General features: G+C 42.2%; 3 protein-coding genes across 4 annotated transcripts; 2 read left to right on the top strand and 1 right to left on the bottom strand.

Annotated features, from left to right (window-relative positions):
• The first annotated feature begins 7,618 nt into the window (after nt 1-7,618).
• JAG1 (jagged canonical Notch ligand 1) lies at nt 7,619-44,150 on the top strand. Its single transcript, XM_044263453.1, has 26 exons — nt 7,619-8,207; nt 8,639-8,944; nt 17,793-17,844; nt 23,238-23,492; nt 25,200-25,260; nt 29,440-29,570; nt 29,886-30,005; nt 30,460-30,573; nt 31,984-32,097; nt 32,689-32,802; nt 33,215-33,261; nt 33,609-33,782; nt 34,203-34,353; nt 35,154-35,318; nt 35,788-35,901; nt 36,458-36,571; nt 36,683-36,796; nt 36,944-37,060; nt 37,562-37,589; nt 38,068-38,153; nt 39,270-39,383; nt 39,980-40,089; nt 40,197-40,430; nt 40,618-40,749; nt 40,938-41,088; nt 41,953-44,150. Exons 1-26 carry the CDS (start codon nt 8,127-8,129, stop codon nt 42,408-42,410), a joined length of 3,657 nt encoding a protein of 1,218 aa, XP_044119388.1. The 5' UTR covers nt 7,619-8,126; the 3' UTR covers nt 42,411-44,150.
• A 10,225-nt stretch (nt 44,151-54,375) lies between these two features.
• Nucleotides 54,376-234,419, bottom strand: LOC122916265 (SLX4 interacting protein). Its single transcript, XM_044263454.1, is given in 10 exon segments — nt 54,376-58,738; nt 58,740-59,270; nt 59,272-59,344; nt 60,523-60,623; nt 77,397-77,485; nt 80,724-80,801; nt 117,905-118,025; nt 122,209-122,298; nt 213,939-213,994; nt 234,227-234,419. Coding segments are annotated over 9 exon segments (1,248 nt in total). The 5' UTR covers nt 213,966-213,994; nt 234,227-234,419; the 3' UTR covers nt 54,376-58,600.
• A 20,889-nt stretch (nt 234,420-255,308) lies between these two features.
• On the top strand, nt 255,309-276,971 carry LOC122916263 (McKusick-Kaufman/Bardet-Biedl syndromes putative chaperonin-like). Of its 2 annotated transcripts, none has more exons than XM_044263451.1 (4): nt 255,309-256,413; nt 258,695-258,870; nt 260,048-260,158; nt 276,600-276,971. In XM_044263451.1, the coding sequence occupies exons 1-4, from the start codon at nt 255,429-255,431 to the stop codon at nt 276,849-276,851; spliced, it is 1,524 nt and encodes a 507-aa protein (XP_044119386.1). In that variant the 5' UTR covers nt 255,309-255,428; the 3' UTR covers nt 276,852-276,971. The 2 variants fall into 2 exon arrangements, with proteins under 2 accessions (XP_044119386.1, XP_044119385.1); XM_044263450.1 differs by lacking the exon at nt 276,600-276,971 and adding an exon at nt 262,111-264,501.
• Nucleotides 276,972-288,358: the final 11,387 nt, after the last annotated feature.

Here is a 288,358-nt window from a genome sequence, read left to right as displayed (position 1 = left end):
TACCTGTTAATCCTGCCATGGCCTCCTAAAGATGAGGTTCCTAGGAAATTACCTGGTTCAGGCTCCCATCCAGGATGGGGAATCTCCCTGTCTCCTGCCACTGTCCAAGGGTCCCATCAAGCTCTGTTTGATTACCTTCACTGGCAGGGACTCACTCATCCCTAAGGCAGCCTATGACACTAAGGAATAGCTCTTAGAAGACAAAGCTTGTCTTTCTGCTGAGTCAAAATCCGCTTTCTGGGAACCTACACCCACTGAGTTTTGTGTGTTGTTTGCAGCATTCCAAGCCTGCTCTTACTCAAGTCAGCCTTTCCAAATCTGTGGACAGCTGCAAGCCCTCCTTTCCTCTCTCCTCCAATTAGACACACACAAGCCTCCAACTGCTGGGGTGAAAGGTCTAAAAATGCAGACCTTCTTCTGAGCATGGCCCAGTTATGAAGATGAGTGTTAAAAATGGTGCCCAGCGTACATCCAAAATAATTGAAAGCAGCGTTTTGAAGAGATATTTGTATACCCATGTTCATAGCAGCATTAGTCACAATAGTCAGAAGATGGAAACAACCCAAATGTCCACCAGTGGTTGAGTGGATAAGCAAAAGGCGGTGTAGACACACAGTGGAATATTATTTAGTCTTACAAAGGAAGGAGATTCTCACATAGGCTAAGACATGGATGAACATTGAGGACACTATGATAAATCAAATGACAGTCACATAAAGACAAATGTGGGCACGTCTGGGCAGCTCAGTCGGTTAAGTGTCGGACTCTTGATTTCGGCTCAGGTCATGATCTCAGGGTCTTGGAATCGAGCCCCACGTTGGGCTCCAAGCTCAGCAAAGAGTCTACTTGAGATCCTCTCTCTTCCTCTCCCTCTGCCTCTCCCCCACCTGCTATGCTCTCCCCACCAAACAAATAAATCTTAAAAAAAAAAAAACAAAAAACAAATGCTGTCTGATTCTACTTATGCAAGGTAGCTAGAGTAGGCAAATTCGTAGAAAGGAGGGTGGTGATTGCCAGGGACTGGGGGAGAGGAGGAATAGGGAGTCGTTTAATGGGCACAGAGTTTCGTTTTGGGAAGATGAAAGAAGTCTGGAGAGTGGTTTCACAACACAAATGAGCTTACTATTGAACCATACACTTAAAAATGGTTAAGATGGCAAATTTTATGTTATGTCTATTTACCACAATTTTAAAAAACAGTTGTGCCCAGACCTGGTTAAAACACTTCAGTTGTTTTAAGGCTAGTGTAGAATATGCTAGAGCTATGGTTTTTCCTTGATTGCTAATCTACATTTCTAGTAATGCAGCTTCAGAATGTGGCTCTAGTATTTTTAGAAGGTGCATGGCACCATTAAGGCATATCACATGTATGATCTATTTTTTTAAGATTTTATTTATTTATTTGACAGAGAGACAGTGAGAGAGGGACACAAGCAGGGGAAATGGGAGAGGGAGAAGCAGGCTTCCCGCCAAGCAGGGAACCCAACGCAGGGCTTGATCCCAGGACTCAGGGATCATGACCTGAGCCGAAGGCAGATGGTTAACGACTGAGCCACCCAGTCATCCCACATGTGTGGGCTATTCAACCCCTCTGTTCCTCTTCACATGAATTCCTGCCAAACTATTCTAAGACAGTGTAATTGACTTCTCTAGTTGTTACCTGCCTTTGAAAAAAAAAATATTGCCACTTCCATGGATGCCATAACCATCTTCTGGAAACGAAACTTTCTCCTTTATAATCTTTTTAAGTTTTCTATGCCTTAAGTTCATTTCCAAAAGAAAAATAAAACTTTGACACGTTCTAAAATCATTTTTAAATGATGCTTATAAAAATCTGTGTATGTTATGACTGATATCTAGGGATCTAGAAGTTTGCAGGTAGAACTTGTGGCAATATTTCTGTGCTCAAGTGAATGTTTCTTCAGCCATCCTTGAACATTCTTGACATAAAGACAGTAATAAAAACAACTATTTACATTGCACATGAAAAACTAAACTTAAATATTGCAAACATCCACTTTTCATGTCCTTCATAACTTCTAATTTAGAGAAGGGCATCAGTAAAGGCACCACTGGCTTGAGAACAAAAGTGTCAAGAACAGACATACTCTTGTAATTTATCGAGAACCATTAACCCAAACGTGAAATACTGTGAGTGGAAAGCCCATGGCTTTTGTGCCATTAGCAGGTGTAATCACCTTTCTTTGACTCTCACATTTATGTATGTTTTGAAATTTTCTCAGATAACTTTCCACAAGTTCCAACAACTACTGTAATTCTTAAAAATTTTTTTAGATCTGGAGGCAGATTTGGGTTTGCATCTGTTTGCAAAGGCTGAATGCAAACAAGATGAAAAGGTGCTCACGGAGTGAATTGTATTGGGGTAGTTCCACATGCTACCTGCTTCTGAGAGTATAATTTCCAGAGCCTTTTAGGAGATGAAAAGGTTTGTAAGAGCTCAGTCACACTTTGCAATTACAGAAAATTGTTAGTTGCATTTAGATCAGTCAACTGTACAAATGGACCAATTTGGTCTTTTTTTTTTTTTTTTAATCCTATCCCAGAATACCTGTGGGTCAAGTTGTTCAGGTGTCATTCACAGAACAGAAAACTCACTACGTCATCACTGCAAAAAGGAGGGTGAATGAATCACTTATAATTGTTTTGAGAAGGCAATTTAACAGCAATTTATACATAAGATTTTTTTTATTTTCAAAAATGTTCTCAAGTATAAGAAAATGGTATATTTTACAGGTAGAACTTTTTTCCCCAGTAAACTATGAAACTATAAAACTACATAAAACTATGAAAGGTCATACAGAATCTTTGGTTTTAATTCAAGGTGTAAAATGAGGAATTCAGTCCCATGGTTCCTGGATTTTGCATCTTGGGTTTTTTGTGACTTTCGATCACTGGCTTGTTAAAGGGGCAGTGGACACAGAACTCTGTCCTGAGAGCTTTCCACATAACGTCTGTGAGACAGAATCGGGACAGGACAGGCAAAATTATAAATACCTGAACTCAAGCCCAAACCAAAACAGTGTTTTAAATGAAAGCTCATACAAAATTACTGTTAATATTGCAAAAAATTCATAGTTCTGGTTTCCAAAGAAAATTAATTCAGCTCTCCTGTGGATGTGAAAAGAAGCTTTGAAAAAAGAGGGCTGGATCTCCTCAGTTTATGTTTAAATGGATAAACTTGCGGCCTGGTTATGGTTGCTGTGGGAGCTATAACTTTACCCTGAATTTTTTCATGTCTTACTTGCTGCCCATAGCTTTTTCTCAGAAGTGCTTGTGATGTGCAAGATGGAGAATCACCCACGAAGGTGATTGTCTCCTCAGAGGACATGCTTCCTCGGAGAGCTGCCTGGGGGGTTTATAGGAGTTTGCATTTTCAGGAGTGGAGGGAACACTTTGGTAGAAGGAAGGAAGAGCTCTTGGGACATGGAAGCATCTTTGATTCTGCAGGAAAGGAACAGAAAGAGGTCACCATCTGCTCTTCCACGGAACAAGTCTCATGAAGTTGCCTTAATTTCTCTACAAGGTGCAAACAAGAAAAAGGAAGATATTAAAGGATTTTTTTTTTTACGGGTCCCTTTATATATTTGGACCAACTTCTCTTATTTATTGGAAAGAAGAAAGGTATTAGGGCGACAAGGAATGGGAGGAAATAAGGATCTCCCTTTTGTTCACTACTACAACCTATACTATCATAATCCCTTACAGGCATGTCCCCCTCTCTGTAATCTTTAGGTCCACTGTTTTGGTGTCGTCCACTGTCCTGGCGCTGTATGCAATACCTGGCATATTCAGGTAACTATTTTTCTCAACATTTTATAGTGAAAATTTTCAGGCAGAGACATCTGAAAGAATTTTATGTGAACACTGTATGTCCCCATCTAGATCCTACCCTTAGCCCTTCACTGTTTTGCTTCAGCATATATCCAGCCAGCCAGCTATCCTGTGTCCATCCGTAATCTCATGTTTAAATTCATTTCCAAGCTGCAAATATCCTTTTGCTCCACTCTATATACTTCAGCACCCATTTAATTCACTCAAGTGGACTATTACAATTTTGTCTCTCTCTTTTTTAAAAAATATTTTATTTATTTATTTGAAGAGCTTACAAGTAGGCAGAGAGGCAGGCGGGGGGGGGCGGGGAAGCAGGGTCCCTGCTGAGCAGAGAGCCCCATGTGCAGCTCCATCCCAGGACCCTGAGATCCTGACCCAAGCTGAAGGCAGAGGCTTTAATCCACTGAGCCACCCAGGCACCCCTACAATTTTGTCTCTTTTGAACACAGGAGATGCACCAAACCTAAATGCACTAATGAATTTTGATAAATGTATACACCTGTGTAACCCAAATCCTTATCATGATACAGAACATCCGTCCCCTGGAGGAAGCCTCAAGACGATCCAGTTCATTTCCATCCTTCCATCGACATTTTCTTTGACTGCAAAGTAGTTTTGCCTGTCCTAGAATTTCAAACAGCATCACGCAGTAGGTAGTCTTCTGTGTCGGGCTTCTTTCATTTAGTAGGAAGTTTTTGAGATCATCCACGTTGCTAGGTGTAATGTAGTTCCCAATAAATATTGATTTGCTGATTTTTATCGCAGAGCTAAGGGATTTAAGTTGACCAAATGCATTTACATACAGTTATTATAGCTTGTATGTCTCTCATTAAGCCTTTGGTGCTTGTAGGGGCGGGGGGGTTCAGGACTGCTGTTCGTGGATGACTAAGTAAAACTGGGCAAGTTTTGTGGAAGAAGTAAAAAAAAAAGCATCTTTTTAAAACTAAAGAAAGTGGGAGGTTGGGGGGGAGCTCAGTTGGTCGAGCCTCTGACTCTTGATTTTTGGCTTAGGTCATGATCTCAGAATCATGAGATCGAACCCCACGTGGGGTTCTGTGCTCAGTGGGGAGTCTGCTTGAGATTCTCTCTCTTTCCCCCTCTGCCCCTCACCCCTGCTCGCTCTCTCTAAAACAAATACATCTTTAAAATTAAAGATGCCACATGATGGTTATGATTGGAGCACATGAGACGATCCAGACAGGAACCGACCACAAACCTCTCCCCTTCTCACAGGTGTAGGTGCGATGGTTAAACATGACACTTCCCACAGAAACGTTTTTTTCTGGAATGTTCACTTGCTATGTCCAAAGGCAGGATGTGACTTGGCCAAGGGGGAATCTGCCTGCTTGAGTTCTTTCCGCAGTAGTTCCCCCTTCTCCAAAGAGTGAGGCTGAGAGCCGGCTGCAAGGAAGTATAGGGCAGAGCTTCCACTTGGTGTCTTTTGCGGTAAACGTGACTGGCTTTTTGGGGGAGTACCAATTAGCTGGAAGAGTCCCAACTGAAAATTTTCAAAAGAATCCCCTCTAGCCCACAAGTTAGTGGGTTCCCAAGCTCAGGAAGGGTGAGGAACACTGTGCTCTTCGGCATGTGAATTTTATGTTTGTTAGTGATTTCACATACCTGTCAGGGTTCACTAAAGAGTTTCAACCCCCAGAAATCTACATTCTCTTTCTTAATAAGAGAAAAAAAGTCAAGAGGGCTAAACTCAGCTGTGGCCTGGAGGTGATCCCAGTAATCTACAGTTCAGATTACTACCTGGAGGCACCTGAAATCTCAGGTGGCCCTTTTGGGTCAATCCAGGTGGCTGGATCTAAACTATTCAAACTGAAGCCCTCAGCCTCCTTCCTGAACAGGGTGTGGGGGACCAGTCATGGGGCACAGAATTAAAACAGTTTCAGACATGGGGAACTCCAAGGAGTGTGCAATTTAAGACCTCATCAGCTTTCATGAATTGTGTTTTCCCCCCCAGCACAAGCATTTTGCTTTTAAACCATTACTTAGCATCCCAATGGACATTTGGGAAGACAAGGGAAAAGGAGGCAGATAGGAGGTAGAGAAGATTGGTTTGGAAACTTTGGTGAGAAAAAAATCTAGATGCAATTACAGATGACAACTGGATGCCTGCATGAAGGGTAACTGGATGGACTGGGGCATATTAAGACAAAATGCTCAGGTTGCTACTGTCTATGACAGCTGCAAATTTGTTCTGCTCTTGGATTATGGCCCTTCCAAAACACGGATTATCTCGCCAATGATCATCAAGATGGGACACATTACCACGAAGAAGTTCCCTTTCTTAGGAGTATTTCCTGGGATGTTAAAATGCCAAGATTGCTAAACCATCCTTGATGGCTTATGAATGAATGTAAAGCGGTTCGCTGGCTGCCTTATTCTCAGCGTGATGAGATGTGGCACTGAAAATATTGTCCACTAAATGCAGTAAATAACCACAATTTAGCCAACCTTTTATGCACTTATAACTCAGTATATTGGAAACTATTGTGCCTCGACCCACTGCAGCCCATCAGGCCCCACAGTCCCAGAGGGCTCAAGCCACGATCCTGCCCCTGAAGAGTTAACGCTTTGCCGCAGAACATGTCCAATATAAGGGCCAAAATTTCGTTTTCCCTTCAGTGGAAATCAAGAGGTCCCCTAAACGCAGCAGCAGGTCTGCTGTGAGGGGGGCTGGCAGAGGTTTTGGCCAGCCCACAGGTTTCCTTTGACCTTGGTTATGACCAGGAGTGTCGCTGTTAACTGCGAGGCTCGCCTCAAGGTGGAAAACAGCATCGGTTTCCACTGCCACCCCAGAGAGCCAAGCTCTGCTGCCGGGCGATAGCGGTGAGACGGTCCCTTCCAGGCTCGTCTCTTTGCCACCCAGAGAGCGGCTCGGAGGCCGCCTACAGGTGCAATTCCGGCACTGCGGGCTGGGCAGCCGGAGCCAAAGCCCATCAGCATCTAGCTCAGCCCCTCCCTAAACCTGAGCAGACCCCAGTGTGTCCGCCGCCCTCCCCCACCTAGCCTCTGCCCTGGCACTGTTTGGAAAAAAAGCCGGGAGGCCTCCGAGACTTTGCAGACTCGGATCGCGGAGGGGGTGGGGCGCGGCCGAGGCTTCCCCTCGAATCTGCGGCAAGCCTGGCTCCGGGAAAGTTTTTCAAAAGTTCCCAGCAGCGCCTGCCCAGGTCGCCTCCGCCGGGCGAGCAGACAGCGGCAAGCCCGCCAGCCTCGCCGCCGCCGCCGCCGCCTCTGCCGCTACTGCTGCCAGCAGCGCGCTCTGGGCGGCTCGCTCACTCGCGGGAAGCGGGCCGGACTCCCGGCGGGCAGGCCCTCCTCCTGGGGCGAAAGCCGCAGCTGACGCAGGCGGCTCGGAAGGCGGAAGCTGCCCCGCTCCGACCGCTCAGGCAGCGCCGCGGCGCCTACACCTGGGGCCCCGACGGGTGGGCACAGGCGCCCGGCCCGAGGCGTTCGAGGGGGCTACTGGGGAGATACCGGGCGCCGCGCGTCTCTGAGCAGCGGACCCTAGCAAGTTCCTCGCCGCACCCTGCCCCCCTTCCCTCCTGGCTCAAAGCTCCCGAGGGCGGGAATCCGCCCTGAGCCTTGGGACGTCTAAGCCGTCCCGCGAGTCCCAGAGCCCCCAGCCCCTTCCAAGTTCCTCCCAGTACTCCCCCTCCCCATCAACCAGAGGGAAGGGGCGTGCCGTAGCGAGACACGCCCCCTCATGAATATTAATAAGCGCGCATGCGCCTGCTCCGCGCGCTGGGTAGAGGTGGCCAGCCCGGGCCGCTGCTCCCAGACGGGCTCTCCGAGTCCCTCGCCGAGAGCCGGGCGGGCACGCGTCATTGTGTTACCTGCGGCCGGCCCGCGAGCTGGGCTCGGGTTTTTTTTTTTTTTCCTCCCCTCCCTCTCTTCTTTCTAAGCAGCTGAAAGGGAATAAAAGGCTGCGTATAATCATAATAATAAAAGAAGGGGAGCGCGAGAGAAGGAAAGAAAGCCGGGAGGTGGAAGAGGAGGGGGAGCGCCTCAAAGAAGCGATCAGAATAATAAAAGGAGGCCGGGCCCTTTGCCTTCTGGAACGCGCCGCTCTTGAAAGGGCTTTTGAAAAGTGGTGTTGTTTTCCAGTCGTGCATGCTCCAATCGGCGGAGTATATTAGAGCCGGGACGCGGCGGCCGCAGGGGCAGCGGCGACGGCAGCACCGGCAGCAGCACCGGCCGGAGAACCAGCGCGAGCAGCAGCGGCGGCGGCGGCGTCCCGAGTGCCTGCGGCGCTCTGCGCAGCGATGCGGTCCCCACGGACGCGCGGCCGGCCCGGGCGCCCCCTGAGCCTCCTGCTAGCCCTGCTCTGCGCCCTGCGAGCCAAGGTAGGAGCCCGCCGGGCCTCCCTCCCGGCCCGCCCTCTCCTTTCCCTCGCAGCTCCCTAGACGCCTGCGGTTGAGCGCCTAGAGCGGGCTTGGGAGCCCTCGGGCGCCCGGCTCCCCGGCTGGGTCCTGCGCCCGGGAGGCTCCACCTGGGCTGGGGAAGCCCCGGACCTCCTAAGCCCCCCCACCCACTCAGGTGGAGCAAGGCGCTGCGTTCTCTCCGCTCTTCTCCCCCAGGACAGTCGTCCGATTTCTCCTGCACTCGTGCATTTCATGCCCGGGAAATCACGTTGAGTCTTTGCACTGAGTTTTGCAAAATTATTTTCACTTGGCGTTGAGGGCTCGTCGGGGCGGGCGGGGAGGGAGTCGCTTCTTCCACCCTCGAAGAAAACAACTTTCCCCTGCGCTGACCTTCCTCCCTCCCTCGCCGGCAGGTGTGCGGGGCCTCCGGCCAGTTCGAGTTGGAGATCCTGTCTATGCAGAACGTGAACGGGGAGCTGCAGAACGGGAACTGCTGCGGCGGCGTCCGGAACCCGGGGGACCGCAAGTGCTCCCACGACGAGTGTGACACGTACTTCAAAGTGTGCCTCAAGGAGTACCAGTCCCGCGTCACGGCCGGGGGGCCCTGCAGCTTCGGCTCAGGCTCCACTCCTGTCATCGGGGGCAACACCTTCAATCTCAAGGCCAGTCGTGGCAACGAACGCAACCGCATCGTGCTGCCTTTCAGTTTCGCCTGGCCGGTGAGTGAGCGACGCGGTGAGGGAGGCCCGCCGCGGTCCGCACCCGCGCCTGCCAAGTCCCGCTCTCTCTCTTGCGAGGGGGATTTAAAGGGCCTTGGCTTGAAACTCCGCGCTAACTGGAAAAGTCTTGCGGGGTGGGGTGTTAAGCAGCCGAGACTCCAGGGTTAGATCTCAGCAGGCCCCGTCTTCGAGGCTTTTTGCTAAGCGCACAAAAGTGGGAAGCCCACAGGGGTTTGTGGGGGCAGAGCTCCCAGGAAGGCCGGTTTAAACTTGCAACTTGGAGGCCCTAGAGTGACCACCCCACACCCCACCCCAACCCGAGCTGGGAGTCATTACAGAAGGTCTTCGCTTAACCAATTAAACCCGATGCGCCGTGGAAGGCAACGCGGCGCAGCTTTGGCCTTCGAACGTCGTCCAAGTCGTCACCCTCCCTTTTCTCGTGAGCCGCCTGGAGGGCGGGTGTGTCTTTCCTGGAGGGTGTGGGGGAGCCTGTTTCCCGCTGCTCCCCGGGAGACTTTGGGGCGTGCGGGGACGCGCTCCGGGCTGGATGTAAGGACGCGGGGGCGGCCGCCGCTTGGGGCGTGGGGGGGGGCTGTCTCTGGGCCTTGGCTGGAGCTGGGAGCCCGAGAGCCTCCGCCCCCTGCCGGCCCCTTCCTGCCCTCGCCCCCGCGCGGTGTAGCCCTTGTGGCCTCACTTCCAGCGGTTCCCGGGCTCTGGAACCAGCTGTGTTTGCAAACTTCCCCGGGAAGGGCGGGGGTGCGCCCTCGTCCGGCGGGCGCCCGGCCCCCGCTAGCCTCCGGGGGCGTGTCAAGGCCTGAAAGGGGCGGCCCGCTCGAGGCGGCTGCTGAGCGTGCAAGTGCGTGGACCCCCGCCCCGGGTGCCGCTCGAGGGCCCGGGCCCGGCGGACCGACCCTGCAACGAGGCCCTTGCAACATCCCAAACTGGGTAGAAGGAAGATGAGTGTGATTGCAGAAGGGGAGGAAAGGGGAAAAGGCTGTGCCCTCTGCTCCGCTCCTGCTGTCCAGGAGGCGTGGCTCGTCGCCAGGACTGGGGCTTGGCCCAGCCCGTGCTTCGAGGGTGGGCGGTGGGGGGGGGAGAGGGAAGCTCGGTGCCCCGGGGGAATACTGTCCGCCACGTGCTCTGGTGGGGTGCGCTCTGCTGCCTCCTATCCGCGGGCTGGGGCTGTGATTCGCATGGCCAGGAGGGGAGGGAGGGGGAGAGTGCCTTGGTGCGTGTGTGTGTGTGTGTGTGTGTGTGTGTATCTTGGGGTGGCTCTCAAGGCCCGCATTTGCTGGAGCTGGCGTTATAAAGTGCCCTCTGCCGTGGGTGAGATAAGACAGTTATTGGAAGCACACCATTGAAAGGGACTTAGAAAAACCCACTCTATGTAGAGTTCTCAGAGAATGGAGGGCTGTGTCTGTTGTGGGATTGCAGTTTTACAAAGCGTGTTTATCTTCTTTGTTAATCCCCTACTAGGGAGAACTTTAAAGAGTCTGGCCACTTTTTAATCTGACTGTGCCCAAGTTAACTGTGAATACTGACTGCCCTTGAACTTGTGTTTGGAGTTTAGGGGGGAAGGGGCCTGCAGGTGGTTCCACCCTCCTGAGGATCAGTCCAGAGCCCCTTGCTTTCACAAGACCATAAAAGGAATCTTATTAGTGATGTGGAAAAGCTGCAGGCCTGGCTGAGGCTCACTTTGGAGAGTAGGGTCAGAGAACCGCTTGGATGAGAACAGGGAGACTTGCTCCCTGGACTGGCTCTGGAAAAGTGACCTAGAAGGTGTGTCTGTCCCCATTTGACACTTGGCAGAGTCCTAAATGGGAAATGAACAGAAGCGGTGTGTGGGGCAGGGAGACGATTGATTTGCTGGGGCTCTTCTGTGGTTTCAGGGCCCGCGGGTCACCAACCATGAAATAGACTCTCCGCTTTTCTAGAATAGGGAGACCACTGGGGCTACTGAGTGTGGTTCTTTTGAAGTTGGGCCAAATGCATGTATCACTCATAAATGAGTCTCCACCCTGCCCCCCCTTAAAAGGCCTGCTGTGAAACATAAGCCTCACTTCCCAAGAGAAAGTGGCGTTTAGGTGTATTGTTTTAGTTATTTTCCCGAGTGTGGTTAGAGAAACACCACAGTCTGTAACTTTCAAGAATGATTCCAGGGTGAGTGTTAACCGAAGTGAAAGCACTTAGGTATTGAACTACATTGAGCAGTTTCATTCAGTTTGGCAATTAAATATGAATAAGCATGTCTATTTAAAACCGACTTGAATAAGTAATAACTGAACTTGGTACAGAATTGAAGATGGAAAGACGATATGGGTTTTTTGGTTTGGTTTGGTTTGGTTTGGTTTTTATATCAAACCACCTTGGACTTCCAGCCACGTGCACAGCTGACCCTTAGGCAGTCACAATCACCGATCGCCTGGGTCCTCCCCAGTGTGCTGACCATGAAAGGGCTGTGGTCCAGGGTGCAAGGTGGAAGGTCAGTTTAAAAGGTGGTGTAATTCTTGGTTTTTGTTGGGAATTACGACCTACCGCGATCAAACAACTGTTCGTGTTCTAGAGAGAAAGAAGAGGAAATGAGCGGTCACATTTGAAATCTAGTCCACATTCCAGTGTCCACGTGGGGAGCTCTCTGAAGGTGGGTCTGCCCGTTGGGTAGTATCTGATTATGTTCCAGTGGCTGTCTGCTGGCCGAGCTCCCGGCTCATGGTTCTCATTGGGGGCTCCTAATCCCCATATCTGTGCTGTGCTCACAAGGCCTTGACTCGAAGCAACGGGTCTGATTTATGACCCTCCAATCAGGGGGACCCAGTGATAAGAACATACATTATGGAAGGTAATTGGGCTTAACGGGAAGTGATTTGGGAATAACCATTTATAAGCCATTGAAATGGTTAAGTTGCACGTCCCAGAATTAGTGCTAAGTCCGGGTAGTACCTGCTTATTAAAAATCCATTAAGGCACTTACCAGTACCCAGCCCCCAAAGCATTTTAGGAACTGCAGAACCCCAGTTCGCTGAATTGATGCATTGCAGGCCCCACAGTGAAGAAATGAATGTAGAGAAACCTGGGGGGGTGGGCAGCAGTTGACGTATCTGGTCTTTTCTTGGCCTCCTATCTAAGTGGCATTGGCGGTGATAAAAGGCTGCTGAGAACAACTGAATTGTTCAGGGAAATCCAATGAAGTATTTTTTTTGCATACCAGAGGGATGCCAACTTTGCCCCCCCCCCCATCACACTTAAGGCCTGATTGAACAACTGCCAGGGGTTTGGGTAAATCAGATGTCCCCACAAGATTCATCATAGGATGTAATTGACATGTCCCTGTCTGCATGCCCTCTGCTGTGTTTCTGGGTTCCTGCGCCTCTTGTAGGTGTGGTGTGGACACATGGAGGGTGGAGGGATGGGGTTCTCCTTGAACTGGCTCCTTTCTGCAGTCCGTCTCTATAACCCATGCAGACAAACGGCACCAGGATTGTAAGTGCTCAGAGCAAGGGATTTTCCTCATGTGGAGAAAACCTCTTCGGCTCTCAGACACCTGTGTCAAATTAGAGTGATGAAATGACATGTCTGTATTGCAAAACCAGGCTTGGTTGGTGGGGGTGCAGGGGAAGTGGGCCTGTGCTCACTTTGTGCTAAGTGTCTGCAGAATGGCTGTTTCCCAAATGAAATTCCCATTCAGGGTACTTTGGTTTCTTTTTTTTTTTTTTTTTTTAAGATTTTATTTATTTACTTGACAGAGAGAGATCAGAAGCAGGCAGAGAGGCAGGCAGAGAGAGGGGAGGAAGCAGGCTCCCTGCCAAGCAGAGAGCCCGATGTGGGACTTGATCCCAGGACTCTGAGATCATGACCTGAGCCAAAGGCAGCGGCTTAACCCACTGAGCCACCCAGGCGCCCCGGTACTTTGGTTTCTAATTCTTTTTTGTCTCTCCCAGGTGTAAAGTGCTCTGTGTTTTCTTCCTTCTTATTGTCTTGTTTCTTAGCAACTTATTCAAACCTCCAGTACTTCTATGCATTTGTGACCCACCAACTGCACACCTATAATTCTATAGGGACTTCATACATGTGCAGAGAACAGTGAAGCTTTTGGCATACAGGCATCTGGGGTGAGGAGGCACGACAGCAGCCTCTCTCAGGCTTGTCACTTCCCTGAAAACCAGCGCTCTGAATGCTGCCTAAAATCTTTGTAGCAAAGAGGGGCAAGGGACGCTTTGGGTAGAAGGTGTGTGGGATGGTTTAGCATGGAAGAAAAAAATATTACTCGTGAAGAAATGCAGCCAAGGCAACAAGGAGCCTTCCTGTTCCTGATTGGGAAACAGGGATGCAAACGGAGGCCATGACTGGCTTCCCAGCAGCCGCCAGCCCATCATAAAGGGCCAGCACTTGGTTCCCATGTCCGGCTTTCCAGATTATGCATTCTTGCATTGTAACTGATCTCTGGATGTGCCTGTAGTTAGCATGGTCATCCATAAAGGCAAATACTCCAGAGCATTCCCCCTTGATAAACTTCTCTAAGTGTGTTCCTTCTGAGAGAAGGGACACTTGGCTCCAGCTTTGAAATACACTTAAAAAATTAGAATGAAATACATTTGACCTACTTTACAACTTTAGGGAGATGCGTTAGGATGCGTGGGTAGTGAGGATTCTTGCGTTTTCTAGAATGGTGGTAGAGGCCGGACGGGGTTCCGCATTCAAAGTGCCCCACCTTTAACCTGGTTTGTGGTGCTGAGTGGCTGCTTTGGGATCTCCTCGCTGGTTTCCAACCAAGGAGAGGACTGCCCTGCCCTGCGGCCCTTGTTTTCACGGTGCCCGGGACATTTGTCACTGGGGCAGGGCAGTGTCTGTGCAGGGAAGAAGTTCTGCAGCGTGGCTCCCAGTGGTGAGAAATGGTACATAAACAGTCAAACACTCCTGAGTCCTCTACCAGCTCAGCCCAGTTTTTATGCACTTTTGGTAAATAAGTAGAAAGGCTTCTTGTTCAGGCTTGCTCTGTGTGAACCGGACGGTTGTGCTTGGCTGGCTTCTCGGTATTCTATCTATTAACCTCGCCACCCTTTTGTAACTGGTGCATTTAATGATCAGTGGGATGCTTTTCAAACAGGTAAGGGTAATGATGGGAAAGGGGGTGGGGGCATCTCATGGAGAGCCTCCAATCGGGATATGAGCTGTGGGGCCCCCTTGGGGAGGCTTTGAGGTGGGCTTTCATGAGAAAATCGCCCTTTGTAACCAGATCGGACTCTATTGAAATGTCAAGCCCCCCAGACTAAATTGCTGTCTCTGGCTGAAGTCTCCTGAGCCTGGCCACTGTGGGGCAGTTGTCCTTTCTTCAAGCCTCCCCTTGCCACAGCCGTGGGACCCGGTGAATTGTGCGGGCGGGTAGGCGAGTGAGCGTGCGCCCACCCGTGCGATCGCCAAAGCCTTTATTTCAGACGTCTGTGACCGGAATATTTTATACTGTGGCCACCCAGACGCAGGCAGGACAATAGCGTGGCCGAATTGACTGAAACGAGGATTACAGAGAATAATGCAGCCTCTCCAAAAATACTGCTAATACAGGGCCCGCGACAGGAAGCGCCAGTTGAGTCAGCAGAGCGCAGGGCCCCTGACCAGCCCGGGGCCAGGCCGACCGCCTTGCACAAAGGACGCCCCCCCTGCCCCGCCCCGGGCACGGCGGGCACTCCCGGAGCGTGGGTTCCTCGGCCGCCGCACGCGTGCCGTTTGGATGGCGGTTTGTTTGTGTCCATCAGCTTGGCAGGAATGGCAGCAGCCTCTTCTTGGGGCTTGGTTTGGCCGCCACTGTTGCCAGGAAAAGGAAGTTCCCAGCTGCCAACACAATTACCTTTGTTTCTTACATCCCCCTTCTTAATGTGGCAATTAAGTGCTTACCACTCTGCCCGGTGCCAAGGTAACCGCCGCCTGCCCGCCTGCAGCCGCACGGCCCCAGGGACGCCTGGGGATGCCTGCGGAGCTGGAGGCCAGGGCCCTTATCTAGGTAAAAGGCCACGGCGGTCCTCCCCTAAGTTGTCCTGAGAGCTGGCCGTGCCTCTTTCCTGCTGCACCAGCTCTCAGACCGGCTCTGGGGCCGGATTGCCCTGGGCCTGGAGGTGTGGGACCAGGGAGGTGCAAACCCACATGCAGGTTCTCTTTGCTGCCCCTGTCCTCCTACTTTGCCCCCAGGCTATCGCTCTGGGGAGACTTAAGAAAAAAGAGGAAAGCAAGGGGCCTCTCCTAGTCTTACTGTGGTAGTGGGAAACCAAGAAAAAACCAGGTATTCTCTATTTGGGTCTTGTGGGCGATAGTTTTGTATGAACTGGTTAAGTTGGACACCTGCCCATCATCTGGCCTGGCACCCCCTTTCCAGGCCCTTGGGGGAGCTGCCCAGGGGCTTGGCCTCTGCTGGAGTCAGATTTGCAGTGACCAATTGGGGATGACATGATCCTAGCAGATTGCATCTGATTTTTCAGCCTGGTATTGGCCTAGTAGGATGGCATAAGGTGCGTGGTCTGACTCTTCCAAGTCGGGATGCATATTCTGGGATGTACAGAGGTCAGGCGTGGGCCTGGGAAAAATTAAAGTTCCTAGCAGCTAATAATCATTACCAAATTATCTTGATTGTTGATCTATAGTGTGGGGATGGAGTGGGAGGTAAGAGAGCCTCCTAATAGGGGCCTTGGAGGGAATCCTTTCTTCTGAAGGCTGGGTGGGGAGACTCCTCCGGCCCCGGGAAGTGAGGCCCAGAACCAGAAGCCCTTCTCAGAAACCAGGGAGAGAGACGGTCCAGGGCGTCTTACTTATTTATTATTTTTTTTGGCAAAGCTGTAGCCCCCAGCTCTCACCCCCTTGTCTACCTCTGAGAAAGCCATTCACAGGAGACCATGACGCTTGGGGTCCCAAGCTCTGTGCTGCTCTGTGTCCCTTTTTTCCCTTAAGGTTGGGCAGTGTTGGTCAGTGCCTCCGGAGGTCTTCCCAGCTCAGGCAAGGAGTCTGATACACAGCTTGGTCTTTCAAGCTCTTTTGCAAGGGCTGGGGGGTGGGAGAGAATGCCTCCTCCTCTGAGTGTGAAGCCCAGTCCTGGCATGCCTTCCCCTTCTGTGGGGATCGTGGCTATGACACGTTGAGTGCTTGTGCAAGTCTGTCAGGACTACGGGTATCAATGCATTTAATCAGAGGATTAATTACAACAATACGTGGAAGTAGAGAACGTGGGTCTCGACGTGGCCAGCGATCCAAGGGCTTAATGATACAGAATCAGCCCCACATCTGGCCTCATTTGGACTTGGCTCTCGCCTCCAATCGGGAGAGAAATGTAATTTCTTGCTGCTCTCTGGGAAGAGTCCTGTAATTTGTAGTAAGTCCTAGGAAACTTAGAGGCTATAAATAAGGTGTAACTTTTACTAATAAAATGTTAACGACGACGACAATGAATTTGGACCCAGGGCCACCAAACAGGAGAGGGCTGGGTATGTGCCCTGGCTTGCCTGGTTTTGCTTGCTTTTCTGAGCATTTTCCCACAGTTATCAGTGAACGAAATGGAATCCTACTCTGCTTTGAGTATGAAACATATTTCGGCTGAATTCCAAGGCAGGGTCTATCACAAGATATTTTTATATTCGGAGACAACACGCTGTGTTTCTGTGTGAGCCGTAAGCTTCCTAGAGTTATGAATGAAGCTTCTCCCCCCCCACCCTTTTGCTCCTTTTTTTGCCTCCCCTTGTAGGTGCCTTCTGTTGGTGACAGTGTTTCTGGCGGCGGGGTATTATTTGAGTGAAGTGCTCAATGTGCTATTTCCGATGCATTGGTATCTGACGGTGACAAGAGGGACATGGGGGAGGCCTTTTCTCCCCACCCCACTCCGATATAGTCCTCCAGTGCCAGATAGCAGGTTTATTTAAACCCTGGTGTTCTGTGAGACTGACCTCATTCTAAATTACAAACGAAGATTGGAGTAAAGCGGGAATTTGCTAATGGCTTAGATTTGGGGGGGGTGGGGGGTGGAATTCTGAGATAAGCCTGGAAGATAAAAGGTGCCTTCAGTATAATAGCTGGCATCCTGCCAGTGTCCAGGGAATTTGTTTAGTTGGTGGACTCTGATTATGCCTGGAATGTTAGATCTTATTGACAGATAAGTCCATCAATAGCTATAACCCATGGGTGTGTGGTTATTTCTCCCTTTTGTACTTTCGTCCCCAGAGTCTGTCCCCCAAGGACCCCGAGTTAGGTCGCCGCCTTTGTCTTAGTCTCTTTGCACTTACCCCCCACCCCAGCTTCCTAGAGTCACCTGATACTTGTGGGAGCTGAGATGGTCTTGCACAGACAGGGCTTTCAAAGGGGTTCTGAAAAGGAAAAGGGGGCCTCCCTAGGGACTGCCCCACCAGAGTCCAAAGTGTAACCTTAGCAATACCCGGCCCCTCACTGAATTACCCCCCCATCCCCCGCCCCCAGCTGCAAATACCTGGTTATGTTGGCTTAGAAAAAATTCGTGTGTGTGTGTGTGTGTGTGTGTGTGTGTGTGTCTGTTTCCTCATGCACTAGAGTTAGGGGCCTGGAAAGTTTTGGGAAACTGTAGAGGGTTCACCTATAGGGAGGTGGTATCTCCTGATCATGACTTTGGGTTGCTTGCATAAGATGACGATGACCTACCGCAGTGGGGCCCTGCCCAGCAGAAGGAGTCAGCCTGGGGGTGGGTGCCAGGGAGGGGAGTGACCTCAGTTCCACCGAAAACGGAGTTTTCATTTTGGCTTCATGGTTTTGTTTGGTGAGGTGTGCGGGGGAGGTCGAGCAAGTAGGACATTTGGGAGCCAACCCCTCTTCCTGACTACTAAGCTGCTGCTGTTCTGTGTTGCAGAGGTCCTATACTTTGCTTGTGGAGGCATGGGATTCCAGTAACGACACTCTCCGTAAGTATCCCAGCAGTGGGCTCTTCTCCGGGTGTGCCCTTCTGGAAGCACTGTGCTTGGAATATGGCAGTGTCAGAGTTGGATCTGTCTGCTGGGTGCTTCCGAGGACTTGGACTACTCGCTGCTGTCTGCGTCCATCCCTCCCCGCAACTCCCCCCCCACCCCCACCCCCAGGGCAAACCGCTCGGAGGAGTCCTTTCCACAACCTCCCCTAGAAGGTCCGCCTGGAATATTAAGTGGCCGGGACAGAGTCCCAGTTAACGGAGTCCCTGAATATGGGACCTAGATTATCTTCAGGATAGAGATCTTAATGGTTTTACAACTTTAAAACCTTGTAGACTGCGAAAGGATCAAAGTAGTGACTTTTTAAAAGTCCATTTAAACTTTAAGTGAGTGTTTAATCTCTCATCAGAAAGATGAAGCTCACAAAGGTGGCGCTGGGCTCTGACTCTAACTAAAGACCGACCTTGAATTTCACTTGGTGGGCAGGTGAGCCTCTCGCTGGTCTGCTGGGGGTTTCTTTCCCACACTGCGCATGGCCGCCCTTTCATTGAAGTGGAGTCCCAGAGCCTCACAGGCTCCACGGCTGCCTTGCTCCCCCCTTGTGAAAGAGGGCAAGGGGTTCAGGGCGGGTTGCTTTTCAGAGCTGTGAGGGGTGGCTTTTGGTGGGGAGGTCACAGAGGGCGTGTCTGGCAATGGCAGCGGCCTGGCTTACCGGGGTAGTCTTTGCTCCTTAACTATGACTCGAAGACGCTTTCCCTCCCGCGCCGAAACCGCACGCTTCCCTTTTGCCGGCAGGATCTGGACGGCTGTCCTGGGAAAACTTGATTCATACTGAAATCCCTTAGTCTGCGTAGGAGGAAGGGTTGATCCAACTCTGCCCTCCTTCTCTGAAGGTCTCCTCCCTTTTGTTTCTCTACCTCACTGACCCGTTCTTTGTTTTTGCTGTTGATAACATTTCCCCTCGTTTTCTCAGCATGCCTTTTTTTTTTTTTTTTTTTTAAAGTGGATCCGAGAACGGCGAGTGCCCAGAGTGGGCCCACTGAGGGCTTGGCACTTGTGAGACAGGCTGCTTTGGGTTGTTTCTGGCTTGTCACCCCCCCACTACCCCTCCCCGCAACCACTCTGGGGCCAGGGTGGTTGCTGAGCCCCAGTGTGCCTGAGGCTCCAGGCCATTTGGGTCACTCCTCCTGCTTTGACATCTGAAGCCCAGATCTGTGGACTTCCTCTCTGAGGGCACCCCTGTCCCACTGTGGTGTGGTGGGAGGGGAAGGGGGTAACCAGCTGTGGTTGGTGGCCGATGCCAGTCAGGGTCCCAGACACATGTGTGTTCTCTCCACCCTCCCCGCCACAAACATTGGAGACGATGTGAGCCTGGTGTTGCTGTGACCTGGTTATAATGGTAACTAAGCATCGGGAAGATGGGGGCTGGGGAGTGGGGAGAGAGATGCTTCAGATATTCTGGTGCAGACATGCTCTTCTTCCCTTCCTGCTGAGATGTTAAAACAGTCTGGTCGCGTGAACATCCTTGGGATGGATACCTGGCTAGTGGCAAGAGCTGGCCCAGGATACCTGTGAGGGTGTGTAGGACCCCTAGCCTCTGCAGGGCCCTTTCTGGGTCTTCCCTCACCCCACAGGTCAGGTAGCTAGCTGTGCCCCAGGGCAACTGGTGCCCCTCCAGAGCTGCTCACAGCTGCTGCACTTCAGGGTAGCTCTATTTGGGGGTTCTGGGGCATCTCTTCACTGGGGAGGCAGTCAGCAGGTCACAGGAAGGACACAGGAAAGAGTTGGGGTAGGGAGAAGGAACTTTCAGACCTCTACTCTTGAAGAAAGGAGTTGCCCCAAACCCCTGGAATGCCTTTGCAGGTCCTTGAAGCTCTCTTTGGGAACCCCAAAGAGGAGGGAGAGGTTTATCTACTGGCTTAGTCAGCCTCTCTTTTTACAGTGCTTCCAAAGGATCTTGAATTCACGTTCAAAACCATATTTGGCTTCTTCTCTCTCCAAATTAGATCCTGCCTAGGGCCCTTCATGGATGACTGGCACCAGCATTTCAACACCTAGTACCATGAGCCAGAAAGCTGGAAGACACCCTCTTGTACTTCCCTTTCTCTGAGCATCCATGTCAGATCTACCTCCAGGTTCTGAACAATCTTCCTTCCAGGGCCTCACTGGAGTCCTGCCACCTCCCACCATGTCCCCTGCCACTGTGCTGGTCCAAGTCACCATCTGCTGATGCCCAAACTCCTATGGTCATGGCTGAATTCAATGCCTTCATATCTGCTCTGGCCCACCTCCACTGCTTTCTCCATCCTTTTGCCATCCTGGTCTTTCCAGGGCCTTTTCCTTTTTTAATATAAATATGATTGACCTACAGTATCCTCTGTTCATTTCTAGTGTACATCTTGATTCAATTTGATGATCAACTTCCCTAAGAGAGCCACTTGGCAGCTTCCTGTTGCTCTTGGGACAGCTCTTTGTGTGGCCCAAAAGACCTTGCACAGTTACCTTTTTTCCTTGCTAGCTCCATCCTACGTGCCACATTGAGCTCTGCCATATCCAGATTCTGGTCATATCCTACCAGTCCCTGTTCTGTCCTCAGATGCGTCCTCCAATTCTGTCCTGCCGCAGGGCCCTTGCACATGCTGTTTTCTCTTCTTGGAATGTTTTCTTATTACTTTTACCCTCTGTCCCTCCTATGGGACTATATTCCATGAAGACAAAGGCCAACGATGTGGAGCAACCCAGTTGAAGTTGGCTACTCTTTGGGGGCCAAATTGCCAAAATCCTGGCTTCAGATTAGAGGTCGAGCCCTGAGTGTTAGGATGGAGAATTTCTTCTCACATGGGCTCTGCAGAGAGGGGCTGGCCCAGGTGAAGCCCAGGTGCTGTTCGTGTGTTAGAGTATGTCTAAGGCTGGCCTCCTGGCCTTCGTCTCTGAGATCACTTCTCTTCTTCTGTTTCAGAGTTGCAGTAGATAAGGGTGCAGATTTTTCAGTCTCCCCCAGGGCAAATGGTGTCAGTTTGTGGGACGGCTCAGGAGATGCATCAACACAAATAAGCTTCCTCAGACCAGGTGTTCCTGGACCATGCTCCCGTCCTAGATTTGTGGGTCGGTGCGGCCACCGGGGTTGTGCTCTGACTCACCTCATTACCTCCGCCTTGGCCTGCAAGGCTGTGGTGTGGGGGCCTTTGTGCTTCATCTTCACACAGCTGAAGATCACAGGAGGGTCTGCTAACCTCCGTTTCCAGTCATCAAGCTGGATTCCCAAGTGAACTACCCCCCCTCCCACCCCCGCCCAGCCCGGATGCACCTCTATGCCCCAAGCTGACAGGAAGTACGATTCAGGTGTCGGCAGCTTGGAAGAACAGGCAGCAGACATGATCTCTGTGACCCAGATGCCAGAGAGCATGTCCCACACCCCCGACTCCCTGCCTCTGGGCTGCTGGGAGAAGCCTGCCACACAGCTGCAAAGTTAGTTCTACAGACCTGTTAGCCACATGGAGGCTTCCAGAACGATTGTTTTCATGTTTCCTAGACCTAGGTGGAAAGCCTACTGAACTACGGTGAATGACCTGTTGTTGGCCTGTGCCTTGAGGATTGCCCTGGACTCGCGTCTGGGTTGTTTGTTGTTACCTGCCCCAGAGATGCTGGAGGCCTGTGAGCCATGTGTTTAAATAACTCCTTTATTAAGATCTCGTAATCACATGGTAATAGCTCGCTACACTTCTTAATTGAATCAGCAGAGCAAACACACAGTTAATGGAGGGACATTTTTGTCATTCTTTGGCCTGTGTTTATTTGTAAAACTTACTTCGGAAAGCGTTATCTGCGAGTGGTTCTGTGCGCGCTGGGGTGTAAGTCTGCAGGTATGTGGGCTCGTTCAAGACTTGTCCTGCCCACACGACAGTTAAAGCCGGAGGGTGAACGCCGGGGCGAAGCTGGGAGTCGTGTGGATGGAGCCCCTCAGGAGCTCCTCCTCCCCTGGTCACCTGTTGGCTTTGCATGACCTTGTAAATGAGCGCAGGCCCTGGGCCTAGAAAAACAGGGGTGTGGGTGGGTAAGAACCACAGACGTTGTGAGTAGGTCCTAGTACGGGCTCTCCGAGGTGGCCTCGCCCCTGACGAGGTGGGAAAGGGCTGCTGCTGGCAGGCTTAAGAAAACAAACCCCAGATCAGGCTGCGATTCTGACTTCGTGCCTCACTTCTGTTCATATCCCTCCCCTGGACTCCTGGCACCGGGCATCTGTATTTGTGTTTGTACCTGGCTCTTCTCTCAGACTAGATGACAAGGGACCTCGGGGCAGGACCACTGCCTACTCCTCGGGAGAGCTGGCTGCCTGAGCTCTGGGTGTGTTCATTCTCAATAGGCACCTTTGAAGGAGCATGACTTGGCTCGGAAGAACCCCCGAGCTACCTGTCTCCAAACTGGGGTGCGTTACTTTCCTTCCTCTGCCCTCTAGGCAAAGGTGAAAGGTGAGACGTATCAAGTCTGTGGCACAAGGGCCAGCTGACAATAGCAAAGTTTATCATTCTTCCTAAAAACTACCCCTTGGCTTCCAGTGAAGAGTTGGGAAGGTAGACCAAGTCTTTCTAAAGCAAGACCCAAGACTCTAAAACCAGAAGAGCAGGCTTGCTAACCTTTACCTGGAACCAGGTGCTTTCTATAATATGTAAACGGCTTTTGCAAATGGCCAACGATGCAATAGAACACTTGGCAAAGGAGAGAAACCGGTCACAGTTCACAGGAACAGCTACAGGTGGCTTTGTAACCACGTGGAAGGGTGCTCACCATCCCTTAATTAAATGCTAATTAAAGTAAGAGCTGCTGCTTTCCCTATCAGGCAGAGATCAGAAAGTTGGATAACCTGTGCAATGTTGGCATCGCCATCAGGAAACCCAGTTTCCTGTTCAGGTGGAAAGACAGGCCGGCGGGCTTCACTCACAGTAGTTTGCGGCTGGCTGGGGATGGACGCGGATCGGGTGCACTTCCGTTTCTAGAAGGTCTCTTACTGCTACTGCTAGAACCATGCACGCGGGCAGATGGGTACAGGGATGTTCGGTGTGGCTCTGCTGAATTGTAAAAGGTCAAAATAGGTATCGCAACTAGGTAAACGTGTTTCGTCATATTCTGGGACGGGGAAATACTACACACCCGTTAAAAAGGGTAAATAGATGTAAAAAGGTGGTTGCCTCTGGGGAGGGGGCCAGCCCTTGCACTTGTCTGCCTTTTTTTTTTTTTTTTTTTTTGTCTGCCCTTTTGTACTGTTTCCATTTTGCATGGTGTGCATTTGTGTCCGTTATTAAAAAGAGGCAAAATGGTCAGAGGAGAAGGCTTTGATGTGAATGTTAACATAATCTTTGCTTTTTGATTTTTATTTATGTTTTTGCTTCCAGAGCCTGACAGCATTATTGAAAAAGCTTCGCACTCGGGCATGATAAACCCCAGCAGGCAGTGGCAGACACTGAAACAGAACACAGGGGTTGCCCACTTTGAGTATCAGATCCGCGTCACCTGTGACGACTATTACTACGGCTTTGGCTGCAATAAGTTCTGCCGACCCCGAGATGACTTCTTTGGACACTATGCCTGCGACCAGAATGGCAACAAAACGTGCATGGAGGGCTGGATGGGCCCAGAATGTAACAGAGGTGTGTGGACCTGTGCTGGGTGGGTTATAATCACTGCTGAGTGGCTGTCGCCATTGGGGTCACGTTCTCTCCCCATCTAGTCAAGTGGCTGTCTCGGGTTGGGGGTTGGGGGGAGTGTTTGGGTTGTTTTCTAGGCCTGAGGGCCAAAGATGCTGTTGGTGCCCCCTACACACACACACACACACACACAACTCCCACCCACCGTGCTAGCTGCTAACAGCTCACAGCTGTTCCTTCTCTAGAGCACTGGCCTTGGCCAAACAGCCACTCCATGCCCCTTCCTTCCAGCTCACAGTGTGTGAATGACTGGATGGGGGTACAGAGGCCAGCGCCCCTCCCACACTCCGTGCTACAGTTCACACTCCAGGGGTTCCCCTGGGATTAGGCTGAAGCCAGACTCCAGCTGAGACCCTTGCTCAGCTCTTTCCCCTGCCCCATCTGCTGCCTTCAGCTCTGTACCTTCTGTACCTCGATCCCTGTCTCAGGCTCTGCTTCTAAGAAACCTGACTCAAAACAGATGCCAAATGGGACAGGGTTAGCTCCATGCCCCAACTTGTGATCTTGTAGGAAATGATGGCCCCTGAGCTCAGGGTGGCCTCTTGGCAAGGCTTCACGGGGCATTGAGGGGGCAGGGGAGAGTGGTGAACCTGAGCTTTCAGACCCATCACAGCCATGTAAGCTCGCAGATGTGCTTTCGGCTGTCCCAGCCCTTCCTGGGATTCTTGGAGTTAACTGCATAGTCACAGATGCTCACATCATCTGTGGTTTGTACCTTTACAAAGCTTCTAATTCATAGCAAATGGGTAATTTTAGTTGACCAGGGTAGGCCCTCATGAACAAGACTGCATTCTGCTTATTTCACCTAATTTGGTAAATTCTTTCAGGATGTACTCAAATTAAAAAGGGAGTTTTTGAATTGTGACCCAAAGGCAGGACAAAGAGGAATTTGCAGGTCTCCTGAGCTTTTCTTAAATCACTAGAGTTCTAAAAGGATGGCATTTCTGGGATCCAAATGAAAGAATTGGCAAATGTACTTAAAGTAGTTGGTGTTCTAAAAATCAGTAACAACTACTTAAAAATCATGTTTAGTATTTTTTACCATGTGTTTAAATTTGTTTTATAACTGAGGCAGAATTGCTTTGCAAGGATACTTTGTAAAAGTACCACCCGATCTGGCCTCCGGATTAGCCTGCCAGATGAAGCCAGCCCAGTTGGCTTTGTTAGTCCCATGGGATTTTTGAGCCATCAGGCCTTTTAGGGGGTGGGGGCGTGGGGTTTAAGGAGGCTGGGACTCCTCTGAATGTGCCCTCATGGGACAGAGTGGTTGAGATGAGGAAGGATCACGGCTCCTGTTCTTTTGGAGAGGGTGGGAATTGACAGCGAGCAGGGTAGCTATTGTTGAGAGAGACTGGATGAAGACCCCTCCCACCCGACCCCCACTCCCATCGACTTGCCTGTGTTTTGTCCCTGAGTAGTATCATGTTTTGAAGATCTGCTAGCATGGCCTTGAAGTTTAAAGCTGGATTTGCTATTTGGGTACCTCCCATCTTCCTCTCCTTACAATGGACTTGACATGAGATCTCTTTGAGTTGTGGATTTTGTAGGCTTCATGTACTAGGCCATTCTCAACGGTGGTGGTGCAAGAAACTGTGCTTGACTCATCTTTGTGTTTGTTTGTTTTTTGTTTTCTGGGTTTTTTTTTTGCAGCTATTTGCCGACAGGGCTGTAGTCTCAAGCATGGGTCTTGCAAACTCCCAGGTGACTGCAGGTAAATAACTGAACTTTTTTTAAAAAATTAATCTTTTCGTGCCAGCGGGGGACTGAATTTATTGTGAATACGCCTCTTTTTCTTAGGAGAACAAGAAAGCTTAAAAAAAAAAACCCAAATAGGCACATCCGAAGCTTATTAAATTATACCAGCTGTCTGGTGGAATGTGCACACTTCTCTCTTGGAAGAGAAAAAAAAAAAAAACTCTTGTTGGGCATAGTCAGTGACTTCATGTATTAACTGTTCTGTAAATTGATAACACGTTTTTATAATCTTCCTCTTAAAGTGCTAATGGATGAGATGGAGGGATGTGGGTTTCTTGGAGTCTGTCTCCTCCCCCAGCCTGGTTTCCCATCTCCCAGCCCTCCCCCACTTTTCCCATCACTAGGGGACAGCGGAGCATTCTTTAGAATGGGATTAGTACAATCTCCTGGCCCCTTTGCAGGCGGGAGCCAGGCCGGTGCTGAGAGGTTAATGGCTGCGCTGGAATCTTGTCAGTTGAGCCTGATGAATGTAGACTTTTGCTGCTGGCCTTTGAAGTCTGTTCTTTTATGGTGCCGGACAATGCAGAAGCCAAACCGAGACCCACCCCGACTGCTTCGTGATTACAGTTTTTGGAACCTTCTTGAAATGTACATGATGCCAATTTGGGAAGAGGCTTGTGTCAGGAAATGGTGTTGGTGGCTGTGGCATTTTGACACAGTCTCACACTTCACTTTCCCTCCTCCCAGAGCTGAAGGATTAGCAGATTGAGGGGGCCACTGAAAGGATCCTTGGGGCCTGTCACTTTTGCCGTAGAAGCCCCCCTGCTTTGAGCCAAGGGAGGCCTATGAAACCGTCTAAACCAGTGTTATCTCAAACTCCCGTTTCCTGGTGCTGTTAAGATGCAGAGCCTGATCCCATAGGTCTGGGTGGGCCCGAGTCTCTGCCTTTCTGTCAAGGGTCCCCACCACCTTGCTGGTGGGACCATACTTAGGGAATTGCTGCCCCAAACTTCAGTGTCCATGTCAGTAATTTCCGGAATTAACAGAGGAAGTATTGAAATGCTGATTCCTGGGTGCCACCTCACACCCACTGAAAAATCCTGGGCCAGGGTCTGGCCCAGGAATCTGTATCTTGGAGAGCCCCCCCACAAAGGATCATGCTGCTCAGTGTATCTGGTAGACTGCAGCTTTAGGAAGAATTCTCGGCAGAGGGTCGGAGGGGGGGTGGTTTCCTCTGTGGCAGCTCTCCTACCCATCTGTTGCTCTCGAGGCAGCCAGGGGAGGGGAAGGGGGGCCCTGAGCTCAGAGGCCTGACTGAAGTCAGAACTAAGGCAGCGGGAAGTAAAATGAAACCAGGTTGATCTGGAATTGTGTCTTCCTGCACTTCAGAGAGAAGCTTATTTTCTGGAAGGCTGGGGTTGGGAGGGGGACGTTCTCATCCTCAGCCCCATTGGTGGAAGGGGAGCGTGTATTTGACAGCACTGCTGTCAAAAGTTCGAGCAGGAATCCACCTGCCTTCACCCTCCTTAATTAAGGATGTTCTAGAGAAAGTCAGGTCAGCAGCACTCTTAGCCTCTCTGGGCCTGCTTTGGGCTCAGATGACTATCAGTGGAGACCGACTGCGATTTCTGCTACTGTCATCAGAATGGGCTCGCCACTGCACAGGGGAGGGCACTCCCAGCCGGAACAACAGGCTTTGTTTCCAGAATTTAGCCCTTTCTCTTTCGAAGTCTTCCCTCCCACTCCCTGCCCAGACACGCACCGGTGCCCTTATTTACTTAAGGTGCGATTTTCCCACACATCATTTGCATAGTCTCCCAGCCCATCTTGTTCTGCCTACCTTGAAAGAAAATCAAAACAGAACCTTCTAGCTGAGGAAGTTCAGGTTGTGTCCCGCTCCCAAAATAGTTGAATGGCTAGTTACCTGTAAGCTGTCTTACGGATTATGTATTACAGAGGAGGTGTTTTTTTTTTGTTTGTTTGTTTTTGTTTTTTTTCCCTATTCCCACATGAGAAAACTTCATTGGTTTTTGTCGTTCCCAAGTAGACTTAGATTCCTTCTCCTGGGTGCACATGCTTGCTTTATTGCAAGCCTGCCAATAATATCAAACTTAATGATGAATCATCGTAGGAGGAAAGTCACTTCAAATTCTCATGAGAACCTTAATCATATATTATTAAGCTGGGATAACTTTGTGGATGCCTCTTTTAGGGTCAGTATTTTTATTTGTTTTCTTTTGAAGTCATCCATGGCCTCTTGTGGTTTCTTCTTTATGCTTGGGGATCCAGCTCTCATTAATTAGGAGGTGAGGTTGGGTCCTCAGCTGCCTCTTCTTGCTTTTATTAGGCAAATTGAAGAGGTGTAGCCATCCATAATTTGGAAGGGAGTAAGAAAGACAGTAAGAATCCTGCTATTTCCAAATCAGCTCCCTCTTAATATCTTTCAAGCTAAGCTAATCAATCTTTTATTGAATGAAACCCCTCCCCCCACTCCTGCTTATCTGAGTGTCCCACTGTTTAAAAAAAAGTGCAGGATTTATTTTTTTTCTTACTGCTCTGAATGATCACAGTCATTCAGACTGCCGGTCTGTTTTACATAAAGCTGAACCCTCCATCTGATTAAGTTGAAACCACGCATTCTGGTGGTTCTTTGAGTTGGGTGTGGATGGCTTGTTTGTGGAAGTTAGGAAGTGGTTAGTCACTGTTCTCAGGGGTTAAGTTGACTCTTGGCCGTGGGTGATTAGCTATTAGTGGGATCCCTATAATTTTCCCATGATAAGGATTAGCTAGCCTGCCTCTGGCTCTCTGGAAACGGAAAGCCTTCCCTTCTTGAGGGTGCCTGTTTTGCAGAGTTATTACTGAGTGGCTCGGGGTGGGGGAGGGCGCTGGTAGTTCTTACTGTGGCTTTTCCCAGGTCGAGTTCTAGAAGTGCTCTGCCCATCCCTGTTTCACGCTCACCCTCTCCCGCACCGGGTTTTCCTTTCTCCTGTTTGTCAAAGCTTGAGTTTTGAGAGGGTGGTTAACGTTTCCAAGGGCTTGAAACGTGAGGGGAGAGGGTGGCTGCTGAGACCGTGCCCTCTCCCCCACCTCAGGTGAAGGTTTATGTTTGTGTTTTTGTTTGGGGATCAAAGGCACCATTTGGCCTCCAAAGAGTCCGATTAATGAGGCGCTTATAAAGGAAACTTGACTCTGTTCCCCAATACTAGATAAACTGGGTTGACCTTTTTTTTCCCCCCCCTAAAGTGAGAAATAAGTATGAAATGAATTAGTGTAAGCAGCCCCGGTAGTGGGTCATAAATTATCTATGGGATTGGTTCCAAGTGCTGTGGCTTTCCTCACTCTCCTGTGGGTGCCTCTTTGCCAGAGCAGGGTGCGCACCCCCCCCCCACCGCGCCCGCTACCCTCCCCCTTTGATTTCCTAAAGCCTCAGGAGGCGGCTTCCTGCCGCCCTGGGTGTCTTGTTGCATTTTTGCGTACTGGGGTCGTGACTTGCTGTTTAGACAAAGAGCTGGGCTGCTGTGGAAACGCTCCTGACGGGCCGCCTTTGCGAAGACTTTCACATGGCTCTTGTCACCCCAGAGTCCTTCCGTGGCCTCCGTAGCTGACCGGGCGAACTGATTTATTCCACGCCCCCACCCTCGCCCAGCCCTGTGAGCCTGAGAAGAGAGTGGCTTTGTGAGGGCAGCCCCCGCTGGCCTCTCCCCAGACAGCCCTGCTTTTGTCACGAGTCGCCTGGGAGGGGACCTCAGCCCAACCACCAAAAATGTTTGTTTAGACAGAGCCCCCGCACAAACCTTGCAAGTCTGACTGTCCTGTCACCACAAAAATAAATAAATAAATAAATAAGAGAGAAAAGAAAGAAGGAAGACTGGAAGTGGCTGGACTTCTTTTTTTTTTTCCTTAAATATTTTATTTATTTATTTGACACAGAGAGAGAGATCACAAGTAGGCAGAGAGGCAGGCAGAGAGAGGAGAAAGCAGGCTCCCTGCTCAGCAGAGAGCCTGATGCGGGGCTTGATCCCAGGACCCTGGGATCATGACCTAAGCCGAAGGCAGAGGCTTTAACCCACTGAACCACCCAGGCGCCCCTGGAAATGCCTGGACTTCTTATTCTTAACCTTGCATTTAAATGGCACAGATCTCCCCGAATGTTCTAAGGACTAAAGGGGGGCATGTGTGCACGGTCTGTCCCCAGGTGCCAGTATGGCTGGCAGGGCCTGTACTGTGACAAGTGCATCCCACACCCTGGCTGCGTCCATGGCACCTGTAACGAGCCCTGGCAGTGCCTCTGTGAGACCAACTGGGGTGGCCAGCTCTGCGACAAAGGTACACTCCCAGGGGACTGGACCGGGGCAGGAGGCAGGATGGGGTGGGGGGGCGCACAGCCGAACTGAAGGGGTGGGGCAGCTGTACTCCGGATTTTACTTTGATTTATTTTTATTTGTAGAGGCTTTTCATTCTGAATCTGTTAGAATTTGCCTTTAAGGCCATGGTTTGGGATTTTTTTTTTTTTTTTTCTGGTTTTATTTTTCAAAAGAGGACTGGCTGGTGGGGGTGTGGTGGGGGGAGCACTAGAAACAGGGCCGTTCGGCAGCCTGTACGGCCCGCTCTGAGCCGCTGACCTCCCCGGGTCTCTGGCAGATCTCAACTACTGCGGGACCCGCCAGCCCTGTCTCAACGGGGGAACCTGCAGCAACACGGGTCCCGACAAGTACCAGTGTTCGTGCCCTGAGGGCTATTCGGGATCCAACTGTGAAATCGGTAAGTGGTCCAGGTGGCACAAGAGCCCTTCATTTAATTTTGGGGTACACTCAGCTTAAGAAATAACAGCACACTTTAAGGAGTTGTTAAAGGATGAAAACGGCCTTGGAAGCAAAGTCTTGTCATCCCAGCAGTTCTGTGGGTCTTTGAGACCTCCTGCAAGCAGCGTGAGGGTCTCCCAGCTGGTGATGCTGCCTAGCATGGGGGATGGAGGGGCTGTTTGCCGCACGGTGACCCCGGCCCTGAGATGCCTTGGAATGTGGCCGCAGACACTTGGGAGAGAGAGGCCTTCCTTCTCCCCTAGACTCAGCAGGGTTACACAGCACATGGCTTGCTTTCATTTTTCTGAAGTGAGCTGGAGCTGGTGGCCCAGGCGTGGGACTCGGCTGCCGGGAGAGGACAGAGGCGGCCCCAAGCGGGAGTCCCTTGCTGACCGCTCTCCTGGTTTTTGCAGCGGAGCACGCGTGCCTGTCTGACCCCTGCCACAACAGAGGCAGCTGCAGGGAGACCTCGCTGGGGTTTGAGTGTGAGTGTTCTCCGGGCTGGACGGGCCCCACGTGTTCCACAAGTAAGTCTGGGCTTTGGCCTGTTTTTTCCTGAGGATCGCTGTATTGAGATCCGTGGGTTGGGGGCTGGGACCTGGGCTGGGTTCATTGTCAGGTGTCTGTGATGGGTCTGTCCTGGAGGGAGGGGCCCGGCTTGGGCTTCTAGCCTTGACACCGGGAGTCTCCCTGTATCCTCATCCTGAGTTAGTTCCTGGAGGAAACTTCTGCGTGGATGCCTCTGTCCTTCTTGTGTGCGCTCTGGAGCTCGGCCTCCTCTGAATCGAGTCATAGTTCTTGTCCTTGCAGCCATGGAGAAGCTGCCACCTTTGAATTTGATCATGGCGGGTAGGGGGCCCCCAAAGAGGAAGCTACAGTGCAGAGTTGTTGTGGCTGCAAGGCCTGGCTGCATGGGAGAACGGCCAGGGGGCTGGACCGGACCGTGTAGATGTGGTATCCCCAGTTTGCCTTCGGGAATGAGGAGTCCACATTCTTTTTTTTTTTTTTTTTTTTTTTTAAGATTTTATTTATTTATTTGACACACAGAGATCATGAGTAGACAGAGAAGCAGGCAGAGAGAGAGAGAGGGAAGCAGGCTCCCTGCCAAGCAGAGAGCTCGATGCGGGGCTCGATCCCAGGACCCTGAGATCATGACCTGAGCCGAAGGCAGAGGCTTAACCCACTGTGCCACCCAAGCGCCCCTAAGGAGTCCACATTCTTAAACAAGCACCTGGGTTTCTGAGGTGCTACCAGGCCCGAGAACCACTGTTGTCAGCACCCTGACAGCCTGGTGAAGAACGGGGGTTTAGGGGGTCAGGCCACCGGGGCTGGCCCTGTGGCCCTGCCTGCCTCTTGCAGGATGGATCATTACCCCCACCCGCGCTCTGTGCCCTCTTGATATGGGACAGGAGAATTCCCATGTCTTCCGATTGTGAAGAACCCATTAGCAGATTCAGAGAGCGAGCCTGGTCCTTCATAAGTGGGCAGCAGATGAAGGAAGAGGCCACTGTATTCCCGGGCAGAAGTGGGGGTGGGGACCCCAGCTGTGTCATTTTGGGAAAGCTGTGTGAGCTAATAAGAATGAAGTTTTCTACCAGTGAAGACTTCTTTTTCCTTGCCTTTTCTTAGCCACCCTTGAGCCATGCTGAAACTTTTCTTTAAAAATCAAAGGTGGGCAGAGCTAGATGTCCCGTGTTACCAGTGGGTCGATGCTCTGGGGATCCAGCTGGCTTTCCCTGCTGCTTAGGTTGGGGATTAAATGAACTGGGGCAGTGGAGGATTTAAAGCTAAAATCGGGCCTTACCGTCACAGCAGTCCCTTAGAGCAGGTGTCTGGCTCTTAAGTGAAGGCTCCTCATGTGAGGGTTGGCATTAAATGATCTAATTGTCAAAGGGACGGAGATTAAATTGCCAACCCTTTTCCCTTTTGTCCAACAGACATTGATGACTGTTCTCCAAATAACTGTTCCCACGGGGGCACCTGCCAGGACTTGGTTAATGGATTCAAGTGCGTGTGCCCACCCCAGTGGACTGGCAAAACGTGCCAGTTAGGTAAGGAAATTCCTGCATCAAGGTTGGCTTTGATGAGCCGGGCTGTTGAGGAAGATGAGCCTGTGGGTAGTGGTGTGGGTTTGCACACCATCGTGTTAAAAAGTAATTTATTGTCAAGAGTCCACCGGGCCTGGGAGAGAGAACTCGAATGCAAATGGCCTAGCTCTTTTAGGCCCTGTGGGAAAGTCGTGGGATTCCTTGAAGCATGTCAATCGTCTGTCCGAGGAGCGCTCGGCTGGGTTGCAAACTGGGATGGTCTCATGAGGAATGAGCTGTCTGCATTCTTCCTGCCACATTTAAATCCCAGCAACGAGGCTGCCCGGAGTTCCGCACAGCAGTGCCTGGTGGCTTTCTGCTCTCCTATTGGGGGCCAGTTGTTAACCAGCAGCCGGAAAGTTATCAATTAGCATTCCTTATTGGGTAATGGCTAGGGAGAGGGATCAGCTGTTCCAAATAGTGGGAACCTAGTATCTGTGATTTAGCTAGGTTATTAAAATGTCTCCTGGTTCAGAGAACCTATCAATAGGACTGGGGGCGGGGGGAAGTGGGGGTAAATCTCCATTTCTCACTGCCCCTCCACATTTCTTTCAGATGCAAATGAATGCGAGGCCAAACCTTGTGTAAATGCCAAATCCTGTAAGAATCTGATCGCAAGCTACTACTGTGATTGCCTCCCAGGCTGGACGGGTCAGAATTGTGACATAAGTGAGTACCTTTGTTTCAATTTTGATTTCTGTGAAACTTCAGTACTGAAGGCTTTCTAGGCCTGTATGTCCACTCCAGCTCGAAGTGTGGTAAAAGGAGAACCTCGGAGAGGCAGTATTTTTGGAGAGGGAGGGATCAGTGCAGAAGGGAAAACCTGGCGCTTTATCAGGCTCCTTAGCCGGTAAAACAGCCATGTGCTGATAAGGTGACTCAAACAATGATGTGAAGTTCACTTGCTCAGTCTGGAGGAATGAGGGAGGGTTCCCACCCAGTGTCATAACCTTATGCCAGGGGAAGCATACAGGAACTCTGATTTGAGGCTTTTATCTGTCTTGAGCAGAGAACACTTTTCAATTAAGCCCAACTTCAATGGAAATGGCCTCTTTAATATGAGGACTTGTTTATTTTTCAGATATTAATGACTGCCTTGGCCAGTGTCAGAATGACGCCTCCTGTCGGGTATGTAAATCTTAGCTTAAGATGAAACCTTACTGATTGACACGAATCTGTACGGTGTATGTGACCCTGGGAGAGCTTGGTCCCTCTGAGATTTAAAAATGCAGTGGAGAGTGATTCTCTGGAAGTTTCACTTGGGTTCATGTTACCCACCCCACCCCCCCAGCCTCTTGGGAGCCATATCGAAGGCCTGCACATAGAAATTCCTCCCAAACGTTTCGAGAGGCTGGGCACTGAGCGATCTCGGCGGATCAGCGGAACCGCGGCGGTCATGCAGGACTGCCGCAGCCCTGTTTGTGGAGCGCAGAGAAAAAAGCATGTGTTTCTCCCCCCTCCTTCTCCTCTTCCAGGATTTGGTTAATGGTTATCGCTGTATCTGTCCACCTGGCTATGCAGGCGATCACTGTGAGAGGGAGATCGATGAATGCGCCAGCAACCCCTGTTTGAATGGGGGTCACTGTCAGAATGAAATCAACAGATTCCAGTGTCTGTGTCCCACTGGTTTCTCTGGAAACCTCTGTCAGGTGAGCGATGCTAGAACCTCCATATGCCAAGTTTCTACAGCAGGGCTCCCTCCTCTTGCTGCCCCCCTCCTCTGCTCCCTCTCCTATCCCCTTCCCTTCCTTACTCTGGAGTCGCCATGAAGTCTGTTAACATCCAGTGACCAGGGACTTCTAGGTGACTGCCAGTGGAAAGACACCGAGGAGTGGTTTTCTTCCTAGTGTCAGCAGCCTGTCGATTTGACTTTGTGCCCCTGACCTCTTCCGCTCCGCCCTGTTTTGCCCGTGCATCCCTGCACAGTCTCTGGGATATAACTGTATCATGTAGGGTGTTCTCCTAATGGAAGGAGGTGAAGGGGTCTGATTCCATCGCCTGCCCCCCACCAGAGCAGTTATAATCACAGCTCCGTTTCCTCTCCCCCTTCCCTGCTCCCGGCCCCGCAGCTGGACGTAGATTATTGCGAGCCCAATCCCTGCCAGAACGGCGCCCAGTGCTACAACCGTGCCAGTGACTATTTCTGCAAGTGTCCCGAGGACTACGAGGGCAAGAACTGCTCCCACCTTAAAGACCACTGTCGCACCACTCCCTGCGAAGGTACCTCCCCTGCCTGCTGCCCTGGGTGGCTGCTGCCTCTTGCCCCATTGGCCGCTGCCCCTTGATATTCTCAGAGGCCATTCAGATGAGATGGAAAGACCCTAACCTGACTGCTTAGGGAAGCCAGAACATGTGGAAGCCGTTTATTCAGGCTCCGCCGGTGGTAGAGCCAGATCCCCAGGTAGCCCAGGGGCGAGCATACCTGGTCTGGTTTGCAGCACAGAGATGGCCCTCAAAGCAGCACTGCCAGAACTTTCTGCAGCTGTGGAAATGTCTGCTATCTGCACTGTTGGGTATGGTAGCCCCAGGAGCCTTGAGTGTGACTGGTACAACTAGAAAGGGGGACTGTACTTAATTTTAATTCACCTAAATAGCCACACGTGTCTCGGGGCTGTTATAGTAGGTGACACAGCTTTACAGGTTCTTTGGTCCTTCCTGCTAGCTTATGTAGGATGACATAGGAAATGAAGCTGTCCAGCTTCCTTTAGCAAGCTTCTGCCAGGCTGAGGAGATGTCACAGGGAGGAGAGGGGCCCACAGACATGTAGGCTTCTTAGCCACCTCAGGGGAAAATGCCTTAAAAACAAAATTCTGTCTGCCTGGAGTTTCAACTTTGCCTGTCACAGTGTGATGTGGCCCACTGCCAGAGTCTCAGCCCCAAGGTGCCTCTTGACTTCTTACCCTCATGAATCCAAGGGTGCCTGTCTCCAGGAAAGCAAGCTTGGTGTAGGTCCTCAGCTCAGGAATGCCATGTCTCTCGGGGGTCCGTGGCCGTGATCTAATCCCGAGTCTGTCTTCTAGTGATTGACAGCTGCACAGTGGCCATGGCTTCCAACGACACACCTGAGGGGGTGCGGTATATTTCCTCGAACGTCTGTGGTCCCCACGGGAAGTGCAAGAGTCAGTCGGGAGGCAAATTCACCTGTGACTGTAACAAAGGCTTCACTGGAACATACTGCCATGAAAGTAAGACCCCTCTCGGGGGATGGGGCAGGGTGCTCCCTCACCCCACCTCTGCCCAGCTCGGGGTGCATTTGAGCTTGAGTCATTACAGCTGAGGCCAGCAAGGCTTCCCAGTCAGCCCAGGGCCCGAGACCAAGTTAGGTTTAATGTATGAGCTCACTGACGCCTCTGACCCTTCAGCACACTTATGTTCTGGAATCTTACTAGTTTGGGTGGTCCCGCTTTTCCGTAGGAATTTCTTCCCTGCTCCCTCCATGCAGCTTAGCCTCTGGGGCACTAAAACAGACAAGGCATCCTCTGGAGGCTTCTGCCTGATGAGCAGCCTGTTGAACTCGAGAAAGCGTCCTGATGGAGTTGAGAATGAGGAGATAGCCCCTGGCCCCTCATTTTCTCAGGAGGTGGTCCTGAGACCAGTGCCTGGCTATGGCGTCGGGTGTCCTTTACTCACCAGCCTTTTGTCTTCGTTTCACAGATATTAACGACTGTGAGAGCAACCCCTGTAAAAATGGCGGCACTTGCATCGATGGGGTCAACTCCTACAAGTGCATCTGCAGTGACGGCTGGGAGGGGGCCTACTGTGAAACCAGTGAGTGTGTGGTCTTTTCTGGGCCAGACAGCTCTGGGATGCTCGGTGTGGGGGTGGGCAGGGGAATCCTCACAGGAGGCTTGTCTTTTTCATGGGAATGAGGCCCTGAGACCCCAACTGTTCTTGTCCTGGGATAGCATTGCCTGTGTCCTGTTAGTGTTTGTGAGTGCCTATGACAGGCCCCAGGGAGGAGCTTCTGCGAGGAGCTGTAAAGGCAGACTGTCATTAGGACAAATACCCCTGCTTGCGGGGAACGTAATCCTCTTTCTGTTTTCATTGTAATTTGTGCCTGTGCTGACATTAACTTCCGTGGCAGCGACAGAGGCCTCTCCCTGTCTTGCCACCTTGTGGGGTTACGAGTAACCGAGCTGAGGGCTCCTTTCCTCCTGCTGAAGAGTGAAAGTGTGAAGAGTGAAGTCCCGGGATTGCTCGGCTGGTCTTGGACCTCGGAGTGGAAACCGGCGGGTGGAGGTGGCCATAGGAAGGGGTGCGGTTCTTCCAGGCCGTGAACAGTTCTGGAAACTTCTTGAGCTGGGTGTCTCCTCTTTGATTCTAGACATTAATGACTGCAGCCAGAATCCCTGCCACAATGGGGGCTCGTGTCGTGACCTTGTCAACGACTTTTACTGTGACTGTAAAAATGGGTGGAAAGGAAAGACCTGCCACTCACGTAAGTGGTAGCTGGCGGGGGGTCCCCTCCATCCCCGGAACTCCTCCAGCCTTCCCTGTCTTCTGTGACGGGGGCTGGCCAGGGGCTCACACAGAGATCCCCCTCCTTCAGGTGACAGCCAGTGTGACGAGGCCACGTGCAACAACGGTGGCACCTGCTATGACGAAGGGGACGCTTTCAAGTGCATGTGCCCTGGAGGCTGGGAAGGGACGACGTGCAACATAGGTAGCTTTCTGCCCCACATGGGGTTGGCAGTGGGCGTGGCCGTCTTGACACCTAGGACTGTTCTGCTAGAAGCACGTCTGCTTCTAGGCTCCTGGGACTGTCCGTGGAGCCTCAAGGAGGGTGGTCCTGTCTATTCTTGTCTTATAGCCCGGAACAGCAGCTGCTTGCCCAACCCTTGCCACAATGGGGGCACCTGTGTGGTCAACGGGGACTCCTTCACGTGTGTCTGCAAAGAAGGCTGGGAGGGGCCCATCTGTACTCAGAGTGAGTGTCCCTCTGCCCCACATGCCCTGAACTCTGCAAGGGCTGCAGGAGCAGAGCCTGACACCCTCAGGGACTCTCGATGGAAACCAGAAGCAGAGCTGTTTGATGTCTGCTTCTGCTTCACCTGGGTCTGTTCTAACGCACTTGATGGACTGCAGCCCTGACCTGGGCATGAGAAAGTCGCCGAGCAGATAAGTGGAGACAGATGGTGTCTGCGCTCCCAGCGTGGGTCTGACCAGCAGCCTGTCTTCCTTCCCTTCTCACAGCCCCCCTGCCCGCCCTGAGCGGGGCCTCTTCCTGTGGGGTGTCCCACGGCATAGGGAACAAACTTGTGGCGCAGGCCTGGTTCCAATTGAACAGAGGTCGTCAGCACCTTTTGCTGGTGTAAACTACGACTCTATCAGACAGGTCTTAGGGAAACAAGGGGTGTTTCTACGTACGGTTTTAAACTGCTTTGCCGGATGAAAGCCTCGGTGTTAAGTCGTCTTTTTTACTTTGCAGATACCAACGACTGCAGTCCTCATCCCTGGTAAGCATAACCACCTTTGAAGCCAGCCTTTCTTGGCCGCATTGTGCATGGGTATTCCCCCGGGATCTTGCCTGGAATGCAGGTTCTGCGGCAGGAGGCCTGGGTGGGGCCGCAGACCCTGCCCGGGGCACATACTCCCAGGGGACGCTGGTTCTGCTGGTCCACAGACCACACTTTAATCAGCCAGGCTGTCTCCCCATTGGGAGCTGAGACTTTCCACCTTGGCTGTCCACGAGGATCACCTGGGGAGCTTTTAGAAGTTCCGATGCCCGGACTGCAACGGAGACCTGTGACGGAGCACCTCTGGGGGTGGGACCCGGGCACTATTATTTTTAAAGCTCCCCAGGCAATGGGGAGTGTGGCCAGGGGTGAGAGCCACCTACCGTAACTGGCATGGCGCCCCGTGAACTGGCTGGTAGAGTTGTGGATCCGTGGATTGGGAGGTCAGTAACTGAGACGGTCTTTGCTTTCTTCTTAGTTACAACAGTGGCACCTGTGTAGATGGGGACAACTGGTACCGGTGCGAGTGTGCCCCTGGCTTTGCTGGACCTGACTGCAGAATAAGTAAGGACCAGGCCGAGTTGGTTTCCCCAGTGATGTTCTTGCCCCTAACTCCCAGCCCTCAGACCAACACTTTTCATCTTGAAAATGGTTGAAGTCACTCTTCCCTTTAGCCCTGCCTGAGAGGCGTATAACGTCCCACCTCCAGCTGGGATTAAGGTTCTGGCTAGGGCCAGAAGCTCCCAGATACCTGCTGGTCCTTCCCCCGGTAGTATGGCCCTCGTCTAGGGGAGGGAGTTTACCAGCCACAGAACTGGACGATTAAACCGTTCTGAGGCCACAAGGAAAGAGTGCTTTTCCCCTTGACTACGCTGAAGTCATTGGCACATGGACATAAGCCACAGAGGACAGAGCTATCGGCAGTGGATGGGACTAGGGTCTAGTGGTTTCCAAAGGTTTGGTCAGGCCTTGGTGAAATGATTACAACAGGAGGCAGGCAGTACAGTTTTTCAGGGTGCTTAAGGTTTTTATTTTGAGCCCTTTCCTACCTTTTTATATGCCCTTTCGTTTGGGCGGGATAGCTGTAATTTTCATTCTCATCCCCAAATTATTTAAAATTTTTACGAGTGCTTGAGTCTAGGACTGACTGGTCTTCAACACTAAGTGGCGGTAGATTTGGTCTATTTCATGTTTCTAAATTGTGTTGGCAAACTGTTGCCTTGACCCACAGCCTCTTTTTGTAAATAAAGTTTTACTGGCACACAGCTACTCCTTTATGTACTGTCTTAAAGCTGTTTTCATGCTACAACAGGGTACAGTAGTAGTGACAAAGCCCATTGGCCCACAAAGGTTAAAATATTTGACCCTTTATAAGAACTTTGCCAGTCCTTGCTCTAAGTTGTACCATCTGATAAAAAGGAACCTATTTCATCAAAATTGCTGCCTCCTGAACTGACCCTCAGCTGCTCAAAAGTCAGGCTAATGATCTTTGGGGGGCAGTAACGTGCTTTTTGGGGTACTGATGATCGATTTATTTAGGTGCTGGTTATGTAACTCATTAAACTCAGTAAACTTATACTTAGGGTCTATATGCTTTATCTGTATGTTAGGTTAGTAAAACCTTAGAAAAAACATCACTGCTTCCCACTGGAGCCTAAACTTAATCTCCACTTCTCCTAGACATCAATGAATGCCAGTCCTCACCATGTGCGTTTGGGGCAACCTGTGTGGATGAGATTAATGGCTACCGGTGCATCTGTCCCCCAGGGCACAGCGGTGCCAAGTGCCAGGAAGGTATGTGTGTCAGGCTGTAGCTGCCCATGGGGCGAGCGGGCCCTAGTCACTGCGGTTACCCTCTGACTGTTCCCGAGCGCACACTGTGCTTAGGGAGAGAACATGGAGGGGGGATGTGCAGAGGGAGTCACGGGGACCGGTGAAGCCTAAGGGGCCCCCTACAACTAGGGTAGCTGTTTGTAGTCCAGCTCTCGGGCAGTTCTGTTCTGTGACAAACCATCCCGAGATGTGGCCTACAGCAGGCATTCATCGTGTTGCTTGGGGCATGCGGGGCCGATGTAGTGAGAATGGGCTGTGGGCTGGGCTCAGGTCTGTTCTGGGCGCTTCCTCCCACTCTGTGGACCAGTAGTAGCCCTATCTGGCGAATGGCCAAGCTCAGCTGTGAGCGACTCTGCTCACATCACCCCCCCACAGAGGCGGCCCTGGCACAGCCTGGTGGTCATGGGACCCCGTGCCGAGGCAGCCGGTGAGGGAAGAAGACCTGCTCTCCCATGGCCCAGGGCAGAGCTGTAATCCCTCCCTAACAGGGAGGAAGTGAAGAGTAGAGCGCCCAACAGAAAAGGACACCCCTTCCACTCAGGCATCCTACCTTGCAGTTTCAGGGAGACCTTGTGTCACCGTGGGGAGTGTGATACCAGACGGGGCCAGGTGGGACGATGACTGCAATGCCTGCCAGTGTCTGAACGGAAGGATCGCCTGCTCCAAGGTACGGCGGGAGGGCCTGCGCCGCTCGCCCACGTGCCGGGCTTGCCTGCCCGGCGTTCCTCCTGAGCTGCCCTCTCCATTTCTGTCTCTCTCTCTCTCTCTCTCCAGGTCTGGTGTGGCCCTCGACCTTGCCTGCTCCACAAAGGGCACAGTGAGTGCCCCAGCGGGCAGAGCTGCATCCCGATCCTGGATGACCAGTGCTTCGTCCGCCCCTGCACGGGTGTGGGCGAGTGCCGGTCTTCCAGTCTCCAGCCAGTAAAGACCAAGTGCACCTCGGACCCCTACTACCAGGAGAACTGTGCCAACATCACGTTCACCTTCAACAAGGAGATGATGTCACCGGTACGGAACCAGCACTTTTTCAGTTAGGCCTGGTGGTGTGTCTGCTTGTTCCGAAGCAGGAGCGTCCCCAGCGAGGCGCTTGTCGAGCGTCCATTCCTGACTTCCAAGGAAACCTCGGCTGTTTTTTGTTTTTTTTCCCCCTCTTCTTCCAGTATCTTACATGGGTGGTTTTCAAATGTGATTCTAGGGTCTCACCACGGAGCACATTTGTAGCGAATTGAGGAATCTGAATATCTTAAAGAATGTTTCTGCCGAATATTCCATCTACATAGCCTGTGAGCCTTCCCCGTCTGCGAACAATGAAATACACGTGGCCATTGTAAGTACGAGACCCAGTCCCCCTTCATGATTACTTGGTTGCGGGTGGTTCGCAAACTTCACTTAGCCACTGTCCAGACAGAGCGAGGTCGCTGCAAGTGAGTGTGGCACATGTGTTCAGTAACTCTTAGTAACAGCTCCTGTGGAGTGTTGCCCTGACCGTGCATCTGACCGTTCTCCTTTTCCCAGTCTGCCGAAGACATCCGGGATGATGGAAACCCGATCAAGGAGATCACGGACAAAATCATAGATCTCGTTAGTAAACGGGATGGGAATAGCTCACTTATCGCTGCCGTGGCCGAAGTGCGAGTGCAGAGGCGGCCTCTGAAGAACAGAACAGGTAGGTGGCCGGTGGGGACGGTGCCCTGGAGGGAGCACTGGCCGATAGATTTTGGCTCACCACCCAGCAGGTGGGGCATTAGCTGACAGTTTCCCCTCTTGAGGACCACCCCCAGCCCTCCACCCCACCATATAACTGGGGAAAACAGAGGCCAGCTGCCATGACTAAGGTCCTGGGGTGATGGGCAGAGGTACCTTCTTTCCTGGCCACCACGCTGTGCTCTCGGAAGCCAGCACCCCTGCCAAACACGCGCCGTCTCTAGGTCCACTGCGGAGCCCTAGGGCAGAGCATTGCTGTGCCCTGAGCTCATGGCCAGGCAAACCCTGCTGTGGCATTCTGGTGTTGTGGGACAGTCTAGCCTAAGCACCGTGAGACACGGGTTTGGTAGGCAGCCTGATGGCCCTGCGGGACAGCCACGTTCACCTTTTGACCCTCATTGTTCGAGTGAGGTGAGAAACTGGGTACATGAGAATATGGGACATCTGAGCTGTGCATGCTCCGATCGGGTTGCAGGTCATGCTGCAAACCAGATTCTCTAGTGAGCTGCGGCCCGAAGAGCCAGACTTTCCTGGACCGAACCAGATGCTCCTCTCCACACGGCCATCAGGAGCCTCGAGGAGCTGCTGCTGCGCCTGGTCTCTGGGGACAAACGTGTCAGGGTCCCCAAGGGCCCCGGTCCTGTACTTGCTTATCAAGCTGTGAAGTGACAATATGTGGTTGTGAAAAGGGACTTGTCCCCATGGCACCCCTTTTAGGAATGATGGGCAGGAGCCGCACCAGTGTTGGTATTCTGTTGTTCAACAGTGATGGCTTTTTTTTTTCCTTTCCTTCTGAGAGCTCATTGGTTCTGTGCCCGCCTTACAGATTTCCTGGTTCCTCTGCTGAGCTCCGTCTTGACTGTGGCTTGGATCTGTTGCCTGGTGACGGCCTTCTACTGGTGCGTGCGGAAGCGGCGGAAGCCCAGCAGCCACGCTCGCTCGGCCTCCGAGGACAACACCACCAACAACGTGCGGGAGCAGCTGAACCAGATCAAAAACCCCATCGAGAAGCACGGGGCCAACACGGTCCCCATCAAGGATTACGAGAACAAAAACTCCAAAATGTCAAAAATCAGGACACACAACTCTGAGGTGGAGGAGGACGACATGGACAAGCACCAGCAGAAAGCCCGGTTTGCCAAACAGCCGGCCTACACGCTGGTAGACCGAGAGGAGAAGCCCCCCAACGGCACGCCAGCCAAACACCCAAACTGGACAAACAAACAGGACAACAGGGACCTGGAAAGCGCCCAGAGCTTAAACCGGATGGAGTACATCGTATAGCAGAGTGCGGGCACGGCCGCCGCTAGGTAGAGTCTGAGGGTGCTGGGGGCTTGTAGTTCTTCAACTGTTGTGTCCTAGTCCAGTCTGAGGCTGTCGTTGACTTAGAATTCCTGTGTTAATTTAAGTTTTGACAAGCTGGCTTACACTGGCAATGGTAGTTTCTGTGGTTGGCTGGGAAATCAAATGCTGCATCTCACAGCTATGCAAAAAGCCAGTCCAAAGTGCCCCCCACCCCCTGGCGCACACGGCCCACAGCCGCCAGCTCGCGGACCAGGCTCCCCGGACAACGCCCGGCCCCTGGGCCTTGAGCTCCCACTTCTGCCAGCTGTCCCAATGGTGATGCAGTCTTAGGATCATAGTTTTTATTTATATTTATTGACTCTTGAGTTGTTTTTGTATATTGGTTTTATGATGACGTACAAGTAGTTCTGTATTTGAAAGTGCCTTTGCAGCTCAGAACCACAGCAACTATCACAAATGAGTTTATTATTTATTTTTTTTATTGTATTTTGTTGTTGTTGATGTTGTTGGGGCGGGGGGACTTTGATGTCAGCAGTTGCTGGTAAAATGAAGAATTTAAAGAGGAAAAATGTGTCAAAGTAGAATTTTGTATAGTTATGTAAATAATTCTTTTTTATTAATCACTGTGTATATTTGATTTATTAACTTAATAATCAAGAGCCTTAAAACATCATTCCTTTTTATTTATATGTACGTGTTTAGAGTTGAAGGTTTTTGATAGCATTGTAAGTGTATGGCTTTATTTTTTTGAACTTATTTTCTTACTACGTGTTGCCTATAAGCCAAAATTAAGGTGTTTGAAAATAGTTTAAAACAATAGGATGGGCTTCAGTGCCTGGAATACTGGTGGAATTTTTTTTTTTTTTTTTTTTGTACGACGTCAGATGTTTAAAACACCTTTTATAGCATCACTTTAAAACACGTTTTAAGGACTGACTGAGGCAGTTTGAAAATTAGTCTAGAACAGCAGGTTCTTTTTTTTTTTTTTCTCTGCTTTAGACTTGAAAAGAGACAGGCAGGTGATCGGCTACACAGCAGTTTAAGGGAACAACTTTGAGCTTCGACTTTACGTAGCCAAAACGTGAGTGGTTGAATATCATTAAAAATATCAAATTGTGTGAAGTTGGAAGCACACCAATCTTATTTTGTAAATTCTGATTCTTTTCACCATTCGTATGTAATACTGAACCACTTGTAGATTTTTTTTTTTCATTATCTACTGCATTTAGGGAGTATTCTTATAAGCTAGTTGAATACTTGAACCTTAAAATGTCCAGTAAGATCACTGTTTAGATTTGCCATAGAGTACACTGCCTGCCTTAAATGAGGAAATCAAAATGCTATTGCAAAGTTGAAGATCAAAAAGGCTTATGAAAGTTAATTTCGTTGGCTCATCACTGAGACGGTGAAGATACTTTGTATTGTCCTATTAGTGTTATGAACATACAAATGCATCTCTGATGTGTTGTTCCTGGCAATAAATTTTGAAAAGTACTATTTATTAAATTTTTTGTATGAAACCTGGAACAGTGTGGCCTCTTCTGAGCTCATGGAGTTTTGCTTGGCTCTGCCTTGTGCCTCTGCCACCCCGCCGAGTCTGTTTGGTAACCGGGGTGTGATAAATAGGCCGCGCTTGACAGGGGCACGGAGGGAAAACTGAAAGCGTTTTCAGCCACAAAATTCAGCTGAAGTTCTCCCAAAAAACAACAACAACAACAACAAAAAAAAACAAAAGATACAACACACCACCCTGGGCTGCTGTGAAGCCAGAGAGCTATGCGAGCCCCATCTCGGGGGCCTCGATTCCCTTGTTACTCCACAGCAAGTGTGAATACTGCTTGAATAAACACCACTGGGTTAACGGCCTGTAGTGTGGAGGTGAATTGTTTGTGAGCACTCACGGGAAATGCCCACCGTACTAAAAAGGTTTTTAAAAAGCTTGGAATTAGTGTTCGGGGAGGAAGAGGGTGATTTGGCGCCTTCAATCTTTTTTTTTCTTTCCCTGGTTACTTGGACTAATATTAATGTCCTGCCATCTGGACCACACCCTCGTGGCTTCCGTGCACACGCACACCTCCAGGGTGGTTTTATGCACAGGAGGTGGTAGCTAGAAGCTTCTGGGGTCAGAACCATTTACTCCTCACTTGTGCCCGGGGAGTCCGTGTTTGGGTGTCCTCACCACGTAGGCGTGGGGTGCCGGGTAGCTGGCCTTCAAAGAGGTTCCAGAGGTTGCCCGTTTGTACCTGTTGAGGACAGGAGAGCTGTGGTTCTTCCTGTGGCTGCTGGTGCCAGACGCCAAATGGCTCTGCCCTGCCCCCTCCCCCACCCCACCCCCAACACACATGTGGGGCCGGGGAAGCTTCGCCTCTGGCGCCTCTGTAGCCAGGGATGAGCCGCGGGGACGGGCACATGGATGGCTTCCAGCAGCGGCGTGGAGCTGCCAGGAGTCCTCTGCTGCTGAGGAGCAAGCCAAAGCTTACCCTCCCTGGAGCCGTCCCCCAGCGTTGCACGGTCGGCCACCCGCCCACCTCCAGATTGCATAGGTTTTTCTTCTTTCTTGGGGAAGTTTTCTTCTATCAGGCTAGGAACTATGTTCTCTGACGGGTGTCTGTTTAAGAAAGGGCGACGGACTTTAAAAATATCCCTAGCTTCGTGTGCCTGAGCAGAGAGCACTGAGGAGTCAGAATGTCAGAATTCAGAGCAGTGTGCCTGGGCTTGCTGGGAAGGCAGCCTAAAGGACCTGGACACCAGCGAGTCTGGATTCCCACGACATCTCCCTGCCCTGGTGGAGCTGTACTTTCTGTCCCTAATCTCTGCCAGTGAACATTTGGTTTCTGGAAGGTAGGGTGGCCGGGAGGGAGGGAGTGCTCCGGTATAGACCCAGTGAGCCAGGACAGCATCTGATTTAGCAGTGCTCAACTCAAACACCATCCCAGAGCAATACCTTGCTCCAGTGGTTTGTGAACTTGGATTCTTCAGGACCCCAGAATTCCTTGGGTAGCTGCCAAGTGCTTTTGTGCCAAGAGGAAAAAAAAAAAAGTTTAATGAGCCTCTGCAATTCTTTATTCCAGGAGGGATGTGATCTTGAGATTCACATTTGTTTTAAGAAGACTTCTCAGTAGTGAGAAGGCAGAGATCAGGCTCCTCTGGGCATGGCTCAAAGCCAGGCCCTTGATCCTAAAGGGCAGTTTTCCCCTTTCTCCAGGTAGAGGTAATCAGGCAAGGGAGCCCTGGTTATCTTGGGGACGAGGTGGAAAAGAAAGGACTCCATACCTTTCCCATTCCCCATTAATGTTCTGGACCCTCTTCAAGCAGACCCTGGAAGAGAAATAAGTTTTTAGTCCAGAAACTTGACCAACTCGAGCCCCAGCATTAGACCATACCGTGAAACTCCAGTAAGGAATTAACTCGAAGCTGACTGTGCTGAGAGAGTCTAGACTTAGACAATGTAAAATCAGGAAAGTGGGTGGTGGCTCTGCCTTAACTGACTACAAGTCCAGTGAGACTGGGCAACAATCAGAAGCATAACTTGACGGCGGGTTTCTCTCCATGTAGAGTCCCAGGCCTGGTCCAAGGGTGGGGATAGGGAATCTGTATTTTCAACAAGCTCTTCCCTCCCTCCCCTTCTTCTCTGGCCTGTGGGTAGTAAAATTTAAGAACAACTCTACTGAAGCACTAAAGTATAAGCTCTTCATTAATTACAATGTTTTTCCTCCTTGTTAAACTGAATTAATTAGCCTGCAAGCCAGTTTGTTGCTAAATTGCCACCTGACATCATTTTTAAGTAAAATAATTGTACTGCCCCTTGAGCAAGTTGTGGTCTCAGTGCTTCATGTTTATTGGCTGATCTGAGGGGTCAGTGAGTCAAAGTTAACTTATTTGGTAAGAATTCTTAGGTACCCAGGAGTCCAAGGAACAAGAGCATGGGTTTCCCACCTTCCTCAACAGTGTATACCTGTCTGTCCAAAAGTGAGTGAGTGTGTCACTAAACACCAGTTGTCTTTAAAGAGTAAAAAAAAAAAAAAAAATTCCTATGGATCTACAGAAGCTTGCAACTTGGGCTGGGCCACGTTTTCTATCATTTCCGCTTCGGCTGCGGCTCCTCGCCTCTACTGGGAATAAGAAGCAGCAGTTCAGAGGTTCCTGGTCTGGGAAGACACACAAGCACTGGGTTATGGGAAGCCTCCTCCTGCTAATGTGTATTTATACTTTGTGAGCTCTGATTCATCCTAGCATTGGAACAGAAATCTGCTTCCTGAGGTTCTGTTTTTAAATAGATAGTTTGCAAAAACAACAATTATTTTTCTTAGCATTTTTTTTTCCACCCCACAAGCAGCTAAACATCCCGGCCTGGGCTATGTCAGTCTCCAGCAATGCCAACAGACAGCTTGGTTACTGGAGGCAGAAGGGTGCCCCAGGGCAGTTCTGTAGAGTGTCGGCCCCAGAAGTGTTAAAAACAAAGGTTAGAAACCATTAGGGCAATCTTGTTGCGTCACTTCAAATCCATGAGACATTTCTGGGACTATTAAAAATAACGAATTTCCCTTTGTGAACAGCTGCCTTCCGATGGTGGTTAAAAGTAAGGGCAAGTGGGGGTGATGTTCACGGGACCCCAGGTCCCACGGCATGCCCGCATGGCACCCTTTGAGAGCGTGTCAAAAGGGCGTGGCTTTCTTGCTTTGGACATAAATTCCACCTGTGTTACTTGCTCTTGCATGCCGGGCACAACCTTCCTGGCTTAGAGTGTGTTTCTTTCAAGTCCCAGGCAACTTTTACAAGTCTTAAATTATGTATCATTAGGCATGGGTCTGGTATTAACCTGTGATACGCACAAGTCGGGGGGAAAAAAAACTTGGAGAGAGTGAAGGCTCTCCAACCAATAAGAACCTGCCTGCTGCCTCCCTGACCGCGCCCCCCGCCCCCGCCCCTTCCCCTGCAGTATCCTCACCCGGGCACCTGAAGGTTGAGTTATCGGGAGAGCAAAAGCAGATGCCAGCAACATGAAAGAAACAGCTTTGTTTTAAAGAGAAGCTCTCCCAGCAGGGCCAGTGGGGATGCTCCGTGGTCCCCGAGGGGAATCCAAGTTTGCAGCTGGCTTCCTAATGACTACTCAGGCAACCGAACAATTTGGCTCCCACTCTGACCCTGAAGAGTGGAGAGAGGCTTCCTTTCATCAGGGCCGTGACATGCGCAGTTGAAAAGCCTCCGTCTTAGACTCACTGGACAGTGATGCAATTGGAGACCTTACCCATCAAAGGCTCCAACCCACATTATTTTCCCAGGATGGAAAACTGAGGCCTAGAGAGGTTGGAGGATTTGCCTAAGGCCACACAGAGGGTTAGCAACAGCCGAGACTAGAACCTCGAGCTCCTGCAGCTTGCGTTGCTGTAGTTTCTGGGAATTTGCCAGATTTATGTCCGGATCCTGCCTTTGGTGTGAATTTCAAAGGCACACAATTGGGAGAGCAGTGATTAACAAAAAGGGGCCGCAAAGCCTCAAGGGAGGCTGCAGAGAGCTGCCAAGGAGACACTGTCCCCAGGCTGAGCGGTGCCTCCCGCAGGTTTCGCCTAGAAAAGTGACATCTTTATAAATCTGATAGCAACAGGTATTTTCTGAACCAAAGGCTGACTAAGCCCTGTCCCTTTGGAGGTGGTTCCTTTGTTCTTGGGCAGCTTCAGATTTCCTTTTCAGTTTCTGCTTCACAGAACTAGAACATAAGACTGAAGGAAAAGAGGCTCAGAAAGGAAACTGACAGCCTCACTCACTACACCCTACTCCTCTGCGCACGCACACGGCAGGCACACACACGCATGCGCACACGCACATGCACGCATAACACACTTTACACCTCTCAGGACGTTGGTGCTGGTCTCCATGTATGAAAGGGGGTTGGGAGGGTCCTGGCCAGTGTCAGGTGATGGCAACTGTGATTCGGCTTCATCCCATATTCCCTCAACACTCCTGCTTCCCCCGGCAGGCTACTTCCAGATTATTCATGGAAAAATCATCCGAGCATTGAACAATACTAACATCCACGTAGCCTGAATGCAATGAAGTTCACCCTGTCCAGTGCACAGCTGGGCCAGCACAGGCAGATCTGGGAGTTCCTGGCACTGCCTATGGGCAGCTCTCCTTCCTCCACCCAACACCCCAAAAAGCCTACTCCCCCGTGCTCTCCCCACCCACCACAGAGGGATTAGGAATATATCCCACAAGTCATCTTTAACCTGTTTGTCGTGTCAGGATAAGCCAGAACTACATATTATGCAAAAATTTCTTATGCGCTGAGGCACCCACGCTGAACAACTAGGAAAAACCTCAACCTGGAGACCAAAAACATAAACTCTCCAAGTTCAGAACGTTAACAATCAGGCTCTCTCTAGGGTCGGTCTCTCTGGCTTTGCCAGGATGGTGTGTGGAAGTGTTTTTTAAAAAGGAAGCAAGGCCCAATGCAGAAAGGGAGAGCAAAAATGTGAAACAGCTACAGGTTTGCACAAAACTAAGGACAAAGCGTGAGCGAAAGGAAAGCAAGTGAGAAGAAGTCTAAAGGGGGTGGACAAGACCTCGCCAAACCTCCTTTCCCTACACAGCCACGACCCCAGTATTTCTGCATGTCCTGGGAGCTCTTGGTACAACATTCAACAAAAGAGGTCCTGAACATTTGCTCCAGGGTGCCGTGCCTCCATGTGGGCCTGATGAGCAGCCTGTTGGCTTTCACCTTCTCGGTGTGCAAAGCCAGGCTGTCTGCTGAGTGGCAAAGGCATATGCTCTGGAGCCAGACTTCCTTGATTCCAATCACAGCTCTTCCTTCCCGATTTCTGGCACGGTGTGTTTTTTGTTTTGTTTTGTTTTTTTGCCTTTGCGGTATTAAGCTCACACAGCTGCAGCCCAACAGCAGAATTTCTGGCCTTTGGGGTTGGACAGACCTGGATTCTAGGCTCTGCTACTTACTAACTTCAGAAAGTTCATAAAATTCTTTGCATCTTAGTTTCCTCATCAGTGAAATGATGATAATAAATGTGTGCCACTGTTCATATTCATGAAAAGGGCTGTAAGAAGAAGAAAGAAAAGTGTTCTGTGGGACAGGATGTAGAGTCCACTAAGAGATTAAGGAATCCAGCTAGATTCCAGTAATAGTCTCTGTTCTTGCCACTAAACTGGGCCTCCCTCTGCGAAGAGCTAAGGAAGGGCCATTGGATCTGGAGGTAGACAGAAATCCAAGATGGCCCCCAGAGATTCCTGGGCCCTGGCTATTTGATTGAACACTAATCCAAGTACTGCTGTGAAGGGATTTTGCAGATGCAATTAAAGTCTCCAATTAGTTGGCCTTAAATTATGGAGATTTTCCAAGTGGGGCTGACCTAATCACAGGAGCTCTTTAAAAGCAGGGTTTTTTCCCTCTGGTTGGTCTCAGGAGAAGTCAGAGACACAAAATGTGAGAGGTTCAGCATAAGGGAGGCTTTCTCCATACTTGAGACGGAGGCAGCTATGGGGCAAAAACCTGAGAACGGCCTCCAGTTGCTGAGTGAATTCCCCCGATCACCAACAGGAGGCTGGAGTCCACAGTGTTAAAATGGCAAGGCACTGAATTTTGTCAAAAAACCCAAGGGAGCTTGGGAATAGGTCTTTCCCTAGTTGAGCCTCCAGATGAAGATACAGCCTGACCGACACCCTGATCTGAGCCGCATGAGACCCAGAGCAGAGGATCCAGCTAAAAAGTGTCAGAACCTGTGAGAGCATTGATTTGCAATGTTGCAAAGTGCTAAGTGCGTGGCTGTTCCACAGCAACAGCGAAGTTCTCCTCTAACGGGAGCTGTACCAGGCTCCGTCATATGGTGGTCTTGGTTCCGGTTACACAAACCATTGGCTTTTCCCCAAATCAGTTCAGTGCCTGCTATCAGTGCAACAAAGAGAAGTGCATTCAAGACAAGAATGAACTACAGGACCGTAAGAAAACTTGGTTCCTGGTTAAATTCTACAAGTGTGTGGTCTGCCAGTGTAGGCAGCTCTCGACAGCCTCTAAATAATAGCAATCGAACATGGTTCTGTCTTCCATATCCATCCTCCCTACCTTTTATACAGTTAGAGCCAGATGAGGTAAACCCAAGTGCGTGGCCTTGGAAGGACTTCAGGGCACAAGGTCTCGGGTCAGTTTTCTCTCCTTACGGAATGTGATGTTTGACTTGTTTTCTTGATGAGGTTTTCAGAGGACCGGACGTCCCAGAATTGGGACCCAGCAAGCAGCTTTTCCCTAGAAGGAAGTTCCCTCCTCAGCCAGCCATTTGCTCTGGACTGAGTCAGAGTTAAGTATCAAGCCCAACTTTCTCTTGTACTATCTCCCCTGTCCTGAGTCTGCCCTCACAGGGGCAGCTGGCCTAGATGAAGATGCAAAGCCAGTGGCAGAAAGCTTAGGTTTCTCTCAAGTTCAGCAAGCTTTCCTGAAGTGTTAACCAGGGCCTGAATTAAATCTTATAAACTTGCAGAACAACAGCCCAAATCAGGCTGGATCCAGGATCCAGAATCCAGAACCAGGATCCAACCAGGATCCAGAACACATAACTTGATAAACCGGTGTTAAGGAATACTATCTTCAAGAGAAAACAGAGCCAATTTGATGTGGAAAATTCACAGATGGACAGTATTCTTGTCTTTGAGCCTGTATAGAGGTTTTACGTGAGATCCAGAAGGTTCTTCCAGCTAGGTAATTAGCATCAAAACAGGAACCCCAACAGCAGATCCCCTGAATCTCTGCCATGGAAAGATCTTGCTCCCAGAAGTGCTTTCATACTGATGGGCACCCTTCCCTGGGGAGCCCAGAGGACACTTTACCAGATGCCCCAGGGTCTGCCCATGCAGTCACCACTCTGCTCTAGATGGTCACCGAGGCGAGCAGAAGGCACGGGGAAAAGGCTCATCAGGGGAGCAGCATTTTAAGGGGAAGGCACAAATCAAAGCCAGACTGTTGCTTCACCAGCCTTGCTTCTTTCTGGCATTGTTACAGAAGGGCCTTCTAGGCTCCTCCTGCTGGGACACATCCCAAACACCCAGTCTGCCACATCAAGGCTGGAGGTCACCCTAATACACCATTCCACCTTCTCTCTCTGACAACAGGAATGGATTGGCTGGTATTAATCCTCCTGGGCACCCACAGTGGGTTTGGGAAAGAGCCTTCTGCATGCTTCTCACCAGCTGAGCATGTTAAAGAGGAAGAGAAAAGGCTTTATGAGCCACTGGGCTTAGAAAAGTTCCCAGTCAATCCATCACCTGCCTCCTCCGGAGAAGTTTCTGCCAGGGCAACCCACAGTTCCCGGGGCAGGTGGGGAGAGGGACATGAGGCAGCAAGTGGAAGTAAGAGCTCCATCTGCGTCCCCAGTGTGTGTGTGTGTGTGTGTATACACACATCTGTATATGTGTGCGTGTGCACATGTGTCTGCGTGTGTATCTAAAGCGTGGAGACAGGACTAGTCATAGAAGAGCCGGTGAGAGGGCGTGGGAGACTGGGAACTTATTTATAAAATCTCTTCTGCCCTAAAGCAAGTCAAACTCCCTGCTGAGGAGTTGCTTTTTCTTCCTCCCTTTTGAGTCCTGTGTGCTGAACTGACCTCTCCCCGGCAGAGGTCAGCGCTCGGCTCACCCCGTGCACACTCGGCCTTCTGGGGCTTGATCGCCTTAGAAGCCTGAAGACCAGAGAATCTTCAGCTCTAATTTCTGAGAGAAAAGCTGTAGTAAATCTCGTGAGGAAGCTGGCCTGCAGGTGTGTTTTCAAGAAATACAGATGATCTTTTGGGGACTGTGGCGAAAACAAAAGGCCCACAAGAACACTATACTTCACCGGAGTCCCCTCCCACAGCCTACTTCGCCCACTAAAATAAATCAGGCTGCGTAATGAATGAGGTTTTAAGAAATGTAACTGAACTTAAAACACAAGGTCAGCATCTCATCCTAGGTAATCCTTGGGAGGATGAGAAATTCTCCTGATTTTCCCACAGGGTTATTTCAGATGTGCTTTCGGAGCCAAACTATTTTAAAAGCGTTCATTCTTCCACTGCCCTGCCACATGTGAACTTGAGATTCACACGCACTTTTCGAGAGCTTATTAGTGATATTAATGATCGTGGATCAAAGGCAAACCCTGGACAATTATTTAGATGCTTTAAAAACTCGTCTTCTGTACAGAGGGCAGCAATTTCTCAGTGTTGGCAAAGATGATGCTGCTGGGACGTGTTGGGTCCTAATGCCGTGTTACTAACACAGAAGGCCTGAAGGAGAAGGCAGAACACATTTCTTTTGTGATGAAAATGTACGCCTATTGACACCTTGTCCCCAAAGCGTTTCTCATTCATTTGAGAGCAGGCACACTCCTGAGTTGCTTGCACGCCCCTCCTATAAAGGACAATCAGCTCTGAGCACACCCTGCCTCTTTTAACACCCACTAAATTTAAACACACACACACACACACACACACCCTACATTTTAAAACAATTTTTAACTATGGCCTCTCATCAGAATCAGTATTTGAAGAATTTTTTTTTTTTTAAGATTTTATTTATTTGACAGAGATCACAAGTAGGCAGAGAGGCAGGCAGAGAGAGGAGGAAGTAGGCTCCATGCTGAGCAGAGAGCCTGATGCGGGGCTCAATCCCAGGACACTGGGATCATGACCCGAGCCGAAAGGCAGAGGCTTTAAGCCATTGAGCCACCCAGGCACCCCAAACTCTTTTTTTTAAAGGTTTTATTTATTTATTTGACAGGCAGAGATGACAAGCAGGCAGAGAGAGAGGAAGGGAAGCAGGCTTCCCACTGAGCAGGGAGACCGACGCGGGACTCGATTCCAGGACCCCGAGATCACGACCTGAGCCGAAGGCAGAGGCCTTAACTCACAGAGCCACCCAGGTGCCCCTATGTGAAGACCTTTTAAAAATGCGGATACCCAGGCCAAATTTCAAGGATTCTGATTTAACCAGAAGCTACCCGGTTATCCCAAAGTGTGGACAGTGCGAAGAACCTTGTTCTTAAAATGGATACAGAAATTACCACATGGAAGTGCTAAGAATGTGTTTCTTAAAATGATTACAGAAATTACCACATGAAAGTTCACCTTCAGTGTGGCACTTAAAATAGGAGAGAATTTTATTTGACAAAGGAAGAAACTGAGGCCCGGGAAGTTGAGTGACTTGTCCCAAAACACACAAACCAGTTAGTGGTAAAGCAGTAGCCTGAACCTGGGGTTTGCAGCCTGGAGCACCAGACCATCTCCAGTCTCTGGATCCCCAGCCCAGACCCCAGGCCCAGGCAGGTCAGCTTTCCCGTGGGCTGGGCCAGCTAGCGCCCTAGCAGGAGCAAACCACTAAGAAAGGCACTTTGTTTCATCACTGCAGCGGTTCTCAGCATTTCATGCTTTTCAAGTGTATGATCCCAACCTCATACTGAAACGCCTCTGAAAAATCATGTATAGATCCAAAGGGAGATACATATACAAACAATCAGAGGGGCCTGGGATCCTGTCCTAAAATGCAGTGTCGATGAAGAGTTGGACCAGGACTTTATTCAGTGACGAACAAGGACTAGATCCACTCAGAAAATGGAAATGAGTCCACTTGGGAAATATCAAGATTCTTCTGGAAAGGAGTCAAGGTTGCATACTTGAACCTCTCACAAGAGGGATCTCTCTTAGCTCACAACTGGAAGAAACAGGAACATATCTGCATTGTAAAGACCACCCCGGAATCTTACACCTCACACAGGGTTTTCCAGACCTAAATGTTCAGAAGCAGAGCTCCTTGGGATTATTTTAACATAGAGTTCAAAACCACAGAGTTGTTTCAAGGAGGAAAAAAACCTCTAAGAGAATGTAATTTTAAATCGCATGTTCAGAAAAGGGCATTTTGAATATATACTCCTTGGGGCGAACTCCCTTGCTTTAGAGAAAGTGATACACACTAATTTAATTTTTTAAAACAATTTTCCTTTTTATATTTAAAGCAGGTTTGTTTCCTCTACATACTACTTTGATCCATGTACCTTCAGACATGTTCAACTCTTTTGTAGTTGAAGTAGTTCAAACAAAACAAACGACAGGATAAAGGCGATGGGGAGAAAGAACTCTCCTGGTGATGGCTGCAGCGTCTGGCTTCCTACTTTGATTAATAAAACTTATTCTGAGATTCTCTCACATCCATATCTATGGTCACCTGATCAGATGTTTTTGGGGTCATAATATAGTTTTACTGATTCTTCTTTAATTAAAAAAAAATCAAGATTTTTGATAAGCAATTCTAAAAGCAATTATCAAGTAATACATGGTAATATTATGCTGCATAATAAAACTTACTTGAATGTGGTAAAATTCCAGTATTGAGTAGTCAGCCATAATTAAAGGTAATAATTTCAGACATTCAAGTCCCCTCTGGTAAGTGCACACACTGACAGGTATTTGTTCCTTGTCTTCTTAAATAAATATAGAAGCCAAATTAGAAGGAGTTCTGTAGATTTCTGAGAATTTAATTATATCATTAAATTGAAATACCAATGATCCATATTCTGTCCTGAGTAATTATCTGCATTAAACTTCATTTTACAATGCTTAATTTACTTAAGGAAGATCTTAAACTGCTTAACAGAAATCAGCTTAATTTTGATTTTTTACTTGCTCTACCATGTTTTAATTCATTAGTGTTTCAACAACAAGGAATGAACTCTATCATCTTAACAAAATAAGCATGGATATTTCCTCATAAGAGCAAAGAAGAAAACTAAAAATGATTCCCATATTCAAGTCATGGAATGCTGAAGAGAGGATTTTTGGCTCTTAGGAAAGGCATTTGTTACCTCAAAAGGAAGGCCATTCACTAAAATTCTGTGGAAATAGGACAGTGGGGCCTGCCAAGAAGGAATTCAAGGAAACCGGGAATGGCAGCACTGTGATCCCAGGCCATTCTCTTGGGCACAGAGGTTTCCTTCCCTTTTGTGCTTTGCCCTCACCAAACTCTTGCTAAAATCAAAGGCCGTGTGATACAAAACAATTCATACTAAAATCCAAACACGACACCAGAAGCAAACAATTAACTGTGATCCCACTGTTGTCCCTAAGACATATCTTGAGATAAGAAACAAGCTATATTCTCCATAAATCAAACTAGAGCGTTTTTAATGATTCTTGCTTTTTATAAAATGAAATACATTTTCTTACTTCTTTGACCTAAATAAAAAAGCTATAGCACTCACTCCTCTATCCCCAAATTGCTGCTCCTTTGCATTTAAGAATTTATATGCATATCTGGACAACAGTTAACCTCCAGTGGCAAAGAAAAAAAAGTGTAAGAAAAATTGCACTGCCTGTCCTCAGACATTTCTTGTTTAGAGACATTAAAAAACAACAACAAAAACACAAAACTCAACATCAATCTATTAAAAAGTCATCTGAAAGCACATGGATGTGACTTAGAAGCCATGACATTGAGAAAGTTAGGGAGTTCAAAGTTGTAACAGTAACAGAAGTGGATCCACATTTCTCCCAAGCATCAGAATTTTAGGGACTTGAGCATAAATTGAGTTTGGGTTATTAAGTTAAGTGGTTGAAGAACTTGTTCTTTTTGACTAAGAATATTGACAGCCTCTCAGATTTTCGGATGTGGAATTAATAAGATTATTAAGAGTGTCAACACACAAACCACTCCCAGTCATAGGGAACTCTGCATTTCCCAGCTAATAAGCAACAATAAAACCTGGCAGCCATTTTTCCCTTTGTACTTTCAAACATCCAAAGAATCGCACAACTACTCAAGTAATAAGAGATCCGGGGGTTTTTCAGACATGTGGAAGAAAATGCTTAAAGGCAAAATTCCTCAGACACATGCCCCAGTGCGGAAGGGGAGAGCTGTTCCCTCCGTTAATCCTGTGACAATCCCATGTGCATGTGGGCTGTGAGGAAGACCCTATCAGTCTACAGCCACAGGTGCTATTTTCCCTCTGAGGTCACAGCAATTGTTATTTCCACAAATATATCAAACTCTAAAGCCAAGGCTGCTCTTGAGAGAAAATCATTAAATCACCAAGATTGGCTGTACCCACTGTGCAGGCCCCGGTTAACAAATGAAATAAAAAACTTTTCAATTAAAAGCTTTTCTCTGGCGACTCCATTGCAAACACCTCCCAGTTCTGGGTTAGCAGCAGCTATTGTTCTGGAATGGCTGCCCCTTTTTTTATTTTTATTTTTTATTTTTATGGCTGCCCTTTTTAATCAAGACTCCGTTCTGGGAGCTTATTGTTTCTTGGCCGGTCACCTGGGTTGTTATGTGGGCCCTCTCTATTTAGACTGTTCCAAGAATAATGTTGAAGAAGATTCAGCGACACACTCTGCCCCTGTCTTTGGGGAAGAGCACACCTAGAACAGCTGCCGCTCGAAGAGAGGGGCCCCCCGTGGAGCATTTCCATTCTGTGCTGTCTACCCCAACTGGATGAATACAATCTGCTCCCTAACTAACTAACTAACTCGACTCACTGTGGTTAGTACTCTGTCGGGCTCCCTCTTCTCCTGTAGAATGCTTTAACTGGAATCAGCTAAGAGCAGAGAAAAACCTGTGGGAAGAGGAAAGGACACTGATGGGCAGGGCCATGTTCCTGGTCGGGGTGGTGAGTCTGGGACCATGAGAAGGGGACAGGTGTCCAGGCAGCCTGGGGAACATCAAAGCAATAGCATCTACATTCACGGCTAGGAGTAGTGACCAACACTGAACTTCATGGTTGCCTCTTAAGGAGTCTTACCCTAACAAGTGGGAAAGGAGTCACAGGCCAGCATAGAATGAGCTAGGAGAAACAAAACCACAATTAGTTTTAAGCATTCTGAACCACCTACACTCTCTCTGTTTCCATGTTCTTTTATTTCATTGGACTTTTTCTGGGTCATTTTTCTGCTAACTCCAACACTCTGGGAATATACTTAATTTTCCTTGTTACCAGGGAGGTGCTACTTCAAAGGACCACACAATGTTGAGGAGAAAAAAAAAATGTATTTGATGGGTGGCCTTTGAATATGGGTTTTCTCCTATTTTAGAATGAAATTGGGTTAAGAAAATCTTTAGTAGGTGTCCATCCAAAATAAGTTATTGCTATGATTCACTCGGTGACATTTCAGCAGGCCCACTGGAGACATTCGTGGGTCATACTGCAAATGGAAGGCTCCTGTTTTGAAATTCAAACTGCCTGTGACGCCTTCCAACTGGGAAACTGGAAACTTCGGCCACTGATTTCCCCTTGGGTTTTAATCCTTCCTGAACCTAAATGAAATCTTAGAGCTGGGGGCAAGTGCTGGGACAGGGACACGCCTGGGCTACAAGAGAGAGCAAGCCTCTCCCTCCAGTCTCCCTCTAACGCTGGGCCAAATGACCCATAAACTTCTAGCACTTCTTAGGTAGGTAACAGATTTGTGGGTGCTGCAGCCACCAAGCTGTGGAGAAGCCAGGAACTGAGCAGCTCAGATGCCAAACTCAGGTGTTTTACAAGTTTGACAGAACACGAGGGGGTGCCTGACCACAAGCGGGCCTCAGCCGATGAGCTGGAGTCCCTGGGAGCCAGGCTGGAGGAAACAAACAGCAGGGAGTTTTCAATTAGACCAGTGGTTCTTAAAGTTGAACATGTTTTGGAATTGCCTGGAGTTTCTCATTCAGTAGGTCTGGGGTGGGGCCCAAGGTCTGCATTTCTAACACATTTTCAGACAGTGATGCGGGGCCCAGAACCAGATGTTGAGGACCACTAGCCTGTTCCTTCACTTCTGCCCGACTCAGGCTGAGGAACAGAAGGAGAAACTGTCCCCCCAGATACAGCACTGTCTTCATGTGGCCCATTGTATAGTCTGCACAGTGATAAGTCATGAAGGCACACGATTGGTTTCTTTGTGCACTTCCTTCAAGAAGGGGGTCATCTTTGACGAGGTGAAGGACTCTGAAGGCAGTTATAGAAGTATCATGAGAAAGTGGCAGTGTTGTTAGAAAAACCACATAGCCTCCCGGAGATGAATGTGTTAAAAAAGAATCCTCACATGGAGCTCGATTTTCCATGCAAAATAATCATTCCAATTCCTTCAACGTTGGTACAGCCGCACACACCCCTCTCTTTCCGCACCTTCAGCCATTACATACCCAACTACAACTCAGCAATCCCCGTTAGTAAGTTAGTGGCCTCTTTCGTACTTCTTTCTTTTCTTGGTTGGGCTGTCCCGGACTGCAGATAATCTTTCAGTGTTTGTGGTTGAGCTGGTCTGCTGTGCCTGCCTTGGCTGATATTTTGTAAGATGTCCGGAGGAGAGATTTTTCCAAAACATGCAACTCTTCATTAGATGCCGTTTTTGCCAAACCTCGTTTCAAAAGTAACCCCGGATTTGACAGCTCTGAGGCTGGCAAAACCCTGAAAGCTTTGCTTTTTTCTACTACGATTTCTCTTGGGACTAATTGATCACTTCCAAGAGAAACTCTCTTGTGGTGGTCGACGTCTTCTGCAGAGCCGCGGTTCCTGCATTTCTGTTGTGCTCTGGCCCTTTGTGGACTTTGTTTTGGACCTGGTGATGCTGACTCACAGCTACAGACAGGGCTCCTGCTTAGAAGGCCTGTCTCTAACCACTCCCCAAGATGAGGTTTTTACTGGCCACTAGTGTCTTCTGGCTGGGTCTGATGAACATTTTCCAGCTCTTGAACAGGAAGCCCCCAGTGGCTGTCGGCTGTCTTTATGTAATCTTCTGCTTGTCCCGTGGACTCTGACGGGGGACTGGCCGAAGCCCGACTGTCACCCCTCCTCCTCGCTATCTCTGCAATCACTGGGTCACTACAATGTCCCTTCTGCTCCATGATTTGCTCCCACAATGTCCCTTCTGCTCCATGATTTGCTCACAATGCTGCTGTTTATTTCAGTTCTTTTCACCCTAAAACAAAGAAAAATTTTTTGGGTTTTGTTTTGTAAAGCTGTAATGGCATGCTGTCCTCCAATTTCTAAACCACATGTCATGTTTCCCAGACCTAGAAAAGGAGGCACGTGCTACCGTTCCTTCTCCCTTACCTCCCTGGCAAATCTAGAACAATCCATAAGTGTTATGTTTACATTCAGACTGGATCAAGCGATAGCCATCACATTTTCCAACAAATGAGGATTTGTTATTAGGATACATGAGGACAGGCTTTGTTTCTTGATCACTGGGTTTTCAATGTAGTTATATTGGAGTTATGATGGATCTCGTTTAACTAAGGCAGGCAGGTGTTTCAGATGTGAAGGGTCAATATTGCCTAAATTTTTTATATTGATTTCTTCCCCCCAGAAATAAATGATCAGATACATCTAAAGCACAGGCTGTGTGTGCGCATACGCACGTGACAAGGACGTGCTTGTAGAAACATACACACACGTTTTCTATAGCACACACAAAAGGCAATGCAAATGTCACTCTGACTGTAAAATTCCCTTTGAAGGGCAGGGCAGGAGCTGCATGGGGAGAATCGAGAGACTGCAGATACTGACTTCAACACAGATTTGCAGGCTTGTGAATAGCGAAGAAATTTCTTAAACCACCAAACTCGTAACACTGAAGCTGAAATATTTACTTTGGCTAAGCTTTAGTCTGGAAACACACACACAGACACACACAGACACACACACAGACACACACACACACACACACACACACTACTCATGTTCTTATTGTTCCTAATCAGAGGCTTGAGGTTTATCATAATTATATTAGAATCGGAACCTGCATTTCAGCAAAGGAATGCATTTTTTTAGATGGGTCTGTAGTCCCTTGGAAAGTTGTAAGAAACACACCAGCAAACAGGTGCTTTTCATCTTCAAAGCACTTGTAATTAATTACTCCTTGCAACACACCTGTGAGGCAAGGACTTGCTCCCCACTGTCCAGAATGCAAAAGACAGTCAGGAAGGCAGAAGGGCAAACATGGGATTTAGGGTAAGTTTGGTGCCAGAGGGGGTTTTGTGATTAATTTCCACAAACTCCTGTTGAATTCCAGATTTCATGTCACATACCCATACCCCCCACCCCCGACACACACACAGAATTAAAAAGAAGGAAAAGAAAACTGGTCAGACCTACATTTCTTTCAGAGCATTTCTCTTGCGCTTTGCACTGGGAGGAAGTTGACTCTCCGCACACTCAGCAAAATAATCAGACGCTCCATGGAGAGCTCCTTCCGTCTACTCCAAAAGATAACAAAGGTTCAACCAGAAATCTATGAGCTGAACATGAGAAAAAACAGTTCTACTCTGAATGCCCCAGTGAATGGATTTTCATGAAGACTAGATGAAACCACTTAGTGTCAGGCTATTTGAATTTTTTAAAATCTAGAACTTTTGGGTAAATGGTCACTTTTTCTGGACTCCTACCCAACACAGTTCATATGTTAATATGCACCACAGACATCCAAGTCTGTAAGAGAAAGGATGTTGGATCCAAACTCTCTGGGAACTCTTGGCCAGTATCTGCTATCTCTGGGGCCGAGTGTGATGAAGCCGGCATCGCGGGGCCAGGCAGCAGCATGTGTGTGAGCGCCGATCTTCCAGAGAGACCCGCTGGCACCATGGTCTACACCCTAATTAGCCTAAGAATTCCACACATTTTCTCTATTTACAAAAAATACAGAACGTGGCCTTTGCAATACTTAAGGTTGCAGGAGTTGAGTTAAGGCCTTTGAATACCGGTACTTTGAAAACTGAAGTTTGTGGTTCCTGGCTACCAGAAAACTGGGAGTTTTTTCTTAAACTGACAGCACCACCACAGTTTTACATTAATTCAGAGATTATCTGTTTATCTATCCTTACATGTTCCCAAGGAAGCGTCATACAGAAGTACTTCTAAAACGTCAAAAACTCCCAATCTTTGCCACCATTAACCTACTTCATAGTTTTGGAATTATTTCCTTTTTGTTAAGCAAGTAGATAATCCAGACAAGGTGTTAACTGTTCTCATTTCCTGGGAGAGTAAGTGCCCTTCTCTACCAAATTCCACAGTAAAATGCTGAGGCCATAAGGAAGAATTCTGGGAAATTATCAGTAGGTCCCTTGCTTTAGATTCACATTGGAATTTAGCAATGGCAATCCCAGAACACCTGGTAGACAGCAGCCATCAGTATGATGCCAGGGAGCCCCAAAGACCAGTGCTCTGACCTTTGTACAACCACTGCCCCACACCACAGAGTACAAGCTTTCAATTCCTACTAATCTCGCCTATGGTTTCAGACCTGGATCAATGACACTCATAATCATATCCAGTTATAACCTGTCAGTTTTAAGAGTTAGTGAACAGGATATTGTAGGTTTTATTGGATTATACTGCATTTTGATGCTTCTACCTTTCTCCCCTTGACCAAACAGAGCTCCAGTTTTAAAGTTAAAGGAGAGAGAGAGAGAGATGGAGGGGCAGGGGGAAAAGAGGGGGCGAGAGGGGGAAGAAAGGGGGAGAGGGAGAGAAGGAGAAAGAGAGAGAGAGACAGATTTATGTGTGAAACACTTCTAAACATGCCCTATAAGTACAGTAGATTTTCCCCTTAAGACCACACCCTGTAAGTGCTGTATTTTCAGAGTTGAACAATTAACATAAGGAGCATGAGTCAGGCTTTGAACAACTCTGTGGGAACCAGAAAGCCTTTTGCTATTAGGAATGATGTAAATTCCCCAAGGCTTGAAGAAGTCCACAATGGAAGGCAGACAGGGTCATAAATAACAACAATGGATACTGCGCAGACCACATAAAGTACGATGCCGCGATAGTGACACTCTTCAAATCTCATACTAGATCCAATCTCTGCCTTTATTTATTTATTTTTTAAAACTCAGTTTAAAGAGCACTGTGTATTTCCTATGGGAACTTCAAAAACTGCTTTAAGAAACATGACAATTGACTCTCGTCCCAAATTCCTCTGATCACAAACAATGGGGGAAAATGTCCTTGGAAGGAGAAGGACAACAGAAAACGTGATGGAGTGACAGAAGGATATGTCCAGTTCAACAAGTGCAAAACCTGTGACTTCGATTTAAAAAAAGAGAGAAAAAGAAAAGAAACCGGCAAGGCAGGGTCTCCTGCTTACAAATCAAAACCACATTTGGCAATTTGTTGAAGGAGGCATATTTACATTTGTATGAAGACTGGGTGGGCAGGAAAATTTAAAAAAAGCTTAGATTCTTTCTTCAGTCCTTGAACTGTCAGATCTCATTAGAAATCTCTCATTCTTATTTTTCTAGGGTCAATTCATTCCCCTTTGTCACTAAATCGCAGCCTCCGGAGCCCCCCAAACAAATATTCCAGAGGAAGCAGTGATTCTCTCGAAGAGGGACTGGGAACAGGATTTCCCAAGGGAGCTGTCCTAATTACTAATGGCTTCTCACATCTGGAACCAAAATGTAATCTGTGGCTTATCCAGAGGCAAAACTCCAAGGTACAAGACAGTGTGTGCTCTGAAGTGCTTCTTGGGTTTACCTAAATGACGCTATTCCTTTTTAGATTCTGCCTTGAATAATGACCTGGACATCTTTTGCAAAGAATACATACAAACTCAATATATTAAAAAAGGTTACCAGTTGGCCAACCAAAGTCCAGAGTGCACACTCCATGGGGACTCGGTTACTAAAGAAAGAGGTTAACCAAGGGGAGCCTGGGTGGCTCAGTCGGTTAAGCATCTGACTGTTGATTTTGGCTCAGGTGATGATCTCAGGGTCCCAGGACTGAGCCCCACATTGAGCTCCGTGCTCAGCCGGGAGGCCGCATGGAATTCTTTCTCTCCATCTCCCTCTGCCCCTCCCCTGCTCATTCTCTAAAATAATTTTTTTTTTTTAAATCTCAAAATACCACTAAAAAAGAAAAGAAAATTAGAGAAGAAGAGAGAAGAGAAAATAGGTTAACCAAGGGGCTCTCTTTGGGCCTTCATGGGTGGTTCTTCTCAACCTAGAGACTAGCTCTGAGTCTAGAAAAGGAATAACATTCTGCAAGTATCATCACCTGCCCACCTCTACTCCCCACCCATTTACTTTTTGATTTTTGGCAAAGCTTTGATTTTAGTTTTAAACTGTCCAGCTGTAAAGACTGTCTATATATAGTTCCAGGACATAACCAAAAAAAAGTAGGGCAAGGCCACAGGCCCCAAAGGGAATCTAATCCAGGGGAACACTTCCCTTGGCAGACTGAGCAGCCCAGATAAGCTCCCAGGGCAAGGGGTCAGGTCTTGATGTCATCCTCAGGGACGCTGTGGAGTCTTGTGGATGCGCCCTGAGGCTAAGGTTGTGTGCCCTAGTACAAGTCCAAAAGGAAGGTTGAATAGGTGAGCATTTAAGTATGAAGATGGGTGATGGGCCTGGCCTGACCTAGGAAACACATTTAAAATTTATTGCCAGAAATCACTGCAAAGAGAATCCCCACTGGAATTAGTGAGGCAGCTACGACATGCTTCCTGCCTCTAATCAGAGAATGGGCTGGACTGAAATGTAGTTAGACAGACTGGCTGATGTTTAAGTTACAAAGGCAAATCGAAACCGTGGATAAATCAAGGTGTTCCTGGCATAGTGACCTACTGAATACCACTTCTGAGTAGAACACTGTTGGGTTAGTGAAGGATGAGAAGAGAAGTCGGCCTAAAAAGGGACTTTTTAGGGACACCTGTTCTTGAGTTTGTATCCTCCTCAAGGAGCCTATAAAACACAGCTGAGACTCCCAAAGGCTGTTGGGAAGACTGTCACCAAGGGAGCTTTTCAAAAAATATAGATTCCCAAGACCCATCCCTGGAAGTTGATTCACCAGATCTAGGGTGGGGATACGAGATCTATATTTAGGTTCCCAGGTGATTCAAGCACTGCTAATATACACGGAATGATACTCGACAGAACAGAGCAAGGGAAAAATGTAAACTGGTCCACTGAGACAGTGTTTGGCCAAGTGTGGTCCAGTTACCTCAGGCATCAAAATTACCCACGGAGCGTGTTCAAAAATGTTTAGGATTCTACCCCAGAATCTATTGCATTTGGATCTCCAGGGCGGAGAGGCAAAGTGGATGCATTTTTAGGCAATCTCCCCAATGATTCTGATACCCAACAGAGTTAATGAACTTCTGCCCACTCAAACAGGGCATGGGTGGACTTGATAACTGAGCAGAGTCCGGCAGAATCATCCCATCAGGCAACACTGAACTCTGTAACGAACACTGTTTTCAGGCCCTTGTAAAAAAGGATGTGGACTCACAGAAAACATTTCTGCTCTCACGGAGTCTCCATCCCATGGGGAAGACAAGAAACAAATAAACATATGATGTGTCAGAAGGTTGTGATGTTATGAGGGGATATAAATGTCCAAAGTGTCTATTTTAGATCTGTCGGTGGGGGAATGCTGTAGTAGGTATGAAGATGAGCTTTACTGAGAGATCTGAGTGCAGGGTGAGCCATGTGAACGTAGTGCATTTCAGGCAGGGAGAAATGTGAACACCAAGGCTCTAAAGATAGCATGTGCCTGGGGGGAGAAGAAATAGGACAGCAAATCAGGGGGAGGGGTTGGAGGACAGGTAACAGGTGTGTGTATGTATTGGTGGAGGCAAATCACATATGGATTTTATAAGGATGGCATATTTTATTCTAAGGACTATGATGTGCCTTTGGAAGGTTCTAAGGGGAAAAGTGACTTGGCATTTTAAAAGGGTCACCCTGGGTGCAGTAGGGGGACAAATGGACACAGGGAGACCAGTAATAAGACTACTGCCATAGTCCACTCAGAGACAAGGGGTATTCTAGGAGCCGGTGATGGTAAGAAATGGTTAGAATGCAAATATAATTTGAAGGGAGGCCCAACAGAATGTGTCAATAGACTGGATATAGTTGGTCATCAGAAAATTCAAGGATGACTCCAAGATTTGTGGTTTAAAAAAGTGGGTGAAGGAAGTTAGCCTTTACCAACACAGAAAGTACTGAGGGAGGGACAGGCTTGGGGAAGTGGGACAAAGAAATCAACCTTAGATATGTAAACTTGAAGAGTCCTCCTGGGTATCCAAACAGAGATGCTGAGTAGGAAGTGAAGACACAGGTTTTAGGAAGAGAGCAGTCTGGGCTATGGACAGAAAGCTGGGAAGTCCATGCAGATGGTATATAAAGTCATCAGTCAGGATGACCCCAGTAAGGGGTGAGTTTGGATGAGGAAGAAAGAAGTCAAGAAGATGAGGATGATTCAGGAAAGGAGGTCATGAGGGAACAAAGTCTTTCACTAAAAGTGACAACCACGTCAAATATGCTGAGCAATTAGGAGTGAGAACTGACCAATGGAAGGTGACTTGAAAAAGGCTCTTTTTTGGTGGAATGGGACCCAAAGCCCGTTTGGGATGGATGGGTTCAAGAGTGAAGTGGAGGCAGAGTAGAAACCAGTGATCTCCAGCAGGAATATAACATGTGCTGTACATGTAACTTTAAATTTTCCATAGATAATGAAAAAAGTACAAGAAAACTGATGAAATCAGATTTCAATAATATATATTATTTAGCCCAATATATATAACGTTACCATTATAACATATAATATAAAAATGTTGAGATATTTTATATTTTTATACCAAGTCTCCAGAATCTGGTATGTATCTGACATGAACAGGACATCACTCCTGACTTGCCACATTTCCAATGCTCCATGGCCCAACGTGGTCATGTGGGGCCAGTATAGGGTCAGCCACTTTTGAAGGTGTTATTCTCATACTCCAGGGATCTCACTTGACATGGACAAACAGCATGGCCTTCAGTGCCATTATTCATCTGACAAACGGGGTTTCTGTCGGGAGAATCTTGCTTCAGCTTTCAAGCCGTAGGCTGTAGGCCCTGGGACATGAGTAGTAACCTGGGTTGGAACTGCCGGGGAAGGTTCTGGGGCCATGAGACCAGACTGCAGGTCACTTGAGGAGCCCTGTGGGTGCACTCCACCATCGCAGTGCAGCCCCCAGTGGGGTGCTCCCAGCACCCCTCAGAGCTACATTTAGAAGGGATGACAGGAGCTATCCCACCACACTCTTATTTCCAGAACTGTAGAATATCCTGCCTGATAGGGAGGCAATAACGGGAGAAGGCAGGAAAAAAGGCTTTTCAATGTCATTAAGGTTTTTCTCACAGTAGTACTTATGCAGTAATGTGGTACTCTCGGGCTCTATCTTCTTTAGAGATCTAATTTCTTATGGTCATGTACGTGAGTTTCCTCTGATTGTTTCAGTCAGTCCTAAATGAAAATAAATCATAACCCAACCAGAGTATTTTAAACGGAGGTAACTCATAGTAAAATATTAGGACACACAGCTTTATGTCACATTCAAAATGTTACTATGTCTGAATTCTTTGTGATCACATATCTCCCGAGTTTGAGCAAATCAGTTTAACACTCCTGGGAGGGGAAGGGGAACACAGTGAAGTAGGAGATGGAAGCCAAGGTCTGGTAGTCATTGGCTGCTTGTGCCGGAGCCCATCTCTCAGCTCCCAGATTGGTGGGTTTCTCATCTGTCCTTTAGGACTGTTTGGGAAATTTAAATGCAGCAAGCTGTATGAAGCACACTTTAGAAACTGGAAAGTGCTAAACACATTTTCTTGACATGACTGTAAAATGAAAACTTGGTGCCTACAGAAACCATACAAGGTCTTTGAAAATGCAAGCCTGCCTTGCATTTGTAAATAACTTACGCCATTAAAGTCCTTTTCCCCACATCTCATTGGAGCTTACTGAGTTACTTAGCAGGCAGGTATTGTCCCTATTTGAACAATGAGACCCAAGAGATTAAGTGTGCTTTTAGCTAGGGGCAGAACTGAGCAGAGAAGGCCTCTGTCAAGTGCTCTCTGCACTGTGCCCAGTGGGTCAGCTGCCATCATAGTCAGAGATGCAACTTGTAGAAAGAGTTGGAAGTCCTTGGGTCTAGCCCCCACCCAGTCTCTTCCTTGCAGTGAGCTCTAGACAAGCTACTTATCTTCCCTGAACACCAGTTTCCTCATCTAGAAAAAAGGATTAAGAATATCTCTATGGTGGACACTCATTCATTTCCTGGAAATATATACTCAGATTTTGCCTCTAGTCCCTATTCAATATCCATGCATTTTAGGAGGCCTTGTCTCTACACCAGACTCCAGAAGTAGGCCCATGACCCAATCAGAGTACTGAATTCATGAGTCTCAAAGAGATGCATGAGCTACAGGTGGCCTGGGAAGAGGCCTGCTCTCTGTTCCCATGGGCTGGAGTTACCAGAGCCAACCACCACATACAGGCTGAAGAATGAAGCCAACACTGTGGAAGGTAGAGCCAGAGAATGTGAGAAATAGTCATGATGATATTCTTTGTGCTTCTGGTCAACAAGCCATACCTGAAGTCTGGACTTTACAGGCACATGAGCCAAAAACCTTCCTTTTTTGCTAAGCCATTTTGAGTTGGCCTTCCTGTCCCTTGAAAACTAAAAGGTTCAAGACTGATACAATCTCTTCTCAGATATGCTGCATTGAATAAGTTATTGTATGTGACAGCTCCCTGCCAACAATACAAGTTTTTTGCAAACAATAAAAGCAGAGTAAAAGTAATATATTATCAACTTATTTGGGCAGCAAATAATAGTATTAAAGTATAAGCCTAGACCACTTTCAATTCTTTAAAACTCTGTGATAAGGCAGAAAGGTTATTCTTGAACTTTAGTGTGATGTCCATTGATTTTTAAGAGCATCAGCATTCTGAACTGTGACAGGCTAGGGAAGGTTGAGTCACTTATAGAAAAGCAGGCCCAGGACAGCACAAATTCCGACAACGACCACAATCTTAGACCATGATGCACTGTGACCATACAGAAGCCACATGTCTTAAAATGAGGAAGAGGTCTCCCTTTCCCAAATTTCACTTTTAATGTTTTCTTAAATTATTTGGTAATGAATAAGTCATGGAAATAAAAAGGGTAAAATAGGTGGGGTGGAGTACTAATGAACAATTAAAAGAATGTATAGAAACTACAGATAGATAGATACCTATATCTGTATCTATTTCTATATATAGACACAAAGGAACTGAAGCAAAAAGAGGTCAAATGAAAGGGCAAAGGGTATCTCATGAATTCCACCATAAACTGAAATCATCTTCTCCTAAGATGATAAGGATGGAAGACATCTGTACTGAGATACCACAGACAAAGCACTTAACATAGGGACTAGCACCAAACGAGTCCTCATGGGACAGCCAAGAGGAGGACACGACCTTCCCCATTTCAGAGATGAGGAAACTGATGCCCTATGAGGCCAAGTCATCTGTCCAATTACCACAGCGAAGGATAAACCTTTTGCTTCACTGTGTTTCTCTGGGCCAAGTCCCTCTTCCAAAGCCTCCTTTTCTCTGCTTTCCTGTAAAAGGACCGATCTCTAAGGGAAAGTGGAGCGCAGCCTTGCTGATGCCACTGCCTGGGTCAGCAGCAAACACTGTAGGTTTTTTCTTGTTTTTGTTTTTTAATAAAAATTTTAAAGTTTTCTTTTATTCTGAACTGATGACCATGAACCTGTCCTGTGTATATCTAGGGAAGTACCAATAAATTGTTGCAAAGAATGTTAACCTGAAAATGAAATCAGTAAAAAAAAATCAAGGAAGTTATTTTGCAGGAAGTACACATTTCACAGGGATTTTCCAGTTTACATTCACCTAACCCTTGAGAACCCAAAAATAAGTCCCACGCACCCCTAGGCCCCACTGTCGAGCCTCTGGCACCATACAAAGCATGATGAAACTTGGATGCTTTAAAAAATTTGTAGGTTTGGGACCTGTGCTTCTTAATGATGGGGAGTTTGTTGACCACTCTGAGGACTGAATGAAAGTTATTTAACTTTGGTTAATAAAATATTTTTTAAAGAAGCTAAAAATTTCTTTTTCTTTAAATTTTAGGGAATTTATGAATTACAGGTTAACAGTGCTCAGTTTAGAAGCAGAAGGGAAATATCTGTGAAAAAACAGAAAGAAACTTAATGGGAACTTCCTCAGGCGGGATACCCCATTCTAAAATAATTCCTCCCACAGAGAACTGTGGTTGAAAATGCCAACACCTGCTAGGAAGATTGCTAGCCCTTCATTCAGGTTGATGACTTTTTTCCCCTCACATATTCTGTGGCTCAATGTGTGGGCCTGGACAGGATGGGAGAAGAGCCAGGTGGGTAAATGTATATCCAGCCACACAAGAGGTAGCGCCAGCCAGAAGAGGGCCCATGGTACCCCCTGGACACCAGTGGGAATAAGACAGAAGAGCCAGAGAGAAGACATCACAGATGACTGTCTTGTTTCAAAATTCTGAGTGCTCAGAGCTGGCTCTCTGCCCAGGGACACAGAAGGAACAGCTCTTCCCATTTCTCTTGAACACAGACAGTAAGACCCCCTTTCCAAGACTCCCATCTCACGACAGTAACAGCTTCTGTGAACTAGTCTGGGAATCTCACCCCATTTATGACATGGTTTCCTTGGGAAAATGAGTCCTGAATTCTAAATCATCCGCTTACTAAATGAACTTTCTAAACATAATCCTCTCGCATGTCAAACTCTGTGCTATCACTGTGGGTGTTCAAAAGAACTTAAGAGCTTTTACAGATTTGGGCCTGAGAAGTCTGTGGACTCCCAATTCCTATGTAGCTCAGAGAAGACACTGGGCCCTTCCTTCAAAGCCGTATCTCATCGTGAGTCTACTAGCAGCTGTTGGAAATGAAAGGCATTCTAGCTGGTGGTATCTGGCCCTCCTCCTCATCTGGATGTTGATTAACAGAGCTCCCACTGAAGGTCACGAGTTTATGCTCTCATTGTAGCCCTTCTTCACTGCTGACTTGCTGGCTAAATGGGACTTTATCACTTACCTTTTTGGTACCTCTCTTTATAGCTGCAAAATGAAGCTGGGCTGACAAGTGGATACAAAAAAATGAGGGTGTTGAGCTTCTTGGGAAAATAATATGTGCAGATGGACATTACCATTTCCATCGGGCAGGGTAAGATATACAGCAATCTGCTAATCTGGTGTTAATGATGTTTAAATTAACTCCTCTTCAGGGAAGAATGGAAACAGTAATGATAATTAATATTGGAAAAGTGCTTTTTAAGTCTAGAAGACATTTTTATATTCACTATCTCACTTGATCCTTAGTAAAACTTGGGAAGGTCTGTATAATAGGCATCGCTTTTACCTCTGCTTAACAAGGCAGGGGACCAACACTCCGAAAAGTCAGATGACTTGTCCAAGGTCATTCAGGGAGTGAGAGAGGCAGTGGTCAAAGCCAGATCTTTTAATTTCAAGTTTGATCTCTTTCCTACTTTTTCTATTCCCTGCCCTGTTTTTCCCAATTCAATCTATCATCTAACTGGTCATCAAAGAAAGATTCTAGGTCTGCACTAGGAAGAATAAGCACAAAGGATGAGAGGACCCAGAGACATCCTACTCTCGCTTACTCTATCTAGTCTAACTTAGATATGTCCTATTTCAGCTTATCCCACCTATCCTAGTCTCATTCAGCAAAGGGCAGGCTCCTTTTTTGTGTTTTGTTTTTCTTAAAGATTTTATTCATTTATTTGAGAGAGAAAGAGAAGAGAAGAGAGAGCACATGTGGGAGGGTAGGGAGAGGGAGAAGCAGGCTCCCTGCTGAGCAAGCCGGATATGGGACTCAATCCCAGGACTCCGGGATCATGACCTGAACTGAAGGCAGATGTTCAACTGACTGAGCCACCCAAGTGCCCAAAAGGGCAGGTTCCTTACGGGTGGTAGAATCAGGGGAGCACGAACCATCTCTTTCACAAACACTGCTGGCTAATCATTGGAGAGAATTCTATTATTAGGAAAGGAGAATGAAACCTCAGGTTACTGTAACATATAATCAAAGGATAATCTTTTTCTTAATTAATTTATTTACTTTAGAAAGAGCACACGTATGTGCCAGTAGCAGGAGGAGCTCAGAGGGAGGGAGAGGGAGGGGGAAAAAAAATCTCAGCAGACTCTGTGCGGAGTGCTGAGCACAACATGGGTCTATCCCATGACCCCGAGATCATAACCCGAGCTGAAATCACAAGTTGGACATTCAACCAACTGACCCACCCAGGCACTGCAAGGACAGTTAATCTTTAAAAAAATTATGTGTATTAAGGAGGGCACATGTTGGGATGAGCACTGGGTGTTAAACACAACTGGTGAATTCTCTGAACACAACAAGAATTCATGATGTACTATATGTTGGCTAACTGGACATAATAAAAAATAAAAAGAAATACAATAAAAAATTAAAAAAAAAATTTTTTCTCACCTGAGGAAAAATGTATCTTCTTTGTCACAGTTTAGAAAAACTATTCTAGACAGACCAACCTGACCTAGAATATCTTATCCCCACCACCAGCCATTAGGACATTGCACCTGCCAGTACATATTATAAGGGCAGGTGTGTGATGGCTACTATAGTTTCTGACTAAACCCAAATAGCCCATCTGTAGGCTCTGCTGAGGGCGTGGCCCTAATCTGTTCCTCAGCGATCTGGTGACCATGTTCTGACCCTGAGCACTGGCCACAGGTGACTGGAAGAGCAGAGGGCAGTCAGCCTAGGGACGCAGAAGGCAAGATGGTGGGCATTGGAGATGTCCTGCTGCTACACGGTCAAGAAGAGAGCCTGGTCCCCAGAGAAGCCCCTGCTTGTGTGCACACCAAAAGTGAAGCCTCATTAGTATAGGCAGACTGAGCACATTTATCCCTTAAACCTAGTAACTACAATTATCACAACACTGATAACATACAGAATAAAAACTACCTCATATTACAAACTAAAACAAATTCCACAAAAACACAAGAAAATATAAAGAAATATTTGTCTAACTCTGAAAACCAAAACACCAAGATAATCAAAGGCAGAAATCATTACGGAAACCATAAAATTGAGGACATACATATCTATCACACAGTCATGTCATATAATTGAAAGGTAAATGATAAATTCACTAAAAGTTAACTTTCCTTACTATGCAAGAAGTTTTTAGACAGGAGTTTGTGAAATACAAAAATACCAACAGAAAAATGAACACAAACACACAATTCACAAATGAATGGGTCCTGGCTAAAATAAGTACACAGTGACCTCAGCTATCAAGTATCAAGTATGGAGGGGGACAGACTAGGTCATTAACAGAGGCTGTCTTTAGGTTGGGAGTTGTGGATAATTTTTACTTTCTTTGTTTGTATTTGGATTCTAGAATTTCTGTACAATGAACATGGACAATTTTGGTAAGCAGTTATTAAGTAAAAAACTAAGTTAAGAACACTGTGGGAAATGTGAAATATGGGAACAACCTCTTCCCCTTCAAGGAACTTTTCCTAGCGCTACAGGAATCTTGGCTTAATGGCTTCCAAGTAATCTACCATTAGCATTGTTTAGGAAATACAATAAGATGAGAAGAATGGAGTCTTAAAAAGCTTATGACACATCATTAAAAACCTACGAAAAAAATCTACTACTTACTTAATTTTTTGATACAAAAGAAGTTCTTTTCTTGAATGATTTGATTTATAGTTAGGCAGAAGTTCCCTCATAAAACTAGTCCTGTCAATAAGGGTGCACAGTTAATGCACAAACTGTTAAGTAGTTTATTTCTTCTAAAAATGGATGGTCTGAAATGTTTGTTTCTTTATATATTCTTTTTATCTTTCCTAAAATAAAATGTAGCTCTACCCCCACTTTATTTTCTTATAACACAACTTTTAAATCTACAAGTGAGGTTCTCTTTTGTATGAAATTATTTAACGGTTGTTATTTTGCTACATTTTCATCTGCTTCCTTAGACAGAAATTCAGTGTGAGAAAGGATTTCTGAGATCATTTGATACCCTTCCCCTTGACTGAGATGAGGGCTAAGGCCCACAGAGGTTCAATTATGAAAGCCAAGCTAAAAATAACTCCGGCTAGCATAGTTTATTGCTTCTTCAGACTCGTTTTCTTGTCAATTTTATACTCATAAACTAGCAGAATTCTTTGCCATTACACAGTAGTTAGACTCACGTGTTCAGTTTAGTGCTTAAACAGCGTCTCCCATCGGGACATGCCAGTGATCATCCTCCAAGCTGATGCTACAGCAACAGGCTAGCACATAGGGCCTGGTGACTGGGGTACATCTGATGGCCACTGTCACAACCTGGCCGCAATCTCAATGGAGCATGAGGCAGAGAACTCAAACATCTTCATTATATATCCACTTTGAGGCAGCCCTGGGGTATTACATGCCATTTTTAATTTCCGAAGGAATCACAGACTTTTACAGCTTCGGTTTAAAAGTTAGAAAGTAATTTAGAATTTGGGGCTTTCTTCTGAATAGCAGAGGATCCAAGTGCGCCATTAAGATGCAGAATGGATACATCTTTAAGAAAAAGGGAAACTCTATTTGAATTACGTATTTTTTTTCTAGGTCACCAGGGTAACGTTCAGTACCCCTGATTTGGCAGACTACAAGCTCCTTGAAGGCAGACTACAAGCTCCACTTTCTTTCTTTTTTTTTATTCTGTTTTCCCAATGCCTACTCAAGCTCCTGGCACAGAGCCAGCACCCAGCAAATTACGTTTAAGTGTGATGGTTAGAACAGATGGGAAGGATCTCCGAAGGGTAGGAGTGTCTGTAACCAATGCTCTATGAGATAATAGCTTTGTGCTGACCCTGAAATGTCCCAGATATATACAGAGTTCTATTTCCACAATAAAGTTATTACTTTGTAATTACTTTGGTGATTTTTGGCTATTCACTTTAATAAAAAAATAATACAAATAATAAATAATTTTTAATTTCCCACAGCCCCAGAGCTTTACCTCTGAGGGAAAAAAAAAAACAGCCTTGATACGGGGAACTGGATTTGTAAATACATGACAATATTGTTAAAATGGACTAGAACAGTGCCATCAAAATTTACTTTATGCTCTTTGTACTTCTCAGGAGAAACAAAGGTAAGGGAGAACAAATGGCACAAAACAAAACAAAACACAAGGTAAAAACCCTCAGAAACACTTCCTAGCTCCATTCCTAGCAATAGGTCAAACACTGAGGCTACAAGGGCCTTGAGATTTCTTATGAGAAACTGTAGTAAGAAAAATACAGTGACTCATCTCATAATAATGCCCTTTCTTCCCAAAGCACACATCCCAATTCCCAGATCCCCGGCACATGGGCACTCGGTGCAGAGCTGTCGCAACAAGGAGCATCTCCGGGCACTAACGCCCCTTGTGGGGCGGGTGGGGGAGCGCGGACAGCAATGCCGACGCTGGGGTAACAGACCTCCCTGGTGTTGGGGAAGGGCACGAGGGGGTGGCATGGCTGCACCTGCTCTGCCCTCCAAGGGAGGGAGATTACTCCCTTTGTAGCACTCGATCTGGAACAGCAGTCCTTTTGTGAGGCCACCTTCAGGAACCGGGGCACTACGTGCAGCCGGCTTCCTTCAATACAGGCTGGAAGATGCCCCTTGGCAGAGCAGTGCTGAACAGGCACTCCCAGCTTTCCTAACCAACTGTCATTTAGACACTGAGGAACAAAAAAGAAAAAAGACAAAAGAAGGAGGAAGAAGAAAAGGAATCTGCTACTTGAGGCACAAGCCGGGTGCCCAGGCTGTTTGTTGCCTGGGTACTGGCTTACTCCCCCATCTCTTTAGGGGCCATGGCAGACTGAGTACAGTAAACACTTAGAGGAAACTCACTGATGTTTAGTGACAAAATCGCATCTCCAATACAGCTATTTAGGAAGCCGATTTCCCAGTCCTTGCCCAGTCAGACATTCCCGGAGAATAACCACCAATGGAAATGAGATGGATCCTGCCCTTTGGCAAATACCAGTGTGAAGGGATAAAGATGTCAAGGCTTTCCAGAAGTTCAAGGAATATGCACACAAGAGCCAGGTATCACTGGCTTTGGGCATTTGAAGTACATAACGAGGAGTATGCCTGCCTTCTCTGAGACAGAAGGCAATTCTGGGAAGGAAGGAAGGTTTACTGAGCCTCACGTGGCTGAGACAGGTAGGCTCTGCAGAGGTCCAACATCAATGAGGTGAGAGCTCCAAGGCACCTGTGGTGGAAGGACCATGTTTTTCGCCTGATGGGCAATTTGCAGGAAGGCCCTGGGTAGGCCTGGATAGTTCACCATTTCTAGGGACAACAAGCTTAAGGAAGTGGTGGACTGGGGGCCTGGAAGGAGAAAGGGGTGCACAGAGTCTGTGTCCAGGGAGGGACCTGGTTAGTGATGCTACGTGTTAGCTGACTCCCATGTGTGTGGCTGGGAAGCGTGTGTTCCTGAAGGCACAGTCAGAGGTGGGGGAGTGGAGCGGCAGCAGAGCCAGAGATGGAGCACATCTGCAGAGAGTCACTGAAAACAATGAAGGACCCCGGTGATAGGAACTCTGATAGCGTTAATCACTACAAGTCACAACGTACCGAGGGTAAGAAAACAGAACGGGCTTATGTAAAAGGCTGAGACTAGTCAACTCTTCAGAATGAAAACTTAACATTTACAAAGTCCTCTAGATTACAGGATTTCTATTGACAGCAGTTATAGAAAACTCAGATCCATATAAAGACCAGTGCCCTGAAGGAGGATAGTATTTCATTTGTATTGAAATGTTTTAACTCAGCCTTAATCATTTAAGATATAAAGTATTAATATCACATATCATAAAAGATCTAATTTCTTCTGTATTCCATCTGAAGCAGTGACACTTCCTGGTAGAGTTAACTGTTTTCTTAAACCACAGATCAATCTCTTCACTGCTCTGAGAATCAGTTAAGTTGTATTATAGTTGTTTACCAACAACGTTACTACTTTACTATTTATTAATTTACTAAGACAACTCTAACATCCTGGGAACATTTCAAAGAATACACTTTGAATACTTTTTGCTAAATTTGCTTCATTTATGCCATTTAATTGATACATGAAGAAATAAGGGTCCCACTGGCTTTTCCAAAGGGATCATCTGCTCCAAACAAAAGCTTGTCTGCTCTCTACTTTTCCCAAGTCCCTATTCACCCTTCTAGCATTTATTTAAGATGAGCTAAGAAGCTGATTTTAGACCAGGTGGCCCAAATTCCACATTTCATATAGATTAAAAAATAATAAACATAAGGGGTCATCTAATATCCCCATAAATTATTTTAGAAGCATAACAATCATGTCATACTTCATGTCCAGGTTTTGTGTCTGCTAGATTTTTCTCCTCTTTGTTAAAGTTCAAGTAATATATCCAAAAAGATGAAAAAAATTTATAGAGCGGTAAGTTTAGATTGTGGACTGTGGCTGCAGCACAACACACACACACACACACACACACACACACACACACCCCAAGTAGACTCTCTTAAGTGTGTATGTTAAGCTTAAAAGACAAAGCTCAAAGCTACCATAGTGTGGATAAGTTTTCTCTATTTATCTGCACTGAGAACTCCAACGAAACACAAATGAAAACAAGGACCTGATGAAGCTTGAGACTAAGCCTGAGAAAAGAGACAGAAAACAAGTCCTATCAGCAAAGAAACAACACACTGGGGAAAAGTACTGATTCTCATGAAAATGTCAGTGATTCACCATGGAATAAAATTCAAAAGCCACTGACCCCAATGAAAGCTTCTAGCAGAAACATGTGGATTTCACTTCATTTCACTGAAAGATTTTGCTTTATCTCATTTGAATATTATCATAAGCATCATCACAGTTTTTGTGAGATGTTGCTTTCTCATGTAAAATTGATGTAGAAAAGATATGGTTGATCAAACTAAATTTTCAACGCGTCTTCAGAACAAGAAAATAAAAGCAAACAAACCAAAACACATCAGTTAATATTACCATGCAATAGGTAGGACATTTTTCATCCCCTAAAACATGCACTGAATGCTGGATAACCAAATGAAAACTGAAGACAGTACTTTTTCAATTTTTAAGTTGTCATTTAAGTGGACTTATTTACAGAATGTTTTTGTACATACCAATTCTTCATTCTGACTTGCCAAAAGATCACGACTGAACGAAAGCTGACTTACACAGACCACAAATCTGTCAGGAAATACACGGAGCTCTGCACAAAATGAAGAAAATAAAATTACTTAAAGGCATCAAAAATCTATGACCAGAGAAATGCTTGGTCCCAGAATTTTCTGTTCTAGTCATAAGCATGTATGTATAAGACACATGTCTCTTCTCCTCACCTTTCAGTGTTTGCACTCAGCAGGGCGAGGCAAGCACAGAGCTCTGGGGATCACCCAGGAGGTTGCAAATTGGTCCACCTGAGCCCCTGGACCATTATGTTATATCCCATGAAACCCCCAGGCAGGGACCTTGCAGCCCTCCCCCTGTGTCAGTTTGCTGTACTCTGACCAGAACTCACATTTGGGAAATAGGATCAACGTTCTCTAATGAGTGTGCGGATTTATACAAGAGGAGGAAGAGAAAGATAGAAGATAAAATCTGAAAACTCATTGACATTCTAACTAATTACTTTAATTGTCATCTCTTTGGTCATTTGGTCTTAGATCCGTCCCCTAAACTGAAGGGCAGATTCCCAATCTGAATCAGGCTATGGAAATAGCAGTGTCCTTAACAGGAATAATAACAAGGAAATAGTAAAACATGCGATAGCACAGTTGATACAATTACACTACAGTCACACTAATCATTACAACTTCTTAAAGCAAAACAACTGACTTTCAGGCGGAAAAGGCTGAAGGAATCACAGAACTAGATGCCCCAACATTCAATGAAAGAAAGAATATGAAGTGGTAAATGCCATCTGTATCTTTTCTCCTCTCTCATTTGTCTATCCATCTACATTCACGTATGCAGCCTCCAACCATCTCTGGAGTGATGTTTAGCTGATGCTAACAATGTGTATTCTGGGTGGGTGGTGAGGATCTTCTCCCTTCTTTATACTTGGTTGTACTGCTCTAATATTTTTATAATACACATGTATCATACTGATTAACACAAAGCCATTTTTTCTAAAAGAGAAAACTTCCCTTTAAGATGACCAATATTTTTACAGAGGGATGGTATGAATCGGTAAGTGAAGCCTTTTACACACATTGCTCATTTCCAACAATGGCTGACAACGTGAGGGACTGACTGAGGCAATAACGCCTCTTAACCTGATATACTCAGGAGCCAAGTGTGAAGGTGTTGATTACACAGATGCACAACTTAAACAGAATTAACACCATACCACCTGGCTAGGTTAAATTACACCAAAGGCCTAATGAGTTGATGTTCTAGTAAGAGCCATGTCCTTACCCCGCCCCTAGATCACTGCTGTGTCCTTGGTGATCACTCTTCCCTATTCTATTTCATCCTACTCAGTGCAAGCAGGTTACCAGCTCTAACAAACAAACAAACAAACAACAAAAAAACAAAAAACAAAACCAAAAAAACCCCCAGCTCCATTTATCCTCCTCAAAACCCCATTCTCAGTATCTACCACATGACCTACACACTTCAAAGCCCTCCCTGAGTGGAACCTAACCTGTCACTCTGGCCTTACCCCCACTAGTCCTCCTCATGTAGGAATCCCCATTTCAGAAAGCCTGAGTGTGCTGTGAAACTCTGACCTCTTATAGATGTTTTATCTGGTTAGGAGACTAGGGAAAGACTTTGAAAAGCCAAAAATAAATAAAATAAAAGTCATTAATATCTATTCATTAATTCTTTTTTTAAAAGATTAGTTATTTAGTTATTTACCTGACAGAGGGAGAGGGGGAAAGAGAGAGTACAAGTAGGGGGAGCAACAGAGGGAGAAGGAGAAGCAGGATCCCCACTGAGCTGGGAGCCTGATGCAGGGCTGATTCCAGGATCCAGAGATCATGACCTGAGCTGAAGGCAGATGCTTAACTGACCGAGCCACCCAGGCACCCTTATTCACTAATTGTTAAAATTTCTTAAAAAAAAAAAAAAAATTATTTATTTGAGAGAGAGAGAGCATGCATGCATGCATGCAAGAGCAGGGGAAGGAGCAGAGGGAAAGGGAGAAGGAGCAGCAGACTCCCTGCTGAGCACAGGGCTCAATCCCAGGATTTCGAGATCATGACCTGAGCCAAAGTCAGGTGCTTAACCAACTGGGCCGCTCAGGCACCCTAATTTTTAAAATTTCTTAATGAGATAAGTGGTAGGTAGTCTACTTCTCACTCTCAGGAAGGAGGAACTGAGTCACAGAATTCATTATATCCCTCTTGCTGAAAACCATAAAATTGAAATACAACTCAGTAGATCAGAATTCAAATTCAAAATGATCAATTCTATCCAATAATTTCCCTGATTTGTCCTTCCACTTCTTCCTCTGAAAAATAAGAATGCTAGAATGATGAATTTTGAACATTTGGGGGCCAGGTATTGTATAAATAGAAAGCAACGTCTGCACACCTTTTCTTTGCTTAGGTCATAACTGGAATTTTTATTGTTTTAATATTTAAATAAAGTGAAGATTTAGGCAATAACAATCTCTACCATACAGGGTAGCTAGTCTTCATTTTAACAGACAGGCTTATTTTACTAAGAGAACTGAACAAAGTGGAAAGTCCCATTAAGATAGACAGATATATATATATATATATATATATATATATATATATATATATTAAAAGAGTAATATATTTGATTGACACTTTAAGTTTAAAAAGTGCAGATCATTGTTAAGATTCCAAGAGCAAATCTCCACACAGTTTATTTTCAAAGTCCCTGTTTCATATCTTATATATTAAAATCATCCAAGGAAGTTCAGTTAGATTTTCTTTCCAATGTTCAGATCAGCTTGGAGAATTGTCATTAGCATCTGACTTTATTGTTGTTGGCTGGACATGTTTGACATCATTTCCCCAGTGGACTTCTTGACTTGGGGAAATGAGGAGGGAAGCTGGCCTTGTCACACACCTAAGAAAGGCTCTGACAGCTCTGGGCTGGGAAAGCATTTTCTCGTGTACACACTTGTTCTGTATCCCAGGGAATTGGTGTACACAGACAAAGATGAAGTGATTCATAGTTTAACTGCCTGTCAAATCATTCTGGAAGCTCAATGAAAGTGCTGAGATGCAGCAGGAGAATGAAGCGTAATGTGGCTCAGCTCACAGTTCTCAGAGAGGCAGTAAATCAGTGAAAATTGAAAAACAAAACAAAAACAAAAATCACAAATATTTAGAAATAGTCTTAATTAGTACTTCAATTTCACAAAGGCAATTAAGCAAGTTGGAATCTTCATTCCTTAATTTTCATTCCTTCTCTAGTGCAAGTTAATAGTGCAAAATGCCTGACAACTAAAGAAATCAGTTTCTTACCAGTACTCTGTGAACCCCTGAAACAGTAAAGGCGTAATCCTCTCTTGAGGAAATAGGCTATGATTTGAAAGCCATAACCTGCAAAGTGAAAGAGGAAATCATTAGACTATAAACTTGTTCACCACTAAATCCCATTAGCTCCCCAATGCCTATGATATAGTATGTGTTTAATAACTATTTACCAAATGAAAGAATAAAAGGAATCAATAGTGGGACTAACTTGAAAGGAAAGGTTAAATATTATAATCTGAGCTCCTCTAGCCTGGCCAGAGCACCTGGCTGGAATGGTCTCCAGTCCCTGAAGTACCTCAGATGCTTTATCTGTACAATGAATTCAACCAAGAATGCTCTCCCTCTTAAGGTTATCATCCCAAATTGGAGGAGAGATTAAGACTTTTCCTGATAAGCAAAAGGTATAGGATTCATTACCACTATAATGGCCCTATGAGAAATGCTAAAGAGCCTTCTTTAAGGCAAATAGAAATTGCACTATTCATTATAATCAAATATATATATTTGGTTAAAAATATTAGAAAATATATATTTGGTTGTAATTAATATATTATATATTCATAATTAACATCTATTATTATGTTCACACACACATATATATGAATAAAGTTTAAAAATCTCACTGGAAAAGGAAAATGTGTAACAAAGGTAGTGAAGAATTGCCTGTAAAGCAAGCCTGAAAGCTGAAAGAAAAACATAGTAAAAGTCCTTCAAACTACAATAATTAGTTAAGGGCAGCATAAAGTAAAAAGATGCAAAATGTGTCATCAAAAAATATAAAACATGGGGGAAGGGTAATAAGGTAAAGCTTTGAAATGTATTTAAAATTAAGTTTATATGAGCCTAAAACAAGCTGCTATTTATATATGATACTTTATGTGAACCTCATGGTTACCACAAGGGAAGAAGTATATAGTAAATACACAAAAGAAAATGAGAAAGGAAGCTAAACATAACACTAAAGAAAGTTATCAAACCACAAAGGAAGAGAGAAAGAGAAGAAAGGAACAGAAAGGAACTACAAAAATAAGAAAATAATGAAGGAAATGGCAGGAAGTATATATTTATGTGCATTTTAAATGTAAATGGTTTAAAATCATCAGTAAAAAGACAGAGAGTGCAAAGCAGATTAAAAAAACAAAACAAAACAAAAATAAAAACAAAACCAAGACCCATCTATATGCTGCCTACAAGATATTCACTTCAGAAGTAAGAACACAAAGACTGAAAGGACAGAAAAAGACAGTCCATGAAAATGGAAATGAAAAGAGTGCTGAAGTAGTTATGCTCATTTTCAAACAAAATAAACTTCAGAACAAAGACTGAATTAAAAAACAAAAGAGGGCATTACAGGGGCGCCTGGGTGGCTCAGTGGGTTAAACCTCTGCCTTAGACTCATGATCTCAGGGGCCTGGTATTGAGCTCCACATCAGGCTCTCTGCTCAGCAGGGAGCCTGCTCCCACCCCCCTCCACCCCACCTCCTGCTCTGCCTACTTGTGATCTCTATCAAATAAATAAATAAAATCTTAAAAAGAAGGCATTACATAAAGAGGTCAATCCAACAAGAAAATATAACATTTATAAATATATATGCACCAGACAGGGGAGAACGAAAATATATAAAGAAAATATTAACAGATTTAAAGAAAGAAATTGAAAGCAATATAGTAACACTAGGAGAGTATAATATCCCACTGTTGTCAATGGATAAATTATCTAGACAACAACAACAACAGCAATAACTCAATATATAAACATCAGCTTCAAACACATTAGACCAGATAGACTTAACAAATATATAGAAAACATTCTATCCAAAAGCAGAATACATTTTCTCAAGTGTACAGGAAATGTATCCAGTTTGGATCACAGATTGGCCATAAAACAAGTTCAATAATTTCAACAATAGTTAAATTGTATCAAGCATCTTTTCCAAGCAAACTAGTATGAAGCTAGGAATTAATTAGAAGAAGAAAATGGAGAAAACAAACAAGCAAACATGAAAACTTGGAAATTAAACAATATGCTACTGAACAACCCAATGGGTCACTAAAGGAAACAAAGGAGAAGTAAAAAAAAAAAAATCCATAGACAAGTGAAAATAAAAATAGGACATACCAAATATATGGGATGCAGTAAAAGCAGTTCTATGAGTGAGGGAAGTTTATAGCAATAAGGCCTACCTCAAGAAATACGAAAAATCTCAAATAAACAATCTAATTTTACACCTAAAGGAACCAGGAAAGAAGAACAAGCAAGGACCAAAATTAACAGAAGAAAGGACATAATGACCAGAGGAAAAACAGAGACTAAAAAGGCAATAGGAAAAAAAGAAAAAGAAAGAAAGAAAGAGCGAGGGGGCTCTTTGAAAAGAAACAAAATTGACAAACACTTAGCTAAACTAACCAAGAAAAAGACGAGAGAGAGAGAGAGAGAGAGAGAATTCAAATAAAATCAGAAAGAGAAGTTACAACCAATACCAATAACACAGAAAAGAGGAGAAGTTACAACCAAGGATTGTAAGAAACTACTATGAAAAAATGATACACAAAAAAACTGGACAACCTGGAAGAAATGAATAAATTCCTATAAACCTAGAATCTTCTAAGACTGAATAATAAAGAGATAAAAAGAGATATAAAATCTAAATAGACTAGTAAGGAGATTGTAACAGTAATCAAAAACCTCCCAATAACAAAAGTCTAGGACCAGATGGCAGATGGCTTCACCAGAGAATTCTACCAAACATTCAAAGAATATTTTGAAATTCTTCCAAAATCTGAAGGGGACGGAAAGCTTCCAATCACATTTTACAAGGCCAGCACTACCCTGATACCAAAACCAGACAAGGGCACCACAAAAAAAGAAAATTAAAAGCCAATATTCTTTATGAACAGAGATCCAAAAAATCCACAACAAATATCAGCAAAACAAACCCAACAATACATTAAAAGAATCATACACTATGATCAAGTGCAATTTATTCCAGTGATGCCAGGATGGTTCAACATCTGCAACTCAATCTATACTGCACATCACATTAACAAAATGAACAAAAACCATGATCTCAATAGATGCAGGGGGAAAAAATGTGACATAATTCAACATCCATTTATGATAAAAATTCTCAATAAAGTGGGTATGGAAGAAACATACTTCAATGTAATAAAGGCTTGATATGACAACCCTACAGTTAACATCATACTTAATGGTGAAAGGCTGAAAGCTATAAGATCAGGAACAAACCCATTCTCACCACTTTTATTCAGAACTAGTATTAGATGTCCTAGCCACAAACATTAAACAAGAAAAAGAAATAAAAGGCATCCAAATCGTAAAAAAGGTAACACTGTCGCTACTTGCAGATGGCATGATACTATGTACAGAAAACTGTAAAGAATCCACCAAAAACAAAACAAAACAAATACCTGTTACGAGTAAGTGAATTAAAAAAAAAAAAAAGAGCAAGTGAATTTAGTCAAGTTGCAGGGTACAAAATCAATGCACAGAAATTTGTAGTATTTCTATACACTAATAACAAAATATTAGAAAGAAGTTTAGAAAACAATCCCATTTACAAATGCATCAGCAAAAGAATGAAATACCTACTAATAAATTTAACCAAGAAGATGAATGACCTGGATATTGTAAGACAGTAAAGAAGCTGCAAATAAATGGCAACATATTCTGTTCTCAGACTGAATTAATATTGTGAAAATGTCTACATTAGTCACATAATCCACAGATTCGGTGCAATACCTATCAAAATTCCAGTGGCATACAACACAAACTAGAACAAATAAGTCTAAAATTTGTATGGAACCCCAAAAGATTCTGAAAATATTCAAGCAGTTTTGAGAAAGAAGAACAAAGCTAGAGGTATCACACTTTCTGATTTCAAACTATACTGCAAAGCTGTAGTAAATCAAAACATTATGGTATTGGTACAAAGACAGACACACAGATCAATAAAACAGAATAGAAAGTCCAGAAATAAACCCATACATAAATGGATAGTTAATCTATGACAAATGAGCCAAGAACATAAAATGGAAAAAGGGCAGTCTCTTCAACAATGTTAAGAAAACCGGACAACCACATGTGAAAGAAGAAAACTAGACCACTGTCACATTATATATAAAAATTAACTCAAAATGCATTAAAAACTTCAATATAAGACCTGAAACCATAAACTTCCTAGAAGAAAATATAAGTTTTAAAGTCTTTGACATCAGTTTTGGCAACATCTTTGTGGATCTGACATTAAAGACAAGGGAAACAAAAGTGAAAGTCAACAAATTGGAGATCAAACTTAAAAGCTTCTACCCAGTGCAGGAACCACCAAAAAACAAAAACAAAAACAAAATAAATAAAACAAAACAAAACAAAGCAGGCAACCCACTGAGTAAGAGCAAGTTTTTCTTGCAAACTACGTATCCAATAAGGGGTTAATATCCAAAATACATATAAAATTCATATAACTCAATGACAGCAACAAAGCAAACAAACAACCTGATTAAGAAATGAGCAGAAGAGAGGTGCCTGGGTGGCTCACTCAGTTTAGTGTCCAACTCTTGATTTCAGCTCAGGTAATGATCTCAGGATTGTGAGATCGAGTCCCATGTCAGCCTCTGCACTGGGCATGAAGCCTGCTTAAGATTCTCTCTTTCCTTCTCCCTCTGCTCCTTCCCACATAGCTCCCCCTCTCTAAAAAAGGGGGGGGTGGAGGTGTAGTATATTCATTTTTAGGGGCAATATAATACTTCACCAACCATGCTCCCTTCTCTTTAAATGTAAATTTCAGATGGACATCTTTATAATTCGACATTTATACACATCACAAAGTGATCACCACAGGTCTAGTTATCATTCGTCATCATCCAGATAACACCCAGATAATTCTCTTCACCCTTTCACCATCCACAAACCACGCCCCATCCCCTGTAACCACTAGTCTGTTGTTTTTATTTTATTTGTTCATTTGTTTGGTTTTTTTGGATTCCACATATGACTGAAATCATATGGCATTTGTCTTTCTTTGTCTTATTTCATTTAGTCTAATACCTTCAAGGTCCATCTGTGTTGTCACAAATGGCAAGATTTCATTCTTTTTGTTGTTGTTGTTTTAGTAGTAGTCCATTGTATAAATAAATATGCTGCATCCTCTTTAATTCATCTATTGATGGACAGCTAGGTTGTTTCCATATCTTGCTATTGTAAGTAATGCTGCAGAAAACATAGGTGTGCATATATCTTTCCGAATTAGTGTTTTCATATCTTTGGATAAATACCACAGAGAATATTGGGTCATACAATAGTTCTATTCTTAATTTTTTGAGGCCACTATACTTCCTTTTCTTCAGGTTTTCTTTTTTTTTTTTTTTTTTTAAGATTTTATTTATTTGTCAGAGAGAGAGAGAGAAAGAGAGACCACCAGCAGGGGGAGTGGCAGGCTGAGAGAGATGCGGGCTCCCCACAGAGCAAGGAGCCCAATGTGGGACTCAATCCCAGGACCCCGGGATCATGACCTGAGCCAAAGGCATACGCTTAGCCAACTGAGCCACCCACGCATCCAACTGTGTCTTCCATAGTGGGTATACTGATTTACCTTCTTGCTAACAGTATACAAAAGTTCCTTTTTCTCCACGTCCTCACCATCACTTGTAATTACTTATCTTTTTTTAAAATAACCATTATAAATGATGTTAGGTCATTGTGGTCTTGATTTACATTTGCCTGTTAAATAATGGTGTTAAGCATCTTTTCATGTGTCTGTTGGCCATCTGTACATCTTCTTTGAAATAATGTTTATTCAAGTCTTCTGCTCAAAATTCCAGTGGCATACTTCATAAACTAGAACAAATATGTCTAAAATTTGTATGGAACCACAAAAGATTCTGAAAAGATTCAAGCAGTCTGGAGAAAGAAGAACAAGGCTTGAGGTATCACACTTTCGGATTCAAACTATACTGCAAAGCTATAGTAAATCGGAACATTGTGGTATTAGTACAAAGACAGACACACTGATTAATAAAACAGAATTGAAAGTCCAGATATAAATCATGGGTGGTTTGTGGGTGGTGAAAGGGTGAAGAGAATAATCTGGGTGTTATCTGGATGATGACAAATGATAACTAGACCTGTGGTGATCACTTTGTGATGTACAGAGATGTCAAATTATAAAGATGTACATCTGGAATTTACAGTTAAAGAGAGGGGGCATGGTCGGTAAAGTATTATTTTGCCTCTAAAAATGAATAAACTACAATTCCAGACCCTATCAGAAAAAAGTCTCACAAACAAAATTTTAAGTAAAGAGGCTGGTGTAAAGGAGTACATTCCATCTGAAAAATGGAGACATTACCATTCATAAGGTAGCAACCAAATTTCATAAAAAGTACCAGCATGGTTCCTTCTTCTCTTCCTCTCTCTCTTCTTTCCTCCTTCCCTCCATCTCTCTTTTCTTCCTCCCCTTCCAGCCCACCTCTAGGTATAAACTACTATGTTGATGACCTTCCTGGAAACACAAGAGGAGTAAGCATCCAGGGGTAAGCATCTCCAGGTTCCAAGACAGCCTCAGAGATAGTATTATATCCATGAAATTGGAAGGGCCAGAAGTTCTAACAGATAGTCTCCAAAACCACCAGATTCTTCAAAGTCCATGATTATAACTGTTCTGAAATAATTTTTATATTAAAAAAAAACACAAAGAAGTTTTCACTTTTATATTCAGTATCCTTCAGACTCCCCTGTAGAAAGATCCAGAACATCAGTGACTGCAGTTTGACATCTGTCTACACAAGCTACAGCTTTGACAGCACAATTGCTTTAGTCACGAGGATTGTGAAATAAGAGTGACATCTATGACAGCGTAATCTCTAGATTTACAGAGATGAAATGCATTTTTTCTAACACATCTGACATGGATTGCGTTTTGATCATGTGCCTATCCTCTACATAAAATGTCAAACAAGACATGCACACCATTGGCATTATTCTGAGTGCTTTAAAATGAATCCTTTATTCCTTAGTCACTGAGAGTGGAAGAGACTTCTATATTTATTTGTCCTACTTCTTTGTGGGGTGGGGATGGAGATTGTAAGAAAGGAGTCCTTAACAATTCACAAATTTGGAAATTCCGGAATTCACAAATACAGAAAAATTTTAAAGTGATTTTCAAAGTAATGATTATAAAGTCAGTCTTCCAAAGGCCTGAATAACAATAGAATGGCAGTATCTAAGTCATTCTGCCTTTGTTGATAAATCATGCTTAATACTTACAGATCTAGGTAACTAAGATCGAGATTTTTAAAAATCTCCTTGTACAAAATCTCTAGCAATAGAATGTTATTATTAGGAAGGGGCTAAAACTGAAGTTGACTATGAAAGCTACAGCTCTGAATTCAGAAAGCACGGTATCTGGACACACACTGAGTGATAACTAAATCTTACCAGGAGGCTCAACAACAGTATCAATATGACACCTTCCTTTACAGAAAAAGAAAGCAGTCTAAAGAAAATTGTATGTAAGTGATTACTGAAAGTACTAGGAGAACACTGAACTCTTTTCCCCCCCATCCTTTCCACCCCCAGGATAGGATTATGCTAGAGAGAATCATCCCTAAACTGGCCACTCACCATAATTCCAGAGGAAAAACCACCCCCACCCTCTACCTCTGCCATGGCATCTACAAGAGAAATGGCAAGTTCAACATACAGAAAACATTTGCACCTGCTTATTCCAAATTCCACCCGCCATAGGAAACTTTATTGTTTGAAGAGAGATTAAACACAAAAGATACTGTGTCAGTCCTCATGGCAAACTAATTTTGATATATAAACAGAGAAAATCACTGCCACTAAAATATACTGACTTGAAATGCTACAGAGATGTATTTCATTTATCCACAGATAACAGACGGTGATAAAGACTACAAGCTTATCTTTGCTCTTTAATGTAATTAACTTTCCTCAAAGAGTTCAGCGGACCACTGAGATTTTGTACTTATCCAGAGCTAAAGCGAAGTTCCACTATTCTCTAAAACTAAATAGCAACTTGGCAAAGAATCCAGGAGGCCCTTTTTCCTTTCCCTTCTCTGGGCCTAAGCTCCAAGCCTGCAAACACTGGTGTTCTAAACGCACAGAACTGGAGTCAGGAGGAGATTGGGGTTAGGGGACAAAATGGAAACCATATAGTGAGCATCTCTTCACTTGAAAACCACCTGACAATGGCATTCCAAGACTCCGAGGCCACTGTAAATCACATTTAAGTACGTCTGCTCTCTTGCCAGTTATTGTGGTGCCCCTAAATCTAAGAAGACTGTCGTTAGACACAGGAAGAGACTGGGGTTAGGAGGAGGACAGTTTTGTTGTGGGATCAGTTTTCTACCAGGAGTCTTCAGGTGTGTGTATTTCTAGAAGTAATTCATATTTCCACACTGCTTAATGTCACTCGACGTCCAGTACCAGCAAGAGTCCATTTCCATCGCAGGCCTCCAAGCAGCCCCCAAGGGTGTGCAGTCCAGGTCTTTGACATCCTGTTGTTTGTAAAGAGCTGCTGCTCTACTGCCTTTGCACAAACCTCCCAACCTCCAGGAGGCCCCCAATGCTGATTTGTTACCACATTAACATTCTTCTGGCTCACTTGGTCATTCACGGAAGAGCATTAAGTCTCTAGGGGAAAAAAAAGGGGGTAGGGGGGAGGGACTCAGCAGTATTTATGAGAGAAAGAAAGAGGGGTGTATGTTTTAAGGAAGAACCTGAGTTCTGCTATTTTATTCCACATTTTGTCTAAACAAACTGCTCCAAAATGGCTTTATTAGAAGTTCAGAGACTTCATGAAGAGAAAGGGAAAAACAACGACAAAAAAGTCAAATACGGTTGAACAAATTCCATGCTGGCTTAGCAGGGCAGTAGATGAGTTTTAAGTAGTACCGTGCTCCAGTGAGTAATACTTTTTAAGGGAGTGGTCGTACATTGGGGTTGTTATATTTCATAGTCCCAGGGCACCAAGAACAAATATCCAACATGGAGTTTTTATTGTAAAACTATCCAGCTTCCCTTGTTTTCCAGGGAACTCATAGCCAAGGCAATGTGAACCTCCCCCAGGCTGCCAAGAGAAGTCTGTGGGACAGTGCATCCGAGCAGCAGAGCACTCTCCCACAGCTCTTCTGAGAGCACGTGGAGCCTGGGAAAATGCCTCTGAGTGGCCTGCAGAGTCATGAGGACTGCATGACGGGTGAGCCCGTCATAGCTGGTTCCGCCCAGCGCTGCATGGCTCTCCTCCAGCCAAGCCGCCTTCTCCCAAACCACAAGGCGGCCTCATGGTAGGAAGACCCACTTTGTCCCACAGTGTCTCTCTCCTGAAGATGACCTCATTATTATTATCATCATTCACAATTATGAAAATTGTCAAACATCCAGTAAAGTAGAAAAAACAGTGCCATGAACACCCCAAACTCTGCCATCTAGACTCAATAATGGTTAATATTTTGTCATATTTCATATACCTATTTGGTAAACCATGTCCATTTTTCTTAAGATCTTATTTATTCTCTTGATAGAGAGAAAGCTCAAGCCACAGGAAAGAACAGAGGGAGAGGGCTGAGATTACAGAGATCTCAGGACCCCGGGATCACGACCTAAGCCAAAGGTAGACGCTTAACTGAATGAGCCACCCAGGTGCCCCTTGGTAAACCATTTCAAAATAGATTAGACATCATGACCCTTCACTCCTAAATATGTGAGCACAGACTCACATATAACAAGACCTTTTCCTATATCACCAAGAGACTGAGATCACAACTGGGCATGATATTATGGCTCCATCAAATAACCAGCCCATATTCAAACATTTTTTTTTTAAAGATTTTATTTATTTATTTGACAGAGATAGAGAGATCATAGCAGGCAGAGAGGCAGTCAGAGGGAGAGACGGTAGCAGACTCCCTGCTGAGCAGAGAGCCCGATGCGGGGCTCGATCCCAGGACCCTGAGACCATGACCTGAGCCAAAGGCCAAGGCCTAACCCACTGAGCCACCCAGGCACCCCAACCAGCCCATATTCAAATTTCTCAAACTACCCCCAAAATGTGTTATCAGTGATTTTCCCTCTTGAATCAGAAGCCAACCAAGGGCCATGCATTGCATTTGGTTAAGCCTCTTACATTTCCTGTAACCTAAAATAATCTCTCCCTTTCTTTTATTCGTAACTCCGATCTTTTAAAGAGATCAGGCTAGTTGTCTTAGAGAGTGACCCCCCCCCAATTAGAATTTGAACTTTAAAAAATTAAAAAAAAACTCATTTGCCTAAATACAAATTTTCAACCTGTATGCTCTTTTAAAATGTCAGCCCTTTATTAATTTGGATAGCTTCTTTAAGTGCTGCAGGAAACAGCAGGTTCAAACTAATGCTGTAATTTTAATTCGAAGTCTGGAACACAGATGACTTGAAGATTTAGTCCTAAAGACTAATTTCAAAGAAATTAGATCTTAAATTTATAAACACTTGAATTTTTAGCAAAGGTGATCAAGTAGGATAGTGGTCTCATACTTGATTTAAGAAAGGGTACTTGGTGGCAATCAGATGACTATATGCTGACCTGGGAGCAGCTCCACATTGAGGACTAGTTCAGACTTGTGACTGTTTCCAGTCTGAGGTCATGAGTCAGTTCTCATTCTCCATCTGAAGACTTGGTTAGATTTAGTAAGAGGGTAGCAAGGAAGAGGCTGATAGCTACCAAGTACTGACAATGTCTGCTATGCTAGACTAGACCCGAAACATAGAAAGCATTTTAAAAATGAAGGATATGTGTATTTTAAAGCTATTTTGTTCAGGAAAAATAAAGTTGTAACTCATTACTTCTGAAACAATCTACTGGGAAACTTATACCTGTACTTATCAGATAGCCAACGGTAGAAAAAGCACAAGTGTGATGCCTTCATATAGGACATACGGAGAGGTTCGCGGTATAAGACGGAGACTTCGGAAAAGCCTTGATGGGGCCTTCTGAAACATATTATAAACCGAAATGTCATCTTCACCATTACTGGTGATGGGTGGGGTTGAGGACAGGGGTTGTTCTGTGGGAACCAAGAGTCCTACCGTAAGTTTAAGAACACACACACATAGGATCCTAGTTTAAGACCACAACTGGGAAACAATTTGGGTGGGTAAGTGGAATATTTGGTCCTGGGCTAAAAATTTCACTTATTACCCAAGACATTTAGAGACTCCAAAAAGGATCCCTTGAGATAACATTTCACGTCCTTAAATAAGGATAGCACTGGACTCTGAGTCACAATAAAGCTATGTCTACTTGATGCCAAAAGAAATGGGGCAAACTAGTTAGTTCCATGAAAAAAAAAAAAAAAACCTACAAACAAGATTATTGCTTGAGGCCAAATTTCTTTAAGAAAATTTTTTTTTCTACCTGTCACTTCACTGACTTTGTATGCACTACCACTGGCCACATATGCTATTAATTTTCCTATCTGTGGGATCCATCTGAGAATTTACCACTGAAGGAGAAAGCTTCTCAGACAGACAAAAATTAGAAGAAAACAAATTGAGAAATTATCGCTTCTGATTTCTTTTCTATACTGCTTTCCCGCTTTTTGCTTTAGGAAAGTACGCCCATAACATTAGGTATGAAAACCGTGTTTAGATCATGGGTAAGCACCGATGAAATGATATTCAATAGAATGGTTCCCACAATAGGTACTCCACCAGACCATGCATAATAATGGGGATGGCCGAACTGGGTACTTATAAAACTCAAAGTTCCCTACAAAGCCCTTCCCTCCCCTTTAAATAAATATGCATAAAAGAAACAGATTTTTTAATAAACCTTCTCAGTGAGGTAGCCAGTTGTTTGAACTGCTGGCCCCTCTACAATAACTTTCACACTTCCTGAGCGTGGGACAAGCTCCAGATGAAGCATGTCCTCCATGGCCTCACTGTCTTGCAGGGGGGTCCATTCTAACTGCACTTCTACGTAGGGCCATGTGCAATGAGAAAAGAGTCTTGGAACCACTGGCCTATTCTACGGGATCACAGAATCACAGCACAAACAACATCCTCGAAGAATCATTCAGTTCACTTCCTTGTTAGCCAGTTAGCTTGTTAGCCAGGACCGTATTTAAATTATATTTTAAAAACAACACGAAACTCCAAATGAGAAGATGCAACAGCCACCCGCATGCAACTTGATTCTTCCTTTACCATTTGAATTGAGGCTGCAAACTTAGATGCTGACAGGGGCAGGACCGGAACATGAAAAGGGCTGGGTGTGGGCTATGGAAAACTGGAAAGCGCATGGTTGGTTTATGGAAGACAGGAGCTCCCGAACTCTAGCCTCAGCTGCCACTGGGAATTAGGGCACTGAAGTACCAGGTTTTAAGTCTTTCCAGAAAAGCTGAATATCCTAATATTTATGTGTAATCTCCCAAATTTTAGATTAGCAATGACTTAAGATTTACTGTGCAGTCCAAATATGGCATTTCTGATGGTGGCTTCAGCTTCATACTACAGGTCTGTAATCTCTAATCGAAATTCTTCGCTATGTAGCTGAAGTTCATTTACTTGTGTTCTGTTTTTGGCAGAGCTGGAAGAATGCTGGCTACTACCAAATGCTTGGACATAGGTAGTCAGTTTCAATCTAGTCATTTACTCTAAGCTAAATAAACCCAGGTCCTTAACCTCGCTACACAGGACATGTTTATCTACCTTTAAATCATTCTGACACTTCTAAGTCCTGACATTAAAGATAACACAGCTAACAGTTTGACTCAACATGGGGGGAAAATGAAAAGACTGTACAATTTTAGAAATCATTAGTCGTGTCAATGTGTGAGATCTGTATTTTAAAAAATCACAAAACTTACATTTATTAAAAAAGGACTCAAAGCCCAAGTAACATACCATGTTCTGGATTGGAAGGGCTAACAGTTATAAAGATGCCAATTGCTGCCATATTTATTTATTTAACAAACATGTACTAAGTGCCTATTATGTACCAGAAAATTCCAGTCAAAATCACAATGAAAATGGTGTGTGTGTGTGTGTGTGTGTGTGCTAGGAGGTACTTTAGAAGTTGTCAAAAACAATTCTAAAACTAAACTAGAAAAATAAGCAAATAAGAATAGCTAAGAGTTAAGAGCAAAAAACTCCAAACAAAAAATTTTTTCTAATTAAAAGTGATGTATACTCAATGTGTTAAAAAAAAAAAAAAACCTAGAGAAAAACAAAAAGGTGTAAGGAGAAACTTAAATTGCCAATAATCTGACCACTCAGTACCAGTTAACTTTTGTCACCTTGATTTTTGATGTCCTCCACATCTTTCCTCAAGATATATAAACACACACACACTTTTTTTTTTACAAAAATGGAATTACATGATAAATGCTGCTTTATAACCTGATTTTTCTTTTAAAAATACCTCAATGCTACATATGCTGATTTTCGGTAAGGTATTACTTAGGAATCCACTTTTACTCTTTCACAATTTAATATTCAATAGAAGAGGGTTCTACTGATCTACAGTGCCAGCTCTGCCACACACAGGCCTCTTCTTCAGTTATTTTACTCCACTGCCTTATCAGTCAAAATGCACTGTATTAACCACCTGAGCTTTATTTACAGTAAACCTTAATATCTAGTAGGGCAAATTCTTTTCCTGATCCTCAACACTGTTTCTAATCTTCTTCTGGAGTACACAGAGTTATTCCTCCTCCTTTAGGCTTTCATATAGCTTTGTGTATTGGCTTGCCAAGATGCAAAAAAAAAATTGTGTTGGGAGTTTGATTAGAAAGGCCCTGAATTTATATAGATCCATTTGGAGACAAATGGGACTTCCTATACATCTGACATGGCAGACCTCCCAACTATTTTTAAGGACTTTTAAAAATCTCTTTCAATAAGGTATAAAATTTTTCTATGTAATGTTCTTGCATACTTCATTAAGTTATTATGAGGTACTTCCCATTTTTTATTGTTGCCATCATACACATTATTTCCTAAAAATTTCATTTTCAAATCATCTGCTGTTGTAATTGACTTTTTTGCATGTTGACCTGCAGCTGAAAAACCTATTAAACCCTCTTATTAATTCTAATAATCAGTTGCCATATTTCCCTTAGAGTTCTCATGACACTTTTATTCTTTATTTCCAGTTTTCTCACCTATATTTTTCTTCCCTGACTTATTGTCTGGGTGGGAATCTTTAGTAAATGTTGAATACTGCTGCTAGTAGGAATCACTGTGGGACTCCTGATTATAAAAGGAACTTTTTAAAATTTATTTTATTTATTTGACAGAGAGAGAAAGAGAGAGAGCACAAGCAGTGGAAGTGGCAGGCAGAGGAAGAAGCAGGCTCCCTGCCCAGCAAGGGGCCCAATGCGGGACTCAATCCCAGGATCCCAGGATCAAGACCTGAGCCGAAGGCAGAGGCTTAACTGACTGTGCCACCCAAGTGTCCTTAATAGGAACATTTTTAATGTTTCAGCACTGAGAACAGTATTTGTTTCCATTTCACCTAAGTTTTCATATTTATTAGCTTTTGTAATAGGTACTACACCACAGATTTGTGGCTCTGTCCTTCAAGACACACAGTGAACTGCTTTCTCCCATGGTATTTATGTAGGCTGTTTTCTGTTCTATGTTTTCTATTCAGCATTGTCTGTAACAAACATTCCCCTCAAAGAAAAACAAACAAACACTCCCCTCAGTACTGTCACAGTCGTTTAGGATTTGTATCCCATTTGACAATGTGCTGGGTCTTTTCCCAATTTTTGATGCATTCCCTTAAGTCACATGTAAAACCAGTAAATTTCCCCAAAGTTTATCATCAATTCTACCATCTTCCGTTATTAAATAAACCACTGTGAAGTCTAAGAAACCACCTACTAGTCTACAGTCTTTCCAGTTGCCAGTCATGAGCCCACTACCCATATATAAATCACTTGAGGAATGTGAAGTTCCAAGGCTGGGGTCTTTTCTCACTGTAACTGATCCCTGTAGCCCCAGCACCCAAGAATCTGATGTAGATCTGGGGTGAGCTCCAGAAACCTGTGTTCTGTTTAAAGAGCTCCAGGGGATTCTGATGCATAGTTCAGATTTAGAAGTCACTGCTCTAAATCTTATTTTGTTGATTTCCTGCTATGTTATAATGAACTTTGTAGCAAGAGTCCTGCTAGAGTAATGGTGGTACTTTACAGAGTTCTTAGAAGATGAAAACAAAACTCAAGTTCTGGAAGTGAATATAAGAGAGATATTATCCTGGCTTCTTAAACACAAACAAATAGGCCTCTGGTAGGAGTACTATAGCAACAGTGAAGAGGCATTGGGAGAAAGCTAATTTCTAAGGCACTCAAGGCCCAAACTACCGAGGCAATTTATGAGAAGCCAATGCATATTAGCTTAGTTATTATCACATCTCTGGAGGATTTCAAAGAACAAATCTCATGCCTCCTTTGTTTTGTTTTCTCTCTAACTGCCAGATGATCTACCTTTTCACAGGGAAAAAAAAAAAGTCACCACATACTTCTCATTTTTTATCTTCCCCAAGTCCTTAGAGTTCACCTAAAATGTATATCATTTTGATATGTAAAAATTAAAGTGATAGGTATGTGATGACTTATGATCATAATTAAGATGCTAAATCAGATCTCACATAGACTCAGATTAAAAAGGAACTAATAAGGTATGCTATGACTCAGGTTTTATTATTTCCAAAACACTACCTTGATATTCTTATCTTAACTGTCTAAATGAGGCCAATGAAGAATATGTAAAGAGGACTTTTTAATTTTGTTTTGCTTACACGGTATTTCCTGATATATATATATATATATATATATATATATATATATCAAATGAACAAATCAAAAACACTGGTTAATAAAAAAAAATCATAAAACAGAACCTCTACCTTTATCATATACATGTTCTGAACATGAATTTGAGAGATAAAACAAGACATGTGCTTCTAAAGAAGAGGCAACAGGAAATACACCCCACCTACCATAAAGGATTGTTGCATAAGAAACAACAACAGGGATCTGACCTCATCAAGTCTCTGGATCTAACTACCAGTTTACAGGAAATACAGGGCCTGGAAGACTCTGTTAACACTACCGTGCAGTTGCAGCCAGCCAAACCCAAAATGTGGGAAATTCCAGAGGACACTTGACCTAGTTTCTTCAATAAGTAAACACAAAGAAAAAAACTTGGAAGGGGTGTTCCCCTAAGTTCAAAGAGATATTCACCTAAGGTAAAAAGAATCAATCAAATGCCATGAAAGTGTGAACCAACCCTGTCTGGACCCTGATTTGAACAATCCTATCATAAAGGAATTAAAGAGAGAGAAATCTGAAGACAGATTATACATCCTGATATATAATTCTTGATAACATCAAGAATTATTTTTTTCTTTAATGCCACTCTGACCATTAAAAAAGAAAAAAAAATTTATTTTTTTATTTTTTAGAGCTGTATATATTTAATTGTTTATATGTACAAAATATAATATCCAGGATTTACTTTAAAATTGTCTGGAAGTGGGGACAGGAAAAAGTAAGTGGGGGGATAAATAAAATAATATTTGGCCTTTTGTTTAAAATATAATGCTGCATGTTGGACAAGAGGAGGTTCACTGTACAATTTTATTTTTGTATACATTTAAAATTTTAAATTGCACACCCACAAGCAAGGGAGGGGCAGGCAGAGGGAGAAGTAGGCCCCTTGCTGAGCAAGGAGCCTGACACGGGACTCATCCCAGGTTCCTGGGAACATGACCTGAGCCAAAGACAGATGCCCAACTGACTGAGCCACCCAGGGGTCCTATAGTTTTTCCTCTAAATATCTGTGTTAACATCATCCTTCTTGCAAAGTTTCAGAACATATAGTCACAATTAAAGCTTGCTTTTCTAATTTGCTAGTTTTGAAAATAACATTATATAAAAAATGCAAAAGCATCCTTTAATCTGTTGTGAATTATAACCATCATCTTTAGAATAATTTGTAAGTAAGTAGTAATTAAAAAGCAACCTAAGCAAATATTATCTAATAGGTGACCATACTCTCATCTTCCTTAAGCCTTTAAAGTAAGCACACTTTCGTCCTCACAACAGGTATGGTAACTTCGTTCTTGAGCTACTAGTGGTCCAAGATGAAAATGTAATGATTATAGATATAGGTATAGGTATGGCGACAAATACATACGTTATGCAGACTCAAGCCACATTACCAACCTCTTAACTATGCAGTAAAAAGTTGTACCATATTAAAAAAAAAACTGAGCCTTGCAGTAAAAAGAGCACATGCCTAAAAGTGGAATATGGGGAGTCCAGCAGAGATAAAGGAGACCCTCCTGCTAAAAACATACAAAAATCTGGACCCTGTGGTGCTTTAGAGTCTCTAAAAGGGAGTCCGAGAGATCCCTGAGAGGTCCCGGAGCAAGCTGTTAGTTTCAAAGTGATACCCACCTAAGCAAGGACATCAGTACCCTTGTGTCGTGTATCTCCTTCTGCCTTGTGCCCTGCTCCGCCCCTCCCACTTCCTTCCCGGTTCTTGCGCTCCTTGCTGGCCTACTATGTTTGTCTTTATCTTTTCTCAGTGGCACAACCTATCCATGGGCTCTCCTACCACTGAGGTCCTACAAAAAGTTTCTTTCACTTTTTCTTAGGGTTTTCCTCCACACCAGCCCTGACCATACCTCCCATCATCACCATCCCCCTGTCCCGCCCTGTGGTCTACTCAAGCTGATGCTCCATGGGCCTGCTCTTCCCTGACTGCCCTCACCTACACCCCTCCACTCTGCTCAGTCCCATCACTGAAACCCCTTCCCACACATCATAGCAAGTCTTACTTCCTTCTCCGCTCTCTTTCTGAAAATACAGTTGTTCTAGAAAAGACTTCTCTGGGCTCAGGAAAAAACAGAGAATCCCTTAGAAATGGAAATACGGCCAACATTGTTAAACAAGCTTGAGCTGTACCTCTCCATCTGGGAATTGTTAGTCACACGACATAAACTAAGTAGCACACTGATTGTAAGCTATTACCGCGGGAGCAGGATGGCAGCAAACGAGTTGTTTCATTCAGGTGAGACACTCAAAGAAGTAGAGATTTCACTCTTGCTGACCCTGAAAATGATCTCAGTAGAGGAGTTTCTGGGACTAGTGTAAACAGAAAATGGTCAGGTTTTTTTCATCCTGTCAAAAGCCAGCTGCACCTCTAAAAGAAATAATCAAACCAGAGTCTCCCCACGCACGCTACCTGTGCCCTTACCAGACACGAGTACTGTGGGAAGACCCAGGTGGGCCAGTAAAACTGCTCAGCTCCTGAGGGACTCAGCTAAGGTCAGAGGGAGAGACAGAGCAGGTAAAGGACGAGGGTTACAACGTACATGCTACAACAGACACGCACTGGGAGCCGGGGAGACCAAGAAAGGTACATCTCATTAAATAAGGGAGAGTAATAAACTAAACTGGGAGGAAGGTGAACCCCAAGGAAGGGAAACATCTAAGCAGAGTCTGAAGGCATCAAGGACTGAGAACACAGGCATGTCTGTGTCAAATCACAGACAACTCCTACTGGCTCCTGGGAACCCTGGGAGATAGAGGCGGCTTAGAGGTCAGGACGCACAGGACAGGGAGAGATGAGGTACAGGGGAGAGATGGGGAGGGATAAGCAGAGGAGCCTGGATTCTGACAAGTCAGATTTACCACCTCAATTACAGTCAGATTTACCACCTCAATTACAGTGTTTTAACAGGAGTTATTGAGACCCCCTAGCATCCCCAGTTATGCTTTGCAAATACTAATACACTATGGGTTTCCATTAATATGAAGACCTCGACTATACTGAGGATCATTTTTCTCTTTACTGATTTGGTTAAAATGGAATAATTAGGGGCACCTGGGTGGCTCAGTCATTAAGCTTCTGCCTTTGGCTCAGGTCATGATCCCAGGGTCCTGGGATCGAACCCCGCCCGTGTCAGGCTCCCTGCTCAGTGGAAAGCCTGTTTCTCCCTTTCCCTCTGCCCCACCTCCCCACTCGTGCTCTCCATCTCAAACAAATAAATAAAATCTTTAAAAAAAAAAAAAAAAGGAATAATTAAAGTTGATAAATTTGTGCAAGGATTTCATCTAAATATCCTAAAAAAAATCTTTGGCATAATTAATAATTTATTAATTCGTTAAAAATAAAGTGTACATGCACACATGGGTGGCTCAGCTGGTTATATGTCTGCCTTTGGCTTATGTCATCCCAGGGTCCTGGGATCAAGCCCTGCATCTGACTCTTTGCTCCATGGGGAGCCTGCTTCTCCCTCTGCCTGTCACTCTCGCTGTCTGTGCGCTAGCACGCATGCTCTCTCTCTCTCTCTCTCTCTCATTCTCTCTGTGTTAAATAAATAAATAAATAAAGCTTTTTTTTTTTTTAAAGGCATTTATAAAATTTAAAATGATGTTTACACTGACGAGATTATAAGAGACTCCTGATCCTGATTAGTAAATGTCAGCTTTAACCTGTTGGGGAAAAAATAGCATTTACTACAAAGCTAATTAAAACAGTTTGGTAGTGGCATAAGAAGAGACATGTAGAAATAGGACCAAAAGTCCAGAAATAAATCCTTTTATTTACTGACAACTGATTTTCAATAATTAATTGTAATTACTTACAATTAAGTAAGTACGGGGACAACTAGGTAACTACATGCAAAAGAATAATCAGGGAGCCTACCTCACATCACACATGAAATTAACTCATTAACTCAAAATGGATAAAAAAAGGAAATATAAGAGTTAAAACTACAAAAGTCTTGGGAAAAAACACAGGCACAAATCTTCAGGGTCTTGGATTAGGCAGTGGTTTCTTAGATACAACATAAGAAGCAGAAGCAACAAAACAAAATTGAATAAATTGGACATTACCAAAATTAAAAACTTTTGTGTTTCAAAGATCCTATCAACAAAGTGAAAGGATAATCCACAGGAGAAAAATTTTGCACATCATCTATCTGACAAGGGACTTGATCCTAAAATATGTAAAGAACCCCTGCAACTCAATTTAAAAAACAAAACAAAACAAAACAAAAACTTCAATTTAAAAATGGGCAAAGGATTTGAATAGACATTTCTCCAATAAATAAATAAATAAACAAACAAACAAATGGCAAATAAGTACTTGAGTAGAGGTCATTAGGCTATTCAAGAATAGACATCATTAGCCAATAGGGGAATGGATATCAAAATCAAAGACACACCCACAAGAATGGCTATAGTCAAAATGACAGATAATAACAAGTATTGGAAAGAATGTGGAGAAAATGGAATCCTCATCCACTTTCGGTGGGAATATAAAATGGTGCAGCTGCTTTGGAAAACAGTCTGGAAGTTCCTCAATATATTAAATACAGGGATACAAAATTACTCAGAAATTCCATTCCTAGATATATACTCATGAGAAAAACACTCCAGTCAAAGACCTACACCAATATTCATAGTAGCATTATTCCCAGGAGCCAAATGGTACAAACCCAAGTGTCCATCAACTGATGAATGGATAAACAAAATGTGATACTCCATACAATGGAATATTATTTGGCAACAGAAAGAAATGAAATAGAATCGATAAATGCTTACAACATGGATGAACCTTGAAAACATTATGCTAAATGAAAGCCAGTTACAAAGAACAACAACCTATTAAAAGATTCCATTTATATGAAATGTCCAGAGTAGGCAAATCTATTTTGTAGAGACAGAACACAAACTGGTGGTTACCTAGGGATGAGGGTGGGAAGGGTGTTGGGGAAAAATGGAAAGTCGCTGCTAATCAGCATAGAGTTTCTTTATAGAGTGACGGAAATGTTCTAAAACTGGTTCTGGTGACAGTTGCACAAGTTTGTGAATATATAAAAACCACTGAATTGTATAATTTAAGTGAGTGAATTATATGGTATATAAATTATATCTCAATAAAGCTGTTATTAAACAAACAAAAAAAGAATGGGATGAAATGTGCTTCCAACTAAATGGATGGGAACTGTCAGTGTTCCTCATTCTTAAATCCCTAAATCAAATACTTAGGAAATGATGTTTTCCTCTAACTGAAAATGTCCAATGCTTTTACAATGGGGTCTATGACTGGCTGAACATGCTGGCAAATTCTAAGAGGCTACACAGAAAAAATGTTCCCCAGTGTTTTACTAGATTCAGCAAATATCATCTACAAGCATTTGCTTTGTGAATTGTATAATTTTCCAACAGCAGGCCTCCTTGCCCCACCGTTATCCTAATTAAATTTCATTGGTGTCTTTTAGCCCGAGTCCCTAGAGTTTATTCAGCCTCACTTTTACTTTTCTAAAATACTGTTGGGGGGAAAAAAGGTTTAATAAGCTGGAAACAGGGGGAAAAAGTATGAAAATGCTTCCTCATATAAGAACTATTTATAAACTCTACCCTTTTGCTATTAACAAGTTAGTATTTTACTAAAGCAAGGATAAACATACACAATGCAAAAATTTTAGTATTCCAAAAGTTCACATTACCTTGAAAGGAACCTCAGAAGCTGTTTTATTTTCAAATATGTCTTAAGAAGAAAGATTTCCTAAGTGTTTCAAAAATGTTTTCTCTTTAAGAGAAACCTTTACAAGTCATTCTTTAAATAATGAGAATTTCTTTTCCCCCAAGGGAATAATTTCTACTTCAGTGTTTCTAAGAATATACAGGGTTAAAACCGTGTAAAATAGATTTTCTCACAGTTAGGGGAGAGCAAAACACCGCAAATAGGAAACCAGACAGCTCGGGGGTCAAAACACTACACTTCCAGGTCAGACTTCTGGTTGCAATTAAGTAAAATTCCTGCAAATATTTGTAAGGAAATCATATTTTTGGTGTCTCCTTTCAGGCCTTGTAACTTTCTATTTTCTTTAACAGCAACTTATATTTGGGGGTATATACATATCTATATTATTTATTAAAGACGCACAGAAATACAAAAACATAAACATTTATGAACACATACATACCAATTTATGACCCCAGAACTGCAATTTGATCTTGGCCTCAAAGGTAAAACTAGCATCTCTTCTAGGCATTCATTTTTTATGTTTCAGATAATGGGGACCTAGTTTGGTTTTTGTTTGACACAGACAATGGAGAATTTGGTACTCAAGACATTTCACAAAATAGGTGAGGCCAAGTTTCCCATTAGATTGCATGGTTCATGATCAAATAGTTAAAGTAAATTTGAATCTGATTGGAGTTTAGGCTCTAAGTAATAACAGCACTGTGTTAGAACAACAAATATAAATAAGCCCCACAATTAAGTGTACCTGAGCAGTTATTAAATATGCTTCTACTCCACTCCCTGGGAATAGCCCAGGGGTTTCACAGTGCTTCCCAAATACCTACCTCAGGAATCTGCGGTGCGCTCACTTATAGACAACAGAAATACCTACTCTACCAAAGGGAGCAGATACTCCCTGCTCAGCTCATAGAGGTTATTACAGTGAGTATAAAATGATTTTGATTACAAACAACTGAAATGGTAAACTGAAAAGAGTAACTATAAAAGAATACAATTTTAGAGTCTCTCACTTTTGTTCCAAATAATTAGAGTAACTAGGGTGCCATGTTAGGGAATCTGAAAATGAAAGCGCTCTGGTTTTTAATCATCCTCTGGGTTGTAGTCCCCACAATTCCCAAGGTATTGAGTTAGCAAATCTCGGTCCCAAAGTGTTAAACCACAGTCTCTTATGCTATACGAGGGCCTCTTCACTTGTTCTCTGCACCCTTCAGAATCAAGGGGTTCTTGACAGATATTTACTCTGTTAGATAATTACTATTTTCTCTCCCAAGCTTCCTAAGGGCTATTAATATTAGCAATGTGAAACTCAATTACTACAAATTTTAAAATCTTGGCATGTGACTTGGCATGGAGAGCCTGGCCAAAGGAAAAGAATTTAAAGGGAACAGACAAGCTGGTAAATGCTCTGGGCATTTCCCAGACAGGGTACTGCTATAGTGTAATGCGCATAAAACTCCTGAGAAATGAACAGTACATGCCAAGGCAAATAGTTTCCACTATCCCTTGTCATCCCACACATTAAAAAATTATATGCAACCCCTATGAGAAAAGGCCTCTGTTTTATGAGTGGTGGTGGGAGGGTGGGGAAGAGGAGTTGTCCTCGTTAGTATCTGTCAAACACAGGAGAGGTTGCCACTTTTTAAGACTTCAGCTGGAAAATGCCAAAAGAAAGTACAGTCTTGTAGGAGTCCCACAGTACTTGCATGCCCCTCATATCCTCCATCCCTCACCTCAACACATATACACATATATATGCTAACACTAGCCAACTATTTGGACAACAGAAAGCTAGTGCCACTGGGGGCACATTCCCAAAATAATGCTGGGATAAATCACAATTTTCAATTGGTGAACCCAGAGAATTACAGGATTCCCATCTAATTGTGGCCATTGGAGATAATGTAACAAAAGAGATCACCAAAAGAAAGGTTTCTAATCTCACCCCTACTATCAGTTAAAGGCCCGAGACGTTTTCTTCCATTACTTCTCCTCCCACTCCCAGCAGGACAGGAGTGCCAACCAGTTCTACCTGACCACCAAATGGGATTTGTCTTTGGAATATCTAGTAATAAATCATCATTCTTCACAGAGCTGGTAAATGGGCAGGGCTCTGAGGCAATTGGGCCAACTTCTAAAAAAAAAAAAAAAGGTCTTGCAATGTTTGATGTTTGATGACAAAGATCTTTCTGGAATCCAAGAGTCCCAGGGGATTTAGCAGCATTGTTCTGAACTCCCCAGTTCCAGAACATGCAGAAATGTGGGAGCACTGAGTCCGGATGTCAATGTGAACAAGACTCAAAAGTAATACGGAGTTGCATCACCATAAAAGCTCCAACAGAATGGCTTTGTAATTTGAAAGTAAGCAATGGCAATACAGACTTTGTTTTATGAGGGAAAAATCATTGTCTTTCTGATGTGCATGGTAGGAGGTGAAGAGAGAAGGGTGGGGTAGAAGAGATGGAAGGCGCTTACTCATAAGCCGGTAGGATCGATCTCGTAAGGTTCACAGCACCATCGACAAAGTTTTCTAGGTGGTTCCAACTGAAGCATGACAACCTTTTGGTGTGGCAGAAAGACTCCTAACCTCTTCTGAAGCTTTGTATATCGGGGGATGGGGGGGTGAGGGAATGTTCGTGCGTGTTTTAATTTCTTGAAAAATTAAAAAGTGAACCAAAGGTCAGTCACCGAAACTGGCAAATTCCATGACAGGTGACTGTAACAAGTGGAAATACTACCCTTCAAGGTTTAAGGATTTTGTTTTCATTTTGTTTATTGCAATAAATGGTTAGCAAAGTCTTCCTGGTTTTTGAGAATACAAAATGTCTTGTGTGGTCAATGGTATCTTAGCACACTTTTTTGGTAGAAAAGTACAAAAACTTTAAGTTCTGCAAAATGCCCCTTCCTAGAAAAATAATCTCTGCTACCAGAGGGCTTCTAGGCCCTTGCTTTCATTATTGCTCTTTTAAGCTTCTCATGTGGATGAAAGCCTAGAAAATGTTTTGATTGAGTACACTATGGGAAGAAACGTAAATAATAAGCAAGCTATTTAAACACATGTGTAAAAAGAAAACACATGTTTCCACTGTGCCCTAGGACAAATCTAAGGAAACCCATTTCTATTTGCAAAGGGCTGTGAATAGAAAAAACAATGCCTAAATATGAAGAATATTTACCAGAACAGTAGATAATTGAAAATGTGTTGTGCTGTTTTGCTGTTTATAAAACCACACGAGGGCCGGGTTCTCCCCCTTTCAGCCGTCCGTGTCTGGCTGCAGAAGCCCGAGGACCCCTCCACGGCAGCGTATGTGACCGTGGACCAGTTCCACTGCTGAGGCGGGGCCTGAGGACAGGAGCAGAGGCTGACCCTTCCACGGGGACAGCTGATGGCCGTCAGGAGTGATTGCGGCGGTCAGCAACGTTTGTCCAGGGGGCTTCTTCAGGGTTAACGGTTCTTGGACATACTCTTGTTAATGTGCAGGGAATGGTGTCTCTTGGCCAGTTTGCACTGTCCTCTCGGAAAATGCCTGCCTGTTCATGGTCTGAGGAAGGGCCGGGCTCAAAAGGAAAAGTGGTTCACTTCCAAAATTTATTTTAAATAGGAAAAGGCCCTGTTTTCAATGGGCTGGGAAAATAAATACAAACCCAAACAAATAGCACATATACAAATTTGCACTCTTGGGGCCACCGGAGAGAAGGGCTCACAATCATGCCTCTGTCTGAAAAGAAAAGAGAAAGCTTTCTTTGGCAGGTACCACACACTGGGCGTTGGGGAAAGGAGGGGAACATTTCTCAGACAGTAGAAGAATAGGAAGAACTTGCTTGTTTTGGCGATTCTCGTCTTTTTCTCCTCTGGTGTGAACACCCACTGATTTCCTAACATGGTGGTAATGTGCCCCACCACAGAATGCTGCGTGGGTGTCGATGAAGAGAGAGGAAGCCTGGTAATTCAGCTCTGAACATTCACAGAAGATACCTGGGAAGCCACAAAAGAATGAGCAGACAGCTCCATGCATTGGCTAAAGATTTAAGCTAAGATTTTAGAGGCGTGCTCAGCTTAGAAGAAAAGCCAAAAAGAAAGCCACTGCAGACAGAAACCACAGTACCCAGGAAAATTTAATTTATTTTATGGCATTTTCCAAAGGACTGGGTTTCTTAGATGTTCACTGCAAGAAAAAGGTTATACAAAATGGAATAATGGGCAGTTTAAAAAAAAAAAAAAAAAGAACTGTTCCACAAACACAAAGATGTAGTGAACCCTTACTATTTAGACAATGCACTGAGGTCAATGCTTAGCTGACAGATGAGTTCTGTTCTGGAGTCTATGTCTCCCTTTCCATCCTGTGATCAGAGAATAGGGGATATACAACCCAAACAAAGATATCCATGTGATAGTTCAAGTAAGACACCTTTCCTGGCTTTCACATGGTTAACTTGAAAGATACCTTTTCTTTTTTTTCAATGATTAGAGGAAAGTTTTATTAAAAGAGAAAGCACCCTCTCTCTTTCTTTCTCTCTCTCTCTCTCTCTCTCTCTCTCTCTCGATGGGGATACTGAAGCAGTTTAAACAGGCCAGACATTAGATAGCTGTATTTTCACACAGCCTCTGACACTTACTAGCTTTGTGACCTTGGGCAAGTTGCTCGAACTCCTTTGAGTTTGGTTCTCCTCTTCAGATCAAGAGTTAAGAATGTCGGCTAGCAAGGGCTGCCTCAAGGATCTGCTGTGGGGATGCAGGAGGCACAGCACAGGGCTGGTAGCAAGCAGGCTAAAGCCCACCAACAGATAACTAGTCGAGGTAAGAATACTAACAGACCCCTGGGATAGGGAGGGGCTGGAGGGAGGAGAGGTTCAGTCCCTCGGGGCCAACCAGTCAGGAAGATACTGTAGCTGATCTTACACCAGAGTAGGATGTGGTTTTGACTTTCTGAAAACCAAGCAAGAACAACTATTTAATAATTTGTTAACTCACAGGCCACTTTCACCTCTGCCTTTTGTCAAGGGGCAAGCGACACTGCAACGCAAGTGTGCCACAAAGCTCTGCCAGATAAACACATGGCTGGTGAGCAGAAACGACACTCCGTTCCTTTATTTCTTCCATGGCTTGTGTTCCTCCTGAGTGACAGTCTTGGCACTGGGTGCTCAAGAGCACCAGAGACCTGCCCTCAATGAAAATGCCATCTCTCTGGGATTCGAGGAACCAGCTGGAATGGTGAGTGCTGCTACTGCTGGGGGGACCGGGTACCAGGGAAAGGGCAGGGGGAAGCTCCCTCAGAGAGAGGGTACAAAGAATCAGATAAAGCTCCTTAGGATAAGTGACACCTGGGCACAGGCTTGCAGGAGAAGGAGGAACTGACCCAGCAATAGGAAAGGAGAAGAGAGCTGCAGGGAGAAGAGGGCAACATACACAAAGGCCCAGAGGCAAGAGTACGATGTTCTGGGTCCTGTCACTCAGGTTACAGTAACAAGTTGATAACTGACCACAGAAGCTCTTCCATGGTTGCCTTGCCAAAGCCAGCTGGGACCAGTGACTCCCCTCCCCCTAGGGGAGAGGGACTCCTCTTGAACGTGGCTTCCCATGGGTCCAGTTGCAGGGCTGACAAGGTCTATAAGCTCTGGGCAGTTGGCTTGCTCAGCATTCTTCTGAATAATCAGACTGCCTGGTGCATGACATTGGTACTAAACTGTGTGCCACCACCATGCCCACAAGATCACTTTCCTACTTGCTCAATAAAAAGGCTGATCAGTAGGAGAACCAGGGTCCTCTGCTGGAGTACAGATACAAGGTACATTAAGCTGCACCCCAGGTAAACACACCTAGTACAGGATACCAAGAGAGCAGACAGTATGCGTGCTGATCGGCATGAGAATGCCAGCCTGTGCCACGTGACTGCTCTGTGTTCCCCAGAACCCTGTGCGTAATGGTGGGGGGTAAACATGGAGAGGACACTGTTGCCAGGGCTATTCCTGAGCGGGTAGCCACATTGGGTGTAAGGGTCAGGGAGTAAGAGATAGTTGCTGAGAAGGCTAATGACCAGGACAGACACGGTGTCTGTAGACCACAAAAGTCCAAGAGTGGGTGTGTCATCTGGTGACTGGGTGGCCTAAAATTTGCGGTCAACTAAGGCCCATGGCTGGCCAAGTCACTTGGTCCAAGATTACTCAGTGGTAACCTTGGGAGGAAATCTGTCAGTAGCTCAATCCACAGACATCTTTGGCTTACTGGTTAACAGTTATGTCCACAACTCCAAATAAAATGGACAGCATACTTGGGCCCTACTTAAACTGTATATGACAAGCTGAACTGTGTCTCTCCAAAGCTTATATGTTGAAATCCTAATCCCCAGCACCCCAGAATGTGACTGTATTTGGATATAGGATCTTTAAAGAGGCAATTAAGTTAAAATGAGGTCATCAGAGCGGGCCCAAATCCAGTATGACTGGTGTTCCTATTACAAGAGGAAATCAGGACACAGATACAAATAGAAGGAAAACCATGTGAAGCCATAGGGAGAAGACAGCCACATCTACAAGCCAAGAAGAGAGGCCTCAAAAGAAACCAATCCTGATAGACTTAGACTTGAGCTTAGACTTCCAAGCCTCCAGAACTGTTAGAAAACAAATTTGTTTAAGCCACCCAGTCTGTTGTATTTTCTTATGGTAGCCCTAGCAATATAATACACTATATAATGGGGAAAAAAAAAAAATCAAGGTCTGGTGAACAGGGGCCTGACTTGGGCTACTTTGAAGGAGATGCCACAGATTCTTACTTAGTCCCCAGATTTGACTCAATCCTCAGAACCACATCTCCCGGAAAAGAGAGCCAGGCATCCCTCAAGCCAGGACCATAAATCTCCCACTTGTGATGTGCACCTGTTTTCTAGGGGAGCTGCACAATGAGAAAAGGGGGATACACAGAACTCTAAGACTGGCTCTGAGATAATGCTAATTCTTAGGGTTCCTGACTACCACTGACCGACCAGTGTGATAAATAGAAACTTGGTTTCAATTCATCTCAAAGAGAGCCCAAGAGGTCTATGAAAATCTGTATTTGTCTTCTCAGTTGATGGATACATAATTGGGATAGATTTACCTTACAACCAACAGAACCTAAACTTGGACTCCATGTCTCATGGAGTACGTGCTATACAGTAAAGAAGGGCCAAAAAAAAGTCTCTGGAGTTCCCTCTTCCCATCAAAACCAAAAGCAGGGCACCTAGGTGGTTCAGTCAGGTAGGCATCCAACTCTTGATTTTGACTCAGGTCATGATCTCAGGGTCATGATATCAAGCCACACATTGGACTCCCCACTCAGCAGGGGATCTGCTGAGATTCTCACCCTCTGCCTCTCCCTGTGCTCACTCTCCATCTCAAAATAAATAAATACATCTTTTGGAAAACAAACAAAAACAAAAAGAGAAGCAATACTGGTCCCTGGAAATCAAAGAATTCATTCTGGGCACGTCAAAGAGTTCATTCAAGTTTCTGCACCCCATTGTTCTTAGGACTAAGAAATAAGCACAAACACTTTTCAGGATATTTGCATGTTTCTTTGATCTATGCAAATGATCTGAAAGGGTGACGGCTTCAGTGACCTGTTTACTAGCAGATAAAAATTTGGACCTGGTTCATCAATGGCTCCACCCAACCAGAGAGTACCAACCAAAAGTAAATGCATGAAATGATATAACCTCACTTGGGGTAGAGAAAGAAAATCTGTCCCATGAGCTGAATGTTGAAGAATATACTTTGGGTCCATTTGGCCAGTAAGGAAAGACAGCCTGATACATGTGCGTGTGTGTGTGTGTGCGTGTGTATTCATTTATTCAGTGTCAAGAACTCAGACTGGTAGACAAGGATATATGAGGAAAAGTTAAGTAGAGTACATGTGAAAGTATCTGTATCTTGTGTGAATATTCTCCAGCAAGATCCATTAAGCAATTCTTATAATGAGCTGAACAAAATGACCTGCCCTATGGATACTGGCCAGCCTCCTACCCCAGATGCCAGATGACCTGCTCACAGGGCTCATGAGACATGTGGCCCTGGTGGCAAGGATGAATATGCTAGGGTTCAACACCATGGATGTAACCTCACCAACACTGAGCTCTGCCAAATGCCAAATCTGCCAATAGCAGCAATTAATATGAGTCCCCTTATCAACTCTCACACTGCAAGGAGATGGGCCAGTAGTCATCAGTGGTGGGTAGATTATTATATTAGACCTCATTCATCACAGAAGAGACAGTATCTGCACTAGAACAGACCCTTCTTCGGGATTTGAATGTATTTCTATGCCTGCCATGTTTCTGCCAGCCACATCACCCAAGCACTTACTGAAGGCCTCATCGTCCATCACCACCATAGTGCTTCTGACCAAGAAACTCACTTTACAAAGAAGCCAATAGATTCATAAAATGCAATGGTCCTACTAAGCAATCAAGCAAGGGTCAAATGCAGCTGGTCTTACAGAGCAGTAGAAGGGTCTACTGGAAATTCTGCTGTGATACAAACGACAAGGCAGGATTCTGTGGGGCTGGGGTAAAGTCTGACAAGACATACTACATGCTGTGACCAGCAGAACAAAATGTGTTCCCTTGGCAAGAATTCCTGGAACCAGGGAGTTGAAGTGGGAAGTGACCACCTCAGCAAAACTCTGCTTTCCATCCTCATGACTGTGCTTCATGAGTATTCAAAGGAAGACTGGAATGGAGGGGATAACAAGGACCCAGGCTGCAAGTTAAAAGTGCCACATAACTACTTCAGGCTTCTTATGCCATCAGACAAAAAGACCAAAAGGGGAGTGGAAATGCTGGCCCATGATGACACCACAGAGGCAAGTGGATGAAACACTGAGAGGATAACGGGCTTTACTGAGTGGCACATTTCCAGTGCTAAACCTTCATGAGAACTGTGGGTGACCTCAGAAAGGCAGGACCACTGCCAGCTCCAATCCCTCTGGAACGAAGGTTTGGATCACCTTGCCAGGTAAAGAATCCTGATCAGCTGAGTTACTAGCTAAGGGCCAAGGGAATATGAAATACATGTTAGGTGAGAGAAGAAAGAAATATCAACTCTTCATTTCAAAAGCTAGTATGGCATTCTCCTCCTACACCCTCTTCCTTGCTGCATAATGTATATATTTGTGTATTAACTAAGTTACTGACTTGGTTAATATAACTTACTTAGTTAAAATAACTTACTATTTTATTCAAGCTATGTTGGCAAAAGTGAACTTCACAATTTAGTCAGTAAGTTAACAAACGTGGGCTATGAATGAATGTCACTCAGAAAGCCTAGGCTGGGAGCTAGAGCATGAGACTTTGGATTCTTGCTCAAAGGAGATGCTGGGCTTATTTCCTCTGTCGCTGGGAGAGCTGTGTCACTAGGCAGAAACCTGCTGTTTTCTCGAAGTTTGTAGCAAAAGGCAGCCAAGAGGAAAACTTGGGAGGCTCATTCAAGAGTTGATTAAGAAGGCTCTGACCAAGGAAGGGACAATGGGAAAGAGAAAAAACTATTAAGAAAATGGCAAACTACCCAATATGAAGATGAACAAAAGCTATAAATACGCAGTTCGTAAAAAGTGAAAGATAAAAATCAAAGAGCAGAGTATCTCCTTTTCTGGTTTTTGGCCTGTCAGACTGGGAAAAATTAAAAACACTGGTAATATCTAGCACTGGCAAGGTTAAAGGGGAAAATATTAAGTGAGACATAATTGACAGAATTTGACAGTTAAGTCCTTTTTTTTAAAGATTTATTTATTTATTTGAGAGAGCAAGACAGAGAGTAAGAGTGCAGAGGTTGGGCGAAGGAGCGGAGGCAGAGGGAGAGAGAATCTGAAGCAAATTCCATGCCAAGTGTGTGTAGTTCAATGCAGGGCTCAGTCTCAGGGCCCGGAGATCATCCAAGAGTTGGACCCTTAACTGAATGCCCCACCCAGGAGCCCCATAACAGGTAAGTCTTTTAAAAAACTTTCTCGCAACACTAATTTTTACTGAATCTACTGAAATAACATCCCAAGCGATTTTAAAAAAAGATAAACTATCAGCAAATGTCTGCGCTTTACTGTTCACGGAGTTTGCGAATACTCTTTGAATTCCTCTACATGATGAGACACATTATTTGCTACATGGCTCTGGAAATGGAAAAAGGTAAGAAATTCATGTGAATGAGAGAAGATACCCACTTCACACAAAAGCATAAACCACTCACATTCATCCAAACCACCAACACAGTAAGGATAACTCTATTTTCAGGGAACATGAGACACAGAACTGGATACTGAGGAGGAAATGGGCAGAGCCTTATGGTTAGTGGCTTTGAAATTGCTTTTGAAAAAAGGCATTTAAGTAAGATTATGGGAACAGCTGAGAACAGGCAGTCAGATAAATGTAGAGCGAAGTCTCTGGCTCTGAGGCAAGACTAAGAACATGTATTCAGTTTCCAGTTTTAGTGATGCTGTTAATAAACGATGTAAGGTGACAGTATGTTACTGCGTGTGTCTACTTCATTCCTACGGGTACACAGAGCCTAGAGCAAGATGAACCTCTTTGTGGAAAGCAACCTTGTGGGAGAGATAGATGAACAATGGTCTTCCTGCCTTCTGGAAATTAATAGTTTAGTATGAGGTTAAGCGCTTACAACCAGAAGCATGTTCTAGGGCTATGTTCTAGGGTTAAGCACTAATGTGATTTGGAGAAGGAGAGAGGCTCCGTAAGTGGCAAAGCACCAGGCTCTGCCGCTGAAAGGGTAGGATAAAGGTAGGTTTATTATAGCAAAATTATAACACAATGTGACAAATGTATTAAAAGGGTTAAGTGCCAGAAGATGAGAAACTGACGGAGACTTTGGAGAAGTAATATTTGAGGTGGACCTTAAAAGTTAAATATAAGTTTTCCAGACAAAGGCGAAACCTGTAAATGTTAAGGCAGTGGTATCAAGAAAGCAGGCTTGTGGGAGGCAGGAAAGTGAGCGGTGGGAGGAGACATGGCAGGCTGGGAAAGTTATGGTATGCTTTGACCTTACTAGGAAGAGGAAAAATAGAACTATGCGTGTAATTTATCACCTGTACAAACACTTATTAAATACCTACTGCAAAGCAGGAAATGTCCTCCTAGTTGGAGACACAATGGAAATAAAAGAGGCTGAACCTGTCTTCAGATGGCTTACACAGCTCGTGGAGAGACCAACGTTAACCGAATGATGTTCGGGATGCCTGTGGGCCAGTAACAGGGAGACGGTTCCCCAGGATAAGTTTCCCTGAGGAGTGATTTTGAGCAGAGAGCAGAAGGAGCACAGGGAAAGGATCGAGACCTGGGCTCCAATCTGGGCAGAGACCCCCAAGATGAACAGAAGAAAAGAGCTTTGGAAGAAAGGCATTAAGCTGCCATCACTGGGAGCAAGAAAGAAGGAAAAAGTGGGACAAGATGAGGCTGGAGAGGCAGGATCCTGGCTTGCACCTGGGAGCCTTGGCGAAGAGGTTCACAAGATCAGACCTGTGATATTAAGGAATGACACGAACTGAAGTATAAACAGCAGGAGAGGCATTGGCCAGAGTGGACACAAGGACGCCAGCCAGGAGGCTGCTGTGGGTGTCCCGGGAGGCAAGGGAGGCGGGAGCAGGGACTGGTTGGCGGCAGCAAAGGAGGGGACTGGCTAAGGTCTGAACATCAAAAGACATGGTCAATTAAAGGTTAACTGTTACCAGAAGTAGAAAGGAAAGGGAAGTGACTGCTTTCATACCAAGATGACTTTCAAGGAAGAACACTTAGCACAGCTGAGTGAACACAATGGTGCTTCAGGATCCTCCTGCCTCCCTCTGGCAATCGAATGCACTACTGATCTCATTACAGCGAAGCCTAGCATTCATCCCGAAAGTGGCTGCCCACTGAAAGATCCACCAGGCAAATGCAAGCTTCTCCTAGTTTGTGGTTGTGCAGTTAAATAAACCAAGTCGAAGACAAATGACAAACACAGAAAGGTCACGTACAACACATAAAACATACAAGGCATTTTTATCCTTAAGGAGCTCTTACAAACTAATAAAGATATGAACATTAAAACTAAAAATATTATAAAGGAGTTGCTGTGTGCGAACATGTGTATCATCAAGATACTCACTGTGCCATTGTTTACAAGAGAGAACACATTAAACGCAACCTAACTGTCCTACCAATAAATTAAAGATATTTAATGGAATACTACACAGTCATTAAAAGTGGCAATGGGAACCCTGAGGGGCCAGAAGAATTTTAAAAAACATTAAGGAAGTTGGAAGACTCATATTTTCTAATTTCAAAACTTACTGCAAAACTATGGTAACCCCCAACTGGCATAAAGACAGACATGTAGAACGATGGAATAGAATAGAGAGCCCAGAAATAAATCCTCACATTTATGATCAAAGACTTTCAGTAAGGGAGCCAAAACCATTCAATGGGGGAAAGGATAGACCTTCCAACAAATGGTGCTGGGACAACTAAATATCTGTATGAAAAAGGATGAAGTTGAGCCCTTTCCTTAAAATTAATTCAAGATGGATCGAAGACCTAAATAAAAGGAGCTAAATCTAGAAAACTCTAAGAAAACATCGGAAAAGCTTTGTGACACTGGATTCAGTAAAGATTTCTTGGAAAAAGTGTCAAGCACAGACAGCAAAGTAAGAGATAAATTGACTACACCAAAATCTAAAACTTTTCCACATCAAAGGACACTAACAAGAGTGAAAAGGCAACAGATGATGGGAGAAAATATTTGCAGATCATATACCTGATAGGGAATTAGTATACAGAATATATAAAAGAAATCCCACAATTGAAAAACAAAAGCAAACAACCCCAAAAATGGGCAAGGACATAAAAAGACATTTCTCCAAAGAAGATATACAAATGGCCAATGAGCACATTAAAAAGATGGTCAAAATCATTACAAATTAGGGAAAGACAAATTGAGACCACAATAAGATACCCCTTTATATCTGTTATCAAAACAATAGAAACTAAGTATGGGCAAGATTGTGGAAACACCGAGATCCATTCTTGGTGAAAATGTAAAATGGTGTAGTCACCAGAAAACAGGATGGCAGTTCCTCAAAAAACAAAACAGAACAGAACAAAACCAAAAACCTAAATTAAAAAAAATAAACAAACTGGTAATTACTGTATGATCCAGCAATTCTACTTCTAAGCATACACCCAAAGAAGTGAAAAGCAGAGATTCAAAGAGATATTTGAACATAAATATTCATAGCAACATTATTTACCATAGCCAAATGGTAGAAACAACCCAACTATTCTATGACAGATGAACAAATAAACAAAAATGTGTGTGTGTGTGTGTGTGTGTGAATATTATTTGGCTTTAAAAAGAAAGAAAATTCTGATAAATGCTGTAATAGGGATGATCTTTGAGAACATTAAGCTAAGCGAAATAAGCCAGACACAAAAGGATAAACTGTCTGATTCCATTATATGAGGTACCTCAAGTAGTATATTAGAAAGCAGAATAGAGGTTACCAGGGGCTAGGGAAGAGAGAAATGGGCAGGTATTGTTCAATGGGTAAAGACTTCCAGTATGGGATGGCGAAAAGTTCTGGAGATAGAAAGTGACAATGACTGCACAACAATGTGCACGTACTTAATGCCACTAAATTGAACACTTGAAAATGGTTACCCTGGTCAATTTTATGTATAGTTCACCACATTAAAACAAGTTTTTAAAAAATGGTGATGCATATGTTTTAAAGGATTTCTATATTATGTTATGTGGGGGGAAAAAAAAACAGGGTATAAAACTCTATGTAGGGGGCACCAGGGGGAGCTCAGTCAGTTAAGCATGGAACTCTTGGTTTCAGCTCAGGTCATGATCTCAGAGTCCTGGGGTCAAGCCTTAGCTGGGCTTTGAGCTCAGTGAAGAGTCCACTGAGGATTCTCTCTCCTCTCTCTCTACCCCTCCCCTGCTCACACGTGTGCACTCTTGCTCTCAAATAAATAAACCTTTTTTTTTTAATTTTGTATATACAGAAAGATCACTTTTCTATTTAAAAACAAAATTGTTGTAAATAAATACATAAATAAATCCATCCATCCATCCATCCATGCAAATGAAAAAAAACTTCTTGCCCACATGAGCCCAAGAAAGACTTTGATTTTCATCTTGGGGACGGAGCAACACACAACCCATCTTCCCTAGCTGTGAGAGAGGCTGGGAAATTGAGTATTTAGCATTTTTCACTCAGCAGCAGAGAAAGCCAGGGAAGGGCTAGTTGAGAATCAGTATTGACCATGCTACCTCCACACCAGAAATGAAGGTCTGGGAACCTTCTCTGTTCCTTCTCCTTTTGTAGCAGTTAGAAAATGAGACTAGCCCGGTCTGATGGGGTATAAGCCCCTCTGGCTTTTCTCCAGCTTTATCCTACTACTAAGCGAAATACCAGAAAGTGTCATCTAATACAATACTGTTTGAACTGAAAATTCTGTTGGAGGCTTTCAGTTCGGGTTAAATTAATCTGTCTGCCTATTTATCAGCTGTGTCCAGGTGAACAGTGTAGATTAAGTGTGCCTTCAAAGGGGTTACTTAACACAATTCTTCTCCTAAGGGGATGCTGCATTAGCATAACCTAGTTCATGGCTGTCCAGTGCTGCTCTCTGAGGATTAACACAAGGTTGACCTTATTTGTACCACAAAGAGTATTATGAAATGCTGATTTAAAGTTAAAAAATAAATAAATAAAAGCTCGACAATGACAGAGAGGAAAGAACAGTGGGCTAGGAGTCAGAAGAGCTGGGTCTGGGGTCAGGTTCTGCCACCTGTCTCTCAAGTGTGCTTTCCTTCCTCAAGGAATCTGTGTATCTGGCACTGGGCTAAATATGGAGGAGGGGGGTATGTGGGGTAAGATGCCAAATAAACAAGATCATCTCTGTCCTCAAAAAGATGATCTTCTATTTAGGTGAGCCCCTAATCTTGTAGGTGCTCAGCTTCATCATCTACAACTCAGACATCACCATTCTCAAAGTATTGTTGGAAAATAAGGCAGGACTGTTCAACCTTAGTGCCCTTGACTTTTTGGCCAAATAATGCCTTGTTGTGGGGGGCTTTTCTGTGCATTGCAGGATATTCAGTGACATCCTTGGCTTCCAATCCCTAAATGTCAGTAGTTCCCTGCTGCCCCCAATCCCTGCTCACCCGATGACAACCCAGTGTCCCCTGGGACCCATCACCCCCAGTTGAGAATGTCCGAAATAGAGTCACATATATGAAAGCATTCAAAAAAGCATAAAGCCCCAAATCAAGTCAGCATTAATGTAAATCTATCTGTAAGACTACTTGTAAAAAAAAAAAAAATCCTTTAAAGTATTTACATTTTCCTTAGGAATGTTTTATTCTCTATTTTTATATATTTTGCCTACTATTAAAAGCCCTCCAGGGCTTTTTGGTTAATTTTCTTTATCCAAACAAAGCATCTTCATCAGAACATATTTTTTAAATGTATCACTGTACTAACATGACAGTCAGAGTCAAACATAATTGCCATCTCTACAAAGCAGAAATTTTATCCAAAATCAAAGTACTCGGTGCCTACCTTTTAAGGTCAAGGGACTGGATCTTGTGAATTCTGTATTTGATGGCCTGTGCTGTTTACGAACTTCCAAGTATTCCTTAACCCTTGAATCAATGGTTTCTTTTAACAGTAAACAGAGTTCCTAAAGTAAGGTGAAAAATGAGACATAGTTTTTCATGTAATGTAATGCAAAAAGAGTCAACATCGTGCATATTAAAAAGTCAACACTGAACATTTCATTTTGTTTGTTTTACTTAGCTGGGAAAGCTGAAAAGAATGCTCTCTGTGCTCCAGGGTAACATCCCAGGTTGAAGTTGGCTACTGAGGTTTGGTCAAAACCATGATGCTGGCTTACTCTGTGACCTAAGAAATGCATTTCATTTCCCTCTGCCTCAGTTTCACATTTCTAAAAGTAAGATAAAAGCAGTGAAGACTCGCGTGGCCGGGCAAGATGGGATGGCAGCCACCCCCCGCCCCTCCACGGTTTCAGGGGACCGCTGTCATGTGAGCATTCCAGGGACAGGGTTATTAGCTCTTCCTATCTGTTCAAGAGGAGTGGCCATAGTGATTTTTAAGCGAATATTTTCCCATTTTTCAAACTTGATTCAAAACCTTTTTTTTTTTTCTTTAAGATTTTATTTATTTGAGAGAGAGAGCATGATTTGGGATGAGGGGTAGGGAGAGGAGCAGACCCCCTCCCCCCAAAAAAAACCCAACCTAACAGAAAAAACAACAACAACTTTTTTTAAACACCACCTAAACACCACCACTCACTAGTTTCTGGCCTCAGGTTTAGAAATCTACTGAAGAAGGAACAGTATCGAGGGATGAGCTGAAGAGAGAACTGGAAACCAGTTTTGTGATTTTCTTCCAAGCTCTTGTTGATGATCCCGTACATGCCCATTTGCTTTTGTGAAAACTGCACTATATCTGCTGATTAATGCTGAAAATAATTTAACTTCTCATATTTCTCTAAAGTAGATTAATATTTATTAGGAAACAGAAACACATGGTTTTAATTCAATGTCAACACACCACACCACCAGCAAATTTCTGGGGCTGTCTATTATGTGTCAGTGTTACTTATGAAAAGAAAAACACAACTCTCAAAGTCCACCACACAACAGGAAGAAACTGTCCACCAGAGACATGTAGCCAAGGCAGGGAAAGGGAAAAACGGCACACAAATCTAAATTTCTTAATTTAGATTAAGAAACTGGTGTGTAAGGACTGATAATTCTGATCCAAATCCCAGCCTCTGCAGAAGGCTCGGAGTTGCCGAGGTCAGCTCAAACCTGTTTCACTGGTTTCTTCAATGCCATCTCAGGTTGATCTCTTAGAAGCTTCGTAAATTAAAACAAGAAAAAAATTCTAGGTAGGTCTGAAGGGCAATGATCGCCAAACTTGTTTTTTATTGCTAATACGTACACTCCTCAAGAATACTGAAAATCCTTGATTTAATTCACAAACGTGATCTACGTAAAATGTAAACACTGGTCTCCTCTCTCCTGCTCTCATTTTGCACCCCAAAGATGCAGTGCCTTGTGGAATACAGAGATATCCATTTACAGCTGAGTGTTCTGGCATTGTTCACACAACAGAAAGGCAGTCTTGCCTCATACTGTTGTTTTAACAATTAAAGAATTTTGCTTCACATGCAGGGTTCAACGATGACTGAGCTAGAAAATATGTGAAAGACATACATGGAAACAGAGATTGTTAAAATTTGGCCATAAATGCCCTATAAGGCTAGAACTAAAAATAGTATGACAAAAATAAAACAAAGGCCCATACAACACAAACTTTCTCCCTATAGTTACGGGGCTTTCCTTCCATGAGTCAGGTTTGACGAATGGAAGGTAAACCATGAGCAGTGTGGTCAAGATACCCTAGGAACTGACCACACCACACTGAGTGAAGCATTCTCCTCAGAACCAGAGCAACGCTAGAAAAGACAAATTCCCAGCTACACAGGACGGGCACCTAAGAAGACCGAGCCAAAATCAATGAGCAAGAGGACAGAGATATATACAGAATTTCCAGGCTAACAGGGGCTCATACTTGCTTCCTCAAGTTTACAAATGAAAGAGTACGAGTTTGCATATTTGGGTACAAAGACTACTCGTGCTGGACTCAAAATAAACTTGGGTTTAATACATGCAATTAGTTCCTTTTCCTGAAAAGGAACTGGACATTCTTAAGACTTTCACTATATAAAGTGACTGCTAAGATGCAATCAAACTGATCGCTCATGAAATCCCAATCATGAAATGATTTAATAATAAAAAAAGATGAAAACATTGGGACACTGAATACAGGCTAGAGTCCTATCCTTTCCTTGACTAGCCTTTCTCCTTTCTCTGGCTCTCCCTCTCTCAGAGCCATTTCAATGTCAGTGAACAACTTTAAAGGAACGGCTTCAAGTATAAGCAGCAAACCATATGCTCTGCTTGGAGAGGGAAGCGCGGCTTGCTGGCATAACCGGCCCTCCTGCAGCCAGCACTGCAGCCAAGCTCTGCAAGTCCCATCCTGCACTGAGCACCTTTGCTAAGTCATGCCTTGCTGCCCGGACGTAGTTCTAGGTGGAGCAGCAACAGCTGTGTGTGGCACCCTGGAAGAATCTAGTCTCATGCTTTGGCTAGAAGGTGATTCACATATTCATGGCTTTATTTTAAAGCCTTTCAAATCAACTGACTCTTGGCAGAACTGACTACCTATCAACAAGAAAGGGCTAAGGCTGAGGCGGTAAAGCTGGGAGAGAATGGAGGAAAAGGTGGGCCCGAAAACAGTGGATTCTAGAATGCTGTTCATGTCTGTCAAGTCAGAAGACTTTTGGGGTGAGGTCCCCTCAGGTGAGCCTTAGTCACTTTGGGGAAATTGAGTGTTGGTAAGCCAACACTGGTTAAGCCAAATTTGGAATTCCATGGAGCTGAGTTTTAGCAGGAGATGCTGGCTTCCTAAATATTCAGTCCTGAAGGGGACAACCCATTTATTTAACCTGAACGATAAATCCCATGACACTGAATCTCATGCCTGCCTTCTTTCAGTCGTGGCCCACTAGATACCCAGGGCAACATCGCCCAGCCAAGTCTTGATTATATTAGTACCTTGTGACTGAAAATATATTACTTTTTTTTTTTTTGACAGACAGAGATCATAAGCAGGCAGAGAGGCAGGCAGAGAGAGAGGAGGAAGCAGGCTCCCCACTGAGCAGAGAGCCCGATGCGGGGCTCGATCCCAGGACCCTGAGATCATGACCTGAGCCGAAGGCAGCGGCTTAACCCACTGAGCCACCCAGGCGCCCCTGAAAATATATTACATATAAAATTTTCTTTGAGGAAGTTTTTGTCTTCTAGTAGTCTTCAAAAGTTGACTAAAAACAGTTACCATAATAAAGGTGTTTTTTTGTTTCGTTTTGTTTGCTTTGTTTGATTGCCACTATAACTAGATTCTTCTCCACATACTATCTTTCAATAAATCTTATTTTTACTTTTAGCTCTAAAAAGCTATTGTGAGGATCACAGAGGAAACAAAGTGCTATAATATACTGAGAATTATGTGAAAGCTGCTGCCTCATAATTGCACTCCCTGCTCTCTAGTACAAGGACATGGAGAAGGAAGCAGAGCACGTGAGGAGCGCCAGATGCATTCTCCAACCTTCTGCCACAGCAGCACTGGGGTGGGATCATGGAAACTGAGAGCTAGGAGTGACTCAGAGGCCTCTGGTCCAACTCTTTCATTTGCAAATAAGGAAACTGAGGCCCAGGGAGATCAAACCCATGACCACCCCAGCCATCCACTTCCCTGACTGATCACAGTGAGAAGGACTACAGTCAAACATCTCCACGCTTGCCATCAAAGATGCCTGTTAAAAAAAATACAGTGGAAGACAAAAGTGTGGACGATGAGAATTTAAGAATTAAATAATATTTGATTTCAAGCTGTAAAAGATCAGTCTTGTGTTTACCGCACGCCTACTTCAGGGGCTCAGCCTGTCCTTTACAACCAGTTAGATTAAAATCCCTGCTTGCCTAGAACCCTCACTTTACTGTCGTCTTCTAACTATAATGAGCTCTTTCTCCCAAAACAAAGAGGTAGAAAATTCCTAGTTTAAATAATATAGCTTATGAAATACATAGATGTATTGGTTTCGCAGGGAAAAAGAAGCAAGTGTATGTCTGTCATTGGGAATACAACAACCATTTCTCAAGGGTTAAGTATCATTCATTATTTTTTGCCCACTAATGAAAATGAAGGTTGGAAAGAGTTAATATTCCTTCTAGCAGCAGATATTTGCATTTAAACAGTGAAAAGTTTTGCGGTACCTCTTTCTTCTGTTCAGAAAACCAGCTGGTATCTTTGTTTGAACCCTGTGGCTGTATGTGAAGATCGACCAGGACAGCAAAATTCCCACACTAGAAAGACATTAATGGCAGAGTTAGCTCACACCCAGCAAACAATGAGAGAAAATCTCACAAATTCCTATGTGGTTGCTCATGATGAAATGGCAACAAAGCTCCCTAGTGGACAGAAACCTTCCTATGGGGCAGGGCTACGCATCATAAACCTACCAGTTTTTTCAAGTTTAATATTTAGCATAAAAATGCTAAGGAGAAATATAATTTTAGTCATGATAATAAAGACAAAATACCTATCTCTGGGCCACGCCTTGAAAGGGGATTGTTCAAGACATCCATAGCAGCTGGAAGACTATCAGACACTGAAAGAAGTCAAATAGGTCAGTCCTGGGTAGGCTCCAGAAAAGAAGGGTTCTGTGGATAGTCAGGGAAAGTTTTTCTTCTACGTAGGAAGGAACAGCTATAAGCGACTGCATTTTTAGACAGACAAAAGGAATATCTTAGAATAGAAATGAAAGTGAGGACAAATGAAAAAGAACCAATGAGAGGAAGGCAGATGCTGAATGACAGTTATCAAAACTAAATTAGTCTCATTAAAATATGCTATAAAATTGTCCAAATCCTGCTTCCTGTCGCTGTAAAATAGGGTAGTCAATAACCATGTGTGGCTACTGAACATGTGAAATGTGGCTACTATGATTGAGAAGTTGAATTTTAAACCATATTGAACTTTAATTTACTTCAAACAGCCGTATGTGGCTAGCCGTTCTGTGGCACAGCTTTAGACCCTGTAAGATATAGCCTTATAAATCCTCACACCTTATGAGTGATTTCTAAAAATCTCTAGATAACTGTGGATGAGCTGACTCAGAAAGGAATAGGAGACTAAGACTGCAGGCTGGGGACGGTCTCTGAGGTCCAAAGGGTCAGTGATGGCCCACAGGAAAATGGCATTTCTGCACCTCTTTGGCTAAGTAGTTTTTTTTTTTTCCTTTTAAAATTCTGTGCTATAATTCAATGGTGAAAGGAAATTATTTTCGACTAATGACCCGAGAATACCAAACATAAATATGTTAAGAAAATAAAACGGGGCACCTAGGTGGCTCAGCGGGTTAAGCCTCTGCCTTCCGCTCAGGTCATGATCTCAGGGCCCTGGGATTGAGCCCCACATCAGGCTCTCTGCTCAGCAGGGAGCCTACTTCCCCCTCTCTCTCTGCCTCTCTGCCTACTTGTGGTCTCTGTCTGTCAAATAGATGAATAAAATCTTTAAAAAAAAAGAAAAGAAAAGAAAACTCAACATTTACATCATACCATACACAAAAATGAATTTGAGATGGATGAAAGACCATATAAAAACCAAAATTGTCTTACCAAACTTAGGATACAAAAAAATTTCTTAGGATGCAGAAAGTATAAAACACAGAAGAAAAATATTAAATTGAACTCTGTCGAAATTAAAAGCACTTGTTCATTAATAAAATGAATATGCATGTCACAGGTTGAGACAAAATATTCATAAATGCATATATCTGACATAAGGTCTGGCATCCAAAATAAAGAACTCCTACAAGTCGATATTAAAAAAACAAACAACCCAAGTTTGAATAGATACTTCACAAAATAAACAAACAGCTAGTAACACATGAAAAAGTGTTCAACATCAGTCATCAGACAAATGCAAATTAAAACCACCAAGACATACAACTCCATACCTACTAAAGTGACTAAAATTAAGAAGACTGACATACCCAATGTTGGCAGGATATGGAGCAACCCAAACTTTCATACTTTGCTGGTGGAAATATAAAATGGTTCGACCACATTGGTAAACAGTTGGTCAGCTTCCTACAGTTAAACATACATTTAATTTACTGACTAAACCAACAATTCCACCTTAGGTATTTATCAAGAGAGAGAAAAACATGTGAACAGAAAGACTTGTATGCAAATGTTTGCCCAAGTTTTATTCATAATAGCTAAGACAGAAAACAACCCAAGTCTATCAACAGGAGAATAAACAAGGTGTGGTACATTCATTTGATGGACTGCTCCTCACAAAACTACTGATAAACTCAATATGGACTGATCTCCACCTTATGTTGAGCAAAAGAAGCCAGGCAAAAAGAATACATATTGTATGATTCTAGAATAGCAAAATTAAATCTGTGGTCAAAGCAATCAGACAGTGGGCACGTGAGTGTCTCAATTGGTTAAGTGGCTACCTTCCGCTCAGGTCAGGATCCCCGTCCTGCTGCTGACAGCCCCACATGGGAGTCCCTGCTTAATGGGGAGCCTGCTTCTCCCTCTCTGCTTGCCACTCTCCCTGCCTGTGTGCCCGCGCACACGCACGCGTTTTCTCTCTCTCTCTCTCTCTCTCTCTCGGTCAAATCAATCAATTAATTAATTATTTAAAAAACCAATCAGACAGTGATTATTTAGGATGGAACTGAGTGAGAACAGGCACAGAAGAACATTGCATGGTGATGGGATGTTCTATATCTTGCTGGGTTATACGCTGAAGATTAGTTCATTTCAATGTATATAAATTACACATCACTAATAAATAATTTTTTAAAAGCTGTGTAAAAGCAGATTTATATTTACTGACAGTTATGTAGAATGTATTATGTCCCTGAAAATATACAGGTATTTCGGGGAACACCAAAGTGAAGTTCCCCATGTAAAAAAATCTTGCAATATGGTGAAAGAGGGTCTCCTATGATATCAAACAGTGTAACCCACTAAACTGCAGTATACTGTGTTACGACCAGTATTTTATTTTAAAGAAAGAATCAAAGGGAATATTTGAATAGATTAAAAAATATAAATATGTTACGTGGTAAGGTCAAGTCTTGTTTTGTGAAATTTATGTATGAGTATAATGAGTTATGACGTAAAGCCCATTTTTTACTATGGATTTGTGGTCAAAACTGTTTGAGAACCATACTTAAGTATACTGTTATTTTTAAAAGTTTCTTCACAATGCGGATCATAGATTTAACCTTTAAGGAGTATGCTGCCACCAGGTGGAGGTCATATGCCACAACTACATGCTCTTAGCCAGAGGTTATTAACCTTTTGTGTGCCACAGACCTCTTTGGGCAGCTGTGAAGCTGATGACATCTGCTCAGAATAATGTTTTTAAATACATGAAACACAATGCATAGGAGTAAAAAAAAAAAAAAAGACACCAATTTGACTGAAGTATGTTTATCCAAATTAAAAGAAAATTTTGCATGTGATTTAGTAATGTATGTACATGTTTATTAAGGCACTGGCTCTTCTCACATAGTGGCAGATCTAATTGCCATAAATACAAAGTTGTGGTAAGCATAAACGATATATGCGCCACAATTTTAATATAATATGAAAAGAACTTTGATTCTAATGGTGACACAGCGAATACTACGTGTTTTAAATACTTAACTTATGGGGCACCTAGGTGGCTCAGTCAATTAGTGCCCAATTCTTGGTCATGATCTCAGGGTTGTGAGATAAAGCCCCGTGTCAGACTCCACACTCAGCACAGAGTCTGCTTGAGATTCTCTCTCTCCCTCTCCTCTGCCTCTCCTCCAGTATGCACATGCACTTGCTCTCTTTAAAATAAATATTTAACTTATAATAAAAATAAAAAATTGATTAGAATTTGGTTAAAATAAAGATGTAATTTTGTTCCCATCCAAGTTCAATGACCCTGTGAATTCTATCACAGACCTGCTGAGGCTCCACAGACAGCAAAACAAGAGCCTCTCCAAAGCAGCAGCCTTATGCACATCTCCCTGGGTTTCCTGCAAGTGTCTAATCCTGACTCCTCAAACCAAGTTCTCTATATCCTCTTCTCCATCAGCAAAAATATCTTTTAAAACAGATTAAAAAAAAAAGTGATGCTCAAACAATCTGAATCAATAGTACCTAACAGTAGCTTTCTATAAAATTAAGTAGCAAGGTCCAACTTGGGTATTTTCTCATCATTTTATAACTTTGATGACAAAAACACCTAGTGTAAGTTTGATTATAAACGGACTGATTAGAATGTCTCTTTCTTTCAACTAAATCATAGATTCTTACTCTGGTGTTCAAACTTTCCTGAATTTCAGCCAGACTCCAACACGGGGCACGTGTGCAGTCTCCTGACCTTCCCCCGGCCCCCAACAGCAGAAGTCTCCCTCTGCTTCCAGAAATTGAGTTCTCTAGCAAGTGCTCTCTCAAACTCCCAAGCTAAGCAGCAGGACTTCGCCTTTCTAAAGTCCCCGGCTCTCAAAGCTTTCCTGCTTTGCTCCCATGAGTGAACAGACATTACTGTTGCCAGAAGCACAGCGTTCACTTCTTAATTAGGACGTCATTTTCAGCTCTCAGCAGATAAACTGTCCAGCTCTCTCTTTAGAAAGGAGGAACACAAGAACCATCACTTCTTTCTTAGGCCAGAGCTTCTCATTTTACACAGGCCAAGTTATCTCTTTAACAGACCAAAGGCTACTAGAAAAAGCTTCACATCCCATAACCAGGATTGTGAGTCAACAGGTCAGGGTCTGAGCAAGCTTCTAGGCCCCTCCGCCCAGAGGTTTCTGGGAGTCCACTCTAACTCCTCCCTTCCCATAGCCTTCCACAATCAGTCACCAAGTCCTGTCGATTTTACTTCTTAAAGAGCAAAACAAACCCCTGTCTCTTGTTCTGCAACTCTTATCATCTCCCAATTGGAATATTAGTGCTGCTTCTCTTGGTGTCTCATGAACTCTCAATGCACCCATCAGAGCAATCTCTTAACAAACGTGCTGTTTCTGCCCTCTGCTTCTAACATACCTCAATGCTCCTGTGTTTAGTGAACTCTAATGCCTCCTTGAACCTTAGCAAGGGCATGGACATCTCTGTGGAGCTTTTCTTAACAGTATGTCACCTCCCCCTCTGGATCAGGCATAAGCGTCCCATGCTTATTTATTCCTGCACTTAACAGCTGTTCTATGAAGGAGCTGCCCCTGCTAGGCTGTTAGTCCATTGGTGTAGACAGACAGGGTCCCAATCTCATTCGACTCTACACTCTGAATCAGCTTATAACAAGTGCTAATATTGTGTGTGTATACGTGCATGTATATGTGGGTTTTTGCGTGTGTGTACACACACAGCTTTAATCTTCAGTGAGACCAATATCCAGCATCCAGAACACCACTCCTCTGCCTGAAGAATCTTTCTCAAGGAGAAGGAAACAGGGCACGTGCTTACTTAGTATTTGATAGAAGGAAGAAAGCAATGAATGAACAAAGATGAGATAAACGAGCTCTGAATTTTGGGCAAACCACAGCCTTATCTGCTAAGTGAGGGTGCTAAACCCATGCTGGGGACATGGCTGTTCCAATTCAGCCCAAGACACTGATACATTATAGAACAACTTCCTCTCTCCTTATTCTAGAGTGGCAACAAGTATACCATCACCAGTGGCAGCCATTTTTTTATAGTTTGAAAAAGGAATAATACAAGGATCCTACAATTACTTTGCCCTAAACTCATTGCCTGGAATGGATGGTCTTATTTCTAATTTTAATCTAAGTGTAAAATAAAGGTGGAGATGCTAACATTTCTCATACATGCAGTATCTCAGAAGCAGGCTTAGAATGGCAAGATCCATGGATGTTCTCTCTCTCTCTCATTCACTCATTCCTTCAGCCCCCACTGAGTTTCATAGGGATGCTGGCCAGAACTAGAGGCAGCAACCGAGCACTACAGTTAAGTGTAACCACAGCGTACGCCCAAGGACCAAAGGTGGCCACACTGTAACTCTGTCTGAGGGAGGCCAGGGATGAGGGGTATGACCTCTCAGCTAAGTCCTGAGGTAGATGGCAAGAGGTGGAGAAAGAAAAATAAACAGGACCCACCCAGGGAAAGAGGCCTGGATAGCCTGGCATGCTCTAGGGACAAAAGAGTCCAGTAAGCAGACACATGGCAACGTCAGCAGAAGAGGCCAACAGGGTTCCACTGGGCAGGCCAAGGGGAAACAAGAAGACCTGTGGGCTGGACAGTTCTCGCAGGTAGGAGTGTGGTTTATGCACTGGCGGGGAGAAACCATAGAACCATGCGGACAGGGGGTAAAGCCACCCCCAAAACCCAAGTCAGAGACAATGGAGGGCGATGGGTGAAGACAAAGGGGTAGATTTGAGAGAAACTCAAAAGAGAAAGAAGAGGGTGTTGGTTGGGTGGAGGAGAAGGAAGGGCAAAAATGATGCTCCAGGCACATGAGTAGTGCCACACGCTCAAGGGGCTGTCCCCAGATGGCTCGCCCAGACGGGTCCACTCTGTCAGTGGCGTTGTATCCTCACCTGTCACCAAGGATTTAAGGCAGGTTGGATTAACAAGGCAAAGACTAAAAATAGAGGAAACAAGAAAAACAAGGGTAGAAACATAAAATGAAACCAGTGGTTAGTCTGTCCAACATTCCCACCGTGGTCATAGGTTTCTGCAACGTTTGGCTCTCAGATAGCTACTTTCCAAAGGAAAACACGGAAAGCCAATCAGAATCCATGAGACAAGAATGAATCATCTGAGGATAACTGGATAGTTCCTAAATATTACATCTAGAAAGACATTGCTCCCGAAGGTTTTCATAAAAAAAAAAAAAAACCCAAAAAACAAAACAAAACAAAACAAAAACATGGCAATTCTCTTCTTGGAGTATCAACTTCACTAAATGTTCCTAAAAGGCTTTAAGGAACATATTAAATATTTTCATATCAAAATAAACTGCACATCTGGTATAACATGGAATTAAAAAGCCACATGGTTTTTAAAGGAAAAGTATAGTTTCCAGAGCACCTATATTCTAGGCATTGTGCTAAGCTTTACCAATAGTATTCAATTTAATCCTCACCACTAATCTATGAAAGAATACAACTGTTATTCACATTTTATAGATAAGGAAGTGGAATCCAAGAAGGTAAGGACTGGTCTAATATGACATAGTAAGTAACAGACCCAGGAATCAAACCCAAATCTCTTAGACTCCAAAGTCCACTGCCATGCATTACTTCGAAGGACTTGCTTCCAGAAGCCATGTGGAGTCACACGTAAGGCTGTAAGGCTGCCTAGACTGGACCCACCCCACTGTACCTATCCCTCTGGGGTAAGTGCTGGCAGCCGTGTCTATCCATTAGGGCCAGGGGACTGAACTAAGGACTCTGCACAGAGTCACTCAGCTCCCTTTCCTGAACAGAGCGACTCACTCCATCCTGGAAGCAAGGCACTGAGTTCAGATGCTGAAGCTGCTGGTGTGGGATGCCCTTTTGTGTAAGAAGGCTGGGTAGTGGCAAAGCCCCTCTACAGGACTGTGGCAGGAGGCTAGTTTGGTAGAAGGCAGAAGGAAAAGGGGAAGGGAAAGAACGCAGCAGAGCATGAGGGCAGCAAATCACAGTGAAGGTGGGACAGGGCTGGGGGGGCACAGGAACAGTGGTCCCCGGATACTAACAGTCCTTACCCGGAGTTAAAGCGGAGGAAAAGTCAACACAAAGCTTTTGTCGATTTAAGCCCCTTGGCCTGCTCCTTATTACAATATTCACCCAAGGAATCCAAGCTTGAGTTTACATTAAAGAAAAGCCAGCAGTGTACTTTAGAATGGCATATACGATAAACCAGCAGACAGGTCAGGGAAGGAGAGAATAGAGAGTCATTCCATCGGAATACACCGTTTCCTTAATCTAACTGCAAAAACTCGAGGGTTGAACAAATTGGCAGGAGTTAAGATTCACTGAGCATTTATTGTGTGCCAGATACGATGTGAAGTCCTTTCTATACATTATTGCATTTGACACTCATGACAACCCAGAAAGTCATAAAATGATTACCAGTCAGTGTTCTGGAAACACCGAGAAACCGAAGAGCTCTGCTCTCTTTCACTTTTAGAAGATCCCTGGTGATCATGGTTAGGTTTTGTTTGGTGTGGTGCCTTGCCAACCTGGCAATGCTTGGCAGGCCAGGTAGAAGGAACACTATAATCTTAGTAACAGAACAGAACACAGCCCAAATTCAAGATCACAGCACACAGAGAAGGCCTGGAGAAAGCCCTTGGATGACAAACAGGAGAAGGGCCTCACACAGAAATTCCAAGGCCATGAATCCCTTCTGATGATGTCCTAGTTTCAGAGGGGTGTGCCACCTCCCTTCCGGGGTGTCAATTTCCCCCTGGGTAAAATGAGGGGCCACAGCTAGGTCTCCTTTGAGGTGCCTTCCACCTTAAGATCCCACCTTCTGGTTGTGTTTCAGTTTGCCACCTTTGTTTGGATTCTATTTGCACACGTTTGCCCCCATCTGTAGGTTAGGAAAGGGCCACACTGAGTCTGGCACATTGACTCGTCCTGCCTCAGCACTACGGGTCACATAAGCACAATAGGAAAAATCTCAAGAACCAGCAAGTCCTTCCCCTGAGTGTTCTCCGACACATTTCAGGCAGGAATAAGCTTCTGTTTGCTGCCATAGCACTTTCTTCCCGATTCCATTGTGGAATCATCACAGGCTGTAAACACATGGCTGCATACATCCATCTCCCACGGGCTGCCCGTGGGGAGGAACCGCCTTCTGTCACCCTTGGGCTGTCACTGCCTCAAACTGGGCCTGGCACAGAGAGGAGAGTGAAAAGTGCTTGTTAAATGAATTTTAAATATATATATAAATATATATATATTTTTAAAATTATATATATATATATATAAAAATTACTTAAATGTCTGCCTTGTTCTGTGTCTAGGAAGGATTACCTCCCTCTTACCTGCACCCTGTCCTTAGAATAAGAAACACCACAGAATCAATCTCATGGCTTGTGACTAAGGTGGCCTCATTTATGAACAGAACAGTGTCACCCCAGAAAACGAGCTGCGAGGCCCACCCCTCCATGCCACACAGTTATTTTCCCACCTTCCAATCAGGCAGAACAATCGGCAAAACCCTGGCTGACAGTGTGAGCTCAAACCCCATAAAGGGACCATGTGGGAGGCCTTCCTTGGTCGCAAACAGATGACTAGTTCTTTGAGCTCAAGTTTTACTGGCTGAGGGGGACGCAGGGGAGGTGGTGGCTTGTCTCAAGTGAAAAGGAATCAGAAGGGGAGGGAGTTTCTCTCTCCTGTCTGGTGTCTGTTGTGGGACTTCTGGCTACAGGTCAGGGATATACATCTCTTCAGTTACTTGTTTGTTTTTCTTAAGAGATTTATTGTTATGGATAAATTTTACAGTTACAATGGGGAAAGAAGCATGGGTGAGAAGCAAGTCGTGAAGGAATGAGAAAGAACACAGAGGGGGTGCCTGGGTGGCTCAGTGGGTTAAAGCCTCTGCCTTCGGCTCAGGTCATGATCCCAGGGTCCTGGGATCAAGGCCCCGCATCAGGCTCTCCGCTCAGCAGGGATCCTGTTTCCTCCTCTCTCTCTGCCTGCCTCTCTGCCTACTTGTGATCTCTCTCTCTGTCAAATAAATAAATAAAATCTTAAAAAAAAAAAAAAAAAGAAAGAACACAGAGAAGCAGAGCTAAGGGGGTTGATGACAAGGAGGAATAATAGAGTAAGAGGCTGATATCCTTCAGTAGATTGTCTCTGGTCTCCTACTAAAAGGAGTTTGGGGGTTCTGGCCAAGAGTGCTCACACAGAGGCTCACAGTCTTCTCGGGTAAGATTGGGGAAGGGAAGTAAAGCTCTGCTGGGAATAAAGCAAAGGACAAATAAAGTGGTATATATTATAAAATGATGCTTAAATTTAATATGTCATTGGAACCTTTAAGAAACATTTGGGGCTCAATCACAGACTCTAAAACCCATCAGGGCAGTTAGAGTGCAGTTAGGAATAAGGCCTCAGCCACTCCTTTTGATAGATAAGGACTGACTTCATTTCTTTAGACATTTTCCCTGATGATTTTCAAGAAATTATTCTTTCAAATGTAACCAGCAGGCCACTATTCCTCAGGGGACTGGCCCGTGGTGTGTGCGGAGCGCGAGCAGCAACGAGGTCTTTGGGGGTAGGCCAGATCCGACTTGAAGCCGCTGCCCTGCACCTCAGTTCTCCCAGACCAGAGGAAGTGCCTGCAATGTGAAATGGGGACAGCGATGAAAACTCCTCATGGCAGTGTCTGAACATGAAAGGAGGGCCTGCAGGTGCAAAGCTTCAGCACGGCGCCAGCACTACGAAAAGCTCTATGGGTTGTTTTGGGGATTTTTCCCCCTCCCAGGGTAGAATTTGCTTCAAATTCCAGGGCAAATTAAATGAACTCTGAATTGTCAGTTCCGTAAGATTTACAAACAGATAGGGCACAGGTTTCCACCTATTCCTACTAAGAGCTAATAAATGCCTCGTAATTCTTTCATTTAGTTTTACTCTGGCCACACACTGCTTCTTAGAAGAAGAGCAGATGGTGTGTAATCAAAGCAGATTACAAAGTAAAAATAAGAACTCTCCTCTCACATATTTCTGCAACAGAGAACTGAAATGAGAAGATAACCTGAAAGAAATTATTATGTGTTTGTCTATAGGGAACTTGTCTTGAGAGAGTCTTACTTGGCTAGAAAGACAAGCAACATTCATAGCGACATTTAGGCTGTCATGAGTGATCAGCACCAATTACAGCCAACCACTTAGCAATCGGAAAGTGGGGTTTGATAAACAACAGGGGTGTTAGTCCCCACGAATACCCCTCACAACTTTAACCAGCATATGTGTTATCAAGAAACTTTGGAATGTGGGTTTGGCTTTAAGTCTCTAAAAATTAACATCTGAGAAAATACTCTTTCACATCCCTGAAGAATCTTGACATTCTTCAATGTCAAAAATAAAAGCAGTGCAGCCTATGAGTTAAAGAAATTTACGACCAATTCTAAATGAATCAGAATGAGAAAAGAAAAAAACTCGTAAATATTCCTCTAGTGACCAATGCCTACAATTCGTGGATTGTTCAAAAGGGTGGTCAATCTTGGAGGGCAATTTTGTGAAAGAGGAAGGGAGATACAAGATAGATGACACATTTTCTGACTTCCTTGGTAAGCGGGACAAAGATTTTTTGACGAATACTCTGGTAAATGTGGGTAACTTAGAGGAATTCTGTTTATTTGGTTAAAAATAAAATAATGTAAGGAATCTTCTACATCAGTATGTTTTCTCTGGAATCCTCTCAATCTGCTTTCAAATATAACAAAGGACTTGCCAGATAAAGCTACGACAGGCACTCTCTGCTCAATCTAGTTGTCATTTAACTTTTTGTGGAGTATTGCTATTGTGTACATTTTGTTGACAAAGGGGGCTACAGTGGCTCTTGTAAACTGGGTCAGGGTAAGTGGTGATTCTGAAAGCAACTTAGAGGCCAAAGATAAGGCTACAAGTAACCTTTACAGGAGAGCACAAAGAATTCAAGTATATGGCCACAAACCAAAATGCAAGCTCAGAGAGAGAACCTCCTGATGCCTACGGCACATGAAAAGCTTCCACCTCAACATGGCTCAGGCTTACCAGAACCTCACAGAGACCAACCAAGTCAAGTGCAAGCCTCATCTCTGCCCTTGGTCATACTTATTCTCCAGGTTCTGCCAGTTCAGGAAAGCAATCTGTGTGCACAACCCTAAGGATATTTACCCACTGGAGCCTAGACAGAGAGCCCTGGCTCTTAAAGTACCAGCAGCATCAGAATCTGCTGGAGCTCATCTGCTATGCAAATTCAGACCCAGCCAATGGGGAATTTCAGGATGCCCTGTGTTTTATAAACAACTTTTCTAGGAGATTCCAGTGGATGATCAAGTTTAAGAACCACTGCTGTAGATTACTGTGTCTCCTTGAAGACCATCTGTGGCAAACAGGAAATTTTTAGAGGTTATAATAAAAAGGAAGGGGGAAAAATCTAATCAGGCTTCACCATATAAAACAATGGAAGGTGGCAACACACCAGCATTGTGAAAATATTACAATTCTAAAACTCAAAAATAAAGAACATCAGAATTTTATCACAATGATAAAATAATTCCCTTAGAGTTCTAAGACACTCAAATTATGATTTTCCCTAAAAAGAAAACATAAAAACCCTCTAGAGGTGAATGTGATGTGTGGCCAGGCTCAAGAACCACAGATACAATAATGTCTTGCTGAGAAGCTTAAAAACTCATCTCTGGCTTAGGATGATAAAGATGGTGATAGAGATCCAACGGGAAGACATGACCTAACTGTCAGACTGAGACAGCACCTTTGGTAGAAATAGAAAAGGAGGAGGTTGTAAGCCCCATACAGACTGGGAGGTGATACAGTGCACATCAGTCCTTTAAGTCAGATCACTGGGCTGGAGGGAAGCTGCCCCAGGGCACAAGAAGAATGAGCACTGTACATAGCCTGGCCACAGAAAGGATGAGACAATGGCAAAGAGATCCTAGAGAGAGGCAAATGACATTGCAATTTACAAAAGGAAATTGCAATGTCATTTGAGAAAGACAGATTTGGCAACTACAAACTTCATCCCTAACAGATTGGAGGGATCCAGAAGAAAACCCAAGGTACAAAAAACGAACTTCATTTTCTTCTTTAACAAGGTTCCCAGACTGCAACGACTGGTGAAATGTGGCTGACAACAAAGCAGGTGTGAACCTCAACCACCAGACGGTTTCCCATGATGTCCTTTTGCCTGAACCACTCCACCAAAATGGCTTCTCTTAAGATTACCAATGACCTTCACACAGCCAAGTTCAATGATTGGTTCTTGGTTCTCATGTTACTTGACCTCTCAGCCATCTAAAAAAGTGGTTCTTCCACATGCCCCTGCAAACCCTCACTTCTAGGATACTCTGCTTTCCTGGTTCTCCTCCCTCTTCCCTGGCCACTGTTTCCCAGTCTCCTCTGCTCGTTTATCCCCATAACACTGAATCTAAACTGACCATAGCTCAGTCCTTAGACCTCTCCTGTCTCCACTTAGACCCTCACCAGTGTCCAGGTTCAGTTCACATGCTGATGACACCTAGAGTTCCTGCTCCAGCCCAGACCACCCCTGATCTCCACATATATACACTCAACATGTCCATTTGGATGTCAAACATGCATCTACAACCTAACAAGCTCAAAACTAAACTACTGATATTTTACCCTCAAACCTGCTCCTACCAGGTGTTGCTAAAGCTGGCTTGGTTAATGGCAACTCTGTTCTCCAGCTGTTCAGGTCCAAAACCACAGAGTCATCTTTAGTGCCACTCTTTTCTCATAGTCTACACCTAATCTATTAGCAAAGCCCTAACAGTTCTACTTTCAAAAGGGCCTTCCTGGGGCACAGAAGGAGCTCAATAAATATTAATGAATGAATCTATGAATGAACACAAATGAATGCCGGTAAAGAAAAACCAGAAAAATAGGGGTGGAAGAAACAATGATTAGGTGGCTTCCTAACTAGTTCAACAGCCATAACCACAGGAGCCATGAATGGCTAAAGAGCAACGTGGAGAGGGCGCCTGGGTGGTTCAGTTGGTTGAGCAGCTGGCTCAGGTCATGATCCTGGACTTCCAGGATTGAGTCCCGCATCAGGCTCCCAGCTCCTTGGGGAGTCTGCTTCTCCCTCTGACCTTCTCCTCTCTCATGTTCTCTCTCACTCATTCTCTCTCAAATAAATAAATAAAATCTTTAAAAAAAAAAAAAAAAGAGCAACGTGGAGAGAGATGATAAAGAACTTCTTCCTTGACCCATATTCTTGGAAGTGACTTGAAAGAAGGTATGAAGATACAGTGTCAACAAAAAAGGTGGATGATACGGCATGGGATGGAATAGTGAATAGTTGGGGTAGCAAAAATGATCTGGCAAAAAAACAAACAAAAAACCCCGAAACCAAAAAACTGGATCTCTGTGATTCAGAGACACTTAAAATCAGGTTATGAGGATGAGTTAAAGAAAGTAATTAGATCAATCTAACCAAATGGAATTTAACAAGGGTGTATGTAACAGCCAAACTCCAAAAACCCAACCATCCAAGCACAGAGGTACTACTCTTAGGCAAGAGTCAGCCCTATGAGTGGGCAACATAATGCTGTAGCAGTCCGTGATGGCAAACTCATTTTAGATTATTTAACAGCAGCAGCTAGAATAAACATTATGATGGCTATGCTTTATGTATTTAGTGTTCAGTTAGTTTCAATATACACAGTGAGACAAACTATTAGACTAAGAATGACGCTTAAAATCATATTACAATGATAAACTGAAAAAAGCAGAATGATTCACTTTTTTAAAAAGAAAAAAAAAGGATGAAATAATAGGACTTTTTTTTTTAAGATTTTATTTATTCACTGACAGAGAGAGAGAGAGTGAGCTAGCGAGCACACAAGCAGGGGGAGCAGGAGAGGCAGAGGGAGAAGTAGACTCCCCCTCAGTAGGGAGCCTGACACAGGACTCAATCCAAGGACCCTGGAGTCATGATCTGACCTGAAGGCAAATGCTTAACTGACTGAGCCATCCAGGCGCCCCTTAACAGGACATTTAAAAGTGGAAAAACAATCCTTTTTAGTTCTTTAGGGCTTTAAGAAATAGAGAAACAGGTGAGTAAACCACATGAGCAAGACTTTTCCGATGGGAAAATGATATGCCACGGGAAGAGGTGTGCTCACCACCCAACCCAGGAGATCAAAGCATAAAGCATGTGAAATGGATAACTGCATAAACTGTTATCACAGGTCACTGGTCTAATTGTGAGGAGTGACGAAAATTACAAAGGAAAACATGTGCTACTGACTTGCTCCATTTTATCACTTAGCCACTTAAACCACCCAAAGCACCATCGGTTACTGGTCTGGAGTGTTTTAGTGTACCTCTAAAGATACGGGCTTCCTGACCTCAAAAGCCAGAGAACTTATCTTCTTAAGAGACACTTTACCAGGGATGCCCAGGTGGCTCAGTCGGTTAAGCATCTGCCTTCAGCTCAGGTCATGACCCCAAAGTCCTGGAACTGAGACCCTCACAGGGCTCCTTGCTCAGCGGGGAGCCTGCTTTTTCCTCTGCCTGCCAGTCCCCCACTTGCGTGCACACTCTCTCTCTCCCTCTCTCTGACAAATAAATAAAATCTTGAAAAAGAGAGAGAGAGAGACTTTAACAAAGAAAGCTTGGACGTTAGAATCAGGCAGGTGAGTGGCCCAGCACTGGCTGTACCTTCTATGGTTGTATGGTCTGGGGCAAGTTTTTCAGCCTCTGCGTCTTCACTCTCTTGTCTGTAAAATGGGGTTAGGGCTCCCACAGAGATGTTGTCAGGATTAAATTCAAAGAGAAGAAAATACAGTACAATGACAAACAGGAGTTAAAGAATAAACTGGGAGTAGTTAACAAATAATGATACCTTGTTCTCAACCTTAGTATCTCAACTAATGAGGGTCACAAAACTGACCAACACTGCCCAAAAACTTTCTTTGGTGACTGAAAAAAATTTTTTTAAGATTTTATTAAAAAAAAAACCAAGATTTTATTTTTAAGTAATCTCTACACTCAACATAGGGCTCAAACTTATAACCCCTAGATCAAGAGTCACATGCTCTTCCAACTGAGGAAGGCAACCCAGAAATGTTCTTTATCGGTGCTGATATGTTAAGTCACAAGGCCTGAAATGATGCCAGTGCCAATTTTGAATTTTATTTCATTCTAATTAATTTAAATTGGTTTATTTGCGATTAATTTATTATCTTACATAGCTCACATAAACTAGTGGCTACTGTACTGGACAGCATAGATACTTCCCTAAAGCGACTCCTTGTTGAGAAATCCTGGTTCTATTATTTCAGTGAGAGAATAAAACCAAAAGAGCAAACAATATTGGGAACCCCATACTAGGAAGTATCCAGTGATGCAAGGGGATTCCCATCCCGCAGGGAATTCCAGAAGCCTCCGCAAGCCAGAATGTGAGGGAATGACAGGGACTAACCTGGGAAATTTCTATGAACTTTACCAAGGATGGTGCTGATCCAATAGAACTGTTTTATGTAAAGGTGTTTTCCTCGTAAACAGAAAATGAAGCAATAAAAACTGTTACTGACAATTAGAGGATTAAGAAGTTTAAGTTTCCCTTCACCTCTCACCCCTTTCCCTTTGTGACCTTGCTCTACCAATCAGAGAACAGGAGTCAAGGAGAATTCTTAAAATTATTATCACAGCCACAATAATCGTTCCTAAGCCCCTGGCTTTCACCAAGAATGAACCTTTAAAGTTTGGTGCTGAATTTCCCTTCCTACTCTGCTCTGCTTCTCAGAGCTCAGGACACAATCACCTAACTACTCTCATCAGTACTTCATCAAGTTTCTACAAAATGAGCAAGAGTTCAAAGGGAATTTTCAACCAATTCATGCCTAAGGCAGGAAATTGAAATACCAAGTGGAATAGAAGAATGTCAGACAAACACAGGCGAGGTCTGCTGGTGAGAGCCGGACTTTTTTCTCCCCCTGACCCATTTTTAAAGAACTACAAAGAGGAATAAAGGGAGGTGGTTAATTGGTCACAGGACTTGTTTAGAGCCCCATCTACTTTCCTTTTCTAATTGACTGCTGGGAATAACACCCTCTTCAAGGACTGCTCACAGGGGAAACGTGCTGGGACAGGAGACCCACTGATGAAATGGCTTCAGAAGCTGAAGATCATTAATTAAGAATATTGAGAGTGAGGTTGAAAGCTTCGTTGGAACAAGTGGGAGGCACAACTCGGTATCAGCTGCGACCTACACATTAGCAATTAAGCCCTGTGAAGGCTCTCAGTGGAAAGTTACAGCTCCCAGGCATTCCTCCTTGGATGAGTGAAAAGTCTCCTGAGGCGACTGAACTCTGAAGACAGTAGCATTGACCTTACAGCAGTCTCTCCAACATGCACTGTTATATATATATACACCCTTGATTCTCAGGATTCGGTGTCTTCCAAGTACCACTACCCACTGCCTGAAACACTGTCTCTTAAAACCGAGCACGCATCCAATTCACCACGGATAACTCACAAACACAGACTGCAAAGGCTCATCCCCAGAGTTTTCTGATTTTGTAGGCCTGAGATGGGGCCAGGAATTTGCATTTCTAACAGACTCATGGGTGATGGAGATGCTGATGCTGCTGGTCCGGAGAACATACTGTGAGAAATCACTGGTCTAGAAATAGGGATTTGCAACCCTGGCAGCGCCTTACAATCACTTGGGGAATTTTTTAAAGATCATGTCCCAATTCTACCCCAGACCAATTAAATTAGATTCTCTCGAGATGGGGCCTGGGTACCAGTATATTTTGAAGGCTCCCTATTTGATGTAATATGCTAGCTGGGTTAAGAACCACGGCAGAAAAGATCACCTTCAAGCTATCTCAACCTGGAGATTACACACACTCTTACAAACTAGAGACAGGGAGGCAGACCCTGGCATCTGCTGGCTTCCACTTACCCCTTGGTGATGATATTTCACTGGTCATTTTTTCCAACAAAAACAAAAGTATAATAATTTTCCTTGTACCAGCAAACCACACATTCTCATTCTCTTTCTCTCTCTCTCTCATTCTCTGTCCAAGAACTCTCTGAAGATTTACTAATTACAGCAACTAAAGATCTGTGAACACTGGTAAGTCTGCTAATCCCCTGAAAATACTGTGGGTAATGAATGAATAAATTTTGAAATGAGAACCCTACAAGATGAATAACACGGAATGATTCTTAAACATTCAAAATCATCTAACGTCTTCCTTCCTCCAATTTTTTTTCTCTTCTCCTCAAATTCATTTTCCTTCTTTGCAAATCAAATTCTGTTTCCTCATCTCTACACATCATTTGCCTGCTTCTAGTCTTCCCTCATTATCTCTGCCTTAAAATGACAAGTATAAAGTTTAGAGTTAGTTATTCTTATGAAATAGTTTTATGATGCCTGCTCCTAATTTAATAAAAAAGGTAACTAAATATTTTTCTTGGTGAGAAGAAAGAAGCTAAATCAAATTATTTTTGGTATGTACCTCCTGATTAACTCTGCCTTGGGTATTAGCCCTCAACAGGAAACCTATTTCCCACCCTAAATTCCTCAAATTAAGGAACCTCCTGGCTAAAATACACCGTGTGTCCTACATCAGTACCTACTGATTAAGTGTGACAGTGCGGTGTACCTCCAAGTAATAAGGCTAACGAAGAAGGAATATATCATTCATAATCCAGGAGTATGGTTCTCGGGCAAAATCACCATCTTCCACCACCTGTCCACCCCCAATGTGCAATGTCTGGAAACATTTATAGTTGTCACAATTGGCACCTAAGTGGGAGAGATTACAGAAAATCTGCTAACATTCTATAATGCACAGAACAGCCCACAACAAAGAATCGCCTGGTCCATATTGTCATTAGTCCCCAACCAGAGAAACCCTGCTCTAGAAATTACTATATGCAGCCAGCTAACGTCTCAGGCACTGGAGAATTTGCCAGGACCTGAAGCCAGCTAAGAGGAGGAAGAGAGAGAGGGGTGAATGGTCCAGAGTCAAAGAAGTCCTACAAAATGCCCAGCCAGAAGAGAGGGCTGAGGCTGCTGCTCATCTTGCTAACTATCTAGAAAAAGAGGGTCCTCTTAGTCTTGACCTTGCCAGACTTTGTCAGTAAGGGCTTTTTTAATATATAGGGTTAAAGGTTTAATTTGATAAAATAGTTCAATTCCATGATTCATCACCTGACCAACTGACAGACTGTCCCACTGTCTGAAGCAGTCTTGTATCACTAATAACTTTTAACAAGACCTAAACCAATGAATGAATGAATGAATGAGAGAGAAAAAAAGAAAAGAAACAAAAAAGGATAAATGCAGGAATTTTGAACAGCTATTTTGAGAAACAGACTATATCCTTAGTTTTACAAAAATCTAAATGAGTACTGCCCATTCTCTTGACAGACAATCATCTAACTATTTTTACTTCGGGAAATCTGCATTGGGGTCTTTGCACAGAGGTGGGTGGGGTAGTACTTAAGGACTTTTCTCACACATCATTCATATCATAATGAGATAGTGACTGTTAGATGCTTGTCCTGTAACTACTGAATTTCTAGAGAAATTACACTGACCAACAGAACTGTAAATATCAGATTGCTACAGCTTCAAAAGAATACCATTGTTGTGTTTAGATCTCAGTGACCAAAACAAGTATGGGTGCTAGCTTTTATTTGTGATACTCTTCAGATTTTAAATGCCAAGAGCTTCTTAATGGGTTACTGAAAAACCTAAATTTTAAAAGGGGGTATGCTAAGGGCATGCTTAAATGCCTCACAAAATAATATTTCCATTCTAGGGAGTCATGACAGGGTTCTTTTAAACAGCAAAGCCCACTGAGTTCATCTGAACGCTCACCTTCTGTTGGGGACAGAAAGAGAGGATGCCACTCAAAGACACATCAGAGAAGAATAAGCAGCAGCTGGACAACAGGAACTGTCCTTTAGCTGTGGCATAAACCGTCACAGTAACCCCAACTTCTCATTGCCCCTTTCCAATAGAGTTGTATTAATATATTCTTAAGTTTTACCATGTAACATAAACTCATCTCTAAATGATAAATTTTGTAAATATGTCACCAAGAAATGCTATAAAACCTCAATTGAATAGGAATTGTTTATCTCAGGCTTATAATGTTCGGTGCCCTAATGCTTCAGAGATATTAGATACTAAAATTTTATTAAAACCATGTCCCTTGCATTTGCTGCCATTATTGATGAGGCAAATTCACACATGTGTTAGCTAATGAAGCAGTCAGACAGGGTTTCATAGGCAGAGAAGAGGCTGAAACGAATCTTTTTTGCCAAAGAGAAAGTGCCCCAACTGTGGAAAATGATATGGTATCTAAGGTAGCCCCCACAAGCCAAAACTGTAAATAAGGTTAGCCCCTCACATGGTTCCATGGTCTGAGTACACATTACAACATTTCAAACCAAACACTCATTTCACTTGAGGGATTCATGCCAGCTGGCACAGCACCGTTGACCAAAAGTGAAAAATGAGCCTGAATTCTCCCGCTCTGTAGAACTCCGCACACTTGTAGCGGGAGCCCCTTACCAGAAGAGGGCAATGGCGGCCCCGAGGGCATGCCTTCAAGCTGTGACAGTTATGTCCAGGCAAGGTATCACCTGCCAAGGGAGTCAGACCCAGGCAATGGGCTGCAGAACTGATGGCTTCTGAGTATTTTGCAGGCAAAGACCAGCCCCTTTGCCTTTCCGTTTTCTGGAATGAATTAACAGGCAGCTGCAAGACCAAATCATTCCAATATTTCCAATTGATGATAGAGAACTATTGCTTACTGCAACCCAACCAACACATTTTAAAGTTATCCTCTCTCCCTGGTCATACCAGCCACAAAACTCTTCCCACTCCAAAAACAAGAGGGTCTGTTAAAGATCTCCAAAGAGCGAATATTATATAAATCGTACATTAGAAGTCTGCAACTGAGAGGAACTGTAAGAGCCATCCTAAATTCTGATTCACGTTCACTTGTAGTACCCAAGCTTTTCAGACCCCTATGCTGGAGTCTCAGTTCTGCAATCCTTTTCTCCCTCATGAGTGTCTCCAAGTTCTTCCTCTCCAGCAGTCCTTTTCCAGCTCAGAGTCTTTGAGCTTTTCTAATCCAAGCATTCCCCAACCTCCTGTCCCTCACAAATTCTTCATTTTGCTTTTCAGGCTTAACTCCATGTTTGCTTTTTAAACAGTTCTAACAAAGGAAAGGCTTTGCTTTTGGCTCATCAAATTTCAGGCATAAGCGAGTAGTGAACAGACAGGTGGGACGGGCGGGGGTAGTGTGAAGAGGGATGGGGCGTGAGCACACGCCACACTAGTCGAGTTGCATTACTACCTCCTAGTTTGGGAATTCACAAGCCAAAGAATGAAAGCTCTTAAGTTCACACCTTCACACCTTGACTTCTCCGCCTGTCCAAAATGATACACTCTCCCCAGCCCTGCTCCTTTTCCCTGTTCTGGATCAGCCAGCAGCCCCCAACATCTGTCCAGTTCTGAAGCCCTTTCGCCTCCCTTTCCTGACCAGCTGTGTGCAACCCATCACCACATCGTGTGTCCTTCCCCCGCCTCCCACCATCCTGGCCTCCAGTTCAAGCCACTGCTTCCTCCTGCCCGGCCTTTAACTGTACCAGTCCCTCACGACCCCCTGAGTCAGCTCACCTTCAACCTGCTACCAGACTGTTGCCAGAGTGATCAAGTCTGGCCCTGCCTTCACCCTTCCATTCAAGCCGAAAACTTTCTGAAAGGCCTTCAGCTCTCAAAAAAGAAAAAAAAAAGACTACATTCCTTACAGTGGGGGCACCTGAATGGCTCAGGTCATGATCTCAGGGTCCTGGGATCGAGTCCCAAGTCAGGCTCTCTCTGCTCATCAGGGAGCCTGCTTCCCTACCCCCCTGCCTGCCTCTCTGCCTACTTGTGATCTCTGTCAAATAAACAAATAAACTCTTTTTAAAAATAAATAAATAAATTCCTTACAGTGGCTAGACATACAACCTAGTTTGCCTTTTAGTCTCATTTTATGCCCTAGTATCCAAACATAAGTATTAATAGCACCGCCCCCTTTTGTCCTGATTTCCACAACAACCCATATATATGGTCTCTTTAGCTACAAGTCTCTGTGAGGTCTGGTTCCTGCCAGCTTCTCCAGCCTCATGTCAATCCACTGTCTCTACACTCACTGCTGGCCTTCATTCACTTAATTTTTATTTACTGAACATATACCAGACACCAGCTTTGTGCCAGGAGCTGAACACAGAGCAGAGAACAAAAGAGATAGGACCTTGGCTCTGCTGGAAGGCACTCCCCAACCCTGCCTGCACCCAGCTCCCCCTGGGCTCCCACTGGGGCTTTTTATTCAGCCTTGGTTCAATGCCTGTTCCTCTTGGAAACCTGAGGGCTCCAGACCAGGTGTCCCACCCTTCCCCTCGCCAACAGCATCATGTGCCTCTCTTTGAAACAACGGTTCAAGACTGCAACTTTTCCTGCTTCCATGTCATGATCTGACTACCAGATTCTTCCACGAGATGATGAGGTCTGCATCTATTTTCCACTAGTTACTAAAGCCCTAATGTTCAGCAGTGCCTGGCCCGTCAAAGATGCTCACAAGTGCGTTGCAGGAAGGAAGGAAGCCTGGAGTGTGCCCTGTTCAACTCTGGGCCAGCTCTCCTTCCTGGGTCCCAGTGTGACCCTGAGGGTGCCTAGAATCTTACAAATCCTCTCCTGATCTCAGCTTCTGGCCCTGTTCACCCCACCCTCCTAGGCTCAAACCTGATCTGTGGGTTCTGGCAGGGAGCAGAAGCCCTCCACCCTCTCACCATCATCATCACCCCTGAGCTGAGATGCACTCTGTACTCTGCACAAAACCCCCACTCCCAGAAAAGGGCTGGAGGAAGGTCTACCTGGAGAACCACTACGAAAGGAGCAAACCAAGCCAAATACTGCATCAAAAGCAGGTATTCTGAAATATCAACTTTTATGAGGTTTTGAAATACTGAAATTTCTCCCTCTTGACAAAAAAATATTTCTTGTGGCTTATAAAAGTCCATATTTGGGGGGGGTGTCAGTTTCTACCCATTATAGATTATCTCTGAATACCAATTTCAGCTTGGGTATAGCCACTCACCTTGGCGGCAGCAGGGGGGATACTAAAAGGATGTGAACCCGTATTCAAAAGGCTGGTTATTTTCACAAAATGCCACAGTGGTGGGGATGGCATGAGGTGGGGCTTGGAGACCAGCCATAGTTTCTGAAATAACCACACCATATCCCAGCCATGAGAGTAGCTGGCAGGCTGAAGATACCAGAGTCACACCTCCAGGAGGAGAGCCCTTCCCTCTCCTGTCACCTCCAGAGTACCCTCACATGCACCCTCATCGCGAGGGCGCTGATGTCAATCGAAAGGCAGATAAAAGTTCTCATATTTCTTCCACAGCACAGTGGATTACTTAAGTGCTCCCTCAATGTGGCACGTGCCCACATAACTCTGGAGACCACTGCAGTCAACCAGAGAAACATCTGGATGACTCCACGGAGACCAGGAGTTTACATAAAGGCAGCAAGTACGAACAACTTCCGGGAGGCAATGTCAGAAACTGTTCATGGGCAGCAAAGAGAATTAAATGGGACAAAAGGAGGGCATTTACAATGACAGAGGATAAAAGCTGTAAAGAAATCAAAACTCTCCTGAGAATCCTAGGGAGAGACAGCATGCTAATACAGATGGAAAAGCTGAAAAATCTGTTCCTCTCAAATGCCACGTGTTTCCATCCCAAAGCCTCTTCTTGAGGTTTCCTCCTTAGAAATCGCTTCTCCCAGATCCTTGGGGAGGCACGTAGCTCTTTTTACTTGACTGTTTACCTGGAATGCTCCTCTCTGGAAAGGCTCTCTGGCCATCTTATTTCTTTTTCTTTCTTTCTTTCTTTTTTTTTTTTTTAAACTAGGCTCTATACCCTGAGTGGAGCCCAACTGAAGGCTTGAACTCATAACCCTGAGATCAAGACTTGAGCTGAGATCAGGAGTCGAACATTCTCTCAACTGAGACACCCAGGCACCCCTGGCCATCCTCTTTAAACTGGAGCCACCTCTAGTCACTTACCATCAAACTACCAGATTTTATTTTCTTCATCACACATACTGTATCTGAAATTATCTTGTGTTTTACCTTGTGCAATGTCTGTCTTCTCCTCAAATGTCACCTCCATAACACCATGAACGTGTCAGTCTTGTCCAGCTGAGAACCATTTTGGTACATGGGAAGCAAACGCTAAATATTTACTGAATAAATAAAATGTTTGAAAACAACTAGAGAAACACTGAAGTCATAGATGACTGAAACCCCTTCTTCCAGCCCATGCCAGATGAGAGAGGCAAAAATAAGACCAGAGAGGACAAAGAATATACAATGGTGACCTGTAACATATACATCAAGCCCTATACAATGACAGCAGAGAATACACCATCTCTTCAAGCATTCACTTTTTTAAGCACTAACATTTTCTGTACCTGTCAGTCTAAACTTCCAATTTCCTAAATGAATCTGAACTTCACTGAAAAGGTAGAGCAGGCAGCAGGCAGAGAGTGAGGGTCAGATCCCACATCAAGACAGCAGCCAAGGTGTAGGGAGAGCTCCAAGCCCAGAAACTGTCTCCTAGGACCCTTCTTCCTGTCACATTGCTCAGTGGGCTCTCCATTACGGTGTACAGAAAGATACGCTATTACCTAGTTAGCCAGGAACAACATCTAAATATGTATTAATAAGCAGAACACGCTACAAATACATGCTCCTTAAGCCACTGATGTACTACTCACTATTAGAAATGTCTCAATATGTGTCTAATATGATAAACTATGTTCATCCGGGTTCTATAATCTCTATTTTTATGTCCAATCCAGCTGCAACACTGGTTGTTATTACTGGTGAAAGTATTTACTAATCACTTCTTATTTTTCCAGTATAGAATCACTTTAGAAACTAAAAAACTAAAACCTCCCTTTTAAAAATTTGTTTCAATACCAAAATTCATTACTTTCTCTTTACAATCAAAATAGTTTTTGAAGCAAAATGGAAAAAGGCCTACAGCCTCGACACCAAACCCTTATGCTCATGCCATAAATAATTTATAGAAAGATGGCTGCTTCTCAGCGACAGGCTCAAATTCGCATTTTAATCAAAACTGATTTTGAAATCTATTTCTCAATTTACATGTGGTCAGGGAGCTTCTCCCCATGTAAGCTCTCACACTCCTTCATGGAAATGGGCACTCTTCCCAAACTCCTAAAACTTTGGGACGTTATTAGCCACTGGTAATCATTTTCTTCTACACTCTTAACTTCTTCAAAGGTTAACGTCATGGTGGCAGCTTCAGAAGGAAATCAAAAGCGCAAAGCCACAAAACACCAATGGTACCATGTTTACAGATCTTTCCAAATGTGCAAACAGACCTCACAAAGGAAAAAGCTAGAAAATTCACTGAATCATCTGAACACACAAACTCATACCAGAAGCATGATGACTAAATGACAGTTTTAACCAGTGCAGTACTTTGCTTCAAAACTCCAAATCTGTGTCTCAGACACTGCTTTGCCTAACTCTGGGGCAGGTAACATATGAAAGCCTTTGTATGCTTTTTTTGTTTCCAAAAAAAGAGTCTTCATTTATCCCCCTGCAAAGCTTTTGGGCAGTTTTTTTTTTTGGTTTTGTTTTTAACTACAAAGTGGATTCCTTTAAATATTAAATGAAGCGTCAGCCTATTTGTAAGGGCGTCCCAATATGGATTCCTAGAACTTCCGGTAAGCACCACATTCCAGGGCTGAGTACTGGCTAGGCAGCCAAAGCTACAGCAGAGAAAACCAGAATCTTCACAGTGCCAACTCCTCTGGCTGACTCCCAACTCCTGTCCCATAGGTGGCAGCTTTGGGGGCTGCACGTGGTCTTGGACTTCTCCATCAGCAGAGAAATAGAAATAACTGCCATAATGAGTCTCTTCTGAGGGCAGAAACTGAAAAGGCTTCCTGAACTTATGAAATTCTCCCAGCAACAAGGAAAATGCTAATTTTAGCCTAAGCTGGTTTCTGTCTAGGTGGACTAGAATTGAAAAGAACATTTCACATAATAGCAGTTATGGAATAGGGTCCTTGAATTCTTAAACAGGGTCCTTGAATTTTCAATGATTTGCTGTTCCTTCTTTCTTAGTGATATGAAATTCTAACAAAACTAGTATTTGATAAATAAAAGAAAGTGATGAGAATGAGTTTCCAACAGTGAGCCATTTATTTTATCTTCTTCTACCATAAGGCTAAAGAACAAAATATATGATTGGGTTATAAAAATTAAATAACTCATCACCATGAAAGGAAAATTATATCCACATATTCCACCTGAAACTGGACTTGTAATAAAAGGAAAGCAGTGGACAACATATGAATCTTTTTGTTAGACACCATCCTAAACTTATAATCACAAAGCAAAAGACTCAAATCCATCTGAATAAATCACTGATGAATCATGTATTTTCCTTACACAGATCAAAACGAAATTTTTAATACTGTCACATTTGCAAGTCACACACATGAAAGGAAACCTTCAGGCGTCTCTGACAGCCTCTTAACTTTGAGCTGGGCTTCATTTGGTCACATAGTTTGAGGGTATCTAAGATGTTTACATTAATGTTCAGAAGGAAAATCCCAAACTACAAAAATATCGAACATGACCAAACATGTTCACTGACTCTGGCTGGGTATGGGTCTTCACGTGGACTCAAGGGGTTTGTCTTCTGGGTCTTTGGATGGGGGCTGAGAAGCCTAGGCCCTCCTCTCTCGTCCTGATGCATAAGGAGAAAGACCCAGAGCTCACTCTAAAAATCTAGTCTATTACAATAACACACATTCCCAGGAGTTTAAAGAAAAGAAAAAAAGAAAAAGAAAAATCTACAAGTACAGCAAGGCCAATGAGGCCAATGAAACTTAAGGCCCCAAGCCCTTTAACTCTTCTAGGTAACATAAGTAACATTATTTTTTACTTCATAAATGTTAGCTGGTGCATTTGCTATTACTCATGAATATCAGATGGAGAGGGGGAAAAAAGGAGCAAGAGGATGACTGATTATGGAAGGTACAAATCCCATTTCAATAATTCAATCGCACCATGAAAATTAACTATGTTTCGAAAGTGATGTCTGCCAAACCAATGTCATGTTCCCACGAAGGATCCAGTTCTTATAATAAGCACAAAGCTTTTAAAAATTGCTCTGATGTTCTTTTTTTTTTTTTAAGATTTTTATTTATTTATGTGAGAGAGAGAGTGGCTTGATCTCATGACCCTGAAATCATGACCTGAGCTGAAACCAAAATTCCGACGTTTAACCGACTAAGCCACCCACCCAGGTGTCCCATCTTTCGTTCTGATACAATTTCAAACTTCAAAAAAATTGTGAGAACAGCAAAATGTTGGAGAATTTCTTAAAAACACATTTTGGTTTATTTCCTAAGAACTTTAAACTATTTTTAAATTAGCTTCAAAAGTTAAAAATAATACTAATTCTACTCTCAACTGGTAAATGGTTGCACAATACCCATAATGATCAATTATCTGGGGAAGGTAGAACCACCTGGTCTGTCAATGTTTTCTTTTTTTTTAACTGGAACAGGCAAGCAAGAGGATGACGTTTGTGAGCCACTCCCAGGAGTGCACAGATAAGGCAGGCTAGCTGTGATGTGCCAGCCATGTCTATGGTGGTACAGAGCACCAGCTGTCCCTCCACCTTTTCTTTCCCAAATGAAAACACAGAATGAAATGCGAAAGAAAAGGCATTATTATATTAATGGAAAACCTTAAATGTGTATCAATCTCTTTTTTTCTCCCCCCCAGTAAAGAATCACTGACAAACTCAGGTCCCTTATTCCTGATAACAACTATCTAAAACACAATGCACTATTAGGAAATCTTGGACTAGAACCTTTAATAGAAGCGGTAATTTCGGATTTATAAATTATTCTTCCTTATTAACTGAGTCCAAGAAAGCCTTATGAGAATACTCTGAAGAAACAGTTTTGAGTGCAAGCAAGTATCCTAAAACAATGGAAAGCAAAAAAGCATTTCCTGAAGGGTATGTTCTATTTGCTTTGTTAAAAATATCTTCCTTGGGGCCAGAATAAATTTTTAGGGCAAGAAGTAACAGGGCTCATATTAAAAAAATGAGATGATAACATAGAAAAATTCAACACCTGGCTTTACAAGAGAGTTTATGTTTGTATCACCAAACCACTGTGCACACTACCAACCTCTGGCTGATAAAACATGACAGTAGTCCTTTGACTAGACCTCTCTGCCCTTTCCCCTTGTGTCTACTATACTTGCCAGCATTTCCCTTTTTATTTCCAAATCTATGTCTACAGTTATTAAAAAATGTACTCAAATGATAGATTAGAATCCTCACAAGAAATCTGGCCTTTCTGGTAATACTGTGGGTTCTGGAGGGTTGGGATTTTGTCTGTGTTGGCTTTTCTAACGCCAGCACTTAGTAGAGTCTGGGTCATGATATATATCTGTTAAGTAATGAATGAATGGTTGATGTGTGATCATTATGATCAGAGAACAATTTTATCAGCAGAAACGACATATCTCAAAGGACACTGCGCTTCAGAGGCCATACGGGGTTGCATGGTGGCCTCCCCACTGTGCATGTCGTAATTGCTAGAACCTGTGAATGCTACCCTATTTAGGAAAAAAAAAAGATCTTTGCAGGTGTTATTAAGGATCTTGAGATGAAGGGATCATCCTGGATTATCCAGATGGGTCCTAATCCAATCATAAGTGTCCTCACAAAAGACACACAGAGAAGACAAACACACAGATGAGAAGGTGATGTAAAGACAAAGCAAGGGATGCAGTCAGAAAATCAGGAAGCTGGCACCCATCAGAAGCTGGAGAGGCAGAGAATGGCTTCTCCCCTAGAGCCTCCAGAGGAAGCAAGGCCCTGCCAACTTCAGACTTGGTTTCAGATACCTGGCTTCCCAAACTGTGAGAAAATAAACTTCTATTGTTTTAAGCCACCAAGTTGAAAGTAATGTGTTAAGGTGGCCTAGGAAACTAATACAGAGGCCTACTAAAACTATCTCGGAAGATCAAAAATAATTCGATGGAAACAATACCTAAATGGCAATCTTGAAGACATATTTTGAACAGCCAGTGTTTGCTAGTTTGCTTACCATTTCCAAAGTCACCTGGTATGCTTAAACAGTATTAACTGTATTTGCTGATGAATTATACCCTGGCTCATTGCAAAAAAGATTAAGGCAGTTGTCGAATAGTTGCCATACGCCTGCTTGAAAACTGCCACTTTGTGCTTTGCTAAACAAAAGTAGAAATAATGTTCTTTCGCAATTATAATTTTATCACCTGAATAAACATCTAGCATACTGAGTAGACTTCTCCAGGTAGATAGCCAGAGAAAAGCCTTCAGCCTAAGGGGACAGCATGAACAAATGCAGAGGTATGAAAGGACACAGTGATGCTGAAACATGCAGGAGGGTGTGGAGGAGAAGACGAGGTTCTGCATGTAGGTGAAGATGAACAGGACCAACCCGTGGGCCCAGCAAGGAGCAGGGGAGAGGACTTCAAGCGGCAGTGAGACCCTTTTGATGCTCAGCTCCAGGGAAATGCTGGCAGAGAAGCAGTGACCACAAAACCACAAGTCCTTACTCCCTACATCCACATCCTTTATTCAGGAAGTTACTAGAAGTTTGTCCCACCAAACAAATAAAAAGTGGAAAGAGTAAAGGAAGAGAAAGACGATCTAACACAGGAGAGGGATGAGGAGAAATCAAGGATGCTTGTGTACTGAGTCTCAAATGCAGCCTGGAAAGCAGGATAACATCTCTGGGAAGAAACAAAGAAATGTACCAATAATATACCCAAGAGGGTTGACTGTGGGAAAATATTCTTTGGAAGGACCTTACAGTGCCTTTGGATAATTTCGGGGGAAAAAGTGATAGAAATAAAGAAAACTGTAACTAACAAACAGAAGAAACTCTAAATTCCAGGAAACACAACATATTTTAACACTAGGAAAATATCCATGGTATAGTTTGGTACAGCAGTGGAAATACTTGTACAGTTACAATAATATAAACACCGAAGCCAGATTTAGCTAAACAGCATGATACAACTACAGAGGACACAGGGCAAGTTTCTGTGTGGGTCAGTGGGAAGCAAGAGGTATAAGAGTGCCAGTTCCCATCTACAGAAGTACATAGATAATGTCGAAATTTGGCAAATCAAGAAATTACAATATAAACAGCTAAAAAGAAGTATCTTCTGAGATACAGGATTTCGAGATGAGGAGAAGTCCCTGCAGTACTGTTTCACATGTGAAACTAGTAACATATAAAAAAGGATTATAGATATATACACCAACTATCAAGACAACACACTTGAAAGAAAAAGACTAGACAAGAATGTAAAGCTTTTCTTTCATTTTCCCCCTTTCATGATTTCTGTTTTCTTATTTATTTATTTAAGATTTTATTTATCCATTTGACAGAGAGAGATCACAAGCAGGCAGAGAGGCAGGCGAGAGGGGGGGGGGGGAAGCAGGCTCCCCGCTGAGCAGAGAGCCCGATGCGGGGCTCCATCCCAGGACCCTGGGATCATGACCTGAGCCGAAAGCAGAGGCCTTAACCCACTGAGCCACCCAGGCGCCCCATGATTTCTGTTTTAAATAATGTGCTAAGGACTTTTCATCATGCAGTATGTACACACACGTGCATGCGTGTGCACACAGACACACCCACACAGGTAATTCACAAACATCACCAGGCTATGCCAGGCAGGGTGGCTGGGAGAAGGGAGATAAAGGGCGAAGTGGCCACTAGAGAGTCTGACAACAGAAGGTGCCGCCTGGACCCAAGACAGTAGCGATACAAACAAGAGGAAAAGGGAGCATGTTGCAGAAACACCCAAGCGGCAGGGCAGATGAGGCTTCTGGATGTTAGGGGCAGAGGCCTTGCCTGGGGATTTAGGCTAGATGTACTTACTTGGTATCACCAGTGTTTAGATAAGGAAAGAAGCTGGGAAACTAAGACACTGGGGTAGTTGGGGGAGGAGGGCAGTACACAGAGCGGGAGAAGATAAGGGTTTGGGGCAAAATGTCACCAAATCTGCACAGAATCTCAAAACATGGGCAAGCACGAATCATTATCCTCATTTTGGAGAGCTATTAACTAAGGCTCTGGAAAGATCAAATGCAAGTAACTGGTGGAAGCCCAGCTCTTCTCGACACTGCTCTGTTGTCTCCTGAACATAACATATCTTGCCTAATGTGTCTGTGGCTCCAGTACCACCCCACACCCACCTTGGGTCAAATAAAAACTTGAAAGCAACTCACAAAAATATTAATTATTTTAAACATCAAAGACATTTTTATGTGCATAGTAAACCGAATTTCCAATTAAATGTCTTCCCTAGGACCATCCTCCCGGCATCATGGAGTGGGCCCCCGGGGAGCCCTGGGTGGAACCCTGAGTATGCCTGATTTCCTCCCCAGGCTGGACATAGCTGAAGGACCAGTCATTTCATGTTTCTCAGCAATGAGGAACTAGGGCAAGGCAGGTGGTCCTGAATGTCTCCTCCCTGTAACATGTGAACGGGGAAATGCTGGGGCTGCATGGGAGCCTGAGAAGAACCACACTGAAGCCCAGAGATCTGACCGGAGATATGCCACATAGGCCCATCCCCCTACCGCCATGGAGTTCTGTGCACCAGCCTGTTATAGGTAATAAATAAATGCCAAATGGACACAGCTGGTTCCTATACTAATAACCCTATGAGGCCTGCAGCCTTCTTCCCTCCCACAGCTCCGGGCTGAGCCTAGGCTGCCAGTGTTGCCAGACTTTTCTGCTTCTCCACATCTCCCATCTTGAGGGTCTTCGGTAGGGGCCCCAGCCAGCCCTGCAGACTCTGTGCTGGACCAGCCAGCCTAGCCCTCCCAGGCCTGTGCCAGGCAGGAACAAAACCAAACCACCGAACTTCACTGCCTCCTCCTCCTGATTCACTTTATAAGAAATACTTCACGTAGGGGTCCCTGGGTGGTTCAGTGGGTTAAGCCTCTGCCTTCACTCGGGTCATGATCTCAGGGTCCTGGGATCAAGCCCCACATCGGGCTCTCTGTTCAGCAGGGAGCCTGCTTCCCCCTCTCTCTCTATGCCTGTCTCTCTGCCTATCTATGATCTCTGTCTGTCAAATAAATAAATAAAATATATAAGAAAAAATACTTCACGTATTTACTGTCTACGTCCTTTAAAAAAAATGGACTTAAGAGATTAAAAAAAAGAATTCAGGGGCGCCTGGGTGGCTCAGTGGGTTAAGCCACTGCCTTCGGCTCAGGTCATGATCTCAGGATCCTGGGATCCAGTCCCGCATCGGGCTCTCTGCTCAGCAAGGAGCCTGCTTCCCTCTCTCTCTCTGCCTGCCTCTCCATCTACTTGTGATTTCTCTCTGTCAAATAAATAAATAAAATCTTAAAAAAAAAAAAAAAAGAATTCAGTTGTAGCTGATAATGTGAGTTACTGTTTATATGACAGATAATTCTTACAAAGATTTCTTAGTCTGCTCATAATTTTAAAGCTTAACATGAGCTTCTTACATAATATATCCTCCAGCAGACAGCTCCAATGTATCATCCCCTGCAATAAATTTTTCATTACTCATTCAGTAAGGCAGCACCAGGGATCTCGGTGTCAGGCACCGTGCCAGGTGCTGGGGAGGGTGATTTGAAAGAAGCAGTCAAGGTCCCCAACTTCCCTGGTGCTTAGGGTCTCATTTTAGAAAGTTATTATGGTTTAACATAACATTTAAAAGGGTGAAGGGAATATGACCTTATTTATCCTATAATTAATCTCTTCCCATATAACTGTACCTCAATAAATATGGAGAAATAAATACAAAAGCATTTCATTATGTCACTTTACGGAGGAGGAGATAAATTTAGCCAATCTAACAATTAGCATGAAAATCAGTGAAATGTGACTTGAATGAATTCAATCAACTCCCCTCCTCCCTACACTTGCTTAGTGCAACTTCATCATTAGAAACAAATTTCATGCGGGTGCCTGGGTGGCTCAGGCAGTTATGTGTCTAGCTCTTGGTTTTGGCTCAGGTCATGATCTCAGGGGTGTGCAATCAAGCCCCGAGTTGGGCTTCCCACTTGGAAAGGAGTCTGCTCTCTCTCTGCCCCTCTCCCTCTGTCCCTCCCTCATTCCCCCCACAAATAAATCAATAAATATCTTTTGAAAAAATTTAATATAAACTTCTACCAGAAGGAGAAAGCTATCAACAATTTCCATGTCTCAGTGACCATTACAGTATCTACAGCCAAGTGTCCTTTTCAGGCGGATCTGAGTTTGAGATCCATCTGGCCAGGAAGGCAGTGATGGCCATCTTCCCCACATGGCTTGTACCCATTGATCCATCCAGTGCCAAGAAGTCTGAGGCAGATTAGACCTCTGTCTGCACACACACGTATGTTTAGCAAAAGCAGAGAAGATCAGTGGACAGGAGACTTAGAGGCTAAATGGCAAGGAAAAGAGTAAAAACTTAGGGCAGAAGGAAAGGGGGTTGTACATCCAGCCTCATGGCTCTGACCTGCGATCCTACCAAAGTCTGTATTCACAAAAGGTCCAAGCAGCCCTGTGGTAGGACCCCTGCCCCACCAGTGGGGTATGTTCCCGTCAACACTTTTGCAGTTGGGCTCCTGTCACATGAGTGGATGACGGATTAAGTGCTTCAGTGGCCAGGAAGAACAAGGAAGGTGTTCTGTCGGGAGGAAGACCGGCAGCAGCCACCTAGGCTGATATATGAGCACATATGGGACAAACCCTCCTCCCCTGGAACACACAGACTTGGGTGGGCAAAGGACATTAAATGAGGCAGGAGGGCGAGAAAAAAAAAAAAATAGATCAGCAAAATCCAGGTTTTGGTTTTGTTCAGTGTCACTGGTACCCACAGGCTGAGGAGGCCAGAGGCCATGTTATCTCCCTCCCTTCTTCGTATCTCTTTCCTTGGTCCCTATTGAGCAGCCTGGATGGAGGACAGGGAGGGAGACAGACTTCCACCAATAGGATACCTCCGCTCTTTGGAAGAATGAAGAGAAGAAGTTGGAAAACCATCAGTTTGTACCACTGAGCTGGGGGGGGTTGTTAATAAATCTTTACAAAGACTGCCTCCGGCTCAGGGCGTGATCCTGGAGTCCCGGGATCGAGTCCCACATCAGGCTCCCAGCTCCATGGGGAATCTGCTTCGCTCTCTGACCTTCTCCTCGCTCGTGCTCTCTCTCACTGTCTCTCTCTCTCAAATAAATAAAATAAAAAATCTTTAAAAAAAAAAAATAAATAAATCTTTACAAAAAGATCCATGATCCCAAGAAAAACATGACTCTAAGGGAGAACTAGTAATCCCTTGATATTAACTGCAACAACGTGCATTTTCTACTGACAGCAAAAGATTGAAACACTCATTTTCCAGTTTTATCTTATTAATAATTATCTTCAATGCTTGCATGTCACAACACATGCCTTCAAATTCTTATTCAGTCTCCGCCGAGCTGAGCCTACTCTCCGCAGCCTCCAGCAGCCACCCGGTCTATTGCTGTGATCTCTAGCACACATCATGGTAACTTCCTCCTACTTCTTGACTGTGGTTAACAAAAGTTCTAATGAGTTCCATTTACTGGGCAAGGTCTTGATCAGCCCCCAAAATGAAGCTGTCTCTTCTTGACGTAACAGAGATGATGGTACGGCCGGGTAGGTCGGATTCGCTTCAGTCCTGCTTCACTCAAAAAATCCTAACCTTGATCTCCTTCTTTGGACAATCTGAAGGGGCTAGTCCTGATCATGGCTAAGACCATGTCCAGACATGGTCTAAAAAGTGGTGCAACTTGAAGACAGCGCTCCAATGAACATATTCAATGTATTTTTATTACAACACGTTGTACAAAACTCTTTTTTATTTATTTTATTTTTTTATTATCACAGTATGCCGTAATAACAGATCTCCTGGTTAACTAAGACAATGTTACAACACAAGGTGGGGAGGAAAGACAGAGGGAGAGAACTTGGAAGCTTTGTAAAATATCACTGAGGGGCCCCTGGATGGTTTAGTCAGTTAAGCATCAGACTTGATTTCAGCTTGAGTCATGATCTTAGGGCCATGAGATCCAGCCCTGCGTTGAGCCCTACATCAGGCAATTTAAAGTGTGATCAGCGTGCTCGCTTCGGCAGCACATATACTAAAGTGTGATCAGAGTGGACATACACAACAGACACCTTCCACGTTCATTCTCGGCAACTATTTTACTAAACCCATCAGTCTATCGGGTTTTAAGTTGCACATTGACCTAAAAGATAATCTTGACCTCAAAATAAATCTATTAAATATTTTATAGAATAAAGGGAACTTCTCTGAGAAGCAATCCCATATTTGGTCTTAGGAATCCACTGCGATGTAAAACAGACAAAATTATGGGCCACTTTAGAACGAAGCTGTAATTGCCCAGACGTTTTTCATTCTGTTAAAGGGAAAGATGAATAAAAGCCAATGGAGACGACCTAAGCCACTCTGAGATTTTCTTTGCTAATGCCAGCAAATTCCTTCTCAAAAACAAAGCAGCATACTTATTGCTTGATGTCTGTCTCACAGCTGTCTTCAGCACGGTGAGCTTCTGGGATTCTCCCTGTTAGAGCCATTTGATGAAGAAGGGCCATTAAGCAAGAACTTGACCTGTTGTAAGAAAACCCAAAACTGACACAGGCCAAGAAACACACATCTCAGAAAGCACCATGCCCCTTTCTGAATGCTGCCAACAGCCAGGGATCTCTCTTTGGAACAGCCCTCAGAGTCCATTTATAAGCCTCACAGTCATAACCTGCCGCTTTGCTCAGTAACATTATCTACCTTATCTGTCAGCCATAGACAACAGCCTGTTACTTTCTCTGAAATCTCCCCTGAAAGATTAAAAACTTGTCGGCATCTACATTTTGTGTGTGTGTGTGCACTTAACCATGGCAAAGGCAGCACTACCAGGCCAGGTATAATGGAGTAGATAAAAATCACCTCAAGCCAGGGGTGGGGTGAGGGGAGGTGGAGGGAGGGATACCAGGTAACTAACAACACAGCAAAATCAGGTATATAAAGACCTTTTTCACCATTACCATAAAGACTTTAAAGAACAAATTAATCAATACTCTGATATTGGGGGTGCCTGGGTCGCTCAGTCGTTAAGCCTCTGTCTTCAGCTCAGGTCATGATCCCAGGGTCCTGGGATCAAGCCCCAAATCAGGCTCCCTGCTCAGCAGGAAACCTGTTTATTCCTCCCCCAACCCCCTGCTTGTGTTCCTTCCCTTGCTGCATCTCTGTCAAATAAATAAAAATCTTAAAAGCAAAACAAAAAAAAACAAAAACAAAAACAAAACAACAAAAAAGCCTCAGGTATCGACTATACAAAGAGATCTAAAATGATGACATATATACAAATATCTGACCTTTTGAAATAACCAACAAAATCTTCAAGCTATAAAAATAAAATTCAAATATAATGTATAATATTCAGGCTAGAGAACTGATGAGCAACATTTATGTCATGAATTTTATTCAGAAGACATCATTTCCTTTCTAACACTTGAGAAATATCAGTTTCCTAAGTCTCGTCATTTATGCACATTATAAGTGTTTTGACTGGACTTCCCTAGTAGTCGGGAGCCAAGGCTATTTTAAATAAGCCAAACCATCGTAAAATTGGTAATTACATTACGGACTTTGTCCTTGTATCAATCAATCCTTTCTGAGCTTCTGAAAGCAACTGCATCATTTCAAATGCACACCTACTGCACCAGAAAATCCTTTCTTAAAAAATGCTCCCACTCAGAAATAAATGTGAATTCAATTTAACAAGATACACATCAGCCTCTGACTTTTCCTTCCAAAGGTGCTGTATTTTTAAAAAATACTTCGAGAGGGGCCAAATTCAAACAATCCATATTCTGCAACCAAAGTAGAAGGTCTTGGGGCCAGAGACACCCGTGTTCTCGTACAGGTCTTGCCACTAACCGCACTCATGATCACTTAACCTGATACAGAGCAGATGCACCTCTCTCGACCTCAAAAGTCTTAAACTGAAAAGAAATGCACAGAGCACTAGGCTAGTAATGCCCACTTTATTTCTATTGTTTTTTTTACATAAAAATTACTTTCAGAATATGCTGTTTGTTACTAAGCTTGTAAACTTCCAACCCCTCAAAGCTGCTTCGAGGAATTTTTCTCAATTTGATGCAAGTTAACTTGACAGTGAAGAAATACATTTTTACCACATTAAGGCTCCCATGTGGCCCATTAAAAGTGTTTGGGATTATTAGTACAGTTATTAAATGTTTAATGCATTATACAGAGGGTGATCTTTCCATGCTATGAGAACTTTAACTTTAGTATGCTCCAACCCGAATACTCAAACATGAAAGCTAACTGTTTGCAGATTTTTGCACTTGGTGCCCTAACATCAGTTAAAATGTGGAATACAACAGGAAAGAACTTAGCCAAAAGCTTAACAGAACAGAGAAAGAAGTTGGGGCAAGAGTCAGGCAAACAGGAAACATCCTCTCATTTGTCCTGATGCCAAAATGAACTTAGACAATTGTCCTGGGGCAACACTGAAAGTCTGGGAAAATACACCATCTATAATACACCTCGAAGAATTCATGTTAAAAAGCAGAGGTCAGGAGGCATACCCACTGGTTTCCCACTCTCACCTCCCACCCTTGGGAGGAGTTCTGTAACCAACCTATAGGCACCCTGCTTTGCACAGCTGAGTAAGTAGTTTGCAAAAGCTCCAAAAGACCGTCTTCATTGTGGTTAGGGTCACAGTTTTGGAAACTACAAAAAAATACCACCCAGAAATAATAAGAGTTGATGGGAATTATTTTTAAAGATTTCCTTTTGGCACAGTTTTATCTAAAGAAGGCAACTCCCTTCGAAAATTATATACAACTTGGTGTTCTTTTGAAATCACTGGGCTGGAAATATGGGGGTCTAACCTATAGGAGTCCAGAGACTAGTGTGGGCCACTCCCTCTCCAGCTGGAAGCCACAGGTGTCCTAAGGAAATACACATCTTAATTCCCAGGCAGATGCTGGGTTGAACATGGACTTCTTTACTCTGCTGCAGAGAGGCAATGACTAGTAAGAAGCAAAGCCATGACTTCTCATCCTTTGGCGAGCCAGCCAGAGGCAGCTCTAATCAAAAGTAGCTCCTAATCCATCAAACTCTACCCCTTCAAGTTCAAGAATGTCCTTAGTCCATTTGGCATCTTTTGGCCTCAAGTCCCTCCAATGCCCTGAGGCTTCTTTCAACCAAAAGGGCCTAACAATGTTGTAATTCCTTTACTCCCGTGAGAACTCCCAGTTAAGACTCACTGACCTTCAAGATATTTATACCTATGATGTGATGAAAAGGGTAAGAGGTAATTTCTACCACCTCTTCTGCTCTGGAAAAGAGCATGCTTTCAACTGATCCCAATCTTGTCTTGCTTGCATTTGACCTATTTATTAGATTTAATTAGTTTTAATTCTTTCACACTTGATCAGCCTCAGAGCTTAGGTTCTGAGGTCACACTCCAGGTCTGAACCCAAATGCAACTACTAGCTTTGTGATTCCAGGCAAATTTCCTAACCTTCTGGGCTTTAGGCTCCTTATCGGTAAAGTGAAGATAATAATCATACTTAACTCATGTGATTAGGGTGTCTCATGACACAATCCCTTTGTAGCCCCCATACAGCGCCCAGCACACAGGCAGAATTGCAAAAAAGGTGAGTTACAGATACTCCTTTGGGAGGTCTCTCTATTCCCTTCCTCCCTCCTTCCACTGCCAGGCCTTCTTCCTAGACCAAAGAGGGTAAGAATCGATGAAAAGGTCACTTGATGTGGTAAGACCCTGACTATTGTAACACAAAATAACTGAAGGAAGGAAGGACAGAAACCAAAGTTTCTACTTCATCTTAGTCTCATTAATAACCTTAAGGTGACATAATACTAGGGTGACAATATATTAATTTATGACCAAGACACTTGAAACTGAAAGAGGGTGCTATTAATAATTATGCCAAAGTAACTAGCACTGTCCTACTTAACACCCACTTGTAAACACTTTCTCACCATTAAGGAAAACCCCATTAAATGCAAACTATGATCCAGGGTCCAAACCCAGCTGTTGCTTTTTATAAATAAAGCATTACCAGAATACCCCATTCCCACTTGTTTACACATTGTCAATGTCTGCTTTCATCAACAAGGGTGGAGTTAAGTTGATGCAGAGACCGGATGGTTTGCAAAGCCTAAGATATTTAGTAGCTGACTCTTTACAGAAAAAGTTTGCCAACCTGTTCTAGGCTCAAGTAATTCAGAGACACTGCCTTCCAAGCCCACAGGCAAATAATAGTGAGCATTTTTTGACAAGAATTAAATGGCGAATTACTTCTCTTATGATAAGCATGGATTCTTATTATATAGCAATACCATATTTTAAATGAACTAAACTTTATCAAAATAACAGCTTCCTCATGGGAGCCAAATTAGAAGATTCTCTCAAACTAGAAAGGAGCCAAAGAAGCAGGAATACTTACGTATCGTGTGTAGGAATATTATTACATGTGGAATGATCAAGGAAACTAAACTATTTAAAAATAGGGGTGCCTGGATGGCTCAGTTCTTTAAGCGTCTGCCATCCACGTTGATACAAAAGCTGGGTATTCATCCTTTCTGATGGAGGCATACGACTCCATTTTATATATGGACCATATCTTTTATCCATTTGTTGGTTGAAGGGCATCTTGGTTCTTTCTACAGTTTGGTGACTGTGGCCATTGCTGCTATGAACATTGGGGTACAGATGGCCCTTCTTTTCACTACAGCTGTATCTTTGGGTAAACACCCAGTAGTGCAATTTGCAGGATCATAGGGAAGCTCTATTTTTAATTTCTTAAGGAATCTCCAGACTGTTTTCCAAAGTGGCTGCACCAACTTGCATTCCCACCAACAGTATAAGAGGGTGCCCCTTTCTCCACATCCTCTCCAACACTTGTTTACTGTCTTGTTAATTTTGGCCATTCTAACTGGTGTAAGGTCGTATCCCAATGTGGTTTTGATTTTAATCTCCCTCATGGCTAAAGATGATGAACATTTTTTCATGTGTCTGCTGGCCATTTGTATGTCTTCTTTGGAGAAATGTCTGTTCATGTCTTCTGTTCATTTTTTAACGTGATTATCTATTCTGTGTGTATTGAGTTTGAAGAGTTCTTTATAGATCTTGGATATCAGTCCTTTGTCTGTAATGGCATTTGCGAATATCTTCTCCCATTCCGTGGGTTGCCTCTTTGTTTTGTTGACTGTGTCCTTTGCTGTGCAGAAACTTTTGATCTTGACGAAGTCCCAGAAGTTCAATTTCGCTTTTGTTTCTTTTACCTTTGGAGACATGTCTTGAAAGAAGTTGCTGTGGCCGATATCAAAGAGGTTACTGCCTATGTTCTCCCCTAGGATTTTGATAAGATTCCTGCCTTACGTTGAGGTCTTTTACCCATTTTGAGTTTATCTTTGTGTATGGTATAAGAGAATGGTTGAGTTTCATTCTTCTATACATAGCCGTCCAATTTTCCCAGCACCATTTATTGAAAAGACTATTTTTCCACTGTATATTTTTTCCTGCTTTGTCAAAGATTATTTGACCATAGAGTTAAGGGTCCATATCTGAGCTCTCTACTCTGTTCCACTGGTCTATGTGTCTGTTTTTGTGCCAGTACCATGTTGTCTTAGAGAGATCACAACTAACACCAAGGAAATAGAAACAGTCATCAGAAATTATTATCAATAGCTATATGCCAATAAGCTAGGCAACCTACATGAAATGGATACATTCCTGGAAACCTATAAACTTCAAAAACTGAATCAGAAAGAAACTGACAACCTGAATAGACCAATATCCAGTAATGAGATTGAAGCAGTGATCAAAACCTCCCAAAAAACAAGAGCCCAGGAACTGATGGATTCCCTGGGGAATTCTACCAAACATTTAAAGAGGAAATAATACCTGTTCCCCTGAAGCTGTTTCAAAAAATAGAAACAGAAGAAAAACTTCCAGATTTTTTTTATGAAGCCAGAATCACCCTGATCCCCAAACCAGGCAAAGACCCCACCAAAAAGGAGGATTTCAGACCAATATCCCTAATGAATATGGATGCTAAGATTCTCAACAAGATCCTAGCTAATAAGATCCAACAGTACATTAAAAAGATTACCCACCATGACCAGGTGGGATTTATCCATGGAATGCAAAGCTGGCTCAACATTTGCAAATCAATGTGACAGAACAAATAAGTAAGAGAAGAGAGAAGAACCACATGGTCCTCTCAATTGATGCAGAAAAAGCATCTGACAAGATACAGCACCTGTTCCTGATTAAAACAATTCATAGTACAGGGATAGAGGGAACATTCCTCAACTTCATAAAATCTATCTACGAAAAACCCACAGCAAATATCATCCTCAATGGGGAAAAGCTGACAGCCTTCCCTTTGAGATTAGAAACACAAGGATGTCCACTCTCGTCACTGTTGTTCAACATAGTACTAGAAGTCCTAGCAACGGCAATCAGACAACACAAAGAAATAAAAGGTATTCAATTGGCAAAGAAAAAGTCAAACTCTTTGTTCACAGATGGACATGATACTTTATATGGAAAACCCAGAAGAACATCCCCCAAGCTACTAGAACTCATATAACAATTCAGTAATGTGGCAGGATACAAAATCAGTGTACAGAAATCAGTTGCTTTCTTATACACTAATAATGAAAATATATCAAGGGAAATTAGAGAATCGATTCCATTTACTATAGCACCAAGAACCATAAGATACCTGTGAACAAACCTAAACAAAGAAGTAAAGCATCTGTACTCGAGGAACTACAGAACACTCATGAAAGAAATTGAAGAAGACAGAGAAAAGATGGAAGAATATCCCATGCTCATGGACCAGAAGAATAAATATTGTTAAAATGTCTATACTGCCTAGAGCAACCTATACTTTCAATGCCATCCCAATGAAAATTCTACCAGCATTTTTCAAAGAGCTGGATCAAAAAAATCCTAAAAATTTGTATGGAACCAGAAGAGACCCCGAATGTTTAAGGAAATGTTTTAAAAAGAAAAAACTGAGGACATCACTTTGCCTGATTTCAAGCTTTACTACAAAGCTGTGTGACCATGTTTAAGAACGTTTTATATGTGCCTGAGGGATGAGCACCTATCATCTCAATGATAGGGAAATATGACACATCAGAGATTAAACAGATGTCAGTAGATTATAAAGACAATGGATTGCAAACTTTTGACATTTTAAGGGACCACCAGCAACTCAAAACAGTAAGAAAGCACACTGGTTCCATTTCACCACAAAGGTGAATGGAAGGGCAAGAACATGGCGTAAAAGAATGCCACGATGTTGACTGATGGATTAACCCAGAAACGTGGCTCACTGCCAAACAACAGAACTGATGGTTTTGGCTGGCAGGAGGCACACTGTGCCCAGTTCTGCTGGGCCCATTCAACCTGGGCCCACTGATTATTTGCCAGGCACCTGAGGCTAGGCCCAGTCTCCCTCCCACCACAGTCGGCCTTATCATTTGGGGACAAGCTCCAACAGGAGGCTTCCTCATGGATCATGGTGGGTGGAAGACGGCCAGCTGTGTAACAGGCCTGCAGTCCCAGCTGCCAGCTACCCAGGATGAAAGTTAAGCATGGCCATGAAGAATATAGACTCACACGCTCCTTAGTGTGCTCAGAGATTGAGGGTTATTAATTCAGGATTGGGAATACAAATCAAAAGCATTTTCTTTCTTCTTTTTTTGGGGGGGGGTTGTTTTTTAAATGGAGGAACAGAAAGAGGAGGAGAGGAAAGCATGGACTTGCTACAGAAAAATCACAGTTGAAACACAATGAAGAGGCCAGCGAGGCTGCGGGCAGATAAGTGGATAAAGGTAAGCATACTACAAGAATACACACAGTCCAGGTTTTCTTCTTGAATTACAAGTATGAAATATCTTTACACAGGTTATCGAATCTTCCATGCCATCCTTCTCAAGTCCCCTCCCCCAGGTTGGACATGCACTGGAATGCGTAACAAGTGCTACTCCTTTGTGTGGTACCTGACAGTTCATAAGGCACAACCACAATAAAAAACTAGTATGGTGGGTAGTTCTACTCCCAGACTCAAAAAAGACCAGTGACTTGGCCGATGTCTCATAGCTCAAGGAGACCACAGTCCGCCAACCCACTGTACTTTTTATCAGACAGCTTTTCAGAGCTAGGATTCTTAGACAGGATGGGAAGAGAATGAAGTGGGAGAGAAGGAAGGAGGAGCGCTAGGCCCTTTCTCAGACAGTTTTTCCTCACACAATTCTGATAGTGTATACGAGTCCTCAGCATGGCAAAGTGGACTCTGAGGGGTCAAGTTCAAGATCATATGTGGACTAGCTGACGGCATTAACTCCAGGTTGCTTTCCCTACCCCAAGGCTGCCTGGAAACCAGGTATGGAGACAACAAGGCAGGAGAAACACTGAGGGAAGCTCTGAAGGCAGCTCTGTGCTATAATGAGATGTTCACCAGCTTCAGAGAACAAGGGTAACAGAGCCTTGGTGAGAAATGACCAAGGATCTAGGCAGAAAGAAAGGGGATAAGAGTGGGGGTAGGAGGAGTGAACAAAGGAGAAGGTCTGGAGGACCTAGCACCATGTCTTCTAGCGGTTGACTTCAGACATGTGCTTATCCACCACAGCAGGTAGTCAAAGCTCTAAAACCTCATCCAAAAGCAGTCATGGGAAACATACCAATCAGTGGTTTGTAGTTAGTCTTTGATTTCATGAAAAGAGGAAGTTCAACCCTAATGAAGCAAAAACAACTTACCGTCTAGAGCAGCACCTGCCTCCTCCTCCTCTCCACCCCATGCTCTCATCCACGGCCATGCTCTTACTGCCACTTGGGGGAGCTGTCCTGACCCCTCAGAGATCCTTTCCTCTATGCTTCTCCAATTTCTAGAAAGCTGGCTGGAGGTGAAGACAAGTGTTTGACTCTCTGTTGCAGCTTTCTGGGCCCCTATTCCATGAATGCCGTCCTAGCCAAACAACACGGATGCCGAGGCCTGCAGGATGGGGCTACAATGAACCATGCAGCTCCCCCACTGACTCACTGCCGTGCACCCTGGCAACAAATGGCCACCACGCCCCAGTGGAGCCCCCAGCGGCTCTCTCCTGACTTCCCTGGAGTGTGAGCTGCCTGAAGGTGCTGCAGAAGGTGAAGGAATGATTTGAGTTTTGACCTATGCAGACCTGGCTATGAACTCCAACTCTACTGAGTGCTAGCTGAGTCCCAGTTGTCTTAGCTGAAAAGTGGGGATAATGATTCTTACCTCAAAATGTTGTGGGGAAGACTAAATGAGACTGCATCTGCTAGAATCTGGTACTGTAGCTAGTGCATAAACATTAGCTCTCTAGATTTTCTCCTTCTTTACTCAATACTGGGAGATAGGCTGGCCTGGAATAATGTGGGGTACAAGGTAACAACCCGCTCTTCCCCTGGCTTCTCTACCCCTTCATCCGTCTTCTCCTTGCCTCTCGGGCTTCATTTCAGAGCCTGATAAATGCAACATGCAAGGGCAAAGATTACACTGCAAGGCCTCGAGGGCTGGTCCAAGCCCACCAGTAACAACATTCCTTTTTAGGAATACAGAGTGGAATCCAGCTTATATGATGACTGGGTTCTAAACTCACCAAGAACTGACTATATTAAAAATTACTCCTGAAACTATCTTAAACACAAAAACAAATAAAACACAAGTTTAGTACTGTCTGTACAGAAATCAATCTAATTTGACCAGTTTTTCTATTTTCCCTCTAGTGTTGAAACTAATCACAGTTTCTCTGGTTAAGTAACAAAAAATATAGCTAACTTACACTTAGAGATCACATTATAAAAGAAGTCCACCCGGTAGATGTACAGTGTAACAGGTGTGTGTCATCTGTGTGAGCCACGCGGCCCCTCACTACTGCATCCAGGGAACTTTAAATATGGTTTCAGTCCTTGTCTCCCTAACCAGAGTTGCTTCTGTCTCCCCACCCCAGCAACCCCATTAAAGGATATTTTTTAATTTATAAAAAGAGATGGGTATTCTAGAAATTTTGCTAAGTACAGAAAGGAAGTAACAAAAAGAAAGCTCTTCACCCCCAAAAAAAGCAGCCTCATTTTGGGATATTTCCTTTACAGCCTTTTTTCTCTTTAAACTTTAATATTGTTAGGTTCACAGTGTATACAATTTTTCTACTGTTTTTCTTCCTTAATTCTGCCTGTTTAACTTAATATTATAACACCCAGGGGCACCTGGGTGGTTCAGTGGGTTAAGCCTCTGCCTTCAGCTCAGGTCATGATCCCAGAGTCCTGGGATCAAGCCCCACATCGGGCTCTCTGCTCTGCAGAAAGCCTGCTTCTTCCTCTCCCACTCCCCTGTTTGTGTTCCCTCTTTTGCTCTGTCTCTGCCAAATAAATAAATAAAATCTTAAAAAAAAAAAAGACCAATGACTTTGCTACAATCCTTGTTATTAGCAACTCAGTACCTATAATTTTAATGGCTACATAATTATATAGCTATTTCAAAATTTACTCATCAGCCCAAGACTAGACCAGCTGTCTCCAACTTTTCACTTTTCTAAATAATGCCACAATGAACATCTTTCAGGACAAATCTTCATCCATGCAGTGAATGGGTTCCAAACCACTTTTTTTTAACCAGCAGATAATCTGGTCCGCACAGAGGTGATATCCCACCAAGCCTCGGAAACGATGCACAAGAGACCACCTGCTCCATGCTGCTGCCAAGGTATTCCCACTTGGAAGCCAGGGTGCTCAGACACAACACAGCAAAAGCAGGGCCCCTATGAGCACAGTGGCCAGACTATTCTGTGGTGGGAACACTCCTCAGTCAGTGGCCATTGATTTGCGTGATCTTGGTCAAGTCATTTCTCATTTGGGGCTTTGGTTTCTTCAGCTGTAAAACTGGGAGCTGGAATGAGATCATCTCAGTGCTCCCTGCTGCCTTTAGAACTGAATGGCTGGTTTTAGAAACGAGAATGAGTTTTATAGACCCAGCTAGTGACTTTTCCTCAACAATACAGTTGAATTTCTCTAACGGTGAATTACAACTGGAGGCCATCAGGGCCGTTACTGAGAGGCCCTGTGCCCCAAGCTGTCAGTCAGACACTGTGGGAAGAAACTCAGGAAGGAGAGGTAAAGCCCCAGTGTGGTACAGTAGGGGTGAAATGAACCCGCTGTGGCGAGCAAGTACAGAATGCTTAGAGAGCTTCACACAGCTGTCCTGCTCTGAACATCGGCTCTCTGCAACATCGGATCTCTCTGGAGACCACGTGTCCAAACAAGTTCGCTGGTCAGTATCAGGATGTCAGACTGCGAAGTCTACCAGGCGCCCTGAGTTAACCCCTGAGGTCCAAAGCAAACGCTCCATGGACAGCCACTCACGTGGAGTCTCCTTCAGCCTGACCCAGAATTCTCTTAATTTGGTTATCTACTTCCGCAGGCCAGAGCAGACAGGAACTCAGAAATAAGGAGAAGTGGGACTGAAGGAGAGTGAGTGGCAGGCTGACAAGAGCAAGAAGGGAGAGCTGGCAGCTGGTGGAGGGGGAGTTCTGCACAAGCGAGCAAGGATAAGCAGAAGAGTTCTAGCAAAGCAGTCTGGGGTCACTTATGGCAGGAACAAGCTGTCCATGGCCCTTGCGAGCATTAATGGGTATAGCCACAGGGGTTCGAAGGAATGATCCTGGTTAATTCACACCAAAAGTTAACAGACTTCATTTGAGAAGACACGGAAATCGAAACCCATGAGACGTCTGAGGATAATTTCCATCAAAAGTGTTTCAAATAAAAAAGGGAGAAGTGCCTGGGTGGCTCGGCTGGTTAAGCCCGGGCTCTTGGTTTTGGCTTGGGTCTTCTTGAAATGGAGTCAGGCTCCGCGCTCAGTGAAGGTTCTTTCCCTTTCCCTCTCTCTCTATCCTTCCCAGGCTCACGTGATCTCTTTCTCTCTGAAACAAATACACCTTTAAAAAAAAATAATAAGGGGTGCCTGGGTGGCTCAGTGGGTTAAAGCCTCTGCCTTCAGCTCAGGTCATGATCTCAGGGTCCTGGGATCAAGCCCCACATCGGGCTCTCTGCTCAGCAGGGAGCCTGCTTTCCTTCCTCTCTCTGCCTACTTGTGATCTCTGTCTCTGTCAAATAAATAAATAAAATCTTTTAAAAAAAAATAATAAAACAAAATTTTAAAAGGGTATGTTTCAGTTATCTGAAAGAATGGCCCATGTGAAGCACCTCATCTGCTAAAGTAATGAGGAGTCAAAGCAAACTGATTCAGGACAGACCCTGTTAAAGAGACGCTGGTCAAATGCAGGGGTTTTCAGGACTGAGCTCTTGTACGCTCTGCCCATACTGGCATCATGCCTAACACTATGCTAGGTGCTTGCTGAGCGGGGCCCATGTTCCAGAGCAGGGTCTGTGTATACAGACACTCCTGCTGACTCCAGCCAGGGGAATACTGAGCCCCAGCGTCTGCCATGGGCTTCCCCGGAAACACTGACTCTCCTCTCCACCTTCCCCTTCCCCAGACACAAACCAAAAACAGAAGATCTGCTAAAAAGTGATCAGGCTGACGCACAACATGGCTGCCTCTAGGGTGGGGAAAGCAACTGAGACTGGTATTGAAAAGAAGTTTCTCTCTCTCTCTCTCACACACACACACACACACACACACAGAGTTTACAACGGCTGAAAACAACTATGCCAAAATGTTAAGTGCTATAAATTCTGAGTGACTGGTATATAAATAGTACTATTGTATTATTCTTGGGATTTTGTGTATGTGCGTTTTCAAGTATCTCAAAAATTAAAAGATGATGGGTTTCTGTCCCCCAGGAGGTTATGTCACTAAATCACTGGTGCATGTGTCCATCCATGCATGTGTCTCCTGCTTTGCGGGGCCTGATACCTGCCAGGCTGGGCTGAGCTGGGGACAGAGTGAAGGGAGCAGATCAGGTCCCAGCCCTGCAAAGCTTCCATCCTTCTGTGTGCTTTCACTGCATGCTTTTTCCATTCTCTGAAATCTTAGAAAACAAGAAGTGGCTATCTCATCTCCTTCTACCTGTTTCCACTCACTATAAAACCCAGGGCCCTTGGTTAGATCTACAACCTTACCCAAGCCTCCTCTTCCCTCTCCTGCTCCATGTCCCCATCTCCTGCCTTCACAGGGCAGCATGATGACCTCTGTCATTCTGTCGCACCTCTCAACATGCTTTCATGCTGAAATCCTTAGTATGGGTCCATGGCCCCTTCTCTCCTTGTCTGGCTCACTCCCCTCCAATCCCTTTGGCTTCCTTGCTGGGAACATTCTGCCCACAGACACCACTAAGCGAACTCTGTCACCTCCTCAAGCCTTCTCAGTGAGGCTTTCTGGGAGCATTGATTTAAAACTGCAGGCTTGGGGCGCCTGGGTGGCTCAGTGGGTTAAAGCCTCTGCCTTCAGCTCAGGTCATGATCCCAGGGTCCTGGGATAGAGCCCCGCATCGGGCTCTCTGCTCAACAAAGAGCCTGCCTACCCCCCTATCTGCCTACTTGTAATTTCTCTGTCAAATAAATAAATAAATAGTTTTTAAAAAATAAATAAATAAAAATAAAAAATAAATAAAATTGCAGCCTGTCTGCCCCCAATCCCTGCCCCCCACCGATGCCTTTTACCTTGTTCTACTTTCTACTTTTTGTTGGATCGTACTTACTACCAACCTACCCTCCAACACACAATATAATTTATATATTCATTTGGGTTACTGCTTATTGCCTGTCTCTTGCACCAGAACATAAGACCCGTTAGAGAAGAAATTGGTTTTGTTCACTGATGTATCTGAAGGGTCTCCACGATGCCCTCGATAGACATCTGATGTTGAGCAAACCCATTTCAGAGAGGAATCACAAATACCACCTTTCTTGTTTACCTGATTACTTATTTACTGTTTGCTCCAGGAGAGTCAGAGAGCCAGAGAAAGCACCATGAGGGAAGAGCGGGTCTGTCCTGCTTAATCCTGACACCCAGCAAGGAGAAAAGAGTCTGACACGTTTGAGGTGTTCAGTAAATATGTGAAGCAAAACAAGACACTATTGGGCTAGGTCTAATGTGAGTTTTTCTATAAAAGGACTTCATGGGAATTTAGCTACCCATTTTCCTCTAATTTCCTGGAAGAATCACAGCCATCTGAAAAGAAATCATTATTTTAACTAGCATAATCATGATGCAAAAATAATTATTTCACTTATTCTGCATCCCAAGTTTGGAAGTCAGCTTCAGACTGTAATTGCTGTCCAAATCCCAGTAGTAAACAAACCAGCTTTGCATTTTATATGTTACCATGAGGCTCTCCAGGTTTGTTCTCCCCAGCCAAAGAAATGTTGACACAGTTGCACACCAAGTTTCAACATGCTGATCATGTTAAAATAGTGCACAAGAAATATTTTTCCACTTTATAAAAAGCCAGACTGTTTACATGCTTAAGTGGCCAGAGACTTTGCTATCTGTGTGTGGTCCTGAAGTCTCAATATCATAACCACGAAGACAAAGTGGAGCAGCATGCAACAAACTAGTTGATGTCCTTCCACAGCCAAATTGGGAATCAAGACATTACTATGCAAGGAGTAACTCATAAATGAGCAGGTTAAAAGAGACTGGGGGGGGGGTTAGTGGGGGAAGAAGCAGCCTGTGGAGTGTCTAATAATGCAATTTTAATATATTTTTGGAGAATAACTTGATATAACTGGGTTGTAGCTGCATATAAATAATATAGAAAACCATATATATTAAATAGGGAACGAGAAGGAGCACAAGAGAGAGGACAGAATAAGGTCTTTGGCCTACAAATTTCTACTCACGATCACATACAAATCTGCTGAGCACAATGTGAACTACAAGCCCAGATTCAAGGAGCAGGAAGATCCAGGAAAGGACTCCCAAGCACGGACTGTCATGTACTGGAGATGAGAGGCGTTACTTGGGCTGGACCCAGTGGTTCAACGGAGGCCTCGGGCAGCCTGCGCGGAGCAACCAGCAGAGGAGGGGCCCCAAGTTCACAGCCCGGCCAAACGCTAAGACATGCCCTGTCTCCTCTGTCTTTCCGTTTTCTAAGTAGCACTGGCTTTGGTCTACAATAACTCAGTCTTTCTTCAAGCTAGAAATAGAATTTGAGCAGGGCCTCCGCCCTGTCCAGACAAGATATAACTGAAAAAAGACCTCACAGAAAGAAAAATTATCTACATCTGACTAACTGAAGACACTCATTGCCAGAGTCTACGGTTTAAATGTTCAAGACAGTTTCTGGATTCTGGGCTGTTTGCATTTACCATTCCTCTAAGTCCCCAAATGCTTCAGGTTAGTGAGCACTGCCGGTTCTCACATTTTTAATAGTTCTCTACTTGAAAAAGGTTCTCTGTACACTAGATCTAAACAAAATAATAATAATAATAAATCACTTAATGTAAGCAGGTTCATGTTGCAACCTGAAATGCCATTTCCCATTTGACTGCCAAAGGCATAAACTGTTACTCTCCGTTGACTGAATAAGTGAAAGAATGGCACTTCGTTACAATTTCTTTTCCCTTGGCATTCTTTTTTTTTTTTTCCTTCTACAGTTTCTTTTACAGCCTTCTATAGCTATAGGTCAGAACAGTTTTTCTGTTGCTAGGACAACAGTGTAAATAAGTCAACTTTAGAATTCACTCTGGGGGTATGGAGCTGCCACATTTCCGGCTACCTAAGCCCTGTTGGGTGTGTATTGCACTCTTCCCTATAGAAAGTGGATCACAGCCATTTAACTGGCCTCCCTCCATTGCAGCCACCATCTTTCTGGCCAGGAAAATCCCACAAGCCTCTGAGAGGCCCCTCTCTAACTGCTGGGACTCTTACACACACATCCAGTAATGGTCTCCTGCTAAAAGGAGAGGACTGTAAGTCCAATGCTACCCTTCCCAACTGCAGAGCCATGATTAGAGGAGCATGGTGGATATATGCCTCTCCAGCTCCACCAGGCATCTTTGATGGCTCCCACTTATTACACAGCAATGCTACAGAGCTCTGATTAAAATAAGGAGCACGAGCACTAAGAACCCCTTTGAAGGGGCAGCATAAAGGGTCTGGGAGAGCCCTTGAGAAGGAGCTCTTTACATTCAAAAGGCTCTAAACCGTGTCTCCACCATGTCCTGCTGCAGCTTTTCAGGTCTATTTCACTAGAGATCCAGGAACTCCTACAAGGGACCAGGAGGGGCTTCTCCCTGTCATTTCAGGGAATTCTCCATTCAAAGTTAACCTGTCCATTCTCCCAGGGCTCTTGGAACCCAAAGAGTAAAGAAGGTACACATATTTAACTGAATCCCACTTCACAGTCTGAAGATGAAATGCTAAACCTAGGATAAGCCAACAGTAAAGGCAAACATATTTACACAATCTCAAGGCTGTCAAGAAGTCAACTCAGCTCTTCACCCACAAGCTTTCTTCCTGGCTGCTACTCCTTCATTGTGTTGTTGGTTGAACTGTGTCCCCACCAAAAGATATGCTGAAGTTCTAATTCCCAGTACCTGTGAATGTGATCTTATTGGGAAACAGGGTCTTTGCAGATGTAATCAAGTAAAGATGAGGTTAGTAGGGTGGGTCTTTCATCCAGTATAAATGCAGTCCTTGTAAGAAAAGGAAAAAGAGACACCAAGAGAGAAGAGGGCTATGTGAAGAGGGAGGCAAGAATTAGAATGATGTGTCTAAAAGCCAAGGAAAGCCAAGAATTGCCAGCAAACACCAGAAACGAGGAAAGTTAAGGAAGGATCCTCCCCTGGATCCTTCAGAGAGAAAGTATGCCCTGTTGATACTTTGATTTTGGACTTTCAGCCTTCAAGACCGTGAGACAATAAACTATTGTTTTTAAGCCACCAAATGTATGGTACTTGGTTACAGCAGCCCCAGGAAGCCACGATAAAGGGCAGTTGCTCTCTGACAGAAAGTCAGGACATTTGGGAGTGAAGCTGTCCTTCAAATGAAAGCAAGGCTGCTTGTGACAGCACAGGGTACACACAGAAGATCTCCTGTGCCAGGGGGCAGCAGGCTGGCCTCGACAGCAGTTTTACAGAAAAGAACATGTGCGGCTACTTCTCAGGGGAGCGGCACAGCACCTGGCAATGTCTGGCTCCATAGTTAAAATCTGCCAATATGTGCACCTAGGCTGAGCATCCGACTCTTGATTTCAGCTTGGGCCAGGATCTCAGGGTCATGGGATTGGGCCCTGAGTGGGGCTCCACACTCAGCACAGAGTCCGTTTGTCCCTCTCCCTCTGCTTCTCCCCAAGCAAGTGTGCTTTCTCTCTCTCAAATAAATAAAAAAAATTATTTAAAAAGTCTTTAAAATCTGTGCATCAGCCAGCTGCCAGCAATAGCTATTTTACCCCTGGGAAGCTCTAGAGAAGAATAGGTCTGGAGACCTAGGAGCTCCCAAGAGACTGTGACATACATATCCTAGGGCCCTGCCTAACTTGGCACACAGAAGGGTCCCGTTCACACCCAAAGAGAACCCTGCTAAGTTAACAGGAGGCAGGGAAACAGACAGCTGATAGACCATAATGATGGTGTACCACAGTGGTAACGACACTGGAGGAGCATATATTTAAGGCAGCCCAGGACACTATAACTAGAAGGAGAACCAGGTCACAGTCACCACACCAAGGATAAATAGCAAGAAAGGTGGTATAGGCAATCAAGTCTAAAGAGCTAGATGTAGGGGCGCCTGGGTGGCTCAGTGAGTTAAGCCGCTGCCTTCGGCTCAGGTCATGATCTCAGGATCCTGGGATCAAGTCCCGCATCAGGCTCTCTGCTCAGCAGGGAGCCGGCTTCCTCCTCTCTCTCTCTCTGCCTGCCTCTCTGCCTACTTGTGATCTCTCTCTGTCAAATAAATAAATAAAATCTTTAAAAAAAAAAAAAAAGAGCTAGATGTACATTTTGAACACCTACTATACACAGCTGCAAATTCACCAAATATTTGCTGAGCACCTACTATATACCAGGCTTTATTTGGGGCATTAAGGATATAGCAGTGAACATATCAGGTAAAAATCCCTGCCTGAGTTTTCACTGTAATGGAGACAGACAAGGTGGTGGTGGGGGTGGGGGAGAGACATAAAATATCAGACAAGGATTTGAGTACTAGGGAAGGATAAAGCAGAGGAAAGGACAGGAAAGGCTGGAAACAGGGGTGGTAATTGGAGTAAATGGAGTAGAGGAAGGCCTCAAAGAGAAGGTCAAGGACAGGGAATATGCTCTGCAGCTATCTGGGTGAAGGGCCTTCTAGGCACATTCTAGGAGTAGCAAAAGCAATGGCCATGAGATGTGGGCTAAAGCCTTCCAAGAATAAAAAGAAGGCCTGTGAGGCTGAAACCAAGTGGACATGGGGCAAGCATGCACATGTACACAGACAACAGTCAGATCTCACAGGGCTCTGAGGACGGGCTCTGACTCTGTGCGAGTGACACAATATGACAAGTGTTTAACACAATCACTCTGGTTGCTACATGGAGGGTGAGGGCACAGTCAAGGGGAGACCAGGGAGAGGTTCATGCAGCAACAGCCACACCTTTGCTAGCACTGAGGATTACAAATCTTGGCCAATGTGGTATGGTCAGTGAACTCCCCTTCTGAGTAAGTATCCTAAAGAAAAAAAAATCATTAACTGCTCTCTCAGCACCACCCACTGAAAAATTTGGCCATTCTTTGCTTAGTGAAACTACATTCAAATCAATGATCACATCCACCTTTATTTCAGGATTAACAGTCTACCCTATTCATCAGGATTCTGATGCACTGTACCTATTAATTACATCTTTATCTAAAACTTTATTTATTTTAAACACTGAAAGATAAAGTACACTTTTTAAAATTATTAAATTATGTTGTTAAATGATTAAATTTTTAAATAAGTCATCTGTGTCTCAGAAGAAAATGGAAAGAAATTAATACATTAGAACATAAGCTTTTGGGGCACCTGGGTGGCTCAGTTGGTTAAGTGGCTGCCTCTGGCTCAGGTCGTGATCCCAGGGTTCTGGGATCGAGCCCCGCATCAGGCTCCCCGGCTCAGCAGACAGCCTGCTTCTCCCTCTTCTTCTGCCTACTTGTGCTCTCTATCTCTCCGTCAAATAAATAAAATCTTTAAAAAAAAAAAAAAAAAAAAAAGAACTTAAGCTTTTCCTGATGGTGACAATAATTCTCATTTCAACATCAGATCTTTTTTAAGTCTGTTTGCCTGGGTAAGTAAAAGCAAGTGTAACCCGCCATCTGGCATGACCACCTTCTCTTTGTGGCCTTACAGTAGTAAGTCTTGAGCTCTTTGACAGGTGAGCCTGTCAAAACAGGCTCTTGCCTGTCAGCCTCAAGAACCAAGTGGAGTGGGAACTGTGGAGAGGGGGTAAAACAGGAGACTTCTGTGGACAGAGAAATACCTACTAGCAGTCACAGTCCTAGAGGAAGGATATTCTATTGTGGTACATGAGCACTTTGTCTCGGTCTACCAGCTCTTTGACAACTGCAAACCAGTTAACCTTCGACTCTTCAGTGAAGGCGGACTCCATTTATAAGGAAGACAGCTCATTCTTTTCAGCTCCAGTTCCTTTTACTTACTATCATCTTTTTTGAGAGGACAGACTATGGAGCCAGGGGAGAACAAATAAGATTAAAATTTAAACTGAATCATCAGGGACGCCTGGGTGGCTCAGTGGTTAAGCCTCTGCCTTCAGCTCAGGTCATGATCTCAGGGTCCTGGGATAGAGCCCCACATCGGGCTCTCTGCTCGGCAGGGAGCCTGCTTACCCCCCCTCCCTCCCTGCCTGCCTCTCTGCCTACTTGTGATCTCTCTCTGTCAGATAAATAAATAAAATCTAAAAACAAACAAACAAACTTTAAACTGAATCATCAGTATATGGTGGAAATTCTTCTATATTGGTTAAGAGCATAGGTTCTAGAATTAAACAACTTGAGATGGCATGGGCACTTTCTCAGTGTAGCAGTCAGGATTTTGCAAAGAAACAGAACCAATAGGATGTGTGTGTGTACTGAGAGAGATTTGTTTTTAAGAAACTGGCTCACACAATTGTGGGATGCACAAGTCCAAAATGTACTGGGCATGCCAGCAGTCTAGTTACCCAGGGTTGAGTTGAAGTGGGAAGCCTGAGTCCAGAAGGCAGTCTGAAGGTAGAATTCTTCCTTCCTCTGGAAAACCTCAATCCTTTCTCTTACAGCATTCAACTGACTGGATGAGGCCCGCCCACATCATGGAGGGTAATCTGCTCTACTCAATGTCTACGGATATAAATATTAATCTCATCTAAAAGATATTGACACAGCAACATCTAGACTGGTGTTTGACCATAAACTGGGCACTAGGGCCTAGCCAGGTTGACACATAAAATTAGCCATCATATCCAATTTCCTATCTGAAAAGGTGAAAGGTCATAAGACAGCTGTGGTTGTGGCTCTTACATGCGATATTCCACATAAAATGCATATTAGTTCACTGATGGATGTGTATGAAAGAGCTCATACATACACATACCAGCCATCATTATCATTATCACTGCCACCAGTACTATTGTTTCTAGTTATACAGTGACTATAAGAGTTTCACCTACTTTAGTCACCATCAATGCAGGTACATATAGCTACACCAAAACTTTCTATGAGAACTTTCATGATTTACTTTTAGGTATTATTCACGTAAACAAAACAACCAGCTGATTTCATCAAACATCATCAGGCCAGTGGACAAAGAAGCCCAGGCCAAATGAACTCAGGAACTCGCCTGGACCTGCACTTCCATCATACATTCTGCATCTGATACCCAGGTTTGGAAGCATCTTTACCAAGAACAATCCTCTGGCAAACAAAAGTGGCTACAAAACAGAATCCCCAAAACAGTACCTGGGCCATGGGGAAGGCAAAGCATGTCATGGTAGACCTTTAGAAAAGTCCCCCTTTTGCCAGAATGAAAAAAACTACAGGCAGAACCCTGACACCGAACATCATAAATGCAAGGCCCTCTCCTTCTATCCTCAGAGCTCAGATAGTAATAAAGTGTCAGGATTTTTAAATAATCTTCTGGTCTCTTGACGAAGTGGTTTGTGTTTCTTAAATTAACCATCTCAGAATTGTGCAATAACCACGTTTTAACCACAGATACTCCTTTTCCATTGGCATGACCTTTCTTTGCATTCAGTTAATGAGTTTATTTGTGATTTTGCAACAATCATCACAGTTAGCTGTATTTATTACTCTTTTAGTCCAGTTAAACCCAGGTTATAGTTTGTGATGGAAGCACTCAATTGTCTTTTATTATTTTAATTTTTAAAGATACTTTTAAAGTTTTTTAATAGCTTTTATTTCAGAGCTAATCATCTTTATGCCACACTCTCTGAAAAGGGGTAAATCATTACTTTGTTCTCATGTTTAAGAATACCATCTAGCATTTTCAGGGTTGCCAGAAAGTTTCTCTTGTCTGTGGTTAATAGTTTTAATGTTTCAATATTTCCTGTCCAGTAATACAAGTGGGAAGATAAATCCCAATAGTTAACTTTCATAGAAATTATCACATATACAGTAGAAACTGTTCTCCAAACAATAACCCATTAGTGGGTCCTGAAATCAGCTTATGGGTTTACAATCAGTATTTTGTTTAACTGAGTCTAGTCAACACTCCGGAACTGATAAAGCAAAGTATACGACTACATGTTAAAAAGAAGAAACATTTCTAAAACATTACAAAAGCTAAAAATTGTTTTGATACTTTCAGTTGTATGTATGAATGCATGTGTGTGCACATGTTGTGTATCCTAATCTGAAAGATTTTAAAACACCAAAAATGTGAGCTTTGGAACCAATTAAACATACTCTGTGATTTGGCCCTAGACCCCATTCTGGAGGAGCCATGAGAAGAGAGTGCTGGCTCCCAGGAGCTTTTAAGAAAATGTAAGAAATGAGGTAAAGATTTCATACAGAGTGGCAACAGAGGAAAAACAACCAAAAAGCAGCAGCAGCCACAGCCATGCCCACCACCTACTAAAACTGAGCTGACAAACCCAAATTCCAAAATATATGAAGAATTCTAATGTTGAGAAAGGTGAACAAGAAGTCAATAGGAAAAATTATTTCTGGAAAAGTCTAGGAGACTGAGAAATAAGTATGTTTGAGAAGTTTAAAGAGAAATAAAAGAACAGTTGTCATTTAAAATATTAAGAAATTAAAAATATAGGAAGGGACAAAAAAGAAAATGATAAGAAAAATACCAAAAGTACAAATTAGAAATCTTGGAAAATATTTTGAAATATCTTTAGACAGCATCAAGTCTAGACTGAAGTGAGATCACACACATACACACACAGACACACAGACACACACACACACACTCACGCAATTAGTAAGCTGGGAAATAATGCTGGTGAAATTTCCCCAAAACACAGCAGAGAGAGAAAGAGAAATACATACATAGGACAGAACACATCTGTCATAGAAGATGAATTATAAGGCTGGAATAAGGTTTCCAGGTAAGAAAAGAGGAAGGAATGGTGGAAACAAACTATCTGAAGAGCGTATACTGGAAAATGTTCCCAACTTGAGGAAATGATTCCACAGATGAAAATACCTTTGAGTACAAAGCAAACTGATAAATCCACATCTCAACACACTGTAGTGAAGCCACAAAATAACAGAAATTACGAGAAAGCTATAATGCTTAAATGCTATCATAAAGTCTTACAACAGACTTAAGAGTTTATCAGAAAATTTTAGATTGAAGTATGTGTGGGACACTGCTGAAGGCCTCACCTTAAAGCCAGGTCTCCGTTTCCGCCCAGCCTCTTTTGGGGGTGTGGAAGGGTACAATGCTGGCCAACAAAATGGAAGTTTCTTGGTTGGTGCTCTCATAAAAGCCTTTGTTTTTCTGACCAAAAAAAAGGCGGTGGGGGGACTCCTTGGTAGGCATATCTTTCTTTACCCATTTGCCCTTTCCCACTTTCTTTTTGCCTGATGGATGGATGTGACGCCTGGAAAGGCAGCCACCAGCCTGCCACCATGAAGCAGCAAGAATGAGGAGAAGCCAAGAGTTCTGGGTGATGGAGCAGAAAGCTGGAAGGAGCCAGAGTCCCTGATGGCAAGCCCACCTCCAGATTTTGTGCTGTGTCAGAAAAATAATGCCTATTTGTTTTTAAGTAGGGTTCCTGCCACTTGTAGTTGAATATCATTTAAACTATATAGTTAGAAGAATTAAGAGTAAGCTCCATAAGAACAGAATTACATACATATATTCCAAAAACAGAAGAGGAACTTCAAGAGAGAAAGAAACAAAAGGTTTTGATTAATCTGCCAGAAGGCAGGAAAGGGGAAAATACAAAGAAAATAAATGGTAGGGCACCTGGGTGGCTCATTTGGTTAAGTGTCTGCCTTTGGCACAGGTCATGATCACGATCGCAGGGTCCTGGGATCAAGTCCCAAATCTGGCTCTCTGCTCAGCCAGGAGCCCGCTTCTCCCTCTGCCTCTGCCCTTTCCCACCATCCCCCCTGGCTCGTGCTCACGGGCTCTTTCTCTCTCCCTCTCAAATAAATAAATAATCTTTTATAAATAAATGAATGGTAAGCCAAAAAAGATACTGTTGTTGAAATAAGTCCAAATAATAAGTCCTAATATACTAATATTTGTAATAAATGTAACCAATGAAGAGGTCTAATTATTATGCTAGGTAAATAATGAAGCAAACAAAAAACAGCTATCTGTTGCTCATAAAGGAGAAAATGCAAGGAAAGAGTTGGAAAAGCAAGTATCTCAGGTGCCTGGGTGGCTCAGTGGGGTAAGCCGCTGCCTTCGGCTCAGGTCATGATCTCAGGGTCCTGGGATCGAGTCCCGCATCGGGCTCTCTGCTCAGCAGGGGCCTGCTTCCCTTCCCCTCTCTCTGCCTGCCTCTCTGCCTACTGTGATCTCTCTCTGTCAAATAAATAAATAAAATCTTTAAAAAAAAGAAAAGCAAGTATCTTGCAAATTTGAACCAAAACAAAAACTGAAGAAATATCAAAATCAAAATTATTATCAGAGAGAAAAAGTATTAATATCACTGAAGGAGAACACTTGATCATAAAAATAGAGAAAGAGAGGAGGGTATTGGAACAATTATGAATTTATTTGTACCTAGCAACACAGCTTCAAGATATATGAAGCAAAAACTGACAAAATTGTAAGGAGATAATGATCTTTCTATAATCACAGTGAGAGATACCACCAGAAGCTGAGAAATCAGGCAGAATACTTGAACAACAAAATTTATGAGCTTAACCTAATATTTAAGTAGAATCCTGTTTTTAATAAATGACAAGTGCTAATTCTTATCAATTATACATGGAACATTTACAAAAACAGACCAAGTACCACCTCAGAAAGGAAACCTCAACAAATATCCAGCAATTGCAATCATACAGACCACATCCTCCTAATCGCAATGCAGGCAGTTAAATTAAATTAGAAAATGACAATATAAATGCTCTTTAAAACTATTTGTGTGAAAAATTGAAGATGCAATCCTAAATAAATCAGGAATTAGGAAATAACAATAAAAATCACAAAATATTCAGAAATTAACAATGACTAAAGTACTACATATCCAAAAATATAACATGCAGTTAAAGTGATACATATAATGTAATTTTAGAGCCTTTTGTGTATATTCTAAAACACAAGAAGGAACCAAAATAATTTCAATTGAAGACAAAGCAAACTAAAGGAAAGAAGAAGAGACAGAAGAAGGGGGGTAAAGTAAGAGGAATAAAGAAAGTAAAAATTAAACAGAAAATGAAAAAAACAGCAAATATTAACAAAACCAAATTAATCAGGCAAACCTCTAGCACAAATAAATAATATTGAATAAAAGACTGATATAACATTAAATACAGTAGCATTTTTTTAAGATTTTTTTTTTTTTAAAGTAGGTTCCACACCAAGCACAGAGCCCAGTGCATGGCTCTAACTCATGACCCTAAGATCAAGACCCCAGCTGAGATCATGAGTCAGATGCTTAACCAAATGAGCCACCTGGGAACCCCTACAGTACTGCTGTAAGAAAAAAGAAAGAAAGAAAGAAGAGGGAAGGAAGGGAGACAGGGAGGGAAGGAGAAAGGAAGAAAGAAAGAAATTATATAAAAAAATCTATCACTCAATTTTAAGACATGAAATATGTGAAAATATGGAAGAAATGTCTGTTATTCTAGAAAAATATTAACCCCCAAAACGGACTCAAAATAAATATTAAAACATGTGCAAATCAGTAAATAATAAGGAAAAGAAGCTAATAATCAAAAGTTTATATTCCCATCCTTCACCCAAAAGATCCAAACTCAGGCAGTTTGATAAGAGTTTTACCAAGTCTTCAAGACACAGATAATCCCAACCTTGTGCAAACTCACTAAAAAATATTAACAAGGGGGTGATCTACTCAACTCATTTAGTGAGATTAATAACAAAGACAGTACAAAAAAAAACCAAAAAAACAAAAAACCACAAACCCTGAAGATAAAGCTCATTTATTAAAACAGTTATAACAATCCTAAAATGTAATATTGGCCAATCAAAGCAGAGTTTATCCCAGAAATAATAATATCAACAAAATCAGAATATAATGTATATGTATAATAAAATATACATATCAAAAGACTAAAGATTAAAATATAATCAGTTCAATAAATGCTTTTTAGAAATCTTCAATAAATTTCAACACTCATTCATGAGACAGCATAGTTACAAACCAGACCAGTAGGAAACTTCTCCAATCCTGAAAGGCAGTATCTATCTAGACCTAACACAAATGCTATCCTTTTTTTTTTTTTTTTTAAGATTTTATTATTTATTTGACAGAGAGAGAAATCACAATTAGGCAGAGAGGCCGACAGAGAAAGACCACAAGTAGACAGAGAGGCAGGCAGAGAGAGAGGGGGAAGCAGGCTCCCCGCTGAGCAGACAGCCTCATGCTGGGCTTGATCCCAGGACCCTGAGATCATGACCTGAGGTGAAGGCAGAGGTTTAACCCACTGAGCCACCCAGGTGCCCCCACAAATGCTATTCTTAATATCAAGACCAAAATTCTTTCAAGTTAGGCACAACACAAGTACAGACTACATCTATTTATCACTGTACCAGAGGTCCTACCCAATGCAATGATTTAAGAAAAAGAAATTGAGGGGCGCCTGGGTGGCTCAGTGGGTTAAGCCGCTGCCTTCGGCTCAGGTCATGATCTCAGGGTCCTGGGATCGAGTCCCGCATCGGGCTCTCTGCTCAGCAGGGAGCCTGCTTCCCTCTCTCTCTGCCTGCCTCTCCATCTACTTGTGATTTCTCTCTGTCAAATAAATAAATAAAATCTTTAAAAAAAAAAGAAAAAAGAAAAAGAAATTGATATATAGAATTAAATGAAAGAGACAGAACTGAACTTATCTGTAAATAATGAGTGTTAACAATAAAAAAAACCTCTCAGAGAAACTATTCAGGAGTTCAGTAAGGTTGGTAATTTCAACATCCATCTACAAACAATGAAGAACTCTCCTAAACCCTGTGATAACCCTTTACAAAACAAAACAGAATAAAAAGATCCCATTTATAGAAGCAGTAGCAACAACAGTAACAAAAAGCCCAGAAATGAAACCACTAATAAAAGATCTTGACTAAGGCCAATATGGACTTAGTTCAAAGATAAGACTCAGAATCATTAAAGATGGCAATGCTTTCCAACTGATGAACAAAATCAATGTTTTCTGAATCAAAATCCTACATTTTTAAGGAATATCAAAGACCTCGGGGTTGATAATTTTGAAAACGAATAAAAAGGTGGAATATTTATAAAGTTCTAGCAATCAAAACAATTATCATTAAAGGTGGACAAAGGTATAAATTTACAGTTATAAAGTAAGTTTTGGGGATGTAATGTACAATGGTGATTCTAGTTAATCATGTTTTGTAAATTTGAAAGTTGCTTAGAGATTATCATAAAAGTTCTCATCCAAAGGGGTGTGTAGGTGGCACAGTCCGTTAAGTGTCCAACTCTTGGTTTCAGCTCAGGTAAAATCTCAGGGTCATAGGATTGAGTCCTACAAGGGCTCGGCGCTGAGCATGGAGTCTGCCTGAGTTTCTGCCTCTCTCTCCCTTTGCCCCTCCCCCATGTGTGCCCGTGCACGTTCTATAAATAAAGAAATCTTTAAAAAAAAAAAAAAAAAAGTTAGGTGCGCCTAGGTGGCTCAGCCTGAACGGCCTTCAGTTCAGGTCATGATCCCAGGGTCCTGAGATTGAGCCCCACCTCAGGCTCTCTGCTCAGCGGGGAGTCTGCTTCTCCCTCTTCCTCTCTCCACCACTCCTGCTCACATTCTCTCTCTCTCAAATAAATAAATAATTTGAGAATTTTTTAAGTTTTCAAAAATCTGGTAACTATGTGTGGTGATAGATCTTAAGCAGACTTCGTATGATGAGCATTTTGCAACATACACATATATCAAATCATGCTGTACATCTGAAAGTAATATAATGTTATATGTCTCTTATATCTCAATTTTTTTAAAAAGTTGGCATTGGCATATGAAGAGACAAAGGTAGTAATACAAAAATACATCACTGTATATCTAGAATCATAATATATGAAAGAAGTATACTGCAGAACAGTGGGCAAAGAAGAAGTTGTTCTGGGACAACTGGCTTTCCATATGGAATTAAATAAAAGTAGATACTACCTACCTAATGTCATACACAAAACCAAATACCAGGTGGACTAAAGACCTAAATATGAAAACCCAAACTCTAAAATTTTTGTATACAGGACACATTTGGATTGAAAAATGGATATTTTAAACCAGACCTAAAAAAAACAAATCATAAAGATTGATAAATCTAACTATATTGGAACTTAAAACTTGGCCTGTACAAAAGACCAGAGACAAAGTTAAAAAAGAAAAGTCACAGGTCAGTATCAGCAATCCATACAAATTACAAAAAAAGCAGTATATTGGATAAAGATTATGTCTAAAGAGAAATACATATAATCCTACAAAACAATAAGTAACGAATATGAACTGACCACATGTAGAAGAAATAAAAATCAACTGTAAGGGTATCATTTCATACCCATAATATCATAAAAGTAAAATTTCTGGCAATACCAGGAATTTCCAAGAATGTGAGGAAGAAGAAATTCTCAAACATTGCCACTGTAGGGGAAACTGGCACCTCAGTGTGGAGAGCGCTTTCCAGAGTCTAGTGAAGAATGAGCAGCTCCGTGCAGTCCAGCTACTCCATCCTGGGCACATCTCCTAGAGCACCCAGCACCTGCATACAACTCTCCATGCCCTCAAATACACAAGCATGCGCATCACGAACTGTTGGGCTAGCACAACATTAGAAAAAACTGAAAGAGTCAACAGAAAAATGGGACAATAAATGGCTTATAGTCATGAAAGAGAAAACAAAACTACACAGCAGATCCCTCACTAGAGCTACATGTCCCAATGTGGTGGTATCACTGACTTAAGAATGATGGAAAAGGCAAACTGGAGGATACTACGCCCAGCATGCCATTTATATGAAGTCTGAAAACATGGTTGTTTATAGATAGACATGTTCACTTGCAGAAAAGCCATGAAAGCGTACAAAGAAATAATAAACACCGATTATTATTTCGGGGTGGGCCAAAGAACTACAGGTTGAGGAGAGGTAAACAAGGAGATTCCCATGTGTCTGTCCTGTTTTTAACCCTATGATATTGGCACTGTACGAGCTACGATGCTGGGTGATGAGTTCATGAATTTTTGTTGAATTAGTACTTCATAGTTTTACGAATACATTACAGATGTTCTTCTGTATGTATCAAACTATTATCTAACACAAGAGTTTAAAGATGTAATAGAAGAAATTACCTCTGAAATTAAGAAATAAATCTTCAGATCTAAAAGATACATCATGTTTTGGGAAAGACCGATACAGCGTAATTGCCTAAAAAATGCTTAGGTTATAGAACTAAGGCACACAGAAAAATCCAGTCATGAGGGGGAACCCACAAGGTGATTGTTTGAATGCTTCCCTACATTGGTTACTGGAGAAGACGATGAGACAAAGTCCAAAAGCTCCAAGAGTAGGAGTTAGACCTACCTGAGTTGCTGGTCCAGAGTACACACAAGAGAAAGGCATATGTCAAAAAGGAAAAAGCAAAAACCCTTGGGGAAGAAAGTATCAAGGAGCCATTCTCAAAGATTCTTCTATATGAGTAACTCTGGCCACTGAGAGGTAAACAGAGAAGATGTGGTCAAAGGAAAGGAAGGGGTGGTATGCATGAAACCCATCTATACAAAGAACTAAGACCCAACAATGTAATAAACATGATTACAGGGGATAAACATGAACAATCTTGGCTGCATAAAATCATAGTATAAAAAATAGGGAAGTTGAGGGAAAATAGAGAACATAAAAGTATTAACTCCATATTCTTAAGGAGAAGTTGACAGAGACTGCCTATATTTGGCAAAATGTTATGAAATGTTCAAATTGGAGAATGAGTACAAAGGTATTATTCATGTCATTATCTGCTTTAAGTATGTCAGATATAAATTGTTAGTAAGAATCAATCAAATCTACAAATGACTAAAGAAAGACAATAATCGAGTGCCAAAGTTTGTAACCATTTGCTTTTAAGAAGTGGAGCCAACTGACAGCAATGTGATAAAACCATTCTTTCACTTGCTTTTCACTGTACTACCCTGAATGGGAAAGAAAGGGGTGGAATTACAAGTAGCTTACTTGGAATTCTGCATAGCCCTGGATACCCCCCTGTGAGTGTGTGAGGCATGTGAAAGCCATCTGTGTTGTAGCAGAAAACAAGTTGAGAGGCACTGAATCAGAGCATTCAAATCAAATAATGAATGCAAACGGGACTCTCACCATGAGAAACTATACTCACAGGGAGAAGGAAAATTGACAGAGACACTTTAAAATAAACAACAAAACAACAAGGAAAAAATATCTAAGTCACTATTTGGTCAATAATTTTAAACTGCAGACCCATAAAATCTTTTCAACTTCTATTAACTAACAGCAACACCTATGGTTGGGTTTCAAGATCTTCCATTCTTTTAGAGTCCTTTGGAAAAAGCACAAAGGGAGAAAGAAAATGCCAAAACACTAGGTCTCCAGAAAAGGCTCTGGAATTAAAGAGCTCGTAAAATTCCCAAAACGAGTGGCCAGTCTCAACAATGTGATGTCAGAACAATTGATGGGACTGTGAATCTTAATCCAAAGAATCTATGAGACTCTGACTCTTCATCAGTTTTATTTACTTTTAATCCACATTTGCTACCATAAGAAAACTGTCAGAAAACAACACGGACAAATCAGCTGACCATCTCCTTGGTCACTGTTACTCTACTTAAGCCAGTGAAGAGGTCTAGACACAGCATGAAGAAAGAACTAGGCAGGGAGCCAGAAATGGAAGATTTTAATCATTAAATTTTATTCAGAAACAAAATAAAATGCAGTCATAAACAACTTACATACGTACATACAGAGAAAGCTTTTAATCTTTAGAAAAAAAAAAGGGACATTTTTAGTACTCGAAGTACAAAAAATATGTCCTTTCAAAACACACCATGGGGACGCCTGGGTGGCTCAGTGGGTTAAAGCCTCTGTCTTCGGCTCGGGTCATGATCCCAGGGTCCTGGGATCAAGCCCCGTGTGGGCTCTCTGCTCAGCGAGGAGCCTGCTTCCCCCTCTCTCTCTGCCTGCCTCTCTGCCTACTTGTGATCTCTGTCTGTCAAATAAATAAGTAAGAAAATAAAATCTTAAAAAAAAAAAAAATCATGTTTTTAGGTTCACATAGAAATTCTTTCCTAAGGCCTCTCACAGTGATGGTATTTTTCTAAGGTATGTTGTTCTTTCTAATCCATACAGGTGTTTCATCAGAGCCTCTTCGGAATAAATATTAAGACTAAGGACATTCTTAGGCCCTGCCCTGAGCTCTCACCTATAGATATAAGTGGGTGGCATAGAACTAAGTAAAGAAGACAATTTAAAAAAAAATGAAGAAGAAGACAATTTCAATCAGACTGAAAGTCCAGAGTGAGACATCATGCATGATAACACCATACGTGTTAAAACACCTTCAGAAGACAGCACAGTAATTTCTGAAGAACTAGATAAGCTTGTGAATAAACATGAATAAAATAATTGCCTTTGGATTGGCAATGCTCTCAAATGTTTATTGGCAATGATATTGATATCATGAAGTTTGACATGGAAACTCTTTAGCAGATGGAAAATAAAATCACTTGAAATGTTAAAAAAAAGTTAATTAAAAATAAAAAATAACTAAAATCACTGCCTTTAATTTGGCTGAATATAGTTGAAACTGTCCTCGAGTTAATCATTTCACTATCCCTTGCACTAAGGCATACAAAGAGAATAGAAAGAGCCATTAAGGCCCACCCAGCCATATCCCACCATGGCTATCCCCATTCCCTTTTAAAGTTCTTTACCTAGGCCTAACTTGACCCCCTGGTCTTTTAATCCTAACAGACTGAGAAGAGGGAATATCCTAATAGAGGAAGAAATTTTAAAAGGGCTCTGAAAAACACAGGAAGAACATGACAGAGCCTCAGACAGGAGGGCAAGTGCTGTTAAACATTACATTTATCTTGTTATAAAAGATTTCTTTTCTGTACCTTGAATCAAATACATTTTTTCTTTAGAGTGGGAAAGTAATTTTACTTTACTTATCTTTCCTTAACAAGGTTAAGGCACATTAAAAGGGGGGAAAAAAAACCATTCACAGTCATATAGGGACTAAGGGAAAAAACAAAAAGAACTACAGAGAAGATCCAAAGGGAGCATTATTTCAACGTATCTTACAGGTTTCAGTTGCTGATTTTTAGAGGAAAGACATTTATTGAAGAGGTGGGCATTCCTCTGCATTCCTCTAGGACAGCACTAAATACAACGTCGTAATTTTGCTGTATCACTGGACACAACTCTCACCTATTCACAAGCTGAGCAAGAAGAGACCAAGCCCCCAGGCAGAACTTCTGGACACTTGTGAGACTCAGGCAGGAAGAACACTTCACGGTGTGCAGGGCACTTGCTGTGCTACTGTTCACCAAGGTGAGGCCTCTAGCAGACACGTGAGTGGCCTGTATCTATGTGGCAGGTTCCTTGGGGAGAAATAGAATAAGCCTATAGACGTCGAAAAGAAACCACCTGACACATGTAAGGAGGAAAAGCTAATGAAATGTCATCCAAAATACGCTAACTTCCAACAATGAAATGTCTTCCAAAATATGCTAGCTTCCCAGCAGTAGAATAATAGTTGCACGCTTTCAAGTGACCTGTTCTCTGGTTACATATTACATATGGACTAGACAAGCTGTCATTTGTTTAGTGTGTCAACTTGGAAGGGACAGCCTTGCCCCATCTTCCCTAGCTTAAGGGAAATAACAAGAATGACTCCTGAATGAAAAGAACAAAACTGGGAACTGAAAAAAACTTCTTCTTTGCGTGCTTTAGCTAAATTAAGAAATATAACAATTATTATTTTGCTGGAAATGGAGTACACTTTTTTTTGAGGTATTAATCATCAAATGTCAGAGCAGGAAGGTCCTGACATCATCTACTCCAAGTCTGCTACTTGACAAATAAGGAAGTAGAAGTCTAAGAGGCTGACTGGCTCGCTCAAAGTTTTGTGGCTTTGTGGGGGGATGGGGGGGTTAGGACTGTATTCATTTCCTGGGGCTGCCATAGCAAAGTACCAAAATGTGGGTGGCTTAAAACAACAAAAAAATGTATTTTCACAGTTCTTGAGGCTAAAAGTCTGAACTGAAGGTGCAACAAGGTAGGTTCCCTCTAAAACACTGTGAGGGAGAATCTATTCCATGCCTCACTCCTGGCATGAAACAGATTCCATGTCCCCCACTCCTCTACTCGGAGATGGTGTTCTCTGTCTTTCCTCTGCACCCGTCTATGTGCAAATTTCCTCTTTTTATAAGGACACCAGTCACACTGGCTTAGGGCCCACCCTAAAACATCATTTGAACTTGATTACCTCTTCACAGACCTTATTCCAAATAAGGCTATATTCTGAGGTACTGGGGCTTAGAAGTTCAACATCTTCTTTTGGGGGTTGGCGAGAGACATAATTCAATGTATATTGAGGAATATGAGGAACTCCACTCAGGACCTGAGGGGACCCCAGGTCTCCTACTCCCATGCCAGCAGCCTTTCTTATTTATAAGATTCTCTCTGCTACTGGGCCATATTGCACATTGCAGGGTCCCCAGATGACAGGCTCTACTTACAAATTCAGGTAGGACTTCTCCCAGCCACAAGAAGTTGATTGTGCCAAAGCCCATAAACCATTCAAAAACCAAATGATGGAAAAACATTATCCCATTTAGTTAGTAAATGTTCACCAATGTATTTTAACATCCTCCCTCACCAAAATGCCTGAAATATTTCTGCCACAGGCCAGCCCCCATCTAAAATGGCTGCTGTTCAGAGAAGGGGAAGACGTGGAAATAGGACTGTGGAGGAAAAACAAATGAACTATGTATCCCACATTGTCCAAGCTGGCCCATCTCACACATCTCAGTGTGCCGAGGAAAGAAAGCGCACTGTGGAATTTCCTTTGGTGAGAAAACACCTCGAGGGCCTTGGGTTTCCAGCGGACCTCGGTTACTTTCTGCCGCCCAGGCTGTCTCTACAGCGAGCAGCTGGCCAGTCAAGCAGGTTCAGAGGTAACAAGGCCCAGGCCCGTCCTTCAGCGTGGGGCTGCCTCCTGGCAGTGACATTTCACAGCAGTCTCTGTTCAATCATCACTCACCCTGGTGCCTAAATATTCTTGAGTCCTAAGATAATTGTCATATTGTCTATTTTCCATTATAAATTAATGACATCTGTAACAGTGAGTCATAAAAAAGTCTGTCCAAAGCACTGTATTAAAAATTACATGGAACTGATTTCTCTAAATGGCCTCTTAACAAACACACACCCGCCCTTTTCCATTAAGGCCTTTAGAATCCTGATCTACAGCTGGCCTTGGAAAATTGGGAATTATGTTTTGCTGCACAAGATCTAACAAGTCATTACAGTTCCAAAAAATGTCTCAGTAAACAAGAGCAGTAACAGCGGAGTGGGATTAGACTAGATGCAGGGGTAGTGGTGGTGGCGGTGGCTCTCACCCTTGTAGTCATGAACCCTCCAAGAGCTACTGCCTGAAGGGAGAGTTGTCTACAGTACAGGATAGAGAGCGCAGCTGACAAGGTCTGGGGGCTGTCCTAATACAAACCTCTGTTTACTAAGTAGGACACCAAGGCCCCCTGCTGAAGTGAATCAGAATCAAACAATCAAGTGAACTATACCAATACACTTAATTGCACCCTTCATTTGATTATTTGAAAGAAACAAAGCACGTTTAAATTCAGAACCTGGGGCATTACTTTGTTCCAACAGGAGAAATCTTTTTTCAGACTGGAAATCCTTTCAAAGGGCCATTTTTAAACCTTCGGAGAAATGCTAGGGTTGAGTGTTTAGATAACTAACTTAATTCTAAGCAACATTTAAAGGACTAGTAATTACCTTAGAGTTTAACATTTTGTAAGCAAGGACACTGGACTGCCCTGGCTATATCCTCTGCCTGATCAAATATCCCAGGAAAGATGTAACAATACTGAGTTATTATACAAGACCTGATTGCCTTTCCTACCAACATGCTAGCAACAGATTCATCCAGACCTATGACTGAGATGCTCACACCAATATACAGCAGCCCCTCAGCCTTTCTCCTCTGTATACAGGGATTACAATTTTTACCAGGAGGTGGTAAGAACTAGAAGAAAACACAGGACAGTGCCTAGCACACAGGTCCCATCTTCTAGTCCCTGCTCCCAAGGGCTCCCTTCTCTTTCTCTCCAGAAGCATTTCATTATTCCCTTTATTTATATTATTTATTTATTTATTATTATACTGTACATCCTGTTTAGGACCTCATGTGCAAATTCCAGACTTCTGTCCAGCAACTCCTTCAATGAATTTCTGTCTCCCTTTTTCAAATAAAATATTTTTGTTTGTATTACACTACATCATAATCCCTATGTAGGAAAATTTAAAAATGAAAGAGTTTGTGCAAGGTGCCAGAAAAAAAAAGAAAATGCAACAACCAAATATACAAACCTTCTTAAATCCGTAAGTATCCTGCACATAAGAGATGCAAAAAAGAGCCAAATTATCTACAGACTGATCAGTAACTTTTAAGAGTGAGTTTATAAATTTTAACCTAATCATTTCTTGGCTCAAGAACCAATTGACTCCCTAATGCCCAGTGAAATAAAACCTCTTCCCTTGGGCTTTCAAGGCCCTGGGTACTGCAACCACTCCTTCCATCCAACTCAAATTTTCCCCGTTCTTTCCTCTACAACCAGAATCAGTGCTGTCTCTCAATTCCCCACAAAAGCTATCTTCAATTCTACCTTGGAACCTGGGCATGTAGCCTTCCCAAGTATATTCTCTGTTCTTACTCAGGGATGCAGGTGGACACACTTGGTTATTGCTAACTCCCCCAGCTTTTCCCAGGACTCCTAGACACCACCCTTCACCATTCTCAGGCACAACTCAGACAATGTGAACACCTGGAATCCATAAGGGGCCTTGTGTTATCAGCTATCTTTTTCATATGCACATGGCTTAGTCTCCTAACTAGAATATACTTTCCTGGAGGATAAGGAGTATATCTCACTTATTCTTTCATTCACTCATGCATTCAAAGTTTACAGAACACCTATAATATACAAAGGATCCGAAATATAAAAAGGAATTCATAAGATACAACTCTTCTCTTAAGGACCTCACAATTTGAGTATGTCCCACAGTACCTAACAGTGACAAGCACTTGGAAGTCTTTACCCATCTGTCTATGGAAGGCTAACTGGTAGGAAGCTTGCCATGAATCTTTTTGCATCTAATTGATCACCAGAGTAATGAGCCCCCAATAAAGATACCTTAGGTAAGTGAAAAAAGCTCCTCCTAAAAGAAATGTAGGTTTTTCTATAATTCCTTATCCATAATATATCAATCTTTGTCATCTTAAAACCATCAAGATTTGACTCTACTTGACTCTATATAAATAAAAGGCTAGCTCATCATAGAACATTTCTAGGAGAGCATTACTTGAATTTTTTTTCCTCTTTGCTACTGGTTTCTTTTATAGTTGGGAAGTAAATAAAATCTAATTTCCATTTTTGCAACATTCAGGTAAAGACATTTTCATTTATACACCATCCAATCAATACTGGCCAACTACATGTTGGTTTGCTAGTGAAGCTAAAGAGAACCAACTAACTCATTCCGTAATAAAAAACTATCTTTCTGGTTTTACTTACTCACGGTAGTACATGTGCACTAAATTCACCAGAAACATGAATGGCTGGGACTACTGAGGCATCACCATCCTGAAAGTTATTCTTCATACCTCTAATTCTCAAAAAAAAGCACACTGAACACATATGCTTTTGTAAAACAGCCTTATTAGGTTTAATTTGCACATGATAAAATCTATCCGTCTTTAGTTGCCAATTTGATAAGTTTTAATACATTTAAATGATTGTGCAACTGTCATCACAATTTAGTTTTAGAGCAATCACCCCAAAATAGCCCATTTGCTTACTCCAGCAAAACTGCTTTTCTTTCCTTCTATTAAATATGGGAAAGGGCCTTTTGGGAAGCAGAGTTAACAACAGAATGTCCAGTCCCGCCCAGCCCTCCACAACCAGGAATGAACTCTGACACAGGACCTCTAACAGAACCTCAGAAGACAGCAGGATCCAGGTATAGTGGAATTAACTTCCTTACTGCAACTGAGCTCTCTTCCTCCAAAGACTATCCTTTACAGCTACATAATAATGGACTGGCCAAAATAATCCATCCTCAAACTTTAGTTTGAAGGGAAATCAAACTGGCATCAGATAGAGCAGATAGAGGGAAGAATATAGAAAAGTCATTCACACCATATCAAAGTAAATAGAATGTGTGAACACAGAGAGAGAAAACTGCAATAGAAATAAATGGCATGGCTTTAGGTTTCTATGAAAAGCACAATATAAAAAAGGAACAAATGTGCAAAAGGCATATGCCAAACTTAAAAGGAAACATAATGTGAGAAGCAGGATCTAATTGCTTCAGGAAACAAAGCAACTCGGGGCTAGAGGGAAAATTCATTAACTTAAGAACATAAAGACAGATGATAAAAAAGAATAAAATGGCAAGGAAGGTGTGCCAGGTAGCATCTAAAAGAGCCCCTAATGATCTTGTCTCCTGGCTTTCATGCTCTTCTATAATCCTTTTCTCTTGATCATGGGCTGTGTTTAATGACTTGCTACTGAGTACCTGAAATGTAGTGAGACTGAAGAATTCAATTTTAATTTTATATAAATTTAAGTTTAAAATTAAATAGCCAAATGCCGTTAGTTACTACCATACTAACTAGTACAGGACAAAAATGTGATTAATACAAAACACATTAAAATAACAGATAAAAATAACAACAAAAAATGGGAGGTGAAGAGAAAGGGTGAGACACTGTTGTCCTCTCTTACAGCAAACAGTCGGCCCCTGGGGTCTAAGACTGAAATTATTTTTTTTTAAGATTTTATTTATTTATTTGACAGACAGAGATCACAAGTAAGCAGAGAGACAGGCAGAGAGAGAGGGGGAAGCAGGCTCCCCGCTGAGCAGAGAGCCCAATGCAGGGCTTGATTCCAGGACCCTGAGATCAATGCAGGGCTTGATTCCAGGACCCTGAGATCATGACCTGAGCGGAAGGCAGAGGCTTAACCCACTGAGCCCCCTAAGATAGGGGTTTTAATACAGCTAGTAAAAGTTAGTAATACAACTATTAACATTAAAAATTATAATCCATATAAGAAGTCATATTATCATCAACGGCAATTCTAAACCAATTGCTTATAAGACTGCACCTAGCAGTCTCTACCTCCTTCATCAAAGCACACAACTAACTATCCATAAGAGATCCCAGGCTTGAAACCTGCCTTCACCATTCTGACCTCCGAACTGAGCCAATTCTTCAACCTCATGGCCCTTTACCTCCATGACTATCAACAGTAAAGTGTAGTTGGCAGTGTTCTAAGAATTAAACAGGTTAATATATGACAAACACCAGTTCAGTAGGTAGTCAGTAAATGGAAGTACCCTTCCTTGGCTATCACAAAAGCTTTTAAAAGAGAGCCTGTAGCCAAAAAACAAACAAACAAACCCAAAATTACCACCACCAACAAAAATACCCACCACAACCTGCTTGCGCTTCACACATGAAGCAGATGAAATGAAATACCTGATGAGGGTAAAAAGGGGCCTACACAATCTTAGAACTGCTCTGCTTCTCAGCTGTGTGTGTCTTTGATGTGATTACTAATAGCTAAGACTTACTTAGTGAGTGCTTACTAATTGCCAGGCACTGAGACATTTTTTAGGTAACAATGCTGTGAAGGTTGACACTGTTGGTTCCATGTTGGAGAAAAGGAATCAATATCCCACAGTGAGGGGACACCTGGGAGATTCACTCAGTTGGGCATCTGCCTCTTGATTTTGGATCCGGTCATGAGCTCCTGGATCATGAGATTGAGCCCCAAGTGGGACTCTGCACTCAGTGGGGAGTCTGCTTGAAGATTCTCTCTCTCTGCCCCTTTCCCTACTCTTTCTCTCTCAAAAAAAATCTAAAAAAAAAAAGATCCTACAGGTAGGAAAAGCAGTGAGGTCCAGGTCACTACTGTAGAATACTCCAATGAGAATTCCTTTCAAAGTAAAATCAGAAATCAAAGGAATACTGGTATTTTCAGAACCCAGACAACCAAAATCAACAGTTTTAGTGGCTGCTTTTGTCATGCACTACCCATATTAACACCCTAATAGTATCTCTTGTACTAATACTTGTAATAATATTTCTTAGAATTTAAACTGAAAACTGAAGGAAAGAACAAAGGCTCTTTTGATTTTATGAGGGAGGATTATTAACTGTTGAAATATGGAAAACTGAGTTTCAACATACAAGTGTTAATGTCACACTGGTACCACTCACTTTTTTAAAACCTTCAACCTATGTATTACTTAATTTCAAATTGTCCACAACACTGAAGATGGGTGATGGGTACATCAGGGCTCATTATACTCCTCTCTTTTGGTATTTTTAAACTTCTCCATGAAGAGTGTTTTAAGCTCTACACACACAACAACCACCCTCTGATTCTTGCAGTGAAGGGCTGATTCGTGTAAATTTTGTAGACAACACCCTTCTCTGGATAATTTTAATTTTTCCTAAAAATAAACATTCTAGTCACCAACCCAGTGAGGGGGCAGCAGCTCAGGAATGCACTGTCATGGCAGATGGAGAATCAGTCATTGTGGGAAGTGAAACAGACTCGGGCAGGATTGGAAATGATGCAGCAACATCTGATCCCATCAGACCATCTTTAAAAAAGCATTTCATCAGCTGTTAAAAGACTGCACAGTGGCTAGCAGCACAACTTGGTGACAATTAAAAATACTAAAGCTACAATCCAATTTTTGTTGTTTCACACACTGGAGGAAGTACAGATGGAATGCTGAGTCAAAATCAAATATGCAAACTCATAAGCTGAGTCTCTGGAATGAGACTCAGTGCTTTGGAGTTTAAGATTTAATGACAGATTCACACTACTGAAGGTTGTTCCTCTCCTGACTCACGATGTCATCTGTGGAGCAGACATTCGGAAATTTTAGTAGAATGACATCCTCTTTGGTACTTTTCTTGACTGTTGCAATAGTTTGGTTTAATTACCGTAACATATAAACACTGCGGGATAGGAACGACCTTAAAACACCTCAACATGCATACCAACAATAAAGCAAGTTGCAAACTGTAAGTAAAGCCCTAATTATGAACATCCTCAGCCCCAGTAACCAAGAGAGCCTTCTCAAGGGTCAGATTATTCCAGCTACCTCCTGGATGCCCCTGAGGCCTCTTACAAACTTTAAGTACTCATTATTACGTTCTGTAAGAAAGCTTGTCTATAGGATTGCCAAGGAGAAACTTCAGTCTCTAAGCCCTAAGTACTACTGCATAACTTTTGAGGTTCTCTGTGCCCCTTTTTCTAACAACTGCCATGCCCTAGGGTAGGTACAGGCATGGCATGGACAGCCACATATGTACTAAGTGACACTGCCCCTGTTTCACAGTCATTGGAGCTAAGGTGTCTACCTACCCAAACTCACCTTCAGAGGTTGTAAAATACATCACACTTGGGAGGCAAGGAGTCATCATGTTCTATAATGTGCACAAGGGAACAGAAAGATACCAGCACAGGGAGAATGACAAGACGATGCAGAGGTCAGGGCCCTGCTTGTCAAAGAAAGGCCCACAGTGGAACTGGGCCAAGGGTGGCCAAAAGCTGTCTCCAGGCCTTCACGAAGCTCCATGCTGGAGGACACTGAGACACTTCTGATCTCTTATCATAAAATACCCTTCTCCAGCCCGGGCAGTCTGCTAGGTTTGTTTCTTCTTCCGATGAACCTTCACTACCACCAGTCCAGTAGTCCTTACTCTCCTCATAGGGCAAAAAATTCTCTTGGGCAACTTTTCAGATCTTCATCTTCTGCTCCATAGGGATTCTGACCTCCTCTGTGAAGGAGCTGGACTACATCAGTGCCCCTCAATGTGTTTTATGCCTCCCTTCCCCCATTAATTCTATGCAGAACCTCAATACATGAAAATGATAGGAGCTGGGCCATTCAGCTGGAACAGGACAGGGAAGTTGGGTCCTTCCATGGAACCCTGTGAGCACTTGCAGGGACCACTTTTGAAGATTCGAAGCAGAATGCTCTCTGGGTCCCCTGGCTCTGCCTGAGTATTTTACCTTCCAAGGGAAGCAGTTTCACAGCAACCACTCAACATGCTGGCCCAGAGGAGGCAAGAGACAAGCGGATGAGCACTAACACTCAAGCCAAGACAAGCAAGTACAAGCAAGGCAAACGGTCAGTCACTGGCCATGGCCTGAACCCGAGGCTTCCTTGGGGAAAACCATCACTTCTAGTCCTAGAAGGAGGCGCCACAAGGAAGCTGACAGCTCAGCCAAAGGATGGTTGACAGCTCAGCGGTCAGACAGTGACATCCCAGAGAGCACCCATGCCTCTGAATCAGCAAGCCCCAAAGACAAATAAACTGCTTTTCACTTTGGGAGTTGGCTTAAACGTAGTGGTAAGGAGAGAAAAGAGGAAGTGAATAAGGCAGCCGGCTGAGGGGTAGTGGCTCCAGGCCCCAACCAGGGCCCCCACAGCCTCACTGGCCTTCCTTTTGGGGTTAACCATGATCCTTATGTGACCACAAATGGAAAAGAAAAGGGGGGGGGGCACTCCACAGAGACTTTTGTTTAAAGACATCAAGATCTAAAATGAAGAAAGAAAGGAGATCTAGAGAGAGAACGGCTCTTCAAAAGCAAACTCCAGAGTTCAGACATTGCCTGGGGACTCATCAAATGGCATTAATGACTCCCACAAACATTAGGGCTTTGAACCTATCTGCATAACTATGTTATATGATTTCTCAACATCACTTTAGACGGAGGAATATCTTCTTCAAAATTATGAGCTTTTGTAAGAAGCACCTTGAGACACTGCTTAAACAAGTCTTCATTTTCTTAAGAACATGAAATACAGCTAGACCGACAGAGCAACTGCAAAACTTTAAAAAGGACTAGTAAGAACTCGGGCAGCTCTAAGAAGTGCGAAATAAGTTGCTGCCTGAAACATCCCAGAAGAAAAAAATTAATCAAAATGATTACTGTCTTTGATGATGGTGTTATTATACTGTCCAATATTTATTAAAATGATTACCTTTGCTAAGCACTTCATATTAATCATTTCATTTAACCTTCACAATAACACTGTGACAAAAATACGCACTGCAATTAGTGCAGGAGATGCTAACGCTGCTGGTCCAAGGAACACACTTTGAGAACCAGTCAGTGCCTTAGAGAATACAGTCTTTCCTTTCTTGTATTCCCCTTGGTCTCTGAGCTTTTGGACCCATTTCACATGGCAGTGGAAGCACATGTCCCAGGTCACCTATCGGTCCTGGACCGTGGGTGTGTACTCTCACAGTCCAAAACCGCCAGACAGAATGCTGGCCACCCCACATGGTTTTGTTTCTTTCTTCCAGACAAAAGATACTAGAAATGCCAAATAAGTCAGCTGTTCACAGACCAAAATATATTTTCAAATTGGTTATTTTTAAGCATGTTTTCTAAATAGCAGCGATGTTCTAGAGATAATTCATAACACCACCATGGCTAAATGAACTGAATTGTCTTGTCTGAGCTCCCAATCTCACAAAAATACCCTAGCACCCACAAAACGTGATTAAATACCTGAACATCTTCATATGAGAATTAAAAAGACCTGCAATTAATGTCTTCAACTACTATTGGCTTTGAAAAAGGCCCATAGCAGGTAAAATGAAGAGAAAGAGAAGAAAGCTAACACTTTCTGAGGGATGATTCTGGGCTACAATGGACAATTATCCCACAAGGGAGTTAATGTTAATGCTATTTATTTAACCCTATTTAACAGATGAATACAAAAGCTCAGAAAGGAGTAAATCCTTTTCAAAAGTGCACATTAATGTTAAGGCCCTGATTTAAGTCCAGGCCTTTCTTGTCTCCAAAGACCAAATTCTTTCCACTATAACATACACAAAAAATTCCTCAAATAAAAATTTACAGAATCATAAAAATGTAGGGCGAGCATGTCCTTAGAGACTCCCTAATTCAACACTTCATTTAACAGATAAGGCAACTTTGGTAAAAACTCTGCAAAGATGGCCACCAATAATTCCGCACCTCCTCTGTGTATGTTCGCCACTCCTCCTGTCAAGAGATAGAGCCTCTTTCCTTTCCTCCTGACCTTGTGATCTGCCGACCATTAAAATATGGTAGAAGAGGGGCGCCTGACTGGCTCAGCGGGTTAAGACTCTGCCTTCAGCTCAGGTCGTGATCCTGGGATAGAGCCCAGCATCGGGCTCTCTGCTCACCAGGGAGCCTGCTTCCCCCTCTCCCTCTGCCTGCCTCTCTGTCTACTTGAGATCTCTGTCTGTCAAATAAATAAATAAACTCTTTAAAAAATAAAATAAAATACAGTAGAAGAAACAGTTTACGAGTTCCAGACACAGCCCTTAGAAGCTGGCAGTTTCTGCTGCCATGTTCTCTGGAGAAGCCAGCTGCCATGCTCTCAGGAAGGGAGCTCAAACTAGACTACTGATTGATGAGACATCCTGTGAACAAAGAAACAGGGCATCATGAAGGAAAACCAAACATGTGAGTGAGGCCTTCTTGAGATTTCCAGGCAAGTCGTTATCTGAATGCATCCAACAAGAGAGTGACCCCGGCCAATGTCATGTAAAGCAGAAAAACTAGCTGGCTGGATTTTCTGACCCATGGGATTAGGAAGTTTGGGGCTAGTTGGTTACACAGCTATAGATACTAAAGCAAAGGAGGTAAACTCACCTGGCCAAAGTCAGGAAGAGCAAGGACTAACATCTAAGCCCCTTTCTAGCCCTGGCCACCAGCCACTGTAGTCCACCACGTAAACTAACACACAAATAGGATAACAAACCGAATGACCAACCTATGGCTTTGCCACAACATCCCATTCAAAATAAATCTGAACAAAATCACTGCATATTAGCTGTCCACAGTTTCAACTTAGGCAGTTTCGGTTACCCAGTGTCATCCAAGGTCAGGAAGCAGATGATCCTCCTTTTGACAATATGTAGTAGCTTATGCCCAACAACAGCTTAACACTATGTCATTCACCTAACTTCATCTCACCAGGTAAACATTTTATTATCTCACATCAGCACAAGAAGAATGAGTCAGTACAATAAGATATTCTGAGAGAGAACACATTATATAACTCTTATTAGAGTGTATTGTTACAACTGTTCTATTTTCTTATTGCTGCTGTTTCTCTTACTGTGCCTAGTTAAAAATTTAAACTTTATCATAGGTATGTACATAGAGTAAAAAAAACATAGTACTTATAGGGTTCAGTACTATCTTTGGTTTTATGCATATACTGGGGGTCTTGGAATGGGTAAAGGGGGACTACTGTACTCATTGGTTGACATCAGCTAAGCAGGGCACTCTGGCATGTCCGTGTTCCACTGACCTACTGCTATTCACAGTTTGACACATTCATTTCTCATTGCAAATCCTCCTGAGGATAGGGAAGAGCGATCATCAAGCCCTGTCTGTGTCTCTAGTGCCTAACCCAGGGCCCTGCATGCCAGCATAAATGAAAGTTTGCTAAGTGACACCTCCCATGTGAAAAGAATTAGACTAGTCCTCACTCCAAAGAATTATGAGACCAGGAACAAGTGAGATGCTGATGCCAAATCCCTCTTTTACTGTACAAATTATAACCATAAAATAATCACTGAGGGCCATGACATGTATAAAATGTTGTTTTCCCAAACACTTGCACAGCATTGTCTTTTACTATAAATGTGATACTCACAAGAAACCCTGTCAAACATATAGTGCTACTGTTCTTCTCTTGGAGTTGAAGAAACGAAGTTACCCAGAGAGGTAACAGGATTTGCCCCAAATCACCCAATTTTCCCAAGTGAAACCACAGTATGAATTCAGGAAACCTAATTAAATGTCCAATGCTAATTTCATCTTCTAGAATCCTCTCCTCAAAAACCAGATGATCTAAATTTCAATAAGTATTATAAAAGAACTTAAAGTAACATGAATATAATATAGCCAATTACAGAAATTTAGAAATAGACAGGACCTCAATATTATCCATGATATACAGTGAATTTTCTGGGACATGAATCCTGGCATATGCCTTGCAGCATCTATATGACACTACACCTTTGTGATGCAAATAGTATGACATTCCTTCTCATCTCAGACAACACTTGCAAAATATAGCACATGCCTATGTGAGTATGCAGGGTCACCAGGAAAAACTCATTACTTGATGTTTCTTATAGTCTTAAAATCAGAATGTTACTGTCACATGCTACTCACATGTGACAAAATGATATATGCAGTGGCCAAGCTTCCTATATTACGTAATCATGGGTATTCCAAGACGTTATGACAAGAGAAACTTTTAAAGGACAGTAAGCGAACACTGTACACCCTTCCATGATTTGGCTGACTGGACTGCTGCACACATAGCTATCTCAGCAGAATGACATCTGCATGTAATTCCCAGGGAATGAAAAATGCAAGAACTCTGTGGCCCCCCACCCCACCTCTTCAACCATGCATTCCCAAAAGGAACAGTGAAGACAGCAATAAGGCAGGTGAGTAGGAAAAGCTGTAAGTGTAACACCATGGCTTCAAGGACTTGTACCACTCCCAACAAACCCTCCAGCCTTTACTGCCAGGACCAGGGCGGGGCTGGGCTGTCCAAGCTTTCCAAGGACAAGGGGGATCCTCACTCTCAACCCATTATTTCCGGTTCCTAAATCTGGAAAGGAAACACACCAGAGGCAGTCTTCTATCACTCTAAAAATGTTTTCTCTCAGGCCACTCTGGATAGTTTGGGTTGTCGTGATTATTTTCTACTGCTGCCATTAATGGTGGTGTTTGTTTCCTGGTGAGGACAATTGTAAGACAGAGCAAACTAAATATCCACAGGCACACCAGGCCACAGATGAGAGCATGCACACAGCTCCCAGGCAAACAAACACCGCATTTAGGACGTCATGATAATTTAGGAATGAGCCAGCAATTTTAAAAGCACTTTAGTTGCTGCTTTTCCTTGAGACGCAATGTCTGCAGACGCCACATACTTAACAAAACACAGAACAACGATGCCCTCTACAGCCTTCAGAGAGAATACATGGAACTTAACTGAGTTCTTCTATCTGTTGAAAGATTCTGAGTCTACTGTTCTACCCAGAATTATTTTTACACTAGAGTAAGTTCGAACATACATAGAACATGTGTGTATGTTGGAAAAATGAAAATATCAAGATCTAAACCCGAGATGCTAATTAAAATATAATAATGTCCAAATGATTAACATTATACTGAAATAATTCACTTTCCTAAAAGACCTACAGAAGCAAACTACACATGTTCATTTTGGCTAGTAACAGAGGCTATTTTCAAAAGAATTACTTAAACTATTTTCAAACTGCAGGCTCCTAAAAGGAGAAATAGGTTGAGATGAAATTTTTTTTAAGAAAAGAAATATACCATGAATTGAGGATTACAACATTCACTGCCTGTCTGGAAATGAAATAATAATAATAACACCAGAAGAAGTAACTCTAAGCTCAAATGACTTCCCTGTTCTCCATGAGCCATGAGGAAAGAAACTTCTCATATTTGTAATAAGGGAAGTGAGGGAGGCGGTATTGAGCACCTCAGAAATATTCCAGAATCCTCAAGGCCTGTGTGGATACGAAAGATGCAAAGGCCCTTTTTCTCAGGGAATGTGTCTGGGACAGGACGTTTATCAAATCAATGGTAAACATACATATAAACAATTAGCGATCATATAGAAAACATAAGCTGCACATGGCACTCCAAGGAACAGAGGATAATCAATGTGAGAAAAGTTTATGCTGTGTGTCAAAGGAAAAGCAAGTCATTAATCAAGCCTGGTACAAATTTGATCATTGTACAGAGACTAAGGAAGAAAAGGTAAGAGAGAACAGGAAGAGAGAAAACCACAGACTAGATCACTGCAGGAACTGCAAAGGCATCAGTTTCAGAGGAATAGGTGGGCATGTTCCCAAGTTCCGAGATGAAAACACGGGTCAAAGTTAAAGAGGAAGACAGAACAGTTATCAGAGTGTCTTAAATCTAGCCAGAGAGTTCAGATCAGATCTGATTAAACAAAAGGAATTACTCTGATCGCTTAAGGAAGTAACATGATGAAAATGGTGTTAAGAAAACAGTATCCTGGCACTTGTCTAGATAAACTGGAATGGCAGGACAGGAAAGGAACAGAGATCGTCCAGAGATTAATGAAGAAATACAAACCACAAAGGATCATAAGCCTGCATGTAAGAAAAGAATACAGAAGGAGCAAACCCAAGACACTCTGCAGAGGGTAGATACATTATACAGGTTATCATGAATACAGGACAAGAAGATATCACAATTTGACAAGCCTGGGATGCGTGAATATCATGGATATTCAAAGCAAAAGCCAGTTTAGAAGAAAACTATAACACACTGAATTCTCCGTCTGAGGTTTTAGGGATCAATTTAGGCAGAAATTTAATGGAGGCAGGTGGAAAGTTGAAATTGAAAAGAGGACAAGAAGCCAGGGCTGTATTTAAGCACTTTCTAATCATCCAAAAAAAAAAAAAAGAATACTTGAGCTAACACACACAGGAAGGGATTGGGGAAAGAAAAGTCCAGAAACTGGGTATCTGGCCAGAAAGACAGAGAGAACACTTGGAAAAGGAAGTTTCACTTGAAAACCAACAAGAACTTTGTTTCAAAGTTATCAACACTCAGAGCAAATGCCCTATTGAGTGAAAAGGAACCAAAGAGCTTTAAGTCTGAGGCAGAATTAACTGGGAATTGGGTGACCATTAGTGCACTTGGTGAACTTTATCTGGAGTCTATCAAGTAATCAGAACATATTTAGTTAACTATGGCTTCCAGGCCAGCCAGTGTAATAGAACAAATAATATGCAACAGGCGAAAAACAGCAGCCTACTTCAGCTGAAGCATGTCATTCACCACTAGGCACACTCTTACTGGCTCTAGGTCTTGAAAACTTAAAGCTCTCCCAAGGAACAGAGAGAATTAAGAAGGAACTGAAAAATGAAGAGTTTAAATACCAGGAGAAGAAATACAGAGATACTTTTTTTTTACCTTTTTAAAAAGACAAAGACAAATGCCTCCGTAAAAACATTCCCAGGGATAAAGGTTACACACTCCTCATTCAAATTCATTTCCAATAAAGAATGTAATCATTTAAAACTTCTGTGATTTAAGACACTTCAGATTTATTCTTAAAATATAGTAGAAAATCATTACCTAGAACTCAACTGGTATAAAAATATTTGTATGAATCTTGTTTTTTTAATGCCATACATAAAGTTAATACATCAGTTTTCAAATGAGTGCTGATGACAAAGTCAGTACCACAGTCTAAAAAACCTAGGACACAGAATTGAAATGGTTCACCGAGGCAAGCCAACAAGACAAAAGCCCATTTGCTATTCAACTTTCTCTTTCTCTAGAAGTTCAAAGCACTGCTCTTCACTTTTACTTTTGTTATAAAGGGGAAATTACTGTCAATTTTTGGACATATTTCTCTTTTTCTGGTTGTTCTAAGGAATACAGAGACTAGGGTTAACTGAAATTCAGAGCAGTACCTAAAACTATAAGAGCTACCAAGAAGTAGAAAGAAAAATAGATAGTAAAGATGCAGGGAACTTAAAAAAAAAAAAAAAAAAAAAAAGTAAAATCTCTCCTCTCCTCCTAAACATTAATAAAATCTTAAACCTGTTACCTAAGATTCAGAAAATGATTCAGTCTTCCTACCCCCAAAACTCCAGCTCCCCACCCTCCCCAGAATAGAGTGGACAAACATCAACAGCAAAAGTAAAAGCTTTAAGTCTCCTGGAGTGGGTGAGAAGGAGGAGGAGGGGGTCATTACACATTCTCTGTGAAAGAAGACAAAGCCAGATCCACATTCCAGGGAAATCTGTCTGGTCCGAGTTTTTCCTTAAATACAGATTGGCCTGTCACTAAGCCAGGCTCTGTAATCTTCCCAGGCTGCCACTGCCAGGGAAGCCAGGAATCCCTTCTAATTAATCAAGCCCTCCCAACAAAAATTTTCCCACCCACAATAAAGTAGATTGGGGGGAGGGGAAGCAGCAGAGCAGGCTTTGTAGCCAAAAGAATTCTAGACTTTGGTGTAATACCTAACTAATCCAAGAAAACAGATGCAGGAAGCAGAGGAAATGATCTACAAACAGAGACAGACAATGAGGTAGGAACCTTTCAAAGTACTGCTTTGCTGGAACCCGAGCTGAAAACTTTAAATCCTAAGATGTAATTATTACCGGGAGTGAGACCTGGCAGCATTACATACTTTCAAAAATAACTTTAAAGCAGGGGATGGACCCATAAGCTTTTCAGAGGCAAACACCATATATTCTGATTTGACACTTTTGACCATAATTCCTTATTCAAATTTATTTTCTTATTTCTTTACTTATTTCCTCTTACTAAAACTAAAACTTCTTACCAAAACATGGATAAAAGTCCATGATTAATACAGTTTATGACCATGTCCATTTCTTGTTTCCACTTGCAAAGGAAATGGCCTTGTTTTGGCCTTGCTAATTTACCCACCCTTGCTGCCAGTTTAACCCCTAGGTAACTTCGCTGAAAGCCTACTCTGACAGGGGGCAAGATTGATGCACAGATTCAGACCCATGGTGTCCAATACAGCTGCTACTGGCCATGTGTGCTTCCTGAACACCTGAACTGTGGCCAGCAGGAAGTGAGATGTGCTTTAAGAGGTAGATTTATACACCTAAACCAGAATTTACTGATATAGAGAGACAGTTATTTCAGACTTTGCAGGCAATGAGATCTTTGTTACAACTATTCAACTCTGCCACCATAGCATAAAAGGAGCCAGAGACAATTTGAAAACAAAAAGGATCGGCTGCGATCCAATAAAACTTTATTTACAAAAATAAGCAGCTAGTCTGTGGGATATAATTTGTTGGCCCCTGGCCCCTCAACAGTATATAATTTTGGAAATTCTAAAATATTGGGGTGGGCGCAGAGCTAGAATTAAGATCACTAAGGAAACTTGGGGACATATGTGTCGGCTGTCACCACTACACCCGACTGAGAAAGGTGTGACGGAAGTATAGGACTTATCTCCCTGCCACAAGTTGTAGTGACCCAGAAGTCAAGAGACCCTGAAAGCTGTGGTTCCAAGGACTCTGTCATCTCATTCACTGCTGCCATTTCCTGGAATTCTGGCCCAGGAGACAATTATAAGAAAAGTTCAAGGACAGGGACATAGCAGTTTTGTTTTGTTTTGTTTTTTTTCCTTTTTTTGGTTTGGATTTTTTTTTTTTTTTTTTAAGGGCCCTCTTACAGGCAGGAAGGTCAAAAGACTTCTCTGCATTTGAAGAAGGATAAGTGGGGCGCCTAGGCGGCTCAGTCAGTTAAGTGCCTGCCTTCAGCTAAGGTCATGATCCCAGGATCCTGGGATCAAGCCCCACCTCTGGTTCCCTGCCCAGCAGGAAGCCTGCTTCTCCCTCTGCCTCTGCCTGCAGTTCTCCCTGCTTGTGCTCTCTTTCTCTCTGTGTCTGTCAAAGGAGTATTTAAAAAAAAAAAAAAAAATCTTAAAAAAATTTTTTAAAAAATGAAGAAGGATAAGCTGTTTGCATGGATAATTAATACCATTCCAGGGAAAGTCTCAGAATAAACAACTGAGATGCAAATGGCAAACTATCTGGTTTTCATCTGTATGACTTTAGAAACCATGCTCTAATCAAGTATTTTTCAATCCAGTACATGCATCTATATGAAAATTTGCTAAGATTAATTCCTTTTAAACTTTACTTACTCATTTAATTACTGATTATACTGATATATATGCACACAGATTAAAATGCCTTATCAAAAACAGACCTCCTCTGCCCTATCCGGTCACCACCCTCTCCAGCTCTCATCAAGAGCAGCGACACTGAAAACTTCAGCTATTTGATCTGGTATTTACTATCATGTTTCTAAATACTATGTTATTACTACCAATTTCTTATTATTTTAATTTTACATACTTTCTACTGAAAATGAAGACAATGCTTACAACCTACCACCCACACATTGCCTTCCCCAGCCTTCTAATATCTGGAGTTCACAACATGAAATGTACATTCTGTTCCAAACTGAGCCAGGTAGGGTATGTACTATGCTTACTGTCCAAACTTGCACAAGAAATGAAGGGTTGTTTCATTTTTCTCTTGTTTAGTTTCCCATATTCTTATCACTAAATCATTCCCACACTCTCTGACAGACCTAAGAAAAACTCCTCTCCACTTTCAAATACATGAGGTATTTCATCCTTTCATTTCCTGTTGGAGACATCTTTCATGGAACTCTTAAGTCCCGTGCCAATTGGACTGGTTGCTTTCTAGGCAGGACACACTGTTGATCACCATGGGATTTGCTCAGGCACTCACCTGCAAGATTTCCTATTTCCCAGACCCTATAAGTCACTCCTTCTCTGTTTACTCCCTCACTTAGGAACACCACATTCTTCCTAAAATAGGGTACTTTAGAAGGAAATTTTTTTTAGATTTTGCATCTCTGAGAATGTCTCTGTTCTGCTGTACCTATCACATGGCTAAAATTAAAAACATAAGAAACAAGTGTTGGCAGGCATGTGAAGAGAAAGAACCCTTGTATTCTGCTGGTGGGAATGCAACCAGTATAGCCACTGTGGAAAACAGTATGGAGGTGCCTCAAAAAATGAAAAAATAGAATTACCAGATGATCCAGTAATTCCACTAATGGGTATGTACCCAAAGAAAACAAAAACACTATTAGTAAATATTAGATTACTAACTTACTAACTAGTAAAAAAAAAAATAGATTATTACAAAATTAACAAACCTGATCTAAATGACATATAGTTCAATGTACCTGATGACCATCACATTTTTCAAATGTTTATGGAATACTTTCCAAAACAGACAAAGGAATTATGCCAAATAAGAAAATGATTAGAAAATTTCCAAATACTTAGAAACACTATACATTTCAATAACCCAGTGATCAAAAATGGCTTCACAGGGGCACCTGGGTGGCTCAGCAAGTTAAACATCTGACTCTCGGTTTCACTTCAACTCATGATCTCAAGGTCGTGAGATGAACCCTTGCATTGGCCTCCCTGCTTAGGAATCTCGCTCTCCTTCTCCCTCTGCTTTCTTTCTCTCTCCCAAAGAGGGGAGAAAAAAAAAATTAAATCACAATGACAATTAGAAAATAATGTTTATTTGAAAAACTAAATCTCTACATAAACTGCGTCTCTAATAAAACAAGACGAATAAAATTAAAGAAGTAAACATTGGAAGAGAAAAAATTTATAGCTTTAAGTGATATACTGGAAAAGAAGAAATGCTCAAATTCCATGATTTAAGCTCCCACCTTAAACTGGACAGAGAACAGCAAATTTGCTCAAAGAAAATATAAGGGAGAAAATTTTTTAATCCATAAAGTAGAAAACAAGTACACTACAGGGAAAAAAAAAAAAAAAAGCAAAAAGATGGTTCTCTGTTTGAAAAGACTCCTAATTAAACAAACCCCTAACAGTACTAATAATTGCTTTGCTGGAATTGCAAATCAAAAACCATTATCGCCTTATCCCTGCTAGAATGGCTACTATCAAAAAGACCAGAGATAAGGAATGCGGGTGAGGACATGGGGAAAGGGGAACCTTGGCTGGTGCGTGATTGGTGGAAATGTAAACTGGTGGCAGACACTATGGAAAATAGTATGCAGCTTGCTCAAAAAACGAAACACTGAACTACCATGTGAGCTAACCATTTCATTTCTGGGTATACACCCAAGGAAAATGAAATCACTATCTCAAAGAGGTATGTGCACCCCACGTTCATTGCAGCATTACTCACAAAAGGCGAGACAGGGAAACAACCTAAGTGTCCATTGATGGATAAATGAATAAAGAAAATGTGGTGTAAATACACAATGGAGTATTATTTAGCCATTAAAAAAAAGGAAATCCTCTGTTTGTGACAAATGCATAGACTTTGAGGGCATTATACTAAGTGAAACAAGTCAAAGAAAGACAAATACTGTATGATCTCACTAATATATGAAATCTAAAAACTTCAAACTCAGAAAGAGAATAGAATAGTGGCTGCCAGGGGATAAGGGGTAGGGAAAATAGATGTCAGTCAAAGGGTATAAACTTCCAGTTATAAGATGAGTAACTTCTGGGGACCTAACATATAGCATGGCGATTACAGTTAGCAATACTGTACTGTATCCTAGGGAGGTGCTACAAGAGTCAAGCTTTAATGTGTGCACCACAGAAATAACAACATGGTAATTACATGAAGTAAAGGATGTATTAACCTTACTCTGGTAAACATTTCACCACATAGGTTATCAAATCACCGCATTGTGTACCCTGACCTTACACAATATTATATGTCAATTATATCTCAATAAAGTGGGGAAAGGGGAGACAAAAAAAAAAAAAAAATCACCCTGTTGGAAGGTATGAGCCTGGCAGTCAGCATATGTGGGAGCGAGGACAGCAGAGATCTAGGATCCTATGCCCAAAAGGGGTAGAAGAGAAAGGAGAGGTCAGAAGAAACTCATCCCAGTTAAGCCCAGAGCTGTAAGAGACTTCAGCCTCTTTTCTTTGTACAATGCTTGACACATAAGCACTGGATTTATAGATATCTCTGTAATACTCTATGATATTTCATACAGGTAAGTCTGTCCATAATTTCTTGGAGTAGGAACTATTCCATAGAACTTTTTCCTTCATTCTCTTGATAAACTGTGACCTTCATGAAAATGGCAACTAGAAGAAAAAAAATCACTGCTTGCCATCCAAGGAAAGCGATGTGGAAGCTTGCCATCCATCCAGGGCTTTAGCAGGAGGGAAGGGAAGGGAAAACAGCAAGGAAAATCCTAGAAAACACTAAAAACACCAACCTTACACCAGACTCTTTCATAGGTTGCAAAGTTGTACTACCCACAAGGTGGTGGAATCCCAAGCCATGAAATTAATGTGAAGCCTGGTCCAAAACCACTGAAATGCCAGTGGCTCCAGCAGAAATAAACTTGAAACTGCTCAACTGCACTAGAATGTGTGTGTGTGTGTGTGTGTGTGCATACACATGCACACACGTGAATGTGCACACAATGCACGTGTAGGATGTGACTGAAAATGAACACACAATTAAAAATTACACACATCAATAATTCAGCAATTTCAATCACCAATTTATTCCACACTTAGTATATAATAATAGAAATAACAGAACAGTCTACAAAAGACTATGAAACAAATTACTTTATTACTATTATTAAGATTTTATTTATTTATTTGATAGAGAGAGACAGAGAGAAAGGGCACACAAGCAGGGGGAGTGGGAGAGGGAGAAGCAGGCTTCCTGCTGAGCAAGGAACCTGATGCGGGGCTTGATCCTAGGACCCTGGGATCATGACCTGAGCTGAAGGCAGATGCTTAATGACTAAGCCACCCAGGTGCCCCGAAACAAATTACTTTAAAATTATAAAGAAGATAAAAGGATGTGGAAATATATTTTAAAAATAGGATAAGCATATAAAAAAAAAGGACTGGTAGAATTTGAATTTAAAAAAAACACAAATTCTCAGCTGAAAAACAGAGTCACGAAAAATAAACACGTTGAAGAGTTGATTAAATACAGATTAAACAGCAAATTAAATCCAGATGAGAAGATATTAATGAACTGGAAGATGTGTAATAAACAGCACTCTGAATGCAACACAGAGACACAGGATGAAACAAGAAAAGGCAAATGGCCAAGCAGCACTCATGCAAGCCTACTTGAGGAGCATTCGTCAGAGAAGGCACATGATGTTGGCATCGGTAGCAGGTATGCGGGTCCCCCGCTGCCCATGACACCCTAGGCCAGCACAGACAATCTAGCAAGAAGGATGTCACACATTCAGAATGGGGTCCCAGTGTTTGAGTTGTGGGGCTTTTTAAGGTGCATGTTTCGGGAAGCACTGGCCCACTGCCTGTGTGATCAGAGGCACAGAGACAGTAACAATGTGATACATACAAGCTTCCATATAATGTGTCAGAATGCTGTCTATCTCCCTAACTGCTAATCTGATACTCATGGCTGGAGGAACTCCTCTGTCTGGTGTGATCTAGGAGCTAAGTTCCAGGCCTTGCTGGTGTGGCCAGCTGTGAGATGGGCAATATGGTAGCCAAATCTGCCCCAGCAGTGTGTATGGCTTCGAAATCAAGAGTCTCCTCTCCAGCATCATGAGGCACCTCAGGTCCAAAATCTGTGGTTGATCAGAACTGTCTGGCCTACTGGGCCACTGCCAGTTTTGGCAGAGCTTTGCACACAGCCTGTCGGGGCTCGGTCTCGGTCAGGCTAATATCACCCTCATAGCACAGAAGAAACTATTACATGAGACTACCCAGAAAACTCAGTATAAGAGTTCCAAAAGAAGAGAACAGAGACGATAAAGCACAGTACCTGAAGAGACCATGGTTGAGATTTTCCAAAACTGAAAAAAAAGACTTGTATCTTTCAAATAAAGATGCACATGCATCCCAAGCCAGATAAATAAAGTCTATGGCTTGAGGCTTCATAATCAAATTGAAAAACATCAAAGCCAAAAACAAAATTTTAAGAGCAGCTAGAAGGAAAAAAGCCGATAACCAAGATAACCAAGAAAGAAATCACAGTGAGGCAGGAGAGAAACTTCTGTGGTTACTAGTCTCCACAGATGTGCCCCCACAATCTTTGCTTCCCTGTGGGCACATGCTGCTTCTTACATCAAAAGCTGCAGCTTCCCCTGGGCTGGGACCTTTGAGTGCTCTAACCAACAGAATGTAGTATGAGTGCCAAGTGAGACTTCTGAGCCCAAGCCTTCAAAGAACTGGCAAGTTATCTTCTTTCCTGTAGCAACTCTTGTCCGGGGACACCATCCCTCAAACTCGGCCACCATGCTAGGAGAAGCCCAAGCCAGACAGATCAGCCATGTGAATGAGAACTGACAGGCAACAGTAACAGCCCCAGGTGAGGTCCCCAGCCACGGCCAGTGTGAAGTGACAGCCATGCAAGCATGTCATCTTTGACATTTCCACTGAACTGGGCTCCCAGATAATTGCAGCCCCGACCACCATCAAAAACAGAAATGACCCAAATGATCCCAGGTAACCTACACAATCACAAGAGAGAATAAAATGGCTTATGTTTTAAGCTACTAAATTTTAAAGGTGGTTTTAAACATCAGTCGGTAACTACAAAGTTTCTCAGTTGCCGTAAGAGATTCCAGAAAACAATGGAAAAGCATCTTCCAAATGCCAAGCAAAAATAATGCTCAACCTAGATTTCTATAACCAACCTTCCAGATTTAAGACAAAAATACATTTTTTAGAAAGACAAATGATGAAATTTCACCACTTATAACCTCTCATAAAAAGAAATACTACAGAACACATGGATAAGCAATGAAATTTATTAATACGGTATACGTCTAATAAGCCAGGACTTGGTAAAAATAAGATATAACTACAATACTAAGTAGTATCTGATCTGGTTAACTATGGTAATATGTCTGTTTTGATGTTGTGAATGTACTTCATATAACACTAGCACAGAAAAAATGTCCTCAGCAGCCAGCATAGGTGAAGGCATCTTAGGCACCTCATAGTCACTATTTATCAATTCTTCCCCTCTCCTTTCCCATACCCTTCACATATAGTTCTCCCATCTCCCCACAATGGAGAAGGTCTCAGCCCCAGCCACCAAGGGACAGAGGAGAGATGCTTACAAAAAGAAAATAAAAGAGGGCAGCCAGGCAAGAGACCTCTCTCCTGGCATTCACCCACCTGCAGCATTCACTGCCTACTTCATTTCTATCTGCTTTGTCATCATCCAAAATCATGTCCCAGACATACACATGAGAATGACAGTTTTTAACATTAAGGACCAAGCTATGACCCAAAGGCATTTTACAGAAGACTTGAAGCAAGAAACCCCTATAACCATATGAACTATTTCCCCCCCAACTCTTAATATACAAATCTTCAATAACCTACTTCAAGTTTTCAGTAAAGATATTAATTTAAAGAGTAGAAAGCAAGTTCAGAGCTTCAACTGTCAGTGAACACAGAACTCAATTATATTAGAAGATGATTAACCATTTTAAAGACTATTAAGCACTACTTACTTTAATGGCAAATTTCTTTGATTCCATGGCTTATTGATTCCAGAGTAATTATGGACCTTTAATAGAAGAAAAAAGTTTATAAGTAGGTATATCAAAACCTCTATTTGGGTAATAGATACGAGAAAGTTTGGCTGAATAGCCAAGTAACAGTAAGTAGTTGCAAGACGTAGACTTACTTAAAACTAGTCTTAAAAATATATTGTATCAGGGGCCCTGGGTGGCTCAGTCAACAAAGCATCTGACTCTTGATCTCAGCTCAGGTCTTGATCTCTGGGTCATGGGTTCAAGCCCCACACTGGGCTGTACAGGAGTGGAGCCTACTTTTTATATATATACATTATTAAAATATATAGATAAATATTGAATTAGCAACTGAAAAACCACCAACAAAGGGAATCACAGGCTCAGATAAATTCTATCAGATATTTAAAGGGGTAGACCATTGGGGCACCTGGGTGGCTCAGTTGGTTAAGTGTCAGACTCTTGGCTGTGGCTCAGGTCATGACATCAGGGTTGTGAGATTGAGCCCTGCCTTGGGCTCCACGCTGGGCATGGAGCCTGCCTAAGATTCTCACTCTCCCTCTGCCTTTGCCACCAAAAAATCATAAGAGTTAATACATTTATAGTACCATATTGTGGGTTTTTTTTTTTTTTTTAAGATTTTATTTATTTGAGAGAGAGAGAGAGAGAGCACAGGCATGGGGAGCAACAGGCAGAGGGAGAGGGAGAAGCAGGCTTCCCGCTGAGCACGGAGCCTAATGCAGGGCTTGATCCCAGGATTCTGGGATCATGACCTGAGCTGAAGGCAGATGCTTAACTGAGCCACGCAGGCGCCCAGTACGGTATTGTATTTATTGAAAAAAAATCCATGTATAAGTAGACCCATACAATTCAAACCTGTATCATTCAAGAGTCTACTCCCTTTTAATATGCTCAGCCAGACCAACTGCTCTCTCTCACCCTTGCAGAAATGTGCGGAATTATTTTTTAGAAAGATTAAGACAGAGGATCTGTTCTGGAAAACACTGGGCACAGTATAAAGTACGGCAAACCCTACTGTAAAAAGAGAAAATTAAGGGAACATTTACAAATTGATTGATATCTTCCCCAACCCACATATCCCTTATGATGGTTAATATTATGGGTTAACTTATCGGAGCTAAGGGGATGCACAGAAAACTAATAAAACATTTCTTCTGGGTATATCTGTGAGGGTGTTTCTGGAAGAAATCAGCATTTGAATTGCTGCATTTCAGTAAAGCCAATGGCCCTCCCAGTGTAGGTGGTTACCATGCAATCCACTGAGGACCCAAATGGAACAAAAGGTACAGGAAGGGAGAATTCAAAGTCTTTGTTTGAACTGGGACACCCATATTCTCCTGCCCTCTCCTGCCCTCAGACCTAAGGAGGTCTTTGGACTGAGAATGAATTACACACAGGCTTTCCTTGTTCCCCAGCTGGCAGACAGTGGATTATGGGACTTCTCAATCTCTGTAATTTCATGAGCCAATTCCTGTAATAATTATATATACCTTCCATTGGTTCTGGGTCTCTGGAAAACCTTGTCTAATACACCCCTCTCTCCTGCTTAGCCTCTCCAAATAGGAGACTAAAGCTATTCAGGGATTGGACTAACCCAAAAGGTAGGATCTATAAGTACTGACATCAGAGATTCCCCAAGAAACAGCCTCAATGGATGGCTCTAAAGGGAAGCAAACACCCACAAGCCTCACATCTGCATGGAGAACTGTCTTCCACCCTTTTAATACCCAACTCTCAAATACAAGTGAACAACCAGGAATCACCTGCCATCTAAGGAAAGACTCTATTAAACAGCAACTCTATAAAACGAACAGCAAAGAAACTACTTGGCCAAAACCGAAACTGTGCAGGGAGAAGGAAACCATTTTTTAAGAAACTACCATTATTATCAGGGAGATAGGAGATATTGCAACCATAAAGCAATAAATACTATTACAAAAAATTAGAAACTTCCAGAAAACAACAAATTAAAATGATAGCTGAAATAAAAAACAACAGAAGTTCTGGAGTTCAGTTAAGTCATTCAGAAACTTCAGTGAAAATAAAAAAGATGAAAAATAAGAGAGAATAAATTAAAAATTAAAGGAACAGCATAGAAGGGCTCATACGTGAAAGTTAGGATGGAAACATCTCATATTAGGGCATATAACACAGGAAAACATCAGGCACTGGAGATTAAAAAAAACAAAAAATTTTAAAAAGAGAGTGGGAGGTAGGTGGAAGGGGTGGTGAGTGAATGTTTGGCTCCAAATGGCTCAAAGCAATTCCAGAAACTAAAAGACAATAGAGAAGTATCTTCAAAATTCTAAAGAAAATTGTTTCCAACCTCCAATTACATTTAAACATGAGGGGGAGGGGACATTTTAGACATGAAAGGTCTTAAAAAATTTAAATCCCATGCATCCTTTCTCAGGAAGCTTAACTAAAGATGTACTTCACCAAAATGAGGAAATTAACCAAGAAAGAGGAAGATAAAGGAAACAGGAAGGCCAAAATCGGCAAAGGCAGAGGAAATCCTAGGATCTGGTGAAAGCAGATCCCTCCCTGCATGAGATCATGGGCCAGACCAGGAGAGAACGATGAGTGGGGTCTACAGCAGTATCCGAGTCTCCAAGAGATGCGTCTCCAAAAGTATCTGCGAGCACGCAAAGTTGACTTTAGACAACTGGTAGAGAATCTGAGATTGAATTAGGACAGGAACACGGAAAGCTAGGCAACTGAATAATAACAAGGCAATTACTGATCCCAGGATAAACAAAAATTGTGCAGAAAATAAAAAGAGTACTTCATACATAGCTCAGTCACAGCAAGCATGTATAGTCATGACAACAAACCCTAAATCTTGACCTAAGCAATGTCATGTTTACAGCAATATTACAAGGATGGAGAATATGTGTGTCTGTGCAACCTGCATGGCAGGGGTATGGGGTTAAACTGAGCGAGAGCTCCCTTGAATGCTAAGGGGATGTTTCAGAAGCAAAGCCTACAACCAATATAAAACAGTAACAAACGCCACAGCAATAGTAATAATAAAGCAGAAACGCAGCAAGTAATTTAGTGATATGGACCCAATTATTAAGTGCTAAACTTGGCACCAACATGAAGAGCAAGATGAAGACAGCTGCCCTGGAGGAAGGAATGAGGTGAAAAGGATGCCACAAGTCACAAGCCTTGTACATGAACTATTTGCCCATTTCAACTGTGTGCACAGATGTTAGAGCACCACTGTACAAAAGAAAAACAGAATGTAAGCGCAGATGTACTTTTCAATTTTCTAGAAGTTGCAATTAACAAAAACGTAAACAGAAATGGAGGAAATTAATTTTAACAATTTTAATATTTAATTTTATTTAATAAAATAATTTCAATAATAAATATTTTTATTTAACCTAATAAATCCACCGCATTACCATTTCAGCATGTAATCACTATAAAAATATTTACATTCTTAGTGTTTTACCTTAGTCTTTGAAAGCAAATATATCGGGTGTACATTTTCTGTTTCCAGCACATCTTAATTTGGATTGGCCACATGTCAAGTGTTTGACACCCACGGTCAGTGGCTACCACAACACAGTACAATTGGAGCGTGCTTAGTTTCATTACAAAAAAAGCACTTATCTCTGTGTCCCAGATTACTAATTTAAAAAACAATAGTAATACCTAATTCAAAATTATCAAAAGGATTAAATAAAATGATATATGAAAACCCCCTACACAACCTTTGTAAACACCAGGCCCTTGATAAGTATTAACTACTTAGGCAATGATGATGATTTAAAATCGGATGATTTTTTTTTTTCAAAATGTGATAACCTTTGATTCTACCTTTTTTTTTAAAAAAGATTTTATTTATTTAATTGAGAGAGAGAGACAGAGAAAGCACAAGTGGGAGGGAGAGGCACAGGGAGAAGCAGAGTCCCTGCTGAGTGCGGAGCCCCACAACCCCAGATCATCCCGGAGCTTGATCTCACCACCCCAGGATCATGACCCAAGCCAAAGTCAGACACTTAACCAACTGAGCCACCTAGGCACCGCTGATTCTTTTTTTTTTTTTTAATGGACAAAAACATCTTTATTCAAACCCCAAATCACTCCAATTAGTCATTTCTATTCTCTGAATGATGCAGTGCATATGATTTAGAAAAATTCTGGAGGACATTCACCAAGAAACCCCATTTTGAAATAGGTGTAAGTGGAAAAATAAATTCCTAGAGAATAAGGAACATGTGTTTGAAAACATCACTTATAAAAGCTGCCCTGAGGGGCACCTGGGTGTCTCAGTGGGTTAAGCCGCTGCCTTCGGCTCAGGTCATGATCTCAGGGTCCTGGGATCGAGTCCCACATCGGGCTCTCTGCTCAGCAGGGAGCCTGCTTCCTCCTCTCTCTCTGCCTGCCTGTCTACTGTGATCTCTCTCTGTCAAATAAATAAATAAAAATAAAATCTTTAAAAAAAATAAAATAAAAATAAAAGCTGCCCTGAAAACTTGAGATAGATATTTACGCTATCTGAGCTGATAAACACAAAACTGATCCCCTTAAAGATACTAAATTAGGTTTGAATCACTTCTATGAAGAATTTAGGGGATCCCTCATTGGAGGGTGCTTAAGTGCTCCAGCTGACAGAGATAAGGGGGACAGAGTTTTGTCAGCAAGTACCCAACCAAGCTGAAGCATGTGATCAAATTATTTTTTAATTGCACACTCATTTTCCCACATGTCCTTCCCTTCCTGAAGGACAGGTGGACCACAGGGGAGGTTGCAGCAAGGCTTTCAAACCATATCTGCCATTAGATTATGGGCCATATTACAGTGAAGGTTACATTTTTCAACTCACAATAAGGTTCCAATATTCATTCTTAAAGCACTCATTTTTTTTTCCTTTTTACTTTTATCAGTAAAGCAAGAGTAGTTGCATTTTTTAAAGGACTGGATTCGTCAAAAAGTAGCATCAAAGCCCAATCTCAAAGATATGATCTGTAGGAATCTAGGACCGAATAGTATATATTTTTATATAATATGGCCCACTAATGTAAAAATAGGCCACATGGGGAAAGGGAACTATATTGTACATTTTGCTTATGTATTTTCTCTTAATTCCCTTCACCTATTTGATATTTTTACATTTTGCTTATTTTTAATCCATTGTTTAACATCATGTGGCATTCTGCCTCTCAATGTATATAATTTTTTTCATTTGTTTCCACAATGTTTGAAGGTTCAAAAAGTCACAACTTTAGGACTAAGAGAGACCTCACAAACTATCTACTTTCAGTCCTGTCATCTATTCCCCTAGAGAGTATACTTGTCAGATCAGGCCAGGGTCTCACAGCTGAGAGTCAAGGGCAAGAAAAGTATCTTGTCAACTCAGCTGAGAGCAAACTAAGACCATCTGTCCACTGCAGAACTGCCAAGGTCGATTGTTAACTGGACTGTCAAGGTATGTGTACCCTCCCTCCCTCAACAACCCCTGCCCCCTTGATTCCCACCACGAAGCCACAAGATTCCAACAAAGTAAGATTTTAAATAGAGCTACATGAGTGGTGGTTTTCTCCTGCTAATGAAAGAGGAAGGAAGTCTACACTTGAGGAAACGTGGTCTGAATGACTTTAATATACCATTGTGCTAGGTGACATGGCACATATCTTCATAAACAAAAAAAAAAAGGCCACCAACATAAAGCCCAAAAACATTATCTGGACAGTCAACTGAATAGACCTTGAGCCTGCAAATCTGCTGGTCATTTAAGAAAAGGAAGATATTTTCCCTTTAGAAAAGGAAGACATTTTAGACAACGAAGACATCTTCCCTTTGCTTCGTTACATCATTAGGGACAAGCACTAGAAATGAGCTAAATGGTGAACTGAAGTGGTCTGCTAACTCCCAAATACAGTAAAAGCCCTCTTATTCATCCTGGTAGGAACTGGTTCTCAAAGGTGAATAGCCCTCAGAGCACTGCTTGACACTAGAGGGTGCTCAAGAAATGTCTGCTGGATAAAGAAAAATATTCCAGATATAGGAGCTGGGTCATTAAACACACCCGACCATTTTATTTTTGCTGTTTTTAGGGAAATTTTCCAAAAAGTATATTGAATCTTTACAACTTTCATAAAAAATACCCCATGGTGAATATTTCTTTGATACTCAGAAGAAAGTGATCCCCTATCAGCACACTGGGCAATACACAGATTAAAGGCCCTCTGAGCTGCTACTCAACGGTGGAGCCAGTGAGGGTTCTGCCCGCTCTCCTAGGCTTTCCTTAAGCTGTCAGAGTGCCTGTCTTCCAAGGCTCCCTCTCCCCGCTAGGTTCTACAACTACACTAGATAAGGCTAGAAACCTAATGGTCCCAGTTTCCTGGGTTAATGGGGTATTTTCCTAGCCTCTCTTACAAGGATTTGCATGGACTTCAGTGTGAAGGTAATAAAATGGCTGTTACCTTAACTTTAGGGTTTCTGAAATGATGAAATGGCTGTGTCATAGAACTGTGCCCTTTGGATTTGAGCCTCAGCATTTAATTCTTTCTGCCTCTGTAGGACAAGGATGTTACACAGATGGATTCTCAAGTCTATCTATTGCTAAATCGTTGTGATCCAAAATCCAACAACAGTTCAAAGAACAAATAATACCACTTTACAAATCCCTACAGAAAAGAGAAGAGGGAACTCGGCCCACCCCCCTCAACAACTCATTATATGAAGTCCTGAGAGCAAAACCAGATGAGGGCAGTACAGGAAAAGAAAATCACAGCCAATTCTACACGTGACCAAAGAGGCAAGAAACCTAAACAAAAAGAAGCAATCTGAATCTAACAACATTTAAACAATACATGAGAACCAAGTAAGGTTTATCAGAAGAGTGCAAGGTTGGTTTAACACTAGAAAAATCACCATACTAAAAAATTAAAGTAGGAAAATAAAAACCACATGATCATTTTAATAGAGGTAGGGAAAAAAAAAAAAGAACATTAGAAATCTGAGAAAAGAAATTTCTTAATCATAGGGGCACCTGGCTGGTTTAGTTAGAAGAGCATGCAACTCTTGATCTCAGGGTCATGAGTTCAAGTCCCACACGGGTGTAGAGATTACTATATTATAAATAAATAAATAAATAAACAAACAAGCAAGCAAACTAAAAAAAAAAAAAAAAATTCTTAATCATAAAAAACTGTCTGCAAAATATGTAACAAACATGCTCTTCATGACAAACCATTAAAAGCAATTTCTCTGAAAAAGGCAGAAAATGTTAATTTTAAAATATCTTTTAAACTAGCATTGACAAATATAAAATATCTTAGAATAAATTTACCTTTTTTTAATTTAACTTATTTATTTGTGAGAGAGAGAGAGTGCATAAGCAGGGGAAGCAACAGGCAGAGGGAGAAAGGAGGCCTCCTGCTAGGCAAGGGACCTGATGCAGAATTCGATTCCAGGACACTGGGATCATGACCTGAACTGAATGAAGGCAGACACTTAACCGAGTCACCCAGGTGTCCCTAGAAATAAATTTAATAAGAAATGTGGAAGACCTCCTCAAATTGCTCTTCTAACTTAATGCAATTCTAAGCACAATCCTGAACAGGGAATCTGAGAGCCAAGAGGCCTAAAATACTTGTAAAGAGAAGAGAAAAGAAGAAAAACAAAGGATATTTACCAGACAGAGCAAAACTACAGTGCACAGTAAATAAAATAATGTACTGGCAAAGGGGTAAACAGTCTAAAGGGACAGACCACACAGACTAGAAAACAAACCTCCATGCTTATGGGCATGGATGACAGAGGCAGCACTGCTGATCAGTGGGAAATGAAGAGATTATTCATTCAATAAATTGTGGCTGAAAAACTGTTTATCCATTTGGAAAAAGATCAAACTGAAGTACTATTTCACACAACACACAAAAATCGATTACAGATGGACTAAAAACTAAAATGTAAAAAAAAAAAATACAAAAAACAGAACCTCTTAGAAAATGTTTTCAAGAACTTAGGGTAAAGGAGTTTTTCAACTGGATACAAAAAATGCAAACCATAAAAAAGAAGAATGGTAGATCTGACCATATTAAAATTAAAACTTCCCTACAAACTGGATGAAAATATCCACAATTCACATATCCAACAATAGTCTTAGAACTAGAACATATAAAGAACTCTCAAAACTCACCAATTAAAAAAAAAAATACAATCCAGTCAGAAAATGGGTGAAAGATATGAAAAGACATCTCACCAAAGAGGATATACAGATGATAAATAAGCACATGAAAAGATGCTCAACACTGTGAGCCATCAGAAAAATGCAAATAAAACTTCAATGAGATATCACTACATACCTACCAGAATGGCAAATAAAAAACAGGGGTAACACCAATTGTTGATGAAGATGCGGGGAAAATGTATTTCTCATTGCCTGTGGGACTATTAAAGTGGTACAGCCACAATGGAAGAGAGACAGGTTTATTATAAAACTAAGTATGCACTTACCATATGACTCAAAAATTTCACTCCTGGGAGTTTATCTGAGAGAAATGAGAACTAGGCTCATATAAAAATCTTTATACAAATGTTCACAGCAAACTTTATTCATAATAGCCCCAAACTGGAAACAACCCTGATGTCCTTCAGGGGGTAAACGGTTAAACAGATGGCGGTATCTCTATACCATAGCGTATTACTCAGCAAAAAAAAAAAAAAGAATGAACAGTTGATACAGGAAACAAGTTGGATGGATCTCAAAGGAATTATGCTGAATGGAGAAAAAAAAAAGCCAATCTTAAAAGATTATTTAATGTACGATTCCATTTATTAACATTCTTGAAATAAAATAATAGAAGTGAATAACAGATTAAAGGTTGCCATGGATTAAGAATGGGGGAGGGGTACGTGGCTTTACATAAACAGGTAGTAGGGAGGAGCCTATGTAGTGGAGTTCTGTACCCTGACTGTGGTTGGTAATGGTTACATAAACACATGTGATAAAATGGCACAGAACTAAATAAATACGTGTAAGACTGCTTAAATGTAATAAACTCTGTGTATTGTACCAATGTCAATTCTCTGGCTTTAACTGTTGCTCTATAAACATGCAAGATATGACTACTGGGGAGGAACTGAGTGAAGGATACACAGGACCTTCCCCCTTTTTTGCCAACTTCCTATAAATCTCTAATTATTTCAAAAAAAAAAAAAAAGCTTACAAAAATTAAGACTTCTATTCATCAAAATCCACAACAAAGAAATGAGGGGGGGTTGACAAGCTGGGAGAAGAAATTTATAAGACATAGAACCAGCAAAGGACAACATTCCAAAATTAAACAATCCAATAGAAAAATAGGCAAAGGCGGTACCCAGAACAAGATGCCCCTGTCTCCCAGCCAAGTCTACAGGTCGGGTAAGGTGATGGGGAGTGGAGACGGAAGAATTTCCTGATCCCTTCTATTATTTATGCCTTTACAAGCACTGCACAATAACCAATCATAACTCTTACCTCCTTCGGGGAGGTGAGAGTATGTCTCTCACTATTCTTTCTTAAAGTCTGGAAAGCATGAAGTCTAAATACAGAGAGACCATTTACAAGGGAATCTGGGGAAAGCACACATTCTGCTCTCTTCTCTTACTTCAGGCACACAGCCCATCATCTGGGACCAAACAGATGAAAGTCAAAGACGGACCCATCTGCCTTCCAGGAGAAGGAAAAATCATTACTTGGAGATGCCAAAAGTCCAAGACCCCAAAGAGCTAGTTATCATGAAGGTCCCCACAACCAGAGCAATTCTCTATCCCCAAAGACATCACCGGAGCTAACTGAGCAGGAGTCCTCCAATCAGAACTGTTGACTGGGATCTCCCAACTTCCCAGGCCCTCCACCCACACCTCCATCTCACCACTCAGGCAACTCCCGGCCTCAGTACCCCCACACAGCCACCTCCACCATATGTCCTTGAACATGAAGCTCCACTCTCCCCACTATCACCCATACAGACAGTCCTAGAGAATGTCCTCTCCCTCCCGAGGGGAGCGATCTTCCGAAACCCAACTCAGACACCACCTGCTCTGTGGAGCCCTCTATAAATCTCTAGACTGAATAACTCTGCTCTGGGCCACATGGGCACTTCACACTGCCACTGCTCTCATGCTTAGCTCAGTAAATTACAAGTAACTCTCATCCTCAGCCTCTCTCCTCTGTCTGACTATACGTGTCTTGAGGACAAGGTCCATCTTCTTTGACACCTGGTGCATGGCACAGGTATGCATCAGAAGTATGCTGACTTGGGGACGCCTGGGTGGCTCAGCAGGTTAAGCATCTGCCTGCAGCTCAGGTCATGATCCTAGCATCCTAGGATTGAGCCCCACGTCACGCTCTCTGCGCAGAGTGAGTCTGCATTTCTCCCTCTCCCTGTCACTCCCTCTGCTTGTACTCTCTCTGTGTCAAAAAAATAAATAAAATCTTAAAAAAAAAAAAAAAGTTTGCTAACTTGAGCCTATTGATGGTTCTAAATAAGGGCCTACAGACTTTTTTTTCTTTTAGATTTATACCTGTTTATCTAATAAATTCTTACTATCCCCAAATCTCAAATTCCACATTAAGCTCTCTTAAAAAGAGGTCAAAGCACTCTGGACATATTTCAATACATAAATAACACTTAAGTTGAATGTATCACGCAGCCTAAGTTGAAAGAGTTATAATACACATAAACTTGTAAACAAAAGATCAAAGTGTTTCCTCTTAAAAATGGGCAACAGATCAGAGGTATTGTTAAAGTGTAGGCCATAAATGTGAGTTTTTCACCGTGTAATTTTGTTTTTAAAATACAGATATTCTAATATTTCATTTGAATGGAAAAGGCATTTTTAGCCTCTGTATTCATTCAATTTTAAATCTGGTAACATCCTGAGATTTTTCTAGACTTGCTTTACTGGTCATCATAAACATTCACACACACACACACACACACACACACACACACAAAAGGACGCATCTTAAAAAACTACTTCCCTAGGCCTAAAGTTACTTTCAAGACACAGCAACAAGCTCAGTGCCCCGGGGTTTAGAGCATAACGTTAAGTATTGCTATCAGGGGCACCCAGATGGCTAGGTTGGTTAAGCATCTGCCTTTGTCTCAGAGGTGATGATCCCAGAGTCTAGGATAGAAGCCCTGTGTCAGGCTCCCTGCTCAGTGGAGAGCTTGCTTCTCCCTTCCCACCCCCCAATTTGTTCTCTCTCTCTCAAATATATAAATAAAATCTGTGGGGGAAAAAAGAAGTCTTGCTATCAGAGCTTCTAACTGAAGTCTAAGTTCAGCAGAATTTTTTAGTTTATTGCCTGATTTTAAGAAGTTCAGGACAATATCCAAAAGGATCAATTTTCCAAATATCTGAAATATACAATTTACATAAGTATCCTGAGAAGTTAAAGTATATTATAAATCTTACAAATTACATCTCATCCTCTATTCTGCATTCTTGAGCCCACTTTCTCTGGCCTGAAAACAGTCATTCTTTTCACAAAGAGGAGACTTTGATATAGTATGACCCCACCAAAAATATGTGTGCATTAATGTCTTTCATAAAGACAGAAAGATCCTAAGATCTTTAAGAAAATTAATTTGGGGACGGAATGGAAGTAGATTAAACATTATCACATGATTGTCCTGTCATTTAAATACAGAGCAGAGATAAATGCTAATAAAGAAAGTCAGTGACCTTCTAGATTATTCTGTGGGAAAATCCAAGGCATTCTGAAGTTCACATTTGTCTTCCTTTTAGATTTGCTGGACTCTGTCATAAGGCAAAGCAACTACCACAGATTAAGGAGGCTAGAAATTAACTTTAGGTTTCTAATCTCTGGATTTCGAATTTTATCAAGAAAGTTACTAAACTTCCCTTTTTCATCTTTAAAAAAATGTTTGCTAACTATGGGAGCAGAAACAGAAAACAAAGACCCTAGGACTCCTAAAGGAACAACCATAATTCAAAGAATGAGAAATCATTTCATTCCCTGTCCCAATCTAATTTTATCACCAAAAATACCCCACAAAACCCAAAAATCAGTATCAAGGAAGTAGCCACAAACTTTAACAAAAATACCAAGGAAAACTAACAAATGAACAAAGATCTTGCTGTTGACAACTTAGATAAAATTTAAGACTGCAATGTAATTTTAAGGAAGAATCAGCTATTCCTATTATTCCTATGATAATTTTGAATGCCAAAATCAGCTTCTAAAAAAGGAAAACAAAACAAGGCAAAAAACAAACAGGGAAGCTCCCACAGTGGAAGTGATGCAAGTGACAATAACTATAATGCAAGTGACAAAAACATTAGGACTTTCTTTCCTTTTGTCTTTCAATGTAGGTCAAATACTGAAATCCTCTACCAAAAATAATTCTATGAAATGGTACTACCTTTCAGTCACTCTACACCCTTTATCCAGCCAGTTGGCCCAAGATCTGGGCCCCTCACTTCCTGCTGTGTGCACAAAAAATCTTCACTGATTCTGGCATGGGATGCTTCACTAGTAGACAAGGTCTAATTTTTATTTAATTCTTAGTCAGAAACAGATACAGGCACCTGCTTTGGGGGGCAGGCACTGTCTTTAGGTTCTAGTAAAACAGATGTGTGTTCAAATCCTGCCTCTTCAAGTGATCTCAGATAAGTTATTCAATTCCTCTAAGTCTCCTGTTTTCTTATCTATGAAGTGGGATAATAATGAGTGTCTATCTAGAGCTCCTGTGAGAACTAGATAAGACCTGACAGGTAGGGGCGCCTGGGTGGCTCAGTGGGTTAAAGCCTCTGCCTTCGGCTCAGGTCATGATCTCAGGATCCTGGGATCGAGTCCCGTATCGGGCTCTCTGCTCAGCGGGGAGCCTGCTTCCCTTCCTCTCTCTCTGCCTGCCTCTCTGCTTACTTGTGATCTCTGTCAAATGAATAAATAAAATCTTTAAAAAAAAAAAAAAAAGACCTGACAGGTAATACTTGGCAGAGTTTCTCAGACATCAGTGGTGGTGATGTGGGAAACAAAGGCAGAAGAACAATTATTAAGTTTCCTTATACTTACAGACTTTGACAAATCCTTGAAACAGGCAAAGTGGCATTTGTCTAGAGATTCAACTGCCTCAATGTTGCCACTTTGGCAATCTTAGCCCAAACCCCAGGACCCTGTAAGTCTCCTTTAACATATAAAAATTCCTTTGGAAACTTTCCTTATCTCTACCCCCAAGATACCTGTTGGCAGTCATCCTCCAAGCATATGACCCACCGATACAGATCTGAAAGGTCTCATGACTGAGTTTTTACTAAATAGTAATAAATGATCTTTTCCTAACAGAAGCTAGCCCCCTCAGAATCCTGAAAACCTTGCCTCCAAATACCAGAGATGCTTACACCATCCCTAACCCCCTCCCAACTTGAAAGTATATAATGAGCCACTTCTTATGACCCAAGTGCAGCTCTTCCTGCCCACGGGTCCTGTTCCCACGCTATAATAAAGTCACCTCTTTGCACCGAAGACGTCTCAAGAATTCTTCCTTGGACGTTGGCTTTGAACTCTAACATCTTTTTCTACATCAGTTTCCTGGTCTACGTTAACCATAATCATTACAAACACCGCAGGCACAAGGAGCACCTAATCTAACTCACTTCTTAACTGCAAGCCCCAAACCCCGCTCTGATAACAGTCTTCCAGACACCTTCACAGTACAAAATACCTTTGATAATCATTAACATAACTCTATTGAAATCTAATCCTTTCAACATGAAAACTATAGAGATGGACTGCAGATCTTTGGTTGCTAATCTGGGGATGGGAGAGAGTTACTACTAACGGAGCAGCAGAAGGAAATTCTGGCAGGGAGTGGGGGAGAGGTGGGGAGATAATGAACTCGTCCTGCATTCTGACTGACACCGTGGTTACAAAACTCAGTGCACTGGTCAAAATTCATGAAAGTGTATAACAAAAACTATGAATTTTACCATACATAAATTTAAAAATAATTTAATTGCAAAACCAAAATCCAAACTTTTCTAACTAGAGAATCAACAAAGTGACACTTAAATATCCAAGATATTCTAACAGCAATATTCTATATATTATCCTATAACTAACGGAAGTCAAATCCAATTTTAGTTACCAGCTCTAATATATTCATGCACAAAACGTCAATGCCACAATAACCAGGAGGCACTGCTTCTTTATAACAGAAGCCAAGACTTTAGAAATGTACCTACACCAATATTAAATGAGCAGTACTCTCCATTTAGATTCTCTACTCTGTTGCCTGATGGGTAGGTTTCTTGGTATACATCCATTATTGTTTTCAATCTCCAGAAAGTAATATACAAACAGTAGGCTTTAAAGATTCAACACCGCTTACAATGACTAGGCATGTACATATCAAGAGCTCCAGCCCACTAAAGAGTCAATGCATGCATTCTGCATTTTTTTTCAAAGATTTTATTTATTTATTTGACAGAGATCACAAGTAGGCAGAGAGGCAGGCAGAGAGAGAGAGAGAGAGAGAGGAGGAAGCAGGCTCCCTGCTGAGCAGACAGCCCAATTTGGGACTGGATCCCAGGACCCTGAGATCATGACCTGAGCCAAAGGCAGAGGCTTATTAACCCACTGAGCGACTCAGGCGCCCCACATTTTGCATTTTTAAAAAGCCGTAACATGATTCACTCAAAAAACATTAATCCATAAACTAACAAAGGCAAAGGTAAAAAAAAAAAAAAATCCCACGACATACCCATTTTACCATTCCCACCTCCTGGTTTCAGTATACACAGAAAGCATGGATACCAAATAATTGGTCTTTTTTTTTCCCCAATTCAAAGAAGCTGGAAAACAAAGCAAAGTGAAAAGGAGTACTATGAAAATAAGAACCACCTCAAAGTCCTTCTACTGGTGAATGTATAAACAAATTACAGGACCTCTAGCAAGAAAATACTACCTAGTGATTAAAGAAAAAAAATGACTATTGGAGTGCCTGCATGGCTCAGGGGGTTAAGCCTCTGCCTTCAGCTCAGGTCATGGTCCTGGGATTGAGCCTTACATCCAGTCTCTGCTCAGCAGGGAGCCTGCTTCCTCTTCTCTCTCTGCCTGCCTCTCTGCCTACTTGTGATCCCTCTCTGTCAAATAAATAGATAAAATCTTTTTTTAAAAAATGACTATTGATACTTGAAACAAAGAACATGCTCAATCATGAAAAGAAACCACACTCTCAGAACTCCCACCAAAAACAGCATTCCTTTAGATAAGCTAGGAAATGCAAACTTACCTATAGTGACATACATCATGACAGAGAGCAAAAGAGTGGTTGCCTGGAAGAGAGTGGCCAGAGGGATTGTAAAACAGCAGAAGGAAATTCGAGAAATACGGGTACGTTCATTTTGGGGCATATACCTTGACTGTGGTAATGGTTTTACCAGTATATCCATGTCAAGCACATCAAACTATACACCTTAAATATGTGCACTTCACTGTAGGACAATTCCAGACATACCATAGTGATACTCCTGGTTCAACGCCACACCACCACAATAAAGGGATTATCACAAGGAAGTGAATCACATGAATGTTTTGGTTCTCAAGTGCCTATAAAAGTGATGTTTAAGACCAGGGACGTGGAGCATCTCGGTGGTGGTAAATAATAGCTAAGCAAGTCTACAATAAGAAAATGGTCTCCAATAAAAACTACATTGCAAAAAATGGGAAAGAAACAGAGCGGAAAAAGTAAAAAAATAGAAGAGGCAGAGCCTGAATTTGTGGTGGACAAAGTACTGGACCAATGTGCGGTGAGTGGGAAACATTTTGTAACCATGGATAAACCTGTGTTTCTGGGATGCTACCATTTTTGGTAACAAGAAATAAATCACTTAAGGGGCACCTGGGTGGCTCAGTTAAGTGTCTGCTTAGGCTCTGGTCATGATTCCAGAGTCCTGGGACTGAACACTGCAGTAGACTCCCTGATCAGCAGGGATCTGTTTCTCCCGTTCCCTCTCCCTCTGTGCTAATTTAAAAAATCTTCAAAAGTGGAAAAAAAAAAAATTAAAGAAATAAATCACTTAAAATTAAATCAAAATTTTTCCTGAAGCCCTAATCTTTCAAGTTTTGTAATTAATTGGACAATTTAAATATTATGTAGACAATTTAAACTGGACAATTTATAAGAAGCCATATCCATATCTACAGTCATATAAATGCAAGTTTATTTGCAAGATCCCTGGAAAGAAAATTTTATCACCACCAATGACCTCTCCACCCAAATGACAAAAACTAGACAAGTCCTGGTGTGTTTTAATTCGGTAAGCAAAACTTAAATGGACATTTAAAGGTTCTTTCTAGTGAACCATTCCTTTTCACAAAGTTGAAATCCCTGTGACCAGTCCGTAAGCAATACCCAACAGTATGGGATGACCATAAATATTCATTCAAAATGAGGCTAACAACTATTAGTCCTGAAATTTACTGATGGGTCAAACAGAGACTAACAACAACTGCAAACATACATCTGCAAAAGCATGAGTCCAACACCCCAAACTCAAGACTATCAGAGACCTGTACTGCCTAAGAGCTCATGTTTCATGGAATGTCTAAGGCTGTGTTCGTGAAAATCTAACCATAATCAGAAGGGAAGAGATGCTGGCAATTTAGCACCTGCTAGAATAAATGAGTAGACAGACTTCTATAATCTGAATTCTTGACCTGTATGTTTTTTCTTTATCCCAACTTACTCCTTTTTTTTCAAGATTTTATTTATTTGCTTGAAAGAGAGAACACAGCCCGCAAAGAGGCAGAGGGAGAGTGAGAAACAGACTCCTCTGCTGGGCAGGGAGCCTGATGTGGCCTGATCTGAGGACTGCAGGGTCATGACCTGAGCCAAAGGCAGACGCTTAACCAATTGAGGCACCCAGGCGTCCCTACCCCAACTTATTCCTGACATGTAGTCTCAGTCTTCTCAGTAACTGAGTTACTGGTTCAGTAGAAAACGGGAAAAACAGTAACTTTGTAGTCAGAATGTTATCCAACTGTATATTGTTTACTTTATTATAAAGTGGTCAATAAGGTTTTATATTCCTTAAAAAAAAGTGATGTTAAATTATACTATTATCTATTAAATGTGGCCCAGCATTATGTTGAAAAAAAACTATGTATATACCTTAATTTAAAAATACCTTATTACTAAAAAGTGTTAACCATCACCTGAGCTTTCAGCAAGCTGAAATCTTGCTGTGATCACTGATCACAGAGCACTATAACGAATATAATGAAAAAGCATGAAATATTCCAAGAATTACCCAAAATGTGACACAGAGACATGAAGCAAGCAAATGCTGTTAGAAAAATGGCACCGAAAGACTTGTTGTTCAGGGTTGCCCTGAACCTTCAATATGTAAAAAAAGACAGTATCTGCAAAGCACAATAAAGAAAGATATGGCTACAATCCTCAATAAGGCTGTTTAAAAAGGAAAATACCATTTAAAAAAAAATATGTGGGGCACCTGGTTGGCTCAGTTGTTAATTAAGTATCTGCCTTTCACTGGGGTCATGATCCCAAGGTCATAGGATCGAGCCCCACATCAGACTGCCTGCCTACTGGCAGGAAGCCTGCTTCTCCCTCTCCACTCCCCCGCTTGTGTTCCCTCTTTCTCTGTGTCTCTCTCTGTCAAATAAATAAAATAAAAAATCTTTTAAAAAAAAAATAAAAATAAATTGTCTTCCTAGTACATTTAGACCAACCCCCTCTCTTCCCAATGGGTACGTGTCCTAAAGTCATGGAACTGTAATACCTTTTCCCTTAGTGATTTTCATGAATGAACAAAACTTTAAGAACCCAAAGATTTAATTATAATAACAAAAAAACAATGATTAATACATACAGAACTGTAATCACCCACCAGGTATTGTTTTAAGCAATCTTCTATTATTAACTTATCTAACCCTCATATCAATCCTATTTTAGGAGATTGAAGCAGTTAAGTAATCTGTTCAAGGTCACACAGCTAGTATGTGGAGGAGTTAGGCTATGAATGCAGGGCATAAGGCTCTGAAGTTTATTCCTTTACCCACTATACTCTACTGGCATACACAACACAAGATTCAATACGTAACAGTCAAAAGCAGTACATATTATATTTACCCAACACTTAAGCATTTGCTGCATTTTGAAAAACTCACGTAAGGATAAATCAAAAAACTACACAACCTTCATTCTTTTCCAAATTAGTAAGTGGAAAAGAGATAACACAGAAAAGCTGGACAACTTACTGAGCACATAGAACAAATAAATGGCAAGTTGACTGGTTCCTGGGAAGCTGGGAAGCGTTTAAAAAAAAAAAAAAAGATTTTATTAACTTATTTATTTAATTACTTGATTTTTAAGTAATTTTAAGTAAATCCATCTGGAATTTTAAATCTAAACACAGCATGTGAAAAACATAAAAGTAATTTGTTATTCTTTCAAACACCTTATTTGTTCGTAAATTCCAATCACAGAGTCTAAAACTGCAGTTATTGGCCGGGAATCTTTTTTTAAATTATTACATTTCTCATTAGAGGAAGACGGAAGAGAGCAAGATACCACAAAAAACTTCGGTAAAGCATGGCCCAAGGTTTTCCAAGTCAATATTGAACTGTTGAACATGTGCAGGCTTTTGAATTCAACTTGTAATAAATTAAAAGTAAAATATGCACACAGGTGTTGCCATGACAACAGTTACATAATAATATACCAGACTGATAAATTCTCAATGTTTTAAAAGACTAAAATGGAGGCGCCTGGGTGGCTCAGTGGGTTAAGCCGCTGCCTTCGGCTCAGGTCATGATCTCAGGGTCCTGGGATCGAGTCCCGCATCGGGCTCTCTGCTCAGCAGGGAGCCTGCCTCCTTCTCTCTCTGCCTGCCTCTCCGTCTACTTGTGATTTCTCTCTGTCAAATAAATAAATAAAATTTTTAATAAATAAATAAATAAATAAATAAATAAAAGACTAAAATGTTATCTAGACATCAAGTTGATGGGTGAAAAAAACAAGAAAGGGGTGGCCAGGTGGTTCAATCCGTTAAGTGTCAGACTCTTGGTTTCGGCTCAGGTCATAATCTCAGGCTCCAGAGTTCAAGGCCCCAAGTCAGTCTCCACTGCTATGCGTGGAGACTGACTTGGGGCCCCCTCTCTGTTCTTCCCCTCCCTACCCCTCTCTCTAGAAAAATAAATAAATAAACACAAACAAACAAATGTAAAAAAAAAAAAAAAGGCCAGGAAAACATGTCATATGTCTACTGCATGGAAAACATGGAATAAACCGACAATATACTGTGAACTGTTCAAGAAACACAGGTTGAAAAGAGGCATTCTGTATCTTGAGTTCATGTCCTGAATTAATGCTCCATGAATTTTAAGGTACACTCCCCAGGAAAATTCTGATTCACTGGATCTCAAGATGGGATCGGAGACTAAAGTCTCTAAGAAACTCCCAGGTGATGCTGTCAATAGGCCACACTTAGAGCAAGACTCTAAGTAACTTGAATATTGGTCATAAAATTAGCCACCTGGTGTACAAGTACGATGGCATCTAGGATCCAAGAAATAAGTGTCAATACAGTTTCTCCCTAGTGCAGGAAAAAAAAAAAAAAAGGAAGGTGAGGAGATCGAGGAAGAAGCAGGGGGATACTTGTCATATTCCAACAGTGCTAACAACCACATAATATCACCTGCCCCAGCCTAGTAGCTTTTGAGGTCAGATAGAATGCAAACTCCAAGAAAGAAAGGAGTTTTGTCTTGTTTTGTTTTTTAGTTTGGTTTGGTTTACTGCAGAATCTTTAGGGCTTAGCGTACATTAGCTACTCAATAAACGCAATGAATGAGTGAAGGGGCAGTATATACAAACACAACCCGTACCCATGTCCTAACCTAGAAATGTCTGAGAAGAGACTGTTTTTCTATAAATAGTCGTGGGCAGCCACAGTTTGATACAAACACCTGGCCCACTCAGTTTACTCCATTTCCTCGCCCCCCCCTCCAAAAAAACCGAAAAATTCTCCAGACCCAAACTTTCCACTTTTATGCCTAGGTTTCCTGCACCGTTAGGTTAACAACTCTTTAGCACTTTGAAGACAATGAAAAAAGTTGAAAGCACAGGGAAAAGAATTCAGAAAAAGCTAAAAAATCAAAATAAAAAAACTCGGGGAGTGGGAGGAGGAGGAGATGGGCAAATAGTTCAAGTGAAGGAACACTTAAGTTGTCAGGAGTTCCACGTTCTTACCTATGATGGTGGCAGGGTTTGGGTTCGGGATTTTATTGGTTTTGTTACTGTCCAGGGTCACTGGTGGAGGAGTACTTGGCTGAGGAAACACACTAAACAGGGAACAGGCTCTCAAGCCCACCTTCAGCGGCTTTGGGGATTCAAGCTTCGGCCTTACTTCCCCTTTCCCAGAGATTCCCCGCGCGTTGGGAAAAACGCCGCCGCCGCCCAAACACAAGATGATCTGAGCGGCCTCACCCTCTGCTGAGGCCAAAACCAGGACTTAAGATGGCGGTGAAACACTGAGGGAACAGGAGAGCGCGAGGAATCTACCCCAAAGAAAAATGGCCTCCGCCCATTTTTCAAAGACAGCCCAAAATAAAAATGGCGCCCAAGGCCGGCTATTCAGAGACTAGAAGCACCGTGAATATGATTGGCAGGTAACAAATCGCGGTTACCCATAGTGCTACACGGCGGAGATGATCGAGAGAAAAGAAAAATAAAACCTAACGTTTCTGTGGTTCAGAGCACCTTGATACCGGAAAATTACAGGCACAAGTATCAGGTTATAAAGAAGGTCAGAAAGCAAAGGTGGCTTTCATAATGCCGGATAAACTTTAAAATAGAAATACACATATTTTCCTCCGTAATTCTTTTGAATGCTATGAAAAACAAAAGTTTTGTCCCGGAACTAAGAAGCAGGATGGGTAGACACCGCCAAAATTATCTACTTTGTGAAACGAAAGAGTTGGAGGACTCCCGACCTCCTCAAAAACCCCCAAAGGAAAGGCTATGGGCAATAGCTCTGTGAAAGCGACCAGCTCTCATTTGCGCATGTCCACTTTCCAACCCGATCCAGGGACGTGGTTATGAGCTATTCCTTTTCTCCTGGTTTTGGAAGCAGATGTAAAAGAGGGTGGGGAAATAGCGCCAAAAAATTTAAAAAAAAAAAAAAAATGAATCAAGCGCCTTGTGATTGGTCAAATCAGGGAGGACAGTGTGTTAAGGGGAACCGTTAACTACTTTGTCATTCAGTCAAAAATAGTTCCGAAGCGCGCGCCATAAGGCGGATACGGTACCCTAACACATCCAGTTGATGTTATATAAATTCTTTAGTTTCAATTCCTTTGCAGAGACTGACGCCGAGCAAGCTCCGCCCCCGGCTCTTTCCGGTCTCTGGCAAACGCTTTCCCTGCTGAGAGCCTCACTAAAACCCGGAAAAGCGGATTCTCAGCAGCGCCGGAGCCAAGCACAGCACTGCGCATGCTTCGTCTCCAGGCGCGGTGCGCCAAGTTGCCTGGACCGGCTGCGGCGGCAGCGTGAGGCTCGGCCTCTGGGGCCTGCTGGTGGCGGCGGCCTAGGGAGGCTCAGCGGCTGGTGGGCAGGTGAGAGCGCTGGAACCTCAGGTGGAAAAACCTGTTTTCTGCCTGCTGATGAGAGGGGAGGTGGGCTTGTTGGTGCCCCCTGGCCCCTCTCCGAAAGGTCACTGATATCTTCGCTGAAGGATATTTGGGGGCGGGGACAAAGAGGAGGCTGGCCCCTTAGAAAACTAGACACCTTCCTGTAATATAGCCATAGGCAGTACATGTTTGGTAACGGAAGGAATGTGGATGGGGAGGAGGTTTTCCAGTCGTGTGGGTAGAGTTCCAGATGCAGGCCCTCCTCCCTCTCCCGTTTGCGGGGCCTCACCGTGGAGGAGCTGGAAAAGGTGTTCCCCGTGAAAGCACCGTCTGCACCTGCGCTGCCACCTGCTAGCTGGAACCTGTGATGCGTCGGTCCCTCCTTCAAGGAAGAGGGCACTGTGCGCCCGTGTCAGTCTTGGGGGGTCAGGCCACTCTCTGACGTGGAACTGGACGTCAGAACTGTTGTACAGCCTGGTTGGTGGCCACCGTGTGAAAGCAGAAGCAGGACTCACAGGACTTTTGACGTTATGGGGATGGAAATCTTTTTGAGATGAAAAACTCCTGGATCTATATTCATCTTTTTCTCGAATAGGACCATGTACAGATACTGTAGCTGTTACAGGGGCTCTCAATTCATTCGCTAACTTTGTCAATTTATATTTATATTCATATATATAATTTATATTTATATTTATTCTTTTTTTCTTTCTTTCTTTCTTTCTGAGCTGAGTTAGCGGATACAGCAGTGACCAAGATAGACCTAGTCCCTAACCTATATTCTCAGTACATGGGGCCTATAGTCTAGTTGATGGAAGAAGAAACAATAAACAAGTACCCTGATAATGAACAAGGTGCTTCCAGATTATCCTAGGTTGGGTTCCGTGGAAAGCGGACTCTAAGGAGGAGAATTGTGGGCTGGACGTTTATTAGGAAGGACTGTTGGGATCTTACCAAGGAATAAAGGAGGAATTGGCAGATAGAAAAAGTTAAAATGCAGTGCAGTCCCTAGGGAACTCTGATGCTAGTTTGTCCCTACAGGGGTGTCCCAAGTTGGAGGGAAGGGCCAGACCTTTATACCTGGACAGTCATTGGATGCCTGTTGTCCTGAAAAGAAGGCGTGACTTCCACTCTTTTCAGCAATGTCAGTCCTGGAAGGAGACTGACAACTGAGGGCTGTCTCAGCAATCCCAAGAGCTAGGGAAATAAGCCTTTTATTCTTAAGGGGGATCAAGGTGGCACATCACAGCATTCACCCACAACAGTAGGGCTTTGAAGGTAATGGTGGGATGTGTTAGGAAATAATGGGGGTGGGAGAGGGAAGAAACTGTAGACTGGGTGCTCAGAGAAAGTCTCTGGGTAGAACATCTGAACTAAGTTGAAGCACAAGAATGAGCCACCCTGTGTAAGACAAGGCGAGGAAGATGCTCCACTTTTTGTTATGTGCTGAGAATATAATAGAGAAACAAAACAAATGGCTGCTACCTTCTGTTACAGTGGGTGGCTGTTACTGGCTTTAATACATACTGACTCCTGCTATAACTAAAGATGGAGTACGTAAAAATAGATGGAGACTAACAGAGGAAGATAGAGGAGAAACTGAGAAGTCCAGAAGTTTTGAAAAACTAGTCAAATTTGTGAAGACTTTAAATCTCTACAGTAATTTTTTTTTTTTTTTTGGCTCATATACAGCATTTAATCATGCTTTATTTGGATTTTGCCTTTCTCTTCTCAAGCTTGTATTCTCTTTGAGGACAGGAACCATGCCTTTTTCATCTTAATTGTCCCACAACACCCACCCCCACCAGCCTATTGTCCTGCTAGCACCTAACAGAGACTAAGTAAACATTTGAATAGAATCAATCTCACTCGTATTTGGAATGAAAATTGATAAGCCCTAAGTGACCAAAACACTGTTTTGGGATCTGTCTTTACAATATTACTCAGTTTTAAAAATTATAACCAATATTAGTTGAAATATTAGATTATAATACACAATTGCTTTGGTCAGACAGGAATCTCCAGATGTGCCTGTTTCTATTAATTTGTATTAATACAAAGATAATATACTTCCAGTAGTAATAGTTGCTATATATTGAGTGCCTCCCACAAACTAGACCAAGCAATAAATACATAAGTATTTACTGCTTTATTGTACCAAGCAGTAAATACATAAGTATATACATAGTGATCTTCATAATATAGCTGATATTACAGATTATTAAACTGAGGCAGCAGAGAAGTGATTTGCCCAAAGTTATAATTAATTTTTGTTGGATACAGTTGGGATTCCCATCATTACTTAATGCCTTTGCTGTTAAGTAACAAACATGCTCACTCTCCCTCTCTCTTCAATCTTTTAAAAAAAGTAAACATTTCTGAATATATAGTCCACTAGGACTCTATTAAACTGTTACCAAAGAAACAAATTATTCACCCTGTTTTTGTTGCTTTGCTCTGAGTTTTTCCTGTTTCCTTCACAATTAGCTTTCCTGGCTATCACTGTAGGAGTTTACCTTTCCTGTAACTGGAATCTGATTACAGATTCAGCCCCCTCTAGTCAAAATAACCCCCGAGGGCGCCTGGGTGGCTCAGTGGGTTAACACCTCTGCCTTCGGCTAGGGTCATGATCCCAGGGTTCTGGGATCCAGTTCCCGCATGGGGCTCTCTGCTGAGCGGGGAGCCTGCTTCCCCCTCTCTCTCCGCCTGCCTCTCTGCCTACTTGTGATCTCTATCAAATAAATAAATAAAATCTTTAAAAAAAAAATAAAAATAAAATAACCCCCGAGATCTCAGAAGCTCTTACATGAGAATCGGGGTATTTTTACTCACATCGAGACTAACTAAAACTGCCCAGAGAAGCAGGTCTCCTTTATTCATTCCAGTCCTCTCCTGTTCTTGCTATACTTTAGGCTGGCTCTATTCCTTTTGAAATAACCAAAACAAGAGTAATAGCTAATAATCACTGAGTCCAGACTAAGTGCCAGGTATTGTGCTAACTTCACAACAACCCCGTGATATGAAGTCATTATTATGCTCATTTTACAGATGATAAAACTGAGTGACAACGAGGTTAAGAGACTCATCCAAAGTCACAGCTATTTGTGAGGTGCTGAGGTTGAGATTGAAAGCTCAGGCAGTAGGATTCCACAGTTCATCATCCCCTTCATAACACCACATGACAGTGCATTCTTACTAAAATGACTGGCTCTGCTTTACCTTTTGAAAACTACTAACCAGGAACTAGATCCTGGTGGGCCTCTTGTGCTATATAAAGAAATTTTAGATTTCTTCTTCTAATCAAAAATATCACGAATGGGGGCACCTGGGTGGCTCAATGAGTTAAAGCCTTTGCCTTCGGCTCATGTCATGATCCCAAGGTCCTGGGATCAAGCCCTGCATTGGGCTCTCTGCTTAGCAGGGAGCCTGCTTCCCCCTCTCTCTATCTTTGCCTGCCTCTCTGCCTACTTGTGATCTCTGTCTGTCAAATAAATAAATACAATCTTTAAAAAAAAAAAAAAAAAAAAATATATATATATATATATATATATATATATATATATATATATAAAACGAACAGCTTTTAAGCAAAGCATAAACCAAACCAGATTTGGTTTTGCAAGATGGCTGTTAAGTGGGTGGAGTATATTTAATGCAGAGCAAACTAGAGCAGTGGTTCTCAAACTTTAACTTAGAAAACACAGATTACTGGACCCCACCTTAGAGTTTCTGATTTGGTAGGTCAGAGGCAACCCGAGAATTTGTATTTCTCATTTGTTGATGACGCTAGGGCTACTGGTGAGGGGACCACACATCGAGAGCTCCTCGGATTATAAGCAAGGACGTCATCTGAAGTGATAAGGATCTGGACCATGACTGTGGGGAGAGGTTATGTGAAATTATCATGTCAAATGGCAGGGCTGGGGGACTGATTTGAAGAGGAATACAAAGAGGGCAGAAACCACTATATCCAGACCTCTGAATTGAAAGGCTTAGTAGGTTGTTTTTGTTTTTGTTTTTTTTAACTGAAACTATAAATAGTAAGTAAATAAATAGAGGTAGAACAGCAGTTTGGGAATGAAAGAGGATTCATATGTATACGAAATGAGTTCAGACTGTTTGTGGGTACAGATAGAGGTGAACCATAGCAGTTGGACACATGGTTTGAAGATAGAACCATCGTGAATGGATGTACTGTAACAGAAGCTTTGGATGTGAATGAGACCACCCAGGGATGGAACACGGGAAGCCACCGACCAAGGACAGATCTTTGATAAGGGTGAAGAGGTGGATGGAAACCAAGGGACCATTAAAGGAGACTGACAAGGAACAAACCAGAGTCTCAAGTACTTAAGGGAGTTTCAGGAACACATCAAAATGCTTCAGAGATCAAGTAAAGGGAGAGATCGGTGATCGTCACAGTCAGAGCAGTTGCCATGGAAGGTAGAACAAAAGCAGATTAGCTGAATTTGAAAATGGAAGTGGGAAGTGACTCTAGGAAAAGATTTGTTTTTTGTTTTTTTTAAAGATTTTATTTATTTATTTGACAGAGAGAGATCACAAGTAGGCAGAGAGGCAGGCAGAGAGAGAGAGAGGAGGAAGCAGGCTCCCTGCTGAGCAGAGAGCCCGATGTGGGACTCGATCCCAGGACCTAAGATCATGACCTGAGCCGAAGGCAGCGGCTTAACCCACTGAGCCACCCAGGCGCCCCAAAAGATTTGTTTTTTGAAAGGGCAGTGGCTGGGAAAAGTGTAGCAGCTGGAAGGGAGACAGGGAAAGGGCAGTTGCTTTAGGAAACTTGTTTTGGTGCTTTTCAGTAGGGAAAAATGGTCAGGTATTGCGGAGGAGGAAGAAGACCCATTATAAATAGTGGGAGGTGGGAAATGTGAGAGAGGGATAATGGAGTTAGAACCCTGCAGAGACAGCAGGGAAGGAGGGTATGATGAGAACTGAGATTGATGGATTTTTACATGTGAGACAGGAAGTCAAGGATGCTAATGCCTGATAGCCACCGTTTCTTCTGGCCATTAGCTTAGTTGCAGAAACAGAGGTGAAGAGTAAAACAGAGCTCTTGAAAAGTGATGAAGATAGAAATCACATTTTTAGGGATTCAGAACTAATTAGGGGTACATAGTCACTGCTCTAGCACCAACGGGCCAATTAACTGCACATGTAATATGAAACAAGCTGGCTTTCAGCATGATACCCACTCCCTTTCCCCCACCAACCTCAGCATCAAATGGCAGCCAGGTGTAAAAACAGGGAATGGAAAGGTTGTAGTGTTGTTTAGAGTTTATGAGTTTATACTTAATTAAGTATACTTAAAAGAGAATGCATCTAAATATACTTAATTTAAGTATAAACTCAATAAACAACACTACAGCCTTTCTGGTTATTCACAGCCTGCAGTAAGCTGATTTTCTCATCCTCATTAGTCCCTAATCACTCATTCACTGTTCACATTTTGGACTGCCGACATTTAGTAAAGCGCCCATACACAATTAGTGATGCTTTCAGTATATTACTTACTCATAAAGACGCTGAGTTCACAGTAATGGGGGAGGTAGCAGAGACCATAAACTACTTTTACATAACTATATTAACCTTCATGTGTTCTTGACTACTCCTGACCAGCTGTGCTGTCAGCCTTATAGCTACTGGGTATAGGTCAAGCTGACCTTGAGGCAGTGGGGAGGGAAATGTGGTAGGATTTTGCCAAATGGAAACTTTAGAACTCAGGTATGACCCATTCAGTTCAACAGCCCAACAGTAATGTATTTGATTGTCTTTGTTTTTACAAGATGAAAATTCATCAAAACTGTGTTATTTTAGGTGATAAAGATAGAAGATGGGAAAAAAGGAAACTGGTGGTCTCTCTAGTATGCCAGTCAGTTAAATAAGCATGAAGACCGTACACAGACCTTCTAACTTGTACACAAAAAGTGCCATCATTTGAACTGCCATATTAAAAACTTCGGATATTTTTAGCATCAGAGACTGGAGTTCAGAAATGAAGAATTCTCAAGCATCTAAGCCAACATTGTCATAAAAGAAAAGGCATTATATAGATCCAGTAAACTTCATCACAGTCACAGTCACAAGATCTGGGCTAATTGGTTGTGTAATATTCTGTCTAATGTCCTCTTCACGTTTAAATTATATTCAGGGAAGTTTTTAAAAATTACTATTTTTCAAATACTTTGAGCAGAGCAATAATGGAAACCTGAAAAGAATCTACCTTGCACTATGTCCAAAAGACCAGCAGATGGCGCCCCGCAAGCCCAGTAGGCAAAATGATAACCTTTTCTAGAATATTTCCTGCATCCAGGTTGTTGTAGGCCTAATTTAGTAATGGCCAATAACAAAACTTGATGATTTTAATTGACATGATGCTACATGGGCAGAATAAACTGATAGCTAGAGCTAGGCTGTTTAGGATTTTGTAGGAAGCCTACCTGTCTTTCTATCCTTTGCCTTACAGTCCGGTCCTGTCACCTAGAAACCTTCACTTAGCTTGCAATATAACAAGCCGCAGCAAACCTGTGAGAGGTCTCAGTGGTAGAAACTGAAGAGATGATAATTTCTGTAATACAAAATAGGGGGAGGGAAAGTTGCTACTTCAGACACAGTAATACCTTGACTTTAAACAATATTTGTGGTGTGAAGTAATATATCTCAGTGTTTTCCTTTCTTAGCCTTGATATTTATGTTCACTCAGGAGATTACAGTTATTTTATTAAGGTGGAAATACAGCAAGCTTCTCCCCATTCTGTTCATTAACCCTTATTATTCATTCTGTATATGGAACTAAGCTGAAGAAACTGAACTAAAATTAGTGCAGCTAATCTCAACTATTAATAGGTCACAGATGTGTATATGGAGGATACAGACTAATTCTGGACAAGTTGACACAAGACCATTGTTAACCTCTTACATACCTGACATGAGAATCAGAAGAACATGCCAGGCTTAATACATTAGGATAGGTGACCTCAGTGACTCTTAAAAGTGTGCACAATGTACTCAGAATGTTCTTATCCATTATCATGCACTGGAAATTCTGATTAACTCTACTGCCAAAGCTGGGTCACTAATTTTTGACTCTGGAAAATAGCCTAAAAGAATACCAGCCAAGACTTTTAGGACTCCAGAATCCAAGCTGATTGACAGTTAACTGACAATAATCTTGGAATCAATCATTTAGTGTTTCCTCATTTATAAAGTAGCCTCATAAAACTGCTATGAAAACAAAATGAGATAAAAAATGTGAAGCCTTTGGAATAATGCAGGTACGTATTTTGGAAAGGAGTATATGAAAGCTAAATCTGTGTTAAGATTGTCTCTAAATGGGATGCCTGAATAGCTCAATTGGCTGAGCCTCTGCCTTTGGCTCAAGTCGTGATCCCAGTGACCTGGGATTGGGTCCCATATTGGGCTCCTTGCTCAGCAGGGAGCCTGCTTCTCTCTCTGACTGCTGCTCCCCTGCTCATGCACTATGACAAATAAAATCTTAAAAAATAAATAGTTTGGGGGCACCTGGGTGGCTCAGTGGGTTAAGCCGCTGCCTTCGGCTCAGGTCATGATATCGGGGTCCTGGGATCGAGTCCCGCGTCGGGCTCTCTGCTCAGCGGGGAGCCTGCTTCCCTCTCTCTCTCTCTCTCTGCCTGCCTCTCCATCTACTTGTGATCTCTCTCTCTCTGTCAAATAAATAAATAATCTTAAAAAAATAAAAAAAAATAAATAGTTTGTCTCTAAACATATTTTAAACTTAACAGAAGGCACTTCAATGAATAAAACTATAAACGCTGTTTTACTTCACCTAAACTTAGTAATTTTGTAACTCTTCCTTTCTCTCATCTTTCCAAACGTTCCATACCTTCTTTGTTTCTTTAGGAGTGCGTTTAAAGAAGATTCAGAGAAGATAAGAAAAAGGCAGTTGCAGGTACCAAAGGGGTAAAGGACGAGGAAAAATCATTATGTTCTTGTTTCTGTTTGCTGCTTTACTCCAAGCACACTTGAAAAGCACAGTGAATAAATAACAAAGACTAATTTATTTTTAGGGACCAACCTGTTACTGCTCATCAAACCTGATCATTCTGAATGCATTCTTGTTTTGTTTCAGACTCAGGAATCTCTGGTGTCAGTAAATAGTTCCCATCTCATTTGGAATGACTTGCCAGGTGTTTTGAGGGAAGGACCATCTCAAGGTAAGTTGTATTTAGCTTAACTTCCCAAATTGAATTTCAGTATCCCTTATGTTCAGCACCATGAACCTTTGTAAAAGTCAAGGTTTTAAAAAAAAACTCGTTAATTCATTTGGAAAATGAGTTAATGAAGAAATATGGTAATTCTTTATATTATCCTGAGAAGCAGCATTTAGGGACTGTAAGCAAGGACTCTGGAATATTTACAAGAATATTTGTAGCCATAGCATATTTAGCAATAAAATTAACGTTGAAACAAATCTCAAATTTCTATCAGAGAGCCATCAAATCAGCTTATCTCCATATAATAAAAAACTACGCAGCTATCAAAAATGATAATGAAGATTTATATTCTTGGGGGAAGAAAAAATTATAAAACAGCAAGTAAATTGTTACATTTTTGTCAAAACCAAAAAGATGCCAGACATTTTTAGCATTCTTATCTTTATTTCTATATTTTCTAACTTTAAAAAGTAAACCTATATTATATTAGAAATAGCAGGATGCTGATTTTCATTTTGAAAAAAAAAAAAAGTCCCACAGAAGAATTGAGAAAAGGTGTTAAAATTGTATCCCCAAAATATGTTTGGTTGTATTTTAAAGATCCATAAGAAGATATGAACAAAATAAGGAACACAATGAGGTATCACTACTACATGGAATGTTAAATTTCAAAACTATGCTGTCTTTTTCTTAAAACTAATAATGAGCCTTATTTAGTAAAGTCTAATGTGTCTTGTTCTGGGAAGTTGGTTGTTCAGGTAATAATCGGATACATGTGATGTGCTGGAAAACTATTAAATCAAAGAGATTAAAGTTACTGTACCATTTTAAAAGATTGCTAGTTCCATCTGGCTTGATGGAGATGGGCTATTATACATATAATGTGGTAGTGTTTTTATGTGGATTAAATGTGAAAACTCTAAAAGTATTTTATAAAGTAAAAAGCTTTATCATCCTGATCCTGATCATTTTCCAAGCATCTCAGAGTACAACAGAATAATCAATGGAAAATAGTTACCTACCTCCCACTCCCATTAGCCAAATCAATATATGAGACATAGAGAATTTGAGGAAATGGGGATATGTACGTGTTGCATAAACATTAAAGCAATTAATCATTAGATCAGTCTACATCATTTACTAACCAGAAAGTCTGTTACGGAGCCTCAGTAATAATGGCCAATAATGAGTTTTCAACCAAAACAGATAATTCCCATATTTAACCAAGCCCAAATGTAGACAAAGACGTATAGCTCCTTAAGTCATCCTAATGGAAACAAATAATAGACTGTTAAACACAATGTAAATAAAATGGAATGCCTCCCTTGTCCTTAACTCTTAGACGACCCAAAGAGTCAGCTAACTTGATGCTGACTCTCTTTTCTATAAGCTGTTTCCCTAAAAGTTTTGTAATTCAGGAAAAAGGTGACAAATACTGAATTAGGTTAGTGATCATGGAGGAGTAAACTGTGAAAAGAAGAGATGCCGTCCATTAAAAGTAATGTGACTTGGGGTGCCGGGATGGCTCAGTCATTAAGCAGTGTCTTTCCTTCAGCTCAGTACGTGATCCCAGGATCTTGGGATCTAGCCTCACATCAGGCTCCCTGATCAGGGGGAAGCCTACTTCCCCCTCTCCAACTCCCCCTGCTGTGTTCCCTCTCTCACTGATTCTCTCTGTCAAATAAATAATAAATCTTAAGTCAAATAAATCTTTTAAAAAGAAGTAATATGACTTGATAACCTCACGTTGAGAGTGTCAGAGGTGTTGGAGTCACCTTAAGTATTGATAAGACCAAATATGAATGACAGTATCTTTGAAACCTTTAATTGAAGATATTTTGTAGACAAAACATCACATCAGTCAACACAAGCCAGTTAACTGGTACAGCCCCTGTCCTTCTGTTTCTGTGAAATAATCCTTAATATAGTTCTTCCCTCATTACTTCCAAATCACCCAGGGTTTTACTGTATCCTCAAATCTCAAAAGCATTTTGTACAGTGGGCTTCACAATGAAATTTAATGATACAGTTAATAGTGATTGGCTTTCTTCAAACATAGAACATAAGTATGTCAATAAGAGGTATGATCCCTAAAGGTTGCAAAAAGTACATAGGATACAAGAGGACTTTAGAACCAGAAAGAGGGGGCATCTGGGTGGCTCAGTGGGTTAAACCCTCTGTCTTCAGCCCAGGTCATGATCCCAGGGTCCTGGGATCGAGCCCCACATCGGGCTCTTTGCTCAGCTGGGAACCTGCTTCCCTTCCTCTCTCTCTGCCTGCCTCTCTGCCTACTTGTGATCTCTGTCTGTCAAATAAATAAATAAAATCTTTTTAATTAATTAATTAATTCTAGAACCAGAAAGAGGCAGGACACCTGGGTGGCTCAGTTGGTTAAGCGGCTGCCTTTGGCTCAGGTCCTGACCCCAGGCTCCTGAGACTGAGTCGGCCTCCCTCCTCAGCAGCGAGTTTGCTTCTCCCTCGGCCACTCCCTCTGTTTATGTGCCCTCTGACAAATAAATTCTTTAAAAAAAAAAAAAAAAAACTCAGGAAAAAGGCATAAAATACTTTTTTTTTTTTTTTAAAGATTTTATTTATTTATTTGAGAGAGAGAGACAGTGAGAGAGAGCACAAGCGAGGAGAAGGTCAGAGAGCGAAGCAGACTCCCCATGGAGCTGGGAGCCTGATGCGGGACTCGATCCCGGGACTCCAGGATCACGCCCTGAGCCGAAGGCAGTCGTCCAACCAACTGAGCCACCCAGGCATCCCCATAAAATACTTTCAGTTACAAAGTAGACCATTGGTTTTTTTCCATCTAGTAGTGTAAGTTTTATAACAAAGTCCTTATAAAATGTGAATTTGGACACTGGGTTAAATGGTTTCTAATGCTAGAAATGATATATGTCCAAAGAAATGAAAATTTTGTTTTCTTTTTTTTTTTTTAAGATTTGTTTATTTTTTTTTTTTAAAGATTTTATTTATTTATTTGACAGACAGAGATCACAAGTAGGCAGAGAGGCAGGCAGAGAGAGAGAGAGAGAGGAGGAAGCAGGCTCCCTGCTGAGCAGAGAGCCCGATGTGGGGCTTGATCCCAGGACTCTGGGATCATGACCTGAGCCGAAGGCAGAGGCTTTAACCCACTGAGCCACCCAGGCGCCCCAAGATTTGTTTATTTAGAGAGCATGTTTGAGAGCAGGGGGTGGGGCAGAGGGAGGGAGAAAGAGAATCTCAAGCAGACTCCCCACTGAGCAGGGAGCCCCATACAGTGTTCAATCTCACGACCCTGAGATGATAACCTGAGTGGAAATCAAGAGTCGGATGCTGAACCAACTGAACCACCCATGTGCCCCCATTTATTTTTAATATATGTAGAACACTGAGACAGTTAAGGTGTTTAACTCATTAACAGTATATTTTAATCTTGACTTAAAGGGGAAAGAATAAGTAAAAGTTCTATTTAGACAGTTTTCTAGTGACAGTCATACAGTTATTGTAATGTAAATGATTACATGATATTGAAACTCATATATATGCAATTAAACCTAATTCTTAGTATATTCCATAGATGATGGAACAGTTTGTACTATCTTGCTGTGCTCAGAAAGGAACTTTAAAAATGAGCCCATTCATAGCATCACAAGTCTATAAGCTAATCACTAAAGCCTAATGAGCATCCCTTAAATTAAAAAGTATAATTAGTCTTTAGAGGTGTCTAGACTCGAGTTCCCAAACCCAACAGATCATCAAAACCAGACCATCATGCTTTCCAAACCAAAGACCAAGGACAGGAATCTTTTATTTTTTTCTTTTAAAGATTTCATTTATTCATTTGACAGAGATCACAAGTAGGCAGAGAGAGAGAGAGGAGGAAGCAGGCTCCCCGCCGAGCAGAGAGCCCAATGTGGGGCTCGATCCCAGGACTCTGGGATCACGACCCAAGCTGAAGGCAGAGGCCTCAACTCACTGAGCCACTCAGGTGCCCCAAGGAATCTTTTTAAATACAACCTACCTTTGAAAGTACTGGCAGGTTACTACCCCCAATTTCTCTGTGTAAACTGGGTAAAGAGTAAACCCTGTAGGGTAGAGTTAGTAGTAGTAAAGGTAAACACTAAAATCCTGTGCTTCAGGACATAAATTGAAATGGCATTAATTCCTCCTAACCCAGAGTCCATTCCAGTATTCAGTTGGAATCCATGCATGACTGTCCAAATCTCAGTTGAAACACCGTCACTTACATGTGTCGGAATACAAAATCTAAATTCTTAGTGCATACTTAAGGATTACCATTTGATTCTTCTGTTAAAATTCTGACTAAATGTATTTTTTTAAGTCTAATTTTACTGTGGCTCAGAGAATGTATAATTAATTATATAAAGAAAATGACATCTATGCCTGAGGATTTCCAAAGACTTATATAGCTTTTCTAGCTGGTGATTTGGCTCCTTTAACGATTTTCAACTAAAAGTTTGTATTGCTTTATAAGTTTCTCAAGCCTGAACTTCCTGCTATCCCTTTGAGCCTATAACATACCCTTTTTTGTTAATTAATATTACACTATATTGTACCCAAAAATGTTTAATAGTCAACTTTCGTTAGAGTGCAATATTCTACTTGTGGCAGTTCACAGATGTAACTTGAGGGAGTTGTTTTTCGTTCTTACCTTCTTTGCCTATTGGCCTTTTCCTAGGTGCACTGAAGCTAAAGTACTATGAGCTTTCAGAACTTTTGGAGCAACTATAAAGTTCTGATTGTTATGATACCCTTAGTTGGGTTCATACATTTGGGATGGCATAGAATCAAGAGCAGCCCTGTTTTCCAAATGCCCAACAAGGACAACGTCTCTGCGCCAGATAGCCCAGCATTCGAATATCCTAAGAAGAATCACACCGAAGGCAAATAGCAGGCTTGGAATCTTCAGGTAAGCTCAGTTTAATCTGGTCAGCCAAATGGCATGTTCCAACAATGGGAAATACAGTCTTTAAAAAGTACAGAGGTGCTTGGGTGGCTCAATCAGTTATGTGTCTGCCTTTGGCTCAGGTCAGAATTCCAGGGTCCTGTGATTGAGTCCCACATTGGGCTCCCTGCGCAGCCAGGAGCCTGCTTCTCCCTCTCCCTGATGCTCCCTCCGCTTTCGCTCACGCTTTCTTTCTCTCTCTGACAAACAAGCGAAATCTTTAAAAAAACTTAAAAACATTAAAAATTAGAGCTCTGAAAAAAGAAAGCTTAAGTGGTAAATTACCTGTTGTTTTTATGATGACTCACTGACACAATATTATTCTGCAGTTTCTTCTAGAAAAGTTTGTTCCATATAGACCTTGACAGTTGCCTCAAGGACAGTCAGTCCATTACTTGCCCTGTCCTTTTCACTAACAGTGTCACCAGGATCATGAGTGTGTCCAAAAGAGCAGTTGTCTACTTGCCACAAATCCATCCCAGAGCATACAAATCTGTAACTTGCAGAAATTCTCTCCTTTGTTATTACTGTTCTGTTTCTTCCAAGGCAAATAAAACTAACTCTATCTATTTAGTATCTTTTTTTTTTTTTTTTTTTTTTTTTTTTTTTTTTTTTTACTTATTTATTTGAGAGAGAATGACAGCGAGCATGAGCAGGGGGAGGCGGAGATAGAGAAACCTCCAGCAGACTCTCCACTGAGCAGGGAACCCCACACCTGTCCCAGTCCCTGAGATCATGACCTGAGCCGAAGGCAGACATAATCAACTGAGCCACCCAGGCACCCCTCGTATCTAACATTTTACCGTCAAAATAATTTACTTTTGAGAGTCACTGAAATAAGAGAATATAGTTACATTATTCAGGATTATAATCCCTTAACTACAATTCCAAAATCCAAAAAGTTCTAAAATCCAAATGGTTTTGTCATAACTCCTTTGGTAGCAAAACTTGACCTTAACACACAAGGAGGTTTGCAGTCTTTTTTCCACTCAATATGGATATTTAGTTTCACTGCAGAAATAGTGTTGAGTTTAATTATGAGTGTTATATTTATATTCGTTATGGGTATTAAACAGTATATTTTGATTCTGGGTACTAGACATTATATTATTATTCTAAAATCCCAGAAGTTCTGAATTATGAAATTCATCTGCCCCCAGATAGAGAACTGTGGCCCTATAATTGTGGAACATTTTCTATCTTTAATGTATCATTTTGACCTTATGTTGAGTAATAATGTGCTTTAAACTTTGGCATAAGGTAGGTCATTTTAGGGTCTGCTTCTTACAGAAGGAAGACCTCAGTTAAGATTTTCCTCGTTCTTAAGAGGTCTATGATTTTGACTTCTAAAATTATGATATAATTTCTGATTATATTATTTTTAAATCAAGATTTTATTTTTAAATGGCTCAGAGTATTAGACAATCATTTAATAATAAAAACCCAGACAGTAAAATATCAGAAGCTTAATAACTTAAGAGTAACCTTAAAACATTCTATGTAAGATTTTGTTCATAAAGGGAGTCTTAGTGCACATGAGCAGGGAGTTAGAGTTTATTAGATGCTTAATTTTTATCCATGAGCTTTTCTAACTGTAATGGTATCATTAGAAGGCGTGTGTATGTAGAAAGGAGAGAGAATACATTTATAGTGTGATATATATTTATACATATATATATAGTTATGACATCATTTTTTTCCCTTTAATTCTTCTCATAAGAGTTTGAAGCCCTGCTATAGCCAAACTTTGAGGGGGGAAAAAAAAAGAAAGTAGTTTCTCCTTCTGTGAAAAGAAATACAAGGAATATTATTGAGGTATTCTTAGAGGAAAAGTAGAGAAGAGAAAGCATCTTTCTAAAACTTTAAGGTAAAAATAGAGATTTTAGATGTCAGTGCTGCAGTATTTAGAAGTCTTAGAGTGACCAACACTGCCAATCAAGCAAGCAGAAATAGATATTAGAACAGCTTTGGGGTGAGCAAATGTTACAACCAGATTTAGAGTGAGTTAAACACGATTCTACCAAAAGAAAGTACTGTTTTTTTGTCCTTTAATATTTTTCAATTTTTACTTTTTTTTTAAGCTTTATTTATTTATTTTAGAAAGAAAGAGGGTACAAGCATGGGGAGAGGGAGGCAAGCAGACTCCCTGCTGACCATGTAGCCTGACATGGGCTTCAACCCCAGGACCCCAAGATATGACCTTAGCTGAAATCAAGTCAGATCTTAATTAACTGAACCACCCCATAGTTTTTACTTTTTATTATGGAAAATTGCAAACATACTCCAAAATAAAGAGAGGATAGTATATTCAACTCTTGAGTATCCATCACCCAGCTTTAACACTTAACATTTTGCCCATCTTCTTTTATGTATCCTTCCTATCCTTTGATTATTGCAATATCTTAAAGCAAATCCCAGGCTTCAGTGTGTATCTTTAACATTAAAGATAAATACACACACAGCCACAAATGCATTATCACACTGAAAAAAACTAATGGTAACTTCTTTTTTTTTTTTTTTTAATATTTTATTTATTTATTTGACAGAGAGAGATCACAAGTAGACAGAGAAGCAGGCAGAGAGAGGGGGGAAGCAGGCTCCCTGCTGAGCAGAAAGCCCGATGCGGGGCTCGATCCCAGGACCCTGAGATCATGACCTGAGCCGAAGGCAGAGGCTTAACCCACTGAGCCACCCAGGCGCCCCTAATGGTAACTTCTTACTGCCATTGGATACCCAGAGCCATGTTCATATTTCCAAATTTGTCTTTGGAAAAATCTTTACAAGTGGTTTGTTGGAACTGGGATCCAAACAAGGTCCACACATTGCATTTTAAAGATCCATCTCTTTTCAACCACTACATAACTACTACATTTCTTCTTTTTGAATGTCGCACATTCTGAATTTGGTTGGTTGAGTCCTCATTTTGTCACTGAACAAGTTTCTCACTCTCCCATATCTCCTGTCATCTGGTAGTTAGATCAGAAAGCCTGCTTTGATTTACTTTGTTTTTTTCTTCTGGAAAAAGAATACTTCATGTATGTGCTATGGTATACATCCTAGTGAATCACATTGTTTCACATTTAATGTCTGATCCACTTCAGTGTTGCTAAGATTGAAGTGCATTATCAGTCTGATCTCACCATTATAAAATCTATTCCAGAATTTATTTATGATCTGGCACCTGAGTGGCTCAGTGAGTTAAGTGTCTGACTTGATTTCTCGGCTCAGGTCATGATCTCGGAGTCGTGGGATTGAGCAGTGTGACAAGCTCTGTGATGGGCATGGAACCTGCTTGGGACTCTCTCTCTCCCTCTCCCTTTGGCCCTCCTACCTCTCTAAAGAAATTATTTAAGATCATTGTTTTAATCTAGGCATTGGAAACCTTTTTTCTATGTATGACCAGATAGTAAATATTTTACACTTTGGAGACCATAGAGCCTCTATTTCAACTACTCAGCTTTCTGTTGTAACACAAAAGCATTCATATATAATACAAAAGTATGAGCCAATAAGTCTTCATTTACAAAAGTAGGCAGTGGCCGGGGTGCCTGGGTGGTTCAGTGGGTTAAGCCTCTACCTTTGTCTCAGGTCATGATCTCATGGTCCTAGGATTGAACCCTGTGTCGGGCTCTCTGCTCCGTGGGGAGACTGCTTCCCCCTCTCTCTCTGGCTGCCTCTCTGCCTACTTGTGATCTCTCCGTCAGATAAAAATAAAATATTTAAAGAAAAAAAATAGGCAGTGGGCAAGATGTGGCCCTAATGTGGCAAGATGGGCTCTAATTTGCCTACAACCATAAAGGTCCAATCCATCCTTTCCTTAGAGGTTGCAAAATGATGCTGTTCAAATTGCATCATTCCTTCTCCACTTATGAGCTAGAACAACTCCCCTCATCAGCTATTCATTTATCCCTCAAAGTGCATTTATCAGGAAAAGCAAGATAACTGCTTTATTTCCTCCCAGTTTTTATAAAAGTGAGTGAGTGCCCTAACAGCAATGAGGGTTTTGGGGTTTAATGACGATATGAATTCATGAGTCTGCAAATTATTTGAATTATCTCAAGGTATTATTATCAGTATTTTCAAGACTCAAATTGTACCATCTTGGATGCCCTCCAAGTTGACTCCTGTTTCTGTTTTTTTCCTGTGGTCTTTGATATGACCCAAGTATATTTTATGGCCAAAAACTCCTCAGTTCAACTTGTGTATTTCTTGCCTCAGACATAGAATCCGCCATTTCTCCAAGGAAACCTGGTTCTTGTTAAGAGAAATTTTAGCTGTTTATATTTCTTTAACTCATAACTCACAGTGAGTATCTAAATTTAGAATACAGTCATGTAAGTTTTACTATTATTTTAATTAAGTTAAAAAGCATGCCTGCAGAGGCCCATCTGCCAGACCTTTGTATCCGGGAAGTCAGAGTGATGGCCTTTGGAACTCTGGGTCACAGTGTTAGGAAAAAGAGTCTTAATAGGTCTAAACTGACACTTCTAAACATATTTATAAGCCAGCGCAGTGTTTGGTTTATTTCTTTTCTTTCAATTGTACCTTGTTTTGTCTGGATCTAGACCCACCAGTCAGCAAGTTTTGACATCCTGCTGATTTGGGAGTCACCAGCACTTTCGATGATTGCTTCCTTTCTCATTTTATAGAGAGATTAGCCAAAAGATGTGGTTACCGGTCTCACTACCACAGACTGTTAGAGGTGCCAGCTTAACATTCCTTTTTTGAAAAGTTGCATGTCACTGTTACATATTAAAAAAGACTTTTTTTTTTTAAACTGGAGAAATAATTTTCTTGATCACAATTTCTATTACAATTTGTGGCTTGTGTGGGTGTGTGTTAAACATGTAAAGTAAGTATGGAAGTCACTGCACTTAAGGTTTCATTTAAATGTATCTCAGATTTTGCTGAATATAAAATAACCACTGAAATAATATTTAATTACCTAGCTGTTCCTGGCATAAGATGAAAGATTATTTTCCTCGTTTTATAAAAAAGGTGACTATAGATTTATTGCAGAGAGAAAACTAGCCATCATTGCTTTCTCTCTATTTGGTCCCAGTTGCCATGGTTATAGTCCTTTAACTGGAGAAGAGTGGTAACCAAAATAACATTTCTAATAACACTCCTTCCCTCTCTTCACCTGTTCTTTGCATATCTTCCATCACCTTTTTGGTCTTTATCACACTGTGCCATAGTCTACTTCAGGTCATACTGTAGTCTGGTGGTCACTTAGTTTTATTTATGCTAAATACTGTCCAAGGAATTAGCATAATTATCATATTCCTGAAAATAATTATTGGCTGAACTTTTACCTTTAAAGCACCTAAACTCAACAAATAAGATCCATGACCTGAGTTTTTTAATTTTTTCCACACATTATTAACAGGTCAGGACTTTGTGCCTCAAGGCACACTATTTATTTACAACCATGTTAAGAAAGGTAGTACAAGTGCACTTGTTACAACATTTTATGGTATTTAGACCTTTTGAGATCAAATTACAAATCAGATGCTATTTTTCTCTTTGTCAAATAGCATATCCCCTGATTTTTGTATTTACAAAGTCTTGGAGAGGATTCAGTTTTAGGACATTAAAACTGACAATCATTGATTGACAGACTAAAACTATAGAAAATTACTTTGAAATTAGCCGAACATTGGAAACATGGTTTTGACAGTGTGCTGTGCAGAATTATACAGCTAGAGATGGCCTACACGATACGGAGTGTATCTATAGTAGGGAAACTAACAGTTCTTTTAACTCATAATTATTTACCAGCAGGATTTGATGTATGTGTATCTTTTGTTCAGACCTACGGTTTCCAAGTAAACCAGAGTTATGGAAGAAAACATTAAATCTTGATGTAAGAAAATAAAAACATTTGGGATCTTTTTTTTAAGACTCAGTGTTTTATAATGAGTTTTATAATATAGCATTTCTTTTCTAGAAGCATATCATATTCAAATAACTGTACTGTAAGCTTTCTAGCTATGTTGTTCTGCATTCCAAAATCATTCAAATATCAGTACTTTTTCTTGGAGGGATTCATTGAAGAATAAAGGAATGACTGTTTAGTCTAAGTGGATTTACATTTCTCATTTTGTGGAGGCTTGTGCCAGTTGGTAATTCCTTTTTCTAAAGAGGGAGCAGAGCATCAAAATACTAAACTGCATTCTATTAAATGTTTTGGACTTACTTCTCTAAAATGTTTTTTCCTCTATTTCTTATAGAAAGAAGCATCTTTGAATCTGAGCTTGACATTGAAGGAGGAGATGAAAAACATCAGCTGGATTAGAAAGAACTGGCTCCTCGTAGCTGGAGTGTCTTTCATAGGCGTCCACCTTGGAACATACTTTATACAGAGGGCTGCAAAGCAATCTGTAAAATCTCAGTCTCCAGGCAAACAAGAGAGTATTAAAGAATGAAGTAAAAATAAATATTTGGAACTAAATTACTAATATGTCATTAAATCATTACATGCTAATTAGCTTCATAAACCAGGAGCTAATTAATCTTATAGCCACAGTGCTGCATATTCAAGACTTTCATTCCTGAAGAATAATTTTTTTTTCTAAGTGTCAAGACCCATGACAATGCAATAAATAGAAAAATATGGTTAACAAAATAAAAACTGTCTTCACCACTTAATCACCTAAAGTAAGATGTCTCGTTTAGAAGCTAAAAAGCCATCTTTGTGTAAAAGTGAACCACTGACAAGTGAGAAAGTCAGGGCCACACTTTGTGTCTTGAAAGGAATCCTGACATCGAGCTATGGCCCTTCGGGGAGGCTGAAGCAGGTGCACAGTGGCCTTGGAGGCTGCGTGTGCACCACCTCACAGTCGTCAGCCCTGCTCTCTAACCTTCCCGTCACCCATCCCATTTTAAAGATCCTGACAACATCCACAAAGAATCATGTGTCATGCTTCAGTGACTGTGGCTTATTCACAGCCATTCTTTGCTGCAATCTGATTGAAAATGTTCAGAGAACAGGCTTGACACCCACCACGGTTATTAAATTAAACCAGCATCTTTTGCGCCTCTGCACCCATTACCTCAAGTCTGAGTCCTGTGGTTGTCGAATTCCAGTTGACTTTAGCAGTCCTCAGACCCTCCTCTGTTTGGTGCGCAGTGTAGTAACAAGTAAGCCCGCCTGTATGCTCACCAGAGAGGAAACAGACCATATCAGTGCTTTGGTTCTGAAAGCCTTTTTGCTCACAATTCCAGAAAACACCAAAGACCGCCTCATTTTAGGAAAGAGTATAATTGTGCCTTTAAAGGGTCACAGAGTTCTAGATTCTACTGTACTCCCTGGAATACTTATAGAAGTGTCAGAAGTTCAACTGATGAAGATCTTACCCATCAAAAAATCAGATGCCTTCAAGGTGGCACTCTTTTGTTCTTCTTTATCCGGAGATCTCTCTGATACTGGAGAAGGAACTGTGGTGGTCAGTTCCGGGGTCTGTCTTGAAAATGCAGTCCTGGAGCAGTTGCTTAACCTAGGAAGGCAGCTAGTTAGTGATCATGTAGACCTTGTCATGTGCCAAAAAGTTATACACCCATCTTTGAAACAGTTTCTCAGTATGCACCGGGTAATTGCCATTGATAGAGTTGGAGTGGCTCTGATGGAACCCCTGAGTAAAGTGACAGGTAAAAAGCACCTTCAGCTTTTGCCCCTCACAGTAATAAATCAACAGTATTTTTTGAGTGGAGACCTTCTTGGTGTGTGTCACTGTTAAGATCCTGAAAAGTTTTAGAAGCTGCCAACCTCACAACATGTGTATCATTTCTGCCGGCAAAGTTGGCTTCTCAAAAATATATCCGTTAATGTTCATTTATTTAAAACTGAGTGATTATGGCAATTTCTGTGTTTGTATGGCAATTTCTATTTTCCAGCCCCAGAAAGGACTACAGAGTCTGTTATAATCTAAAAACATTAACCCCCCCAAAATCTTAGATTATTGAGAAATTTAGCAGCTTCATAATCCTAAACTCTTATACTTTATACACAAAATCCTTCTTCTACTTGAATTTTACAAGTAGAAATGACATTATATTCAGAAGGTAATTTTGCAACTAAAATATCCTTTTCTTCACTTCTCTACTTCTTCACTACTGTACTGCCTAAATAGTAATTCCTAATTAGGGGTAGGTAGGTGGGTGGATGTGTGCGTGCACACATGCGCGCTAGCTTTAAATATCCCAGATATTTCCAGCTGAGCTCCTTGAGAATCAGGATTTGTCTTTTATTTTTAGCACTGACAACAGGCCTAGTTGACAGTAGGTGCTCTAAAAGGTTTATTGAATTGACTAATATTTGGTAAGATACAGAATTGTAACGGACAAGAAATTTACTGTATTTTACAAGTTAAAATCAGACCTAAGGAGATATTCACCTATTACAGCCAAGGAAACATGATAATGTAAAGAGTTTGTGATTTGAGCCACTTTTCAATATCCTTTTGATGGCACTGACAACGTGTCAGTCATTCCATTCTGATCAATTACTAGGTTTATCAGACTTAAGCCATTGTTACAGTTCACCATTTTTAGTCTTATTATAAATAATCAAATAGTAGTATGTATGCCAGTACTGAATACCTAATACCTGGGTTACTGCCCTATTTCTGTAAGGCTGTCCCATGATTGCCAAAGTGGAAATTATTAAGAAATAATGGAAACAGTTCTATGGAACTCCTTGTTGATGTTCTACATCATACCCATAGTTTTAAATATTTACTGGTTTTTTCATGACTTATCCAGCTGTGAATATTGGGTATTACAGTTTTTAAAATGTGAAACAGTGCCTGGGTGGCTCAGTCGGTGAAGCATCCACATCCAACTCTTGATTTCAGCTCAGGTCATGATCTCAGAGTTGTGGGATTGAGCGCCACATCAGGCTCCTGCTGGGAATGCAGCCTGCTTAAGAGTCACTCTCTCCCTCTCTAAAAAAATCAAAAGGTGCAAGATTTTGTCATAGAAACAATAGTTTGAAGTGGGCATTGGGTTTCTAGAGCCCCATAATTCTTGCTTATCCCACATATAACTAGAATATGGTATAAATAGCCAGAGCTTTAGTCCTGGATCTTGGGAGCAGTGACCTTTTGAGATAAAAAGGAAGGGGAAAAAACAACTATACCAAGCCCGTGGCTTAGGTAAACTATGTTTTCCACCTTCCCTACTGTATCTAGGTTAATGTTATCTCCTTTCTTACCCTTTCAGACAAAATTCCTCTTGTTTAGTCTGAATTAAAGTAGTGGGATTATTGTGCATGGGCCACTGGTGTGTTTGATGCTTGTCATGGTGTACAGAGCATTGAATGTTTGATTTGCTTTGTCTCCCTATGGGGAGGCCCGCCCTGAAAAGTTAAATGATATGAATGACTTGCTTCCTGTCCAGGAGCTCATAAGCAGTAGAGCAAGATCCTCTCACTACAACAGATTGTCTGTTGCATCCAGGTGAAGTGACACACCCAATAGGTGGTTTGGGTTTTTGTTTTTTCCAATCCTTAAATTTCAGATTACTCAGGTACTCCTTATTCTTTGAGGCTTCAAGAAGAAAAGAAGGATAGTCAAAGAAGTTTAATCATTCAGTGATTATTTTCTGGGTTCTTGGAGATTTTTTAAGCTCCCAGAAAAAGGGTGCACATTTTTGTGTGACTTTTTCTGGAGAGTACAAAATAGCTCCTAACAGATGTTCAAAGAAGTCTGTAAACCAAAAGAACCTCTGCTTTGCTTTATTTCTGTATCATCTTAATAGCAGAATACTACTTAATTTACAGGTCTTAGAAGCATCTTGTTATTTATTCTGTATTTCATGTGTTAAAGTATATGCGTGTGGGACTTTTATTATTGGCTTGGAATCAGTTTTAAATGACTGCATGTTCCATCTTTACTCATACGTTTTGTGTTTTCTGAACTTTATAAAACAGGAACACAACCTATTGGTTCCCTAGGCTCAATCTCTCCTAGTAGTTACGGAAGTGTGAAAGATTTGTGTCCAGCAAAATTTGGCTTCAAACATTTTCTTCATCTAATTCCTAATGAAGCAACTATCTGCAGCTTGCTACTCAGCAACAGAAGTGACACTGCCTGGGATGAGCTGAAGGTAGGTCACAGACTCCATTCCATTATTTAGGGTCTGAAGCTGGGATTGAATAGTAGGACAGAACTGACAGGTTTGTTTTTTTTTTTTTAAGATTTTTTATTTATTTATTTGAGAGAGAGAGACAGTGAGAGAGAGCATGAGCGAGGAGAAGGTCAGAGAGCGAAGCAGACTCCCCATGGAGCTGGGAGCCTGATGTGGGACTCGATCCCGGGACTCCAGGATCACGCCCTGAGCCGAAGGCAGTCGTCCAACCAACTGAGCCACCCAGGCGTCCCAGAAATGACAGGTTTTTTTCCACGGAAGTGATTTCTGTTTTTTTTTTTTTTTCCTAACTTTCCCAGGTGATTTAGAAAGCAAAAACAACAAAAATGAGAGTTAAAGTCACAAGTAAGCTGATTTACTTGCCTATGATATTACAAAAGACTTGGCAAGTGCTACCAGTATATTTCTAGTATCTACACACGATCTCAAGGTCCTTGACATGTGACCTTTTCTTAGCAATTAACATGAACTATGTACTTTTTTTATGCTAACGTGTATGAATAATTCACTGAAAAAGTGAGCTTCCTAGCCATACCCAGCATCCACCTCTCGGTAGAGTTTGTCATCTTCTACCAGCAATAACACATGCAACTTATATATTATAAGAGAAGTGATAATCTATGGGTATTGATCACAAACTTAAAGGTTCATATATACTCAAGGATATACCCTTGGTAAGTGTGAAAGCTTTCTTGTATTTTTCTTTCTATTACTACCGGGTTGTAGCTGTTATTAATTCCATAGCAACTTGAAAGAAATTCTAAAGCATGTATATAGCTAATTTATTTAGACTCAAATCTTTTTTTTTTTCGTAGAAATACTAAACCTTGCAGCAAACCTTGCTGACCCAGTTATTTTGAGGCCATTCATTTGTGAATCTTAGTTTGAAGAGCTAAGTGCATAAGACAGATGCTATTAATCTGGTTCATGGAAACAAACATCTGGCTAAAATATTTTTCTTTAATTATTCCAAAATGTATCCGTTATATTACAAACTTGGCAGCACAGGTTTTGTTCTTTTGTCATTAAAATCCAGCTCTTTTAGTCTGCTATCTAAGTTCCCTTGAAAACATGGTTATATTTCTTTGTGAACCTGATGGCAATGTCTGATTCTGATGATTCGTCTCTTCTTTAGCTCACTTGTCAAACCGCACTGCACGTTTTGCAGTTAACAATCAAGGAACCATGTGTTTTGTTGGGAGGCGGCTGTACTGAAACTCATTTGGCAGCATATATCAGACACAAGGTAGGTTACATGGACCTGCTCAGAAAATCTGAATTCTCAACGACATTTGTTTTATGAGATAATAAACCAAATCATGATACCCTGGGGCCACTAGTCTCAAGCAAATTTTATATTTCAAAACACATGAGAAAAATAACACTTGCAAATATAAGGTAATGTCTCTATCACAATGATTATTGTTAATCCATCCTCTCACCAAATAACCACATTCTTTGACTATTGCTGAAATACTGCATATTGAAATGAGCATTCCGTTAATGGAAGTTGTATTAGAGATTTAAACTGCTGTGGTATAATCATAATTGATAGTCATAGTGAAAGTGTTAAGATTCTACAAAATACTTCAGTACCTTATGGACTATCAAGAGAAGACTTAGTTTCATTTAATAATGCATTCCAAGTATTAGATACTATTATAATTTTAAATTGGTATCTATTTATAAGTTCTGTCAAATAGAATGTTTTTTATTCATGTAGGAAACTATATCCTGATAATAGGTAAATTTAGTACATTATAGTTCTGATTAATTATTTCATAAATACTGACCTACTTTATTTGAAAATGGATACAAAAAGGTTTGTGTTTTCCAGATATTTGCAGTTGATTGTTTGGTCAGGATTGTTCCCAAAGAGACTACAGGGGGCATCTGAGTGGCTCAGTCAGTTGAGCATCTGACCCTTAACCTCAGCTCAGGTTTTGATCTCAGAGTTGTGAGTTCAAGCCCTACACTTAACTTTAAAAATGAAAAAGAGAGACTGCAGAGCTTCCAGTGACTGACTAGGATTAAAGAAAAAGTAAATGTTTTTTCACAGAAGGAAACAGAAAGACTTAAAAATCTGTTTGATGATAAAGCCCATTCATGAAAAGTTATCAGAATATACATTATGAAAACCAAAATCAGTGCCTATGTATTGATGCTGAATGCCAGTAATGTAGTCTGCAAATAGAATTAAGTAAACTGGAAAGGTTTTTTGGAGGAGGACTTTTTTGAGTAGGATTTTGAAGAAACAATACTGCATTGAAAATATGGAAAAAGAACATACAGTATAGATGGTCTCATCTGGTTCACACCTCCTGGGCAGAAAAAAAAAGCAGCCACTGCTTTGGAATAGTTTGGATATGGGTTTTAACTATCATTCAGTTATTAACTTGCTAATATGTTACTTTTTCTATCATGAAATTGCTAGGAGAAACTTCTTTATTTTTATTTTATTTATTTTTATTTTTAAATACTCCATTTATTTATTTGAGAGAGAGAGAAAGAGAATATAGAGGGAAAAGCTGACTCCCTGCTGACCAAAGAGCTCTATGTGGGGCTCAGTCCCAGGACACTGAGATTATGACCTGAGCCATAATGCTTAACTGACTGAGCCACCCAGGTGCCCCAGGAGAAACTTTTTCAGAATGGTGAAACCAAAAAAATGTTTAAAATTATATTACTTTTTCCTTAATTAAAAGATAATTATTTATTTTTAAAACATTGACATGAAAATTACACTTGTCCCTAAATGGCTTTTGTCTTAATAATTATGAGTGTTCTAATTTTAAACAAATCTCAAACACTTTGCAAACTCTAAGTATTTCACTTGGACATTAGCCTTCAGGAACCTCCTCCTGTGTGTATAAAAACCTTTGATATATGCATTATGTCTTATCCATCATATATTGAGGGAGCACAACTGGGCAGTCATTCAGAGGAAGCTGATGATGGGGTTTATTCTGATACGATGACTAGTATATATTTATACTTTATTTATACTATAATACTATTCCGATTAAGGAATAATAGCCTGGCCAGCTGATCCATACTTGGCTATTAGCATTTTGTTGAACCCCTAAGGAAACTGAAATAGTAACTTGATGATAAGGGTCTGATCAAGTATTTTGTTTTTGAGAAACTTTTTTGTAATATTGCTCTGTATGTGTTTTCAATGGTTTTATTACTCTTTAGACTTGTAACGAGCCAGAAAGCATTCTCAGAGACAACGGATGTACTCAAACAGAACTTCAGCTACTCACTGAAGCATTCTGCCGTGCATTAGAATCTGTCGCTGGCTCTTTAGAACATGATGGAGGTGAAGTTCTTACCGACATGAAGTATGGACACTGTTGGTCCAGTCAGGCAGAGTCTCCCTCTGTTGTTAACTGGCCAGATTTGCTTTCAAGGTGTGGCTGTGGGCTATGCAATAGCCAGGAAGAACTCCGCTGGTCGTTCTTGAAGACTACTCAGCATCCCATTGCACCACAAACCTGCCTTCCACATGAAGCTATAGGCTCATCCAACAACCTGACCTTGGACTGTTTCACGGCTAAGCTTAGTGGCCTGCAGGTGGCTGTGGAGACAGCCAATTTGATTTTGGATCTTTCATATGTCATTGAGGATAAAAACTGATAGCACAGCATGTTTATATTATAGACAAACAAAAAAATCTAGTCAGGCGTCAATTAAGAAAAATATTGAGTGTATTTTTTTCTCTCCCCATATTCTGCTTATCTGGATAGATTATTCATAAAATTACAGAGATACTTACATATGGGGTAAAAGTATGATTCTTAAGTAGAAATACCATAAAATATTAAAAATATGAAGCATTATTATTAAAGATATTAGAGTATCTTAGGGTTTCCACAGAATACCACTGTATATTGTTATTTTGCCATCACTCAAGAATCTGCAGAAATTTAAAAATTTCCCAATTTATAAAAAAAATTTACTAATCTATGCTCTGATTTGGATATACTTAGTATACTTTTTAGTAGTTATTAAACATGTTTAAAGTGTAAAATTAGATTCCAGAGTATCACAAAGCACCTAATATATATTGCTCAATCAAGAGAAGTGCTCAAACTACACATCTAGTAAAATTTCGATGTTCTTTACCTGAGGCCCTATCATTCAAGGGTTAAGTAACTGATTTTGAACCTGACCTACCTATAATTTTTAGTTTTTCTCACAGTTCATTTGTGTTATTTTGAAGAAATGTGTGATTGGGGAAAAAATTACTTACATAGTAACAAAGCAGATAGAGAAAAGAAGTGGAAAAGTTATTTCTCTAGTTCACTCAGTAGTGTAAAGAAGAAACCAAAACAGCTCTCATAGTCAAAGTAGAGACACTGATGTTTCATCAAAGAATGTAATTTGAATGTTATGCAAATGCAATCAATGTGTCGATAAATTGAAGAAGAAATACAGAATGCAGCTTGAGGAATACATATGGGGCTATAGCAGATGCTGTATTAAGTCTTAGGAAAATGTTTTGAAAATTTTAGGAAAATTAAACGATGTGTAAGAGTCAGATCCATAGCCATGATAGAAGGAGATAGAATTTTTAAGCAATTTCCTCCAATATTCTTGTAATGCAAAAGAATTTTTATCCAGAGCCAAAGAAAAAAAATCCAATACAATCTCACAAGGAATGCAATATATATTGAAAACTCAGCTGCACTTCATGCTTCATAAAATAACTGCTCTTAAACCTTACTTCCTTTATTATTAGAGTCAAATAGAAGGGCAGTGTGGTAGGCAGCCTATAAGAGGCCACCAGTGACTCCTCCCTCACTCCTGGTTTTCACACCCTTGCATAATCCCCTCCCTTCCCAAGCTTGTAGAGACTGGATGTAGAGACTCCTCTGAGTCTCCATTCCCTGCCTTGTGAACAGGAATGTCTTACTGCAGTACTCCTATGCCTGCTTTATTATTGTATGTTGGGCGTGGTAGGCAGATGACTTGTCCCATTAGCTTCTTGGGTCTATCAATGGAGAGGAGGTCCAGAAGCTGCACTTAAAGAGAAGCCTCACCCACCCTGACTTGGTTCCAGTGATAAGATTCCTGACTCCAAGGTGACATTGTAATGCAATGAGACTTCTGGGAAAATGGGGAGTTGGGAATGTATTTTGCATGCTTATGGGCATCCTCTAAGAAGGCTCCCTGATCTCATTTCCCGGTAATGCATCCTTAGGGTGTGCATGGGACATAATGATTGGCTTTTAATATATATATACAGCAGAAGTGGTGGGGTGTCACATTGTAAAAAGAGGGTCTTCTCTGGATCTCTCACTCACTCCCCCTAATGGGGACCACCTGCCAGGTTGGAAACCAGCTATCAAGAGGCCCACATAGCAAGAGACTGAGAAAGACTTCCAGCCAACAGCCCACAAGGAACTAACTCCTACTGACAACCACAAGAGTGATTTTAGAAGCATAGCCTCTTTAGCCGAGCCTCAAAAGTAGCCCCCACCACTGCAGTCACTCAAGAAGCCCCAAAGCAGAGAACCTAGCTAAATTACTCCCGGATTGATTCCTGACCCACAAAATATGAAAGATAATAAATCTTTAATCAAGTTTTGGATGTAATTTTTTACACATCAATAGACATAATAAAGGCAAGAACAAACGCTTATTTATAATTACATACTGAAAACTCGGTCACACAACGGAAAAAAGCATTCTTAATACCATGCCTCTGCATTTCCACCACCCCTCCAAACATAAAGGCAGTGTTCTTTATCATACATGTTCACTGTGGGGTTTTTACATTCACATACAAAAGCCTGTCACATGGGTGGCTCAGCCGGTTAAGTATCCGACTCTAGGACTCAGCTCAGGTCATGACCTCACACTTGTGAGAGAGGCTCTGTGCTCAGTGTGGAGTCAGCTTCAGATTCTCCCTCTCCCTATCCTCCCTCACCCCAATAAGTAAATAAAATCTTAAAAGAGAGAGAAAGAAAGAAAAGAAAAGAAAATAGATTGATTAAGAAAGCATGTCACATGGAAGTATAATTCTCCTGGGTCTCTTTGGCTTTCTACTGCATTTCGAAGTTATTCTACAAAGGGACACCACAGTCAGTCTCTCTAATTGATCTTAGAGGCTGAGTGTCTACTTCCCATGACAGCCATTAGCTCTGTCATTTTTAGCTTTGCCATAAAATTCAGTTACATACCTTGGTGAAACATCAGTGCTCTCATTTTTTAATATGTCATAAATCTGCTGAAATACTCTCATAAAGTCATTTCCCAAAGTTGTGTACAATCCTTAGTAGAAAATACTGTAATTTTTTTAAAAACCCACTTCCTTAATTCTTCAACGAAATCATCATTCAAACTCAGATGGTAAAACAAGAGATAAAAGTTCTTTTTTTTTTTTTTAAGATTTTATTTAGAGAGAGCACGAGTGAGCAAGGTGAGGGGGAGAGGGAAAATCCCAAGCAGACTCTTCACTGAGTGTCGAGCTGACACACAGCTGAATCCCACAACCCTGAGGCCATCAACTGAGCTGAAATCAAGAGTCAGATGCTTAACCAACTGCACCACCCAGGCACCCTGAAATGAAAATTCTTGACGAAAATAATTTCAGAGGAACTCATTTTGACAGAAATAAATGACAAGAAAAAACAGCAACCAAGTTAAGCCTCAGGCACTGCTTCGTGACTTAAAATAAAACTGAGGTCTAAATATTGCATTACGAGGTTCCTCAGGAGACAGAACAGGAACCTGATAGTTACAGAAAAGGAAAGGGAGAGTAATGCACAAGAGAATGAAGTCAGTGACAGCTGCTCACTTTTATGGTACTTACAGGACAGGCAACATTCAAGTTTATTGAGCCATAAGTGTCCAACGGGATTAGCATCTTATTAATCAAAAGAGGTTAGGATTTTGGCAGCAAAGAAAAAACTGGAAAAGTAAAGCAAATGAAAAGAGTCTTTTAAGTCAAAATACTTATTTGGTCTTAAAAACATTCCATTCCTTAATTCTTCCATTTGTACTATATTTTTAAAATCTTTACATTATTAGTGTAAATCAACCATAACAGTGAAGTATTTTACTCAAGATATGTAAATTAGTATCTTTTATTATCCTTGTGTCCTTGAGCTCACTTAGTTTGTATAATCAAAGCTAGTTAGGCATTCACATGATATTAGAGAAAACTTAAATACCTCTGTACGATCCATCATATCCTGTATTCATCACAATGGTGAACAGTTCTTTGGACAACTTTAAAGTAATATTGTTTACAGTCACATAAACTATGCAGGTTATTATGTAAGAGCATCATGTACAAAAATCTCTTACAGGCCCTGTATGCAGGCCTTGTCAAACATCCAATTAGTTAGCTTATTCATTCCTTTCTGATAATCTTAGGGGAAACAGCCAAGGAGACAAAATATCTCTTACGGGGTCCTATTTCAGCTGTCTAAATAAATCTATCTCTTAATCTGGAGGAAAAGGCAAGTGTGAACCTCTGGTGTCTTTATAATTTTTTGTATCATGTAGTTAAATGTTTCCACTTAACAGCTATGGTATCCCATAGTCCTTGGAAATTTTTGACCTTTACCTACAAAAGTTGAATTTAAATTTTATCTAAACCCAACATAAGCCTGTATCTTTAGATTGCAAGAAAATTTATATACTTCATTATTAACGCTATAGTAACACTCACAAAACAGGCCGCAGCCCCCAAAAATGCAGGTATGTGCTATGCCATTACCTGCGATAAATTGTGACTTTAGAGGGAAATGAAATAACTTGATAATTTCCTATTAAGAAATCACACTGAGGGCACCTGGAAGGTTCAGTCAGCACAGGTCATGATCCCAGGATCCCGGGATTGAGTCCTACATTGGGCTCCCTGTTCAGTGGGGAGGGGAGTCTGCTTCTCCCACTCCTGCTCTCCCTGCTGGTGCTCTCTATGTCTCTGTCTCTCTGTCAAATAAATAAATAAAAATCTTTAAAAAAAAATCACACTGAGAAAATATTTATAATGAGCATCCTATTTTAGCTCTGTCGCTTTTGTTTGATATGTTACAATTTCATTTTGAGAAGTATTAATTAACCTTTTTGTTCACCAGATACAACAGTCGGTGGTATTAGAGGTTTAAAAAAAAAAGATTTGTTCACAATCCCTGACCTCATGGAGCTGATCACCTAGCCCGTGAGATATTTTTTAAATACTCTTTTTCTTTCTTAAAAAGCAATTGCATAAAATTATTTCATAATCATTCAAATTATTCATAAACATTATGTGGTAATAGAAAATTAGGAAAGTATGCAAGACACACACGCACAAGGAAAATAAAATCCAATGTCATCCCACTACCCAGAAATAACCACTGTTTAAATTTCCTGTGCATCTTTTCAGTTTGTTTCATATATATACTTTTCCAAAATGTGATCATGTAGTATGTTATTTTATAATGTTCCTTTTACCTAGTATGATGTACGAACATCATAAGCAGGTACAATCACTATATATCCTACTATTACAGCATTTTTAATTTCTAAGGAAATTTCTATTGTAGAGATTCTACCATAATTTAGTCAATGAGCTTTTATTTGTATACTTTCAGGCTGTTTTAATTTTTGTACCAGTATAAGCAAACCTCAGTGAACATCTTGTATATATCCTTTTCCCATATTCTGATTATTTTCCCAGGATAAATAAACAGAATTAAGATTTCTGGGCCCAAATATTTATTTAAAATGGAAAGACCATCAATGTACATTGTCTTCATTATTAAGTCTTCCAGAAATGTAGCATCAACATACTCCACACACAGTGTGTGGAACTGCCCATTTTCCTGAACTTTGGCCAACACTAGTTATTTTTTTGCCAATTTAATAAATGAAAATTGACTCCTTTTAGTAATCTGCATTTTTAAAATTATTGAGGTAAACACTTTGTAAACATTATTGGCCAATGTCTTCCTTCTGTAGTCAAATTTTTCTTAATAGGCCTTCCATGGTTTCTATCAGTAAGTTTGTCTTTCACATATATATTTATTTTTTCATACACATTATTAAAAATATGTACACATCAGAAGGTACATTTTTTAAAGCAAATGCATTGCCTTTCTTCATGGTCTCAGTTTTCTAACTAGCTCCACAGGTCCAAGCTTTTAATGGTACAGTCTGGTACACTTTTATTGATTTATAATGCATAAACAGCAGTAAAACACCTATGAAGTGTGAAGAATATAAAATACTACATAAACTCCTGTCTCTGCCTTTTGCCATCTAACCCTGTGACAAAATTGACTAAGGCAGTCATAATCAATTACCACAAACTTGGTGGCCTACAACAACACAAATTTTCTCACTGTTCTGGAGGCTCAGAAGTTTGAAATCAAGGTGTTGTAAGGGCTACACTGCCCACAGGGCAATGTGACCACGTTCTCCTCCGGTCCTCCTTGGACCAGATGGGGGTGTGCTGATTTGCCCCCATTCAGGCTGTAAACTGTGATGGAAGAGCCAAGCTCCACGGAACACGTGTCCGCCACAGTTATACCCTCTATACCCTGTGCCAACTGAGCTCCCTTCCAGTCCCTCCATATAAGGTGACCATCATATGCTGGGATGTGTGACCTTGACAAACCAGAAAAAAAAAAAAGTCTCTTCATTTTAATGCTCATCAACAGCTATTTAGGCTCCGGGCACTGTTCTAGGTTCTGAGAATAAATTGTCAAACAGAGGGCTCACAAAAAAACAAAAAAGCATCAGATTGCTTTTTTTAATCTGAAGGGTTCAGTTCTAGATGACTGCCCTCTCCCCACCATGACCCATTCCACTTCAGATGCCATTGGCAAAACCCGGATATCACCTTGCTTCTGACCTACCAGCTACAGAACAGATTCCAGTGATCCCTCCTTGGGTTCACTTAATTTGCTACAACAGCTCACAGAACTCAAAGAATTTATTAGGTCACCAGCTCATTATAAAAACATGTAACTCAGGAACAGCCAGACAGAAGAGATGCATAGGGCAAGGTATAGGGAAATGGCCCAGAGCTTCAATATTCTGAGTTACTACTATCCCCAAATCCATGTGCTCACTAACCCAGAAGGCTTTTATGGAGGTTTCGTTACATAGGCATGACTGATTAAATCATCCACTGGGGATGAGTGATTCAAGCTTCAGCTCCTTTCTCCCGCCCACGTGTCAGAGAGGGGGACTGAAAATTCCACACCTAAATTTTTGGTTGGTTCTCCTGGCAATCAGCCTCCATCCTGAGGGAGAGTCCAAAAGCCACACCATTAACATAACAAAAGACACAGTACCTCTCACCGCTTAGAAAACAAGGGTTTTACGAGCTCCGTGCCAGACATGGGACAGAGACCAAATATATTTCTTAGTATAAATCATCAGTATCACAGTCCATCAGAAAAGTGAGGTCACAGGGCAAACAGCTACTCCCAAAACTGGAGACAGATACAGAGAATCACAGTTTATCAGAGGAGAAACCCACAATCAGAAACCACCGCGGGAATGAGTGCCAAGGTGGGAGAACTGGAAGTGTTATTAATGAACTGTTGTCCCCTCAATATGAACAAGTCTGAGAAATAAAAACTGGGGGGGGGGGGAGGGGCTGATGGGGGGCGGCACCTGGGTGGTTCAGTAGGTTAAACCTCCACGTTAGGCTCAAGGTCCTGAGATGGAGCCCCGCATCAGGCTCTCTGCTCAGCGGGGAGCCTGTTTCCCTCTCTCTCTCTCTGCCGTCTCTATTTGTGATCTCTCTGTCAAATAAATAAAATCTTTTTTAAAAATTATTTAAAAAAATTAGAAACAAACAAAAAAGCTACAGGTGGACCGAGTCATAGGGGAAGTCACACTTCCATGGGTTTTAAACCTCGCCCCATTGCAGAGCTCTACTCGGTACCAACATTGAATATCAAAGAAAAATCCCCTTGTGTTTTCAACAGGCAGAGGGGAAAAGGAACCACATGGAAACCATTCTTCTTAACCATCCCTGCCCTCAGGAGAAATCAATTTACCAATGCCTGATAACCTTAAAAATAAAATTGTCAATTATTTTACTAGCAAATGGGCTAGTGGAAATAGTGAAGAATTGCATTCTTCTGGGACATGTAAGCCACGTACCCAAACCAGGCAAAACCACAGGCCAGGAAGCAGAACAAAGCAAAGGAATGGTGTTTTATACAGGAAGGGGAATTGCAAAGACTGTTATAAACAAAAAGGCCATTGGATAAACTCGGAGTTTGAAGTATAATGGCTTTTCATTGGCTGAGTTGTGACAACTCTCATTGGCTGGGCTGTTGCCCGGGGAGGAAAAGAACCCTTCCTTCTTCTCCCAGGATAGTAAAGTAGCCTTGAAGTAGGGTTGACTCGGAAGGTACAGCTCTTCCTGATGGGTCTACAACTGATAAGCTGTAGCAGGTTGGGAGAGCTCCCCCTGCTGACCTCCCGACTCCATTCTAAACTAGGTTTCATAAATTGATTTTCAATCTGTTTTACCAGACCTGCTGGGATATGATCAGAGGCACACCTACCTGAGTGAAGAGAAAATCTCCAGTCCCCTATGTCCTTCCAGGGAGAAGGGGAAATACACACCTCCAGCCCTCTCCAGCTGTTCTGTCTCACCTAAGGGGGAAAAAAAAATCTTGGACGGGTCCAAGATGTCCTTCAGTAGATGAAGGACAAGAGAATATTATTCAGTGATAAAAAGGAATGAGCTTCCAAGTCATGAACAGATACAGAGGAAACTCAAATGAATGGTTGCGAGAGACTGGAGGAATAAATAGATAAAGTACAGTGGACTTTAGAGCAGTGAAACTACTTGGTACAATATTACACTGGTGGATACTTGTCATTACACATTTGTCAAAACCCATTAATAAAAGAATGTTTTAAAGTTTCAATTGAGATAAGGCAAAATTACAAATTTATAAACTTGGTTGGAGTGGTTACAAGGATATTCAATCATTTGCTTAATTTAGAAGTCTTCATATGGGTTTAGTAACTTAATTGGGTATAATCTTATAATTTTCTTGGGTTATGTCAGGGACTACACAATGGGCATATTTATTAAACCTCCCGGACAGTCTTGGTTTTCTAGAAACATAGAGAAATTTACTACATTCTACTTTTTATCAGTGTATCAGATACATCTATGAGTATGGAGTAGTGATTTCATTGCAAAGGAATTAAATATTCCCTCTAAGAAAAATGCACTTAATTTGTATCAACAAATTACTAACATTTGATCTCAATAGTGCTTAAAGTATTATCAAAACTGCTATTTTTCATCTCTTTACTCCTATTAAAAATTGTTTGGGGCTACAAGAAATGAATAAATATATGTGAAATAAGTATGAATCTACGATTATATAAGCAACTTGAAAATTCTCAAGTTACTCATCAAAATTAAAGAACGTTTTAAAACTAAAACAAAATTTTTTCTATCAGTTTTTCAATATAAACTATCAGCCATTCTTATTTATTTTACTTAGGAATTTACTATGCATGAACATCTTATTAAATTAGGCTATTCTTACATGATGATGTGTAATGGAAATTTTTATCTTTATATTTATGGCACACGAAACCAAAGTCTTTACAACACAGATGAATTCAAGTTCTTGTTTAAATATTCTTTTTGCTTTTTATTGAGCATTGTAAGAAATATCTTCATCAATTTTTATTATAAATTAAATCTTGATTATCTGCATGGATGAATCTCTCTTCTCATATTTGAATCCTTTCTGGTTTATTTTCATTGTAAGACATTGACATAAATATTGGGCCTCTTCTATAGAAACAATTTCAAAATGGGAAATTAAATATAAAGCACTTGCAGTTGGTTTTCTGAGCCATGATTCTTACTCACTTAGAAATGGATTAAGTTTCTCCTCATTCTCTTAATGAAGAGCTATTGTTTGCTGACCATGTCAAGCCATTGTGCACATATCTGTCTGTCTAGTCTCATTTTTCTATTCATTTATTCATGACCTAGCACCATAGCTAGGGACACCATAGCAAGTACAAAAAGACATTGCCCCTGTTCTGATTGAGCCTAAAATCTGATAATCAGCCACATAAAGGTAAATTTAATTTGAGTTATGTAGCAGAGTGATATAAGAGTATAATGGGAATCAGGAGGATTTTACCTAAGAAAAAGATGATTGCAATGAAATCTTAAGAAGTAGAGTTAATTAGGATAAGGAAGAAATGAGATGATTCCAGGCAGAAAGAATAGCATATACAAAGGCCCTGTGGCAGGAGGAAACATCACATGTTTCAAAAGTTGAAAGATCACTCTTGCCAAAGCTTAGAAGGGAGGGCAAATGTTATGGAAGACCAGGCTGAGCCAAACTTTGTAAGCCATGATGAAGAGCTTGGAATTAATCCTAAAAGCAATGACAATCATGACATTGTTTTGAGGTAGGAAAGCAGCAGAGGGAAAAGTACTGAGTTTGAGGAGAAGAAACTAGTTAAGAAGTTATTCACCAGAATGGGGAAGAAATTATGGCAGATGGTGGTGGCACTATAGATGAGAGACACAGATGGACTCAAGAAAAATTCAGCAGATAGACTCAGTGGGATTTGTGATGATTTAGATAATCACAAATGGACTGTTGGATGGTTAGAGATAATGCTCTGCTTTTAGTTTACCCATCTTGATGACTGGTAGAGGAAAGGATTTGCAAGAGGGATAGTACATTATGTTTTGAACATAATGAGTCTAAATTGGTTTCTTGCTAATCAAGTGAAAAGAGTAAGGAAGCAATTAGATATACAGGTCAGGAGCTCAGAGAATGACTTTAGGGTAGAAATACAAATATATGAGTCATTTGCATATAGGTAGTTACTGAACCTGTTCATTGACTCATTATTTAATCACCCACATTTATTTATTCATTTTTTAAGATTTATTTATTTGAGAGAGTGTGAGTGCAGGGAGGGACAGAGGGAGGGAGAGAGAAGCAGAATCCCCACTTAGCACAGAGCCTGACCCAGGGCTTAATTCCATCCTGAGATCATGACCTGAGCCAAAATCAAGAGCTGGATGCTCAACCAAATGAGCCACCCACGCAACCCTTTCACCACACATTTAGTACACCTCTACTATGTGCAAGGCACTGTTCTAGGTTCTGGGATTCAACTGAATTTTAAAATCAGTTTGAGAAGTTCCCTGAAAGTCCTTTGGGACTTCAGTTGGGATTTCATTATTTATACATAATTGACATCCATGTAATATTTAGGCAGCGCAACCTGAAAAATGATATACATAGCTCTCTACTTAGAATTTACTTCTTTAATACTTTTATAATTGTTTCATTACATGCCTTGCATGTTTCTATTTTTGGATTTATTCCTAGATTTTCTTTTAAAGATTTTATTTATTTATTTGGGAGAGAGAGCACAAACTTGGGGGGGCGGGGGTGCAAAGGGAGAGGGAGAAGCAAACTCCCTCCTGAACAGGGAGCCCTACCCCAACTAGATCCCAGGACTAGGAGATAATGAACTGAGCAAAAGGCAGATGTTTGACCAACTGAGCCACACAGCTGCCCCTATTCCTAGGTATTTTATTAGGGGTTTTTTTGTTGCTGTGCAAAGAATCTTGATGTCACATTTCTCAACTGATTATGACTGACCTATAGAAAGGGCATTGGTTTTTGTATGTTGGACATTTATTCTTTCCTTACTAAACTCCCTTAAAATCAGTTATTAAAGTTAATAAGTCAGAATCCCTTGGCTTTTGGAGCTAAACAGTTGTATTATCAGCAAATAATAACAGTTTTATTCCTTCTTTCTGATCTCACTGAATCAGCTAGGATTATGAGTACAATTTGAATAGTAAGAGGGATAGTTAGAACTTCTTTTAGTTTCTTTTGTTTTACAGATCTGTACCCTTTTCCAATCTTCATGAAACATACCTTTCAAGATGTAGAACCAAGAAATATGTCCTATGGTAATGTCCCCAAATGCTTGAATTTATATTGAAAATGAGCCATATATAAGATAATTTAATGTGTAGGCTTTACTGTCATTATTATGAAATTTGAAAATGTCAAGTTTTACTGTTTAAATGGATTTTCCCAAAAACTACTGATATAACATGGACTTGACGATTCCAAATAAGAAAGATCTTTTTGGTTTGAGATCTACATCCTAAAATATATTGAGCAAGCTTAGAAAATAGCAGGGATAACCAAGCCAAATTGGAACATATGTCTGAAAGGCTACAAAACCACTAGTCTTGCACAGTTAATGATGACCCTGGAACATGTGCTGTGAATAGCACTTTGCTTCCTGTTAATAATAGCTTGCCATCTAAATAGAATAATGTAAAGTGTAATGAGTACTACTCTTAAGATAAATATTGCTTTTATTTTCAGTGAAGTGGAAACTACTGCCTTTGTCTTTTTTTTTTAATTTCCAGTTGCTACAAAAAATAAATTTACCCAAAGGTATGTCCAACAGCCATTGCACAGCTCTGAATTCAGGATATAGTCAACTAGGCTGATGAAGAGCAAAGTTATCATTATTAATCTGCAAAACTGTCAGATTTGCTTGCCAAATTGCATAATGTTTATGGACATTTAATGTCAAAGTGAATATAACTATGATGATTTTGACATGCCACTCTATAGATAAGAACAAATTATTTACCTTTAGAAAAAATACACTTTTTTAAAAAAGTAGACTCCATGCCCAGTGCAGAACCCAACATGGGGCCTGAACTCATAACCCCAAGACCAAGACCTGAGCCAAGATTGGAAAGTAAGACACTTAACCAACTGAGCCACCCAGACATCCCCAGAAAAATATACTTTGTAAAGAGGAAAACATTTAGACCAAATGGTCACTTAACAATATTTTCAGTTAAAATATATAGACTTTCAGGGGTGCCTGGGTGGCTCAGTGGGTTAAAGCCTCTGCTTTCGGCATGGATCGTGATCCTGGGTCCTGGGATCAAGCCCAGCATCAGGCTCTCTGCTCAGGGGGAAGCCTGCTCCCCTAACCCCCACCACCTTTGGCTCTGCCTACCTGTGATCTCTCTCTGTCAAATAAATAAATAAAATCTTTTTTAAAAAGTATACTTTCGGGGTGCCTGGGTGGCTCAGTGGGTTAAGCCGCTGCCTTCGGCTCAGGTCATGATCTCAGGGTCCTGGGATCGAGTCCTGCATCGGGCTCTCTGCTCAGCAGGGAGCCTGCTTCCTCCTCTCTCTCTCTGCCTGCCTCTCTGCCTACTTGTGAGCTCTCTCTGTCAAGTAAATAAATAAAAAGTATACTTTCAAATTATGAAATGACTGAGACTACTCTCTGACTTCAACTAAACCACAGAGCAAGCAGCTTTTGTTTTGTTGAATTATGAACATTCTCCTGCTATCAAGAATTTTAGAAGTCCAATGTAACACTGCACACTCCCATATCACTTCATACATTTTTTTAAAATATTTTATTTATTTATTTGACAGAGAGAAAGAGTACAACCAAGGGGAGCAGCAGAGGCAGAGGGAGAAGCAGGACTCGATCTCAGGACCCTGCAATCATGAACTGAGTGGAAAGCAGACACTTAACTCACTGAGCCACCCAGGCAACCTGTACTTCATACATTTTAAACATATGTAAAAGATTGAAAATTTTAGATAATACTTCAATTAAATCACTCTGTAATTTTTTCTTCCCAATTGCAAAGGAAAAAATTACTAAGAAGTATCAATTATGATTTTCTCTGGGTGATGGAATTATGAATGGCCCTATCCACTTTTCTGTTTTTTAGAAATAATTTATGTCAGTGTATACTACTTTAATAATAACAATGAACAATAATTTTTTAGAAGTTGATTCAAGGCAATAGGGAATACATTGGCTAGAGTAAAGTTTCCCAAGGCTAGGAGTTTTACGTAAGTCGTTGAGTTAGAAACAATCTTGTGCTTGGGGTGCCTAGATGGTTCAGTCTGTTAAGCATTCAACCCTTGATTTCAGTTCAGGTCAAGTTGTCCATGTCATGGAATTGAGTCCCGCATTGAGCTCCATGCTGGAAGTGGAGCCTGCTTGGGATTCTCTCTCCCTTGCCCCTCCTATGCCCCTGACCTGGCTGTTTCTCTCAGAAAGAAAGAAAGAAAGAAAGAAAGAAAGAGAGGAAGGAAGGAAGGAAAGAAAGAAACCCAACACCTCCTCTGTCTTTTGAACAACATAAATTAAAGAAAAGAAGAAATCTTGTGCTCAAATCTTGAACTGAGTCAAATCTTGAACTCCTCAGGTCTCTGTTTCCCCTGTCCCCATTCCCCATAAGGTGAAACTTGACCATGCAGAAACAAAAACAGGATACGGGAGGATATGGGCAGAATAACTCTCCCAGTAGATTTTTTTTTTAAGATTTAATTAATTAATTAATTAATTAGTGAAAGAGGATACATACACACATGGGGAGTGAGTGCGGAGCCCAACATGATATGGGACTAGACCGTAGGACCTGAGATCATGACCTGAGCCAAAAGCAGCCACTTAACTGACTGAGCCACCAATGTGCCCCTCTCCTAATAGAATTTTTATCTAATATTTCCAAAGTGGTTATAACACTTTATACTATGAAAAGTAATAAAGGGAAACTGACTAAAGTGGGCTCAGGGTGCTAGAAAGGGAGGCTGGTAGGGGGAGACTTATGGCTCAAAGTCAAATACCGGAATTGTCAATTACAGATCTCTAACAGAAGAACCTCAGCAGGAAAGAATCATCAACTACAGGTGCCAGCAGGGAAAGATGTACATTGCCTCTCCTACAAGAAATGGTCCATCCCTGCACCTCAGCCAATGACCAACTGTCATCAACCTGAACTCCTCTGGCTTTTCTCCAATGGACTTTTATTCAAAACAATCCTCCCTGATTTCCTCCTCCTTCATAAAATAACATTGCTCTGTTTTGTTTGCTGGACTTGCCGATGGTTTTGTTGAAGCTTGCGTGTGTGGATTGCAATTCTGTTACTCTCAAATAAACCCATTCTCTGCTGGTAAAATAACTGATAGTTTTATCTGTAAGGTTAACAATGCCTTGCCCAGCAGGAAATGCTCACCCCGTCTCCCACCTCTTCATCTGGATTTGGACTGGTTGGCTGCTGCGATGTTCAAACCGCACTGCCTCCCTGGGCTTCTCTCTCTCTCTCTCTCTTTTTCTGTACCGCTGCCTGTGCCTCTGCACATATATACACACCCCTACCCCTGTATCATGGAGAGTAAGCCCATTACATGAATGTTGAAGTCCAGACTCATTGCATTCATTTCCTTCATTCAGAAATCATTATACCTACTGTGTGCAAGATAGATGGACAAAGTACAGAGGAAAAAGGTACAAAGATAGTGCCTCAAAAGGCACCTGTCACGGGACGGTCAGGCACTTAAATATCTGGTACAGGGGGGCTTGAATGTCTCAGTGGGTTGAGTGGCTGCCTTTGGCTTGGGCTCTGATCCCAAGGTCCGGGGATTGAACCCTGTGTCAGGTTCCCTGCTCAGTGGGGAGCTTTCTTCTCCCTCTCTGTCTCCCAGTCATGCTCTCACTCTCTCTCTCTCAAATAAATCAACAAAAATAAATAAATGAATAAACATCTGGTGCAGTCTCCCATGAGAAAAGTGTTGGTGAAGGCTTGGAATATGTGTCCATGACAGCTGCTCGAAAAAAGGAAACAAGACTCAGTCAAGGCAGGGTCACCCAGGAAATGCCGTTTGGGCTGAGCCTAGGAGGTAAACAAATAATTACCGGTCCAACTTCAGACAAAACACGTAGAGGATGGGGTTTCTCGTGGTCCATCCCCCTGGGTGTGTATTTCTGAGAATCCAGAAGTTCTAAACTAACATGACAGCTGCCCAGAGTTCAAGGATAGCGGGGTGGAAAAAGGAAGACAATGGAAAAATACATGAAAAAATGGTGGAGGAAACAAAGATAAATATGGAAAGGTCTCAAAAAGAGAAAGAAACATTTATTACTACTTTCTCTGGTCATAGAATCCAAAGACACAATCCAGAGTTGCAACTCTCTTTATGTCTCTCTAAACTGCACCAAAGTAGTAGGTAGAAGAATTAAATAGCCAGCCTACTGTCCAGCAACCTGGTACAGCAGAAAGCAGTGGCTCTCCAACTCTGGCTGGCCTAGGAATCACCTGGAGAACTTGGTAGAGGTTCTCTGAGCCCCACACCCAACGATTCTGATTCAGAAGGTCTGAGGTTCTGCATTTCTCCTGCTGGCCCGCAAGCCACACAATGAATAGGAGTACAGAGAAAACAACTGGAAAAATATGGAAGTCAGGTCTAGAAACTAACATCTCTTAATATGAGGGATATTTTCTAAAAGATTAGGCTCATAGAACAGTGCTGTTGGTAAGAGAATGGATCTGATGTTAAACAAATTGAATGCAATCCCATTTCTTCCAGTTCCGATAGTTAGAGACACTGGACAAATGGCTTAACTCTCTGTGCCTCCGTCTCCTTGCCTGTAAAATGGGAATAATCATAGCTACATCATGAGGGGCTGTGAAGACTGAGTGAAACGACACTTGTAATGTGCTTATTATTATTAGCACAATGTCTAATAGGTAGTAAGCACTTAATAAATCTTTGCAGATAGGGCCACTTACTAAAAGAACAGCAATAAAAACTCATTTCATAGTGGACTTCTGGCAGGATATAGAATTTAGAATTTAATAGAAATATTATCTCTCTCACTTCTACAAAGAAACTACATTTGAATAACAGAAAATGTGAATCCAAAGTCAACCTGTTAAACTGTGGTATCACAGGCTGTTTCTTCAACAAATAACGGCAGAGGAAAAAGATAAAGGGAGTGGGGACCCTACTGATTAAGACATTTAAGAGATGCAGTAATCCAGTGCAGCGTCCGTGCACCAACTGGATCCTGAATCAAAAAAACTAACTGGAAAAAAAATAATCACAATTAAGAAAAATTATAATCTTGACTATTTGATGATATTAAATTATTTTTTTCAATTTATTTTAGATGTGATAATGATATCACGGCCTTTATCTAAGCCTTTAAAATTTGTGTGTGTCTAGGGGTGCCTGGATGGCTCAGTGGGTTAAGCCTCTGCTTTAGGCTCAGGGTCCTAGGATGGAGCTCCTCATCAGGCTCTCTGCTTGGCGGGAGCCTGCTTCCCCCCCCTCTCTGCCTGATCCTCTGCCTACTTGTGATCTCTCTCTCTCTCTGTCAAATAAATAAATTTTAAAAATCTTTAGAAAGAAAAAAGATGTGTGTGTCTCTATGGAAGCCTTTACAGATAAAATACAATGTCTGGAGTTTGCTTTAAAATCATCTCGTGATGGAAAAGAGGCAACAGCTGGAGTATAAATGAAATGATATGGACCTTATCCTAATAAACTTTGAAAATGTGTGGTGAGTACAGGAGAGTTCATTATACTATAACCTCTCTTTCTGTCTATGTTTGAAAAGTAAAATACTTTGTTATCACAATAGAGAGTAATAATTTATAGAATTCCAAATGATTCAGTACTAGAAATGCTTTTTTCTGTTAAATTATTGAATGTCATGTTAATTCTCACATTTCTGATAATATCTTTGACATGAAACTATTTACATAGCCTACATTTAAATTTCTGCCTCCAACTACTCTTATAATTTATGAAGTTGAAAATAATATTACTAGTCACCTTGGACCGATGCAGTTAGAAATAAATATTGAAAAGTGGTATCATGATTGAGAAATCTTCAAAAAGTCTCAAAAAGATTAGACCCCCAAGTGAAGAGAATTTAACTTGATTTTGCCCCTATTGATTGGAGAATCAAAATATGAAAAACAATTTTTTTAAAAAGATTTTATTTATTTATTTCACAGAGATCACAAGTAGGCAGAGAGGCAGGCAGAGAACAGAGAGCCGGATGAGGGGCTAGATCCCAGGACTCTGGGATCATGACCTGAACTGAAGGCAAAGGCTTTAACCCACTGAGCCACCCAGATGCCCCTGAAAAAGGATTTAGGAAAAGGCTCACTCTGAGAACATTTGGACTCTGAAATGTCATCAACAATCATGATTCCTTTTACTGAAAGACTGGCCTCAGCCTTCCTTTAGATGGCTGCTTCCACTTGACTTTGTAAAATAAATAACCCAAATCTGATTAACTCTACCCGTTTTAAGAACACACCCATTAGATAGAATAACTGTAGTTACATTCTGAGCCACAATCTTCTAAAAGTTTGGGTGGTATTTTTGTTTTGCTGTGCACTTTATTGAACTATAACATACACTGAGAAAGTGCATATCAATATACAATCGGTGAATATTTACAAGTTGGGCAAACACATGTAACCAGTACCCAAATAAAAAAAAAAAAAAGGACAATTCTCTGCTGTGTTCCCTTCTAGTCACTACCTCCTCCCGAGAGAAACCAGCCACTCTTCTGACTGCTAACATATGGATTCATTTTGCCTTGTTTTTTTTGTGCTTTAGATAAATGAAATCATATGGTCAGTACGGACTCTCTGTGTCTAGCTTTTTTCACTTGTCATTATGTTTGGGAGATTCATCCGTATTTTGTGAAGTTGTAGTAAATACTTCATTCTCATTGCAAGTTTTGAATTGTATTGTCTAAATAAACCAGAAGTTATATATCCATTCTTCTCTTGAGCGGCATTTGAGTTGTTTCCAGTATTTGGCTACTATGAATAGTGCTACTGAGCACATTCTTGTACATGTCATTTAGTGAACATATGTACATATTTTTCTTGGTTATATAACTTTGAATGAAACTGATGGGGCATGTATGCTTATAGTCAGCATAACCAGATAAAACCAGGGTGACTCACAATTAACACTGTGAGAGTTCTAGTTGTTCCACACATTTGATCTTTTCTGTCTTTTTAATTTTAGCTTTTCTGGTATATTTTGATTTGTGTGTAGTTTTAATTTTCATTTCACTCATGGAAGCCAAGCAATTTTTAAATGTTTATTGACCATTTAGGTATTCTCTTTTCTAAGGTGTCTGTTTAGGTCTGTTGCCTATTTCTAACAGATTGCATCTTTTTTCTTGTTGATTCCTAGGAGTTCTTTATATATTCTGGATAAAGATCTTTTGTTCAGGGTGTATGGGTGGCTCAGTCAGTTAAGCATCTGCTTTTGGCTCAGGTTGTAATCTCGGGGTCCTTGGATTGGGTCCCATGTTAGGCTCCTTGTTCTCTTCCCTCTCCCCTTGCCCCTCCTCCCCATCCTTTCATGCTCTTTCTCTCTCTCTCTAATAAATTAAAAAAAAAATCTTAAAATTAAAAAAAAGTCTTTTGTTGGATATATATATATTACAAATGTTCTTTCTGCAAATTGTGTTTTAACTCTGTTCATGGAGTTTTTTGATGAACAGATGTTTGTAATATAGCCCAATTACACTTTTTCCATTCTATGTTTTGTACTTTTTTAAGTTGTATTTATTTATTTAAGAGAGAGAGAGAGAGTGAGTGAGAGAGAGAGAGAGCACGTGCACAAGTGGGGGGAGGGGCAAAGGGTGAGGGAGAAGCAGACTTCCTGTCAAGCAGAGACCAACTTGGAGGTCCATCCCAGCACCCTGAGATCATAACCTGAGCCAAAGGCAGACACTTAACTGACTCAGCCACCCAGGCGCCCCTGTTTTGTACTATTTTAAAAAAAATCTTTGCCTACCCCAAATTATTTGTTTTTAAATTTTTTTAAAGCTACTTTGTTTGACCTATTATTTTTATTTTTATTTTTTTTAAAGATTATTTATTTGACAAAGAGAGAGAAAGATCACAAGCAAGGGGAGTGGCAGACAGAGAGGGAGAAGCTGGCCCCTCACTGAACAGAGAGCCCAATGTGTGGCTCAATCCCCTGGGATCATGGGGATCATGGGGATCAGGACCCTGGGATCATGACAGGAGCTGAAGGCAGACCAAGCCACCGTTTTACCTTTTATAATAAGATCTGCTGTCCATTTGAAATTGAATTTCTATGTAAGATGTTTAGGGGTCAAATTATACATGCATATATCTACATCTATCTATATATATGTATTTGGAGATATATATATATATGTCTTGCTATCTCATGCCCCAATCAAGTTGACACATAAACTATTGCACAGAGACCTGGAGGAGATTCCTGTTTGGTGAATACATGATGTGCTGGGAGGGTAACATGTTTGGATTCTATAAGGAGAGAACACAGAGGCTCTGCCTTATCTCCTAACTTTGCTCTGTGCCTCTCTTTATTGGTCAGGTCTGTATTCTTTATAATAAACCCAAATTGTAAGTATAAGACTTTCCTGAGTTCTGAAAATTCTAGCAAACCGTAAAGCCTGAAGGGGTCATGGGACCCCTGGATTTGTAACCAGCTGTTCAGAAGGGCAGCTGTCCTGGGGACCCCATCTGTGTTTAGCCTCTGAAGTGGGAGCAATCTATGGGATCTACGTTAATTCTGGGTACTTAAATCAGAATTGCATTTCAGGACACCCAGTTGGTGTGACAGAATTGACCTCATGACATTGGTCCTTCTTCAGTTACCAAATTGTTTTTTATATTCATATTATTCTCACTTGTCTTACAGGAGAATTTTACATATGTGGTGCCCACTTGGCACGCTGTAGAAGCTTACAGGTATCACAAAATGCTCACAAAACTCTTTTGATCTCTCTCCAGAGCTCTCTCCTTTCTATTTTCTCCTTAATGCCAAAACACCAGTGAACATTTGTAATTTCCACTCCAGAGGATTTCCTATCACATCCTAAGTTTTAAGGATCATGAAGGCTTGGACAGCGCTTCTTCCTGACAGGTTAGAGTGTTCTGCTCTGGTAGAGATAATCACAGCACCATCTCCAACAACCTGAGCCCTTGGGTCTTTTCTCTTTTTTACCTAGTTTTCTACCCAGTTTTCTCTCTTTAGTTGATTTCATCCAGTATCATGGCTTTAAATGTCATCTATATATTTCAAACTTGACATCTGCTTTGAACTCTGGATTCTTCCATTCCATTGTCCAGTCAAAATCCTCACTTATGGGGCTCCTGAGTGGCTTAGTGGGTTAAGCCTCTGTCTTCGGCTCAGGGTCTGATCCCAGGGTCCTGGGATCGAGCCCCACATCGGGCTCTCTGCTCAGTAGGGAGTCTGCTCCCTCCCTGCCCCACCCCACCTGCCTCCCTGCCTACTTGTGATCTCTCTCTGTCAAATAAATAAATAAAATCTTTAAAAAAAAATCCTCACTTACATCTAATACTTCTCTCGAACTTAACACATACAAAACTAAGTTCATAATGTTTTCCCCAAATCTTGCACCTCCCACAGTCTTCCCAATCTCAGTTAATGGCAGCTTCATCCTTCTAGTTGCCCAGGTATGAGTCTTGACTATCTTTCATTCCCCATGTCTGATCTATCAAAAATAGATATGGCTAATGGCTCTATTAATAAGAATATTCCAAATTCAATTATTTCTCTCCACCCTCCCTGCCATAAGTAGATTCTACCCATCATTCTTTCTTTTTTTTTCTTTTTTTAAACATTTTAAAAAATTTATTTGAGAGAGACAGAGTGAGAGAACATAAGAGGGAGAAGTGGCAGAGGGAGAGGGAGAAGCAGGCTCTCCACCTAGCAGGGATCCTGAAGTGGAGCTCCATCCTAGGACCCCTGGATCACCACTGGGGCCAAAGACAGACACTTAACTGACTGAGCCACCCAAATGCACCTACCCATCATTATTTCTTGATTAAATTATTGCACTATACTCCTAATTGGTCTCCTTGCACAGATGCCTCCATGGTCTATTCTCAACACAGAGGACAAAGAGATTATATTAAAAATAAGTTAAGAAAAAAATATATAATTTAGATCATGTCACTTCTCAGTCTGAATTGTCCAATGACACTCCCTCCCATTCACACTAAAAGCCTACATTCTTATTAAACTCTACAGGCCCTTCATGGCCTGGCTTCACTTCCTTTCTGACTTCATTTCCCAACTTTACCCATTATTTACTCTATTACAACCAAGATGGTCTCCTTTCTATTCCTCTCAGGTACCAGGCACACTCCCACGTCAGGGCTATTTACTAACTATTCTCTTTGCCTGGGATGCCATGCCCCCAAATACATGGCTCATTCCTCCCTTATTCAAGTCCCTTCTCAAAATTCTGCTTTTGAGTAAGATTTTCACTGTTTATCTTATTTAAAATTTCAACCCTCCTCATCCCCAGATATTCACATTCCCTCTTTCTGCTTGATTTTTCTTCTTAACTCATATAACCATCTAACATACTGTGTATTTTGTTTATCCAAGATCCAACTAGAAGTTCAATTAAATAACTTATGCAATTAGGAGCTGGGGAAAGAAGAATATTCATAATAACCAGGAAAGACTTCATAGCACAGGATGATTTGAACTGACTTTTGAAAAGGTAGATGGAATTTGAGTAGTCAAGTGAGGAGAAAGGAAAGTATTCCACATGGGTAGGGGCCAGAGGTTGGGGGGGGTGTTGAGGAAGATACATGAACTATATTTCAGAGACTTAAGATGCAAAAGTCTTATCTCTTAAGGAAGTAGGGTATTGTAGTACTTTTTTGGGCATTTCCTTAAACACAGTCACTTTTTCATCTCTGTTTTCTCAAAGTTTATCCCAGTACCTGGCAAAGAATAGAAATTCAGTAAATATTGGGTGCATTATTGGATGAGTAAATGGATGAATGGATGGATGAATGGATGGATCAAAGGATGGATAAGTAGGTCAATGATACAAACGCATGAATCCAGCTACTTTCTGTTTAAACTGCGCTGGATTCTGATGCATTATAATCATAAAGATAATTCTTTACCCAGGGGGTCAAAAGACTGAGTTAGTTTTAACCCACACAGGAAAGAACCTTTTTAAAAAGACTAAACTTTTTTTATCATTGTAAAACACACATTATGTTAAATTTACCATCTTAACCAATTTTTTATAGGTTTAATTTATTTATTTGAGAGCACAGGAATGAGTGGGAGGGGTAGAGGGAGAAGAGGGTCTCAAGGCAGCTCCACACTAAGCCACTAAGAGCATAGCCTGGGTGAGGGGGCTCGTTATCACAACCCTGAGATCACAACCAAAAGACAGATGCTTAACCTACTGCACCACTCAGGCATCCCACCATCTTAACCATTTTTAAATGTAAAGCTTAGTAGCATTAAGATTTTCACATTTCTGTACAGTAAGTCTGTGGAACTTTTTCATCTTGCAATACTGAAATGCTATACCCATTAAATACTGATTACCCATCTCCCTCCCCTCAACTCTTAGAAACCCCCTTTCTACATCCTGTTCCTATGATTTTGACTGTTTTAGATACTTTGTAGGAATGGAATATTTGTCCTAAAAAGACTACAAGAAATTTTAACTTCCCTTTATGCTACTTTGACAGTAGTCACTGGGAAACAGTCTACCTTGGAAGACAAAGTTCCCTGTTCTGCAATTCAAAACTAGACTGAGAAACAAAAGCTGATGATTAATTTCTTGGTTTGATCTTTATGTGTATTCAGCAGAGAAAATGATAATTATTCCCATTGTAGAAAGGAGGCAAGTCAAAATATTGTATTTTATCAATTTTGAGTCACTAATTTCTAACCCCCCTACATTTTAATATCTCTGAAATAAATATATGTCTTATATTCAATGGTATTTTTGCATTATGTCAGTTTAATTGGCAGTATTTCTATTTTCCTGGTGGCTTTTTTTGTTTTTCTTTTAAGTAGGCTCCATGCCCAGTGTGGAGCCCAATGTGGGGCTTGAACTCATAACTCTAAGATTAAGACCTGAGCTGAGATCAAGAGTCAGATGCTCAATCGACTGAGCTATCCAGACACACCTCCTGGTGACATTTTTATTTTTAAAAATTTTATTTATTTATTTGAGAGAGAGAGTGAGAATGGGAAAGAGAGAGCATGAGAGGGGAGAGGTCAGTGGGAGAAGCAGGCTCCCTGCTAAGCAAGGAGCCCAATGCAGGGCTCAATCCCAGGACTCTGGGATCATGACCTGAGTCGAAGGCAATTGTTTAACCAACTGAGCCACCCAGGCATCCTCCTGGTGACATTTTTAACTGACAAATTTATAAGCATTTGTGCCTTCAAGCTATGAAATAAGATAAATGATTAACTCAAAATCTCACACAAAGTTCATGACCAAGGGATTGGCACTAAGGCTTCCTCAGTTTTAAAGTAATGTTTTAATGGCTAGGTAACACTTCCACTTAAAAAAAAAAAAAAAAAGGATTCCTTCCCAAAGTGCTTTTTTGCCATATCTTATGAATTTAAGGAAATTCTCATTTACCTCTAGATGCCTCACATTTGATGTTAAAAAGTAAGGATTGTGAGTTTCAGAGACACTGTCGTATGACAAGTTTCTTGCAGCTGGGACCTCACCTCATACTGCCAGATACAGCAGATCGCAATATAGGAATGTCTCACCTATTACATGACACATCCTTACACTGAAGAGTAACTTATTAGTTATCTGAAACTCAAATTTGACTGGGCACGCTATATTTAATCTGGCAACCCTAACTTCACCTAATTCTTGAAAGAAGGGCTATCAATGGATTGGTTTTGACTTTTCTCAAGGTTCTCAGTGAGAGGGCTGGGCAGGGAGATGTGAGATGCCCCAGTTCAAGAAGAGTTGAGGCCTCCTAGACAATGCCTGACCCAGGATTTGGGAGATCCCTTGATCTGGCTCTTAAGATTCTTGTTGGAAGTGTACCAAATACTCTATTTTAGCTCACGGCCAAATGACCTAGTGTTAAAATAAATATTGGACTGAAGCTAAATATCACCAACTTAGAATGCATTTCTAGGGCAGGGGCTCACCCCAGGACCCTGAAATCATGACCTGAGCCAAAGGCAAACGCTTAACCAACTGAGCTACTCACACCCTGCCAAATATGCATTTTAGCAAGATGCCTAAGTGATTTATGTGTGCATTAAAGCCTTACCTCCTAGAAGTATCCTAGAAGTTACCATAACTAAATGTTGCATTTCACTATCACTGTCTAATCGGCTAACAATGATGAAGAACCAGGGACTTGGAGTGGTCCCTGTGCCTCAGAATGACAACTGGACCTGATTCAGGGTTCTCTCATGGTGAATTATGGGGATTATTTCAACCAATGGTGATCACATGTCAATTGCATTCCTTTCCATCCACAGTGTTCCTTTTCACTCCTTAATTAGCATAACCACCTCCCCAAAGCCTCTTATCTCCTGTCTAGCCCTTACCCCTGGTTTTGTTTCCCAACAATAACTAGTTGATACAACATATCCTATGATACATCAAAATCATTATAAAGGCTTACCCCCCAAATATTTGGGGAGATGGTATATAAAATCTTCAAATTTGTTTAGAGGCTTCTTCTAAAGACTGATACCCAGCCCTGGCTGCATATTCAAATTACCCAGTGGCTTTAAAAATTCTGATATCCAAGAATCCCTCCAGACACTTTAAATCTGGATCTCTCAGCTTACAATGCAGGCATTAATCTTTTTCTAAAGGCTGTCCAGTGGATGACTAAAATCACCAAAATCTAAAGAGAGAAACAATGATCTAAAGTCTGCCTTAATTACCATGCCTCCTCTACATGACTTGGTCTATGCAGTCATACTCAATACTCATGGTTGTGAAAATTCAAGCAAATGAAACATAAAAGTCTTCTTAGTTTGGGAAGTCTCATAATCTATGTCACATTGAGGAGCCTTCTAAGCAAAACCATCACTCTATAAACCCTATCAACTGTGAACTCTATACTAAATGCATTTTAGGAATTGAGTTCTTATCACAGACTTCAGACACATAGAAGCTGGTATATCAACACTTTGCCCTAATACTCATGTTTCATTTTCTCTTCTTCCTAAGCTGGTGACTCCCCAAAATGTGTTGAGGGTACATTCCCAATGAACCCCCTTATTTTATCAGTAGGAAAAAGATGTGAGAGTGAGAGTCCTATAGACAGTTTGGGATTGACTTTTAAGTTGGAACTCCAGGTTAGATATTAGTTCTCGTATCTCTCCACCTAACATAGTCTTATGGGAGAAAATACCCATTTTTTAACTCTTCTGGCCTAAGACTGTTATTTAAATTTACCCAAATCCCTCCAGCAGCTGAATGGTTCATCTCTACTTTTGAAGAGGAACTCTTGATTACAGCTCCACAATCCCAGGTATGCTCTGGAATCTGAAGTTTGTTGAGTATAGAAAGGTAACACAGCGTATGTATGGCAAATCATATCACATCTTCAGGAAGTTCTAAAGCAGCATCCTGTAACAAACACATTTACATCTCTGCAACTGAAACACAAAAATTCACGGTAAGTGAGATGAATACACATCATCAACAATCTCATGTGAGTTCTGGTTTTGTCATTATTTAAGAGAAATCTTAACTTTCAGAGCTTTTTCTAATTGGACATTGTGGATAAGAGATCACAGAG

This window comes from Neovison vison, chromosome 8 (genome assembly GCF_020171115.1).
Source record: "Neovison vison isolate M4711 chromosome 8, ASM_NN_V1, whole genome shotgun sequence".
Taxonomy (NCBI): Eukaryota; Metazoa; Chordata; class Mammalia; order Carnivora; family Mustelidae; genus Neogale; species Neogale vison.
The sequence above is the reverse complement of the archived record's forward strand: the minus strand, read 5'-3'. Positions and strand labels throughout refer to the sequence as shown.

Bases quoted from the DNA above. Each gene is read 5' to 3' on its own strand.
- JAG1 (XM_044263453.1), top strand. From the start codon at position 8,127: ATGCGGTCCCCACGGACGCGCGGCCGGCCCGGGCGCCCCCTGAGCCTC. The intron at 33,262-33,608 runs GTATGTAAATCT...CTCCTCTTCCAG, and splicing joins AGAATGACGCCTCCTGTCGG to GATTTGGTTAATGGTTATCG. The intron at 36,797-36,943 runs GTAGCTTTCTGC...CTTGTCTTATAG, and splicing joins AGGGACGACGTGCAACATAG to CCCGGAACAGCAGCTGCTTG.
- LOC122916263 (XM_044263450.1), top strand. From the start codon at position 255,429: ATGTCTCGTTTAGAAGCTAAAAAGCCATCTTTGTGTAAAAGTGAACCA. The intron at 258,871-260,047 runs GTAGGTCACAGA...TCTCTTCTTTAG, and splicing joins CTGCCTGGGATGAGCTGAAG to CTCACTTGTCAAACCGCACT. The intron at 260,159-262,110 runs GTAGGTTACATG...ATTACTCTTTAG, and splicing joins CAGCATATATCAGACACAAG to ACTTGTAACGAGCCAGAAAG.